Here is a 204,497-nt window from a genome sequence, read left to right on the forward strand (position 1 = left end):
CTCTTTCCAAAAAGATACAACTCTTTCCAAAGAGTTGTGTCTATTAATCAAAACGTTTTTTAATTAATTTAATTAAAAACTTAATTCGAAATTAAAACTAATTGATCAGATTCCCTTGTCTTGATTAATTAATATTAATTAATATTAATATTATTGTGACATCCCGTCCCGGGATTATTAAAACGCACGTGTGAAATTACGATTTTGCCCCTAGTATGTTTTTCGTCACGTTGTGGGGTATTTTGTGTGTGGTGGCAAGTGGAGGGCCACACACACACACTGACTCACTCTCCCTCTCCCTCTATCCCTGTCCCGTGTCTCTCTCTCTCCCTTCTTTCTTCTTCTTCCTTCTGTGAGTGTACGGACACACACCAAGGACCTTCAAACCATCACAGATCGAAGGAACCAACTACACCATTCGACTCGTGAAGTCGAGGCAAGCTCAGCCATACCCTTTTCAGGTGAGAAAACTACCATTTTCACGTCGTTTCGAAGTGGTCCGAATTGTGTACTGTGCATGCAAAGTTTGTACATTAAGTTTTTGGGTTTTCTGAGCTCGTAGTTGTGTTTGTGAGGTTCCCAGGAGTGTCGGAGTAGCTCGTTGGACGAATTTGGACGTCGGGAAGGCCTGGTTCGAAGTTGGCCGAACTTGGAGTTTTTGGACAGGTATAATCTCTTAGTTTTAGCCCTTAAAACTTGTTGGGACTTGTTCTACTAGTTTAGGGCTTTCATTTGGTCCAAGAATCACGAAAAACGGTTGAAAAATGAGTGAGAAAACCTGAGTTGCAGGTTTTCCCAGTTTCCGGCGCCGGCGACGTTGCCGGCGATCGAAGGAAGAAGGCGACGGAATATTCCGTCAATTCTGACGGAATATTCCTAACGCCGTTAACGGAACCAGTTAGATTTAACGGAATATTCCGTCAGTTTGACGGAATATTCCTGACGGCGTCTGTTGACACCGTCAGTGTGCCTGGCACGTGGCCGCGCGTGGGTGGCGCGTAGGTCCGTGCCTGTGCTGGCGCGTGGGGGCGCGTGCGAGGTCCAAAAATTATTTTAAAAATATGGTTGTGATCCTGAGGTTGTGTAGAGCACGTTGGTATATTCATTTGTCCATTTTGAGCAATGTATGAGAAGTTATTACGAGAAACGGGTTATGTGCTTTAAAGTTAACGTTTTTATAGTTGTTTCGCATTTAGGTGACACGTACCCAGAGGACGAGCGTGCACATGCGAGACAGGGGGGCTACGACCCTTCTACATACCAGTGAGTGGGCTTTTGTTTTCCGTATATACCTATATACATTTATATTCCCAGAAATTGATTTAAAAAGGGTTATTTGCCTTATGCCATGTACTTTATTATTATCGTTTATGCATCATTGCGTGCATTATTTGTGGCATACATATACATGTGCATATGTCATATATATCTATATGTGGGTGCTGTGGAGGCATAGGTAAGTGCCAGGTAAGCGTTAATTAACGATTGCATTAAATAGTGGTTAGAGATGCTTAGAGAGCTCATAACCTGCACCCCCGGTGTTAGTGCTCCCGCCCAGAGTAGGGCACAGTCCTTCACGTGTTGTTCACCTCCCGCACCATACGCTCAGCTTGGATCCAAGCTAGGTGCATAGGCCTGTCGTACAGACCACAATAGGTGGTTCCGACTCGTAGGTGACCCGCGATTATTCGCACAGCCTTCACGTGATCGTAGCACTAGAGCGTATATATATGTTACACCCAGGCTTGTCGTACAGACCACTTTAGGTGGTTCCGACTCGTGGGCAGGTTTAGATATCGATAGTGAGATTTGAGCTCTAGATGTAGCCGTACAGGTCACGTAGGTGACTCCGGCTGCCTGATTACATGATATTGATTATGATTATACCTGGGCACTTGTATATCACTATGAGATTTTGGCATGGCATATCTTGAGCATGATTGGCATACCCTTGAGCATGTTTTGCATGGTTATACATACGTATATATGTTTATTTTCTGGGAAGTATACAGGTTTTACGGCGAGGGGTTAGATTGTATTTTGCTAAATGGTTTTCAAAGAGCTTTGTTTTTGCCCACTCACGCTTTTGTTTTGCGCCCCTCCAGGTTCTAGTTGCTTAGCCGTTGCGGTGGTTTTCCCTTGAGGGCTTTTCGGCGTTCTGACAGACACTCCACATTGTAGGGTCGCCTTCGGGCGTACTACTGTTGTCGTTTTATTTGGACTGCTATAGACCTGCTATGAATTTGTATCGCACTAACTAGCACTTATTCTAGTACTTGTATGCTAGTTTTTAATTATTCGTACTTTTATTTTACTACTTTATTAGCTTCCGCACGTGCACATGGCTACGTCACATTTGTGTGACGGCCAGCACGCTCCGATCTCGGTCGGGGTGTGTCAATTATAGTATAATCATCAAGCCTAATCCACACAACCATAAGGCCCAAGTGTGACAACCTGTTCCAAATTTTACGTTTTTATTTTATTTTAAAAGCGTGAATTTACGAAATTGCCCTAGAGGCAAGGACTTTGACTTCCGTTGACCATCGACCTGAGAGATATGGGACTTATTCTTTAAGCATATCCTCGTAGTACTCTTTGGTACGAACGTATAGGCGAAAGCCGTTTGCGAGTCCGGATTATAACGGTATAGTTACGGACGTTCGAAGTTGGTTATTCAAGGTTTAGTGTTTATTTAAATTAAATACCCACTTTGTGGGGGAAGCCCAAAATCAGAAATGGAGGGAGGAAAGAGAGAGAGAGAGAAAAAAAAAAAAAAAAAAAAAAAAAAGAAGGAGGTGGTTTTCGTCCACCCGCACCCACCGCGGGTCCATCTTCCAAGAACCACTATCTTGAAGCTCTCATTCCCCTCTACAAAACCCACCCAAGAACCACCTTGATTAACCATGGTATGGAGCGGTTTGAGGCCACGAAAGTTGACGAAAATCAATGGTGCTCCAGCCACCCTTTTCGATTTTCCGGCAAATCGGCAAAGCGATGGCCGATGCCACCACTTGGGCTTTGTAGCCCATCATCCCAGGAGCAAAACCCAACCAACCTTGACCCCGTTGGACCACCGTAGACGACGAATCGACGTCGGGAAGTTTTAGGCACCCGCTGGCTTTGTGGGAAAAATTGACCATCTTCCGTCCACTTTTGGACTTCGTGGCAGGTATGAAAGTTGCTCCACTCACTGAGATTGTAGTATAGATGCTCATGGAAGGTCCTTCTCCACAATGACTATTTTAATAATTTACTTAAAAACAATTCCTAATTAACTACTTAAAACTGAAAATTGAGAAATGAGTTTTTGTCACATCCCCGCCCGAGGATGATCACTTCCCGGGCCCGCTCCACCACCGTAGCACGATATTGTCCACTTTGGGCTTACTATTCCCTCACGGTTTATTTTTGGGAACTCACGAGCAACTTCCCAGTGCGTCACCCATCATGGGATTGCTTTAGCCCCCTTCTCGCTTAACTTCGGAGTTCCTACGGAACCCGAAGCCAGTGAGCTGCCAAAAAGTCTTGTGCTAGGTAGGGATGAGAATATACATATAAGGATCACTCCCCTGGACAATGTGGGATGTCACAGTTTTTGAATTTGGGTAATATTAAAAACAAATTTTAATTAAAAACAAATATTAAATCTTCCCAAAACTAATACCATGAAAGAAAAGAGTTTTAAATACCAATTTGTAAAAGCACTAGGTTCCACCATCACCTAGCAATCCTATATATTTTTACCAATTACTTATGATCTACACATGCCACTTTGAAGGTTGGGTTTTCCTAATATATATTATACTTGGAACCTCTAACATAGAACATATATCTAACATGCATTCCGTCAGGACTTCGGATCAAATATGAACATGAGAGACTCGTTATGTTTTATGAAAATCCTTTGAAAAACCATGCAATTCTTAAGACATGATGTTCATCTTAAGTGAAATTATAATTATTAACCACAAGAAGTCAGCGTCAATTTGAGGGAATCTTCAGACCAAAATTGCATCAATTTAGTTTTATAAAGATCATAATGGTGATCAAGTATTAAGACAATTAGATAATTTAAAACGATGATCAATAATTCAAAGCATGTATGCAATCAATCATAAACAATTAAATAAAAATTATATATTCATGCTAAGGCTCAAGACTTCACCCTAGCAAAATGGATTAGCTACGCATATTCATAATTAAAATAATATAAAATATTATTATAAAGAAAAAGAATGAAAACACCTTAAAGTAAAACACTGAAAATCTTCAAGAGCCCTAGCCAATTTCTCTGTCTTCAAAGTTGCATAAAAGAGAAGGTAGAAAAACTAGGGCCGGTCAAAACGTTAAATCCCATCCAAACCATTGCACAATCCCTAAAAATTAGTCTTTTGTTCCATCTAGGAAACCAAATAATAATAAAATATCTTATAAAATAAAATCTTAATTAAACTAGGAGAATGTGCCAGGTAATTGTCCAGCCACATTTAGCCTTAAATATCATCAAAATCCGACCCATAATAGCACATTTTAAAGATCGGAACGTTCTAAACACATCTCCAGAAGGCCACAAACCCATCAGAGATCATTTTGGGCTCCAAAAAAACAATTCAAGCCCATAATGTCATTTTTCCAGCACCGCGTACTGCACCTTTATTCTATTACCAGAAAATCACATTGGTAGAAAAATTCCAAATTTTGACATGATCAAGCCAAGTGACTCATGAACGTTCTTCAACTAGAATTACTCCAAAATTCATCAATTTGATCATGTTTTGATCTAGAGAAAATCGAAAGTCCTTCCAAATAATAATTAAAATATACTAAGAATAAGAATGAAGTTAAATATATAATATAAAATCTATGTACCCACTTACAGGAAGACAATATTGATTTGATTCGGTTAGACCGGTTCAGAAAAACGAACAAGAGACGAACTGATTCTAAACTTGTTTGATTCGGTTCAACACTCTAATTTTTTAATTTTTTATTTATTTAGGTTGGGGTCAGTTCGGCCGGTTGGTCGATTTTGTTTCCAATTCTATCTCAATTCTCAATACCGAAGTCACCCCCCTAAGACTTTGATCAGATAGAGGAACCAAAATGGCTTCTCAGAAAGAGGTAAAATCTCCTCCTTTTTCTTCTTCTTATTCTTCTTATGTTTTTCCATATGGTTTGAATAGGGGGCAAGCTCCTAATTTTATCTCCTGAATTCCAGACCGCTGCCGAATTGGGACAGAGTGATGATAAATTGAGGGATTCCTGAATCGGGAGGCAGCGTGTGTGTACGTACGTATTTCAATTTTATTTAAATTATTAATTTACCTCAAGTTTAAGAGCATTGCCTATATCAGATAATCTTGTATGTATTGCAACAGTTACCATCTAGTACAGAGTAGATTCTGAACACTAAAGGCCTTGAAGGGACATTGGTTTATGAGCATGAACTCGAGGTTCCGAGTTCGATTCTCCCTCCCTCAGTAAAATATAGTAGATTCTGAACCATGAAAAAGTAATAACGAGGCCGTAATGCAACCGAAATTCATTTCTTATGTGTTTGAGCAGATGATGAAAAGCATAAGACATTTATGATTGTGTGTGTTTTAAGTTTTTCAATTTAGTCGTCGTAGATTTGTCATTCATCATGAGCATCCCCACACGCATAAACCTTATTGTACCAAGTGATGTCAATTGATAAATAGAAGAAGAAAATAAACAGTGCTATTGTTTTGATTTAATCATTTGGTCCTAAGCAGAGTGGTTTCATCTTTTCGAAATGGGGGATCAGAATCAGATAGACGGAAACAAAGAAAACAAGAAACGTGCTTCATCAGGCTCTTTTTACAGCAGAATCAATGGTCACTGCTTGATTCTGACCTCCCAACAGATCCTATGGACGTAGACAGAGAAACCAAAAAGCGTGCTTCATCGGACTCCTCCTTACAGTGGAGCCAATGGCAACTGCTCGATTCAATTCTCCCAACTGGCGGTTTTGCTCATTCTTTTGGTCTTGAGGCTGCAATCCAAGCTCGCATAGTCTCCGGTTCTGAAGATCTCCAAACTTTCATAATACATCTGTTGGAGAACACTGGAAGCTTACTGCTTCCTTTTGTGTATTCTGCAACAGTATCACCTGATTCGGAGACCAGGCGTAGACTCGACAAAATCTTGGATGCAATGCTGACTAATGAAGTGAGTAGAAAGGCATCAATTGCACAAGGGTCGGCACTGATGAGGGTGGCTGCATCTGTGTATTCGGAAATACCGTGTCTTAAATCTATGAGGGAAGCTTGTTTGAGTGCTGGTGTTGTTTCTTTTCACCATGCTCCTCTGTTTGGGGTTATATGCGGACTGCTTGGGTTGGATAGCACTACTTCTCAAAGGGCTTACATGTTCATTACAATGAGAGATGTTATTTCTGCTGCAACGAGGCTCAATTTGGTAGGACCCCTTGGTGCGGCGGTACTGCAGCATCAGATTGGTCCAGTTGCCGAAGCTATACTGAATCAATGGAAGGACCGTCCTGTTGGGGAAGCATGCCAAACTGTTGCTTTGCTTGATATCGTGCAGGGATGTCATGGCTACTTGTTTTCTAGATTGTTCTGTTCTTGAAGGCCTAAATAAGTGCATCAACTGGTGGTCTGCTTGAACTTTTTAAATCAAGATGCAAGAGTACTGCCAAAAATCGTTGACATCAAATTTCAGTCAGCATAAACTTGCTAACTTGTGCAAATTAGCTCCATTATATTGGAATTGGAATGAAAGCACTTATTGGATCACTTTCAAGCAACTTGCACTCCCCTCCACCATTGACTTCTTAACCACCGTTATACAAGTTGTAACTTGTTCGCCTTGATGGCGCTGCAGCTTGTCTCCATGACTCGCCATGATCAACTCTTCAATTGCATAGAAAAAACTCATAAGATTCTTCTGCTTTCTCTCTGATAGAGAGATCAAGAATATTCGGTTTGCCTGTCTTTTGTGTGTGTGTAGAGTGAGTGAGGGAAGAGGAGTAATCTTCGTTTGTTCTCCTTTTGATTTCCAATATGTGTACAATCACTGAATCATGGAACTTATTATGTTTCTATGCATACGTTTTCCTAACACTACCAAATTACTGATGGCTAAGAGCCTAAGACTCATATTCCCACTGAAATGAGGATTTTGTGCCGACTGATATGCTACATGGCCGGCAACAAACGAGGTGCCCTCAAGGAATAAATGCCGATCCCGTCTCCTGGTCAACTTTCCAGAATCCTCCTCTTGTTGAATTTGAGCTTCGGCATTGCTGTCAGCGCCATGGATTGATTGCTGTAACTGCCTCTGTAGCCTCCACACTTTCCACTTATTCGAGTTCCTGAAACAGTAATTGCAAATCAATTTATTGAAGCGCATCTCCAATCGCGGTCGGGAATCACAATCAGAATGGAGTACAAAACTTTTAACATTTGAAGTCAAATTCATATCGTACCTGGAAAAAGCATATAGCCGAGGACTCCAAATGAAATTGTACCAAGCAAAACCCCAGTTCAGAATAGTGTGTTTGTTTGTGGTGTAAGATCTGCAACCATCTCATCTTTGGACATCTCGAACCTGCAAAAGATACCAACATCAGTTAAGAATATGCAGCTGTAATAGGAAAGATTCAAGCAAGCTGACTCGAGAACAAACTCAACTTACAGAAAATAGGGAAGATTCTTGCAAGACTCGATTTCCGGCACTACATTTTTGAGACTGCAGAGACCAACAGCAGTAATTTCCTCAAAACCTCAAGCAAAATACGTCATTATTATCCCACATTTCGAATAAAAATGACAAGTTAAGAGATGAAATAGTACTCACTGGGTATTGATTGCCAAAAAGTGCCAGTAGGGATGAGTAGGGGGAAGCAATGACAGGATACAAATGTTGATAAACTGCAGTGAGAGGTAAGGGATGGGTTGATCCATCCACATTCACAACAACAGAACCCGAACTTGGCTTTCCGCCACCACTTTCAACAAGAACGAAAGGAACCTACACATATGGTAAAATTAACCAAGTTAACGATTTTTCTGACCAACTCAGACAGAATATGGCTCTATAAAGTAACTTGAGTACCAAGTTACCAACCCTTCGTATGGAGACGGATTGTGGCTCTGTCAAAGACCTCAAAAATGCAATGGAATAATCTTTCAAGTCAGGGCGCACTACGAAAAGGTCGTTCCATTCATCACCCCGCAATCCCAAAATCCTATCCAACTCGCGAAACATACCCTTCACAAAATAACATTAATTCAGCTTCACATCCAAACAAACCAAAAGAAATTAAATTAAGAATAAAATAAAACAAAACCGCAATGCACCGTTTTAGTGGTCTGAAAGACGACGGCTCTGTTTAGTGTTCCTCGGGAGACTAGGGAGATGAGGTCGGGCGACAACATTGTGGTGCGGTGGTTTTGCGGTAAGTGGTGAGTGGCGGGGCCGGGGCTGGAGGGAGAGTTTTGGCGAGGATGGTTTTATTTATAGTAAATGGCCTTTGACTTGGAGATGAAGCAAGGGTTGGAAGTAAGTAAAAGTTGGGCTGGTTTTTCAAGTAGATTAATGAAGAAACACAGCAGTTCTTCTCCTCCCTGTCAGAATCATTGTCAAAACCAATACAGATATTCTATTAGAATCCGAAAAGTGAATATGTTTCCTGTAATATTTCAGCTAATGTTTAAAAAAGAATCCTTCACCAATAAGGATTAGCGTTCCTCTTCTAATAAGACTCTTATTCACAATGGACTGAAACAGCCGGCCTCTAATAACACCTAATCTCATGCTCATACTCTAACAAGCTGAAAGCTTACTCTTTTTTGTTTCACTTTACCACATGTACTCATTCTTTATGTCTTCACCATATTTTCATTTCTTACTTGTCTAACTCCCGATTATCTGCAGAGTACCAGCGTCATGGTGAAGAAGCAGAAGATGGTAATCCAACAATATATTACCGGCCAGACACCAATTCAGCTTCACAAGGCTTACTCATCTCAAGCCAATAGGACAAACAGACAAAGGGAAAATGCGCCTCTTATCTTTCTGATTAGATCAACTAGTGTTGTATTTTCGGCTGCTGCTGCAATAGCTTCTCTGGTATACCCTTTTGCTACTTGCACCCGCAAAAATACTAGGTGATGATGTAAGTCGTTGATGCGAACAATGGCATGGAAGAAGAGTTTGAAGTTGAATTTAAATTTGAAGCTGCCTTACCAATTAGAGGATGTGACAGAATAAAGAAGACACAATTAGTTTGTTTTCAAAATGCATTGCTTTGTTGGTTTGTTCTAACATTTTGAGTGTTTCTTGATTTCTAACCGTTGTTTGTGTGACGACTCTGCATTGTATTTCAAACGATTAAAAAAATAAACAGTTTTTGTGTTTAAAAATCAAAGATTTAACAAATTTTTTAATTAGATTTACCAGTTAAAACACTCGTATCATTTAATGGTACGTAACATTGCATTGTATTAATTTGCTTTTGTTGGGCCTTGGGCCCTTCTATGTACCGAGAGAAAATTGCTTGGCCCACCCGTGTCTTTTCCTTTCCCGGGGGAGGAAGGAGAAGACGACGTGTCATTGAGTATTACAGACTGGAAATTCAACGGTTGCAAATTTGCAATCAGAAATCCGACGCCAAATCTGAGTCGGTAATCTCAGATTTCAGTGTAGTTGACTATATAAAGCAGAGTCTCTTCAAACGAAGAAGCAGAAGGTCGTTTTTGTCTGCGGCTCTACTGCGTCGTTCGAGCTAGGGTTCCTCCTCCGATCTGCGGAAGTCAAATCCACCATGTCCACCCACTCAAAATCCAGCGTTTACATAGGTCTGTCATCCATCCGTTCTTTCTAATTCGTCGCACAATATTTGCTTCTGATTTATTCAATTCAAGGAAAATTGTTCGTAGCTCAAAGTCCCTAAACAAATTTAAAAACAGTGTGGTTAAAATTGTGGTTTTGGGCGTCACTGAAAATTTCCCAAATTTAGAATTTAGTTTGAAAGGTTTTGTTGCTGAATGAATCTTGCAGGGAATTGTTTTGTTTTATATTTGATGAGGAATTAATTTTTCAGAATAATTGGTGTACCCCTCTGCTTTTATTTTGTTTAAGTTTGATGGTGATATGCATGATTAGATGACTTTTATTGTAACAGGTAATTTGGACGAGCGAGTGAGTGATAGAGTTTTGTATGATATTCTCATTCAGGCAGGGAGGGTGGTAGACCTGCACATTCCACGAGACAAAGACACCGATAAGCCTAAAGGTTTTGCTTTTGCAGAATATGAATCTGAGGAGATTGCTGACTATGCTGTTAGGCTCTTCACTGGTCTTGTCACTCTCTACAATCGGACACTCAAGTTTGCGGTATATTGTTTCTCTCCCTTGAAATGCTTCCGTGATGTTTCTTTTGCTGTGTTGAATTCCTTGTTGGCTTTGATAAGTTGTGTGAAATTAGAGTTATATAGCATGTGGATACCATGACGCTCTCTCTGGATATTTAACTTCTTATTAAGATTCTTGACATTGACACATGGTTTTTGGCTCACAGATATCTGGGCAAGACAAGCCCTCGCATAATACTACTTCTATGGTGACATCCACACACAATTTTCCTCACAAACTGAGGTCCGCCCCTGTACCAATTAACAGTATGGAAAACTCTCCGAATTCCGTGGGTTTATCGACACCCAGAATTTCAGACTATCCCCCAGGTGATGTGTTTTCTCTCTTCTTTTGTTTCATTTCCTTGGGTTTCTGGTTTTTTTCTTTTTTTTTTGTTTAGTCAAAATTTCTACCGGCTGTTTTGATTATTTCATACTTGCTGAAACATTCTTTTTTATTCAGAGCCCACTCCCCCTGGTGTAAATAACCAATCTAATGGGTATGGATTACATTTCAATGGCAACAATTACGATTATAGTCGAAGAGTTATTGGGGCAACACTGGATACCATTAGTCGCACTAGGTCACGCCGCTATGATATGAGCAACCCAATCTCCTATCCTTCTTACTAGAATTTAATATGAAGATGAATAGGTATCGGACCTTTTCCATGGGTAATACTTCTGGTAAATTATCAACTTCAGTCTACTTCGCGTTGGGGTATTTAATGGGTAAATGGAAGTAAGCTAGTTTGTTTTGTCAATGCTCACTATGCCAATTCATAGGTGTATTCAGGTATGTATATTTGTTGTGCTTCCCATGTTTAGACTTGAGAAGTGGTAGTTCTGTTTGCTGTAGTTGTTGTAGTTTCATTATTTAATAGTACGATGCTTATCTTCAGAAGGCTGACACTGAACTTTGGAATTCGATGATTTGTTAAAAACCCCGCTACAAAACCTATGTACATTAATATCTTCTTAATGTTAGAAATTTTTTTTTTTTTTCATATTTGTTCTTAGTTCTTGTTTATAATCGTTGACATTTTAATCAAAGTTTGATGGAGTTCCATTTAGATTGTGAGACTGTTACACTGTGTTCTAAATAACGAGTTTGTAGGAGAAGTAATTTGGTTTGCTGTGCATATATATGCACTCCATGTTCATGCATGTAAGCCCAATATCTATACACAGTGATCCCATATTGTGTTGTATTGGTAGTGTGTATTCTCTCTATGGAATGCGATGATGCTTGTTAGATGTTTGCTGGTTGGTGTATGATCTGACTTGTGGACCAATTGACTTTACAAAACTCACTGAGACTTTCAAAAGCAATGGCATGTCTCATTGTGCTTTGATCAATCAGTGAATTTTTTTTCTTTCCCATAGCTTTATGCTCTGCAAAGTAGTTACAGTGTGTTTGTTAGACCTAAAGTAGCTGAGTTTAGATTTCTGCTGCTCCCATTCTCTGTATTTTGATTGTTAACATGGACTAATGTGGAGGCTGTGTTTTAATGAACTAATATGTAAGGTGCTCCAGTTTTTTGAGTGACTGCATCCAAAACCTACAGAAACACTACCACAACAGCGTTAAGGAACTGTAAGCTCCTTGATGCTGTTATGGTAGTGTTTCTGTAGGTTTTGGATATCAGAGTTTCCATATATGAAATGCTTCATTGGTTACAAAGCATCTAGGTCTAGAAGGGAATTCCTGTTGAAATAGCATCCTTTGGTAGTGTTTTTGCTGCTTTTGAGTGTATTTTGTTTGGGGCTTAAGCGTCTAGGTTGTTTACTTAGTATTTATATTCGAATTAATAGTAAAGGATTCGGTTTCTCATATGGGCTGTATATTTGTTGTACCCTCTAGTTGGTCATAGTTTTTTCACTTCTCCCCTCTACGTGCCTTGAGGTCGGCAGCTTTTTCATTCCATTCCAATCTTACATACCAAATGAGCCCATAATGTGGTGCATATGCATGGGTTCTCTAGCATTTTCCTTTGTCCTTCCTCTCTTGCGCTGCTGGTGGCATGGCGCCACTCCGTAACAGAATTGGAGTAAAAAGCTTTACTGGTGTTACAAGTGAAATGGATAGGGCTGCCGTGTGCTCATTGCAGATTGATCAAGTGACTGGACGCTGTAAAATCTGATCTGGCATTGTTGATTTTGGATGTCGAAGCATGCATGTTCACATCAGTGTGCTAAATGTGCTCATGCATACCATCGTAATCAGAAGAGGATTACTTAGAACGGTAGACAAGCACGTCCCTTACCCGTGCATAACATGTGCACGCTTCTATCAGTTTACATGTTATGCTTCTCTCGTATAAATGATTATCACGGAAGAATGATAGAATGTTAGTGAGAAACACTGGCTGTTTGGTAGGAGGGGCAATATCTGATCAACGGAAATACGAGGCAGGTTGGTGTTGTCAGTAAGGGTAGGTTCGGTTTGGTTTTGTTCATTTTTTTTCGGTTTTTGTTAGGTTCCGTTTAATTTCGATTTTGTTTTTTTTTTTTTTGGCTCAACTTCAGTTCGGTTCAGTTTTTTTTATAAAACTTATTTTTTATTTTATTTTTTTAAATTTGAAAATTGGTCTATGCTCTACAACTTTGCTTACAGTTTTTTCATTTTAAAGAAAGTAAAGGAAGAAAAAAAAGGAGAGAGAAAGAAGATGCAAGAAGAAACAAAGAGAAAAAAAGATGCTGGGAGGGTCGGGTGGGGAGAAAAAAAAAAAGGAAGAAAGCAGAAGGTCAGATGGGGAGAAAAAAATGGAAGAAATAAGAGGGTTGGGTTGGGAGAAGAAAAAGGACTTGGATTATGGGTTAATAATCGGCCTAAAACAAAAGCTTAAAACTTGGGTCTAAATTTAAATTGGGCTTGGAATATAAACACTTAAATATTAAATAAATAAATAAACTTAAATATATTTAATTTGGTTCGGTTCGGTTTGGTTTGGTTTTTGAATCATTGAAATCGAAACTGAACTAATAATTTTTGGTTCGGCTGAGTTTTCTTAATTCTGTTTGGGGTATTTTTTTGGGTTAGGGTTTTTTTCGATTTCGGTTTGATTTTTTTTCGGTTATCGGGTTTTCCAACCCACCCCTAGTTGTCAGTCGCATGAAGCATGGTGCCTTTCCGGTTAAAATATAGCATGTCATACGATGATTCTTGTTATCGTGCTATGTATATGCAAAAGAATTTGAATGTGTGTATTTACAAGTCGAGTCACGAGTGGTATGGGAATGAAGCACTGAAACCTAGCTGTTATATTGAACTTGCTGGTGCAGGTTCTCCATGAAGATTCTTGAAACAGAAATGCAAGCAAACTAATAAAGTCTTGAAAGTTTGCAAATTGCCTGGGACTGGCAAACTAAGAAATAATAACTTATTCCGTGTGCGACCGGATACGTGATCAATTTATTTATTTTCCTTTTCATTTGACAAAAGATATTTTGCGGAATAAATTACATTTTGTCTTATTAAGTTTTCGTCCAATTTCAAAGTCAATACATCTTTCAAAATTTTCAATTTCATATGACAACTCTTCCTTTTGCACCAGTATCGTGCAATCGTTAGGCAATCTGCGAGATTGACCGTTAAGTGTTAATGCGGCAAGCGTAGAGCTCACATTTAAGAAACAAAAATTATTTAATAAAGTAACAATATTATTACAAGAACCGTGAGCTACGCTGCAACAAATTGCTGTCAAATATAACACATCGTTGCGAAGATCACTCTACATTATTTTGCGGACTTGTGTATTGACATGAATGCAATCACCTAATGACTGGGAAAAATGGAAAGTCACTATCGGATAAAATGGCCGTCAAGTGTCACAAAATTAGCATAAGAAGCTGTTTACGTAAGTTTTGATCAAACGTATCAATTTCTAACATTTCACCCTAGCCTACGTATACGACACATTTGGATTCAATTCTCGTCCATAGAAAGTCCCAGGCAATCTGTGTTCATACTCGAAGCAAACTTTTGTTTATCGGGTTGAAGGAAACCTAAAAAGCATTGATCAATGCTCAAACTGGTTGGAGATTTTATCAGCAGACGCTGGAACCTTAACAGCTGGGGTGGAAGAGCTAGCACAAGCCTCTTCTGCTGCATAATGTTTGCGTAATCTCTCCTGAAGGGCACGTACACGATCCTCAGTCTTGCGAAGCCTTCTCCATCTGTAGGTACCCCAGAGAGCAAAACCACCGTATACAACAATGTAGGAAGCCCAAACGTAAGGATAGGTCTCTGCATGCTCTTTGATTTGCCGGTACTTTGCTTCCACAGCTCCTCTCAAACCGGCAGCATCTTGGGGACCTGTGGTTTGCTGCAATACTTCTCCCTTTTCCTCGGTTCCCATTCCTCAATGTTTACACGCAATTTTGCATTCGAAATCCCTGCAACAATGGACATAAAACAGAGACTTTATACATTGGATTCGAAATTGGAGCACCCTGAATAGCCATCTATATTACAATACCATGTTAACACGATCAGAGGACTAACGTGACCATGTTAATCAGCATCGATTATCTTTGAAAAACACGCACAAATACAACCGGTTACAAACTCCGAATAAAAAATAGAAACACCGCACTAACAATAAGCCGAATATTCACCACGATTAGTCCCCCTCGATTGACTACTTAGTGTCCCTTAAGTACAATTTCTTATTAATCATTCGTAGCAGAGATGAGAATGTTCGGTTGGATGTGTGAGCACACGAGAAAGAACATAATTAAGAACGAGTATATTCGAGATAAAGTAAGAGTGCCGCAATTAGAGAATAGATGAGAGAAAAACAGTTAAGGTGGTGTGGACATGTGAATATACTCTAGTTAGAAGATGCGATAATGAGGTAGAGGCTCAAGGAAAAGGGGTTGAGGAAGACCTATAAAGACTTGGAAAGAGACTCTAAGAAAATTCATAGAGTATTTGGAGCTAACGGAAGATTTGACGCCAAACCGAGGGCAGGCCTTCTAGATTCATAGAGTCGAACCCACTTAATGGGTCCATCAGTGCGTGTTTCCCATTACCTTTCTAAACAACAAGTCCACAACCAAAGTAAAAGACAACATTCTGAAATTCACAAAATTACAAAATCGAGTGTTGAACATCAGACAATCAGATCAAGCTAAAGAAATGAAAAAATATATTTTTTCTATTCGGATCACAAACACGAACGACAATTCCAAATACTGCAAGTCGAGACATTGCATTTGTCAATATATTATCAGATTGCAGCAGAGAACACAACCATCCAGATCGAACAATCCACCAATTAGCTTCGAAGAATAAAAAATTTGAAGTCTGTAAATATACCCAGATGAAGAATCCAATGAAAAATGGAAATCGAGTTCAGAAAGTGAAATTAGAATTAAGAGCTTACCAGTCAATGGTGGAAACGTTGAGAATCTTGAGAGATTTGCAAACAAGAAAGAGGAGGAGGAAGCCAAGGGTTTAAGACCCCAAAACCCCAGAAAACAATCTGGGCTTCGGATGAAACGACATGTCGTGATGGGCCTGTTGCTCAGTCAAAGGTTTGGACCCAACGTGTTGGTGAATCTCACTAGAGGTGCATCCGGTTCCAATCGGTTCGGTTTTTTTGCCGAAATCAGATATCAAACTGAAATTAAGGGTCGGTTTGGTATGGTTTAATTTTTTTAGTTTTTTTTCAATTCGGTTCAAAGTTTGTTTTGGTTTTGGTTCGGTTTGAGTTTTTCTTTTATTTTGAAAAGTATAGTTTTGTTTAAAAAAAAAAAATTGAAAATTGAGAGAGTCAGAGGAGAGGTGGTTAAGCCATGGTTGAGTTGAGCAACATATACACACACATCACAGATGGGCAAGTTTATGGTGTTGTGTAGAACAAAGCCAAGGCAATTAAGGTGTTGTGTGCAAAGCCTTATGAGATAGAGAGGTCTAGACCTCACGCCAATCGAACAAGACTCCGATCTCAACAGGTGTGCGTGATATCTGCAAAATTTAGTTGATAAAATTTGTTTTGGCTTTGCTTTCAAGATTGATATGGTGCTCAAATCCTTGATCAGATTGGTAGTAGGGATACATCTGAACGCATCCGTACATACACTTTTTTCCAAGGACGTGTAACTGATCACCGTGTTGGAATCACACATCATTCGATAAATGATGTGATGCAGGGAAAGAATCTGGATGTATTTGTTGATGCCCTTCCTTTGCAAGAAGAAATGGATGCAATTGCTTCTTTCAGTTGTTCGCAGTGAAAACTTGACGACTAACAATAGTATACTATACTATGGTTTTGTGCTCAGATTAACCGTTTTTGGTGAACAATAACTAGTGCTTTCGGCTAGCATCTTTACCATGCAGTTGTACACTTCAGCCGTAGTATACTAGCACCGTATTTTTATATGCCCTAGCATTCGTGTATTTATACACTTTTGTCAATTTCGTACCAATTAAATTGTGTTGCATGCCAATTTCTTAAATGTACGAAATGATATATTTTTCATTCATGCACCTATTCAACGAGTAAAGTAGTGCAACCAAATATGATTCTCAACTTACGTTTGGTAACCATTTCTTCTGTTTCCCTGGTGATAAGCGGTATCGCGGATGCCTGTATCACAATGGCTATGGCAGTTTAAATTTTTTGCTACCGCATTGGACTTCAAATTGAATATGTTGCAAGTTTTGCCTCTTCTTTTTTCTTGCGTGCTTCCCTTTTGCAGTACTGCAAACAGTGACACATGAAAATCCAAAAGCTTTGATCTCATAATATGCTGCTCTTTGCGAACATATTTTGAGTTCGCGCGGCGGCAATGAAACAAGTCAATCGATTGTTAAGGAAGGAGAGAAGATTAAATTGATTCAGGAGAGTTACGATGAGAATTCGAGTTCGGATTCTTTGGTTCATGTGAGTAGTAGTAGTCAGAGCATTAGCAGAACTGAGGAGTTGAAGATTAGAGTTAAGGATGATATTCCTCATGGTAAAAATGAAGCTGTGTTGGTGTCGATTGGACTCTCCGTCGGCCGCGCTCTTCCTCGCAAACTTCTGGGGAGTTGTCCGGAAAGTATCGGATTCGGCTCCAATGGTTCTGTCCATCTTGATGGTAATTCTTGAATTAAGAAGTTCAGATCATCTAATTCCCAACCCAACTAAGAAGGGAGAAAATACATACAAACCCCCCGATTACTTAGAAAGAGAAGTATCAAAGAGACCAATGCATACATACATGCACTAGCTTTTTAAAATTAGGTCTCTCTTTTTTCAATGTTATATCTTAAAAAGTTACACGCTCCACTACTGATGTAGTTATTTTTGTTTCCATATAACTTTTATTATGGATAACTAAGTCAATATGTTTTTTTTTTTTTTAACTACAATAATAATCTCTCTAAAATTATAAAATTGGTTTGATCCTAACATTATGACTGTATAGAGAAAGAAAAAGAAACGGAACCATATAGAGAAGGAAGAGAAACTCTTTGACACTGAGTCTGACACATGGAAATCCAAAAGCTTAATTAGATCTCACAAGCTGCTCCTCTTTGTGAGCCTGAGGTCATCATCTAATTTTTCAACTACGACCATCATCTACATACCACATCAAACTAGGAAACCAGAAACACACAGAAATATCCCTTCCATTTCGTGGTGAGATATATCATATAGATAGACCCCCTTTCCCTTCGGGAACAACAGAGATGGATAGTTATCTACAAGTAATATAAGCCCCTGATTAATGAGGTCTCCATTCAACTTCTGTAGCTCCCTGCAAAGAATGCCAAGGGCCCTACAATAGCGCCATTTATGTACGTTGCAGGCTCCGAATGGCTGTAATCGCCGCGATCATCTGGGAATCCATCGTTCTGGTTTGGACCTCCAACAATGGCTCCAACTAAGATGTTGGGATTTGGGTTTAGCGAATAGAAGAATGGTTGGAAACCACCATCGCAACCTATGCTCTGGCGATGGCTTGTCAATGAAGGCAATGAGGATCCTCTGTGGTGAATTCTCTTGGGATAGTAGGGGCCATACCCAACCATGTAGGACATCTTCAGAGGGTTTACCCCTAATATGTAGTCCACCTAAAAATTTCAATAAAATATCAGCCCCCATATAAAATCACAAATGTATATGTCTATTTATACGATAATGATTTTTTGCTAGTCTTAATTATCATGTCCCATTGAAATTGTAAGTAAACACTCGGAAGTAATTAACATGATCATTTGTACAAATTTACAGTATGACATATTGTCATGCAGGATTAAGTGATGTACCTGTTGTTTTGCAAGGTTTCTTAAGGCCATCGGAGTGACAACGAGGTTACCACAGTCAAATGTGAGCTTTCTAGCAGCCATGTACTTGGCATAGGTAGTAAGCAAGAATGTTATTGAGGTCACATATTGGAGGTTACTTCCAGGCAGCTTGTATATGAGCCCTCCTATATTTTAAACGGTTATGCATGGTTAGGAAAAAATGTATTTTACACTCCTCTGTAACTGAAAAACAAGGAGGAAAAACACACGATAACTATTTTAAATTGCTAATAATAATTTCTTACTAAACATTCCGTTATATTTGAATCTATACTTGTTGAGATTTTGGCAGGCCAAGACTTGGTTGAAGTGATGGAACCAATAGTGCAAACAACTATGTTTACCTTGTGTATATTGAGTACTTGAAGAGGGTGAGTTCGGCAAAATCCGACACATAAATTGCTCAGCTTCTTGTTTATATGGCTCAAAGTTCTTGTCGTTATTCAACAGTGCCCTCTAGAAATAAATAAATCACCTTATCATTTTAAGGTTAAAACAAAGTATGAAAACTAAAAACAAATCATTATTAAGTGGACCCTTGATAGAAAAATTCTATTAAAATAAGGTGGAAAGAGGTTGATGATGAGTATGGAATTTTACCCTTGATAGTAAAACATAAGCACCAGCAAATTTGTTGTCCCAGCTGAAAATATCCGTTGAATCACTGGCTCCCAAGGATTTTATAAAATTGTAATAATAAATTTCATTAGTTGCTCTAAAAAGCCATGCAGCTCCCCACAGCAGCTCATCCTGAAATTAAATTATTATTTTTTCACCAAAGTAGAAAGATCAATAAATTAACAAAGGTCGACAAAAATAGCAATAAATTAACAAATAAAAAAGTAATGCAAAATATAGTAAGGATAAATATGTGACCTACATTATATCCAGAATATGAGCAATAAAATGGGCAGACTGCAGACCCAAGGGAATCACTGTATGCACCTCGGTACTGAATTGCAAATTGCATCACGTTCCTGGCCGTGTTGAGCAGCAACTTTGAATATTTTGGGTCAACCCTCCGGAAAACTAAAGAAGCGGCCGCTAATGCAGCGGCTGTCTCTCCAGCAACATCCGAGCCCGGGTTGCTTGGTGAGACTGAGTACACGGTTCTGGTAGTGTCCATGTCTTCGGGCCTCTCCCAACATTTATGGTCTACGTTAGGGTCACCGACCCCAACGTAGAGTCTGCCAGGTGTTTGCCTAGCACATTTTATAAGGTAATCTGTGGCCCACCGGATTGCCTCGCGGGTTTCTGGTAACTGAGGGCCCATGCGCTTGCCATATTCAAGTGCTCCCCATGACAGCATTGTGGTGGTGAATGCCATTGGGAAGTTGAACTTGACATTGTCTCCAGCGTCATAGTATCCTCCAGTTAAGTCCACCTGCAAAAATTGATGCAAATATTTTCATATAGGTAGAATGTTCATGTTAGTCTCCAACACAAATTTTTGTCGACACAATAATATTTGGCACACGAGACACAAAATAATTTCTCGTTCCTGACTTTTTAGTATTTTTTTAGAATTTTAAAAAAATCGATTTTTTTTTATAATACGATATCATCGATGTGTTGATATCTTAAGTCAATTACACATTATCATGTAAAAAAGATTTACAACATATAATAATGCATCGCGTGATTTATTTGAGATACCGATAAAATATACATGTTAAAATAAATTTATTTTGTACAAACATAGTAGATAAAAAGAAAAAAGGAAAATCAAAGAGCTTGTTTTCATTACATCCACCATTCCTTTTCCTTTTACATCTACCTTTTTTTGGTTAAGAAATCATTTGAGCTCCCAAATTTAGTAAAATGAAGCTTAAACTATAAGCTTTCTTAGGATATGCATAGATCATCAAAGAAAATTATATTGAAATTCGGAAGGTTTTATTTGCACTCATATTTTTCTTTTCTTTTTGTTCGTATAATTTACATATGCCTAGCTTATCATCTTTGCACATATATAGCTAGCACAAAATCAGTTGATGATAGTGATACTCCAAGCATTATCCATTGAAACAATACTTTCAGATCAAAATTTTAAATCACACGATGTAAGAGCATATTTATACATTTCACGTCACTTTAATATATATGGTGAATGTCTTAATTTATTAAAATTTATTATTTATCAAAAAAAAAAAAACTTTTAACCTAAAACACAGTTAAGCATTTTAACGTTCCCGCCCTCTTACCGCCCATCCACCACATTTCTACTTACAGGATTTCTCACATGTGCGGTTGACTATAGCATCACCTTCCCTTCCCTCCCTAACTTACAGAGACCACATTACAAATAGTGCAAATAGGTTTGCATGCATGAGAGGTAAGGTAATGTCCCAGAAATTGAGCATCTATAGTGAACTTAATTAAAAATAAATAAATAAATATATATATATATATATCAAAACACAATGCAGTAATTAAATATGTATGTACAGCATATTTACATATGCCTGACGACCATCGGAGAGTCCAGAATTGGACCTCCATGTGATTTGCTGGGCAGCGCCGGCGGGGAGCCTCCCTGACCTTTGTCCCTGGAAGAAGAGTAAGGACTTTGCCAGGGCCTCTCTGTAATTAGGGTTGCCTGCAGCTAGGACTTGGACACTACTACTAATACTACTGCCCAATATAACAAAGAGAGAGATGAAGATGCTTAATGATAATCTCATTGCCATTAGTACTTAATTTTTTTTCCGAAACGTAAAAATTAAGCACCCAATGAGTAATGCGATATTGAGATTAGTTCATGACTTTATGTCGATTGAGATGCCTTTAAATAGGGGCGGGAAAGACCAGTCACCATTCCGCAAATTCTGGCCTTTTCTTCCTCCTTCATTCCCCCTTTCTTTATGTGTATATATATTATATTGTATATGGTATTAAATATAACATTATGTTTACACAAAAGCATATATTTGCTATAGAATTCATTATCCACAAAATTCGATATTAAGGTTTTCTTACAAATGAAAATAAATACAACTAAACAGTAGTCTTAATTAAATGAAATATAATATTTTACTTATTTTGTTTCCTTTTTTTACCTTAAAGAATTAAACAACATTTACAAGGAGGAACAAAACGGTGGCTCGTGTTGCAAAGTAATATATCTTATTCAACCTTTGATCTTCTTTTTCAAGCACGCACCATAAAAGTAAGGCCCTATGCCTCGTTATGCATTTTAAGTGAGAATCGTTATGATAGTGAGTTCAAAATTTAATTATTTTGACTGGTTTACTGTGTAAATATTATACTTTTAAATAAAAGATCATAGTATAAAAAAACAAAACTTAAGTCATTATTATCCTTCTGTTGGTAGTGTGATGAATATATAATTTATTTTTATTTTTAACAAAATTACCTAATTAATTAGTCTACTCCAAATCTATGAGAAATTGAGTATAACACTAATGCAGTCAAACATGTTATTTATTTGATCTTGTCCCTTGTTTCGGATGGTAACCCACCATATTGAGCATAAAATGTGGATTCATAATAATTTGTTGAAGCGTAACTAAATCAGCAGATGAATTCCTATCAATACTCCTAATTAAGTCCTAACCACTACTTTACCATCATTAACTATGATTAAATTTACAAACATCATTATCATGCATGGCATGCATTTGGCCCCAGTTTCTCTTAACCAGTGGTCCAATGGCCCCATATATAGTTTTTTTTTTTTTTTAAATGTGTCTGAAATATTATTAAGAGTATACGGATACGTGATGTATTACTCCGTGTACCGATTACATTGAAAAATCTCTCAATTTTATGTGACAATTGTGTACAAATGCCTCGTGGAGGGAGAAAGCAGAGTCCCTGATTTAGGGTCATGTGCGAGGGGATTAGGGTTAGGCAGAGAATTCACATACGATGGAGTAAAAATAATGGTCACTTTATTGAAATTCCCGGCATTTTCCAATATTCCATTCACATCCCAATCCATGTGTGTTTCCTCTTTTTGTCCGTTTGATGAGGGAAAGTGGAGGCGCTAATGGCGCCCCTTTCGTCAGTCATTCAACTTCAACCCCGCGGATGGCGCTAACAAATAGGCGCCGATTACTTTCATAATTTTTTTCGTCATGTCTTCCCATGTGTGTCGCTTTTGTTTGAATCTTAAGTTTTTCAGATAAAGTTTTGTGTGCGGGACTAAAATGCTTATCGCGTGGTTATTTATATACGAGTAGGTGTCAAAGTTAATTCGTCGTATTTTAGGACATAGTAATAAAAAAATAAAAACTAAACACGAATATTGAATTATAGTATAAATAAAATTGTAACACTATACGATGGTGTACAGATATCACACCTTTAAAACTTGATGGGGATCTCCTTAGCTACTTTGTTTCCTTTGCTTTAGGACTAAGCTCGTTTTATAATGTATTTTACTATTTTTGTAGACATTTTGAAGTAGTAGTTTGAACAGAAAGGGAGAAGTGGGTAGTTGTACAGTACCAGACCAGTCAAACACTCTACTTGCTATTTCACTAACTTGAAACCCAAACACCACTTGGACATTTTCAAATAAATCGTGACAGAGCCTACGTGGCCCTCCATCTTTCTCACAAAACCGATTAAATATCAGGTGATAAGCGGTCTCCTTTGGTCGTGCTTCAAAACACTTGTCTGTGTTTTATGAACATACGACATATTTTAGCCTAATCAAATTGACTCTCTATCTGTATTCAAGTTCGAATCTCTTCATGATATTTTATATTATATTTGAATCTCGCTAAAAAAAACAGAGGTCCGAACTCTAACCCATATCTGACATTTGGAAATCATTAGAAGCAAATTACAAAGGTCCTGTCTGAAATGAGGCTTGGTAACATGCATTACTTTGGTTGATTAATGATTATTTAACTAGATAAATCATGCCTGCATGCGATTTGTCATGCAGGCGTTCAAAGCACTTGAGTGTTTACTACCATAACCACAATAAAACCACTTTCAATCTCTCACCTCATGTAACAATTTCCCACAGCAGAAAAAAAAAAATGAACGGAAAGAGTAAAATAGGCGCTTGGCGATGAGTCGGTGACTACAAAATCATATCAGAGCAGTAAAATTCCATTAGCATTTAGCCACCCACAATGTCTTTTATTGATTTCAAACCCAGTCATTGAAGCTGGGCCTGCAACGAACTACTACCCAGAATAATTGAACCGAAAAACCTTTCAAATTACCAATGCAAAATTTGGTGCCAAATCACAACAAAATACAAACTAAGCACAGAAAAGACCAATACATAACAAACCTTGCCATCCCCGAGAGCTGCTGCAGTCACTCCCCCATGCTCGAAATACGACACTTGTATCCCAAAACCATTTACAAAATCAATCTCTCCACACAGCAAGGCAGGCCTACTCCACATGGGCCACTCCCAAATCTTTTGTTTTGCCCTTTTTACATCCAACGTTAATGAAGGTACAAACCATGCATTAAGCTTATAGCAGATCCAAAAGGGGTGGCTGTTCAGTTGCCGATTTGGCATGGCTGGAGCGTGACACTGAACTAGCACCCTTCCCTCTACCTCTTCCTCGACCTACAGCAGTTGATGGGGGAGGAGCAAGCCTAAGTGCTGTCTGCCCATTGTTTCCAGAAGCAAATATGGACCCAAGATCAGCTGATTTTTTATCTGTGTAAGCATTTGAAGCTGACATCGGTTGATTCTGTTTCATAAATCCAATAGAACTCTGGGGGTTAAAACCTGAGCTACCCAAGCCACCAGTAATCGATGCATTGCCTTGATTAAGTCCTATTTGCTCAACAGAACTTCCAGTACCAAAGGCCCAACCGTCATTGCTATTGTTGTAGAGGTTCATACTGTTTGATGTACTGGACAGTGAACTAGGACCATATTTGTTTCTGGGAGACTCTATCGTACCATTGTTGGAAAGGCCCGTTCCACTTACTTGGCCACTAGGCCGTGGGGGCCAGTTAGCAAAAGGATCTATGTCATCAAAACTGGAACTGGATGAGGTTCCTGCATTTAATTGCTTCTCAGCATCAGCAACAGGGTTAACTCCAGAAGACGCTCGAGGAGGCCATTCTATATCAACTGGGGGACATGACACGGGTGTTTGCTGACTAGATACTGCAGTTCGCAACAACGAATTTGGCTGTGAAGAAGTTACTTGAATTGGTTCATTACCCAGAGTGGGATAAGTGGAGGTAATGGAATCTGTAAAATTTTGGAGGGAATTGGAGGGCTGCTTTCTGATGGGACCCCAATCTTCATCCCATGCCGGACTGCTGTTTGCAGCGGTGGCAACATTTCCGCTAATTTTGCTTGGGACTTGGGAGTGGAGCCCATTGGCAGATGGAGATGGTTTTACCTCTGGAATTCCAGAATCCGTCACAGTAACTCCTCGTTTTTCCTCTATCTTCCTGCCACAAAACCAATAGGTCCAACACATAAAAGGAGAGTAACACTCAATATTAGAAAAACTAAACGCGAGAAAGAATTATATAATGCTGAAACTGATAAGAATGCATGTAAGCATGCAGACATTAATGGGGTGAAGAAGCACAACACGTTACCTCAGAATATCCTTGACAAAGAGCATGTATTTGGCAAACTGCTGAACATTTAATTGCTGGGCAGTAAGAAGAGGTATCAGCAGTGGGAGGACATGCTCTGCAACAAATTCTACCCCATGCTGAAAATCATAAAAGCAACGACGACGAATTATATCTTCCAACTTTGTAATAATACATTGCAATATAAGGGTAGAATGCTACAGAAGCAGATAAAACGACTCCAGAACAAGATTCCTTATTGGAAACTGTTACCTGCTTAAGAATTGAGTTTGACACCCCAAGAGTACACATAAGGGTAGGAGCAGAACGGTCAACTGCAGTACAACGCTGAATTGTTTGCAGAATTTCCAAAATAGCACGCTTATCGAGTGTAGGAATCAAATCTCCTAGACAAAGCAAAGCATTGACTCTCACCTGCCAAAATAAGCACATTTGAAATTCACGTCCAATTCTTACATTAAGGTTAAACCACAACAACAAAAAAAAAAAAAATTTCACCCAAGTGACGTTCATTCAAGAGCCACCTCGAACTACCAGTCCCATGGAATTAAGAGCTACAGTTGAACCCACTTACCAATAAAAAAAAAAAGGGCAACATTCAGTTCATTCATCTTGAACTTTCATACTACTGACCGTCAATTCAGAAAAACTAAAGAAAACTGTGTTTTGGGACTTTAGTTTCTTATGAATTCACGGCCACAAGCATTCCACTGTCCCAAGAAAAATACACAAATTGAAGATATTGGAGAAACCAACTCAGGCCAAAGATTCACGAGGCGAATTGCAGGGTGACTCCCACATTATTATTTAATTCCTCTATAATTTTCACAATGCCGAATCACGCCATTTTTTTTAAGTTACATGTTCACTAATGAATGGCAGTTTGAAGAGTCAATTTCCTCAGAAGAAACATGGGCAAACAATCAAATGGTTTAATAATTAGTGGAATCAGAAAAACAGTATATACTGTGCAAATTCAACAAAAGAAATAATTATGCTTCAATAAAAATTTAGGATGTAACAATCACTCAATCAAATAATTCCAGCAGCATTCAGGATCAATAATGCAAAATGTCAGGGGCATATAAGAGGATGCAATATACAACTAGCACACGATGCACAAAATAAAAGCGTGTGATTTAAAATTCCATCTTGCTATGATTAGGTCAATCACTCTTTATTATCGAGTGCCAAGTACAATCAATTAGTCTGCATAACAGAAATAAAATATAATAGAAGTGACAGTTGTAGGGCGTCATTTAAGAGGGATGCACAATGAGAACTCGGCAGAGCCAGAAATATTACAGTAGGGTGTCATTAAGATGAATGCACAATGAGAATGTTCTTAAATTAAACTTAAGAAAAGAAAGCCAATAAAACAATCAATACATACCGCGGCAACAGTTGTCTTAAGAGCTAAGCCATGAACACGAGGCAGAATAGCTTGTTTCACTAGCTGGAAAGAATGAAAATATAAGACAAACAAATACTAGTAGTTGTCCCATAAAATGTTCCTTTAGAAGAAAGATAATAAAACTGTTACATGGCTGAAATATAGCTTTTGTTTATCTTCATCCATGTGCTAAACACAGTTTTGTATTATGGAAAAAAAAGCCAGTGGTATAATCCACAACTGTAACACATCTTCAAAAGTAGCATTCAAAATTAAATTTCTACTGCAGACTTCTGTTCTCCACCGAAAGGAATTTAAACTTTTTTATTCAGTCCTGTGTTGTTTGGGTTGGGTTGCTGTTTGAAGTACTCATTAACAAATGTTTTCATTGCTTCGAGAATAATGTTTATGTGTGTGTGCGCTCTTCTAAAGAATGTAATTGCATACTCACCTGAACATCAATTTTCTTAGCAAGGAAAGAAGACTTTCTCAAAATCTCCTCTTGTATGCGAGCATCGGCATCACCATATGCTCGAACAATCATGGGCAGGACGTGTGATATCAAGTAATCTTGCATAGTCTAAAATAAAAACATAACAGGTTAAGTGTATAACTCAATAATGAGAAAAGCATCCACTAGCAACATAGTAATCCACTGGAACCCGGCAGATATAATTAAAAGGTTCACGACAATTAGCCTAATGTATCAATATAGAAACGAACTTCACATTCTTTTTCTGGTTTTATGTCTGGGAATCAGCACCCCTTTCCACGCACTGAACATCCACAGTACACAAAGAGTGCAGGGATTGAACCACAGAATGCAATAATATCTTAAACTACCAAATAAGAGAATCAGCATACTGTTTTCACTTACCTTGTTGATTATAAGTTCTGCATGCTTCAAAAGCAACAACAATGTGTCTCCCACAGCAGTGCTCAGGACAGGAACAAGGGCTGGCAATGTTGATAACTCAAAATCATTCTTATCCTACGTTATGTTGAAGACATAAACTTAGTTAATCCAATTGAAATTAGTTAATCCAATTGAAAAACCAAATCATGGTAATGAAATGTAAAGCATTCACTCTCACCTGATGATGTGCATAAATTCGAACACTAGAATGTGTGTGCGTGCGTGCGCGCGTGCATGTGAATAATCGTGCCAGTTTCAAAAATAAAGTATCATCACAGTTTTTATGAGATCATCACATATTTGTTTCTTGTATTTTTCAAAAGCTCACATATACCTTTTGAGTGATTCTGTGGGAACACCTTATTTGCTCAGTTAGCCCTTCCAGTGTTTGGACAAGGGTAGCTGACAACAATTTTCTTTTAACAGAAAACCAATATTTTCTTACATGAAAACAACATATATGCACGCTATGGACAAGGCTACATTTTCAAACTACAGCGACAAAAATAAAATTTTCCAAACTGCCTAAACTACGCGCAAAAAAGCATCCATCATTGCTACCATCTTTTTTCTCGGAATTATGATATAATCTTAAGACATCATAACGAGCCTTGTATGATTAGTTTACAAACACTCACAATCATTTACAAAGCTCAATAAATTCACAAAAGCATTTTTTTGTAGGTATACCAATGACTCAATTCCAATCACAAAGGCAAAGCAATTAGTACCTGGGACTCTGCAATCGTGAGAACCATGGGCAGAATCATTGGTTGCATAACCAAATTCCTAAGTTCTGCACAAAGCGGCGGCAGTACCTAGAAAAACATAATAGAGACGAGACCATGTTCAATCATTCAATCCATGTGTGAAGATAGTTAATATCTTCAGCAGTTGGCTGAACAAAACTATGAAATCCAATATAGTCAAATACAAATTACCAATAGGCATAACCAGATACCTGAGGGGATCTTTCTTTCTCAAACCCAAAACAAAAACCATCATGTGGTTTTCATTTCAATAATCATGAGATCTTTTCATTAATCTTTGTTTCCAAAATTCAAACACATATTCAAAACATAAATCAAACCTTATATCGCAATACTCGAGAATCAAAATCTTTCCACATATCAGATAATGCTTTCAGGAATTCAGACTTCTGCATGTTATCTCTTTCCTGCAAATGAAAAAAAAAAAAAAAAAGATTTATGATTTCAAGCCCTTTTTTTTTTTTTCTTAAGACATTAATCTAGGGTAACAATATCCTGGAAGCAAGCACTTATTAAGCAGAAATACAAATCCATACAAGCATGTGGTCGAGAAAGCGAAGAGCACGCAACCTAGTGTCATCCCGGAAAAATGCAGAACCTGCAAACAAATATTATAACAAACCCGAGTATGAGACTAACAGCAATCAAAGTACACTTAATATGTAACAAAACAATAATAACCTGGCCAAATGTGTACAAATTTTATACTGTAGAGATTAAAACAAAAATACATATAGGACCAAACGAATTCTAACCACAATACTATTTGGGACTGATTTTCATGTATCAGGATTCAGGACAGGAACAACCCGAACTCCTCATGCCTTCTATTTGTACGAATGATGGTGGGCTTAGATATTTTATTATTATTAACTTTTAATCAATAAAACCTGGAAATTCAGTTACTCGGTTTAATTATTTCAAAGTTCTTAATAATCTTGGATTGCTTATATTAAATTATCAATAGGTTCCTAGTAATAGTTTTTGAGATTTTGAATATTAATACATACTTGATTTTACCATGATTTATCACTCCTTATCCTTCTCTGTCTCTTTACACACATCATCCTTATTCTCTGTCTCTACATTCTACATTGAAAGGAAGCAGAGAAATGTTTTCCTACATTCAATGATTTACCTGTAAATTCAATTGCTGTTGGCCTGAAAGCCTCATTTGTAGAAATCATCCTTTGCAAGTCAGGAACTAACTCCGAAGGAATAGAGGAAAAGGCATCACTAGATAAGTAACTTAAGGTATTCATATACTGCAAAAGAAAAACTTCAGTATTAACAATATCACTAATACACAAAATCATAGATTCAAGGATGAGGATGACTCAATGAAAATGCAGAAAAGTATTAAAGACCAGTACACATATCCTACTTTCCATGACCTATTTTATTGTACGTGCGGGGGAAGCAACAGCTAAAAGTTGGAGATCCTTGCTAAAGGAGATGAGCATACCATACAAGCACTTTTTGTGTTTCCATACATGAACAAGCTATCAATTAAACACTTGCATTTGCATGAAAGAGTGAAGAATTTGAATGAAGGTTACCATCTTGACATTGTTGTGGCAGTCGAGCAAAGGCTTGTGAGCAATCAAGTGGTAGGCAAGACAACCAAAACTGAAAATATCAGAAGAACATCCGGCTGAAGATGCTTTGCTCTTAGCAATTTCAGGAGCAGTGTAATTCAGTGATGGCTGAAGGGGCAGCACAGAGTCCTCAACATCATATTCCTGTGCAACCCATATCAAATTAGTTAATGATAGGCAGATATTGCTCATGGGGAATTCTCAATGGATATAAATAAGCTTAATAACCTAAAAAATGAAGGTCAACATTTTCACATGAAAGCATCAAACTGATCATAAAGAAAATGCTAAACTCTTAACTATTTGTCAAGAGTCTGGTGTGCAGGAATAGAAAATTCAAGGTCGTTGCAAAAGCAACTGCATAGATGGAAACAATTGGATAAAGACCAAGGAAGAAAATGAAGACATTCATAGATTCACAAATGTAAGTACATGCAGAACGTAAATGCTATAATAAGAGATATCTACAAACCAAATGTGTAGTAATAATGTTTCTGCAGAACAGAATGGCACATTTTCATGATTGTTAAAATGTGCAGGTGAAGTAGAATTCTTTGTATAATAAGATTACAAAAGAGGCTTCACTCACAGCATAATGGAATGCCTGAACATTAGTCATATTTCCTGAGGCTTGATCTGTTGAGATTGCAAAACCAAATCCACCAAGCTTCCAAGCTCCACTTGATGTAATAAAGACATTCTGCAGCAATAGGTTTCACATTAAATTGACATATTCAATATGCAATGAACCTCTAACTTGGAGGACAATTATGATACTAATTGACAAGAAACATGATTCTTAGATTGGGTTAGGGATTGATTCATAAAGATCAAGCAATAAAATGAGAAAGTAGTCTTTTCCTTGGTAAATATATCTCCCCGTTAACATGGACCAGAAATAAACTTAATCGGCTAGATATTCTAGCCTCCAGATAAACAGAGATAAAATATCTACAAATGAGTTTAAATTTTTACAAATTTCACTTCTACATATTTCAAATGTTGTGAGAACAAAGAAAGAAGAAGTTGTAACCTCAGGTGATATAGCCCGATGAATGAGACGCGCATTGTTATGGAGAAAGTCTAAGGATTCTGCTAACTGGAGCAAACCATGCTTCACCTCCAATATACCCATTTCCTGCAAAGCAAAAATCATTTTGAACAAGTTATTATATCTCAATATGATTCAGAACATAGCATATGACAGATGGGAGATTGACTAAAGAAAATGCACTTCCTGCAGAAGAATATTTTCCAGAACATTCTCCCCTTGGGGAAGAGAAAATTTCTAGCCCATTACAAAATTTACAACTAGATCAATTTAATTAGCTATAAAAAATTACTTTACCACCAACAAATTTACTGTTATTTGTTTTACTAATTTCGATATAATAATCCCAATAGTGTTGAGGTTGCTCATAGCATTTTGATTTCCTCGGTCAAAATAAGTATGATATGCATTGAACATCAATGTGCAGAAATCCAAACTTGTTTTCAAGTTCGAGAGTTCATATTGGACAATGAGTTATACGGAAGACAAAAAATAACTCTGAAGAAGAATTAGAAAGTTAAGCGTCAAATAGCTTGGCCTATCCAATACAAGCAAACCGCCAAAAGCAGTGACCTCCATCTTGAAAACTAAGATGCCTTAGAGAAAATAATAACAGATGTGTTCCCTGATTTCTGATAAATGGGCATAGATCTAGAGACAAGAATGAGCACATCGTATTCAGAATACAAACAACTTGCTTGTTCTACAGAACATCCGCTTATTAACACCAATAATGTATCATTCTCAAAAGGCTCAAAATCACACAGCTACATTCGAATTCAAGTCGGTCACTTTACTGATCCACATGAAAGAAACTGAAGCCAACCAAGCATTTCACTGATTTGAACTACATTCCAATAATTACGGGTTGGCATACGATGATACGAATCCAAACATGCATTCACTCAATAACTAAAATTACACTATCGAAACTCGAAACCTGCATTGACAGAAACAATTGAAGCCCACTAGAGCCTACCTACCATTCCTTTAAGCTCCTTGGGCACCTTAGCCACATTCTCCACATTCCCAAGCGCATTTGCCACAGACGCAAACAATGGTTCCGTCACCATTGCCATGGCATTCTTGTTCTCATCCAGCGCCTGCACCACGTGCACCACCCCGGGATGCCTCAGCCTCACCAGCCTCGCCGCATCAGCCCGAATAATCTCCAAAAACCCATCTTCTGCCCCCTTGGTCAATCCGGCGCGCAGGCGCGCCTCCGAGAGAGCCTTCTTATCCAAAACCCAGACGCAGACGGTGGGGTACTGGTGCGCGCGCGTGGAATCGCGAGCCGCCTTGGCCGAGTAGAGCTTCCAGACCAGGCCCGGTCCGGCTGACCCGATCTGATCAAAGAGCTCGTAGTCCTGGAGAGGCTTGGGTCCGGCGACTTCCTGGACCGTGGTCTGTACGGTCTTCTCGATGGCCGCAGCGGTCTTGGCGAAGGCTTGGGTTAGGGTTTTCATGTTGAGAGACATGCTCGGACGAATGGGAATTGCAATGTGTATGATACAAATTAAATCATGAAAGAAGTGTTCGTATATGTGATATGTGTAGGTGTATGTGATGGGCGGAATTGGGAAGGAAGTCTAGGGTTTAGGGTTGACGACGACGGGGGAGACGGTGGAGGGAATTTGGAAGCTTTCCTCAGATCATCGCTGTGGGTTTCTTCTCCCTCTCTCTGCGCAGTTTCTTTTCTTTTAATATTTTTTTATTAAAAATGATTTTTTATGTTTGGACAATTTCTCTCTGCGGGCAGTTTGTTGCTGTTTTCAGTTGGCTTGTCTTGGGCTAATTAATTTTGTTTCTGATAATTTAGGTGAGACGACTGATTCACACGTGGCGGCCAGCGGACTTGGATAGTCCGTAGGTGGGTTGGGCTTTGTAGCAAGTTAAGTGTAATTTTGGATCAATGATCTGATGTTATTTGGGAAATTGGTCCATTTAAATACGCTTCAAAAGACAATCTCATGAAATCATGTTATTTGGGAGTCTAGTTTCTTCTTCTTCCTTTTTATTTTTTTTAATTTTTTTTTAAGTATATTGTTTTTTTTTTAAGTACATCGATATTTTTACATTAAGAAAATAGAAAGTTTGACAAAATCACACAATAAGCAGCTTAATTGGTATCGAATTCGCCATCAACAAGATTCGAACCTAAAACCTCTCACTTCCAAGTGAAGAGGAATATCACCAGACCGTAGTACTGAGTGACAATTTTCTCCTTGTTTGCTGTCACTAGTTTAGGACTGAGGACACTCGCGTTCGAGATAGGACGTATCGTATTGGAATTAGGTGTTATCGTGGCTTCTTGTTGTAATTGAATTCTAGTTTTTTGATAAAAAAAATGCAAATAAGCATCAGTAAAGGCAAATTTGAATCACATTATTACTAGCTCGTTATGAAGCTTAGCCCACTCCCCACCTCCTTTAGTGTAGAGATAATATTGTTTGTTAAAAAAATATAAAAGAAACCTTGCCATCAGGCTAGTTTTAGGGCTGGCCCCTGAGAAGGTGTTGTGTGGGAAAATGGATTAGGAACATGTGACATGGGATTTGAACACATAATGCAGTAATTTCAGTGCAGTACATGACATTAATAATTTATTGATATCATACATGACGTGTGCTATTTAAGAAAGAAATAAACCAAGGGCATGATGCGGTGCATTAATTTCAGTGGTCAGAATGGGGGGCTCATGCAACACCACCTTAGTACAGTCAAATTCGTGGATATATTAAGTAAGACTCACGAATGAAGAAGCAACTTTTTAGAGTTGCAAACTTGCAATGCAAGCTATTACTGTCTTGTGGATATAAGCGATATGAGATACACGCATTTGGTGGAAATGCTCATCAACTATTTGCAGTAAAAAAGGTATGTGATTATGTTAGATCAAGTAGCCACCTTTTCATTTGGGATCTTCTTTCCATGAAAGTTTTCTCCAGCTGGCCTCACAGTTGTTGCCCTTACCAGAGTTTGAAGTCATTTCTAGGGAATTCTACCTTTGGATGCTCTCATGTCAACGAAAAAGATGAGAACTATGAATGCAAATGAGTAATTTGAGAAGCATCCTGAGTTGCAGACAAAGTTTGGCAATAAAATATGAAACGACTGTTTGAGTGGATATTCAATGTTGGGTTTAGTGCGATTAAAGGCCCAATAACGCGAAAAGTAGAAGGAGGATTAGGCTCAGACAGTTAGCAGCCCATGAAGAACTGAAAATCATTTTTGCCAAGAAATAGGCAACAAGCCTATGTGAGAAGTGACAAGTGACAGAGGGCAGCTCACCTCAAGCAAAAAGTAATTTTCCATGGCATGAATAGGTAAATAACAAAAGTAGATGGTGACTCACCATACTCTGGAAGCCATCACCAAAAGGGAAGACTTGGACAGTCGGGCTAGAAAGTCTATAAAAACAATGAAGGACACAAGGAAGATCTCTATCAACCAATCAATCAAAAGACATCAACTCTGCACTCCAACAAGCAAGAAACATAAAGCTTTAGTTTGTTTAAACTTTACCCTTTTAGTCGCAGGTCCACCATAGAAAGTCATATTTTGTCAAGTTTTAGAAGCTCTGCTACCTTTCCCTGTGTTGTAGTATCGAATCTCTTTAGTAAACCCGATTTATATTTCATTCTCCAAGACTTCAACCCCTGTAAAACACAAAGAGAAGTGGTTGCAAGAAGACGAACCTTGCCGACAAGGTTGTAATCTTGCCTGAGTCTCTTTCGTTTGTACTTACATAAAGTAGAAATGTTGTTTATGCATCTTTCATTGAATCCTATATCATTTTCGACTGCTTTCATTCAAAAAATATCTATGATTAATCTTGCTATACTAATTAACCTTGTTTCTTTATTGTTAACCTAAAATTGTAACCAAAGAAATAATTTGAAGGGCCCTGAACTCCCTTTAATTGGACATATGATATTATGAATAAAAGTCATTGTTTACAAGGCAAGAAAAAATAACTTTATACAGACTTAACCCATCTGTAAACAATCTAATCAAACTAAGAAGTTGAAATAACTTGTGGCGCAAGTAATCAATCCATTTAATAACTAAAAAGAACAATTTGTTATACAAAAATAACTGTGGCACGCTCATACCCATATTAGTTTTGATTGTGAGCCTCAAGGCCTAACAAAGACCCCACAAAGGCACCATTCAAACTAATAACAAAATCATATTGCAGTATACCAAGCAGCAAACCTTGTCCGAAAGGCAAGACCCATAAGAGTTGTGCGAGGGACAGATCTAGCCCGAACAATGACTACTAGAGTTATCAAAATTTCAAGGTTTCATTGGTTGCAAATATTTCTTAAAAGTGTCATGCTACTCCTTTTAGGTAATTATAACTAGACTGGTACTACAACTTTTGACAAAGGCGTGCATTTACTTTACATGAGGAAAGTATCTGAATTCATGGAATGCTTTCTTTTCTTTACAGATTCAATATTTCTCCACAAAAGCAAAACTTCTCCACTTAATCTTGTAAGTTTCTTTGTTTTCCACCTGAATTGTTACTTGTGAGAGGAGCTTTTTATTGAGCCGAGTTTTGGCCTAAAATCCTCAAACATACCAAATCCAAATCCACCCATATCCAAAGTGGGACTCGCATAACATACTATTTTTTTATATAAATATAAAATAGCCTTCATGCACGTGCGCATGCAGAAGAGATTTTTTGAATCACAGCATGCTACGCGCGACTTACACGTTGTAAATGTATTTATATGCGTGAATTTCTTCAATAATTTTTTTATGATAAAAAGAAAGTCAAATATTTGAAGTAAATGAATAATATTAGATCATGCTAGAAGAAACCCCTCATAAACCAATCAAAGTAGATGAATCCACCACTTAGTGTAGACAACATCATTTGTTCAAAAACAAAAACAAAAATGACCATTTGACAACTAATTGAATCATATTATTATGTGAGTGCAAAATGCCTTTTTTATCACTGGCAGTACGCGTCTCTTAAGATGTTTTGAATGTGTTTAAAAATAGAGAAAATAATATTTAATAAACAATTGATTGAATCACATTATTGTTAACCCATTGTGAGGCTAAGTCCACCCTCTCCCCCTTAGTGTAGATAATATTGTTTGTTGGTAAAAAAAAAAAGAAGAAAGAAACAATCATTTGATAACTAATTGAATCACATTATTATGCGCTGCGAAAGATTTTTTTTTATAACCGGCACTACACGCCTCTTAAGATGTTTTGAACGTGTTTAAAAAAGAGAAAATAATATTTAATAAACAACTGATTGAATCACATTATTGCTAGGTACTAAAAAAAACTGTACAAAAAGAATTATTATTAAAAAAACACTGTTTATATGACGAAAATACCCCTGCAACTAATTGAATCACATTATTGCTAATCCATTGTGAGGCTAAGCCCACTCCTCTTCCCTTTAGTGTAGATAATATTAATTGTTCAAAAAAAAAAAAAAACAATCATTTGACAACTAATTGAATCATATTATTATGGGCGTGCGAATTACATTTTTTTTTATAATCAGCACTATGTGTCTCTTAAGATGTTTTGAACGTGTTTAAAAATGGAGAAAATAATATTTAATAAACAACTGGTTGAACCACATTATTGCTAGCCCATTGTGAGGCTAAGTTCACCCCCTCTCTTTTAGTGTAGATAATATCGTGTGTTTAAAAAAAAAAACAATCATTTGACAACTGATTAAATCACATTGTTATGCGTGTGAGAAAGATCTTTTTTATAACCGGTACTACACGCCTCTTAAAATGTTTTGAACGTGTTTAAAAAAGAGAAAATAATATTTAATAAACAACTGATTGAATCACATTATTGCTAGCATATTGTGAGGTACTAAAAGAAAACTGTACAAAAAGAATTATTATTAAAAAACACTGTTTATATGACGAAAATACCCCGACAACTAATTGAATCACATTATTGTTAACCCATTACGAGGCTAAGCCCACATCCTCCCCCTTAGTGTAGGTAATATCGTTTGTTCAAAAAAATAAAAAAATAAAAACAAAAACAATTATTTGACAACTAATTGAATCGCATTATTATGCGTGTGCAAAATACCTTTTTTATAATCTGCATTACACGCTTTTTAAGATGTTTTGAACGTGTTAAAAAAGAGAAAATAATATTAATAAACAATTGATTAAACAACATTATTGCTAGACTATTGTGAGGTACTACAAAAAATAGTACAAAAAGAATTAATTATTAAAAAACATTATTTATATGACGAAAATACCCCTGCATTATTTTGGGTTGTTTTTGAATTTTTTTTGTTTGAAAGGCATTTTTGTCTAAAACTTTTTGGTGAAACCCATGACCCCAAAAGGGGCTGTTGGCTTTATATATAGAGATGAAAGTGAGAGTGAAAGAAAGGGAGTCCAATTGTGGGACCTCAGATGGATGGAGGGTAAAACGCTCTTTAAGAAATGAGTTGCAAGCCCTTTTTCTAAAAGACAGTTGCAATTGAGAGCTTAATGTACGCAACAAAATTGACACAAGAAATTCAAATTCGATGTGGTTTGGCATTATCTGCGAGTATAGTTTTGGACCTTGGAGTCCAATTGAAAGACATGCAGCAACCACACACCAGAAAAGGTGTCTTTACAGCTAGCATTGTTTGCAGCACATGCTCCGCTTGCTCACGCAACCTGTATTATGGTCCATGAAATTTGTTGGTCAATAAAAGTGGCCTATGCGATATTTATTAATAAATACAAGAATCAAATATATAGCAAACGAGACAAGGAAATGCATTTTTATCACTGTACAAAGATTGAAATTGCTGTTGAATTCAATCCAGAGGAAAGGAGAGGAGAGAGGAGCAAACCAAGAACACAAAGGCAGCAGATGGCTTCCCCTCCATTAGAGTTTTTGACGGGCAAGATAGTATCGATTATCGAAAATGAAGTGTCACTAATAGGAGGAGTTCGTGACCAACTCGATGAAATCAAGCGTGAGCTGCTAACCATGAAGGCTTTCCTGGCAGATGCTGGAAAGAAGGGAGCTCTCAGTGAAGTAGAGAAAACATGGGTCGAAAATGTGCGGGACGTATCCGTCGATATCGAAGACATCATTGACGAGTTCACCTATCAAATGAACAAGCAGAGAAGTTGGGGTCCATACACAAGAGCCTTTCGTCAAATGATTTGCTTCCCCAAGCATCTTTGGGAGAGGCATAGGATCGCCACCAAATTGCATAAGACCATCATAACAATCAGAGCTATTCGACAAAGAAACCAATGCTATGGCGTTGATCGCATAGAAGGCATCGGTGCTTCACATAATTACGATCCCAATCGAGTCAGAATCTATGGTGAGTCCTCTCTTTTCTTTAAAGATGATGAACTTGTGGGAATCAAAGCTGCTAAAGACAAGTTAGTTGGATGGTTGTTGTCTGAACATCCAGAAAGAAGTGTAATTTCGGTGGTTGGAATGGGAGGTTCCGGCAAGACCACCTTAGTGGCAAACACCTTCAACAGTCAAACTGTAAAGAAACACTTTGATTGTCATGCCTGGATCACAGTCTCGCAAACTTACAACATCGAAGATCTGCTAAAGATAATGATCAAGGAACTTTTTAGAGCTGCAATGGAAGCTATTCCTCTTGACATAAGCAATATGAGCTACAGAGGTTTGGTGGAAATGCTTATAAAATATTTGCAGCCGAAGAGGTACGTGATTGTCTTGGATGATGTATGGGATAGAGAACTCTGGAGCCACATAAACGTAGCACTTCCTGATGGAGCACATGGAAGTCGAGTTGTGCTTACAACTCGGAACGAAGACATTGCTTCATTTTCATTCGGGGTCAGAAGCCATGTGTACCATGTTCATCCTCTCATTGAAAAAGAGGCTTGGGATCTTTTTTCCATGAAAGCTTTCTCTAGCTGGCCAGACAGGTCCTGCCCCCAAGAGCTCGAACACATTGCTAGGGATCTTGTTAGAAAGTGCAAAGGTTTACCCCTTGGAATTGTGGCTTTGGGTGCTCTCATGTCAACCAAAAGATTAAAGTCCGAGTGGACGAGATTCTGCAGTAGCTTGAATTGGGAGCTAAGCAACAATCCAACACTTGAAGTAGTAAGAAGCATCCTACTGCTAAGCTTCAACGGTTTACCTTATCGACTCAAGCGTTGCTTCTTATATTTTTGCATTTTTCCAGAAGATTATGTGGTTAAATGTGGAAGGCTTAAAAGGCTGTGGATGGCAGAGGGGTTTGTCGAACAAGTTCGAGGGGCTAGGCCAGAAGAGATTGCTGAAAGCTACATTGCGGAGCTCACTTGTCGATGCATGCTGCAAGTTGTTCAGAGGGAACCATCTGGAAGGGCAAAAACATTCAAGGTGCATGACCTTTTGCGAGAACTTGCCCTTTCAATTTCAGAAGCTGAGAAATTTTGTGCAGTGTATCACAGTCAGGAAGCAAATGAAGGGTGTAAAGATGCATACCGGTTATCACTGCGAGCAAGCAATGGAGAATTTCAACCACACAGAGATATGTCAAAGGTTCGTACCTTCTTTATTTTTTCCCCTGCGATGAGCGATTCTTCTTCGTTGGAAAAACTGCCGTCTGGTTTCAAACTCTTAAGAGTCTTGGATCTAAAATATCTTCCGCTTGCTCAGCTCCCAGATGATATAGTGAAGTGCTTTAACTTGAGGTATTTAAATCTGAAATCAACGAAAGTGAAAGAGCTTCCGAAAGACATAGGAAACCTCCACAATTTGGAAACATTAAACATTAAGAACACCATGATAAGGTCACTTCCAGTTGGAATGGTGAAGTTAAAAAACCTACGACATCTTTTGATGTACCATTATCCGGCGTATGATGTCAAGTCTTTTAATTGGTTGGATAGCACACAAGCAATGTTCGACATAAGTAAGCTAGAGAGCTTGCAAGTGTTGGATGGTATCGAGGCAGGAGGTGAGCTAATCAAACAACTTCGACACATGACCCAACTCACAAGACTTGGCTTATCAAATGTGAGAGGTGTTGATGAGAAGGATTTGTGCAAATCAATTGAGAGCATGAAACTCATCGAATTCTTAGGTGTCAAGACAAGTGACGAGGATGAAGTATTACGCTTGGATGCATTGCCAACAACTCCTCCTCTACTCAAGACACTTGTCCTAACAGGAAAGCTAGAAAAGGTTCCACATTGGTTTCATTCCCTTGACAGCGTTATACACTTGAGTTTGCATTGGTCCAGATTAACAGAGGATTTCCTTCCTTACATCCAAACACTACCAAATTTGACCAAACTTGTGCTACACAATGCACACGTCGGGAATCAATTAGTCTTTCATACTGGATTCCAAAAGCTTACTGAATTAAGTCTAGGCAATTTCCCTGAATTGAATACCATCATCATAGAGAATGGGGTGATGCCATCTCTACAGACACTGCGAATTGGGGAGTGCATGGAGTTAAAACAATTGCCTGATGGAATTGAACACCTTACATGTCTCCAAGAATTGAATTTTATAGATGTTCCCAGTGAACTCATAGAGCGAATACGTGGAGAAGGAAGCTTGGATCGTTCTAAGGTCAAGCACATCTCCGACATCCGTTATTGCTGCAAAATAGAATTGGGGTTCTGGGCTTGGAAAAGATTGTGATCCTCCCCAAATCCCTTTGTTTTCCGATATCTATACAAAACTTGCTGTGTTATTACCCCGTTTGTGGCTTAAATGTAATACTATTTGGAAATCCTACTTTTTCTTTCACTTTTTAGTTCTTCGTTTTTGCCCCTAATGCTTTGTATACTTAAAATTTGCCATTATGGTATTTCCCTTTTCATACTCTGATTGTGAATTCTGGAAGTCAGGATTGTTACCACAAATTGTAATTAATTAGGTGGTTATTTACTAAAAAGAATTACTTCCTATGCAGGATTGCAGTTTAATTTATTCTTACTGTCACATGAAATTCAAATTATTGAGTTTATTTTTTTAATTTATAACTTTTGTGATAATTTGATGGAACCCCAAAATAGTCCAGGTGGATTTTTTGTTTCTCCTCATGCCCCCTATGCCCTCCAGTTGATATGCCACTCTTACTTTTTTGCATTCGGATTTTAATGTACAAAGATTGGAATTTCATTTATCCATATTCAATTGCAAATACTGGTTTTCATCTTCCTATGCTTCAATTATAAGCATGTTACAGTTGGTGCCACTAATGATTAAACTCGTACAATAATTCATGCATACAACAGATGTATTATGCATACAATGCTACTCTAAAATATCGGAAGCACGATACTCATACCTGAAAATATTACAACCACCACAATGTGCAGAATCATCACCAATAATCTCCACATGAACATATTCCAGTCTCAAAATGGTGGAACCGCTTTGAATCTCGAACTATGATACTCCTCTTCTCAATCAACGATATGAATTTCGCAGTGCTGTGACAGTCTCCACAGATTCTAAGGTTCTTGGTAATAATGATCGGCGAGCCAGCATTCGTCACCAAAAGCCCAAATGCAATGGCTAATTTCTCACTGTGCTTGCTGATCATATCCTCTTTCACCTCCTCTTCAACATCATGTAGAACACAGTCTGTTTCAGACACAAACCCAGCTTCTCGGATCTTTCCAATCACTTCTTCCAATTTAGTATATATCTTATCCGAGTCAGGGTGAGATTGATCACCCACGACAAAGCGATGAATTTTATTTCCATGTTCGATAAAACTGCATCCAGGGTTTCTGATGAGACCTTTGTCCTTCATCAAAGCCCTCACCTTTGAAGCATTCCTCCACAAACCAGCTGCAGAGTACATATTGGATAGCATGATATAGTTTCTGGAATCTGATGGGTCCAAAGAAAACAATCTCTCTGCAACTTCCTTCCCAAGTTGAGTGTTACCATAAACCCTACAAGCACCGAAAAGAGCCCCCCATACGCCAGAGTTTGGCTCCATTGGCATATGCCTAATCAGCTCGTAAGCATCATTTAGAAGCCCAGAGCGTCCCAGAAGATCAACCATGCATGAATAGTGATCCAACCTAGGCTCAACTCCATAAACTTGAGGCATAATGTTGAAGTAATTCTTCCCCTCCTTGACAAGCCCCGAGTGGCTACAAGCACTTAACAAATGTGTGAAGGTGACATGATCAGGCTCCACACCTTCTTTAAGCATGTTTTCAAAGAGCTTCATTGCTTCTCTCCCGTACCCATGCACAGCATAGGCTGCAAGCATAGCAGTCCAAGCTACTTTGTCTGGATTATTTATTTCCCCGAAAATCTTAAGCGAGTAATTAAGTCTCCCCAACTTTGCATACAAATCCAGCAGTCCGGTTGCAATTGTGACAATTTCATTGAGACCACATTTCATAATCATACCATGGATGCACTCGGAGAGTTTCCGCAAACCTAAATTCTCACAAGCTTGAAGCAAGGACACCACAGTGCCATCATCCGGATCAATTCCAGACCTTCTCATGAGATTAAAATAAGCTACTCCATCTGCTGCACTCCGATTCTCAGTGTGAATCGCAATCATTAAATTCCATGATACAACATTTGCAATCGGCATTGTCTCAACCAGTCGAAAAACTTCATCGAAAGAGCCTGACTTTCCATAGAAATTAATCAAAGAATTGACAAGCTTAACTTCCCACAGCACACCCAACTTGAATGCAGAGCCGTGAATGTACATTCCTTCAACAACAGCTCCCCGACTAGCACAAGCGGAGATTATAGACATAAGTGTAACCTCATTGGGTTGTATTCCCATTTCAAACTTCATCCTAAAAAATGCATTCAAGCATTTATCCACATACCCCCTTCGCGAAAACCCAGAAATCAAAGAATTCCAGGAGACCAAGTCCTTATGGGGCAATTCATCGAACAGGTTCCGTGCATCATCTGCACGGCCCAAACTTGAATAACAAGAAACCAGCTGATCGCCAATGAATCCATCTCTATAATCCAACGATTTGACCACGCAGGCCTGAATTGCGCGGCAAAAGGAGACGGAAGTGCAGGACCTCAGAGAAAAAATTAGGGTTGAAAGAAAAGTGTCTGGATTCATCAACATATCCCATCATCTTGCATTCATTCATTCGTTTTGTGTATGCGTTGTTCGATCTGCCAAAACAAAAAGCGTGCTTCTCCTTTCATACATTAGCTTGCTCTGATTCTCACTACTTTTTGTTTGGCGCGTTTGGTATTACTTGGTTGTCTGAGAGAATTTGACAGCAAAGAAAAGGAAAAGGAAGAAAAGACGGGTTGTTTGAAAAGAAAAGGAACAGTGTCATCGCGACGCTGTTTGTCAATAATATAAATATGTATTTAGATTTTTGTATATGTGGTTTGATACTAGACGTTACCATACTTTGTCAGTAATTTCTGTCCATATAAAATTTGTAGTTTGGCATAAAACGTTACAACGACATTATACTTATGTCATGTAATTTTTTTTTTGCTTAATTATTTAATTTAGGATAAATATATATTTAAACCGGTGAATTTGACCTGGCCAAATATAAAGTTTAAAGGTCAAATTGACTTGAACGACTTTGGTTCTCATTCAAATTTAAACTGGATCGATGTATAATAGTAACTTATACTCATGCTTTGGTATGAATATATCACCTACGTCGATTCGTTAAACATTAGTCAAGCCATATTATTTGTATTTTTATTGGGTTGTTTTTAAGAGTATTTTCACCACTTCAAGATTTTTGTAAGTCTTGAGGTATTTATCTTTTGTTTTCTTACAAATTTTACTCTAATTCATCTTAGCTTCTTAAAATCGTGAATATGTACATAAAAATGAGCTAATACATACAACATATGATGCGTTTTAATACAACTTCTACATGTAAATTGATAATTTGGTACAGCCAATACTATTGCCAAAAATACTTAAATTCTAATCAAATGTTGATAAAAAAAAAAAAAAATTTAAACAAATGATCTCTTCAAAAATAAAAAATTTCAAACCATGGAAAATAGAAAAGCATAATTTACACAAAAAAAAAGGAAAAAAAAGTAAGCTGTCAAACATAACAAAGCTCGTTTGAACATAACAAAGCTCGTCTGCGGATGGTGTTAGCAATTTCACCTCCTCTCCTTCGTTGTTAAAGACAAAAGTAACACACAAGGAACCAGGCCTCCCTCCCTCCCCAAATTAATCAGACTGCAAAACCCTAATTTCCGTTTCCCATTTGCTAATCCGTATAATTAGGGTTTGCAAAGCTACCACGCTTGATTGCCGCAATTTCTTCCCCAAAGCTCAAGGTTAGGGTTTTTCTTCCTTATCTCTGAGCCTGTGATCACGCTTTTATGTTATTTGATTCCAGGTTGTAAATTACTTATCTTTTTGCTTCAATTTGGTTCAATATGATCGCAATTTTGGCTGATTGATTTATATTTTTCATTGTTTTGGTTATCTTTAGCTGTGAATCTTATAAGTTCAGCTGGAAATTGGATTCATTTGTGTGGGATTTTTTAATTAATTTGTTTAAATGTTAAATAATTGGGGAAGAAAAAAAAATCTATTGAGATATTAGACGATTGTTCTGGATTTTTCTTTCTGTTGTAAAGCAGAACAAGGTAAGGAACATTAGCATCCTAGGGAAGAGAGTGCACGGAATATATTTTCTTTGGAGAAAAATATGTTGAACGGTAACGGTGAACATGTTATATGCGGCAATAGCATCCGGCTATCCGTGTTCTGAAGTCCTTTTGTATTGGAAGGGTGTGAAGAATAGTTATGTGATTATTTCTAATTTTTGTTTCTATCAGAAAGAAGCTGTTGTTTCAGCATAGTTACAGAAGTACAAACTACCTCTTTATTCTGATTTTTAGGGGCATTTTCCTTGGTTATGGTATATAGTATAAAGTATAAAGTATTTGTAGAATGTACGATTGTCAGGATAGTATGGCCATATTTATTGATTGTGTCTCTATGACACAAATAGAACGTAATTCAGGAAAACAGTTATACGTCTTTTTGTATTTATCTTGTTTTCTCTTATTATGTGGTAGGTTTGCTGCCGAAGGAAAATCTCTTATGGACTGCGCTGGTGAAAAGAAGGAGCTTGAATGGATAGAGAGAGTGAGATCAGAAGGAGCTGTTCCACTTCTTGATCCAGACAATTGTCGAAATGGTTGGGCTTCTCCACCTGGGGACAAGTTCTTAGTTAGAGGTCCTGACTACTTGTCAACCAGAGTTAAAGTTCCTGCTGGTGAATATCTTCTAAAGCCTCTTGGTTTCGATTGGATTAGAAGTTCGACAAAGATTGGGGAGGTCTTAAAACATCCAAACAGTCGTGTCAAGAAGGCTATTGAGGAGGAGTTCCCGACAGGTGATAAGCCTTTTGTTTGGGCTTTCAATCTTCAAGTTCCGAATAAGGATAATTACAGTGCTGTGGCGTATTTTACAACCAGAGAGCCTATTCCTGAGGGGTCCTTGATGGACCAGTTCTTGAAGGGTGATGATGGGTTTAGGAATTCAAGGCTTAAATTGATTGCCAACATTGTCAAGGGCCCTTGGATCGTGAGGAAAGCAGTTGGGGAGCAGGCCATATGCATAATTGGGCGTGCCCTTTCTTGTTATTACTGTGCATCAGATAGTTTCTTAGAAGTAGACGTGGATATTGGGTCTTCCATGGTTGCAAGTGCAATAGTTCATCTGGCATTTGGTTATATCACAACTCTGACTGTTGACCTTGCATTTCTCATCGAGAGCCAAACTGAATCAGAGCTTCCAGAACAACTTTTAGGTGCTGTAAGATTCTCTGAACTAGACCCTGCGGTGGCAAGGCCAACTGAACCATATCTTGGTAGGAGTACTGGCAGTTTGCAGTCTAATCTGCCTACACGTTTATGGAAGTCAATTGGACAAGGATTTTCCCACATGCTTCATCCAGGTGACCATGAAAATGGGTCTAGCTCGGGTTCAGCACATGTTAATGGGATTGGAGATAATGAAAACAGCTTAAAAAATGGTAAGTTCTTCTGACCAGTGGTCACATTTGAGCTTCCCCGCCCCCCCTTTTTTGCACATGTGGAGTTTCTGTTGTGGAGGAAATGTAATCAGAATGGTTCCTCAAGAAACTTCCATACGAATCCAGAGAAAGTTATAATCTTTTTTCTTGCATGCAGCTTAAATTGCTTTTTTTCTTTTTCTATCGTTTATCCCTCTGTTGTTTTCCCTGTTTCTTGGTTCTATCATTAGGAAGTTCTGCAGGTTGGAATGTGTAATCGTACTGAGGCCTGTCCAGTGCACTGTCTTCACCTTTTGTCCCATATGCTCCTTTATTGTGAACAAACAATAAACTATTTCGTTGTCGATGTCTGAACCAATGTTGCTAGTAATTAGGATCTAATTTCTGATGGCATTATGCAAAAGAAGAAATCCTATGACATCATTTATTTGCTTGTGGTCAAATGATACTCTTGACAGAATGACAATGTATCCATGAATGCTGTTTGAACTCGGATTTAAGCCTTTGAATAGAAACTCCTTTTAAAGTTGCACAAAAATATAGACAAAACCTTTCTTTTTCCTTTTGTGGGTGTAATGTTTTGTTTATGTTGTTATATTCAGTTGTTCAGGACCAGGCTAAAGATTTTGGTGTTTACATGTCTAACAAAACACAGCCATAGTAACATTTTGTGGATCTTTTTGATCAAGTACACTTATATTATTATTTCGCACTTTGATTGCATCTATTTTGATGTACGAGTGGACATGGTTATACTTGCAGATAGTCAAGTGAAATGTGATGGCGACAAAACAAAGTGATTCGAATTTGTTGAAGCATCACAGATCAAACTTGTCAATATGGACTGCTTCACTTGTGTCTTCTGCTTGTCTCTGATTATCCGGCGCTATGGAGTAGGAGGCCTTGGGGTAGGCACTGAGCCCTAATTCCAGTTGGCAAGATATTCACATTATCAACATTTTAATTTATGTAGGTACAATTCTTTTGTTCATTTGATATTTAAACGAGTGTGTATAGAGTAGCGTCGCCCTGTGTAAAAAGCTATAGCGGTACCCGGTACCTATCAAGATTCCACTTCATTGGATTTTATGTACTATTGAGAATTATCCCCCGATGATGGCACTTTTTAACGTTTGCTACACTTGTTTCCTCATTTAAAATGTTTCTGACATTTTATTCATGAAAAATTTGGATTCCGAAACCGTTGGATTTCTTGTGTTTAAACATTGCTTGAGGATCCTTGAAAGGTTTGGTGCACTGCTCGAGAGGATTTCGAAAGGTCTCGAGCACTTACACAGGTGCTTTACAACAAAGCACTGGTTGAGCATACAAGGAGTAGCTCGAACCGAAGAAAGGATATCGAAATATGTAACATTTCCACAAGATATGGAACCTCGCCTACCGTCTGTTCTGAATTATTTTCCTTAATGCTTGTATCATACAATGAAAATGCTGCAACTCCCTGTCAATACGATTACACAATTCGTTTCCGATCAATTTCTATGAGAAAAAAAGTAGTAGAATTATACATTGTCTGCTCAACTTAACATTGTCAAGAGATCCAATAAATGATAATAAAAAAATTGCTTCACACAACTATGAACATTTATCATCACATATGCAGAGTAAGCAACAATCTGTCACTCTTTAGCGTCAAACCCGTAGCACCGGAGAATTTGTTTCGCCACAGCATGCAGAGGTGAAATATTCGGCAAGTTCTGAGAATTAGCAGTTTCAAGTACGACTAGAGCTTGGTGGATTTAATTCTGAAGTAACTGGACTTTAAGTCAAGCTTGCATTTACAAATATATTACACAAGCTCAACGCCCGAAGCTGGTAATGCGTTCATTTGCAATGTTCTGCCATGTCCTGATGCAATAAATCGTACGGCTGGCAATGAAGAATCAGCAACAGGTTCAATCTCAAGAAAACTGAAATCATATGCACTGGATCGCTTCAAACTGAACACAGTAACAAGCACAATCCATCCCAACATGGAAACCGCCCAGTAATTGTTCATCCCGTGAATTAAACCCCACGCAATAGCATACCCAACAATGATTCCAGATAAATGGCCAATAAAACTTGCTTGAGGAACGATGATTGAGGTAAAAATAAGTGACTCAAATGGTGCAAAACTAATGGGAAGTGAGAGAAATCCAAAAAGATGTAACTTTGACGTGGGTTGCTTCACCGAAAGAATTGTCATCCACCCAAAAACAACACATGAATACCCAACAGCTGTCACTCGCCGAAAATATTCAATCTTGAATTTTTGGATTAACAAATGGTAAATTCCCAAGACTAGCACTCCAGATAGAACAACCAAGACAAGCGTGTACTGCAGATAATATTCCACCCCGAGCCCTATGGGACCCAGCTTTTCTACTACCCCAAGACTCCAAAGGGCACTCATATTGAAAACAAGATGAATAATGCTTATATGAGAGAAAGCTGAAGTTATAATCCTCCAATGGTGCCCTGCAACCGCAGTTTCATAACTCAAGCCTACATGTGAATAGCCAATGTTTTTCTTCTGTATGTAGAACCAAATTGCACTGCATATTCCTATGAAACAACTTGTGGCTGGTTTGTCCAATATCTCAAAAACCAATGGCCTACCCATCTGTGCCAACCCTTATTTCTCAAGGATGTTTTGAACTCAACCTATACTATCCCAAAACCACAACTGTAGCAAGCTGCAGAAGAATCAAGACCACTTTTGCACTACCAAACATGGCACGTATACAGCTCCTTCAAGGTTCATAAATCAAAGGGCTTCCTCAAAACCGCATAACTGTTTTGGAAACTCAGAAAACAGTTCGTAAGTTAAGAATTTACCCAGATCAAATACCTTCAATAACATGTGATGATTCACAACACCCACCACCCAAAATGTGCACAAAACACCAACCCTAGAAATGGGAAGGGAACTTTGGGATTCAATCCAAAATCACCTCTCTAACGAATTTAATAAGTTGAGGGATTAGGTTCCAGAAAGATAATTGAATCAGAGTAATTAGAGTTTTGCAGACATGGAACTTACTTATTCACAATTGTACAGGGAATGATAAAGGTCGAAAAGGACTGATTAGAACTATAAAATGTATGAAAATAATAAGGGAAAATGTGATATTGGGGAAATTTGTTTAGCAATGTAGTGAATGAAATCAATCTGGACTCAGAGAACAATCTAAAATTAGGGTTTTTATGTTCCAGTCAGATCGAGAGTAACAGAAATAAACCGAGATCAACACATGAATGGACTTAAATTTGTAATTGCATAAAACCCCAAATCAGTGAAATACCTGAGTCAGAGTGAGACGGAGGCTGATGCTGTGCTGCGAAGATCTGTGGAGGAAGCAGATGGTTATGAATCAATTGAATCCTCAATGTTTTCTGGGAAACGCGACTGCAATGTCGAGAGAGATGAGAAGGACGAAAGGAATGGGGGAGTTAATAGAGGTCGGCGCATTCCATGCGCGATTTGTAGAGTGTTCTCGTAGTAGTGTTGAAAGTGACGCAAAGGGCAAAGTACTAACTATCAAGCAAGGTTTTATTATAGGAACTTTAATAAAAAGTTTCGATACTTTTTAATTTAACAAAAAATCATATTTTTATACTAAAAAGTAAATCTTGTTGCTATTTATTTTATTTTTATCATTAAAACTCTAATGCTTACTGGGAGTAATCACAAATATTACCAACACATATACCTATACAGTCCCCTTAATCCCTCAAATAAGCTTATTTGAGAGACCTTAGGATGCTCATTCCTTAACATTTTTCGTAAAGATCCGTCTATATTTTAGTATATTATTCGTAAATCATCAAATGGTAAAAAATTAAACAAATTCAAAACTATTAAGATATCCAATTACAGTGAAGTAAACAGATAAATACATTTTTCCAAAGAAACAATATTATGACTATCATTTAATCCAACAGTTAAATGGTTTGGGATTTAGATGTTTTTCGTAAAGATGATCTTTTATATAAGATCTAAAAGATTGACGATTGGATTGTTGAAATACAATATGGAGTGTGCCTTACAAAGGATCCCTCAACCAAGGGGACTGTGTATACACACATTTGGGAAACGGATCCGGAGCATCATTTTTTTTTCAAAAATTTCCACTTCTTTTTTTCAAATATTTTGACACACATTTTTGTGAGCCCATTGCGTATTATACTTTAACAATCCGAATTATCTATCGTTTAGAACATTATTCACAAAATCATCCTTGTAAAAAAAAAATATAAATATAAAACAATTATGACATTCATTTGTAGTGAAGAATATGGTTCTAAAAATAAAAAAAAAATCCTAAACTCCTAAACTAACAATCATATAGTTTCAATTTGGCTATTTGATAGACATTATTTTAAAAAAAAAATAGACGATTCGAATTATTATAAGATATTAAGAAGTGAATTCCACAAAAAGGTATTGAAAATTGACAGAGCATAACAGAAAATAAACCTAAAACAAATACAAACCCAAAACAAGAAAGCAAAGTAGTAAAAGCCCCCAAAGACCAACCCCAACACAGAAGTGTCGAAGTGGTATTCCTGTTTGTTTGTTCGTTTTTATTTGGTCAGCGCTCGCACTTGTTATTCTCTGCAATCTCTGGGGTTCGGAACGATTGGTGAAGGTAAAGCTTGTATTTGTTCCCATCAATTTCCAGCAACTATTAGATGGGTTTAACTTTTACTTTCTTTATCTTCTGTGCATCCCCAGAACCCTTTTTTTCCTTAAAAAACACAATGCTTGTTTGCTGCTGTGCCACCTCCCTTCAATTCATTTTCAAGTTGGCTTCTTGGTGGGGGTTTTCAGTCTTCAACTTCCTTTTGTGTTTATTTCATCTTCCAAAACCAAAGCTTTCCCCTTTCTCACCTTGGTAATTTGGTAGTTGACTTCATACTTGTAACTTGTATGAATCGTAATTGATTAAGAAGGATTTGACTTAATATTCGTGCCCCTGAATATTTGTAATAGCTTATAGTTCACATCAGAATTTATAGTGATTCAGTTTTCATTTTTTTTTAATTCAAAATTTAAGTGTTGCGTAGTTTTTGGTTCAGGGTTGGGAATGGGATAATCAAATGATATCTAGAGTCACCTGTATATGTTTAATCTTCAACATGTGCGCTTTCGATCATCGTTGTGTCTTGGAATCTTATAGTGTTCGGAGGTGGTATGATTCAAAACCCGACTTGAGAGAAAACCAATTTGAGTTTGAGTTTGTATCTCAATTTTGTTGCGTGCAAGATTTAGTTAAAGTGAGGTTTCTAATTGTTTGTTTGTTATTTTTTAATGAATTTGTTTTCTAGGTGAAAATTGACAACGTAATGCTCCTCTTCTATTACTCTCTCTCTCTCGAAGTTGAATAAGGTTACTGCAAAATGTCTACATACAATAGCTTTCTTTTTTTTATGTTTGATATTGGTTTTGCTTGGTTTGCGGGATGATGCCTGCTAACTGGCATCATTGTGCTCACATGTGAGAACTATTGGTTTTAAAATGCTAGGAAAACACGGAAGGCCTGTGTGAATTGAGGTAGTTGATTTGATGGATTTGAATTTGGTGAGCCAAATCCAAATCCTTGTATTTGGGCAACTGCTACTCTATAGCGCAACAATTTTTTTCTCAACTTTCAATGCCAATTGGTTTTTAGCTGTTGGGTTTCTAACAGGCGGAGTGGGGTTATTACTAGCAGTTACATGAAAACTCAATGGTTGGGTTCTTGTGGAGGACGTGGATATCCTAGAAATGTCATCACTTTAGGCATAGGTTATCCCAAATCTAACTAAAACTTTCAAAACCAAAAGATCAGATTTTGAAATTAACTTATTAAACTAGTTACATCACAAATCACTGCGCACTAGCCCTCCCCAACTCATCCTCTATCTCTCCTGCCTCCCGCTTCCTCCATAGACAATCTGTATGCAGCTCAGCTGGTGATGGAGGCTCTATCTCCGCCATTGATCCATGCTGCATCTGACAGTTTGGTTTATTTGACTCCGTCGAAAATACCGCTAGAGGACAAGAGGGCTTCGCTTTGAGAGAATGGAGGACGGGGTGTTTTGGTTTTCACTTCGAGTCAGTTGATCCAATACGTCTGTGGAGCAATCTATGTTGACTTTCTATACAAATTTGAAAGTTGTTTTTTGCTTTGGTGTGTTTAGGTAACTTTCTTGTTGTTTTCTATAGTTTTAACAAGTATCAGTAATATTTTAAAATTCTTGGCTTTAAACATTTCATCACAAAACCATATGCTTTTATATTTATGAATAGTTTTGTTCTTCAGCAGGACAAGCTGCATAAAACATGGAAAAGTTTGTGGCATTTGTTAAAAGTGTAATTTTTAAGGGATTTGTTTCTATCTGAATATGTTTTGCACCTGGATGAGTTAGAAGTTTCTTGTGGCTTTAATGATTAGAAATGTAGCTATTCACACCAAGGCACAAAAGCTACATGCGATATAAATAAAATTGGTAGACGCTACTTCTTCTTCTTCTTCTTCCGGTACCTTCGCAGGTTATGGCAGACGCGATTGTTTGAAGAATTGATCCTTGTGCTCCCGCTTACTATTTCTTTTTTGTCGTCATTGTCATTCTCTTACAGTTGGTCGTTATTGCCATCTCTCTGCTCACCGTTGATTTTTCCTGTGACGCTCTGCTTTCGAACCCAAGAATTTGGGGGTTTTTCGTCGCAGCTTGCTGGATCTTTTTGAATTTCCAGTTGCTTCATTTTTCAATTTGCATTGTAGCTCTGGTTTGTTGTTTTGGTTGCTGCTCTGTTGGTTATTTTCTGGCCTGGTAATCACTTCAAAGCCTAGTTTTTGTGGGTTTTCTATATACTGCTGCATCATTGCTGAGATTGTTGATTTCTATCATGGATTCTATCACATCTGTGTGGCTTGTCGTTGTTGATTCAGTGGTTTTGATTCTCTGTTTCTATAGCTTTCTTACAACTGAAGCTATCTGCTTTCTCTGTGGTTGTGCACAATGGTTACTGCTAATCAGTTAGCCCTTACTCAGTCTCCAGTTTCATCTTTAATTGCAATTGTGGGTAATACTGTTACTGTGAAATGGGATGACTCGAATTATGTCACTTGGAATTTCCAAATGGACCTTTTGTTGGAGGGAAATGGAATAATGGGGTTTATTGATGGATCTATTCCCCGTCCTGATAAATTTTCTCAAGTTGTATGTGATGATAGTATTATTGACAATGCTGCTGTGATTTCTGATCACTGCTACTTTGTCTCCTTCTGCACTTTCATGCATCATTGGTTGTCATAATTCTCGGGAAATGTGGATTACTCTTAGAGAACGATTTGCTAATGTCACTAGAACTAGTATTAGAAAGAGCTGTTATTGCCATTATGGCAATGGCGAGGATTTAGTCATCTTGAATTGTAAGTCTAATATTTCAATTATATGTTCTCAAATTCTGGGGGTAAAATTTGCTTATTCCAGATCTCAAAGAAACAGTTGTGGAGTAGTTGTCTGACCAACGAGAAGACGATTGTGAGAATTGTAGTCATGCTAGACTTTGTGAGGTCAAATCTATATGATTGTATGACTGATATTGGAATTGTTTAATTGCATTAGTTATTTACCACGTATCCTTGGCAGTTATAAAATGGTGGTGGTTTTTTTTTTTTTTGATAAGCATGATAGAAGTTAGTTTTTTGTGCTGATTTCCATATCATTGCTCCATCAATTTATTATGTTTTGGTGTCTTAAAACTGAAGATGTTATTGTTGCAGCCAACATGTTTCACAACAACTAATTGACGGGGCAGGGTGTTCTACGATGGATTCCAAACAAGAAGAGATGAAGACGGCAACCACAGACTCTACAAGTAAAGGGATCGAGGGTTCATCTGTTAATATAAAGGTGCTGTTCTTTGCCAGGGCTCGCGACCTAACTGGCTTGAGTGATACACAACTGGAGGTGTCGTCTGGTAGTACTGCACTTGATTGTTTAGATAAGCTCATCACCATGTTTCCAAACTTGTCAGAGATCCGTGGGTGCATGGTGCTTGCTCTTAATGAGGCGTACACGGCTGATTCTGCTGTCGTTAAGGACAAGGATGAGTTGGCCATAATACCTCCAATAAGTGGTGGCTAAAGGCCATCTCATATAACCAAGAACTGTAAGGATATCCATGTATTCAAAACCTTGAATAGTAATCGAAGATTGTTCATAGCTTTCGTTGAGCTCATATGCATGCAAGTAAATCCACGAAGCCGAAAATGTTGGATATCATTTTTGATAGGTGAAACCCGTGGGTACAGACAATCGTTATTGTCGACATTTGGTAGCCAATAAAGGAGCGCATATGCAGATTATCTTAAGTTCTTGGATGTATGATGTTTTGATGTATGTGTACAAAACAGTAGAACCAAATAAATTATCTGCTCTCTTTTCACATATGCAGATGCATTTGCTAAGGCTGCAGCAGTTGTGCCTAATAATTTGATGACCAGACTTTACGTTTTAAACGTCAGCTGAAATGTTCTACCACTCTGCACTGTCACGTGGGACATCGGATAAATGTTATAATTTTCTCCAGGTTGTATACCATTAATATATCATAACGGTATTGCTCCTAAAGAAATTAAGCAGAAGATTATTAACCGCATAAAAAAATATTATCATTTTTTCTTTGAAAAGAATATATTCATATTGGGCATTCAATGTCCTATTCTTATAACATAAAAAACCGAAATAGAAATGAATTGTAAGGCAGGAAAATATTTGGAAGCCAAATAAAGGTTCCAGGATAGAAATAGTAGATAATATTTTCGTTAATCCAATTGAACGATATTCCAAATATAAATAATCTATGTTTGGTAACTTGGTAAACCACTAGTCAAATAATCATTTATTTATATATCACTTCACCACTATCCTACTAACATAGAGAATTACTGATAATCCACAAGCGGCTTGTACGTGAGTTGGTTTAGATCATTTCTCTCCTGCATACGAAGTCCCGAGTTCCATTCCTCCTTTCCGGCATCGCTATCAAAAAGGAGATTTCTGACAACCTAACTTCAACATGGCAGAGAGCAAAGTAATTGTGTTGAAAGTATTAATGCATTGTGAAGGATGCCAAAGTGAGGTTTCCAAATGTTTGAAAAGTTTTGAAGGTAAAAATTCTTGCACAAATATCTCAGTTTTTTACTGTGCATCTTCCCCATACTACATATGATGAACTTGCAGAAATAATATTTGCAAATTTTCTCTTGGCTGGTTAGGCGTTGAGGAAGTTGTGGTTGATTACCCAAATCATAAAGTGACAGTAAAGGGGAAGAACGCCGACCCTCTAAAGGTTTTGGAGAGACTACAAAACAAGTTTAGTAGAAATGCTCAACTCATATCTCCAATACCAAAACCACAAAACCAAGAGCAAAAAGAGCCCAAAAAGAAAGAGGCGGTATCTTTTTTATTCGAGCGATATTCTAATTAATCTAATCTAAACTACAGAGAGGAGCATTCAGTTTTTTACATCGACATATTCATTTGCTCTTGTCAACCGTTATCTTACTTGTTTTGGTTTCGGAAATGTAGGCTCCGCCTGAGGTTAAAGTTGTGGTGCTCAAAACGTTGATGCATTGTGAAGGATGTGCAATTGATATCAAGAAATACTTGGAGAAAATGAAAGGTAAATCTCTATTGCGGAGGATGTGCAATTGCTAATTCGTGTTATGTATCATCAAAATTTGAAATCGTTCATTTAGCCGTTTAATCTAAATAGATAATTCTTCTCTACAACATGTTCTTAATTCGGGACAAGAATTTTCATTTCTCTTGTTGTATATAGAAAACAAGACCTTAGTAATGGACGAGAATGAAAAACATGGAGAAACGAGTTTAGGGATCAATTAACCTGCTCGGTTTTTTTGGGGCATATTTTAGGTGTTCTAAGTGTGGAAGCGAACATGGAAAGGTCGACGGTGAGAGTGAGGGGAATAGTTGAAGCAGCAAAGCTGGTAAAGTACTTAAAGAAGGAATTAGGGAAGCATGCGGAGATAGTGAAGCAAGAACAAGATGAGAAGAAAGAGCAAGGCAAAGACAGCGGTAGCAACAATTACAGAAGCCGAGGAGGAGGAGGAGAATGTGTATTCCAATATCCACCTCAATATTCAGCTCAACACATTTACCCTTGTCAAACATTTAGTGATGAAAATCCCTTTGCATGTTCCATAATGTAAAAAGCAATTTAAGATTGTAATTGTAGCTCTTTCCTCCTTCCATGGTGCACAAAATCTTTTCGGATGCTTTCAGTTTTTGGTTTGTCCATAGCAATAAATGTCACAACAATAATAAATGATTAAACGGTTTCGGTAAACATAAGATTCATTCGCACAGATGGCTCAAACGAGTGATTAATACCGTATTAACTTGCTAACAAGTTGACCCAAAACAAAAAACTTGAGAGAAGGATTGGTGTAATTCGTAGGAATTCTGGGTAGGCTGGGCTGTTATATCATATTAACGAGGTTCTAAAAGACGCTAGATGCTAGTCGGACGGCGGGCTGGGACCTAGCGCATAGGTGGCTAGGCGGATTTAAATAAATCTATTGTATTTTGTGTAAATAAATGTCTGTTTATACTTAAAATATATATAATGTGTGTGTTATTTAAGTGTTCAATAAATCTCTTACAATTTATTGAAAACAATAAAATGCAAAAGGAAAGTTATATATTTTTAATCTAAGTGAGTTACAACCTAGACAGGTGTTTAGGCGGGTCTGGACGAGCTAGATGGGTGCCTAGGCAGTCTAGGAAGGTACCTAGGTGGTCTAGGCGGGCACCTTAACAGATCTAGGTGCCCTTTCTTAATTTTCAAATGCCTAAACATTAATCGGAACGGTGGTCAACCGCCTAAAGGCTATGCGGTGCTAGGCGGGAATTTTTAGAACAGTGCATATTAACACATTTACATTCTGCATTTTCCAAGTTCCGGGCATGAAAAGCACGCCGAGAATTCAGATAAAACGATAAAGCATGCTACACAACAGGGAAACGAAGAGTAACGATCGATACCGACTGGAAATCTTTGTCTGCATTTTACAGATAATTCTTAACTTTATAGTAAATACATAACAGCCACAATCGTTTTGATACAAACCAAGGCAAAACAACGTAGTACTTTTAGCACGGTCATGGACAAAGTACTTTCTTTTTCTATACACTTCACAGGAAGAATTTTTCTATCTCAAACCCATTACAGGCCATGGATTTATTCCAGCTGCTGGCAGCGAAGGTCGCATTATAGGAACTCGCTTCACCACTGAAAATGCTTCATTGAGACGCACAGCACGGCTCATGAACTGAGACACCTTCTGTAAATATCGCTCAGTTAGATATCCCAGGTTGGCCACCTCAACATATATCTCAAAACATAAAAGCAAAGCTCACATTTGTAAGACCACGTGCATAAATGCCACCACAAAAGAATCATTTTTCTTACAACAACACCCGCTTGAGCTAGAGCTCATTGCCCAAGACAAAATAATTTGAAGAATAAGTAATCAAGATCAAAGATTCACAAATGTGCCCCTTGTTGCGAGAAAAAAAAAAAGGGTTTAGAATACCTCAAGTGTCCACGATGATTTATTCTATAGCAACTATCTTCGGATTCATGATCTCTTGAATATGTTGAAATAACCATTAAAAGGTAACCTTTCACCTTTATGCTAAATTGAAAGTATAAAATAAACTGAGAGACTTCATTACGGATCCATTTTGTTTCTAGTTGTGTTTCCATGCATAACTTTCTAACTGGCATATATTGCAAGCTTTCACAAGTTTTTTAAAAGCTATCAGTTCTCTCGGTCCATAAATTTTTAAAAAGTACTAGATTGACTGATCTCTGAGCCTAAAGTTTCTTTCCGCTTCCAAGGAGCGGCAAACAAAAAAAAATGCAGATACATGAGCATTAAGTTGCATTGAGGGAAAAAGTAGTAGATAGAGGCTGAAGCAAATAGGTGGAACTAAAACCAGTATAGTAGCATCAGCATAGGTCCTAGGATAGTCAACTTGCAGGGTATTAGTTTCTCTTCTTCGGATCTATGTTTTGTTATGAGGAAAGGATAAGAGAATTAGTTTTTCAATGACAGAGAGATCGGGGAATCACCTTTGTGTATAGTTCTCAGCTTCCAAAAATGTTTGCCATCAAAATGTTGTTTGTTTGTATAAGTTTGACTATTTCTTCACCTCAATTTAAACTTTGATATTTAACTTTTATAGTGATCAAATATCCACCGTCTCTCATCCAAAGAAACGAGAAAAAGGGTGATACCAGTAAGTTATAATCTATCAAATAATGGAGGAAGGTGAATAAAACGGGATTTTTACATTCCTTTGCACCAGAAAATGTCGAGAAAAAACAAAACAGAGTGCAAAAAGTACTCCCAAATGATTATTTATCTTTAAGAGAAGTAGTCAAGAATGGAAAGTAGAAAAGAAAGATATGAAATGGTAGCATTAAAATTTTGCTTACACAAGTCTCTAAATGACAAAAAACAATCAGAATGATTCCTATCGCACTTGGGTAGGTTCCTTTTAACGAGTCATTGTTTTGCTACAACAGGACCCAGGAATACAAAGAGTTTGATATAACTGGTTTCAAAAAAGCTTCGTATTTCAACTTTCAACTTTCCAAATAAATAACAAACACTGGTGCATAAAAACAGATGCAGAAAGATGGTTTAAAACTTTTGATTGACAGCCATAAAGTACAGACCACAGTGTAATCTCAATGCAGGCATACTTAACAAATTGCAATAACATGAATTGAAAAACCATGATCACTAAATTAACCAATAATAAATTGCAATAACTGACCTTATCATCCAGAGTAACCTTGAGCTGCAAGCTTTGGCTCTTTCGCTTCATCTTGTGCAATCTCCGCCCCAAGATCACTAAACCCATTACCGCTGCAGCCACAGACAAGGACCAAACAGGGCTTACCCTGAAAACACAATACTTCAAGACCTCAAATGGGACCTTCCACCACAGGATTGTCCTCTTCACTACCTCTTCACCGGATTTCGCCTCTGATTTCTCCTCTTCAACTGCACTACTTTGACTCTCAACCGATTGTCCTTCTTCTGGCTCATTATCCAAGTTAATTGCACATTCCAAGCCACTAAAACCTATCTCGCTTTCCATCGCAACCTTCTCATATTTCAAAGAAACCAGACTGTCGCCGCCTGAATCAGACCAGAACTTACCCAAATCCTTATCAAGACTTCCGTTTTCCCCAATTTCTTCAAAGCTCACTCGGCCCTGAGCATCCAACCCACTAACTTTCTCATCCACAGCTTCCATTTCTCCAGCCCTTCCACAACCCACATGGCCTTTCTCACTTTCCACAAAACCCAATTCTTTTTTACCCTCAAAATCATTACTTTTTCGGTCATCGGACCGATCACTTGCCGAATCGGACCAAAACCCACCCGATTCTTTTCCACCATATTGAGTCACGGAACCCGGGTCAATCCAACTGGGGTTGTCGGACTCAACCGAACCGTCTTCGCTGACATCAATCACCGCCTTACCATACCCCAACTTCCCATGATTATCCAGGGAGAAGTAATCAGGCCTGATCATACCTTCGGCGTGCACATCGATTCCCTCGAAGCTCCTAGGGCTATCAATCGAGTCGTCTGAGTTAACCAGGGTAGGGTCCGAGCTGTTTAGCACCTCCCAGTCCTGCAACTCACCAACTTCTCCTCGTCCTCCGTCCATGGCGGGAATTGATTGGCGGGTATTCGGAACCGGAGGAAATGATAGAAACTCAATAGAACAGTATCAAATTAACAAACCCTAACCCAAAATCTAAATAGAGTAAGCCATACCCTGACCGTGACCAAAGGGAAATGAGGTTTCTTTTCCTTGTTGGGGTGTTGGATTGGCAACGAAAAGCAAAGACAGAGTGTTTTTATTCGTAAACCACACACAAATACAGGTACCCTTTTATTCCCAATTCCCACAGATTACACCCTCCTCCTTATTTTGATATTTTGAGCAGAGCGATGATGATTGATGAGGACTAAGATTCACCCGTTGTTGAAGCTGGGCCACCTGTGGTGTTGAAGAATCGGGATAACACAAAAGATAAAAGCAAGAGGTCAAGTTCGTAAATTTCAATACTTTTTGGGAGCTTTGACTTGTGGGATCTTGCCACGTCATGGGTAAAGTGGGATGACGAGTGGTGGAACATTGGCCCTCTTTAGAATAAAATGACTTATACAGACACGGGTGTACTGTTGTAGTGCCGTTTCGTGTTACTCGTGTTATTGGAATAGAGAAATAAGTTTTTACAAAGCATTTCATTGATACTAAAACATTACGTGCGGTGTATCCGTGTTGTAAATTGTAGGGGAGAATTTTGAGATGTCCTTTTCTTGACGGAGTAGTTGGGGGAGGAATTGAAATTGGGGGATTGTTGGAGGAAAGGAAGGAGTCGGCTCCAAGACAACCCCACACCTCCGATTTTTCTTCGGTCCAACCACGGTACCTATTCATGGCTGTTGGATTTAAGTGGTTTTGGTACCTTGACGGCCTGTTGGGGTCTCTCTGAGACAGACCAATTAGGATTGGACGATCGTGTGCTTATTTTCTTGACGAATGTATCTGTGGTGGTCTGTCACTTGGAGTCTCGCATCACATCCCAAATAGATTCTTGTTCTTTTATTTTTTTCGGCGACAATTGAGAATAATAATCAACAATGGATGCGCCGACTTGTTAGATGGTGTGAGCGGTTGGGATTTGGATGGAAAATTGATTGGGAATTAAGAATTTGTAAGGCGAGAGTACATTATTATAAAGACTTTTGTGTTAGTTATATGAATATATATATATATATATATATATATGTATGTATGTATGTATATATATGTGTGTGTTGATTTTTCATACGTACTTTTGTATTATTAGAATAAAACACTATTATGACAATTTATTCATGCCATACAAGTTGATATCGGAAATTAAACCCAACTTCACTCATTTGACCCACTTTTTCTCCAGTTCAAATACCACAGGTTTTGATTTTGCTGGTTTATTCATTGACAGTAGGGTTCTAAAGCAACAGAGAGTGTCACAATTCCAAGAGAGACGCCAAAACCTTGAACCTGCTTTCTACCTACTGTTTCTCTAAGGTTGTGGTAATGTCCACCACCAGCAAATTTACTGCAGAAATTAAGCAATCATAATAGATGCTTCAGCAATTGCTGCCCTCTTGTCTTAAGTTTATACAAGATTCCTAAATGAATCATACAAACGTACCAAATTGTCTAAAACACTAGTGCCCTTCTCTTACACTTAACAAACGTACCAATTGCATGTCTCATTTGTGTCTCTTTATTAGTTTTTTGACATGTGTCTCTTTACTTAAAAGAGACACAAATGAGACATGTAATTGAGTATAGTAGACCCTTGGCCCGAGTAGCAAACTTCGATGGATCGGAAAAGTCTCTCTCTCCGGCCAACATAGGCCACCATCCACGATGCACCACTCTCCACAACAAAATCTCAAGTGATTGAGGGACAAAGCAATTTGTTTTTCTTCACCAACATTATTTTCCCTACTTTTCTACGCTGAAATTTGTTGCTAATAATTACAAGTCTCCTTTCTTTCTGACCTTGGATCTGCATTGTACGCAAATCTAACACAAGTGAAATTCAAGGGATACTCTCCCGCACATTTATTAATCTCAACGGTTCACACACGAAGAAAATATTGTCAAAGGTGAGAAAAGCTCAACAACGCATCACTCAATTTGTTTGGGGGCAAACGGGGAGGTAAGCGTAAAACTCCGTCAAATTTGCTGTCAAAGTTTTCGAATTGAAATTTTGAATGCACAATTTCTTGAGGAAACGGTGATTTTGTATTATCAAGTTCAATCAGCAACATAGCGTCTTTAACAAAATACAGTTTCTAAAGCATACCCACACACGGTGTACCAAAACACAACAAAAAGATGGATAAAAACTTAGGGTAATCTGGTTTGACATCTTTGGCGCCTTCAAACAATAAATTATGATGAACCCAGCCGTTTTTGAACTTCTTCCACAATTCTATCCCTAGAAATTGTGATTTCCTCGGCAGCCTCCATGTCTTTCAATCTCAGAGTCTTATCATTCCGCTCCCGTTCACCCTCAATTATCATCCAAGGGATCCTAGACTCCTTTGCTCGATCAAAGTGTTTCGTCACTCTTTTATTCACCAAGAATTCTGCTTTCACTTTTTCACCCCACAACTCGCTTGATAGCTCTGCTGCTCGTCCTAAATCATCCCCCAATATACTCACTAGGACTTCAGTCTTCGTTGCTCGTGTTCTCTGTATAACAATAATAGCAATAAGATACAAAACAGATCAATGCCTCATACAAGGCTGCAAAACTAAACTACAAGGCAAGGTATAATGCCATGTGGCTCTCCAAGTTATTAACGAAAATATCAATTGACATTATACCCCTAAAATCTGGCATGTAGCCAGCCAAAAAGTCATATACTTAGACGGACAAATATATATAACAAGAAGCCTTAGAATCACACAAGACTTCTTCCCCAAAAAAAGTCCTTTAGTGTTCTAGATATATTGTGACATTGGAAGCAACCAATCCAGAGTGTAGGAGGACACAATCAATATCGCAAGTCACAGAAACACAACATAGATACCTGGTAACATATGACAGATACATACCTATTTGCTCTTTTTTTTTTTTTTTTTAAACACCCAACCCATCTACCAATGGCAATTCCTTGCTCTAAACTAAAACAGGATTCAAAGAAAAACACTAGGGATGCTGAACAAATGGAAAGATGGCTCTAGAATAACTAGATCTGGCACCAAAATAACGAGTTTTAGTTTCCTTGAAGCACCAATGTGAGAATACTGATTTTCCACTTTATTTCCTTTTAACCTTTGGGTTTATTTCAGCTTCGGTTTCTTTCTAGAAAAGGTAAAAAAGAAAGAGAGTTGAAGTTGTGGGTTAGTATAGGAAATGGATAAATTATTCTCGAGTAAGCAGTCATCTGTGCACATCACATGATTAATTCAGTTAAATTCATCGATAGAAGTTTGGATTTGGATCAACCAACCAAAATTCAGGAACCAAAATGACATTATATAAAGTTTAGGGACTAAACTAAGATATGGACCAGCGCTAGGAAGGCATAGTGCAACTTAACCAAAGAAATGTATAACCTACTGAATTTATAGTTCATAAAATTTTGTTCTATTAATTACCCACTTGGGGGAATAGGATTTGAAGTGCTGTCACTACCAATCAGATTATAACCCAACAATAACATTCACCCAGAACACAAGTATACTATTAATCGACAAATGCACAGAAACATGTGAATTGTCACCTGATTTTGGTCTTTGTTAAGCTGCTCCATTATATTAAATACTCGTTCAATTCCAAGGCTGACACCAACAGCTGGAACCGGCTTTGTACCAAACATCCCTATAAGGTTGTCATAGCGTCCACCAGCAGCAATTGAACCAACCTGATAACAAGATAATATAGGTTGAAACACATAAGTCAAGGTGAGGAAGAAAAGGGAATACGCCATTTATTATTACTTGCACAGTTCATCTGAATTGAAATTTTGGAAAAATGTCACTGAAAGATTATACAAGGCAAATGAGACGTGTTATGCAAACAGCAATAACACACAAATGAATGCAAAAGAATTTCACTACAGCATTTACATAATTTTACCTGGGCACCCCCCTTAAAAACAGCTTCAAATATTACTCCAGTATAATAATCGAGACCCCTTGCAAGACTTAAGTCAAAAGCCACTTTTCCTATGCACTTTGATTTTTCCAAAGCATTGAATAATATCCCCAGGTCATTCAATGCATCTACCGATGAACTGTTTTCTAAGAACTTGCTGCCTTCCTGTTTAAGCTTACTTAAAAGTTCCAGAGGATGTCCACGCTCTTTTACAAAAGCACCAATTTTGTCTGCTGTCTCAACACTTAAGCCCTTCTCTTCCACCTAAAAAAATTCAAAGATGCCAAATATAAAATTATATTCGGGTAAGAGAAAATAAGTCAATAATATGAAAAATGACATGAACCAAGACAAACAATAAAGGATAGAAATGAAAATGTATACCCGACAATTACAGAGAAAAGCATGAAATACGGTTTATTCATAATTCGGGCAGACAAATGTTTTGCCATCCAGTTATTTGGAACTCAAAACCTACTTTTTAAAATCAATACCATTCAGTGTTTTGAGAGTGAAAAATTAATTATCAATCAAACTTTTGGGTTGGTAGTTACAGGACCAAAAGCTTAACCTCATGGTGGAGACTTCAGCCATCCATCAGGCAATAATACAAATACAGATACTAACCAGGAAAACTTCCCAACTAGACAGCCATTCCTTGTCAAGAAGCAGACACATTAGAACTATTATCATATTTCATTCACAACAAAGTCTTCCTCCTACTTGGTTTCAGCTAGCATTTCGTAAAATCAATCTTATGTAATAATCATTGTTCTGTTAAGTTATAAATGAGGAACATCCTCCTTTTATATATGGGATTACTACCAACTACTAGGGTCAGCTTGCTAAGTACTTCATAAGACAATATTATGCAGTAATTAATGTTCTGTTAAGTTTTTCATACTGAATTACAAATAAAAGCAAAGAGACTGGGATGAAATGTAACTCAAGCGAACACATGCAGAGCATAGAAACAAACAAGCCCAAGATACAGCAATGTAACTCAAGCATACACATGGGAAATCAGTTGCAATTTTTGAGTCTTTACCATTTCATTTTTTATCTGCTCAAAAGACTGCTTGTCTAACTTGTCAATACTTGAACAAATAGTTCTGAATTTTTCAGGAGGCACTCCACAGATTTCCAACATTCCATCCAGCAACTTTCGGTGATTCAATTTAATCTGTATAATAAACAGTGACAAACAAATGTAAACTCAAGTTGAGCCTGAAAAAATTAGGCATGCCAAAATAATTGCTCACATTATGATGCAGATGCTACTAAACAAAATAACGTCCATTTTGTTTAAAGATTCAAAATGTTATGCACTTATAGAATAATAATGCATGTAAGGAATCAACATCCATATTCCACAATTTTAGAGTTTAAGCCAGAAAAATAAGGCATAACAAAATAATTGCTCATATTATGACACAGATGCTACTAAACAAATAAACATCCATTTTGTTGAAGAATTCAAAATGTTATGCAGTTACAGAATAATCATACATGTAAGAAATCAACATACATATTCCACAATTTTATTAACCAAAAAAAAAAAAAAAAAAGGAAAAAGAAGAAGAAAATATTGTAGTTGAGCTCCTGCCAACTAATTTAAGCGCAGCATGTAAGATCAGTATAAACACAAATTTTACTGCAATGGACCAAGTTAGGATATCCTTGATTTTTAAAAATCATAAAAGCAAATAACTATAACTCCATTACGTCTCAGACATGATTTTACGTAAAAATCATACAGCTCAAGGATATACACATATGGAAGTGATCTACAATTAGGATGTAAAATGCAAGCAAACATGCAGTCAAAATTGATAGACTCTAAGACATTATATAATGTTTTATCAATTAATCTATATCATATTTACATCTGTTAGAAGAAAAAAAAAAACACTTTACTATGAAACCATACAGCGGAATGAGCGGATGTGATCCTGGAATAATTTTACTTTTCTACTGAGCAAAATGAATTCCAAAACAACCAATTGGAAGTCTGAATAATTGCAGTGTAGGAAGCACTTCATGGAGAGTCTACATTACATTTAGGTACATGTTACATATGCTTCTTTTACAAGTTGACGACTCAAAGACCAAGTCAAAATCCATCTCTCCATAATTGCTCTACAACAAGATTGAAGGGTTTATTAAAGAATAGAATGAGTCTTGTTTCTGTATTCATACTAACATGAATCATTACAGTGAGACGGACACTTTGCTTTTTACTTTTTCTATTGTTACCGTATTGATTGCATTTATGAAGTTTATTCCTCACCATGAACCAATATGCTTCACCCTCAAAAGAATTTCCAGTCATTTCCAATTTAACAAAAATTTGTACGCAACGACATAAACAGAGGGTAAAAATGAAAAGTTACCTCATAATCTCCAATGTTCAGCTCATCAAGAAGTTCTGTCAAAATCTTAATAACTTCGAAATCTGGCCCCATTTTTTCAAATTGGCCAGCAATATCAAAGTCGCACTGGTAAAATTCACGATATCGTCCTTTGGACGGATTGTCTCTTCTGTAGACCTTTGCTATTTGGTATCTTTTGTAAGATGTGATACCATTCATAGCTACATATCTAGCAAATGGAACAGTTAGATCATATCGTAGTGATAAAAGCTCTCCTCCCTGAGGAAAAGATAAACACAAACCCCATTAGACATAAGTGATTATTTCAGTTTTATTGTCAAACTATAACAACATTGTAACATAGCTGCTAGAAACCTAAAAGAAGTAGTTATAAGGAAGAAACAGAAGAATATCAAGGCCCTTGTCAAATGATAATAGGCAATTCCCCGATTGATACATGAAACCATACCCGTCACAAAAATACAACAATACCCGTGAAAGTTTAAAAAGGATAAAATTACGAGCAAGATGCAACCAACACAAGGTCATACAAGGTTATCCCTATAGCCAATTCCTTAGGAAAACCACAAAAGAAAATCTAAGGAGTAGCTCCCTAGCTCATGCACATAAACCTAAAAGGCCTTTTGACGTAATATTTCATAGCCAAATTAAGAAACACTTCATGAAACTTAAAGAAAAATATATTTACAATGGTTAATTATATCAGCACAAAACTAGGTCAAAGCCTTGGACTCGACAGTCCAAATGCCTATCTGGAATGCTGTTCTTGGTTAGAATACTTCACGATTTTTCGAAATACTAAAGGATCACCCAAGAAATTCCGAGTACAAAAAGTGATCTTCGGCTAAAATAGAGCGAGTACTAAGAATCAAACTGAGTTAAGCTTTTATTCCCACCCCCTCTTCACACTGCATTTGTACGAGTCATGACAAGAAAAAACATAGAAATTAACTATGAAACATAAAAGCAAAACTCCACTTAAATTGACAACAGTTTAAATGGAGAAAGTACCTGGTCAGCAAGATCATAAATCAATTTCGAATCTTCCCCATATTTCCCCATCAGGGTTTCTCTCAATTCAAAAACTGGAGTGTCAAGGGCTGTGGCACCATGCCTCTGAAAGACCCCTACAATTATTGAGAATGCTTTCTCTCTTACTGCCATTTGTTCTTTTGAGAAGTCACGAGTACCCTAGGATTTGCAATAATATATACAAGGTCAGAATGCTAGTAAGTCCACTCATCACAACCCCAAAAACAAAATCTCATAAAATCAGTTGAAAAAAAAGAACATAATCTGCAAAGGCAACTGCAACAGCATCCTGAGTATGGTTTCTTGAAGATGCATATTCACACAATTGTAAAAAGCTTTCAATTCTTTGCAAATGATCACGGATGACGGATTACAGATTCAAACTTCTGTTTGTATCGAACTACAACGGTGCAATATCTTCTAAGAAAACTCACTTCTTTTCAAGGACAACACAAAGTAAGAGGTAGATAGTAATAACCACACATGGGTATCCTGACAAACACAAACACAGTTTCCCAAATAAAAAGGTAAAACAAAACGATAAGAAAAGAATGAAATTAATTTTCTACTACAAATCAATGAAATAATGTGGATTAGAGAAAATACTCCGGGACAGATATGATATGTCATTAATGATCCACTGTTATCAAATATTGACATATCCCATAACAGCATAAGATATATGTGTACATCAATTACACAGATAGATAGGGACTAGTTATATATCCCTCTTGGGTTTTCAATTATTAAAATATGATGGACTAGTTAGATAGGATAATTGATTCTAGATTTCTCTACAAAAAAGTCAGATGTATCAAGTAAGAGAGCTAAGGAGCAGGATAAATGTACAGGTTATGGGTAATGTATAAATCAAATAGATGAGCGTAGACTGGTGTAAAAAATATTTAGCCCTGAGTTACTGATTGAAAACTTGATTCTCCATCAACATGTATTGAAATGCTACAGAACTGAATTGTTAACAACATTATTTCATAGATTTCTTAGTTTATTAACCATCCAACATACATTCTGCAAACACTAGTTCAGGGATCAAGTAAACTTACGAGCCACAAACTAGTAAAAGGTGAACAAACTGCATTAATTGTAACTTAAGTAAGTATTATAATAATTTCAGTCCAGCCTACTCTGCTTCCTTCCCAACTAAGCACGTGTTTCCATTCTAAACTAAAGTGTGGTAAGCCAAATTCTTTTAAGAGAGATACTAATATGGACCATCTGGAAATAAAAGAAACACGGAAAAAAAAAATTCTTGATAGGTTTCAAAAAACAAGATCCTATACTAATTTCAAAACCAATAACTAGCCACATATATAAAATTCAAAGTTGTAAAGGGTTAAAAATGATTGCTAACTTTTAAAAGTTTATGTTGATGTAAAAACTCGCTCTAAGAGTGCTTTTAAAGATGATTACTTAAACAACTTCACAATTAGGGGGTACAAGTAACGATCAACTTAGCAGAACTTTTGTCAAACTTTCAATTTCATCTTTTTTCATTATCCACAGCCACCAATCAAGTAACACATGAAAATCAATCCGTTAATCATCTTGAATCATATCTGATCAACTATACTTTAGATTAAATGTCATGAGTACTGGAATCTTACCTTTGCAATCTTTGGGAGTCTTCTACTCTCATTGCTTTCCACTATCTCCTTCACTTTGCTCAAAAAACAATCAAATTCCGGGTTCTTGAGGTCAAAAAACAATAAAAACTCGTCCGCCCAATTTACCAACAACCCCAAACTATCAACAGCATTTCCTCCCTTGCCCTGCAACCTATCTTTAATCAACTGTACTACAACACCAGTCCCTTTACCCAAAACCACCTTCTTCTTCTTCTTCTCACTCCTCTTGTCCACTTTCACATCCCCTCCTCCATTCACTTCACTACCTTCACTCTTGTTCAACTCAGCTCCCTCAAGCGCCACAAATGCCATTAATGCCTCCCAAGTCACAATCTTCCACACAATTCCCATCAACACATTCACTTCGCAAGCAAACTTATCATAATTCTCTTCCGCCTCAGAACTCAATTGGGAAACCAAGTTGTACCCACTTCTCAAGCTTTCGCTACTTGGGCATTTCTTCTCAAACAATGCGACCAAACTTGACCTTAAATCCTCACTCCCCACCTCATCCACAATCATCTTCACACGGGACAAACTACGGTCACCCAAGTGATAAAGCGCCAAAGCCACTGACAACAAAGCGGTCCCCACTGTCCAGGGACTACCTACCTCCCCGCCAGAATTCAGCACCGTTCGAGTCGTGGAGTGCACAGATTTCACTTGCTCTCTCAATTTCGCGTGAATTTGGGGGATTCCCAACACCGTTCCAATTTGAAGCTTACCCACTAACTTAGACCCATTGAGCAAGACTTTCAAATCACTGGCCACCGCAATCACCTCTTTCGAGGCATACCCATCCCCTGAATCCATCGAATTAAATGCCGTTATGTCGGCCTTCAAAGCCTCGCAAGAAATCGCCGCCACTGCATCGGAAAAAGTAGACAAAGTGGCGGACTGGTGGTCCAGAAGCGCACATATCGCGCACACAGCAGAGGATAACTTGGGTTCCTCCAACGCAAGAGCCTCCTCTTCTGTCAAATCGAGCGATCCGAGCTCCAATCCTGGGGAACTGAGGGTTCTGGCGATTCGAACAGGAAGATCACTACGAATGTTGGGGGAACCGGCAAGAGAGAGGAGCTTGCTGAGAAGGACGACGAGGGAGGCTCTGGATTCTACAACGGTTGGGAGGGAGGGGAGGAAAGAGAAGAGGTTGTGGGCGTTGAGAGGCGACGAGGAGGAGGCGAACCGATTGAGCACCGACGAGTCGATGCGAGGCTTAGCGAGGCCTTCGGCTATGGCGTAGACGGATGAGGACGACAGAGACGAGCCCCTACCTCCTACTGTTATCACTGGCAGCTTCGCCATTGTCGGAGCTCAGAGAGAAAGAGACGGCGAGAGGAGAGGTTTAGCCGGTTTCCGAAGTAGGGTTTTTCAGCAGCCACATCATGTCATCAAGTAGCCACATCATATTATCATGTGGCCACGTCATGTCATCACGTGGTTTAAAGGTTGGTCTCCTGGCATTAACCATCATTTATCGCGAAGCCGCCAACGCACTAAAAACCCACCCAAAATCTCTCTTCTTTTTTCGTGGAGGCAGCAGCCATGGCGTCCCTCTTCTCGGCGATCTCCAGTAATCCCGGCCACACACTCTCCCCCAACGCAATGGCCCACGACGCCAAGCCCAGGAAGCTCTGCTACTCTCATTGCCCCACATTTCTTCTCCCTCCTCACCGCTCTCCCATTTGCAGGTAGTCAATTTTTTTTCTTTTCTGGATTCCATTTTCTGTTTGTTTCCCGAGAAAATGGAAGAGCTTTGTGTATACCGAGAAGCGAAAGCACAGCGGAAAATGGAAATGTTTTCCAAGGGATGTTGGGACCTTTTTTGTTCCTTTGTCTAATTGTTGTTTGGTGCTGGTACCTTTAGTTAATTCATTGTTAGTTCAGTTTTTGTTTTATTTTAATTGCGAGCACGCCCGAAAGAGATAGTATCGCATTGCTTCAATCTGGATGAATTTTCTATTTGCTTGATGTCACCGTCGTTTCCAAGTAGTTGTTTTTTTCTTTGAACATTCTTGCTTTCTATATTGACTAGTATTGAATTTGATTACATATCACAACTAACATGACCAAAGTAGGTACTTTCAACCTTCAAGATAGATGTTCAATTTTCTATCACAGTTTTGCATTTTACTTTGAGAAATTTACTTTTTATTGTGCAGTTAAACAGTCCTTTTTTTATCATCCTCCTTTTTCACTTCTAAAATTAGTGATACAACTTTTGATTATCTTAAGTTATTTATTAATTTACGAGGAGGTTTGCTGCCTTTTGCAGAAGGGGTTTTGTTTCGGGGCTGGAAAGGAAAAGGACACTGAAAACCCGTATCTTTGCATCAGTCACTGGTTCATTTCCCATACTTTTCTATAACTCTTCATATATTTCTCTAAGGGTCTTGTATGTTTAACTTTTCATCTAACTCTAGTTTCCTTTCCTTTATTAGTAGATACTCCAGTAAATGCATCCCCTGAAAAAGTTCAGTTTCCAAAAGGTGACAGCTGGTCTGTTCATAAATTTGGCGGTACTTGTGTGGGGAGTTCAGAAAGAATTAAGAATGTTGCAAAAATAATTCTTAGTGATGATTCAGAGAGGAAGTTTGTAGTTGTCTCTGCAATGTCCAAGGTAACAGATATGATGTATGATCTTATCTACAAGGCTCAGTCACGAGATGAGGCCTACATATCTGCATTAGATGTGGTTTTAGAAAAGCACAAATGTACAGCTCTTGATCTACTTGATGGGGATGATCTTAGTAGTTTCTTAGCACAATTGTATCACGACATCAGTAACCTGAAAGCGATGCTTCGTGCTATATACATTGGTACTACACTTCTCTCTCTCTCTCTCTCTCTCTCTCTCTCTCTCTCTCTTTATTCATTTATTATTTTCCACCAAACATCAGGACATTAGTGGCTCTCTATCTATATAAACTCTAATGGATTTTCACAAAAAGTAAATTTGTTGTGTAATTTCAACAGTTCCTATCAGAATTTAAACAGTTCATGTTTAGTATTGTATTGTGTTTGTGTTTATATTACAAACAATATGAGCCACTGTTTTCCTTCATAGAAAGACTAATTCTTTTATATGAATTCTCAGTAGTGTGGAATGGAGTTAATGACTTCTGTAATTCTTCCAATTTTGCTTCCTGATTAATTACAATACATTAGCCGAATGGATGAAATTAAATAGAAGGGTTAGTGCCCTAACATCAGCAATTTCTGTAATTGTGAATTTGTTATTTTTCCTAGTCTTAGCTGTTGTGCCACTTAATTTGGATTTACTGGTTAATTTTCTTAGTGTCCACTCTTCTAAGTTTGGATAAACTTTGAGGTCGGAGCTTATCGGGTTGACTATTTTCCTTACTTATGGCAGCTGGTCATGCGACAGAATCATTCACAGAATTTGTTGTAGGACATGGAGAGTTATGGTCTGCGCAGATGCTGTCATGTGTTATTAGAAAGGTATATTGGTGGCCTGTCAGTTTTCAAGGGCATTTGCTGAATGTCACTTTTCCTAGTTTTCTAATATATTAATATTTTTTTATATTTCCTTCTGCAGAATGGGGTAGATTGCAATTGGATGGATACAAGGGAAGTCCTTATTGTGAATCCTACAAGTTCTAATCAAGTTGATCCTGATTTCAAGGCATCTGAAGACAGACTTGAGAAATGGTATTCCAAAAATCCATCAAAAACAATCATAGCTACCGGCTTTATTGCTAGCACACCTCAAAATATTCCTACTACTTTGAAGAGAGATGGAAGTGACTTCTCTGCAGCTATCATGGGTGCTCTATTCAAGGCTCGTCAAGTCACAATTTGGACAGATGTTGATGGAGTCTATAGTGCAGATCCCAGAAAGGGTTCGTATTGCCTTTGTATTTGGTAAACAGTATAAAATATCATAACTTTTAATAGCTATACATATAAATACAGGTGCACATTTTTTTGGGAGAATAATTGGTTGATGCCATTTTGAGAAAGTTAAAAATGTTACTGAGTTACTGTGGGATTTAACTAATGATAAGAAATCTCCATCTGCAGTCAGTGAGGCAGTGATTCTGAAGACTTTGTCTTATCAAGAAGCCTGGGAAATGGTGAACCACACTACTCACCATCAAAGTTTCTGAGATTGGTGCGTTTACAATTATGACATTTAATATACATGTATGTGCAGTCTTATTTTGGGGCAAATGTTCTGCATCCACGCACTATCATCCCAGTGATGCGATATGACATTCCAATTATAATAAGGAACATTTTCAACCTTGCTGCACCTGGAACAAAAATTTGTCGCTCTACTGGGGATGAAACTGCCCAGGGTTTGGAGTCGTTTGTCAAAGGGTTTGCCACAATAGACAACTTGGCTCTTGTCAATGTGGAAGGGTGAGCTTTGCATTACAGTGATTGTTGATGGATTTGAATTAATATTTACTTTCCCCCATTTTTGTAAGATTCTCCTTTGTTTATCACAGAACTGGAATGGCTGGTGTTCCTGGTACAGCCAGTGCTATCTTTAGTGCTGTAAAAGATGTTGGGGCTAATGTTATTATGATATCTCAGGTTACTTCATCCTCTGAATCCATCATGTTCATGGCATGCTGATAGAGTAACACATCTATGATGCTTAATGTTAGTGATGATTCACTGTAGGCTAGTAGTGAGCACTCCGTGTGCTTTGCTGTCCCTGAGAAGGAAGTGAATGCTGTTTCTGAGTTACTGCAGTCTAGATTTCGTGAGGCTTTGAATGCTGGGCGTCTTTCTCAGGTGCTTACTCTTTATTTGACTAATTTTCTTGGCCAGGTTGCTTGATACTTGCCTTAAGCAGATCAAGGACAATGTACTGACATTTACAATTAGTTTATTGTTTATTTACTAATGAAAAACCTATTGGACCCACATTTTGTGGATAAGTTAAAAAATTACAGCGTACAAGAAGAGTTGAAAATGGTGACATGAATTTTAATGTCAAAGCCTGTTGGTTTTATATTCAGATTTGTTTGTTTCCTTGTGAATACTGAAATTGCACTCTATTTCATTTTTATTATTGAATGGATCTTTGGTTCATTTTTATACCAATTTCTGGCACCTCCTCCCTCTCAGGTTCAAGTCATTCCAAACTGTAGTATTTTGGCAACAGTTGGCCAAAAAATGGCCAGTACTCCTGGAGTTAGTGCAACTCTTTTCAATGCACTGGCAAAGGTTAGGGATTTATTATATTCTATTAATTTTAGCAACAAGTTGGACTATTATATTGGATTTTAACAATTCATGGTTTGTATACTGGTTTACAATGTGGGCTATTGTAGTCTTTGATTCTCATAATCCATTATTACATTATGAAGGGATGTAAATTGTTTTATTAAATGCAGGCAAACATTAATGTGCGTGCCATTGCTCAAGGTTGTTCTGAGTACAATATTACTGTAGTTGTAAAGCGGGAGGATTGTATTAGGGCTCTGAGAGCTGTCCATTCAAGATTCTATCATTCAAGGACCACAATAGCAATGGGCATCATCGGACCTGGTCTGATTGGTGCCACATTGCTAGATCAATTAAGGGATCAGGTACATTATTTCTCCTTTTCTTTTGTTATTATCTGGGTTTTGTACAATATAGCACATGTAATCTGTCAATGAAAATTCTTCATGGCACTTAGAAACTGAAAACTTAGAAGAGAGATTGTATCGTTCTGTGTGCTTTGTTGGTGGCCTTTTTCAGTTTTTGCATATTAGTACCCATCCTAGTCGGATTTAGTTTAGAGAGCAGCAAGATTTTGAATTGTACTGAATCCATTCATGTCCTGTTTATGAGGTGAGATGGGGGTTGCTTGTGCACAGAAAATACAGCCAAATGAATAGTAAAAAATATTCTGAGTGCATGCATGTTGTTCATTTACAGCCACATACAAGTTAAAATAGTTTCATGGCCCAACCAATTGAGTTATTCTCCCTAAATTTATCATCTTTGTCATAAGTTTATAGTTGCCTCCTCTCTCTCCTTCCCACACTCGCACACACTTTGCTCTGATTTTACTATCAAAGTTATATATTGCTTCTCTTACTAACCAAACTTTGATGAACACCAGGTGTTTTGAATTTCTTTCATATGGTTGGGCAAATCATTAAAATTGAAATTTTCAAATCTTTGCAGACAACTACCCTCAAGGAAGAGTTTAACATTGATTTGCGTGTTATGGGAATCACTGGCTCACGGACAATGCTTTTGAGTGAGGCGTAAGTTAAAAAGCTTTCAATGGAATATCATTTAATCAAATGCTTTGCATAATCTGAAGTAGACCTTCTAATGGTGGTGGTCAAATTCATACATGTCTTTAATGAAATGTTTTTGAATTGATAATTGACCAACATGCTTCTTTTTAAGTAGTGGAAATTGCCTCGTTCTACAGTCCAATTACTATATATGCAGAACTTCAAAAGTTAGTTCTCCTTGTTATTCTTTTTGAATTTCAACCTTTTCCGTTGTAATTTTTTCTATGTTTACAACAACAACAACAACAAAGCGTTATCCAACTAAGTGGGGTCGGCTGTATGAATCCTAGAATGCCACTACGCTCGGTTTTGCACCCAGCCTTTCGTTAGCTACAAATACTCCATGTCTTTTCTTAAAGTCTATGTCCAACTCTTCCTAGGTCTTGCTCTACCCTTTTTCCCATGAGCCTCTATCTCATAAGGTCATCCATGTCTTTGTATAGGTTGGCAGTAATTAGTTAAATACATTTACTCCTCAAATCATTCACTCTATAGTTTCACTTCCAGGAACCCTAATCTTTTTATTTTTCGTTGTTGTAGGGGTGTTGACTTATCTAGATGGAGAGAACTCCAAAAAGAGAAAGGAGTAGTAGCAGATATGGAAAAGTTTGTGCAGCATGTACATGGGAATCATTTTATTCCGAATACTGTTTTGGTTGACTGCACAGCTGACTCTAGTATTGCAAGCCATTACTATGACTGGTTGCGGAAAGGAATTCATGTAGTCACTCCCAACAAAAAGGCAAACTCAGGGCCACTTGATCAAGTAGTCTCTCTTTTTATACTGCAAATTTCTTTCGAGTGTTTTTTCTTTGGTGATATCTAATTGCAAATTCTTGTTTCAGTAGTATGAATAATTCCAATTAACTGAGAAAGAACAAGAACATCAACCATTTTTTTATTAGTTCAACTACCCAAGTGCGTTTATGTGGTTTTCATTAATATTTTGCATCCAAAACCCATGAAAGTGGGATATCTCTTTTTTTACACAGTTATCAAGCCATGATTATGCGCATTTATGGTCTCCACCAAATCTGTTTTTCAAGTTTCATATTTCCAGTTCTTTATCAATTTATTATTTTCATTTTTGAGATGTGAACGATGAGTTTTGGTTCCTAACACTTGGGTTTTACATTTCGAGGAGAGACTTCAGTAATACCTTGTTGTCTGAACAAAATGGTGATAACATCAGCTATTTACATGTGTAATTATTCTAATAATCGTGCTTAGATCTCCAGAAATGTTTATGCAAATGCTAAGTGATACAATGTTAATATAAATTTGACTTCCTTCTTTACTATGAAAGATCCCAATATTTGTCTTTCGAATTTAGGGTGGGGTGTATTGGGATGTTGAGGGATTTTAATGGATTTATAGTCTGGTAGTGTGTGTAGTGTTGACTATAGTAGGAATTAAACTCAGCTCGGTTGCTAAATTTGTTTTTTTAAGGATTTTATTTTGAGTTCACACTTGGACCTTCATATCCATTTCATATTTTTAGCATACTATTTTGTTTGATCTGCTTGACTTGAATCCATCTGCAGCATTACCATATACTGACTTGCAGGAAAAAAGAAGCTATTATTTCTGTTTAATTTTGTGTTACTCTAATTTAGTTTCTGTTTGAGAAGAATGCATTAATAGTGTTCATATCTTGTGTATTCTGTTTTTGGTGTTTCACTAATAATGACATTGCTTTGGTTCATGTCCAGTATTTGAAATTACGAGCTCTTCAACGGCAATCATATACACATTACTTCTATGAAGCTACTGTTGGAGCTGGTCTGCCAATTATTAATACATTACAAGGTCTCCTGGAAACTGGAGACAAAATATTGCGCATTGAAGGCATCTTCAGGTATGTAAAATCCCAGTGCAAATTAAAAATATTACCAGAGTAGTTCCTCACTTTTTAAATGGAGTAGTTCCTTTTTTCACGCTTGTAAAATCCCAATGTCTGTAAATGCACACCTCTTATGACTTTTAACACAAGTCTTGCTTCTACCCTTTGATGTTGCAGTGGTACTTTGAGTTATATCTACAACAATTTCACTGGAGGACGCACTTTTAGTGAGGTGGTGGCTGAAGCAAAGCAGGCAGGTTATACTGAGCCGGATCCAAGGGATGATCTTTCTGGAACAGATGTTTGTAGAAAGGTACTATGTGCTAATTTTTTGTCTGCTTAGGCTTACATGTTTTGGTTATTTAATCAGTTTTGAGTTCTTCAATTTTGAATGAGACCCTATAGTTTGTGTTATTAACAAGAGATCAAAGGCATCTTTGTGCTGCTTTTACCCCAAGGCCAAAATCCAATCAGATATCTTGTGATTTTTCGTTGTACTGTCTGAGATTTGCTGCCTAAGCAACACCATAAAAAATGCAGGTCATAATTCTTGCAAGGGAATCTGGTCTTAAGCTGGAACTCTCTGACATCCCTGTTGAAAGCCTTGTGCCGGAACCCTTGAAGGTAAACCGTAAAATCATATTCTAATATATGTTACCAAGTGTAAAAGTTTACCATTGATGTGGAATTTTCGTGATCTGTTTTCAGGATAGTGCATCAGCCGAGGAATTCATGCAAAAACTTCCTCAATTCGATCAAGAGATGAGTAAGAAAAGACAGATTGCTGAGGATGCAGGAGGAGTAAGTACCTCTAATGTGCATTTATTCTCTTATTCCTGTTTTATCACAATCTTAATCTAGCCATTGTTTTCCTCTGATGCCACATTAATTTTTGACATGCACTATGGATTTTTATTGGCCATACTAGTTAGAAAATGTGGATTTTTTTTTATCCTCCGAGTTCTCTGGGCAGGGATATGTAACTGTATATAATATAGTAGATGACGAGTGTTCCCCCTTACCCTTGGTTTTTTGTTTTTGATTTGTTTATATGATTCTCATCTTCCCTCCTGACTTTTTGATGTTTAAAGGTCTTGAGATACGTTGGAGTGGTTGACATGGTCAATCAGAAAGGGGAAGTGAAGCTGCAGAAGTACAAGAATGATCATCCTTTCGCTCAACTATCCGGGGCAGATAATATAATTGCGTTCACAACAACTAGATACAAAGATCAGCCCCTAATAGTTCGTGGGCCTGGTGCTGGTGCTGAAGTCACTGCTGGCGGTGTCTTCAGTGACCTGTTGCGGCTTGCTTCATACCTTGGTGCCCCGTCATAGGTGGGAAGCCTGTTGCCGCAAGATTGAAATATTGTGCAACACGGCCTGAGTAGCGTAGCTTTTTAAGATGAGGATCTTTTGTGGCTCCTGATAAGTGTAGCTTTTTTAGATGAGGTTCTAACATAAAACAACGTGTTATTTGTCTCCTGATACCGTCTCATGTCCCTTTCTATGACGAAACTAAAACGAAAAGGAATAAGAAGCAAGGTTTTTAATGTATGACCTTGAAAGTGTTAACATGAATTATTTGTGCATTTCACTTTTGGCCCTACAGCCATTCAAGAAATTAATATTTTAATGAACAATGTCAGACCATTTTTCTTATCATCTCCAACTGAGGGGCCAAAGGGTCATAGGCCAAACATAGCCTTGTCACAAAAAATCATACGGAGGGGGCCAAAGGGTTATAGGGTCAAACATAATTTATTATTTTAATTGAATGAATATGGTTACTTATTTTCAATTACCTTAATAATTTTACGTTATGGATTGTCAATAATTTTTCGAGATGGAATCTCAATAATTGTACGTCTCAATTTCGAGTGACACGTGTCGATATGTGAGTAATTTTTATGTTGTTAAATGTTTATTATTTATGTTATATAATTTTTATGTTGTTTAACGTTACTTAACGTTATTTAATATTGTTTAATGTTGTTTCATGTTACTTAATGTTATTTAATGTTGTTTAATGGCTTAGGAAGCTATAGGAAAAAAAAATAGAATTTTTAAATTTTTTCTAAAAAAATTTGTATTAAAAAAAAACTGTAAAAAAAAAAATTCAAATATAATGGCTTGTTGACATTAGCTAGTCGTTGGTTTAAAAATTTTGGCCCAGCCCGAGGCCGGTTGGCTGGCTGGCTAGCTAAGTTGGGCCAACTAGTTGGCCCTTTTCTCCTTTTTTTGGCCCGGTGGGGCCCACGAGCCATTTGGCCTAGCCCTCGGTTGGAGATGGTTTTCGTGTCATTTTGGGCTATTTTCAGCCCTCTGGGTGGATTGTTTAATGTTACTTAATCTCTATTAATTAATAAAACCCTCTTTGTCAACCAAAAGAGGGTGAAAGAACAAATTAGTTTTCTATCACACAAAAAAAATGATGGGCAATAATATAATTTCACAGATCCAAATTTTACCTTTTTTTTTTATTGAAACCTCACCTACATGTGATGTTAAAATACCTCCAATATTAAAAATAAAATAAAAAACCTCCCACTCCCCCACATTCTCTCTCTCTCTCTCTCTCCTTCTCATTTTCTAAAAAAATGTGTTCATACATACAAAGTGTGTAGGCAAATGCTAGTGTTATTTAATATTGTTTAATTTTGTTTAATGTTACTTAATGTTATTTAATGTTAAATGAATTAGGAAGTTATAGGGAAAAAAAATAGAATTTTTAAATTTTTTCTAAAAAAAATTATTAAAAAAAAAAGAATTGTAAAAAAAAAATTTCAAATATAACGGCTTGTTGACGTCAGCTAGCCGTTGGTTTCAAATATTTGGCCTGGCTCGAGGTTGGCTAGCTGGCTGGGTTGGGCCAGCCGGTTGACCCTTTTCTCCTTTTTTGGCCTGGTGCGGCCCACGAGCCATTTGGCCTAGCCCTCGGTTGAAGACAGTTTGCGTGTCATTTTGAGCTATTTTCGGCCCACTGGCCAGATTGGTTGGAGATGGCCTTAGCTGCTTCCTCACTTTCCCTTATTCTCTGCAAATACAATTATCCTAGCTAGGCTACTCTCCTTATTACCGATTGATTTTATAGTGAAACCTCAACTTTCTTTAGTGCTTTCTATTTCAGCAAAGCTTTGTAGAAATGACTTGTCTTAGGTAGATAAGATCAGCTCGTCCTCTGCTTCTTAGGCAATGGGATACAGAAAAGTATTAAATTTTTGATTATCATGTTATTAAATAGGAAAAACATACCATTTCACAGTTGTCCGATGCTGAAAGAGAGATTTTAATTTCTCCTATGTCTTCCCCTTGTTACCTTACAGATTCATTTTGCAGCAAACTTAGCAGTGAAAGCTTTTGAACGCCCATGTGATTGAACTTTTTAACACATATTTATGCTATTTGATTGAACTTTTGAAAAATCATGTCAATAAAATGTTATAAGAACGAATTAGATAAAATTAGTAAACTTGAGCGAGTTAGGCCTGAAACTCGATCGATATGAACCCAGAACAATATCCCAATCCAATCCGAACAGTAAAGGTCCAATTAGAATTGACTTTACTTTTTGACGTGCCCGAATTACACCCCCAACATATATTTTGTACATTTCATCTCCCTCCATCACTCCATCTCCTACATATTGTATGGATCATATTAGAGGTAAACAAAAGAATACATGGCACTCCCTCCACCGCTCTTTTACCCCCAAATAAAATCCCAACCACTCAATTATATCATCCTCTTCCAAGTTTTCAATTGACTTTTAACAGCACAAAATCGAAGTGTGCACACAAAACAGCCCAACCACTCAATTATATCTCCTCTCTTTTTTTCTCTCTTATTTCCTTCTTTCATATTTGAACGGTAACTGTTAAATCACGTTAATATCTTATATTACTTTTTTATAATAAGAGAAAAACAAAATAAGGTAATGTAAAAGGAGAGGATGGAAAGAGATATAAAAACGAGAGGAGAGAATATCCAATTTCCAGACCTTTCCAATTTCCATCCCTCAAAATAATATTATCAATTATCTTCCATACATAATATATGGCAGTGGTGAGACTCCCGCTCTTATCCTATACACAACCCACCACTTAAAATGCGCACCCTCCTCACTCTTAGGCCACCACCAGCACCACCATCTTCGTCGTCTCTTCTCCTCCCATGCCTCTCCGCGCTCTCTCCTCCTCCCTTCTCGTCCCACCTCTTCAGCTTCCGACCCAACAAACGCTTCCACTTCCTCACCCCGTGCTCCTCTCTCAAGCAGTCCAAGAAGAAGTCCCTCCAGAACACCCCTAATGCTCCTCCGCAGAGCCAGCGCTGGTTCTTCAACATCCCCAAGAGCGACGACGGCGGCGATATTGAAAGGACAGGCGAGGATGAAGACGGTGGTTTCGACGGTGACAATGCGCTTAAAGGCACCGTTTTGGCCGGTGTTTTCCTGGTCGGTATTGTAGGTGGGCTCGCTGGTGTTGGGTACGTCTACAAGGACCAGATCAATGCCTTCTTGAATCAGTTTTCCACTCTCATTGAAGGTAAATTTGCCAACTTTTTTACTCTTCTCAGGTTTTGTTTGAATTCTGCTTGGATTTTGTCCGTTCATTGGTTTTAGAATTTGGTTTTGTTGTGTATCCATTCGAGTTCTTTTTTTTTAATTTTTTTTAATTTTTTTACTGGGTGCAATGATTGGGCTCGAATGGATAGGATTGCCATATATGCCAATTGGATATCAGTTTTTCAGATCTTTTGTGATGCCATTATGATTGTAGTTATTGGCATGTGGAATTTCGCTTACCTGATCAATTGTAATATGGAAACATCCGACAAATTCGAGGCATATGGATTGTTTTGTTAACTCAGTTTCTCAACCTTCATTAGATTTAGCTATGTAGAACTAGCCTTTTGAAGGAATTTGAATGGGTGAGGTGATTCTGATTACAAACTAGGCAACTTATTAGGAAAATAAAACTAGGTGCGTGAGCTGTGAACCGTCCGAAGAGCTGGTAGCCATTCATTCACGTCTTCCCCCAACTCATGCCATTTATGGACACGGAAATCTGTCAAGGTACCTAAGAGTTTAATCATTAGTCATTACCTTGCCACACAGTATTCATATGTTCTTCATCTGAATAAAATGAGGCAGTTGAGCAGCTTACAACAAGCAGCGTGAAGACAAAAAATACATAACAAACAGAAAATAAGCTATTACCAGCCTAACATTGCAGTGATACAGATCAAATACAAAACTGATTGGGAAGATGCCACTGAAAATTAAAGCATGTTCTGTTGTTTCATTCTTTTTTTCGAACTTTCTGCAAGGAAGGATCTCCGTTTAAATAGCCTCCATTTTTATTCGAGTTAGATCATCTTCAGATTTTGGTAAACATCTAGCATTTTTCTTTAGCCAAATATAGTTCACATAAGCAATTCAAGCTATCACTAGCCATAGTTGATAGTTTCACCATTCAAGTTTACAACAGCCCTCCAAAGTTCATGAGAAAAACAGTGCTTTAGAAGTAGTTGTGTTGTGTTTGAGTAACAGTGTAACTGTTCTATATATGGTTATATATTTAAATACGTTGTTTTCCTAGGTGCTCTCCCCTTTTAGGTACAATTGCATGTTTTAGTTTGATTTTAGGGAGCTCTTGCAATGGACTCTTTCCCTTTTGCGATACATTGAACATAAGACCTACCCCTATGCAGGGGCAGATCCACGGTGGGTCAAAGTGGGTCAGTTGACCCCATGGACGCCGGAAAGTTGGCTGGGGTGAGCCTTGGTTGACCCTATGGTCATCTGAGCAGGGGGCATTTTGTGCACACCATCTGTTCGACGAAATGCCCCACGACCCTCTCCTCATGTTGCTACCAGCTATGGATCAGATATGACTGATTGATGAAAGAACAAAGATCGATGAATGGTTAAGCGAGAAAAGATTGATGAACGATTAAGCAAGACTTTGCCTTAGAGACCAATGAAATGCGACCTAGAAGCTTTTGGTATGCCAGGTTGCATGCTGGAACCATAAACTCGTGGATGGATGAGGAGGAAAAATTCCTTGCACGTGTTTTCGATGAGGCGAATACCTGAGGTAGCTGATTACTTCCACAACTTGAGATGGAGCCGTCCCTGGAACTTAATGCAACATTTTCAGAATATGAAGAAGCACCATGGACAATTGTAGCTTGTAATATTATTTTTACCTTGAATTATGATTTATGAATGTACTATCGTTTAACTTTTCATTGTTATTTCCGTTTAAAAAAAAATCCACAATTTTACATCTTGACCCCATGAGGTCAAAATCCTGGATCCGCCATTGCCCCTATGGGCTTTACAACAATCAACCCTTACCATGCAGGGGGAAAATGTGCTCTTTTTCCTGCTTTTATTTCTTGAAATGCTAGTTCTTGTACTTTGCATGAGTGACCTTTTGATAAAAAAAAAAAGTGATGTAGCATTACAATGGGCTTTCTGTTTCTTTCTTTTTGGTATAATTTTATATTTGTACGGTGGTTTGGACATGTGAAACAAAGGCCTACTGACTCTCCGGTTAGAAGATGCGATTACGGGACAGAGGTTCAGGGCCGAAGGGGTAGAAGAAGACCTAGGAAGACTTTGGAAGAGACTTTACGAAGAGACTTAGAGTACTTGGGTCTAAAGGAAGATGTGGCACATAACCGATCACAGTGGCGTTCTAGGATTCATACAACCGACTCCACTTAGTGGGAAAAGGCTTTTTTGTTGTTGTTGGTATAATTTTATATTTGACTAAATCTCATGAAACTTTTGGTGAACAGGTTATGGTCCAGCTGGATATGCTTTGTTTGTAGCAGTTTATGCCGGACTGGAAGTATGCCTTTGATACCCATTTCTTAAATGTATTGCTATGTATATGGTTTTTAGCCTTTAATATGTTTTTCTTCCCACTTATTTGTTCGCCCTTGCACTATTTATGTACATTTACCTATGCAAGAGAAAGAAAACTAGGCAACTTTTGTCTTGAACAAGTAATTGTGTGCCCACCTTCAGGTTTTAAAACATATTTTACAAATTATATATGATTGGATAAACAATATGGTTCTTCATGGACTATATATTCTGAACCTGACTCCCTCATCTCTCTTTCATAACCACATTCAACCTTTGTAGATTTTTTTTTCCTTCTGTAGCATCTGTTTTAGATTTATAAATATAGAGAACCAAATCCTCATTTCAAGTAGTAACATAATAAATATTATGTTCCCTAGATCATTGCGATTCCAGCAATTCCATTGACCATGTCAGCTGGTCTTCTCTTTGGCACAGTGACTGGCACTATTCTTGTCTCTATAAGTGGCACGGTGAGTGTTTCTTTTTCCCTTTTTCTAACTATACAAAGAACTATCAATATTTGGTCTAAAATTTTCTTTTCCTGATATTTAACTTTTTCAGGTGGCTGCTAGCATTGCCTTTTTGATTGCTAGATATTTTGCTCGTGAGCGTATTCTGAAAATGGTTGAGGGAAACAAAAAGTTTCTTGCCATTGATAAGGCTATTGGAGAAAATGGATTTAGAGTTGTCACTCTCCTTCGCTTGAGCCCTTTACTTCCTTTTTCGTTGGGGAACTATTTGTATGGATTGACATCTGTAAAGTTTGTACCATACGTGCTGGGAAGGTTTGCTGCCCTGCTCCTTTTTCACTTAGTTAAAGTTCTCACATCTCAAGTTGGGTTTTTGTTATGCAAATGTTTTTATTGGCTGCTCTTGAGAGTTAGGGCTGTTAATTAGACAGGTTGAGCTGGAATTGGGACCCTTTTGATCCCAGCTCAATTCCTAAGTCTCTTAGGATGATATTGGATCAAATATTTAACCCAAGCTTAAACTGCCCTATATGATGGGTTACAGTTTAAGTTTAGGCCAGACCAAAGTGGACTAGATTCAAGTGGTTTTGGCAATTTAAACAAGATTTGGTATATTTCTGGGTCCAACTTGTTATCCCTTAGGTTGTCGAAATGAATTAATAACCAACTTAAACAAGATTTTCCATCCACTTTTTGTCCTGTTTAGATTGAATAGTCCTGACAGATGACATATCGTCGGTTTTTGAAGCAATAGAACTGAAAGTTTTAGTAAAAAGGAAATTTATTGTTTCCTTGCTGCTTTGAATGGTGGTCCAGTGATTCTCATAAACATATTGCTCAATTTTAATTCTGTAGAGGTTATTAAGTGTACAATTAGGGTGTCGTATAGAAAATGTACGATTGAAATATCAAATAAAATTCATTGATATGAGCATTATTGCATTGGCCCATTGGATAAAAGTATTAAAACAAAGTGGAGAGAATGTGGTGGTTAGGACTCAGGACACATCTGGTAATTTATGTATTGAATTAGATCTCATCTCATGAACTGATGTAAATATGCTTTAAGAGTTTGTACTAATTTTTACTCTCTGGTTCTAAGTCAAGTTGTAATTGACTTGCAGTTGGTTGGGGATGCTTCCAGGAACATGGGCTTACGTGAGTGCTGGTGCATTTGGGCGAGCTATAATTGTGAGTCTCTCTGTTTTTCCTTTTCTCTTGTGGAGATTCTACGTTTCTCCTGTCTAAAGGGGACGTGAGTGGTGTTAAGTGAGTGAACGGGTATGAATATATGTTTAGACCAACCATACTGCAAAAGCAAAAAAATTTCAAATTTATATTGACATCGACGTTGATCAGATGAAGACAAAACTTAAGAAAAAATATATTGTTAGTCGCTGAAGCTTAATTTTCCATGATAAGAATATAGAACAATGATAGTACAAAATGGCGACTATAGAACAAGAAACTGACTTATTGCACATCCTCTGGTTGTGAAAAAGGGAACCCAGTGGGATAATGTTAACATTTTTTATCTGCTGAGGTATATTTGTGTCTGTAAATTCTATGAAGTAGGGGTCTTCTTCTCAGTTTAAAATGTTGTGACAAGTTAATATTAGTAGAATACTGAGGAATATAGTGTGGATTTATTCTTTCCGTAAAATGACTTGAACCATCATCAATAATAACTATGAGTGAAGATGAGCTAGGTAACACAAATACAGCTTTTACATTAGTAAGTGGCCGGTTAATTTTTTATTGGATCATCAGATTTCTATCAAACTCTTCTTCTTTGTCTTTTAGTTTTGATACTATGAGTTATAAAAGATTGATCTAGTGAAAAACTTTCACACCCTAGGTCGTTCTTAATTTTTATGATAGATAGATAGTTACCAGACCTAAGTCAGGTATCAACCTTGTCAATTGTGTGGTTAATAAGGTTAGAAGTCTGGGAAATGGATAGGTTCCATAGCATCCAGATGCTTGCTGCTTGTCATGCTGGCATCTGCTACACTGAGCTCTACATATATGTATTAATGCACATGGTTTTCATGCAGTTATTAGCTTGGGTATCCTATCAGATTAGTTACACTTGTTTGCAATCCTTGTGGCGGGGGAATTTGATAAAGTGAATAGTCAGAAATTTCAGGAACCGTCAAATTGGTTTAGAATAGAGACAGTAACAATCCATCTTTTCAGGGGTCCATTTGGTAGCAGTTGTCATTTTCAAGGAAATATTTTGATTGATTATATCTTAAATTAGCTTCGGATATAGTGCGAACTGTACGCTGTTAGGGAAGAGTATAGTGTTATTGCTTTCAGACTGGAATATTTGGAAAACATGAGAAGTTTATGAGAATTATATTCCATGAACAGGTAAAAAGCAGCTGGTTGTAATGAAGTCAATATGAATTTATTACTTACCAAGGATGTAGTGCAGAACATTTTGTTACGTCTTCCAGATATGTAGTTGCATACTGCTGCTGGATAAATTTATTACTTACCAAGGATCAGAATTTGGCCTTACCAAACGCTGCTCGATTTGTTTATCAGACATTTTTATTATGAATTAGAAAACATGTGTTTCCGTCTACTGGCTGTTTAGTTAAGGAATTTAGTTGGGTTCCATGTAGTTAGCCGAGTTTCATTTTGAATCATTTGCTAATGTTCTTTTTATCCTGGTGGTGTTTCAGCAAGAAGAATCTGAGGTTGGTTTGCCAGGAGGAAATGGTCAGCTCTTGACACTAGGGCTTGGACTGTTAGCCACAGCATTGGCAGCTGCTTATGTAACACGACTGGCAAAGGTAAGTTCCTGCTTTGACAAGCATTTTCATTTATAGGGTTTGCCAAATCTCATTGTTCCTTTCGAAAACCAGACGGGTAAGAAGGCGATCTTAAAACCATGTTGAATTCTGGTTTTTGATGCAGGATGCTGTAAAAGATATCGATTAGGGGACGGGTCTGTCTGCCCATGAAGCCTACATAATGTATTTGAAACTTGCAAAAAGATTAGAAAAAGATGATAGCTACTTCACTGCCCGTGTAAGTATCCAACTTTTGGCAAATTCAATAGGAATTGTATCATTAATTCCTGGGTTCCTAGCTGTATATTTAGCCCCATCGATTTCTTTTCTCTGTCTTGCATCGTCGTATGAGACCGATCTTAAAATTGAGAAATGTGGTTCAAATGTTTCCTTCCAGCTGGAGTATGTGTTTTTCAAGTGCAAAATGAAACCCAGTGAACACACCTCAACACAAAATTTATGTTGGTATGGACATTAGTTGGTTTGATGTCAGTTCTTTGTCAAAGTTGGCGGTGCCCAAAGTCAAAGAGTGTGCTCATGTTCGTTCATATTGCAGTTTTTATTTATAAAACTTCTCCGTTGCTATTTTGTGAAGTTTACCATGCAATCCATTGTGCACTGTGTTGTCTCGACGAGTAAGAAACTGCACTACCAAAGCCAAATTACAGCACTTGACAAGTTTATACTTTTGGTATGGTTTTAGTTACCAGTTATACATTTTGTTACAACACCAATAAATAAAATTACAATGGAACATAGATTACCGTCTGATTGAATAAAACTTCACATTCCGTTCCAACTTTGATCTTTCGTTTCATATTATGCTCTCTCTCTCTAATCGAACGTAGTCGGTCACCATCCACGAGTCTTATGCTTGGTATAGTGACGTGTAGGTTTTACAATAGATTACACGAATTCATTAATCTGACATAAAACGATATGAAAATAATAGGTTTGGGGTCAATTTGTTGACGGATCGGGTTGTTTTGGGTCACTTGTCAAGATAAGAGATTCAACGTGATCCGTTAAGATAACGGATACAAAACAAAAACAACCTGAACGTGACAAACACGACTATTGTTTTCCAGGTCTAGTGATGTGTGCGACGAGTCTCCTCCATTGTTCTGGACAATGAAATTTGTTGAAATTTGTCGATGTAATCATCACAGGATGTTACCGATCTGCTCATACTATAACACGTATGTAATGAGCAAGTCCTACGTTAATCTATTTATACTATAACTGTATAACATGTATGCCTATTTTTAAGTCCTACGTTACTAAATAATTGTCTAGAAACAATTATGTAGAAACAGTTTTTGTACAAATTGTTAGTATAGATTAGTCATAAAAGAGAGTTGACAATTTCGATTAAGAGAACACTGAGTGGCAAATATTGAATAAAATTTGGTAAGAACCATAACGGAATAGATTAATCGATACCGTATGCAGGTTGCCATGCATGCAAATTATGGTTGAGTTGAGTGTGATTGGTCACCACATGTCCTGCAGAGGCCATGTTTGGCTGCGACAAGTGTCAAGTGTCTCCTACCGCCCACGTTCAATGTCTGAGAAACAAGCAACAACTTCATCTGCTTGCTTTTCAACCCGTTAGTCACATGATCAAATTCCTCAGAGTCCGCCACGACTTCACCTAATGCATGCATTTCAGATGCTTTAAGGTGCCACTTGTCAAAACTCACCACCCTTTGGGAAAAAGGAATCAAATAATTAAATCAGTTGCCCTATCCATAAATATGCCTCCATAAACTCTTTGGCCCCAGATCATTCAGAATCTCTCCTTCGAACCATTTTGAAGTTGAATCCTTTGAGACTCTATCACCAGCAATCGTTAACTTACGATGGAATGGTCTCCTCAAGCTGCCTTGAAAGCTTACTTAGATACTCTTCAGCTGGTAATTTTCTAATACTTGGCTTTGTTTTTGTGTTTTCTTGTTAGGATTTCATGCGTATTGTTATTATGTGATGCATTTTATATATATAGATCGTGATGTAAAATACATAGTATAATAATAGTTTGACAGCATAACATGTCATATATACGACTGCCCACATCGACAACACTACTCGTTTTCAGTTCTTTTAAGTTCCTTGTTTTGTTAACTGAGTAATTCACATTCAATTGCTTATTCCACCCAGTTATTTTCTCTTAATGCAGTGCAAGTTTCACAATGATCAAGACTTGGTGCATGGAAACACATGTGGTGGTGGTGTTATAGAACCAAAATGCATGGAGTTTATATCAGCTTTAGCAGCTGGAAAGCGAGCAAGGTTAATGTTGCAAGTCACATCTGAAGGCGTAACACCGCTGACGGTTTCGCTTGCGGTGGCTGCAAAGCAAAGTGGAGGCCGACTGATCGTGTGCATTAATAATGACGACGACGACGATCATACGAAGAAGATTGGCAAAACCCTACTTGTGGAAAACGGTCTCGACAACGTCATTGAATATGTTTATGATACTGATCCTTGTAGAATGGTGAAGCATTTCAAGCATGTTGATTTTGCGGCTGTGGACTGCAAGTTTAAAGATTACTTGAAACTTTTGAAGGTTATGAATCTCAACCCAAATGGGAGTATAGTGGTGAGGAACAATATTGGTGTGACTGTTAATGGAGGTCCAATTCTCGATCAAGTTTTCAAGGAAAAGAAAGGACTTGAATATGTGACCTTACCTTTAGGAGAAGGAATGGAGTTCACAAGATTCAGATCCAAGGGCAAGTGCAAAACCCAGAGATATAAGAGATTTCATGTAACATTTGAAAATTAAAATCTCGTATGTATTCCTTTTCTTTGTCCTTTAATTTAGGCCAAGAGGGTATGGTCTAAAATTTGTCGAAACTCTTAATTTAGGCCTCCTTTGATGTCTGGAATTGGATTGAATAGTTAATCCAGCTTCTAGTTGATATTATATTCAGTGTCTGTAGAATGAAGGATTGGAGATGAGTTACAGATCAAGCTCATTTTGGTATCCATGTACAATTGTTTACTATTACTAATAGTATACTTTGATGCACCGTAACTAGGTATGCAGGTTGGATAACTGAAATTGGAAAGAAAGCTTGTTGCCGATATTTTTTCCATTGGAACTAGAATATTTTTGATCAGATATATTCATATGAAAATCACCCCTACGCGTAACTTGTTATCATTGAAAGGTTGGTTCTGAAGGAAATGCTTAATTAAAAGATTAATTTTTCAAGATCAAACCAATAATGATATATCTATACTACAGTGTGTGTGTGTATATCTATATCTATATATATATATATATATAGATATAGATATACACACACACACTGTAGTATATATATATATATATATATATATCAAAGTGGTAGACGATTCGCAAGTTGGCTCAACAAATTTGATCAAGGATTTCTGCCAAGCCGAAGGAAGCGGTTCCACAAATTTGGACTACACGAGCTATAGAGAAGTGCTAGAGATGTTATATGGTCGATTACTTGGATTCGAAAAGGTACCTATTTTCTGTTGGATGATGTGTGGCATATCGAACTTCGGAACAGAAATAACGATATCGCTCCCGGATAGAGAGTACAAGGACTTCAGATATGTACATGTGGCTAGGGCACCGTCAAGTATTCGTACGTTGCAGAAACAGCGAGTAATGACGTGCATTGCATCAGAAGGCAACTTTGTTAAGACTTTTAGGGAACTTGACCCTGCTTACTAGAACTGGCATTACGAATATCAAAGAAGGAGATGAGATGGACCTATGTCTCTCAATCCAAAAGATGAAGCTCCTTCACTACTTGTTCTTAGTGGCAAGTGGCGAAGAGGAATTTCTTAGAACTAATTTGCTATGTTCTATAAATCTTACTCATCTGCAGTTTTTCACTGAATCTATTAACTGTTGAAAAAGGGTTATGGCCAACCTGCATTACATGCACCTTGATAGCTGCATGGAACTGAAGGCGTTGCCAAAGGGTCTTGAATGTCTTGCTAAACTAGAAACTCTGAGACTGGATTTCGTGTCGATGCAACTTCTAGAGTCCATACGACGAGGTGTGGATCGCCCGAAGGTACAACACATCCCTGAGATCACCCCTTGTTACCAAACATTCTGAATATTTCACGATATTCATGTGGTCGTTTAAACTACTCCAGTAGACAAATTGTTTCAAGTTCATAAATCTAATAAGATATCGATTTGATGTCCATGCATCAAATTCTGAATCCTTAATCGTATTTGCCACACAGGATCTACGATCTGGGGGTGTGTTTCTGAAGAATAATTGGGGACTGTATGGGGGCGAAGTTCCTGCCAATGGCAAAGATGTTCAGTCGACTCCCTACCCCATTGTGAGTGTCTGGACCCCTACGAGTGAGCAGAAAAAGGGAGGAAAGAGGCCATGTGCGTGTTTGTGATAATATTGAAGATTGAATGTGTAAATTTGGGAGGCTCATGAACATGTGTTGTATTTAATCCAGATACTGCGGTCAAAACTAGCTTTGGACATGAAGATGAAGTGGATTCAAAATTCCTGTTTTACATATTTTGATAGTTCATGACGAATCTGATGTCTTACAAAAATTTCCACCATGCCGATGGACAAGGGAAATTGCCTGCAATGATGAATCTGATTCTGTTTACTACCTTATTTTGTTTTTTGCAATTCTAAAACACACCAAAACTTATAATATCAGATAAAAGAAAATCTTTCCGAGAAGAGTTGTGACATCAAATTCATAAAACTCGTTTAAGATCATAATCTTATCACGATTTTGAAGGAAACAGTATCCAACACGACGAAAATATGCTAATTTATCCAAGGAAATTCATGATCACCAAATGCAGCACCACGTTGCAGAGAACAAAATCAGCAAAAGCCCGTTCAGGTGCTAAATCCTGCAGATTTACACGCATTGATCAGGATGATGGGATATGATGAGAAAGGTGTGGCAAAACAATGCTACTGACTTATTATCCTCAATCTATTATGAAGAACTGACAGTACAGAATGAAAAGCTGGTCTAGAGTGTGCAAAAATGTCGCAACTAACCATTTGCGAATCGGACAGAAGGACAAGAAAGACACTGTACCTTAAATTCTTTGTTTTCTTTGTTCACTTGAATACGGAGACAAACTGCAAATAAATAAAAAAAATCAGGTTGAGAGTTAATCTCCTCACGTCTAATATGTATTTACACCTGAAAAGAAATAAACTACGTAATCCCCTTACCAGCAAGGACTGCTGTCCCTACGCAAGAAAGTACTCCAGAAAGAAAAGAGTTGAATGGGAATGATCCAACAAGAGCCATGTAGACTACCTGTTCAAAACAAAATAGATGACCAAATGAAGATTAAAGGACTGTTATAGCACTGCAACGCAGGCGTTCACTTAAACCATTCAGGCTCTGTTTTGGTAGTTTTTCAAGCATCATGATATCATCAGAAAATAGGTATTGGGTAGAGAATATGTTAAAGTGATAGACGCAAAGATGGACATGGTGAATCTAACATTGACAAAACAGACCCGTGATTCTAGAAAGAGGGTGGTGGCATGGATCCACGACATGTATCCAAACAAGAACTCTTATATACCTTAAGATGAAACATGGACACCACAAGGTGGTCATGTTGGTGTCAGACATGTAGAGACAACCACCGGAACCTCAAACATATGTTCGTCTAAGCTAATATCTTACTTAACACCAAGAAAATATCATGTTACTTGTACTCGAATCATGCTTGCAGAGTCCAGACAGTAATTTTAAATGGTGAAAATTTCATATATATAAAAAAACAAAGAAATTGTAAGTGTGCCTTAATTAAAGAAGTAGACTAATGTTTGGAAAATTACGACTACCATAACACAAATGATTACACAAAGTAACATTTCGCACAGCAAACAAGCGAGCACAGACGTTTAAAATCATGTATATGCCACGCGCATATTCTAAAATCTTTTAGATGTATCCCGTCAAAGAGTCGATGTTGGGTAGTAACCCCATGTCATGTCATGTGAACATATTTGTTTTACATAGATACGAACAGGTTGACGCGAAATGACTAAACCATATTTTGGACCCTGGTGCAAGTCGTTTTTTGTCATTTGATAAATATAGCTTGTATTACTAATCTTTTCTCTTTTCAGTTCAATTCAAATAGAAACACACAACGACCAAACTGAGAACGAACATTTTATTTGAAAAGAGAAATGCTTGTCAACCGAAATTTGGAACTTAACTAGTTTCAGATCAATACAAACAAAACTCAATTTCCTGAAGATCGCATCGAAATGGGGGCATCGCGATCTCTGCAAAATGATAACTTTCCGAATATTCTGGGCACCCAAAACTAAAATTGAGATGATGGAATTACCTGGATGAGGGCTGTGGACACGGCAAACCCAACATAGAGATCGATGATCTGGAAATCCAACACACAAAACAAAAAGGAAAAATTGGGTTAAGCTTCTCTCTGCTTTCAGTTTGTGGATTCTTAGCGATAGAGGGGGAGAGAGAAGGAGACCTTGAGAGTGGTGGGAGTGGCGGAGTAAGCAGAGCGGAAAGAATCGAAGAGGGCAAGCGCGTCCTGGGCCGTTGACGACGGTGATGCTTTCCCCATTTTTCTCTCTCTTCTTCTTCTTGTTCGGTCTTCCTCTCTGTCTCTCTCTGCTTTCAGACTTGCAGTGTTTACTAGATCCAACGCACGGACTGGTCTTTCGACCTAAATGGTTTGGGGACATTATTGTCATTTTAGGTACATGTGTAATGCTTTGGGTGATTTGGGTGGGCTTCTTCAAAATCTCTCATCTTCAATTTTGTTGAAATTCTAGTTGGGCCAAGATAGGCTTCCTTTTTGTTTAAATCCAACCCAATTCAGAATCTCTCTTGTTTTATTCTCGGACGTGTTGGAAGGTCAACCAAATTTTCATAATTTGGGTTCGAATTGGGTTTCATTCAACTTCAATCGGATTCAAGTTTGATTGGGTTCATTTTTAGTCGTGTGGAATTGGAAAAGCTGTGTGAAGAAAAAAAGAGTCTAATTGCTAGGGATTAGGATTTTGTCTTCTCCTCTTTTCATCAATTTCCATCCCCTCCTCTCACATTATCTATTTTGTCTTTGTCTTTGTATAAAAATCTAATATAAGATGTTGACGTGGTTTAACCGTGACCGTTCAAATAGGAAGGGAGGGAAGGAGAGAGAAAAAAAGAGGAGATAGCAAGCCTTATAATAAAGTCGAATCTTCCATTCTCCCTAGTAACTATAGATATTGGAATCTAGACCACAATGCTTTCCATATTTTAGTGCACGATTCTAAGTGTTGAAGGAAAATTTAGAGAATGAGGACGATGAGAGACGGAGAGAGACATAGGGCGAGTGAGGGGGAGAGGGAGAGGAGGGAGCTCATGGTTTGTAATTACTTGTTTTTTCCTTATGGTCTTGTGTATTTGTTTTATACTAATTACATGGACTTACTCGTTCTAACCAAGTAATACAAGTCATAAGGGGATTTGATTCCCAAATCTGCTTAGAATCCTACTTCTAGATTTACACAATCAAACTTCAAAATAATATTAACTACAACATCCCTTTTTAAGTGTGTAAAGCTCAAGAAGTAGTTGCATCAGGTGTTCTCAGATAACTGTTAAAGTCTTCAAACTACATAAGCAGTTATTAGGGATGGGCAACGATTATGGCGGGCAGGTAACCGCAGTTATTTACCCATAATTGTTTAAGCTTTTACCCACATAACCGTTTACCCGTTGGGTATTTATATAAACGGGTATACCTATACCCATAACCGTTTATAAACGGTTAACCATACCTATAACCGCATATCCATTTACCTATAATCGCATACCCATTTACCCATAACAACGTACCTATTTACGTTTTTGTTTTATCCATCTACCTATTTTTTTAACAACTTGAAAATTAAAAAGAAAGTTGTCATAATTTTCTTTTTTCTAACTATTAAATACTGTTATAAGTATATTTAACATGTATTTTTATATTAACGGCAATATTACTAATGAATATATGCGATGTCTCCCAATTATTTGACGGTCAATCTATTACAAGAATCATGCATGGTTGTAGGTTAATTAATATTCTTGTATACATATACATATATATATATATATATATATATATATATATATATGTGTGTGTGTGTGTGTGTGTGTGTGTGTGTGTGTGTGTGTGTGTAAGTATGCATCAGTTTGCTAATAAGCTAATTTGATAAATATTTGGATTTTTATTTAGAAACTTATGTTCATCGATCCAAGCCATTTAATCGATTTCTAATTTTGGGGTCAAATATTTATTGAAAACTCGAGGCCAATTAAATATATATATATATATATATATATACACACACACGCATACGCATCATCTAATAATAACATGTTTCTAAATGCTCAAGGTAATCATTATCTTGAATTAGTCAAAACTCCAGAAGACTCCAAAACAAAATTGTCGAGCACTCTAATGCTTTAGCACATTCAATTACATATATTAAACATTAGCACGGTCTATGAACTATATTTTTCTCTCAAATGAGGCATATATATATATATATGCATATATTATATGGCCCTTTATAACCAAATATATCTCGGGATACTAAACCTAGTTAGAAACTAATTTTTTTTTTAAATTTTTAAATTTTTAGTTTTACATGTATTAAAATAAATCATTAAATGGGTACTGGTTTATAACCGCGGGTAATATCCATAACCGCCCATTTAAATTTCACGGGTAAACGGTTATACCCATAACCGTTTATTTATCTAAACGGTTACCCATAACCGTAACCGTCAAATTGAAATAGGCGGATAACCGCAGTTACCCATAACCAATGAGTATTTGCCCATCCCTAGCAGTTATACACACGAATCTAAATTAAGGTTTGCATTAAGGAAACATAAACTCACAAAATCCTGACAATAGTAAAAGCCAAAGCAGGACACAACCCAAGTCTTAGTGAAAAAGGTGACAAGTGCAAAGTCAATGCTTGAAGAAAACAAACTGCGATTAATGCTCACACCAGGGTATGATCAAACTATGATAGGTGCATCGTTAAAACCTTGTCAAGTTAACAAATCAAAATGGTACAAATGCTTCTGAACTAAGGGGAAAGAAGTACATTAAGGTCAACTAGGTATCTACCAGATACTCCCTCTAAGTTCGACAAAACTCCTTAATTAAATTGCAAGTGGCATAATTCGAACAATTTACACATTTCAATTCCTTGGACAAGCTTCCAAAAACTGAACTTCGGTAATTAGTTGGTGAAGAGATCTGCGAGGTTGTCATGGGAATGAATTCGCTTGATTTCGATATTATGATGTTGTAGTTGCTACTATATTATGATGCTCTAGTTGCTACTAAGAGAAAAGAATATCAATACAATATGTTTGGTATGGTCTCCTTTAATGCATCCTTTCAGAATTTAGTCTTTACATTATCTTCAAATATCCTTGGTGGGACGTCAACGACAGAGGACATTCCACAAAGTGCTTCGAATATGCTCAAGGAGAATATCTCAACATGGTTCGAATACGTAACAACTAAAGTCTACTTAGTAAAACTTCAAGATATTGTGGTTCTAATAACGGTAAAGACATAACCTTTTTTCTTTTGATTTTTTTCTGCTTTTCCACACACAAATGAAGAATGACATGACAGTAGGAAGTCAAAACTCGTCTATAATATTGAAACTTGTCACACGTACTTCTTAGTAAATCAGACATAAACACAAAGAAGAAACTGTCGTCTCAAAATAAATAGCAACACAGCACAATGGTCAAGTCAATTTGCCTTGCGTTTAAGCACAACAAGATAGACCATTGCCTTCCCTGCCACTACAACGGATTGTTGCTCTGCAAGTCTTTTACCATACAAGTCAAAGAGCTCGTCCAAGATTTCGTCTCCAAAATGCTGCTTGATGAGTCCCTCCATTGTAGCTCTCACTTGAGATGCAAGTAGTTGAGGAATATTATAGACAATGTCATGCGCGGCAAAATGATGCAAATTTTCCCATCTTTCCACGCTAAAGCGTCCATTTCGTTCCATAGCAGCTTCTAGTTCTTTGGATGACATGAAATAATTAGGTATATTAAATGAATCTACTTTCTCTTCATCAACAATTCCCTGCATGCATAAATTCAAAAAAAAACAAAAAAAAGGAAAAACCATAAATATCTAATGATAACACAATAGGTAAGCCATAACTTATAAGTAACGAACTCAACCTAAATATTATATGTACTCACCCACACATTATCTAAACCTGAGACTTGAACTCCCTAGTAGCTAGACTACCAGTGAATAAGAATATCACTAGACATCTTGTAATAAAGTAACATTGTACCAGAGCGTGGTAATCAATTAAAGTCTTCTTTTATTCTAAATTTTTAATTTACAAAGATTAGATTTCATTTTTGGAGAAACAAAGATTACATTATTTAGATGACTACACATAAGGAAGATGATGAACTATAAATAGTAGTTTAATACAACACTAAGATCAGTTTACAATTAATCTCTTACCTTCCTAGCCATCTCCATGAGGCATGATCCCAAAATTTGAAAGAGCATATTCGGCAGAGATTGAGAATGAGGGGTATCGTCCTGGCGACCTGGAATGATAAGTACCATGAGTCCTTCATTCACAATCTCTTGTGCCCTCGCATTCAGGAAGCACTCCATGTCCTCAACATTTTGGGCTTCATAAGCCCTTAACACTTCATCAGTGGCATCTGAGTAAAAGATTCGACCTTTATTCCACGCAGGGCTGTTTTTATCCACTACCTCTTTTGGGACTCGAGAAATCCATGGAATGGAAAAGGAAGAGTGAAAAAGGTGGATGGAACTACTAGGAAATAGCCGACCATGGAAGGAACCTGGCACACCCGCGGCATAGTATTGCCGGTTGTGTGGGAGGGAGTTGAAGAGCAAGTTAAAATCATTAGAGGCATGATCATTAAAGAAAACCTGAAATTCGGGTATTTGGGAATTCAACCCTAGGGATTTGCATTTCAACTGCAGAGCTTCAATTACGTTTTCCACTGAAAAAAGTGTATTGGGGCCAACAGAGCAACCCAAATCTGCAATTCTAAAGGTCTTGGAAGATAACAAGGTTTCCAGTTCAAGCTCTGCAATTGCCTTGTTTACAAATTGTTTGGAAGCATCCGCACCTCCTCTCTACACAAGGAGAAACGTTGGTGTTACATTTATTTGAATCTAGAAGGAATCCAGAACTTTTTTTTTTCCTTTCTGGTGTGGTTTCAAGGAGATATTTTTGTATAAATTAATGTTGGTTTGAATGACTGCTTATGCGTAAAGAGCCAAGCAATGTTCAGTTTATTATACATTACTAAATAATGAACATTACATATATGTTTATAACAGTGAATAGCTAATTACTAGCAACCAATTAAATTGTTTCTTAATTACTCAATTCGTTTTGGCAATGTACATATTCTATGCGTACAATGAGATCAAAGAATAAAGGTTTTTTAGCTAAAATGGTCATTGAGATTGTCATAGCTCCTCACTTTAGTTCTTTAAGATTTGAAATCAATAGAAGTAGTCCCTAAGTTTGTCCCCTATCAATCATATTTGGTCATTCCATGAAATTTTTTGTTAAATAAGAACCAAAATGATTGATAGTGGACAAATTCAGGAACCATTTCTATTAGTTTCACATCTCAGAGACCAAAACAATGAGTTATACCAATCTTAAGACCATTTTATCTAAAAAGCCAAGAATTAATTATTTCCGATTTTAGTCTGCAGACCACTTTATATATATTAACATATTTATAATTTATGTTTGGAGGTACAAGATAAATACAAGATAAATAAGCATGTTTGCCATGGATTGACTAAAGTTTGCTACTCTGATATATACATGCCTATAAGACTATAAGCCTTTATCAATTGCATTTTACATTTCTTTGGCCTAATTAACAAGTGAAAGGGAAAGTTTTTCGGTGTACTCCAAACACGCCACAAGACGTTGTTGTTCCTCTCAAATAAAAACGTACGTGTGTATTTTTTAATTAATGAATATACCTTAGAAGATTTTTTTTAGTACATTGATATTTTTATACTAAGGAGAGGAGGAGTTTGGCAAATCCACACAATGGTCAGCCTAATTTGGTTTCGAATTTGCCATCAACGAGATTTGAACCAAAGACTTCTCATCAAAGTGAAGAGAAATACCACCAGACTATAGTATTTAGTTACATCATGTACCTTAAAAGTTAGACACATCAACCATGTCATTCACTCTTATTATAAGACGAACAATAATAGTACACTGTACACCACGTACGCTACTTGTTTTTCCGCTTTCCATAAGGGGGCGTTCAAAACAAGGCAAGCAGCTACCACCCGACAACCCCAAAATAGAAGGGGAAAAAATAAGATAAGCACTAGAAGAACAATGTTCAGAGAAAGGATCATCAAACCAGAGCACCCACTAGAAGCAAACCCTAGCGGAGGACTGATGAGAATAAGTTATATATTATTTCTATGTAGTGTATGTCAATATGTGTAGTTTCAAACTGCAGAAGAGGTAACTATTTCTGTCCCCAAAAATTAGAATATTAATTGATTCTGACAAAGTCTAGCCAAATGCACTTAAGAGAGATTCATAGTGAAATGAAGAAACCTGGTAAACGGAGTTGTTAGCATAGCCCGTTGGTCCATCTCCACCTTTCATTGGATGAGCTTCACAGATTTTGCTGTTTTCCTCTGTTGCTGCCATCTCTCTCTCTCTCTCTCTCTCTCTGAATATTATCAAGTTGTATATATGCGTTTAGTGAAATGAAAATCAGTTTCTTGTTTTTGATTATGTGCCTGGTATTTTATTTGCATCCCCAACCCAACTGGCAACTGCATGCGTACAATGTGTCGTCAAGAACTCTGCATGCACAGTAGTATGTGTCATATGATAAACAAAAAAAACAAAACGTAATTACATGGTAGGGGACAACTCACCTATTCAAGCCGAGTAATAGACCTTGTATATATGGGGCTGCTAAAATTAGGTGCCTGTAGGAATTTTTTTATGTATATTCTAACTTATTTGGAGGCCAATATATAGTGTACAAAGGTTATAGATAAAGAAGAGAAGTTAATTCTAATGAAAACAAATCCTACTAATAGGAAACAAATCCTACTAATGGGAAACAAATCCGATTAATAGAAAACAAATCCTACTAATGGGAAACAAATCCGATTAATAGAAAACAAATCCTAAACAAGTCCTAATTACAATAAAATCCGATTAATAGAAAACAAATCCTACTAATGGGAAACAAATCCGATTAATAGAAAACAAATCCTAAACAAGTCCTAATTACAATAAAATTAAATTCTAACATGAAATAAATCCGGAAGAAAATCAAACACATCAAAGGTAATTACAATAGGATGCTTTACCGTAGTGGCAAAAAGAAATCATACTTGTGCATGCATTCTGCTAAATTAGACTACAAGTTGCATAATTCGGACAATTTACACATTTCAATTCCTCTGAAAAACTTCATAAAAATAACTTTGACGCAATGTGCTCGGTATGGTCTCTCTTGATGTATCCTTTTCAAGTTTGCTCTTTACATGCAGTATTATCTTCAACTATCGTTGTTGGGATGTCAACGAGTGATGACAATCCACAAGTGCTTTGAATATGCTCGACAACGGCTCTAAGTCGTGTACACTCACGAGCAGCCTTATAGAGGACAAGTATCTCAACATGGTTTAAAGATGTAGCAACTAAAGTTTGCTTAGTAGTCTTAGTAGACCTCCAAGATATTGTGGTTCCACCAAATGTAAAGACATAATCCGTGTGGACATAACCCATATGCGGTTCCACCACATCGTTACCGAGCAGAGCTCAAGACACCATCTTCTTTCCGACGATAGTTCAGGCGAAGGGGAAAGAGAGAGAGTGCGCCACGGGTTGAAACCCCCAATTTTTCACGGAGGGAGGACACCGGCCGGTTTAGGGTTTCAACCCTTCTTTCTTTTTCATTTTTTTTTTTCACGCCCAAAACGTGAGTTTTGCTTACGTGACACAAGACGGATTGAAAGCAATGAAGCCTTATTAGTAAATAAGACAGAAGCACAAAGAAGAAACAATAGTCCTAAAATAAATACCAACAACACAGCACCATGTTCAAGCCAATTTGCCTTGCGTTGCCTTCCCTGCAGCCACTACAACGGATTGCTCTGCTAGTGTTTTACCATACAAGTCAAAGAGCTCGTCCGAGAATTCGTCTCCAAATCGCTGCTTGATGAGTCCCTCCACTGTAGCTCTCACTTGAGATGCAGGTAGTGAGGAATAATATAGACAATGTCATGTGTGGCGAAATGAAGCAAATTTTCCCATCTCTCCACGCTAAAGCGTCCATTTCATTCTATAGCAGCTTCCAGTTCTTTGGATGACATGAAATAATTAGATAGATTAAATGAATCTACTTTCTCTTCATTAACAATTCCCCGCACGCAGAACTTAAAAAAAAAAAAAAAAAGGGAGTAAGCCATAACTTATAAGTATCGAGCTTAACACAAATATTACACGTAATCACCTACATGTGATCTAAACTTGAGATATTAACTCACTAGATTATCAGTGAATAAGAATATCACTAGACATTCAACAATCCTATAATGAAAATAACATTGTACCAGAACGTGATAATCAATTAAAGTCTCTTCTTCAAGGAAAGGGAAATGTTATGACTTAGGATTGTGATTATCTTAATCACAAATTAAGAGTCAAGTTAGTTGTAATTGAGGGTTTTACTTGTTATTAGGAGAATTTGTTAAGAAGGCCAGTTGTCAATTATTGCATGAGGTATTATAAAGCACGTATGGTCCTTGAAAGAGAGATGAGAATTGTTGATGTACAAAATTAGTGAAGACTTTGGAACAACGTTAAGTGTCAAATTTGTGACCTTTGTTCGGTTGTTTTAGTCACCTAGTGAGAATAATATGTAAAGCGATAGAGATAGGGAAGCAAACACAAGATGTACGTGGTTCACCCTAAGTCTGGTTATGTCCACGAAGTAAAGGATTTCTTATTAATAGTGAAGGGTTTACACAAATACATAAGTTTAAGTATAATCATCATCAGTGGGTTCTAATGACTAGTTTAAGTACAATAATGACATTAGGGATTAATTGTAGGAGAATGATCTTCTTTTATAGTTGAGGAGAGTCTCCAGCTTTTGTTCGCGGTCAATGTAGGACTCTATGAGTTTTATTCTGTTGTCGACATGTGCCATGCTGTAATTGGCCTCCTGAGTGGAGGGAAACTCTCGTGCTTCAGCAGGGGTGCCTCAACATGAACCTCTCAATAGGCCCTTGAAGGTATAAAATTGACCCGTGCTTGGTAATTTAGGGATTGGGTAAGTATGGTATAAATAGTGCTCCCCTAAGTTCTTGAGTGAGGAAAGCTTCTCGGTTGGGAAATTGAAAAATTCAAGTCACCGAGTAATCACAAAACTTTTAAGTACTGAAATGTAGTAGCATATAGTAGGAGTCCCCCAAGTCTCCAGTTAAAGAGAGTTACCGAAGAAGGTACCTTGCTAGTAGCCAAGTTGTAAAAATAACAAAGCTCCACATTTTCTCTTTTAAGTGGCAGTCCAAAACTCCTTTCTCATATATTTTTTTAAGAAGGTTGTTAGGCCCAAAAAAGATAAGGCCCACGCCCATTTTCTTTGTTATTTCTGCTTTTGTTTAGTTGCCAAGCCCAAGGAAGAGAGGAGGCCCACGCTTGTTTTTTGGCAGCCTCTCTCTTCTTTATTAGTTTTTTATTTGAATTTCGAACCCTAGGCCTTAGGCTAGGGTTCCCGTGCCTTCACCACATCCCTCCTTTTTTTTTATAGGAAGTTTTAACGAAAAGCCCGCGGTACTGTTCACTTTAACAAAAAATCACATTTTTACACTAAAAAGTCAAACTTGGTACTATTCATTTTACCCTTTATTTTGTCCTTATCGTTAAAACTCAAAGTTTTCAAGCCCTTTTCATTAGTTTTCTTTTTTTTTATTTTTTTATTTTTTATTACTATCTTATATTTTATAATACTTTTGTACGTCAAAATCCTATTTTTTTTGGGAGTTTTAACGAAAAGTTTACGGTACTGTTCACTTTAACGAAAAACCATATTTTTACACTAAAAAGTCAATTATGGTACTATTCACTTTACTCTTTATTTTCTCCTTATCATTAAAACTCAAAGTTTTCAAGCCATTTTCATTATTTTTTTTTTCCTTTTGGCCTTTGTGTTATAAACTTCTTATTTAAGTGTGATTGTGTAAATTCTTGATTAGATTTTATTCTAATTATTCTTTCATATTAGGACTTGTATTCCTTGGAGGAGAATAATTTCTTCTCTCTCTTATTACTATAAATAAAGACATTGCGTAAGGGGAATAACATATCATCTACACAACCCTACAAGCACATCTCTCTCTATATTTTCTCTGTGTCGTTAGCCCCCTCTCCTCTGTCAGTTAAATATAGGCCACAACACGTTATCAGCACGCTCATGCCGCTGTGTTAGGAATCTGACGTGGAAATTTTCTGCATCAAACCAGTTTATCAATATCATCACGCAATCAGGTTCTTTCAAAACAACGGTTTTTATCTCGATATTTTTGCAGCTCTGATAGCATGACTCAACTTTACGTTTTTCGAATTTTAGATTCTACATAAATCGTGTATGCATTATATCTATAATTGTTGAATTATGTGAATTTGATATTGCCACAAATTGCATCAAATATCCGTCCATGCATTAAATTATTTATATGAATATGCATTGAATTAATTTGGAATTGAAAAAATTGTAAAGAATTTTTTTAGTATTTTGTTGAACACCCATTTATGTCGATAGGCTCCCTTCCCCGAGCCGAGAACCCAAACCCTAAACCCGACGCCTAGACAACGTCACCCCCTTAAACCGTCGTGACGCATGGCCTGCAGCCATGCCCAGCCACCATGGCTCCTTCCCCGATGACTGGAAGTCATCCCCGACGGAAATTGGACCGAGATTCACTTGAATCTCATTGGAATTTTTTTGAAAATCCGATTTGAATTTTTCTAGGGTTTGGTTATTGAAACGTTGAGATTAAACCATCTCTGTCTACCATCATGGTCATCAACGACCACCGTGACTCGCCCTAAGTCCTACAAACCCAGACACGGCCGTCAGAAGCGGTGGTGCCGAGCATCTTCTCTGATGCGCCACCCAACATGGCTGGGATCTGTGTTTGGTTTGACCACAGCCTTTTGGGCCTGGACCCTTCTCGGCCTATCTGTATAATTTTTTTTTTTAGGCTTGCGAACCAAACCCAGTTGTTGTTTACCCTAAACCTACTCATGACACCAGCCTAATTGGGCTTTGGTGTCCCCGTGTCCTCACTGTAGTAGAACCCAACCCTCGTAGGGCTTTCGGTGTTTTCTGCACCCTGATGCACTAGATCGCATCCCTAGGATCATTTACGTTGCAAGCAGCGGATCTATGCCATTCAGAGCCCTCTCAGATCTCGCCCATAAGGTTGGGCCTGCTCCTACAGCCCAGAAAAGCCTGCATCCTTTTCTGTTGGCTCGGCCCACATTATACCCAGCCCAATTTTTGGGCCGAGGCTACACGGTATTAACTTACTTAGTCCACTTATGGTCTTTGGCCCATTATTGTAGGTCCCGAATTTAATTGCCTTTTTTTTTAGGCCTTATCGATTTTATAATTTTTCACCCACACTTTAAATTTGGTCCGAAGTCTATATAATTGAGTCAATTATAATTATAGACCTGAAGTTCTATTCACATATTTTCTTGTTGCATATTTCTGTATATATATATATATATATATATATATATATATATATATATATATATATATGTGTGTGTGTGTGTGTGTGTGTGTGTGTGTGTGTGTGTGTGTGTGTGTGTGTTTGTTTATAGGTACTATGAACCTGAAGTTCATAAACTTTTTCTCGAAAAACATTAATTGAATGGATTTAAGTTTTCGAACTTTTATGCATGTGACTGATTCAAATTAATTTTTATTTCTAGGTATGACCAGTGGAAAAGTTAGTTGTTTGATAGATAGTGCAATCACACACACTGTTTTGCGTAAATGCATCTATTTCACTAACTTCATACCTAAGAATGCACCTCTGACAGCCCTCTCAGACCCATCCAACTAGATCGAAGGATATGGTAAAGCACGTATAATGTTGTCCAATGATACAATTTTGACCATTGACGAGGCACTCTATTCTCCACGTTCCAGAAAAACGTTGTTGAGTTCCAAAGACATTAGAGATAATAATTATCATGCTAAAACCTATGTAAAAAATGGAGTTGAATTTATGTGCATAACTTCCTACAAATATAGCCAAAAGCGTGTTCTTGAGAAGATGAAGCGTATCCTTAGTGGTTTGTATACTACAACCATAAGCCCTATCGAAAGCCACTATGTGGCCGACCCTACTTCTGGGACCACGCATGAAATTACACTTTGGCATGATCGTTTGGGACACCCTGGACGAATAACGATGTGCCGTATCCTCAAATCATCACATGGGCATCCACTAACCCGAAGTTTAGGTTTAATTCAAGGAATCGCATGTCAAACTTGCTACATGGGAAAGCTAATTATTAAGCCTTCTTATGACAAAATTCGTTTGAATCCTCCTATTTTTCTACAAAGGATTCAGGGGGACATTTGTGGATCGAATCACTTTCCCTGCAGACCATTTAGATATTTTATGGTTTTGGTTAACGCTTCCACACGTTGGTCACACGTGTGCTTGTTGTCCACAAGGAACAATGCATTCTCCAAACTGTTGGCTCAGGTTATCAAGCTCAGGGCTCACCACCCTGATTATCCGATCAAATCTATTCGATTGGATAATGCTGGATAATACATATAAAACTTTTGATGACTATTGCATGTCGGTTGGGGTTGAAGTTGAACATACAATACCTGATGTTCATACCTAAAACGATCTTGCAGAGGCATTCATTAAACGCTTACAAATGATTGCTCGATCATTGGTCATACGTACCAAGCTTCCGATCACTCCTTAGGGCTATACAATATTGCACGTAGCCATGTTGATCCGCTTGAGGCCTATTGCGACCCAACCATATAGGGTTCTTCAATTGGTTACTGGATACGAACCCGACATATCGCATCTACACGTTTTTGGTTGTGCAATTTATGTACCGATTTTACCGCCCTTACGTACAAAAATAAGGCATCAGCGAATGATGGAAATCCATGTCGGATATGATTCTCCTTCGATTATTTATTACTTAGAACCTTTGAAAGGGGATCTGTTTACCGCTCGTTTCGCAGATTGTCACTTCTGTGAGACAATCTTCTCGTATTTAGAAGGGATAAGAATGTCATCGTTCTTGAAGAACAACGCAAATTATCGTGGACGACTCCCACTTTGTCTCATTTAGATCCCGCGCTGCTCAGTCTGAGACTGAAGTGCAACACATATTAGATCTTCAGAGCGTACCTCATAGCATGCCAGATGCTTTTACCAATCTAGAATGAGTGACAAGATCACATATTCTAGCTGTGGATGTGCCTGCAAAGATGAATGTACCAAATGTACGACGAACTTCCCTCTTGGAGGCCCAAGACACCACTTTGGCCTATCCACGTACATTAACAGCTAGCCAATCATCTGCTTCTACATAAAAGTGTGGCATACTTCTTGGTTCAAAAGATTCACACCCCTGGAAGAAGAAACCCACGACACAGGCACCTGAAAAGCCTATCGTGAATCTGATTATCGCCTACTTATTCTATCCAACTCATGAGGAAATTATAGATTACAGAAGTGTCTTTGAAGAGAGAATCCACCTTCTGAGAATCGTGAATTTTTGGTCTATTATGCTAGCTTGGATGATGTTTGGTGTAGAAATAAGATAATCATCGACGATGCATTAACATATGCAGCAGCTGCTGAGATCATGTTGAGCGATGACATTGAACCTCGTTTCGTTGATGAATGTCGACGTAGAACTGATTGGTCAACCTGGAAACAAGCAATCTAAGTTGAACTCGATTAGCTTGTGAAACGTAAGGTATTTGGACCTGTAGCTCTTACTCATCGACATGTGAAGCTCGTTGGTAACAAGTGGATTTTTGTTCGGAAGCGTAATGAGAAGAACAAAATTGTACGTTGCAAAGCTCGTCTTGTTGCACAAGGCTTCTCACAACACCCTATGGTTGACTATGATGAAACTTATTCACCCATTATGGATATGATTACTTTTCGCTACCTTATCAGTTTGGTAGTTTTTGAAAAACTGAGTATGCAACTGATAAACGTAATAATTGCGTATCTCTAGGGGGATCTTGATACGAAAATTTATATGAAAGTTCTCGAATGACTTACATTGATTGGATTAAATATTTCCAAACCCTAGAACATGCTCTCAATTCAGCTGAGGCGTTCACTTTACGGTTTAAAGCAATTCGAAAAAATGTGGTATAATCGTCTGAGTGAGTATTTGACTAGTTAAGGATATGTGAACAACGAACTATACCCTTATATGTTCATTAAGAACTAATATTTTAGTTTTACGATTGTTGCAGTTTATGTTGACGACATGAATCTCATCGGGACTCTTGAAGAGCTCATGAGAACTGTTGCGCACCTGAAGTCGAAATTTGATATGAAAGATCTAGGAAATACTTGATACTGTCTCGGTCTTGAGATAGAGCACCGTTCAGATGGAATCTTAGTTTATCAATCGAACTACACCAAGAAGGTGTTGCGTCATTTTAACGAGGATAAAATGAAGCCTTCGAGTACTCCTAGGTCGTTCGATCACTAGATGCAAAACAAGATCCCTTTCGTCCGAATGAGAATGATGAAGAGATTTTTGGGTCTGAAGTTCCTTATCTAAGTGCGATAGGCGCTTTATTATACTTAGCTCAATCCACTAGACTCGACATCTCCTTCGCTGTTAATCTTTTAGCAAGATACAGTAATGCACCAACATGCAGACGTGGGACTTGTGTTAAAGACATTTTTCGTTACCTTAAAGGTATTACGGATCTGGGCTTGTTCTATCCTTAAGAATCCTCGAGTGATGCCGCACCCCCTTATCTAGAGTCATTCTCGCCTTGTTGGTTATGCCGACACATAATAATTATCGGATCCACACAAGACGCTATCTCAAATAGGTTATGTCTTTATCGTTAGAGGCATCACAATTTCTTAAAGGTTAACTAAACAGACCTTAGTTGCCACTTCATTTAACCATACTGAAATTTTCACCTTACACGAAGCAACTTGGGAATGCTTTTGGTTGAGAGTAGTTGTAGGCCATATTTAAAGCTCCTGCAATCTTTACCCCGTTGTTGATATCCCGATGACAATCTATGAAGACAACGCAGCATGCATCGAATAGCACAAGAAGAGTTAAATCAAAGGAAACAACACCAAGTACATTACACCGAAGTTCTTCTTCTCACATCAACAACAAGAGCATTAAAAGATTGAAGTTATTCTTCTCACATCAACAACAAGAGCATCAACAAGAGCATTAAAAGGTTGAAGTTCTTCTTCTCACATCAACAACAAGAGCATTAAAAGATTGAAGTCATGCAAATTCATTCACAAGACAATATGGTCGACCTCTTCACCAAATCATTACCGAATGCGACGTTTCAAAAGCTTGTTCAAGGAATTGGTATGTGTAAACTTTCTAAGTTGTAACATTGCTAGTTCTCTTTGGAATTGTGTCAAACTCAGGGAGAGTATCTTGTGGACATTTCATTTGACTTTGCATTACTCACGTATTTTGCCTTACATTATGGATTTTGTCCCTACTCGGGTTTTTACCATAGCCATAGGGTTTGTGAGACTTACTTCCTTATGCAAGTTCTTACCTTATTTGAGAATAGCGTGTTCCCATAATCACGAGTCGACTTCTTCAACCTTTGCATGATGCCGAATCTACTTGAGTATTTACACACTCAAGGGGGAGTGTTATAAACTTTTTATTTAAGTGTGATTGTGTAAATCCTAGATTATATTTTATTCTAGTTATTCTTTCCTATTACTATAAATAAAGGCACGTATGGGGAATAACACATTCTTTACACAACCCTACAAACACATCTATCTTTATATTTTCTCTATGTCGCCAGCCCCTCTCCTATGTCAGTTAAATATAGGCCACAACACTTTGTGTGTGTGTGTGTGTGTGTGTATATATATATTATTTTTTTTATGACTGTGCCCTACCCAACTCCCTTTTTCCTTGCCGTTTCTTTTTCTCTTCCTCGCACAGCCTCATTCCTGGCCTTCGTAACCTAGCTTCTCCACCCCCCCCATTCGAAACCCCAAGTGTGTTGTTGACATTTTTGAGCTCTGGGGACAGAGGTACTACTCGGATCAGCGAGTTGCAGAAGTTCAGAGGGGAAGAAAGGGGCCAAGATTTGCTTGCTTCTATTTCTAAGGCACAACAAGTTCAAAGCTTGGTGTTGACTTTGACCTAGGTTTGATGACGAGACTCCACAAATCGAACAGGCAACGACCTCAACCTGGGTTTGCTGATGACGATTTTATATGGGTTTCGTAGGCCGACCTACAGGCGGTGCGGCTAGAGGGAAACCAATACTTATGAGTTGCGCAATTTGAAAGTCATGACTACAAGTTACAGCTTGGGTAAGCAGTGGCTGCGATTTGATTCTTCTAAGGAATCCACCATTTTTCATGTAATTTTCAAAAGCTATTGAGAAGAATAGAAAAAGCTCTTAGCTTTCCTTTTGATTCGAGAAGAAAGGTCAGCTCCGAAGGGCTGTAAATTTAATCCCACAACGGAAAAGAGAGAAACAAACAATCAAGAAAGGTTTTCCAAAAGTGTCACCTTCTCTCTCTAAAGTTCTTGATTGATGGAAACAGAGATTGGGGTTTTAGGGCAAAATGACAGAATTACTCACAAGGCTTTGAAGATATTTGTGAGGAGATTTGATTTTGCAAAGTGTAAGATGGAATGGAAAGAAGAGTGAGGCATGAGGGATGCTGCAAAGATTTTCTGGAAAAGCCAAAATGAAGGTTTTGGGTTCTTGGTTTTGCAGATTCCGTGGTGGAATGAGGGAGGTTGTGAGGATTTCACGATGGAGAGTGATGAGTGTCGTGGGTTGCAACTTCAGTGGTCCGACGTTCCTCCATTTTTTTGGGGTGTGAAAATACTTGGGATTTGATTGTTTAAATGTGCTTTTGTTTATAATATACTTAAGTTGCATACCAATAATTATATAATATGTAATAGGGATCTTGTGAATGGAGAGAAATGTTTATGTTTATATGTTTGTTGTTCCATAGATTGCTAAAATGTTGGGCTTTGTGAATTTTTTGAATAGTTGTAGCAAAAGTTTGTGTTTGAAAAATATATTAATAGATTCATCACTTGGTTGGTGGAAAGAACGGCAAGTTGCCAAGACATATTGTAGCACATGCCAAAAGGAAAATAAAAATGTATGTTGACACACTTTCGTAGCTCAATTGGCTTATGTATGAATGTTTTGAAGGGTATGAAGTTTATGTTGATTGACATGAGTGATGTTCATGACATGCATGTTGTTTATGAATGTTTTGCTATGCATGAAAGAATCCATTGTTTGGATATGTGAACCATGTTGGTTATACCGCTTAGTTTCACTTACTTGGTGTTGAAGTACGTATGATGATGCTCTAAGTTAGAGTATAGAGGTAGGTCAGAGTTAGACCAAGTGTTCCAGTGTTAGGAATGCAAAAGACTTAGATGAAGTTGTCTGAACTGCTTCTTCATTAAATATTTGTTGAATGGTTTGTGTTACAAAGGATGCCAAACGGTTGAAGGTCAAAACATTTGTAATGTGTATGCCTTTCTATGCAATAAGTGTATGGATGGCCAAAACTTTCTCATTTGGTAGAACTTGACATTCGGTCCCCACCTGTTGATAGGGGTTTACCATATAATGGTTCCCTTGGTATGTCCTTGCCTTGGCAAATGCATGATTATGAGCTTTCGTCATCACCTCAAAGTAAGTCTTCTAAGTGTTAGCATTGATCATGTACTTGAAAAAGCATTCACGCATGCTTACCGCGAAGGCCTTGAGTGCTGTTTTGTCATCTGCCTCAGCGCAACGAGATTACTCGTGGTTGAAGCGACCGTCATATTCATGCAATGACTTCTCTGATTTCTAGCAAATGGTGTATAACTCATCAGCGGAATGTAAACAATCAGCTTGGAAGATGTGTTGAGCCACAAAGTCTACTTAGCTCAGCGAAAAAATCTACCATATCATGTTAAAGATGACAATACCAATGAAAAGCTTCATTAGAGAAAATGAAGGGGAAAATAAGACATTGTTCCTCGTCACTGTATCTTTGGTATGTCATGGTGGATTCAAAGGGGTGGATATGTTCAATTGGATCTTCCCTCCCAGTATACAACTGCAAGCCAAGCATCTGTTTCATTTCTCTTTGTAGAGGGATGCAAATGATCCTCCTTGTTAGAGGGCCTAGCCTTGGCTGTTTCCAGTCAGGTATCCTGGCCTGACGCTCGACCTTCACCTTGTTCACTTCCTCAAAGAGCGGTAGGAAAATAGGGTCTTGGTGAAGTTAGGCACTATTGAAGCTTTCTTTTGTAAGTTTACATCATTTCTTGAAAGTAAGGAAGATTTGTCAAGGACATGTGGCCTTTCCTTGGACTCAACATACTGGCTGTCAGAATGTGCTTATTAAAAGTCCCCCAAGTTTCATACACATTTTTGTTGCCCCAAGGCTTGTAGTTCATTTCCTAGATTGAGGGCATGCCTGGGTTGCGGTAAGGGAACAAATCATTCGATGATCATTGGGCCATTGATCATTGAGCCTAAGTGGATAGGTTTTTGTCGACACCGCCTTAAGAAGTCTCGACAGTCATGGTAAACAACTCTTGACCCTTCCATTTTTTTTGCAAATAGATGTCTTCATTCAATTATCTTGCTTTGATTTGAAATAGCTGGGTTAAGAAAAGTGTCATGTTGATCAATATCTTGGTGAGTAGCTTGCTCCTTATTAGGAATATCCATGTTGAAGACAGGTAACCCCTCGTGTTGGAGGACACCTAGGTTATGGTTGACTTCCACAAAGGTAATGGGCTCGTGTGATTGGGTCTGCCTAGTCTCTTGGAGTATCTCGAAAAGCTTCTCATATTGCTCTTGAATGATCTCATTCTTCATTGCTATCTTGTTGTTTTAAGCCTACAGCACTTCGACCTTAGTCTGAAGAGCAAACTTCTTATGTTTCTTCCTTCGTTGCCTTACACTAGGCACAAAGGGAATGTCATTCTGTGTGTTGTGGCTTCCTTCGCTCCCTATGTTAGAGAGGGGTGCCTGATCAAATGAGAGTGTACGAACGATGAAAACCAGCTTGACAAAACTAGAGAGAGTAGGAATAAGCGTCGCTTCCCACAGACAGCGCCAAATGAAATCAGTGAATACTATGGAACAATATAAAGTGTTAAGTTTGTGACCTTCGCTCGGCCGCTTCGGTTACCTAGTGATGATAATATGTAAATAGATAAAGATAGGGAAGCAAACATAAGATGTACGTGATTTACCCTAAGTCTGGCTACGTCCACGGAGTAGAGGAGTTCTCATTAATAGTGAAGGGTTTACATAAATATATAAGTTTAAGTATAATCATCATTAGTGGGTTATAAGGACTAGTTTAAGTACAATAATGACATTAGGGATTAATTGTAGGAGAATGGTCTTCTTTTATAGTTGAGCAGAGTCTCCAGATTTTGTCTGTGGTCGATGTATGACCCTATGAGCTTTATTCTGACGTTGACATATGTCATGCTATGATTGGCCTCTTGGGTGGAGGGAAACTCTTGTGCTTCGGTAAAGGTGCCTCAACATGAACCTCTCAATGCGCCCTTGAAAGTATGAAGTTGGCCGGTGCTGGATAGTTTTGGGATTGGGCAAGTATGGTACAAACAAGAACTTACAAAAGAAATATAAAAACACAAAAAAATACATTGGAGCCCTGCTCCCTTCTACTTCATCTTCTCCATTTACCATTTCAATTGCAGTTGTAGGTTGACATACGGTTCTGAGATTTGGGATCCTATCAAGACTCATCATCGGAGTTCATGTTGTTGATCGGTGAAGATGTTGGGGTGCAATTTTTCAGCAATGGCTGAGTGGTTATGTGGACATGAAAATACAATCTTACCCTGCATTTTAACAGACCTTCAACAAAAATCTTGAGATTAACAAACAAAAAATAAAAAGGAAAAAAAAATTGTTTTGGGCTAAAATGACTAACAGTCTTAATAACATGAGTTTAATTTCTAATTTTTTCACCATAAGGTCATCATGCAGGTACCGTATGACCACGAGAATGATTAGGCCAATTTGGCCTTATAAAATAAAGTGAAATAAATTAAAATACTATTTAATATAAAATTAAAATAAACTAATAACATAAAAAAGAGAGAACAGGAGAAGTACAAGAATGTATTATTCTCAGGATAGTGCTAAAGAGACTAAAATTTTAAATTAAATTTTGTAAACCAAATAATGTGATTATTTATAATTAAATTAATATTTATATATTAATTAACATGCTTATTTTCTATTGTGACAAATTATTAAGTTCGAAAATTCCTAGCAGTATATTCTCCTTGTTTAACTTGGAGAGTGACAAAGCACAAATTTCTTACGGTATGCAAAACATCTAACTATCGTCACTAACCTGCACATGATGGCAAACCCAACAAGCTGGTAAAAAGGGGATCGATAAGGTTTGTTATACATATATGTACACTCTCTTTCTCTGCGTTTTTGGCATTTCTGCTTCTCCGGGATCTAGGTGTGTATTTTCCCTTCGATTTATTTTATTTTCAATTGCTTAATTTGACATTAGAAACAACTAGACTATGCTAATATTTTGCTTCTACGAGTTGCCTAGTCTGTATTTGCTAAAATTTTCGCATAAAACACTGAATTTGTAACGAAATTGCGCAAATTAGCTTCTAGGTATTACTAAAATGGCGTTATGATGTGGAACTTAGTATATAATTTGTGATGTGTTTCCTGGAATGCATTTTTTTTTTCTCATGGCCACCACCTGTATGATGAAAGTCCTTTATGGAGTGCATGATAGAAAACCATCATGGAGTCGGAACAAAATAAATAATAAATAAAAATAAAAGAGTCAGTGCCATTGATCAATTGAATGCTATATTCAACTGTTTTAGTTTAATATAGTATGGAGTAATTGGAGCTAACGGAATACATGTTGCAAAACCGAGTGCAGTGGCATTCTAGGATTTATACAGCCGACCCATTTAGTGGGATAATGCTTGGTTGTTGTTGTTGTACAGATAGAATAACATGAAAACAAGTATGAACAATGACGACAGTTTTTTTATTTTGTTGGTCTCCTGTTCAATTTGTGGATTGGATTTATGGTGAAGTATCGAAGCTGGGTTCATCCGTATCATGTCCGTATGGAACTATGGATATGAACTATAGTATATCTGTGATCAGTCTTGCAAGACGTATACATTAGTGTTTGAGTCTTCGGTTGGATTTATTGTGCTTATTTTGAAGAGGTTGTTATACAGAACATTGTTTTGTTTTTCTAATTCAAAACTTGGAATTTCCCTTTGTATTGGTATTTGGTTGCATCTGGAAATCAGTTTCTTATACGATTGGCAGAAGCAACATAAGTAAAAAATTGCTATAATCTTTTGAAGTTCTTCTCAAAAGAAAATCCGGTGCCAAACAAAAAAAGACGCAATGGGACCCTCCAGTGCACCAAGGCGGCTTTCTGGGATGCAGAAGCAAGTACTAAGTCTATACAGAGGGTTTCTGAGGGCAGCCCGCACAAAATCTGCTGAAGACCGGCAGCGGATTGAGTCACTTGTATCAATTGAGTTCCGCCGCAATGCAAAGGAAGTAGACCGCAAAAATTTCCTCTACATTGAGTACTTGCTGCGACGTGGTAAGAAACAGCTTGATCAGCTCAGGAGCCCCGATATTGTTGGATTATCAGCTACAAATGTCAGTTTCTCTCAAACGAAGGATCCTACACACTGAAGTAAGAGTTTCATCTGTTCTTATTTATTTGTTGAGCCAAATGTAGGTAATGGAGGAAAAGGAATATTTGGCTGAAAGTTCTTATTGTATGCTAGTTAGAAAACTCCAAATTATGCAATCTGTATCGATTATCTTCCAAATAATGATGATACTTGATTCCTTGTAATCGCCCTAGTTCTGTTGTTTGTGTTGCTTATTATCAATAAATCTTCGTTCTTCGACTTTTGGATTCGTTTATGGTAAAATGGAATTAAAGTGTAAAAAGAATCGGAATATGATTTAGTTATGCAGGACATCCAACTTCGATAGTAAAGATTATACGAAGAGGAGCCCCTGGGGCTAGCTCAAGCGGTGAAGAATAGTAAAGCACGTAATGAGTTAGGTTTAGGTAGATTATAGGTTTTGGTTCCTTCTAATGTAACCGAAAAAAATGAAAAACAACGAATGTGCCTCCCCTTTGCCCCCAGCTTAAATACTGAAGGACGCAAGACCCAGCAAACAAAACTAGGTACCGAAAAAACTAAGCACCAAACATCAACCGTGACAGTAGCAGAGATGAGATGACCAGAAATTGAAGCAAAGAATACTGATTGCATTGCAGCTTCTTTATCTTTATCGCAATTAAGCGCCACCAAATATATGTATGTTGAAGAAATTGCAATTTTTTCATGTGTTGAATTAGAAGGAAACATTGTTAGACTCTTGGGAAATATGACTCAGCTTACCAGGATTGGGATTACAAATGTAAAAGAAAGAGACGAGAGGGACCTGTGTGCCTCAATTCAAAAGATGAAGCTCCTTCACTACTCGTTTTCAGTGGCAAGCGATGAAGAAGTTCTTCAAATAAATGCCCTACGGTCACCTCCTCCCTACCTTCGAATGGTTATTTTATCTTAAACTGGCTCGAGAGACTACGAAAACACTACTTTAGACGACAACATTAATTTGTTAAGAAAATAGATGCAGAACTTTGGATACGGATTCGCTTCAAAATTTGCAAAACCTTAACTTGACTCTGTTTTAGTAATCATTAAAGATGAAAGATGCAACATGATCCCTAATCGTACCTGTTTCTTGCCCGATAGCTTGTAAAAGCAAGACGTATTTAGTATAAGATGGCTTCAACTGCAAAATAATATATGTCAGCATCTTACGGAAATGAGTTGGTTATCAATATCCACTTTGTAGTGAGTTTTGTTCTGGACACTAATTTGATTCTTGCCTGATAGCCAGACTGATGCTCGAGCAATATCATATCGACCACTAAAAGTGAGGATGGTCGTTGACATGGTGCTCACTGCTCAAGCGATTTCTCGTTTGATCGAGGGCCGTATAGTTCTCTCATGTTTCCTTATATTTCAAGCAAGTAAAGAACCCATCTGTTTTCCAAATTCAGTAAATGAAAATTATAAACAAGCTGATAATGTTTAACTCATAAAGATGTATTTAATGGAGAAAATCAAGGCAGCACCACGGATGGTGAGTTTGAGTGAGTACTCAAAAGTCCCCTTAAGAGGAAATTAATTTCAGAATATTATTCAAGTTTTACACGAAAAAAAGTAGAAAGATCAAAATTATTTGAAGTGATACATATATTGGGCGTCAAGGAATGCCAAATTTGAAATAAAAGAAGCTCTACATATAGCTCTTACTGTCCCAAAACTTCTGATTGCTATTTCCTCCTATCCAATAATAAATTTACTCTGTGATCTTTACAAGAGACTGTACCGTCGCTGACTAATTACGTCAAAGAAAAATCTACAAGGACATATAACTTTGTTCATAACTAAGCACCTCATCAGACCAGCATATAACTAATTTCAAAGCCCTGCGTGCTTCCCTCCGATTAGTGCATTGCCGCGGATTGCATATTTGACGCCACGGATTGCATACTTGTCGAAGATTAGATATAGAATCCAAACTAAAGATGTTCATTCATATATTACTGTGGTGGCCAGTGGCTAGACCTTTCCATCAGATGAAGGGAGATTTCTAGTAGCTTCCAAGGCCTTGGAAGAAGATTTAGTCGCCGAGTTTGTGCCTTTGGAGGGAGACGACGCTGGAGTTGGTAGCTTCTTCGGCAGCATCTGATCCCAATTAGGCAACCTTGATGCTTCTGAGAGAACAATGAAAGCAAAAACAAGAGCGAAGAGCAAGCACTTTTGGCTCCAAGAAGTTGACATTTTGTTGAGAATTTGGAATAATACCGTGGAAACTGACAGGCGCTGCTGCTTTAACTTGCAAAGATGGAAGTTGCAGCTTTAGAAGTACTGGTGGCAGCGGACATGTTGAGTAATGTATGGAGACTGCCAACTCGTGTTGCTCGAGGAAAGGGTGGCAATGGCAGACAATGGGGCATTTGATTATTCTATAATCTGTTCGAAGCAGCTCATGTGGTTGCTCTCTTTGTGTAGAATCTGTTCGAGTGAAAAAGTACATTTTTAGGGATTTTTGTTTTTAAATTTTTAAATTTATTATTATATCCTTGGACCCTCCTTTGTTGGGTATAAAATTTAATTTTTCCATGTCTGGTAACAAATTCTTGTTGTCAGAGTTGTTCATAGTGGTATAATTAGTAATGCCACTTGTACAATTTGTGACCTAATAATAAAATAAGTTCACCAAACTTTGCTTTGCAGAATTTTATGTCCATGAGAAGCCGAGATGCCTTTGTGAACTTTTTCGACTTTGTAAGGTGGATTGTCGTGATTTTGCCACCAGCTGATCATCTTTTTACAACAAAAACAACAATTAAGCTTTATCTCACTAAATGGGATCAATACGAGTCCTCTTTTCAAAGAAAAAAAAAAACTTTGCAAAACTTTATGTGTCCCCATATTATATATATGCACCAGTGCACACATACTGTATATAGGTAGGGTGGAGATTTCCATTCTTTTTCTTTAAAATGATGATAATAGATTAGGCAAGTCAAACTACGTGTAAGACTTAGTTGTCGAACTACAATAGTAGAAACTTTACTCTCTAAACCGACACAAACTTTTTAAGCCTATTGTCGAGAAAACCCAACATAAAATTATAGCATTATTATTTATTGTTAGTATTGAATTTCAATCATGCAAGCACGAGGGGAGAGTTTCCTTTTCCTTTTTTTGAGATTACTCACAGCAAAACAAACAAGCCTAGCTATTTAAAAGTTGATGAGAAAAATTCTAAAGGAGTTCAAAGGAAGCATCTCGACACTTTTTGTATGCTATTTTGCCAACAAAAGAAATAGTTTTACAACAAAAAGTAATGGCTACCAGTGGTGTCAGTGAGATATTAGTATATTTTTATGAAAAGGGTTGTGATTAGAGGACCACATTTTCCTAGTTATAGAGGTCCATCCCTTAGTTCAGAAGTGAATTCATTCCGACAAGCACATAAGACATGATTAAATTAAGGAGGCAGATTCTCTGCCTTTCCACTTTTCGTGTGTGCCTTTTTATTTTGTATAGTCAATATTTTATATTTTTTTATAGAGATAATAAGATAAAAAAGAATAGTAATATAAAATGTTAACGTGACTTAACTGTGACCACACAAACAGGAGGGCATGAGAGGACAGAGAATCTGCCTCCTTAAATTAATCAATTGTGTAGGGTTAAAAGTTGGAATAATGATTTCGATTTCGACAGTAAAAAATTTTAATCCGAAAAATTGGAACAAAAATTGGTATGCATATATAGGAATTTTCATCTGAACTTTTTCCAAGTGTTTTAAACTTATTCCGATAAAATAACTTTCCGAAATATTCTTATTTTTTTATAGTTGTTTTCTCAATTATATATTTTGTAATCAATTTTTGTATTTTATTGTTAGTTTTGGATCCAATTTGTTCATTATTTTTATGTTATACATACGCTTACGTATTAAAAAGCATAAGCATATCTACTAGTATACCACAAATTAATTGAATTTATACATAAGCATACACCAAATATTAAGAAAAGAGTACAATAAGTTGCATGTATAAAAAATTAGAGGATATTCAAAAACTTATAAAATATATGAATTTCTGAATTATATTACGAAATCTCCTAGATTACTCTAAATTTGAAATTTCTGAATATGCCAAAAATTTTGAATTTAAAAATTGTGGTCTAATCCGATTTGATTCCAAAATTTTGAAACAGAAATTGGAAACATTGTTTCGGATCAGATCCTTCCAAAAAAACACCTCTCAAACTTAAGTAAAAAAGAATTAAGTCCTGGCTGACTACTAATATGATTTAATAGTCTTCATTTTCACTTGCAAGATACGATTTAGATACAATTATGTCAATGACGAATTCAATATCACATTATTATCAAAAAAAAAAAAAAATGTCCTAGCTTCCTTACAAACTTTCATTTGATACTATGACATATATGTTTTTGTATAATTATGAATTATACCAAATCAGCTCATCGGTTCATGTCACAATGATGCAGAGACTATAACATAAAAATTCAATATTTGTAATGAAAAGATATTCAAAACAAACACTTGTAAACGGCAGCCGTCGTCAATTCTTCACAGTGCTAGTCTGTCACTGAGCAGTCTATGATTAATCTTACCACAAACGAAATGAGGGAATGATTACAAAGGATCGAATGCATTTTCCTTGTGATATTTACTAACAAACTTTCTGAGCATTCGATATAGCTAGTTAAGTCCCGCACAGAGAAGAGAACCATTCCCTATATAAAAGAAATTTTCAGCGAATGTGTGTCTGAGAGTTGTAAAATCGTAAAAGTTGGAAGAATGTCGGGTGAAAGATAATCTTTAAATTTATGCGGGCTCTTAGGGACAAGAGGAGTTGGATTGTTGGAAGGAGATGGGCACTGCACTCTATCTCAAAGTGGTAGGGTCAGTTCTCACTCAAAATACTGAACCATGTCTCACTGGTCAATATTTTTAACAGTCATATGTCATATTCTATTTTTAATATAGTCATATGTCATATTTTACTCTGATCTTGTATGACTCAAACTCGAGTGCATAAGAGAAATATAGTGGTTTAATTAATTTGACTACTTATGTCTACTTTTCTAAGAATTATAAACTGATACAATGGAAAAGATAATTTCTCATTCATTGGAAAAACATATATACAAAGTTAGCAACCGTATTGGCTTGCAGCGCGAGTCTAGAAGATGGACTTACATGGTACGGGTAAACTTTTATCGTCGTGTTTCGTGTCAATGATACAATGACATATATAAGTTTCTCTCCACTTGACATTATCGATGGAAGGCCATGATAACGATGTACTCATGATATATAATTAAATTGTTTTCCATGTCTAGTTGGTTTTTGCAATTTTAGTACCTCATCTCTATAATGTGTTTATAAGATGAATTACTTAAGAAGAAAATTTATCCATTCCAATCCTCCCCAAAATGTTAAGATTAAAATGGAGAAGTTTCCTTCACGTATAATCCCATTCTAATCCACTCAAGAAAAAAAATCATTTTCCTTTATCATTAATACGCCTTGAATTTAGAGAGTGATCCATTCCAATCTAATCCTCTATACCACGCAGCAACGTTCTTTTAACTAAAATGACGTTCAAAAAAATGATATACCGTATTTCGAACATATCGTATCCATGATAATATACCCAAAAGACAGCAACTTCAGCAGTAGTAGTAGTAAGAAAAAGCAGTAACATGTCAAAAGACTACAATACTGAGTTTGAGTATTTCACTTCCATTTATACTCAGAATATCAAGATACAAAAATTGTAAGCCAAATATCCCCTCTTTTCAACAGGGAATAAGTTCACTTAGTAAAGAAAAGGAGGAGCTTTTGGGGGATTCTGAAGCTGAAAGAATATAAATTACGTGAAATTTACACATTAACGTATTAATTTAGTTTATAGATACTTGATCCTTATACGTTAATGGATAAGCAAACAAAAGAATACTTAATGGCTAAATGCCAGTATCGATTAAGCCTTAGGCCGTCAAAGATGCAGATTGAAGCATTTAAGCAATGGCTGACAGAATTGTTTCCTTCTCTGCAGGACGCCAAAACGTCTTCTGAACGTACAGCAAACCCTCGTTGTCTTTTGAGTAAGTAAATCGGATGTCCCATTGCAGAGATTTAGCCATACTCTCAATCTCATTTAAGGTTTCAGCGTTGTCCCATACAATTAGTTTCCCTTCTGGCCTCAGTATCCTATCAACTTCTGCAATCACTGCCACTAAGCTGCATCTGTAGCCAGAACATAACCATATTGAATCAGAGGAAATGTTGGGGGAATTTCTTGCGATTTAAAACTGCAGTAAATGTCTTTTTTACAAGTAACAAAACGGAAATGTTGTATACATACCTTTTCTTAAGGACAGAGAATAGATGATCTGCGTGTAAAAGATCATAAGATCTGGGGTAGGTACTGAACGATTCACACCAATCATGATAAATCCCAATTAAACCGCGCTCATAGATTATTGGAAGCGTGTCACGAGAGTCAACTGGGACTACATTCATAACCCAAACTTTTAAGTCTTTTAGAGCTGCAGCAAACCTACAAGCCGTTGCGAAAGAAAAGTCAGGCTATGTGAAAGATTCCAACATTCTTCACTGCACTGGAAAGGAAAAGCATTTCGCACAAGAGATATAAGAATCACAAACAGTAGCCAAAAGGAGATGATTATTTTTCTAACAAAGAGTATGACACACAACTCCAACTGATCTGAATTTTTCAACCATGTATTTGCATCTAAGGACATACCTGTCAGAATTTTTCACCTTCAGATACCAAGATGTTGGAAATACAAATAATCAACAGTGAAAAAGGAGGAAGAAAATAGAAGGCGGGTAACTGGGCGATTTACTCTTCGAGAGAATTAGGGACGGTGATGCTGTCATAAGGAAAAAGGAAAGTTAAAGATTAATAATTGCTTACCCTCCGTATACAGCTCTCATGTCCATGACATTCCTTACAGTAGACCAATTGATTCCCATCCCATTCAAATAGGTCTCAGAAACAACTTTTTTCCAATGCTTGTAGTCAGAAATGAAATCTTCTTGGGCAGATTTCCCATCAACATCAAGCAGAGACTTTAACCAGTATGGTGGTTTCTGCAACCTTGATGGCCATTGCGGAGGCCACTGAGATCCACGGTCTAATACACCCTCCGGGACTTTGTGCATGCATGCCTCCAATGTTACATTCCTGATGGAGAAATATAAAGAACTCTTAACAATGTTGGAAATTTAAGGTACTTCAATAATGTAAAATATTTTCTGAACCATCACATTTGATGGTGTTTAGCAGACCAATTTAGCGTAAGGACGAACTTGAAAAATCTAATGACATCAATTTCCAATTATTTTTGTTCAAACGGAACTTATCACCTAAGATTTTATTAGCAACTCAAAAAGTATGAGAAGAGGAGATACTATCATTTAAAGTTCTTTCAGTTCAACACTTGTGGTCAATCTTGCAATGGCAAGTACAAATTAAAGCTTTGAAATTTATGCATCTCAAGTTCACAGCACGTGAAGAATTTTCTGCACTACAAAATCCTCCCATTAGTCAACCTAAAAGTTTTTCCGATTATTTTGGATCCTTCTTTTATGCCACTTCCAATTTCTGTACTAGAGACCACCAGTAACAAACATAAATAAATGCCAATGCTTAAACATTTAGATAAAAAGGTGAAGTACCAGCCAGCATTTGGATCATCAGATTCACTGCAGAGAGGAGGGTCATTGCGTGATCTTTTATTGTAGCACTCATTGGTAGAGGGTTTTCTATATATGGCAGCAGCCACTCCATTGAGTTTGTCCTTTTTAATAACCACTAGATCCCAGCACATTGACTTTGTTAATTTCGACATAGCTGTCAATAAATAACATGAGGAGAAAGAATGTTAGATAGAAGCAACCAAAATACAAGATGCTTCAAAGGCAAACAATGTAGTAGGAAGTATTCTACCTTTCCAAATGCCAACATCTTCAGGAAGCTTTTGGTAAACTGGAGTAGCAGACCAGACAAAGTAACCACCAGGTCGCAAGACACGATTAAGCTCCAGGAGCAGTTTACCCCCTGCAATGGAACTCAAATTATATCTCTACAAATATATAGGGACTACAACAACGCATGTATGTGTGTGTGTGTATATAGGCTCCATTTTTCAAAAAAAATGGGGACACCCTCCTGACCGTTAGAGAGATTAAATCACAGGCCACAGAATCTCAACCACAAAATTTCATTAAAGCCAAATCTAATGGTCAAGAGGGGATCCCTTTCCTTAAAGGCTTCCTATATATATGTATGTATGTATGTATGTATGTATGTATGTATGTATGTATGTATGTATGTATGTATGTATGTATAAAATATATAATATATATATATATAGTGAAAACATTACCTTCAATATGCCAAGGGACTCTACACCGTGCACAGTGGATAAGATCAAACACAGAACTTGGGTAGGGTAGTCTTTTGGTACCCATAACAGCTGATATGGCAGGGATTCCCCGTTCTAGTGCAAATTGTACTTGGGCTTCGTGCTCATCCTTGGGAGCAAATGACATAGCAAGAACATCTCTTTCAAATAGAAATCCTCCAAAGCTAGCTACACCACACCCAACATCCAATATCACATGGCTTCTTTTACCCCATGCGATATTGGGAAGAGACTGCATAGCCATAACAAAATATACACTTTACACACTGAAATATTCAAAAATAAAAAAACTTTCACCAACAAATAATGCTATTTTTTATAATATTGAAAATTTGGAGCAGTAAGATAATAATTCTGAATACTAGAGTATACTCAGTAAAAGAACAACAAAAAGAGTGATGAAATCAGCTGGGAACTGCATCCCAAAGAACAGGAATTCATGCTATCCATGGGAAAATGAAGACAATGAGATGGAAACGATGCATTGATGAAGATATGAAATTAGATGGAACTGCATTGCATAAAATTCAAACCCACTATTAAGTAATGGAATAAAGAAAACCCATGTGTATCTTCCTTTAATAGCTTTTGGCTGAATGTTACTATACTATAGAAAGTACGGATTTCATAAAACTTCTATAGCATTCAACATACGCAACTTAATGTGAGGACAGGACATGGCAAAATAAGATGATGTATCAAGAGGACTCACTTTTTGAATAAAATCAATGTAATGAAGAGCGCCATTTATAAACTGAGTTCCGCCACCAGGAAATGTGAGGTATTCACCGGTAACCTTAACCCAATTTTGGTGCCCTTTAACTTCTGCGAGCTTCGTGTGAGGGACATTGTGGTACCATATCTGCATCATGAACCAAGAACATATTTCAATTTCAAGGATTAAAAAAGGTAACTGTTTCTGTTCCACTAGACAGATGGTATACCTTGTCCCTGCTTGTGGGCCACTGAATGGGTCGTTTATATCCTTCTGGTAGGGGAACAAGACAGGTAGGGGCTTCATCAGGGCAGTGCCTCTCTCGGTGTTCATAGTGGCCTCTACCTGGAAGCTTCTTGATAGATCCCCAATTGTCAAGACAAGGGATGTAGTCTGGCCCAGCCGTGACATCACAGACTTTCCACTTCCATTCATGATGCCCACTCTTACGTTCAGCTGACGAAGATTCTTGGGTTTCCTTCTCATTCTGCGACTCCACAACTTCAGTTGTCCCTTGCTCATTTTCAGCTGTAGTTTCCTGGCTTTCTGTGTTACCACTGGTATCACTTTTTTCCTGATCTTTCTCAACCTTTTCCGTCTCAGTCTGACTACTAGCTTCTTCTTCCTGCTTTACTTCATCAGAAGTCTCCTCTCCAGATGTCTTTGTACCTGAACTCTCTTCCACCTCCGTTCTTCCAGCTTCGGAATTGGACTCCCCATCTCCTGAACTAGCTTCTTGATCAGTTATTTCCTCTGTCTTTTTTCCCTGTTCGATCGAAGGTTTCTCATCAGATCTCTCTTCCACAAGCTTCTCTTGCTGATTTCCCTCACCACCATTGTCACTTTCTGGCTCGGTCTTCTCCTCAGATCCCTCCCTTGAAACCACTTCTTCCTGTTTTTCTTCCGTTGTATTCACAGACCCATCCTCAACATTTTGGTCATTCTTAATATCCAAATGGCTTTCACTCTGCAAACCACTGCCATTTTCATCCTCTTTTGCTACAGTTCCCGATAGTTCCCCCGAACTGTCTTCGAATTGCTTTGAATTTTTTTCAGTTATAACTTGCCCGTTTACGTTATCCATGGTCTCCTCAGATGATGACCCTTGATTCTGAATCGGAACAACTGTTGACATCAACATCCAGACCCCAATTAAACAAAACGCTACAAAAACAACCAGACTAGTCTTTGAACAACAATTCGATGACTTCCTTCCATCAACTCGGGAATACTTCCCCACAGCCATCGTTTCGATGTGAAGATCGATATCCCAAGTTATTAAATCACCTGAAAAGGGCAATAACAAAACAGACTCAGCTACCAATGTTATTTCTGTTCTCAAAGATCGTTTCTTGAAGGTGATATCATTTTCTCAAGGACATTGAATAAGTAACTGATAAAGCAAATTGGATCTTCCAAAGAAACCAGATCCATCAATTAACAAAAAAACCCAGAAAAATCAGAACTTTTTTCTGTTGGATTTCAACAAGAACATCACCAAACAAATTAGTTCTTTAGAAAAAAAGTGAATATAACCCATTTTTCAGCATAAAAAAAAAAACCCAACAAACAGAAACGAAATGGTGAGTCAATAATAAGAACAACGCATTGTTTGGTTGGTGAGAAAGTGCAGGAAAATAAACGCGAACTGATACAAACTTTATACTGGGAATATTCAAAAGCAACAAACTTGATTGTCTTTGCATGTCGTTGCTTTTATTCATCAGAAAAACGAAAGTACTTGGATCATTAAAACAACCAAAACAAAGATCTGATCAAATAATGATAAGCAATATAATACATGAGAAGATTTAGAGTGAGAATTTTCTTACTTGGGTCACTGCGTGATTGAAGAAGTGTAGGGTCTTGCTGCCTTCTCACTCCATTACTATCGTGTGGAGAGAGAGAGGGAGAGAGAGCTGGTCGGTCACTCAGTGTGGGGGTGTCTCTCTGATTTATAATTGAAGCTGTCCTCTTCTCTCCTACAACTATTTCATTTCAATTGTCTTTCACCATCACCATTATTGTTAAGTAAAGGAAGAAAATATCAGAGTGAGGAATGGATGGGAGAGTAAGGAAGGAGATCTACTCGTATTTCTATAGGTTTTTTTATGGGATCCGGGAATTCCAGCTAAGGATAAGTTGTAAAAAGCAATGGTCGTCAATAAAGTCCAATGCGCAGCGTACTAAACAGCAAGAGAGATCTATGCAAAGGACGGTGATCCACCAGAAAAAATTCAAAAAAGAAGAAATCTTTTCAATGGGTGTCAGTCATGGAGACTAACTAGCACAAAATGAGTTTATCTGTATTGTGGTGTGTAAGTCACCAACATACCGTCATGTGACGAGAGTTTTACACACTACTTGTATTAGTGGTTTCGAATGTCATAACATGTTTTACTTGAGTCATTCTTGTGTTCCACTTAAGTTCTTTGTTTGCTCTTTTTCTCTTTATGGATTTGGTGGATAGAATTTCTAAAGTTTCCAAAGTTGAAAGCCTCTAAATTTCCACATCAAGGTTGAGATGTGAAGAGGAGATGGAAGTCTACAAGAAGTTTTGATGCTAGTGAAAACTTCCTCCAGTGGCCGGCTATGTAGAGAGGAAAGAGAGAGTATGCCTCCAAATTCCTCCTCATCTTGGTTTCGAAAACACAGTTGATATATTTGTACACATGATTAGGTTTTGATAGGTCTCATATCATTTTTCATTTATTCAGACCAATTTGGAAAGTGGACCCTATAGACATTACTATATCGTTAATTCATCATTATCTTTAAATTAATTGCTCTACCGACACAGGATTCTTCACATTACGAAGGATTGTCATGCATTTTATGTAAAGAGATTAAAAAATGCAAGAAAAGAAAAACAAAATTGAGGTAATTTACAACATACTATCCTACACTAGAGGGAGTAAGGGAGTACCGCCGAGTAGGCTAAGACTTACATTGAATCAATCATAACAATATGGTTCTATTTCGTGTTTAGCAAGTATTGAACATAACATCTCTCACTTACAAACGAAGAATAATACAATTACATCATAATACTAAGTGGCAATAATATGAAATATTTAAATAATTTAGAATATTAAAACTTGTTTGGGACTGCTTGTCACCCTCCAAAACTAGGGTAGGTGAAAATTACCGAATCAAAACTGTGACTAATAATAGCCATTCAGTATTACGGTCTAGTGATATTCCTCTTCACTTGGAAATGAGAGGTCTTAAGTTTAAATCTTGTGGATGGCGATTTCGATACCAAATTAGGTTACCCATTGTGTGGCTTAGCCGAACTCCCCTTCTTCTTAATGTAAAAATGTATTGATGTCCTTAAAAAATAAATAAATTAAACTGTGACTAAAAATAAAAATTATTAAATTAGATAAAACGAGAAGAAAGGTGGGAGTGAAAATAATATATATGTCTTAAAATAATTAAGGTTTTCTTCTTACAAACAAAATGCTAAAATTGGAATATCTAATAACCTAAACCAAGAACTACAGTTCAACACCACAAAAATTTAGACAATGGTCAATTTATCCAACCCAGAATCACGATTTAGATCTTGGAATATTGGGCTATATTTCGACACAAGATCCAACACTCCCAGCCCACTGCCGAACCGACTTGCCAAAAAAATTTGGACGCAATGTGGAACAAGGGTGTTTTACGCACACCCTTTGCCCTCCCGCTCCTCTTGTTACGTTTTGTGACTTTCCTTGCAGGTGTGGATGTGGAGGCTTTGTTTCTGTGTGGATGGATTTTGCACAAAATTCTCAGATCTAGTTTATGGTTCAAGTACACTTTTTCTTTTGGGGTGACGGGTTTCTTTTGCGGCGGCAGCAGCAACAGCGGCGATCATTTGGATGATGAAGATTAGGGTTTTTGTTGTCTTTCTATTATTGTTGCCTACGGGCCTACAAATGTATGGGTCTCCCTTTGGGTTTTGGGTGGTTGTTTTACTTTGGTGGAGTATATTTTATCTTATATGTCTTGCTTTGTTTGATGTAAAGTTTTGTGTTTTGTTTGGAGCTAGGTCCATCTTTCACAAATTGTAACTTTCCTTACATTAAAGTGCTATTTCGACCAAAAAAAAAATAAAAATGTATGGTGACTATTTGTTTATATTTAAATGGTGGAGATCGGTCTAGCTTATGTAAGTTGTTAGAAGAGTTCGTTTGAAAGTTACAGCTATAGACAGAGTTTGTTCGAATGCTCAACAGCTACGAATACTTAGGACTCTTTTGCTGTATAAATAGCTTTAGAATCCCTTTTCTCTTGACTAGCACCTTGGTAAGTTGGTTGACTTTGGGGACTAGCACCTTGGTAAGTTTAGACATGAAAGCATTGTCAATTTTGTCGGTGCATGCTTTGGGGACTAGCACCTTGGTAAGTTGGTTGACTCTGGCCATGCCAGAGAAGAAATATCAGGAGCCACATGACCTTTGAGGCCGGAACACAGCCATGGATGCCTCCTGAGTTATTCAGCTCTTAGTGCCGATAACGTTACCCTAAAACAAAATAAATAAAAATAAATAAATGAACAATCAATAAATTTGTGACTTGTCTTCCTCAATTTTTTTTTTAAATTAAACAAATTTTTAGAAACGCCAGAAAATAAGAGGGGAAAGTTCAATTCACCCTATTTTTATTTTATTCAGTGAAGAAGAAAGGGTATTAAAAATAGTTGCTTAGAGGAATTTTGAAATAACATTGGTATCATAATTCTCACAAGAAAATTATAACACATACTAGTATTTATATGAAATAAAGAATTTAATTCCACATGTTTTACAATTAAGATATTTATTGTAATAATGACAAAAATCAATATATAATTAGATCTGACAATTTATTGCACGACTTGTTAATCCGACATAAATTTAACAGGTTTCGTATCAACCTAGCAACGGATTGAGTCGTTATCAGGTCACCTTTTAGGATAACGGGTTTGACATGACATGATCCATTAAAATAACAAGTATGACATAAAAGCGACACGAACAAGACAAAGATGAGCCGTTTGCCAAATCTACTCATTAGCCCTGACAATTTATTAACCCATTAACCCGACACGATACTACAGTAAAGTAACACGTTCCAGGCCAACTTGTTAACAAAATTGGTTGTAATATGGTCACTGGTTAAGAACCTGTTAAGATAATGGGTATGACACAACACAAATTGTTAAAATAACGGGTATGACATGAAAACGACACAAATAAGACAAACATGACTAGTTCGAACTTTTCTAAACGCTTATACACAATGTTTATAAATAAAAATGCAATTAAGATATACCTTTAGTAAATCATAGATACAATGTTTGAGAATCGCAAGCACATCAAAACCTTTAAAAATAGAGTCATCTTTCCCCTCATCTTGGTATTCAGATGCCTCAATACTTTGCACCATTTTCTCTACACAAATCAAAATCTAAAGAAATTCAGATCAAGTTGTGTTTTTTTATTTAATATATAATTGTGCACGAACCTGGGAAGTCTAGGGTCCTTTTTATTGATAAAGGGTGATGGCCGTTTGAAAACACAGTGGGCATATCTCTATGTGCGGCATTTGGTTTTAATAGGTCTCATACGGTTTTCATTTATTTTGACCAATTTAGAAAGTGAGCCCTATAAACCTCACCATATCGTTATTTCATATTAATGGCACACCCGACACATGAATCTTCATAATATTAAGAATTATCACACACGTTTTTTTTTTTTTTTAATAAATAATATTATCTACCTTAAGAAGGGAGAAGGGGGTGAGCTAAATCTCACAATAGGTTAGCAATAATTTGGTTCAAGTTCGTTTTTGGTGAGAATCGAACCTAAAACCTCTCATTTACGAGTGAAGAAGAATATCACTAGACCGTAGTACTAAGTAGGGGTGGGCACGGTTCGGTTTGGTGCGGTTTTGAGTGAAACTGCAACCAAAACAGAAACTTTTTCCGGTATAGTTTTGAAGCCAAAAACCAAAGGGGCTTTTAGATCCAAGTCCAAAAACATAGATGGTTTTTAGGAGTGAGTCCAATTACCTAATTATATTATTTATTTTTTTAATGCTCATTTTATATTTTCTAAAAATATTAAAAATCAATTAAAATCTTCTAATATTATGAATTTTCAACCCCAAAAAATATAATTATTATCTTATAACAAAAAAATATATATATTGGCATAAATCTATCTGCAAATCATTCTACTCTAACTCAAGTAACAAATATATGAATGTATATCATACCTATAAGTAAGATATGAAACTTAACTAAAAGGTAGGAAAAAAACATAATATATATACAAGCAAGACACATGAATCTTACTTGGTTATAAAAAAGAATCTATCATATAGGTAGATAAATATAATTAACCTGTGATATAGGTTGATTATAAAAATAAAAAATAAAATTTATAAATGGGGTTTAAAACGGGATAAAGCACAAGAAAGAACAAAATAAATAAATAATCAAATAGATAATTAGGAAGAAATTTGATTTTTATAATAAATCTTATCATTTAAGAGATAATTATTGATAATAAAATAATAAGATTTAAGGAATTGGACTTATTTTAATAAATTGGATTATTCCTACTATTGGCTAAAAAAATTGGACCTATATCAAGTTTCCCCAAAACCAAAATGAAACAAACCATTTGGTTTGGTTCGGTGCCGTTTCAAACGGTTTCAGTTCGATTTTAGAAGAAAAAATAATTTACAATTTAAAATTTATACCTATCTACGCATAACACGGTCTCATTTTTCACACAATACATTAATTAATCAACCCACATGAGAATTCTTTTCTTTACTGCTCTCTCTATTCTCTAATGTACATTTGATCACAGCAAGAAAATGGTTTGGGAGAATGATATATAAACAACTAGCTTAGCCTAACTAGCTAATTGCACAAATGACGGACTCTGTGACTGAGCAGGAAAAAGCACCCAAATGGAGTGATGTGGCTTATTATTTGATCAGAGATTGGTCTTTGTATCTCTCATTTTGTGACTAACTCTTATTTGATGCTCATTGTTTCTTTTTGAGTTTTCATTTGCATTGCTGATTAGCCATCATTCTGAACTTGAAAATTAGGATTCTGAGGTGCTTTTACTGGTAATAAAATGTTCATCTTTTCCTGTAAAGAAACAGTGAAGATGCCAAGCTTGATGAGGGTTATAATGGGAAAAATAATCAAGCTTGATGAGGGTTATAACTTTGGGAAAAATAATCATTATTATGAAATGTACACACTAGATCTAGACTCTAACAAACCACCAATTAAAACACGACATCTAATTTGAGGTGCAGTTTTGGTTTCGATGCAGTTTTCAAAAGCCAAAACCGAAACCAAACCGTTTCAAAACCACAAAACCGAGCCATTCGTGCTGTCCAATTTGGTTCATGTGTTTGGGTTTCAGTTTTGGGTTTCAAGTGCCCACCCCTAGCACTGAGTGGCTTATCACACAAGTTTTATGTAAATTGATTAAACAATTTAGCATGAGTCAATTTACTAGAGATTCTTTCAAAGGACAATGAGAGATACAACTCACCATCCAGCAAGGAAGTTGAATCTAAAATAGTGAAGAAAAATATCACTGGACCATATTAAGTGTCATCATATCTTTTGAATCTTTTAAAATCGCCTTTACTAGAAACAACAAACTCACTCATAGTTTTAGCCTATCAATTACATTCTTCAATGTACAACCCCACTCCAACTTTCTCAGAAACCTGTTTGTAGCCTAACATGGGTTCTTGGCAACCCGAGCCTTCAGAAAATCTGAATTAAAATTAAGGACATTGCACCACTACCCCGTCAAAGTTTTTGATGATTCAAATACCCCTCAAATTTTGGGGTCCATATTTTTTTATGATCAACGTTAGGCGTCCAGATGATGAGCAATTTATCAATTTGGATATCACTGAGGACCGAATTCGGATGCACAGGGTCTAAGCAAGAAGTACAGACAGATCATTCCAATGCAATTTACACTCATTATACAAATACAGTTGAATCTGACTCTCACGGATGCATTGTTAATTACCATAACGCCTTTCAAGCATTTTACTCAGAAAAAAAAAACAACTATAAAATTTTGCATGACGTCGATTAAGATAATATACATGAGTTAAAAAAAGACACGTTCTATTTGCATAGTTCATTTACCAGGTAAAGAAAGTACCTCATCTCATAACCGGTTTCCCGTTCCCTTGGATAAACAGATGTTCTTTGAGACTGCATCGTACTCACTGGAGTTGCTTGTTTTGCTTGTTTCCTCTAGGTGAAGGGATAGTCAAATTCTTGATTGCGCACACAAGCGATGTTTGGTCAAAAAGGTTGCTTTAATCCAACCAAATCTCTCTCATAGATGAGACGGACTCCACACCTCTTCACCTCCAAACCAGAGCCTAAGGTTTTAAATGTAAACTCAAGGTGATGACAACTGTCTTGCCATGTTGTACCAAAGTATTCACCAGATACAAAGGATAGCCAAATGTGCTCTTTCTCAATTTGCCCTAATTCTTCGCTGCAGGCGAAGGAAGGACACCAGCCACCTACACCCAAATTCCCAGGCTTCACTTCGCAACGAAGACCATGTGCACTGCTATGGGTTCCATAGTTCCATTTACCAAGCAGATTAGGTGGGAGTCGTCGACGGAGAGTGAAAACAGCACACAATGCATATCCCATCCACTCGTTCTTATACCAGTGTTGAGGGAGCTCCACGCTTACCACAGGCCTCTCACTTCGATAACTAAACCACTCAGAAACTTCACTGCCAGGATATATAGCTTCAAATTTATTCCCTACGTAAGGGATTCCCTACATAATACAAAATTAAAAATAGTGAAGTTAAACAATTGATATGTCCGTCTTATAAATAAGTACAAAATGAGAGAGAGCCTCAAGGAATCTCCTTAACGCTGCAAATGCTACATTGTTGCAGCCTTGGTCGTCAATCACTTCAAAGCAATTAATAAAACTGAAACATGATGACAGCCTTTCCTGTGAATAACTGCCTTTTCCCTCAACACTGAAGTTCAATTCTGCTGAAATGTCCGGCAATTTTTTAAGCCTCTTACAACCACCCAAATTCAAAATCTGAAGCTTAGACAGCTCTGTGATGCTCTTGGGAAGACTAACAAAACTGTTTTTATTTAGATTAAGCGATACCATTGAGGACAAGCAGCCAAGATTTTCCAGGATTGTTACCTCCTCAAGATTACAGTCACTGAGATTCAGTCCTGTTAAAGAAAGCAAACCAGAATCAGTGGTCGGCAACAGCAAACTCAGTGGACTTGTCTTCTTTCTTCGCATCGATTTGCAACCACAAAGGGATAACAATTCAAGATTTTCCAGGCAGGAAATGGAGGATGGTAGATCATTAATAGAGGTACCGCCCACATCAAGCTCCTTCAAACAAACCATCTTTCCCAAGTTTTTTGGCAGTTCTTCAAGCTTTGAGCATCCACTGAGATTGAGACTTTTGAGGGAACGCAACTGGCAAATACTGCTTGCAAGGGAACTGAGATTTCTGCAATCTCTCAGGTTTAATAAAGTAAGGCCAGTCAGACATTCGATTGAAGAAGGTAATTCTTCTACAGCAGTCTTGTCTAAATGAAGCTCCAACAAGTTTTCCATAGGTCTCACAAATTCTGGAACTTTACTAATTTTTGAACAACCAGAAAGAATAAGAATCTGAAGACTTTCCATTCCAAAACATTTGGGAAGGTGTTCAAGACTTCTGCAGTCCTTAAGATTTAAAAAAATAAGCCTTTTGAGCTCAGCAATGGATGGGTGGATCGTCACCAAGTTCATGCAGCCTTCAAGAATTAATCTATGAAGATTTGGAGTAACTGTAAAGTCCGGGGTCCTGGTCAAGTTCTGGGAGTAGTTAACGTTGACAAATTTCAGATTGCCTAAGCACTGTTCAAAACATTAGAGCACAAATTTTAGTATATATTCAAAAAAAAGAAACCCAACTTTTTATGTGCTCCCTGTGATCTGACCTTGGTTCTACTCCAAAGTTGTCCAATGCTGCTATGGCACAAGTTAACTTCACAGAGTTGCTCAAGTTCAAATTCTCGTGGGAGAAATTTTGAAGGATACCCACTCCATTCAAGAAACTTTAAGGCATTAGAAAGTTTTTTTGGGCCTTGGGTCATTCGCAGATTATGAATTTGGAGAAATCTGAGATTATGCATCATCGAGAAGGCCTCCAAGTCCCAACATGCCTCTTTCAATTTAGGCAAGTCTAAGGCTATACCTTCAACTGCATTTGTACCCTGATAACAGAGAATTCAGAATAAGTTCATTAGATAGTATAATTAAGTTTAGAAGTACTTGATAAATTATTATACACCATCTTCCTTCAAAACCACTTACCGTATTATTCCTCAATACATGAATGACATCCTCATGAAGCCACAACCTGCTTTGCTCTCCAGGATCCTCAGCAGCATCTCTGCGTACCACTTGTCGTCCCATTTCTTGTATCAACCCATTCATCAACACTTTGTTATTTGAAATAGTTATGAGAGATCTCTCAATGAGAGCTTCCATCCCATACCTGGAATTAAACCCAAAACAATCTAGTATCTCTACCACTCGTTCCTTGTCCATTCCTTGAAAGAAACAAGCAATATCTAGAAACATTCTTTTCTCATTGTCCGCCAGTCCATGATAACTTAGTTCAAGTATTTGAGAAACTGTTTCATCAGGAAAATGCTCCCGTTTTTTCAATACGCTATGCCACTCTTCGAAACTTCTGTGTAACAGAGAGGATCCCAAAACCTTGATTGCAAGGGGAATGCCTCTACAATAATTAACAAACTGTTTAGACAGATTCAAATAATCTTCTGGGGGTTTAACATTTTTAAAGGCGTACATATTGAAGAGCTGAAGCGATTCACCCTCACTTAATTCCTTAACTTCAAATATGCTATCTACACCATGCTTTCTTAGCAATTTCTCATTTCTAGTCATAACGATGACTCTGCTCCCCAAACCAAACCATTCTCTGTTTCCAGCCAATGATTCCAGTTGGTGTAAGTTGTCAACATCGTCTAAAATGAGAAGAACCTTTCTCTTACATAGAATGTTCCTTATCATTATGGCTCCCTCGTTAACATTTGGAACATCTGTGTCTAGCCTTAAAGCCTCATACAGAAGTTTCTTTTGCAGTTGCAGATCACCCTGTGTTTCACTTAGCTCCCTAATATTAGAAATACGGGTGAAAATTTCAAATTCAATGGCAATGCGGTTAAAAATCACAGCGGCAATAGTTGTCTTGCCTATCCCACCCATCCCCCATATCCCTATGAAGCGAACAACATTTGATTTGATATCCAAAAGCCTAATTAGTGCCTCTACTCTTGAATCCATTCCCACTAGATGCTTAACATCAGATGCCACGGGTTGCAATTCATTCAATATGAATTCAACAATTCGTGCGACTAATTGTGCCTCATACCTATGCAGAAGAAAATAAATGTTAATCATCCGGAAATATTTGAAAGAATCCCGATGGAAGTGTAAGGCTTTTGGTTAAGAACCAAAATGTACGGCAATAATCTATCTATCTCTTATGAGAGGAAAAATCGAAAAGCTAGCTAGCAACGAAATTCATCTCTTTGGACAGCTTAACATTTGATATCACAAATTACAGTCAGCAGCAAAGAATACAAGCATACATATCACATAGCAAAATTATAAAATAAAATAAAATTTTGTTTGCTACTGAATCTACTCACCCATTCTTGTCTAGGCAAAATGCAGAAATATTGCCTACTTTAAAAAGAGCGTCCCTCCAGGTGCGCACTTTGTCGATATTGTCCTTGAAACGTAGTTCGTGGTCGGCAAAAACTTCACCGAAACCGCCTTTCTGTTGTCGTACATCGGAAGGGTCCACATCATAGAAGACAGGTAAAACTATCTGGCCAATCAGTTGCCTACAATCGAGAATTAGTTTTAGCAAATCCAAGCACCATATTGATCTGGCGTAATTTCTTGAAAGAATGACAACTGAAATTCTTGAACTTTCGATTGCCTTGCGGATTTGTGAGTTAATGGGTTCTGCCCCAGGACGTAGATCTTTGTCTCTCCATACGACGACTCGGTTTCTACTCAGAGCCGCATATAGATGGCTTGCGAAATTCATGCCGGTGTCATCGCCTCTGAAACTGAGGTAGACATCGTAATCAGTTGGTTGCTTGGGGGCGGTGGATCCCAACGGAATATTCGGCTTGCTTATTTTTCTTGATGGCGTGGTGGCCATGGATCCCAACGGAAAACTCTGCTGCTTAACATCAGGTGCCACAGGTTGCAATATATTCAATATGCATTCAACGATTTTGTTGATGAATTGTGCCTCATCCCTATGCAGAAGAAAATAAATGTTAATCATCCGGAAATATTTGAAAGAATCCCGATGGAAGTGTAAGGCTTTTGGTTAAGAACCAAAATGTACGGCAATAATCTATCTATCTCTTATGAGAGGAAAAATCGAAAAGCTAGCTAGCAACGAAATTCATCCTTTGGACAGCTTAACATTTGATATCACAAATTACAGTCAGCAGCAAAGAATACAAGCATACATATTATATAGGAAAAAAAAAAAAAAAAAAATTTGCTACTGAAAGAAACTACTCACCCATCCTTGCTTCGAACAAATCCAGACAGATCGGCTAATTGACGAAGAGCATCCCTCCAGACGTGCACTTTGTCGATGTTGTCCTTGAAACGTAGTTCGTACCCGGCAAAAGCTTCACCGAAACCGCCTTCCTGTTTTCGTACATCGGAAGGGTACACATCATAGAAGACAGGTATAACTATCTGGCCAGTCAGTTGCCTACAATCGAGAATTAGTTTTAGCAAATCCAAGCACCATATTGAACAGGCGTAATTTCTTGAAAGAATGACAATTGAAATTCTTGAACTTTCGATTGCCTTGCAGAATTGTGAGTTAATGGGTTCTGCCCCATAATATTCATAACCGTCGTCTCTATATACGACGACTCCTCGTTCACTCAGAACCGCATCTAGATGGCCTGCGAAACCCCTGCGGGTGTCTGGGCCAAAGAAACCGAGGAAGACATCGTAACGAGTTGGTTGCGTGGGGGCCGTGGATCCCAACGGAATATTCGGCTTTCTTCGTTTTCTTGATTGCGTGGTGGCCATGGATCCCAACGGAAATCTCTGCTCTCTTCTTCCTTAATGGAAACCCAGACCGATCAAATCCAGATCTCTCAAGTCTTCTAGCATCGGAATGGAATATGAAATGTCAACGGCCAATTACAACCGTCCGATGGCGGCAGCAAATCTCTCACCCGTCTAATAGGTTGCAGTCGCCATCGACTGTTGCTCTAGTTTCTCTCGTTTTATTTTATTTTATTTTTGTGTACGGTCCATTATTTTTTTTTTTTGAACACCAGAAACCATATCATAAAAGGAGGCAAACATACATACAATAAACAGGCAGTGACAAAGGGAAAACCACAAAGACCCCTCCACCAAGTAGAGGTGTCACCCCTGGCACCACCAAATCAAGTTAATGAGGACAAGGTAGTCCGTCATTATTCAATACAAAGACCAACGAAGATGGGGGCCTAACGACCCAAACGACATCACTCATCTCCGTAAAACCACTCGATGCAATCTTGTGAGCCACGCCATTTGCAGAACGGGGCACCCAAGACCATCGACAATCAAAGAACTTCCCCCCCAATTGTTTAACCCGAGCCAGCACCGGGAATGCCTCCCAACTACCCCTAGACAGCGAACTAGATAAACAATTAATCGCTTCAAGGGAGTCCGACTCAAGAATTACATACCTTACTCCCAACTCGTCACCAAGTTGGCACCCGTACAGCAACGCATAAGCCTCCGCTGCAGCAGCAGAAGGAGCAGATATAGCATACCGCGCTGCAGCCACGAATTTTCTTTCCATGTCCCGCGCAATCAAACCCACAAATCCCATCTTTGAGGCCTTGGACCAACTAGCATCCACATTAATCTTCACAAAAGGAGAGGCCGGAGCACACCACCGCGCCACCTGGGTACCCCTCCTCCCGTCACCCCTTCCCCTAACCCCAGCCATTGCCTTAGCACTAAGAAACGAGCTCATAGCCGCAGAAACATCAGCCAATACTTTTAAAGGGTTAACAGACATCCCTTTGAAAACAAAATCACAACGAGCTTTCCAAATACACCAACAGGTACAAACAATATACGATTGTCTCCACGTTGTATCTCCAAAGTTGCATAAAGTCGAAGAGAATACCTTCTGAATCCATTCCAGCCAAGACGGGAGAGAAAGACGATCCAGTTTATACCCCAAAGCCCCACCAAACCAAATTGGCTCAACCCAAGAGCAAGCAAGGAAAATGTGCTCAATGGTTTCATCATGGCAGCAGCAAATAGGACAAGTAGAGTTCAGAGAGGACCGTCGTCGGTACAAGGCTTCCCGAGTAGGAAGACAATTATGCATCGTAAGCCACATGAAATGTCGCAACTTGGGGGGCACCTCCAGCTTCCAAATCCCCTTCCAAAACGCCTTGGGAACCCCACGAACAGAAGGCCGACGCTTGTCCCGCCTAGCCAGTGATCTACCTTGCAGCCATCTATAACCCGACTTGACCGAATAAGTACCGTTCTTACTCACATCCCAGATAAGCCTATCATTGCGACTTAGATCCCCCAAAGGTGTCTCCTCAATAGCCTTCAAAGCCTCCCCCGATATGAAAGGTTGTAAAAAGCTAAGATTCCACCGCCCCAACTCCGGACAGATAAGCGCACTGACCCTTAAACTGGGAGTAACCGCAACCTGGCCAACCGGCACCGGATGACCAAGGGGCAATGATGGAAGCCACCTATCCTGCCACACCCTCACCTCCTGACCGCCCAAAATCTGCCAATGGGAACCCTCCTTGATCACGTCCCTGCCACAGATGAGGCTGCTCCATGCCCAAGAAGCCCGACCACCTTTCTTCGCATCCCATATCGAGCAATGGGGAAAATACCGGGCTTTCATCACCCTAGCCCACAGCGAGTCCGGTTCCGTGATTAAACGCCAACATTGTTTAGCAAGCAGAGCATCATTAAATTCCATAAAGTTTCTGAAGCCTAAACCACCCAAGTCTTTTGGCAAACCCAAAACCTCTTTTGAGACCCAATGAATCTTTTGGGCTCCTTCCTTGCAACCCCACCAAAATCCAGCCACTAACGCATCCAATTCCTGACAAACGACGGCGGGGAATTTGAAAATGCACATTGGGTACGCCGGAATAGCTTGGATAACAGCCTTAATTAAAACCTCTTTACCGGCACGGGATAGAGTACTTTGTTTCCACCCTTGAAGCTTTTCCATTACTCTTCCTTTCACATAAGCAAGACCACGCTTTTTCGACCGACCCCAAATAGCAGGGACCCCCAAATAAGTCCCCGGATTGCTAACCACCGTCATACCAAGGGCATTCCCCATCTGATCCGCATTCACTTTCGGAACATTTGCCCCAAAGAAAACACTGGATTTCTCCAAATTAACCTTCTGCCCAGACGCCACACAAAATTTGTCCAGCATATGTTTCAAATTCCTGCAGTTTTTCACATCTGCCCGTAGAAACAGAAGGGTATCATCCGCAAAGAAGAGGTGAGAAATTACGGGTCCGGATCCACCAATCTTAACACCCTCCAATCTACCTTGGTCCACCGCACCCTGAATCAGTTTTGAAAGAACTTCCCCCACCAGATTGAATGAAGCACCTTGTCATATTTACGATACAGCGTTTCTCACGGACAAACTTACCATCTAATCTTAATCTCAAGCACAACCACCAGTGCCATCACCAATTTCCATTCATAGCGGATTCAGATAAATCCATCCATCTATCGCAGACGTGAGAAATTCATTCCGAGAGTGAAGTGAATTGAAGTTCGTTTCTTCTTTTCTGTATTTCCTTTTTTTTTTGGGGGTCAAAGTTTTATCTGAACTTGTGAAATTGTGATTAGATGGTGGGTAGTCAAATGAAATTGTGATTAGATACAGTTTTCCTCTTAATTAAAATTGTGAAATGATGGAATTTAAACTCGAAAAATTAGAGCCCCAATTTTCATGATTTTTTCCGTGCGACAATTGTTGATTTTCGCACATCAAGTAGCCAAGCCCAACAAATCCAATTCCCATCGCTCAATTCTTAACTTGCTTTTCCGCACCCATACATATTGTAAAATCAGTTTCTAGTTGAATACACTTATTTTTTTTTTCTAAAAAAGAAAATCTCGACAATACGAAGAGAATTTTATTGATATCGAAAAAAAAAATAACCTAGTTAGGGGGGACATAAACCTAACCTCTCATAATACAAGAAAAATGATAAAAGATACACGAAAAAAAGGGAGACATAAATTTTATCCTTCTAGAAACAAAAACAACAAAGATACAAGGAAAAGGGAGGGGACATGTAACCCAACCCTCTAAAGCCGAACCTAAATGTCTGAACCTGCAAAATAAAACAAGCAACGTCACAAGGTTAAAAAGAAAGACAAGAAGGTGAGACAAACTTGTATGCCTAGATGCACATTTATTTGAAAAGCGAAAGTTAGGAAAGCCAACATAGTCTGAAAACAATGCAGCATGAACCGCCATATGATTTGAATCATGTCATACCAAAGTTGGAGAAAACAAGACCATGTTAGCAAAAGTGTCTGCAACCACATTTCCTTCACGATATATGTGAGAGGCTAGAATGTCATCTTCCGAATGCGGTCCAAACAAATAGACCATTGCGGACAAAGTGGCTCATGACGATCAAAATCAGTCGATTGGAAAGTAGAAACAACACTATAATAGTCACTTTCCAGCCAAAGACAATGTCAACCCTACTTATATGCAAACTCTACACCAATAATAACTATCGATAGTTCTGGAAAAAAAAAAAAAAAAAAAAGTTGGGATGACCAATTCCTTGGCAGAAACCACTATGAAACTGACCATGGCAATCCCGAGAAACTCCATCACAAGCAAGAGCAATGGGTCGATACTAAGCAATGATAGCAGCCATGGATGGAGGGAGGTAAGGCTTAAGGGGGCTTTAAACACCCATCCTCCTTGTCTTTCTTCCTCACGTACTAATGTTTAAACCTTGTTGAGTTGTATGTATTTGGTTAACTAGTACGAATGAGCATTAGATTGTGAATACAACAATTAAAAACAAAATTAGACAATAGGGTAATAAAATTAGGCATTTCTAACTAATTTTTTTCAGCATTTGTAAAAAAACTAGCTTTATTTGTCCAAAAAAAGAGCTTAAAATTTTAAGGTGCCCCCTCTTAGTTAAATTTTTGGCTTCGTCCCTGGTAGCAACCCTTTCTACTTTAGGGATAAGGACCACAAAGTTGCAACTAACATCTAGAAAAAGCCAGCCTCGCTTAAAAAAATCTTGTACAAATGCAATAACATCTAAATCAACAAATCCGAGCATGATTGATAGAAAGAAGCAGGAAAAGAATCATGTCCCGGAGCACTTGAGGGATCCATAGAATAAACGACATTTTTAATTTCATTAGCATAAGATAAACAAGAAAGAGCAAGATTTTCCTCTTCATTAACCATGGCTGGAATTACACCACAAACATCCTCAATTCCACTTGAAGTGAACAAAGAGTTATATAAAGACTGATAAAAGTTTACCACATGACCAACAATATCAACAGGAGAAGATAACACATTATCACCATCCAAAAGAGTAACAATCCTGGAAGAAGAAAGCCTACCTCGAGCATAAGCATGGAAAAAAACAATATTACGATCACCTTTAGTAAGCCAAAAAGTTTCTTACATACGAAGAGCATATGGGATAGTTGTCTTAGCCACAACTTCCTCATTAAACCTCTCTTGAAAATTCCCATTAGAAAAATAGTATTTTGGATATTATGAAGTCTTTCCTTAGCAATAGTGACATTTCTATGGGCATCACCAAAAACATAACAAACGTGGGACACTCGTATGCAATAGTTGACTGCCAACACTTAGAAACCAAATTAGAAAAGCTTGAATGTAAAGTCCACATGGATTGACATTGAAAATGTTGAGGTCCTCCATGAAGAGTAGCAGAAGCCGAAAAACAAGACAACTGTGACAAGAAACTACCCTTGGCAAAGGTGAACAACTAATATGAGGCCAAGACTGTAACTAGCATGTGTCACAAAAAGAGCGGTCAAGACACCTCTCCATATAACCACAGACACTCAAACCATTAGCCCAGGTATAAAAAGAATCAATAGTATCCATATGAGTAAAATCACAAAGCCCAATAGTAGTACAAAAGTCCTCACACGAAATTCGAGCAAGTAAGTGACTCCTCATTTGTTCATGAGCTCCAAGAATAGCATTAAAGTCACCAATTGTCATCCAAAGTATTGTAGTATTAGAATGAATACTTAAAAGATCGCACCATAGAGCACGACGAAGACTCGATGTAGTAGCCGCATAAAAAAAAAAGTAAATTGAGAAAGAACACCATCAAAAGAAACCTGAAAAGTAATTTGTTGTCCTGAATAAGAAATCACAGTAGGAGAACAATAACTCGTAGAATACAAAACCCAAATATTAGGTAGTAAATCACCCCTGTTAGTAGCAATAAGCAAAGACCTAATCAATTCCAATAAGTATAATGAATAGAATTAAAAGTAATAATAGGTTCTGAAATGCAAACCAATCCAAATGATGAGAATGACAAACACTGGAAAGCTCCATACCTGTATCAGAATGAATAATACTACGAAATACTCCAGTAAACTAGCTTCATTTGGAGGTTGAAATAACTTGTCTTCCTACCCTATTAACATAGGGTTCTTCTTGCCTAGCTACGTCAGCTTTTTGTTTTTTCTCTTGTTTCTTTTGCTGAGATTTACTAAGAACGAGAGTAAAGTCATTGGATCTTTACCTGCATGCACAACATTGACCTTTTTCGTCGTGCCAAAACCAGGTGGGACATCCCCATCATCATCAGATTCAACATGGGTATTACCTTGGTTGGTTGTAACTCAATAAGCAATATGTCTGCACTTTTCTCTAACTGTCCATGATGCACTGCAAACGAATCAATTACCCCATCAGTCAACACACTTAACTCATTATTCACAACGCTTATTACTATTTGATTTGCAAAATCGTTGACTTGTTCATCATGACGTTGCTCAAGAGAGCTACACAATGGAATCTCCATGCCATTAAGAAGTTCAAAAGTATGTTCTTTGTGAATAATTTCGACTGAAGGAGAACGTCCCTTGTGAATAGTATCAATTGAAGGAGAAACAGTCTTAGTAAACGGTTTCGGATGATAAACCTGACGAGTTTTTTATCGTCTGCGATGATGAACCTCAACATTTGGCTGCATCCAATCTTAGTGATTACGATCATTTAACTGTCAAGTTTTATTCGTGTTATGGCCAATTACACCACAAGTTAGAAGGAAATTCTTATAAATAATATCAGCAGAGAAACCATGTTGTTCTCGCTCAACCATAATAGATACAAATCAGCAGAGAGATCTACATCCACTAGAACTCTAGTATAGTAGCCATATAAATTTTCACGTGTAGCATGATCCAACTGAAATGGGATACCCACACCATGAGAAATTTCCATAAGAATGTGAGGGTGCAATATTCTTGACTTAACCCATATATTTTGATCAAGACCTATGCACACGTTTAGGGAAGCATGTCACCAGGCTTGAAATCCGGTTGCTATTGGGATAACCTAAAAATACCGAACGGAAGTGTACGTGTTCCACCAACCCACACTTTTCTCATGTTTTCTAAGGTGGAAAAGTGAAGATCAAAATATCCCTTACCTAATGATACCAGTCGCCAAGGATTGTGAATATTTCAAAAAGAAACTAAAGCACTCTTGAGTGACTCACTCTTCATTGGCATGGTGCTTTTCTTTAACAAAAGTTTACCAATAAGGTTTGTCCAAAATGAGTGCAGTCTTGATAAAGGTCCCCATTAATTTGATATCAGTCACATCTCTCTGAACAATAGGAGCAGGAAGTTGACTTAAATTAACTGAACTTTCCATACTATTTGAGACAATGGCAGCAAAGGTCCGTGCTTTTAGAGATTGTCTGAATAATTGACCAGTGGAAGTATTCATCTTGGAAGGAGTATCAGAAAAGTTGAGGAAGCCCCGGGCATGAAGCACTTAAAGCAAGTTCAATGTAGGAAGGCCACCCATGGCAATTGGTAATTGAATTCTCTCTATTGAATAATAACTGCCTTTAATAAACAGTAATTATCTTTTGCATCTCCACTCCTAAATTAAATAGCTATGACAATATGTAATATAATATTAATATTTTTTATTTTATAAAATAATAAAAAATAATTTTATTGAAGCCATATATTTTGCATAATCATTCTTGGAAGAACTCTATTTTCTCTTAGAAGCCTTCTTACCTTGAGGCCTAAGTGTCACTTTCATGAACATGCGAGTCGTGATCTGGCGTAGAGTGTAGATGGATGCTGTTCATGACAACTTCTAGACCGACAGGCACAACTCTGAATTTGGGACAATCTTTGACAATATTCCAACATTCCCACCGGTTGAATGATTTGTTTTTGTTTTTGGCATTATACCAAGCTTGTGCTTGAAGTGTCTACAAAATGAGGGAGAAGAAAAAATTATAATCAAAATAGCTAATGTAAATTTGGGGTATAGTACAAACAAATAAATAATAAATTGTTACCTGACCCGCGTAATTTTCACCACTTTGAATATTAGTACTAGCTTGTGCCAATGCGTTTCTCCAATGAGTAAACGATTGGCTAAGTATTCTCCAACGACTTGAGAGCGATTCTTCCATTCTTTTGCCACCAATTTTTTCAACAAAGAGAATGAATATTGCTCCACATTTCTAGCAACTGCATCTCATTACCCGTAACTAGATCATGAGTAATTTCAACTCAACTAGAACACAACGTAACATCTTCAATAAGCGTCAAATTCGTACCTGTATCGTTAGCCTTTTTTTTGGAAAAAAAAAGTGTATAGAAACTTTGAGAGAAAGATTGGATTGTGGTTGAAAGTATTTGAGAAAATATGAAGGTGCGGTGTAAAGTGGAAGATAATGATAAGGTATTTATAGAAAAATAAATATTTTTTTTTAAAAAAAAAAATTCGGATTTTTTATTAATTTTTAACCATTTTTTTTAATTTTTTATTAACTTAATTAATTTCTACCGTTGGATTACAGAAAATTTGAAATCCAACCCTCCAAATTGTGACACGTGGCATAACAGTAACACATCAAAAAAAAAATTTAAAATTTTTAAAGCCGAAAAACTTGGACCGTTGAACTGGAATCAAACGGCTCAGATTGTGCCATGTCATCTAGCTGTTAGGGGAGTTTTGAAATTTTCTTTTTATCGTTGGAAATCGAACGGTCCAAAAAAAAAAAGCAATTGAATTCCAACGGCCGAGAGGGTGCCACATTTCACCTAGTAATGGCTCATTCATGACTATAAGGCCATCTCCAACCAATCCGGCCAGCAGGTCGAAAATAGCCCGAAATGACACGAAAACCGGGGCTAGGCCAAAGGACTCGTGGGCCCCATCGGGCCAAAAAGGGAAAACAGGCCTACCGGTTGGCCCAAATGAGCCAGCCAGCTAGCCCTAGGGCCAGCCCAAGCATTTGAATCCAACGGCTACCTAGCGCTAGTTGACATCATGTTGATGCCACGAGACCGTTGGATTTGAAAATTTTTTTTTTTTCCGGACAAAATTTTTTTATTCCCATTTTTTTCCTATAAATATCTAAGTCATTCCTACACCATTTCTCACATAATTTTCACCATTCCATACTTCTTACTTCATTCTATTTCAATTCTTCACATTCTATTCTCTTACATCTTCCAATAATCTTTCCTTCAATTTTTTCAATAATTTTCAAATGGCCACATCTGCAATGAAAGGTAGGGTTTGGATCCGAAAAGAAGATGAAGCTTTTTGCAAGGCTTATAGATGAGTCTCAGAAGATAGTGTGAGGGGGAGTTCTCAAACAAGTGAAGGTGTTTGGACTTGTACGTCCAAAAAATACTATGAGTTCTACGAAAGCACCACTCCACTGAATACCCAAAACCACGAGAGTTGTTCTTCAAGATGGAAGAAACATCTTCATCCAAGTTTGAATAAATGGCATCAAGCATTGTTAAAGGCCGCAAGCAGACATGAAAGCAGCACCAACTACTACGACGAAGTAAGTGTTTTCACAATTTATTTTAAATATTTAATTATATTACATTTAATTTCCTTTAATTTTTGTAATTATATTTTCTAGGTACGCCAATCAGAGGAATTGTCTATAGAGGACAACTCGAAACCCTTTAATCATCAGGGTTGTTGGGAATTTTGTAAAGGGCGGGTGTTATTTGTAGATCCACCTCAACAAAGAGTTGGTGTGATATCCCGTCCCCAAAATTATTATTTTATTTTATTTTATTTTTGACGTATTTCGAAGATTTGATTGGAACTAGTTCTTTATTTCTCCAAATTTAAGAAAAATGAAGTGAGGGGTACTTTAGTCATTTCCAATTTTCTCAACCTTTTCGGTCAACTCTTGAATTGGTTAGGTAGAGTTCGATTCCATGAGCACGTAGGTTTAAACAGATCTTAGTTCCGAGTCAGAACGGAGAAGTTAGAGTCGTTTGAAGTTGGTAGCATTTTGGTAATTTTACCAAAATGCTATAAATGGAAGTGAAACCTCCAGAAAAGGGGGAGGTTTCTAAAAAATGGAAAAAAGGTTGTTACTAACCCGTTTTAGGGAGACTTGGACCCATAAACCCACCAAACTTGACCCGCTTGTATCTTCTTCATCCGAGCTCCATTTTGGGTGATCTTGGTGTCCATGGAAAGCTCTTGATGAGCCCTACATCTCTGTGATGTTAGATTTCCCCATTTCTTTTCCATCTTTGCAGTTCGAGGTCGCAAAGCCCACGACTTTTCCGGCGGTTTTATCATTTTTCCGGCGATTCCGGCAACGATTTCCTTCGAGTGAGGTATGAAACTTCATCTACTCTTCATAATCTTCAATTTGGTATGCTTAGTTTGTGCTTTCATATTCATTTTAGAGTTGGGTGTTTAGAACCCTAGAAATCCGGTTTTCTCCGGTGAATTTGAACAATTGCCGGTTAGAATTTATCATCGGCCTAGTTGTGAAAAATGTTTCCCTTGTTGAGCTCTAGCTACCACGTAAATTTGAGCTCATCTAGTTAATGTTGAAAATTCAGGGTTTCTAAACACTCCATCTTTACTTCCACCGCGTGTGGCGGTGCGTGGGATCGTTCATGAATGTTGTCTAAGTTTCAAATACCTTCTAGTGACCATGTGAACCTATGTCTAGCTCGGTTTTCAAAGATTCAATTGTTTGGTGTGGTGATCAATTTGGACTGCCACTTGTTTGTGTGATTGACGACAATCCGACCGTTGGATCATAATGAAACTTTAATATGTTATTCTTGAAGCATAATGTGGACTTTGGGAAGTTATGGATCATAAATCTGATTTGCGGATCGTTGTGAACCCCATTGTTGACCGAGAGTTGAATTGTGGTCAACATGTCTCGGAACGTTCTAAATAATAAAATTAGTACTATGGGAGACATAAGTGAAGTCTAGTGGGCCTACATTGGTTAGAGAGTGACTTGAACATATGTGATATGGTTATTACCTTGATTTCTTATATTGGTATCATCTGTGAATTTGACTTGGTCTTATAATGTGATTCTATTGAAATGTGATTATATATATATATATATATATATTTAGCCATAAACCTATGTTTATTAAACATGATTTGGCTTGTGTACTGATGATGATCGTGATATGTGATTTGACGTGCATATTCGAAAGGTGGTTGATTTACATAAATGGTATGATATGATGAAATGTGAGTGACTTTAATATATGTGAATATGAAATGGTTTTATAATCATTTTTCCTATAAATTGTTAATTTTTATATTTAGCCAATGATGTAGTTATATGAAGTGGGATTTGACGTGCATATTGGAAATATGGTTTGTTTTGTATGATTAACTTGATTTGATGAAGGTGAGGGCTAGTGGTGGACCGTTAACCCATTGTCATGGGGTTTGTTGCTTCGAAACATGTGTCAATGCTAGTTTCATTATTTTATTTCTTGTTTCGTTGAGCCTTTATAACTTGAGTAACTTGATTCATGTATTGTTTCATTGATTGGTGGTTATGCAATGTACTCCGCGATTCCGTTGAGTGATGGTCCGGAATCGTATCCTGGTTTGGATTCCGTTAAGTGATGGTCCGGAATCCTTCCTACTCCACTCCGCGATTCCGTTGAGTGATGGTCAGGAATCGTATCTTGGTTTGGGTTCCGTTGAGTGATGGTCCGGAATCTCTCTTACTTCGCGATCCCGTTGAGTGATGGTCCGGGATTGTATCCACCTTAGTTCATTTAGTTTAGTTTGAGATGGTTGCAAAGGTGTAGGCTTTGGATGAATTGTGTCACCCTAATTCTACTTTCATTGTGTGTATGTGAATATGGGTGTGAGATATTATGGTTGTTTGAAATGAACTTTTGGATGTCTGGGTGACTCCCTCGGAGTTTTCAAAAGTTTGGTATCGATTTCTTATGAAAGAATTATATTCAAGGTTTATAAATTATGATTGATGGCTGGTTTTATTATTGTATCACATGCTTATTTTATTGTCCCTCACTCGAGCCTCTCAGCTTATCTGAGTGCCTGATTTGCCAGTGCACCAATTCCATAATATTGGCATTGACTTTACATATGAAAGGTCTGGGTAGATTATGAAAAACCGCTTGATATTTTGGTTCCGTTGAGTGGTCCAGAACCCAATGTTGTTGGATTCCGTTGAGTGATCCGGAATCCTTGCTCTTGTTCATTCCGTAAGGTGATCTTAGAATCCTAAATTCGAGTAGATGGGAATTACCCACAATAAATATTGTGAAAATAAATTAGAATTACCATGTTATTATTCATAACCCAAGTTGGGAATTATGTAGAGTCCTTAAATTTGTGAAATGATATGTTATCTCACTGATTGATTAACGTAATTAAATATTAATATTGTGCTTCGTGATTCCTTGATATGTTACAAGCTATGTATTGAGATATAATGTTGGAAGCATAGTGATTGGTATGATGAAGTGAAATGTGATTTGACTTGTGTATTGGAAATGGTTGTGACATGTGATTGAAATGCATATTGAATTGCTTGGGAGATGTGAGGTCTAGTAATTGACCGATAACCCATTGTGATGTGGATTTGTGCTCGATATTGCTTCGTTTCGTTGAGTTTTCGTGAATTGGGTAACTTGAATCATGTCTTGTTCCTTCAAGCCGTTGTTATGCTTCTTGGACTTCCGTTCAATTCGGTTGGGTGGTCTGGAACTAAGTTCTGCTTGGATTGCGTTGAGTGATGGTCCGAAATCCCCTTTGGTGCCTTGGTCCGTTGGGTGGTCCAAAATCCCGATGTAGTCTTCAACCGAATTGTGTTGCTCTAGCCTTGCGTTTCGTAATGTTGTATGTGTTATTGATGATGTGATGGTTGACATTATTGATTGATGTGATTATGGAATGACGTTGGATATAAGTGTAGTTATCATGAGTATTTTAGTTGATTAATATTTCTAGAGAATAATGTGTACTTTGTTAATTCTTAACTATGTTACACACTATGAAATGCGATTTTATGTGGGAAACGTGATGAATTATGTGATGGATGAAGTGGAAATGTTAATCGTCATGTGGGATTGTTATGTTGGATATCATTGTTATTGTTATGATTAGACTTGTTGATAAATGTGGCTAGAGAATGGTATTGTGCTTCATTGGTTCTTTGAAATTATATATGTTGTGAATTGCGGTATCATGTTGCGACATAATGATTTATATATAGATGGAGGGGAAATCATGATTTTCAGGTGGGTTTGTTATGTAACCCTGAGTCGAGTAATTTCATGCTTGTCAAGTTCTGTTGATTGATTGAGAAATGTTATGCCTTTCGACTTAATCGGACTGTGATATATGTCAATTATTGTGCATGACGAACTACGAATGGCTTGATCCCTGCTTAGGGTACGTAGGCAATCTAACGGGGAGGTTAGATGCAGCCATAAGGCATACGTAAAATTTCTATGCGATTCGATTATTGAGTTGTGCTTTGCCCATATTCCTGAGGCAGTGTATGATGGTTACGGATTTTTGGTGACGTCACGTGTCAATTCTGAATGTATGTCGGGATTGGGGCGTGACAGTTGGTCCTACGCCGGTGTTTGAAAATGCATCCTCAACTATAGATGGGGATGAAGATGGATCTCCTACCATTCAAGAAACAAGGGTAGAAAATATGTATCCAGGTGAAGGTTCCATACCTAGGGCTATGGCCCGAACGGAGTTGTTTACCTCCGACTATAATCCTACAATTGCGGATGATAATGATGATGATGATTATAGACTTTAAATTTAAGTTGTTGTAGTTTTTAAATTTAAGTTGTTGTAGTTTTTAAATTAAAATAATAAATTATGTTTGGCCCATTGGCCCTTTGGCTCCCTCGGTTGGAGATGGTTTTTTGTCATAGGGCTATGTTTGGCCTATAGCCATTTGGCCCCTCGGTTTGAGATGGTAAAAAATATGGCCTGACATTGTTCATTAAAATATTAATTTCTTGATGAGCTACAGGCTAAAACGAGCTATATGGCCCTCCTTCGATTGGAGATGGCCTAACGTGCGGGCCCCACCGCCTGAAATCTTGTTGGTAATGCGCCCCCATGCGCGCGTGCTATGCATGTGCCTGACACAGAATTTTTTATCATGTGGCTGACATCATGTTGACATCACATGACGTCAGCCTTGCATCAGTCCTCCTCAGGTGATTGGGTCTTGGACTCTCGCCTGCCCTCTTCCACAGGCTCCCCCTTAGCCCAAATTGATTGAATGGGCTGGAGCTAGTTCGGGAAGGAATTAGGTTGCAAATGTTCCCTGTCCACCGGGTTAAAGAGCACGCTAGATTTGCTCTTAGGTGACTTGTTCATGAAAACCTCAACCTAGTCTACCTAGAACAAAATTCATGCCAAAAATAGTATATAAAAATAAGAATAGAAAATAGAAAATTATAACCTGATCAAAGTGCAGCAGTTTTGAGAAAAGTGTTTGGAAGTGTTCCAAATCGTAGGACCCAATGGAACTTAATGCAGCAAGACCAAATGCCTCCAAAAGCTGCAGCAAGTTTGAGTCCAAATCACAGACGAGCAAATTGTAGAAAATCACAAATCGCCCCAAGTTGCGAATGAAACGACCGACGCACCGCGTTCCTTTATCCAAAAAACACACAAACCACCCTCTAAAGACGCAAGACGAGAAGAGGGCAATATGCAGATCAACCCGTTCAGAACAGTGAAGCGATGTGGATAGATGCGGGGGACGACGAGCGGCTTCCCTTTTTTGTCTTCTAATTGAATATGTTACAGCCATTTCTTAAATTTCATTGAATACACCAAAATTTGTAAGATGTTAATAAACTCTCTCAAAATTCAAATTAAATACCCCTATATTTATTAAAAAAAGATTAAAATTTCAATTGGATACACCCCATAAGAGGTGGCTTGAGAGAGATTCATGCTACCGTAGCATTGTTGAATGTTGCCAACAAACAGGCTACTACCAAACTTACTTGTGTCCTTCCTGTTCCACTTCCAATTCTCTTGGCATGAATTTGATATGTCTATTGCCGTCTTTTTATTACATAACCAAAAAATTTAGTTTTCTTATTAACGGTGCATTTACTTGGACAACGGTGGTGTTTAAATAAAAAACAAAAACTCGTTGATTGGCAAACCAGGATTCAATTGTCGATTTGTGATTTGAATTGTTTGATGTTGCGTGGTTAGACTTTAGGCGACCATACTCCATCTTCATTGCTTTGCCATTACAAATGAGGGAACCCAAACACATTGGCGAAGCCGGCCAACGTACACCCCTCAATCTACCACTTCCACCAGGTCCTTCTCCGTTTGCTACTGGATTGGGTCCCTATGTCGTCCAACTCTTCCACATCGCTCTCGTACACCAAACGAGTGCCGCAACTCTTCACCAAGCAGGGCCCTGAGCTTTTGAAATGAAAATTTAACTGATTGCAACTGTTTTGCCACTCTGTACCAAAGCTTATACCACGAGACACATAGAGTAGCCAAATATGATCTGACACGGGCTGGACATCCGAAGATAGTAGAGGCGCAGGGTACCCTTCCTTTCCATTGACTTCCAAAACACCAGAGAGCTCCCATCCGCTCCCATAAACTTCAAATACAGCGCACAGAGCATATCCCATCCACTTGTTATCACGCCATTGCGGAGTTAGGTCGACGCTTACTTCTGGTCCCATCCTTTGATGAGTGAACCACCCAGGAATTTCCTTTCCAGGCATCACAATTTCATATCTGTCTCCTGCATAAGGGACTCCCTGTACAGGTGAAACAGTGATGTCAAGCAATGAGAGAGAGAGAGAGAGAGTGAGAGAGAGAGAGAGCACCTTAAGATATATAGAGAGAGTGAGAGAGAGAGAGAGCACCTTAAGATATATTTGGAGCATAGTAAATGTTATATGATTGTAGCTTTCTTTCTCAAGCATTCCAAAGCAATTGATGAAATTGAAGCATGACGAATTCAATCTGCCCAAATTTGAGGGACATTCCAGCATTTCCAGTTTAGTACAACCATCTGCAGTTACTTGTAAATCCACATCTGACGAAAGAACTGGAAGGTGTTGAAGCCTCCTGCAACGACTCAAGTATAAATTCTCTAGCTTAGTGAGTTGGCTAATGCTTGTAGGAAGATTAACAAAATCGTTTCCACTCAAGTTCAATGATACCAAGGACGATAAGCAGCCAATATCATTGGGGATGGCTCCTTCACAAAGATTGTGACCACTTAAGTCTAATTCCATTAAGGAACAAAGGCCTGATAGAGGAGGCAAGAACAAACTGATGGAATGATTAAGGCTCCCTGTTGGCATTAATCTAAAAGGGAGCGACATAAACCATGGTCGTTGTGATGGCCCTTCCATTCCACGAAAAATCAATGCTTTAAGGTTTTTCAGAAGGGCAATGGAAGATGGGAATTCTTTTATAGCAGTTCCACTTAAATTAATCTTCTCCACAAACTCTAATTTCCCGAGGCTTTCTGGCAATTTGGCAAGATTTGAGCATCCAGAAACATCAAGACTTTTAATAGCCCTCAAATTTCCAATGGCACTAGGAAGACATTTCAGATTTTTGCAATCTCTCAAGTCCAACAAAGAAAGGCTGGTTAGATGTTCAATTGATGAAGGCATACATTCAATACCGGTCCCATCTAAAGAAAGCTTCCATAAATGCTCCATGGGTTCCACAAAATTCGGTATCTTTTTAACGCTAGAGCAGCCAGAAAGAACTAGAACTTCAAGGTGCTCCATTTCAATCTCATCTGGAAGAAGCTCGAGACTTTTGCAACCTTTAAGAGTCAAGAAAGAAAGCTTTTTGAGAGTTCCTATAGAAAAGTGAATCTCAACTAGACTTTCGCATCCCTCAAGATCTAATCTCTCAAGATTCGGAATCCCTTCAAAATCAGGGGTTCTAGTCAAACTTTTGGAATGACTAACTTTCATGATTTTCAAATTGCCAAAACTCTGTAATGTCTACAAGAAACAAAGAATAATTAGATCCAGAAAACTCAAATAAGGTAATGAAATATATTCTAAAAAGCAAGGTAAATAATAATGTAGGTGTATACCTTTTTGTCATTCCAGAGCTGTTTAATTCTACTATGACACATACTAAGTTCAACAAGCTCTTCCGGGTCGAATTCTGATGGGAGATCTTCTAGAGGATAACCTATCCATTCAAGAAATCTCAAGGAATTAGGGAGACTGTTGAGGCCTTCAGGAAGGCGCACGTTATGGACTTTGAGCAATCTAAGATTAACCATCTGAGAAAAAGCTTCAGGATGGCATTTGACCTCTTTTGATTCAAGCAAGTCTAGGACAAAGCCTTCAACCGTCGGTGTCCCCTGATAACCAAGAACAAAAAAACAAGTGAATTGCAGTATAATATGCACGTTATAAGTAAAGGAAGATGAGTAAAACAAACTTTTTTTTACGTGCCTCTTAATTGTTAGATTAATTTATATTTGACGTATTAGGTAAGCTCTTACCGTTTTTTCCTTCAAAACATGAAAGATGTCCTTAGAAAGCCATAATCTGCTTCGTCCACCAGGTTGTTTAGATTGTTGAGCAACAATTGTTTGACCCATTTTTTGTAACAAATCATGCATCCACACCCTGTTGTCTGAAATTGTTAGCAGAGACTTCTCCATAAGGACATCTATGTCAATACCTGGATTAAAACCACAACCATCAAGTATTTCAGATACTCGATCTTTGTCCTCTCCTTTAAAGAAACATGCGATGTCAAGGAAAATCTCTCTCCCTTGCGGATCTAATCCCTCGTAACCTGTTATAAGAATCTTCATAATTTTTTCATCCAATGTGAAATCACCCTCTAGTTTACGCGATTGACTGCTCCATGCATCTAGATCTCTTCCATACAAAAAAGACCCCAAGACTTTAAGAGCTAATGGAAGGCCACTGGCATAGTCCACAAAACTGTCAGATAGAGCCTTATAACTTTCAGGCGGATTCTCTCTACGGAAGGCTCTCAAGCTAAAAAGTTTAAGCGCATCAACTTTACTCAGCTCCGGCACCTCAAATACTTTTTTTACACCATGTGAAATTAGCAAGCGTTCATCTCTAGTCGTAATAATGATTCTACTCCCCTGACCAAACCAAGCTGGTTTTTCACATAGCTCTCTTAACTGGTTACTATCGTCCACGTCATCAAGAATGATGAGAACCTTTTTCTCGAGTAAGAAACTTCTCCATCTGGCAGCTTCACCGGCATCCCAGTCTTGTATATTTCTTTTCATAAGGCTTTTGGAAAGCTTCCTCTGTACACCGGCCATACCGTGTGCCTTAGAATCCTCTCTAACTCCGTCATGAAAGCTTTTGGCTTGAAATTTATGACGAATCCTCTCATAACATGCTTTGGCAAGGGTTGTCTTACCTATCCCACTCATCCCCCATATTCCTATAAAGCGAACATCATTTGACTCTAGTTCTAAAAGCACATCAAGTTCTTTCAGTTTTGAATCAATGTCAACTAGCTTTTCCGCAGGCTCCAATGATAAAGGTCCTATTTCATTCCGTACATTTTCAACAATTTTTTGGATGAGCTCTGGTTCTTCTCTACAAGATAAAAAAAAAAAAGACAATGTTCAAAATATGACCCAATACAGAAAGAAATAAAAGAGCCAGAGACTAATTTTGTTTTCGTCCACCTGAAGTCATAGTACCAAGTGGTCTCTGCGTCCGTTTATAAGAGGGTGGTTTGGTATTGGACCAAATTAGAGACGGTCTAGGAAAAGGGGAGGACAAAAAAGCACAGCAGTATTCGATTTCAAAGATATGAATTCTTAACTGGATCAATTCTTCCCCTTAGACTCTCAAATGGACCAAATATATGGTAAAAAGAAAGGTTCTGTAGGATGGAACTGTAGGAATAAACAAAGTCTACAAGCCTCAATGTTTAGTCATTAAGTTGTATTGGGATTAAGTGGTTATGACTTATGAAGCACCTTCAGTAGTGTGCAAAAAGTAAATGATATGAATTCTTCGATTTTCCTATAACTTATCATGTATCAGGCTTTAGAAGAATTGAATTGAACTCGAGCAAAACTCAACCGAATTATTAAAAAAAATAGCAAGAATGAAGGGTCAAGTGCAGATTTGCGTAAACTTTTGAACTGAGTGAAAAAAAACAAGTAATGCTAACCTGTTGTTTGAAGTAAACTCATTGATTTTTCCCACTGTTTCTAAGGCAGCTTCCCATTGTTCCACCATCTCTTTCTTATCCTCATACTCTGGTTTTTGTTTGAGTTGAGTGAAGCCTGTCCCAAAACTCCCAAGCTGATGTCTAACATCGTAGGGCTCCACTGAGTAGAAAACTGGTATAACTGCATCTCTCTTTTCCATGCATTCAAGAATCTTTACGAGTTCGTTCAGGCACCATTTGGAAGAAGCGTAATTTGGAGAGATGACAACGATGGCAAGCCTCGACTTTTCAATTGCAGGGAAGAGTTGAGAAATTTTCCTTCCTTTTTCAAGATCTTTCTCATCAAAGAAAGTTCTTGAAATTCCTTCTTCTTGCAATTTATCAAGTAGATGGGCGGTAAAACCTAAGCGCGTGTCGGCACCACAAAAACTCAAAAAGACATCATACTTCCATCCAAGATCTGAAGGAACAGATGAAGTGGCTCGTTGGATGGTCGATGCCATTCAATACAAGCTAACTGGACTGATGGTACTAGTTTTTCGAGCAAAAACATGACCAGAAAAACCATGAATCAGAAAGACGAGCAATATAACCTGTGTGTATGTAAGAAAATGAAGTCACAGATCAAGTCAGAGGGGCTACAAGTCTGGCTGTATGTCGTCAAGTCCAATCAATGCTTAGGTACACCAAGTTGCCTAGTGGGCGTCGTCGTCTAACGAAACTTCACCGAGGAATCTTGACGGACGTGATTCAACTGCTTCTGCTATCCGACGGTCAAACCGCGTAAGCTCTACTTTGTCTCTTTTTCACTTTTTGTGTAGGTCCATTATTATTTTATTCGTTTGGTGTACTGTAAGCTCCATTATTTTATTTTTGTGTTGGTCCATTATTATTTTTTGAGAAATTCTATTCTCACATTTCAAATTATTTCTTTCACATTTTTTTTAATTTTTTAATATTTATTTATCAAGTACTAGCGGTACGTAGAAAATATTAAAACATTAAAAAAAATGTAAGAGAAGTAATTTGGGATGTGTGAATATAATCTCTCTATTTTTTATACTAATGCAGAGCACACCATTGTTGAATGTTTCTAACAAACACAAAATTTAGGATAAATTACACTTTCATACCTTAGGTTTGGGGTCTATTTTAATTCTTTACAACATCTTTAAAACATTTCACTTTCATACCTTAACTACTATTTTATTTCAAAATAATACATCCGCTAGATTTTCCATCCAATGGTCTGTTAAATACTGACGTGGCTGCCATATTTGTGCTGATGTGACTGACACATGGGAAAAAAAAATAATTTTGTATACATTAACAATATTAACCCTATTAAAAATATAAAAAAAAAAACCAGAAAAACCCGAACCCAAATCCCCTTCCCCACAACCCCACATCCCACCCCCACCCCCTTACCCATCTCTTCATTCCCATCCGTCCATCCCCACCCCTTACCCATCTCTCCCACTCTTCTTCTTCAGCCACACCAACCCCAACACACTCCTTGACACCCTTTTTTCAATTCCCTCCTTCCCTCTCCCTCTCTAGGGTTTGAGTTTCGAATTCCACCCCTCTCCTGCCTCCACGCATCTCCTTCACCCAAAACCCATATCCCCTTCCACCTCTCCCACCTCAAAGCCCCCACCTTTAATCACTTCTCTGCTCTTATTTTTTTTCACTAGTTTTCTTAGAAACCCCTGCAACCCAAATACCTGCAACACAATACCTGCAAAACCACAACCCAAATACCTGCAACCGTCACCCGGGGGGGGGGGGGGGGGTGGGGGGTGGGGGATGGACGGGTTTGGTTTCTTCTTCTTCTAGGGGAAGGGATTTTGTAAATAGGAGTTGCAGAGAGGTGAGGGGGAAGGAAGGGGATCTGGGTCGGGTTCAGGTTTTTCTGGTTTTTTTTTTTTTTTTTTTTTTAATAATTTTTTTTAGGGTTAATATTATAATATTGTTAATGTACAAAAAATTATTTTTTTGACACGTGGCAACCACATCAGCCCAAATGTGGCAACCACGTCAGCATTTAACAAACCATTGGATGGAAAATCTAACGGAAGTATTATTTTGAAATAAAATAGTAGTTAAGGTATGAAAATGAAATGTTTTAAAGATATTGTAAGGAATTGAAATAGACCCAAAATCTGAGATATGAAAGTGTAATTTACCCCAAAATTTAATTGCATGCACTTCTTTTCTTCTAGAAACACAAAATTTAATTTTCTGTAAGTTGACTGTGCGTTTACTTAGACAACGGTGTTGTTTGAATAAAACTAAATAAATAACTCTTAACAAAAACTTTTTGATGGCAAACTAGAAATACACCTGAATTTTCTTGAACTACTTTATCTGGAATGAACACACTTGAATTTATCTAGAGTATTATAAACTCTTTTAAAATATTGATGGTCCAAACCAATCATTTTGAAGCGCTAACTTATTAATAAGTTAATACGTTTCTAGCTACACGTTTGAGCACATTTTGCAAGATTCATGATGATCCATTGAATAAGGATTATTCGTGTAAGATCTCACTCAAATCGATCATTTTGAAGGCCACCATTGAATAAGGATTATTCATGTAAAAGCTCACTCAAATCGATCATTGCTTACTTATCTAGCTAACTGCAACACTATAAGCAAACGAACATGGTAAACAATAAAATGTCACGATGAAAATCAAAGGGCTAAATCATTCCAATTTAGGTAATTTTTTGCAAGAATGATTTTGTATTGATTACCCAAAAGAATGATTAAATTGTGAAATGACCCAAACAAATGACACCATATTAGCTTTTTTTTTGTTTTTTTTTTTTTGTCTTTTTCGGAAAACTATTAATCATCGAAATCTCAAGGGAGGGCGAACAAGAAACCAAATCAGCAGGCCAAACAAAGGACCATGGGCACTGCCTCTACACACTTCTAACAGAACGCAATGAACCTTCCCGCCAACGATTTCTGGCGAGCAACCGGGCAAGAAGAGAAAGATGCTACATCTCCAGAGACAATGCTGCTTGTAAAGAGGAGAGGACTAATCCACAATAAATGCAAACCCACCAATATTAAATTTCAACATCTCGAGTCCATGTGGTTGGTACGACAATTTGATACATACATACATACAACAAAGACACAAACAAGAAAGAAAAATTTGGCCAACCGTTAAAAACAAGCCGAGATCAAAGAAATCAAACAATAAGGTACATCAATACATTAAATTATATGCAATGCCCGCTAACATCTCGGAAATATACCAACTAAACAGCATAGACAAACCAAAACCGAAAAAGTTCCTACCAATATTTATTTAGCAACAGGTAATCTCATGATCTCATATGTGTGTAAGTGAGGAATAAGGTCCAGAGCCGGACTGACTGATACGCTGATGGGCACAACTCAAAATGACCTATTCGGGTTTGAAGAAGACGACTTGGCTTTTGCAAAATCCACTAGATCCTTGAAAAGAGCATCTTCCTGTTTTACTTGTTTTGTTGGGGTAGACGAATTAAGGGAGAGATTCTGAGTCTGTCCCACTAAGCTGTCATAAGATGAACCAGATCCGCTGCCTGGAACGCTTTGTTTCTCAAAAAATTGTTGTCTCTGGTTATACCTGGAAGGCGGAGGTGGAAGGCTGACGGGAGAGTGACCCTTGCCAGGAGACTGAGGATTACCCAGAGACTGAGTATCCCAAGGAGCAGGAGGTAGCCCATCTATAGATTTGCTTCTAGGAGCCGGTTCATCATACACAGGCTTTCCAGTGAATATAGGTGATGGAGTTGTGTTTTGGGAAGAAGGGGCTGAGGGTGATAGTGGAGCCAATCGTGAGGTGGAGCTGGAATGAACTGGAGCTGCAAAGGATGTGGATTCTGATGTTGCAGAGGATCCTTCAGATTTGTAGGCTTCTCCACTGAGATAATCAATCACACCAGGACCCAGAGTGATTGGCCTTTGCGAAGACAGTGGAGGAGGAAGAAGTGGGCTGACTTGCACAGGTTCAGCCTTGGCATTGGCTGATCTCTGGCCCTGTCCTTGTGAATTATCTCTTGATGACCTGCAATGCATCTTACCGAATTTTACTAAGAGGATAAGAATATTAAAAGTAAAAAATTAACAGAATTTGCAATATTCATATTCTGAAGCGCACACATACAAGTAAAATTGGTAGAAACAAAAACAAGTGAGAATGAAACAACAATACAAAATAAAACTTAGAAGTGCTCCTCTAACAATCACCTGTGCGCTAGTTGGGAAAACTCATCCTCGGACTCATCATCCTCATGGTTCACATTCACAAGTGGCACAACTGAAGATTCTGCTCCTCTTACTATAGTTGTAGTTCCCTTCACAATATCATCATGCCGAGAAATTACACGCTGCAGATCATCGTTCAGTGCCAATCCCTGACATAGAAGCTCCTCTTCTCTGAGAGGAGAGCAACCACAACTGTCACTATTGCATCAAATCTATCAGTAGAACTCAAATCCATATCAAATCACTTACGCAGTCTCATTCACAAGAAGCCTGACACGCTTTTGGTATGAACGGCACTGATCAACAAGGTCAACAATCACTTCTTCCTTCAAACCCTGCCATAGTATTTCATTTTGACCATTTATGACCATTAAATTTGCACATATTAAGAGCCCGGATGGTAATATTATGATTTTGGTTCATTTTTTATTTTTAGTAAAAGCCAAAGAGGAATTGTATGGAAGAAAAGAGGGAGAACGAAAGGGCTTGGATGGGTGAGCGTTAAAATGAATATGGAACGGTATTTAAACCAAAAAGTAAATCAATCTCAACTGTTCTATATTTCTCCGTCAAGTTTTTATTTCACCCATTCCCCTTCAATCGTCCATACCTCCTCCCTTCTACAAGCACAAGAAAAGTGCAGCCCTTAAAGGTACTAAGTTTCGAGTAATTAACCACCTATTTCCGACCCTGCTAAAAGTCCCAACTTCAAAAAATTTTACAATCACAGTAATTGACACCCAATTACTAGCCTCCTTCACCTCTGGATAACTAGCCTTACAAATAAAGTTTTGTTATCAATATTTCTCCTCAAATAATTTACATACAGTGCATAAGTAAAGAAAAGTATGGACCATAAATATTCTCCACAATTGACCATATACAACTTTCAGAATTTTCTACTGTGGTAAGAGTCCCATATGAAACTTTCACCGCTAGAGAACTCCACACACAAAAACAAAAAAATAGAATCAATGGCCTCTCAACAAAAATATTTCTAGAAAAACATGAATAAGAAATTATCCTTTAATAATACCTTTTCGGAAAGAAATTAATCAGAAATAAAAAGTAAGGTAGAAAAAATATTACCTCAGGATTCTTAGGATCCAAGGCATTAAGCATTTCCATCAACACAGCTGCAATTCCACGAGCATTCTGAATCTCTGGCAAGCTGATTAAAGACAGTTCCAATCAGGATGGATCTATCACAGCTTCAATAATAATTCAGACAATTTATACGAAAAATAAAAAAGCATCCCAAAGCATAAAAAAAAGATAGCATCTGTTACAATATCATTATGTTTGAATTGTGTGTATAGGTAATTATGGGGGATTCATGAAAGATGGAATAACTATACAAAGAAGAGAAATGATTTGAAGTCTATTGTTCGATTTTCTTATTAGCACAAAATTCAATCCAGCAAGGATGAATTCTTTCATAAATTACAGTTACGGATCATGACATTCAACAAGCAGCAGCTGAAATAGTTGTACAAGCATAAAAAATTGATGCCGACTGACATCTTTTATTAAAGATTAAGACCTAGGACTGACGGGATTTATAATAGTAAGGATGTAAGAGACATCCTCATGTCAAGGGGAGAATTGATGAATACTTGACAAGGTTAAGGCCTTTCAGATATATAGTCAAATTTGTCTGCAGTATTAAAGCATGCACAACAGATTCAAATTTGATAATGAGAAAGGTATAAATTTTTTTTTTTTTCGTTTCTTTTTTTTTTTTTTTTTTTTTTTTTGAAGAAGAAGAAGAAAAATGAGAGAGAAACAATCGAATCACCAATTTATGCAGTACAACATATGTAGAACATGTCATATTGAGGGGTTTAATCCTGGGACATTTTCCAATTGCCTACAAATATTTTTAACCTCTCTCATGCAATCAACACGCAAGTTTATAGTTGTGACAAACATGCATGTGAAGGAAACAATAATTGTTTGAACAGGGAATAAATACCATACTGAAAAGAACCAAAAAATGTATGTTTCCAAGAAAACCATATTCTCAGCTAGTACCTAAGGCCCGATGCATCCGACTGGAGAGAAGCCTGAATGGCAGCATCATCATATGATGTAACAGGAGAAACTACTGGCTGGGTCTGGGGTGGAGTAAATATTGGTACACTGTTCTCTTCTCTTGGTGGAAATTCAACTCCAGCAGACTGTCGGTTATTCATTAAGAGGGTTAGGGGGGAAGAAGAAGCAGAATAAAGAGAACATAATTAAAATCCACAGTTATACTAAATATTGAATAGCAAGCTTATATCTAAATACTGCTGGCCAAAATGATGGTAATGTTATTTTGGACCTATTAAACATCATCAAAAGGTATAGGGTAAATGAGTTGAAATCTAATTGTGTGAAAGCTGAGGCGTAGTTGCGTTTTTTGTCAGACAAGGCAAGGCATAAGCCTCTCGGACATGAAATCTTATAGGAAGCATATAAATAATGCAATACTAATAAGTTGAAGTGCTAATGTGTAACTCAAGTATAATAAGAAATCCCAATATGACCACATATAAGTAATAATAGTCATTCAAGCATAATAACCGATCCCAAAAATAAAATACTCAATTGTTCATACAATATTCAAAACCCCAAAAGATAAACTCAGTTCACCCGAATAGAAACTAACATCACTATCATATTGGTCCAACAGACCGATGTGATAAGGGACTCTAGCAGTGACTTGCACTGGAGGAGGGTTTGCAAGATCACTATTACTTCCATTGTTCACAACATTTACTATCATCTGTCAAAGCTGAAGGCACTTGGGCTGAATATGTTTACCCGTTAATCTTAACTTGACTAGGTCATATGATTAAACAGAAATGTTTAAAAATATGGCCTAACAAGCAACTCAAAAGAACGATGACAGCAAAGAATGTCAATGATTGGACCGGCTCAGACTGGTGATATCATAAATATATAACAACATGATTCTATTCTCTATATACTATATCCATTCTTCAAATAATGAAAGAAATATCCTATAAGGCAGTTTTAAAAGGAAATACTTTTTAGAAGACGGTCTACTTTGATTAGTAAATCGAAAATTAGTAAGATAGTTCCATGGGAACACAGCACACACAGCACAAGTACACAGGCAGTATACATAGTACAGATTACAAACAAAAGCTTAACATGAGTATAACAAAGATGTGATAAAACAATTACCCTCAATTCATTATATGCTGCATAATACTGGGGAAATCTTCCCCTTGGTCCCCCAAAAGCTTCTTGCCATGTATCTATCAAAATTAGTATCTTTTCCCTAACATTCAAGTCTGGCTGCATAATGAAATTAGAATAACAAAGCAGAAAGACGGTTAGTATCCTATTCATGCACAAACTGGAAAGAAAAAAGGAAGCAACAAGTCAGTGAAAACAGAAAACAAAAGGTTGGGAGAGAAATGCAGCACCTTCTTCTTTACTATTTTGACCATTTCATGCAAGATATCACGCTCAACGATCTGCTGAAAAACATTCTCACCACAGTTCTTGCTCACGGTCTCCAATGCCTGCATTGAATAATAAATTAGGAGAAGGAAAAAGACATCATTGCTCAGAAATAGCTTGTTTTGTGCTGATGATACGCTAATGCAAGGCAATCATTGAACCACAACTGAACCATCATAAATCACAAATTTATTGACATTTTCACATGTATGTGTTAGGATTCTAATGGGAATACTAGTAGCTAAGAGTGGTTATGGAGCAACTGTGATTGTGCCAGATGTCATCATCTGAGTGATTGAGCTGTGACACTTATAATAAGGTTGTTAGTATAGCTGTAATTGGATAAAAATAGTTAGGGAGAGTTGCTACATAGCTCGGTTTGTAAGTAAGAGAAAAACAGTTATGAAATAATATTGAAATTCATTTGTCAGTCTCTTTCTTCGAGTTCTCTCATGGCTTCTCTAAGTTAAGGTTGATCGACGATCTATCAGTACGCATATTTTGGGATGGGAAGGGTACCACAAGCTTTACATCATGAATTTAATATTTTAAAAGAAAGATGCAAAAACACGACAAGAAATAACACAAAAAATACTGAAAGTCTCACAAAGAAAAGGAATAGTACTAACAAAAAGAGCCAAGAGTTGTATTTTTGGATTTTTGCTGCCCAGGCGCTTCTTGAGTATCTTCAAGGCCTCTTTTGCTTGCCTGAAAGTTCAATCCAGTTCATTGGCAAAACAAAGCATTCCGAATATTTAAATTGGGAAAGAGATTCTATGCGAAAAATAATCTACAAAAATAGAAGATAAAGAGGATAGTCTTCCGCAGAGTTTAAGAGCTAAGAAATGTCCAACATATAAAAGAAAGCCCGATACACTAAGATGCTCATGGAATCTATTTGATAAATAAATTACTCCCTCTACGAAGTTTCCAGTTCCTCCCAAATCAATGCAGCAAAAGCATTCTACTACCCTGTCAATTTTTCAAGTGTTACTTTTCAGGAGGACAGGATTTCCTTATGAGATGAGCCACATCTCCATTTCAGGAGGAGATCTCCTCTTCTATCAGGAGCCAAGTATTAAATTTCGTGTGTGTGCGCGTGCGCGTGCACATGTATATATGAATACATAAATATGTATACATAGGGGGAGAGACAGAGAGAGAGAGAGATGAACATAGAACATAATTGGCGAATGTTATTTGACATCAGATGTTTTTACCATATCCTAGAATCCATTTAGAAATGTTTCTCTTGTTGGACATTTAGGATGAATCTATCCATGTACTACCACTTAATAAGCTATGAGCACTTTAAAGTTTCAACCAACGACTACGACATCAATATTTCAGAAAGATTCAACGTACTCAACAATTTAGGAAATGTGAACTCCAAACGGGTGGATATACCTATATATAATATTCAATCTAAAAAACGAAATTGAGGGAAAACAAAGTAATCATACCCAGGGTCCATATTGATAATATCACATAATTCAATATTTATTGCCCAGTCTGGACCAATCAACATATCACTTGTTGCCCTCTCTGCACAGGCCGCAGCATTACCAGCCATGTCGTAATCCCCTTCACGCAAGTCTTTATCCTTAAAACTTCCTAAATCAGAAGCCAAAAACAAGTTCAACCATGTACAGTCCTGACATTTGTGATGTAAAAGAACTTAATAAATGCTAGAAACGGAACATCATAAGACACCTGTCAGGCTATCACTAATTAGCTCGATGTCAGTAATCTTGTTCATTTCCAAAAGTTCCACAAATTATTTCTTACCCACCAAGACAAAACCTATGAAAATCCCAATTCAATTACGATAATTGAAAACAGCGGAACTATACAAAATTGATCCAGAAAATATTAAAAACCCGAAATCGCAAACAAATAGGGCCTAAACAAATTCAACTATCTGCTCATCCCCATCACAAATACGTATCCCAAATCAAAATAACAAACAAGCAGATCGTCAACAAAGTACGATTAACACCAATCCAAGTCCCACATCAAGAAACCCACAAAAATTTGTGCCCATAAAACACAGACAAGCAAAACCCAATTGGATATTAGTACTAAAATTGAAAATCAAGATTCGAATTAGCAAGATAATGGTCCTGTGCTTAAACCCAGTTGACCAAACGATCAGAGAATAAGAGAAAGGAATGAGAAGATTTGAGTATCTTGGGTGAGGATCTCGGGGAAAAAGCGTACCTGTGGAAACCCAGTATCAAAGAGAATCAGAACCGACCGAAATGCCAAGATTTGAGAATTTGAGGAGAGAAATTGGGATAATTAGGGGAGTGGGTTTTCGTTGGGGAATTCTCGCTTTTCTTTTTCTCTGTGTTGGGGATTGTTTGTTTTTTTGGTGTAATGTTTACTTGCGTCAGCCTTTGCTGTTAAGAAATTAGAACCAATACTTGTGACTAACTTTGCCTACAAAAAGAAATTATAAGACAAAAGTCTCTTGTTTTCTTATTTTTACAGCAAGCTCAATTTTCCGGGACTAGTGCGTTTGTTTGCCGTTATTAAGCTTTATTTAACTGGACTAAAAGTTACTGCAGTCTCGTATTTAATATCCGTACAAACTTATTTTTAATAAGATTACGTGAAATTTGACTTTAAAGTCTAAATTTTAGATTGTGTTATTCACACTTTTTTTTATTTCTTAAATGTTTTTGTTAATTTTTGTCTACTAATATTCTTCATCTCATTCGATTTATAATTAAAAAATTAAGAAAAATACGTGAAAAGTAAAAAAATGGCTTGTGGAAACACTAGTCTAAACTTTCCCCGCATGGCTGCTCTGCATGAGATTTGTAGCCATGGTCCTTTTCTCTTACAAAAAATCTTTCTTTGAATTTTAAATTTTAAATTCTAATTTTTTTGCACACGAATTTATTTTGTTAAGAAATAGTAGCCACACAAAATTTCAATTTCTATATTCATAAACGGAAATGAAAATTGATGTATGACAATTTAAAAGTTATTATTTTTGTTTAAATTTCAAGTTTATTTCTCATATCTAAACGAATGTATGTTTGTTAATTAATTTTCTTCAGCCAAAATGAAACATCTTACAATAATCTTGATTTGTGATGAAATAAAAATATAATTGGTTTTGCATGATGCTAGTAAACAACATTTTCTCTTTAAATTTTGTTTCCTTCCCATGTAAATTGGAAGTTTTAATTTCCTAGGCGCTTCCTGTTTAAGACTTTTCTTTGATTGCGAAATGATCCTGACCGTGAACACATTTCGGAAGTGGCGACTGGGCCCACATGAAGGTGGATTGGAAACGGCTGTATCGGTGTTGGCGTTGAACTCTTTGAGGTCCGGGTGTGGAGTGGTGTAAAAGTCAACTAAATACCATGGTTGACTGGGTCAGCGGTCAGCCTCATCCCTCCAACTTGTTCATCCCTCCAACATTTTCTCTCTCATTTTGTTTACGAATATTAAATCATTATCAATTATAACGTATTTAACTGAGTCATTGTCAGTTATAAAATATTCAATTCATTAATATGTTTTTTTTTTGTAAGTGAAACGTTTTAAATTTACGGTATTGTAGTATTGATGAATTCTGACTTTGTGAAGGTTAGTTGTACTTGTTGCGAGTGGTATCAGAAGCCAATGCTTGAAACTTGGGGTATCTCTCGCATCAAATGGTAGTAAGCCACCGATATTCATTCAAGTTCATCAACAGCAAAAGCAAAGAAAATTGCAGAGAAATTAATTTCAAAAATTTCTCTTTCGTCGCACAATAACTCTCCTTCCAATAACTTCATCAGTCTAAACAGAATTAATTAAGAATATCAACCGAATATTACCAAGTGGTCGGGATTGGAATCGAACAGAATGCTGAAATAACAGCAGAAAATAAAATTATTATCAAACGGGCCCTAAGCGTTTCACTTCAAGTTCCAGAATGGAGATTTGTAAAGGGTACTCAATGGCAATATTCTAAAAAGCCCCGCCTATGGTTTCGGAGTATATTTACTGTAAGTGAAAATCAAAACTCATTATAAACAAGGATTGTAGCATCTTGAACGTTGATTTACTATTTGACGTTTTTCAAATAACTGTCAACAAACGAGAAGTAACATGATTGGATCATCTAGTTCCTTGGTTTATCAACCTCTCATTTGTCTCAAAACATAACTATATTAATTATTCGTTTTAATGACAAGAGAAACTATATTAGTCATTTTGATAATTGCAAATACTCAAAAGGTGCAGCAGTGCAATCAGTATACAAGAAAAGAGTAGCAAAGTATCATCACCTCAGAGCCGGTAAAGCCTTCTCTTCTTCGGTGATAACGAGCTTGCCCTCTGTGAACTCACAAGCTGCAATGGGAACGCTGAGCTGCTTCTGCAGCTTCTTCACAACAAAAACTTGTGACTCTTCGCATATTGTTACGACAGTGCCCTTCCGGCCAAGCCGACCAGTCCGACCAGCTCGATGTGCATAATGAATTGAGTCAGTTGGCAAGTCCAGGTTGACAACAAGATCACATTCTGCCACATCCAAACCCCTCGCTGAAAGTTCATTTGTCACCAGGATTCTAACCTCCCCATTTTTAAACTTTTTCAGAGTTGTTGTTCTACCAAGTTTACCAAGATCCCCATGTAGCTCTGCTGCTACCATTCCACGAGCCTCCAGCTTGAAGACGGTATCTTTAAGCTGCTTAGTGTGGTTCATGAAGACTATAACAGACTTGGCATCGAGAGCATGAACACATCTTCTCAACGCATCAACCTTGTGTTGTATCTTTGTGACACAGTGGTAGTGTTTAAGAGATGGAGGTAGGCTCTGTATTGCAGACTGACCTTGCAAATTTTGGGATGGATCGGAATTGGTCGATTGTCCTGACAAATTAATGGGCCCCGTTGGAGAAATAGATTCAATGGACATGACTTTTTTGGCTTGGATGAGAAGTGGATCGTGCCCCCAGCTCCTGGCTGCCCGTATCACTGAGAATGGTACTGTGGCAGAAACCAAAACGGTCTGACGCTCAGCCCGCTTGGCAAGTGATCCTTTTGGTCCATGCGAGTCTCCAGTAGATTTCCTCCCAACATGTTCCAATATCCGGTGCATGTCCTCCCGAAAATTAAATGACAGCAGCTGATCAACCTCATCTAAGACCAAGAAACGACAGCCGTGGGTGTGAAGCTTACCAGCTGCACTAATCTCCGAAAGCCTTCCTGGGGTACCAACAACAATGGAAGGTTTATTTTTCCTCAGCGCTTCTTCCTGCCTTGTTCGATTTGCGCCCCCAACAAGCTGCTGCACCACTTTTTTGTGTGCAGGCCCTAATATCTTCTCAAACTCTCTCACAATTTGCATACCCAGCTCCCTAGAAGGAGCCACAATTACTGCTTCTATATCTGTTTTCTTCCCAGGTTCACCATCGCCCTCAGATGTTCTCGTCTTTAGAGGGCCCACTTCAGAAAGGATGGGAAGAAGATAAGCCAATGTCTTTCCTGAGCCCGTGTAAGATTGAATTACAACATCATGATCTTCAAGAATTGTTGGAATTGCAGTGGCTTGAACATCAGTTGGAGTCTTGAAGCCTTCCTTCTCTAACCTCTCGATCAACAAAGGTGGAAGGCCGAGCTCAAAAAACGACTTCGCATTAAAGATACTCGAATCTATTTCAAGTGATCTGTGTGGCCCAGCTGCCTTCACTACATGGCTTCTAACCACCTTGGCTTTACTCTTCGGGACATCTGTAAGTGACTTCAGCACCTTGACTTCATTGATTTTCCCATTCTCTGGCGTTTGAAGATCGCCTTTGAAGCCAAGACTTGCAAGACTCAGACTACAAACACTTCTATGGAACCAAGCATTCCGAGAAACATGTGGAAACCTATGCAAGGTGAGAGACTCTCCAAAAAGGAGCAACCTTGGAGAGATCAATGCTGGCATCTTTAATAGTCCCCACCAGTAATTACTAATTAGATACCATCGGATTGAACTCAGAGCTGGAAATTCGGATTTGAGAAGAAACAAGAATTACATGATAGGACCAAAACAGAATACGTATCTCAACATCGTATTAACAGATACTAATAACTATCAGTAAATAGCTACTGAACCAAAAATCAGATCAGTAAAAAATATGGAAACACTTCATCTGACATTAAAACGAAATGGAAAATGCACCATACCAACAGATTAGTAACTTAAATTAGTACGAATTTACAAAAACAGCATCAGGATTAGAAATTTCATGACCAAATGTAACACATCTAGCATCTATATACTACATAATCCATGAAAATTTTGAAACAATGGAAGCTAAAAGAATCAAAACAGATAAACGTATCCAAATATTAAATTTTGTTCTTCCAAATTTGACAACACAACAGATAAGATTAGAATTACATTTACAGCAGCAAATATATATACAACAAACAGAAAACAGAAGCAATTCAGCAACACAGCGAAGCTCAACTCAGAGCAAATTGGAAATCAAACCCTAAACTAGATATGGAGAAATACCTTTTAATGGTAACGGGTTACGTCGTCGGAATGGAAGCCGCCTAGGAAGAACTGAGGAAGAAGAAGAAGATGGGAAGGGCGGAGGAAACTGATTCAGACCACAAGTTCCACTTGAGAAAGGGTTTAAGAGGGGGACTGCGGGAGGAGAGAGCTGCTGGGTTTACGGATGAGGTTCTACGGTTATGAATGGCTAAGGATGGGCTTGGTGACTTGGGTCAGCTGGGCTTCCGATCCTAAAAAAAACTGAAAATAAATACTGTGGTTCTTTGTACATCAAAGTTTCGTCTCGAGACACCTTGGTTTCTTAGAAATTTTGAATGCTCAATTTACTCTTACACCTTTCTTTGGACATCCAAAATAATTTACTAAATTTTCAAAAATACCCTTCTTTTAAGATTCAGAGAGGATCTGGATCTGTTTCAAAACACTATGGATGTCCAAAGAAAATAACTGGTTTCCTTAGGAAATTATTGAGCCATTTGTGGTAGTTTTGTATTGATTATAGAGTCATTTTTTAAAATAAAATTAATAAATGTTCAGAGACAAAATTTGAGCATATAAGGAACCACTCCTGAGTAAATTATGGTGTGGATGGAGGTTTTGGGCTGCTTGGGACATATCCAAGCTCGTTCATTTTGAGTTCAACAACATCATTAGGCAAGGAATCGGATTCCCTCCGGACCCAAAGGAACTGAATGATTCGGGTTATTGAAATTTGATCCAACGGCTACAATTCTTATAACTTTTAGAGGGCACCCTGTTTGTAGCCGTTTGATCAAATTTTAATGACCCGAATCATTTGATGAGTGAGCTTAGTTCCTTTGGATCCGGAGGGGATCTGATTCCAGTAGGCAAGGGATAGAAAAAGCTTTGTCGGCAGTTCCCTTCGTCAACCCTTTAGCAACAAGGCACCCAAAAGTCCATGCCTTAATCTGGATCAACAAATAAGTGTTTGAGATGTGTTTTTGTGTGGAAGTGACGTCCCAGTAGAAAGTGTTTGGAATCCATCACATTGATTGACATATCTCGTTTTACTAGAGAAATTGTCGCTTATCCTCTCTAACAAACGAGGCTACAAATTATATCCATAGACTATATTGATTCAGTTGGAATTTAGAATTATGAGGCCAAATTAGTGAAACGATTAAAACAAATAAACCATTTTGACATTCAACCTAATTCGGCCTTAAGGCCAATACGACCTCCGGCGGCCTTGAGCCATTGATATTGTGCCCACTCCAAATATTTGGAATATTTGAATAAAAGTAACAAACTAAAATAAAGGCAAATGGCATTTGGCTGTCAAGGTTCTAGAACAAGTTGATCTGCGAAATAATAAAGGAAATAGAGAAATATAATAATCCTAGCAATTTAGTCATACGGGTTCCTATCATGGAAAGTCATTTCGCATTATCACTTTCTCTTTTATTTGTTTGTCTTAACAAATTAAAAGATAATTAAAGGATAAAAATAAAGAACAAGACAAGTGCAGACGCTACCTTTGTATTATAACTACTTTGGTTGTTCCATGTGCATGTAATCGGAATATTGAAGAAAGTTCATATTTTATGTAAAATTAATTGACGATATGAGAAGTGATTCAATTTCTTATAAGTACATACAAGATTCCTTTCTTTTTTTTTTTTGAATGTAAGATTCATCCTCAACAGTTAGGCTTTGACAAAAAATGATAATAATTCTTGTGATATGAATAAGCTCCGTATAATCTCTTTTATTCTCTGTACTTCTATGCTTTATTTTGAACACTTGCAAAGTAGTCAAGCAACAACCACATACATTATTATTTTGTTCTCTGTGTCAATAATTAGTTAGTGTTTGGTCAGAGCAGGATGGAATCATCACTCAGTTTTCCACACATTATTTTTTCTTTTTTTATAATGCCAATAAAATTCTTCCTTCCATGCTTACAAGTGTGGCATGTTATGGCAAGAAAAATATGTGCCTCCCCACCTACCTCAAAACATAGATCATTATTTTCTTTCAAGTTACGTACAAAACATCTTTATGAACTTTTAAGCCAAGCTCAAACAATTTCCTTCTTTTATTTCCTAAGAAGAAGCCAACAATATCTTACATACTATAGGTTCAAATACTTGTGAAATCAACAACAGGAATACACATTTAGCGAGCACGATCTGTTATTGGTGCTTGGTTACTTGACATGACCATTATTTTCAACAGCGCCTTCATATATTTGAGAGTTTATCATCTGATATCAGATACTCTCAATCATAGTTAGTAAATTTGCGTATAATACGCGTATTACACACTTGTACATATTTTCTTAAAATACTTATGTTTTTCTGCACACGTCTTAATGATTCATTGAATTACACATTTTTTTTTAAACTCCAACATATGATATATGTATTGATTATACATGTATTTACATGCTTTTACATTTAATACACGTTATTTAGACATGTTTTTTTTTTTTAAATAATACACATAAAATTCATATATTCCCTATGTATTTTTAACATATTATTTAAAAATAATACTAATTTTTAAATTTCTTAAAAAATGGCTGGACTTTTTCAAGATATATTTTTAACAAAGTTGTCGAATAATACCCATATGTTTTAAATCAAAACAACAATGTCGCTTCCACTCCAATATTACTATCATAAAAAAAGACATTATTGTGAGTATACATTGAAGAAAAAAAAAATAAAGATACAATAAGTTAGAGGGAACATGAAGCCAAACCCTAAGAAGAAGTAGAAAACTATTGGAAACGAAAATCAATTAAGACAACTACTAAGAGAAACAAAAATTTGGAAGCCCCGAAAGATTATGAGCAAAAGGTGCACTTGCAGACAACAAACAAGAATTCCACCAATGAACCGCAACATGATCAACACCATAGTTGCAAATGCACACAACAAACAAGAATTCCACCAATGAACCCCAACATGATCAACACCATAGTTTGCCAAACAATCTACCACCTAATTTCCTATGCAATAAATGCGAGAAAACTGAATATGCATAGAAGATAGAATGGTACAACAATTTTCCAATCAATTGATAAACGCCAAGGCACCTGAGAAGATCCATTAAAAAGAAAATGTATTGTTAAAGAAGAATCACACTCAATCCAAAAAGAATGCCAACCCCTCTCCAAAGCCATATAAACATCATGAATAATAGCTTTAAGTTCTGCCTCCGAGGCAGTAGTAATGCCAAAAGATCCTGCAAAGTATCCAAGACAATGACCCAAGTGGTCAGGGAAAAATACCACCAAAATCAGCCATGCCCGGAGAACCTCACCGCCAATGTTAACTTTAACTTGAAAAATTGCTAAAGAAAATGAGCACTCGAAAACAACTGATGAGTAGATTCAATAACATTACAACACAAAGAGCACATCGATACAAAAGAGAACCCTTGGTGAAGCAAATTAGTAAAGGATAGTGCTTTTGTCTCCCCATGGGGGACTTGCTCGTCCCTCCACATATGATAACAAACATTTACCATCCGAACATCATAAACAGAACCATTCAATCTCTTTATCATTATCTAAAGATTGTATCTGCAAAAAATAATCAATTTAGAGATCGTTTAGTCATCCACATGCATAAAACAAATGGACAGTTCATTATGAAGTTGCTGCTTGGTACCAAAACCGTTGATTGATTTAATACACATGGATGACTAAACAATCTTCACATTAAATGATTTTTTTACAGATATAATCTTTAAATAATTATAAAAAAGAATGAATGGTTCATTTTACGATATTTGAACGATAAATGTTCGTTAATCTTAAATAGAGGGACAAGTCCCCATAATAAGAGGACACAATCATATTCCATTAGTTAACTATAGTTCATTACAAACCGTTGAAGCATCTATATATATATATATATATTCATTACAAACCGTTGAAGCATCTATATATATATATATATATATATATATATATATTCATTACAAACCGTTGAAGCGTATATATCTAGAGAGTTGTTATTCTCACCCCAATGTCTTATCTTCCCATCGACCTTTTAATGATTTTTTTAATTACAAATTTGTCAATTTGTAAAATGATTAATAAGGACCTTAGTTACCCCCTTTTGCATTACTTTTTTCTTTTTATATATAAAAAAAAAAAAAAGTTTGGATATGATAACTCTCACGTTATGTTTAGACGATTTGTCTCCTTTAAACCCTAACTCATCCTTCATATCTCCTTTCATTCAGAGAAAGCAAAAAGAATGAACTTAGAAGATGATGTTTCTATGGAATAAGTAGATGATTATGTTTCCGTCAAAAGGGTAAAAGATAATTTTATGTAGGTCATCTTGATTTGTTGACATCGTATAATTAAAGCATAGCTGTGACATCCCACATCGCCCAGGGGAGTGATCCTTGTATGTATATTCTCATCCTTACCTAGCGCGAGGCCTTTTGAGAGCTCACTGGCTTCAGGTTCTATAGGAACTCCGAAGTTAAGCGAGAAGGAGGCCAGAGCAATCCCATGATGGGTGATCCACTGGGAAGTTGCTCGTGAGTTCCCAAAAGCAAAACCGTGAGGGAATGGTAAGCCCAAAGCAGACAATATCGTGCTACGGTAATGGAGCGGACCCGGGAAGTGATCCGTCCAGGGCCGGGATGTGACAATAGCTCTGTGATTTTTTATCTCTAATTATATATATATATATATATATTAAGGGTTATTTTAGGACTAATAGTGGGTGGGAAAATAACATTTTAATTTTTTAACATTTTATAATGGATGTAAATATAACGTGAATGGAAAAATAAGACAACGGAATGGATCTAGCAGCTATCATATATATATCTATATATATATATATATATATATATAATGCAACACTCACCTCTCAGCAAGTAGACGTCGAAACATAAATCCAATTAAACAAAGGGGAATAAAAAATTAAAAAGAAAAAAAAATTATATATATATATACCAACTCTTCCAAAAACTGCAAGAATATACACAAGCAACGGCAAATTTTCTTTTGCAATATTCGACTATATCTCTAAAGCATATTTTTATTTGAGACGTAATTACACAAACACTTAATTAAACACTTAATTAAATATTAATCTCCAGTTTGTATTGTGTCTAGAAGGCAGGCAAGGCAATCCATTCAATCCTTCCTCTTGTTCTTCTTGAGCAGGATGAACGACCAGCAGCCGCGACTCTTGCGCCTGCAATTATTCAAGCAGAAAAACACCATTAAGAAAAAAAACCAAATAAATTAAAGACAAAAAATTAGGATGAGTTGAATATTCTGTGGTGCGTGGGACCAAAGATTGAAAGTGATGTGTACATTTTGTCACCCATTCGATCATTCGAACAGTCCATTTATAAGTCATGGTGCTACTAAATATAAAAACATCTATATACATATATATATGCCTAAAAAATTGATATATAATGTTTCATATTATAAGAAAAACACTTCAAACTCCAAATTTTACAAAAGCAATTGGTATAATATAAAAGGAATTTCTTGCACTAAGGCGGCATATGAGTTTAATTCTAATACGTAGAAATCAGACCCTCTGAGTTTAATTCTTATAATCCTAGTTTTAAGAATCAATACAACAAGTTAACTTATATTTATTTTATTTATAAAACTTATAGTTGTTAGGGTGTCTGTACTAATTTAAAATTTTTGTAGGCCCTACCTTGAAATTTTTCACAAACGAAAAATATCTGACCATAGTTTCAAAAATACTAGAATAATATAATGTTTTGTAAACGTCACAACAATTTTGTAATGGTGACAAATTCTAGAAGGCCCCTTCCCCAAAACTTGCACAACTTGTGCACCAAACAATCCTTTATATATATCTTCCAATCTTAGTCGTGACATTTGGCAAATCAGCTTCTAGAATGTTAGTGAGATACATGCAACTCAACCACTCTCACGCGTTTTATGGCTTTACTTTCTTGCTTTCCCCCTTTCTCTCTTTCGTTAATGGAGACTTTGATATTTAGGAACTTCAGATAAACTTTCCCCTTCACCCAAAATTTCTAAATGTTGACTTAGAGGAATTCGGCACGTACTGGAGCAATCGATGTCGAATGACAATAATCTAACGGCCAAGAAACTCACTGCATAACGACTCGTACTAAAAATATCGCAATTTAAATAGGTTTTGGTTTTTAAGTTTTTAATACTTCTCTCATGAAATCAATAAACTCAAGACTCCCATGTTTCATCGAGAAAAATGACTTGCTCTGCAATTTTAACACAATCATGGAAATAAGGAAGATGAATTGAAGACAATACTGAAAATTAAAGAGAACGGTTTCCAAAATAAAATATATAAATCAACTTTCCTTTATCGGTCTAACTTGCTAAAAAGTGTTACGAACTCCAATTTTAAAAATTCAAATTTAGATTAGATTAAATTAGAATATCGCTCGAAATGAAAATGAAACTACGTGATAAAATTGATAACATACCTGCTGTTGCTTCTGCTGCTACAACTACTGCTGCTGCTACTGCTGCCGCTGCTTTTCATGCTCCCACTATTGATGCTAGAAACACCACTTTCGCTCCTTTCTGATACAGAAACTCTCTTCATCTTCCACCATTCATTATCCACACCCACTCCCTTCACAGATCCATCCACCCCCTGAGGCTTTGGAGACACCTTCGCACTCGTATTATTGCTATTTGCACCCACTGCCAAACACTCACCCTTCTTCTTAATGCTCTTGTTGTTGTTCTTCTTACCCCCCAAAGAAATTGGCAAAACCATCTTCAAAAGAAACCCCCCACTATCTATACTCGCACTCCTCATCACCATTTTCTTTCTCGCACCATTGTTCTTCCTTTCGTTTACACTTCCGTTTCCATTTCCCATCCTGATCATCAAATTCTCAGTACTTCTATTATCATCTTCTTCCTCTTGATCTCGATCTTCTTCTTCACCACCCATTGTCCTATACTTATTCTCGACGAGATCTTTCAGTGAAAGCTCATAGCACGGCTCGGGCATGTTCTTCACCATCTCCATCAGCTCCCTCTGTCCTCTGGCAATCGCTTGCGTTCTCGAAGTCGGGGAAAGACTCCGGTAGTTGTTCACGCGGTTCGTCGTCTTCCACAACGGCGGCGAGTCAGACTCATCATAGGGGGCAGCAGGAGTAGTATCGACGTTGATACGGGCGTCCATGCTGTTCCAACTCCTGTAGTTTGCATAATTTTGAGCAGTTTTCTGAGCCCGGGAAGCGTAATTTACGGCCTGCCAAGAATCGTAGGTTGTTGTGCCCCCTTTAATTTGGTCGTCGGCGCCGCTGTTGAAGAGGAAAGGGTGTTCATGTGTGTTTGTGTTGGGATCAAGCATGGTGTTTGTTTCCTGGGAAAATTTTGAGGGGAAATGGAAGGAAAGTGATGGAAGAAGAAAGAAAATGGGGATTGTGTGAAGGGTAGGGTTGTTGTAGTTAGTGTGCTTGAAGCAGGGATTGCCAGGTGGGTGGGTGCTGGGCGTTATCACCGACCCGTTTTTTCTTTTGGTGTATTTGTCATTTTCTTGGCACCAAAGTTTTTAATGGGGATATCAGGCAGGGGGTCAAGGGGTTCTAGATGGGGGCAGCGCTGGGTGGATGTGATTACCTTACTTGTCCTCTCTGTATTTTCTCCTTGTTTGTTCCTTTTTCTTTTGTCTTTTGAGGAGGAGCTAAGATGCTAACTTATTAGGCTTTTAATTCCTTTTTTCTCTACTAGATTTGTAGGCTATTTATTTCAATAAAATATTGTACTTAAAAAAAATAAATAAATAAATCGGTTTGAGCAATACTTTATTTTTTATTTATTCGAGTTTAAGTCAAGTTCTTACAATATTTACATCTACATGACATAATTATTATTTCGATCGTCAGATGGTGATTGTTTTAAATACATAAATTCATATAAATTATATCTTACCGTTAGATAGTTATTGTATTAAATCATGTAAGTACTATAGTCAATCTTGAGAATTTGAAGAATCTTAAAAACGTTTAATTCCAATCAAAATTAATTTTAAAATTCAGAAACCTAGAAAGAGGAATAGTCACTAAGACAAGAGCTAGGTAAGCAGCCGTTGGAGCAGAAGTTTCCACCCTTCCCCTAATGAGCAAGTAACTTCCCTCCTCCCAGGTACAACGAGACTAGTCCGGTCAAGAGATAGGAGATGATCATCTAGTTATAGCTCTTATTATCTTAGTTGCTTTTGAAAATGTGAAGGATTTTTCTTTTTATTATTATTATTTTTTTAATGAATTTGGAGGATTTTATAGTGAAATTTAGACTTTAAGAAGTCAAGTCCCCCTCTGCTATATTTTGAGGGAGTCTATTCAAATCTGCATAGTGTATATGAAAGTTCATTAAAACTCTCTCAAACCCCCATGAAAGGTTGTTTTATTAACACCACACATGATGTATTCAACAATATATGAGATACCACTAAACAATTAGTCCATGAATTTATAACTTAAAATCCTTCAAAATTTAATTGAGTACACCTCAATTTATTTTATATTAGAATATCGCTCTAATCAAAATATATTCATTTTTTTAAGAGAACTTTAATGAAAAGTTCCCGGTACTGTTTATTTTAACAAAAAATTACATTTTTACACTAAAAAGTCAATCATGGTACTATTCATTTTATTCTTTATTTTGTCCTTATCATTAAAACTTAAAGTTTTCAAGCCTTTTCATTAGTTTTTTTTTTTTAATGATACATTTACAAGAAGAGGTTATGAATTTAAGCTAAGCTACACAATTAGAATGTCATAATAATTTAGTGTCGAAGTTACCATTACGAGAGTCTAACACAAAACTTAACATTTTTTTTTAACAAGTAATATTATCTATACTAAGGGGGTGGAGAAGTGAACAAAGCATCACAACGGACAAGCCATAATAATGTGGTTTAAATTCTTCTTTTACGAGAATCAAATCTAAGATCTTTTACTTACAATAAATACTACTAAACTGTAATGATAAGTAATTAAAAACTTCACACTTTAAGACAAGAGAAATAAGCTTGAATTGTAGTATTAAATGATGGAGATAGCTGTTTAGATTTGGATGGACTGAAATGAGCCGCATGTCCCATTCCTTTGTCTTAATTTATTATTTCTTGACTTTTTGGTTTTGTGTGTTTGCTACTATAAATGATATCCTGTAACGTCTATATATATCTTAAAGTGGAGTTTATTATAGCTTGATTAATCTAATCATACTTTAATTTTGTAGTTGCCTTTATAAAAAGAGAAAAAAGGAAAGAAATAAAGGGCAATATCAAACAGCAAAAGCTCCTTCTGCCTGCTTAGTGCTAGTAATTATGTTGTCTGATTAGACAAACTATTGGAGGAGGAGGTCTTTGCTTTAAGTTTCACCCTTCCTTTTAAGGCTTTACACGTTTCTCCACTTTTAGTGACTAACTGCTAACCTGGCCCCACTTTCTTTAATATAATAATCTCCCTTTCCTGAATTGGCTCCAGAAAACATGAGAGCCAAAATTTTTTTTATTATCTAAATTATCTATTAATAGTATTTTCTTTTGTAAATTAAAAGAAAGCGACAAAATTATTTAACTTTTTACTACAGAAAGAATGTTAAGCAATAATGTAATTTTATAAAATTAAATTTTGTTTTTTTTTAATCTCATGTAGATGCGATTTTAGCATAGATTTAATATTAAAAGAATAAAACAAAAAATTTGAAATAATTCTATTTTTATCATCTAAATATTCCATTCTTATGTTGCAATTGAAGTAGACATTCACATCGATTAAAAAAAATCCTATTTTAAGGTGGATATTTACAATTTTACATCAATGATTTTTATTAATAAAATTATTAAAAAATAATGATGAAATCTATTGCTCACGTTTTCGAGAAATTTTTTGAGGTACCGGATGCCCCAGTCGAGTTGGTATTCCTAGCGAATAGAAGCTTGACATGTAATTATCCAAGTTTTTAATTAAGAAAATGTCAGACTAGCATTTTTTTTTTTTGATAACAAATTTTCTAATTTACCCTAAAGCCTAACAGAAATTGAGAATAATCACCCTCAGCACCACCCAACCCAGTGCCGGCAAGAACTCAGCCAAGACAATCACCCACCTCAATCGAAGCTGATAATTTTCACTGGAGAACGTTGAAGTTAATATTTTCACTGGAAACTGATCGACGACACTCCGACCTTCAAATTAGATGTCGCCGACCTCCGATCGAAGCATGAGGGTGTTCGCGGGCAACTTCTAGGATCTTTCTCCGGCGTAAGGGATGAGTAGAGTGAAAAATTGGAAGAGAAGGATATAGAAAGAGAAAGGGAGAGAGAGAGAGAGAGAGATAGTGACGGCGAGGGGAGACGGAGATGGGTGGGAGTGGGGTGAAGGTCGGAGACTCGGGACGACGATCTGGGTTCAACGGTTTTGTTATAACTTTTTATGTTTTTTTTTTTTTTATATAATTATTTTCTGAAAATGTTTTGTTAGGGACTAACTAGGAAGATAGTAATTCAAGTGCCAACGTGTGCAATACAAAAAGAAGATAGCCAGGTGTCGGGTGTCTATTGGTGCGGAGCACCAGCTCTATTGAGCACCCAGTACCCATAAAAATTTCTCCACGTTTTCAACCTCACCGCTGGGCCGAACCCCTTCGTCACTGCCAACTGGCCGAATAACTACCTGATGGTGCTCCAGCGGCCGGCAGTGGTTGTTTTGATCTGCCCCCAACTCCAAGTTTGCAATTTCAATGCTTTATGCTTTCTAGCCGAACTTTGAATTTTCACTGGAATTATCTTCTGTTTGATTCAGATCAGTTGGAAAGATGAAGCGTACACAGGAGCTGAACATATAAGGTTTAAGCAGCCAAAAAAATGAAAATAAAAAACCAGAAATTCGACCTAGGTGGATACTTAAACTTCACAGTATGTGTATACTAAATGCGATATAATAAGATAATAATAATAGTATTGATTGAAAAATCTGTCTTCGAACTCCTATTCCGCATTCTCTCTCTTCCTCTCACATTCTTATTTTAAAAATAAAAATAAAAAATATTCACAAAGACGAAGTGTGTAGACATTTGCTAATTTTATTTAATAAGGAAATTGAACTATTGACATTGGCTTGAGGTAAAATTCTCTTTGCAACTCAAATTATAAGTTATTAGTAAATGCCCCAACATAAAGTGTATGTGAAATTTTTTTTTTTTGTTTTTAAAATTGAAGGAGGGAGGAAGAGAGTGAGAAAGGTGGGAGTGGGGCCAGAGAGAGATTTATTTTGTATTTTTTGTTGTGATAAAATGCTAAATAGTGGTTTACTCTTTTTTGGTTGACAAAGATGATTATATTAATATGTAATTTATATTAGTATGAATTTAGTTTGTTTTTATTCGTACAATATTTTGATCTAAAATGCAAGAAATTTTAGGGTTTTAGGAATTTTATCTAATATATAATCATCCAAGACATTTCATCAAGTAGTCATACTTCCATTTTTCTTGAAAAGGGCGATTTTTAAGTTTTTACTTTATATAAGCGGTATTATTTGCAATGCCTTTTAGAACTTGGACTTAATCTCACTTTCATTGCTGGTATAATTTTACACCCAAATGCGGAGGGCATTTAGTTCACACCACACTAGTTTGACAAGCTCGTACTTCTGTTTTTTTTTTTTTTTTTTTTTTGGTTGGAACGACAACATAGTAATTCTGTGCTTACATGGAATTTATTCCCAGCAAATTCCATTCAATTTGATTTTTGAATTGAATTTGACAAATTTGAAATTAAAATCGCACTAAACTAGACAAAACGGTCTAATTCGACCAGTTTTCGAGCCCAACTCTAATTTAGATCAATAACATCATATGAAACAATGTGTGTCGTTTGATAACTATTTTAATTTTTTAGTTTCAAAACAATTAAAAACAAAATGAATATCAAACTCCCTAAAAATATTCTCCAATTGGAGGTTTATTTTACCTTTCTTTGAGTTCTTATTTTGAAGGCATAGAATTTGTATTAAATTATGCATGGGCGGCAATTCTCTGTTAAACCTTCTTCTCTGCGACAAAGGTCATCTGACAAAACCCTCAAATCCCGCCACCGCCAAAGCCGTTACCACCACCATTCTCAACCACCTCGACTCCGGCCGTCTCCGAAAAGCCGTCTCAATCCTCTTTTATGCCCCATTCCCCTTCCATTTTTCTCTATACGCTCGACTCTTCCAGCTCTGTTCCTCCACCGGCAGCCGCGCCATTGTCGAGGCCCGCAAGGTCGAGTCCCATTTGTTTACTTTCTCCCCCACCCCGCCGGTGTTTCTAGTGAACCGTGCCATCGAGGCCTTTGCGAAATGCGGGTCTTTGGGGGATGCGAGGGAGCTGTTCGAGGAAATGCCTCAGAGAGATGGGGGGTCTTGGAATGCTCTGATAACGGCGTGCTCACAAAGTGGGTCTCCTGAGGAAGCCTTTCGCTTGTTTGTGAAAATGAGTAGGTCAGGTTTTTTGCCGAATGAGATTACGTTTGCTAGTGTTCTTGGCTCCTGTGCTGCTGTTTTGGCGCTTTCGCTTTCGAGGCAAGTTCATGGGCTAATTGTCAAGTATGGTTTTGGCGGGAATGTGGTTATAGGGAGTTCACTTGTTGACATATACGGGAAATGCGTGATTATGGATGATGCCCGTAAAATATTTGACGAGATTAAGAACCCGAATGCCATTTCATGGAACATAATCGTGAGGCGGTATCTGGAGATGGGTGAAGGAGAGGAGGCAATAGTTATGTTTTTCCAGATGTTTAAGGCAGCTGTAAGGCCACTTAAGTTTACCTTTTCTAATGCTCTTGTTGCTTGTTCGAGTATTTCTGCACTTGATGAGGGGATACAGATTCATGGAGTTGCAATTAAAATGGGGTTCGATGACGATGAGATTGTTTCAAGCTCCCTTATCGATATGTATGCCAAGTGTGGGGATTTAGAGAGTGCCAGTGCAATTTTTGACCAGCCCAATTCAAAAGATGTGATTTCTTGGACTTCAATTGTTTCTGGGTATGCAATGAGTGGAAAGACATGGAAGGCCAGAGAGCTCTTCGATGAGATGCCCGAACGCAATGTAATATCTTGGAATGCAATGCTGGCCGGGTATGCTCGTTACTCCCAGTGGGAAGAGGCAGTGGATTTTATATTTTTGATGCGGAACACAACCAATAATATAGATCAAGTCACTCTTGGGTTGATCCTCAAGGTGTGTGCTGGCCTTTCAGATGTGGAATTGGGGAAACAGGTGCATGGATTCATATACCGGCACGGTTTCTCTTCCAGTATATTTGTTGGCAATGGCCTTCTTCACATGTATAGTAAATGTGGGAAAATGAGAAGTGCCAAAACTGTCTGGTTTCACCAAATTAGTCACTGGCGGGATAGAGTTTCTTCAAATGCTTTGTTGAGTAGCTATGCTCGTCGTGGCCGGAGTGAACTAGCTATGACAATTTTCTGCGAGATGCAATGGTAGGAAACACCGGATTAGTTTACTTCAGTTCTCCATGCAGCTTGTGCAAATATTTTTGCTCTTGAGCAAGGCAAACAAATACACGGTTTCATGATCAGAAATGGTTACACAATGGATACACCCTTTCTCCTCTTTTTTTCCTGTACGCTTCACTTCTGATAGCGTTGCTTTAACCGATCTATCTTGCAACTTATTACTTAACTGATGCAGAAACAGGCAAATAAGAATCGTAAAGGATTTGCTAGCAGCCATACTCAATTAAATTTCTTGCATTGAATTACTGGTTTATTGATTTGTTAAAAGTATTTTCGAGTACGGTTGAGGGTCTAACTTCTAAGGGTTGTCTGGTGTTCCTTCTAGTTCTAGCGCCGAAGGAGGTCCTAATTTTGAAATCCCCATCTGATTGATCAAAATAAAATTCAACCAAACATAGATTATAAGCCCTAACCCTAACCTTGGTAAGATCTTACAAGATTAAAGGCATAACTTGTAAGCAGCCAGACATGGCCGTAGCCACATTGTTTACGACAAATGGTCTCTCTCTATGCACCGAGCTCAAATTTCCCAATCTCCCTTTCTGCAATTTAGTCCAGTTTTAAAGCAGGATGAAACACTTAACAAAAACTGGATTCTACTGAGGAAACTTCAACATATTCTGAGTCCATTGCCCACCACACATTTCTTTTCAAGTTTAAATGAGGGGTAATTGACTGTATCTCAATTGAGTAAACCATCTACAGCTTCTCTTTTCTTCCAAGCTTGTCTACCGCTTTCCCTTCCTATTCTCTCCAGATTCCACGTGAACTGCATTACAGCAGTTCTACTTTGGCATCCGGTTTGATCCGGAGGGTCAAAAGTACGAGGTCGCCTCATGTAATACTAAAACTGCATGGGAAGAAGATTAGTTTATTGTCAATGTGCGGTGACATACATATGATTAAGAAAAAAACAGCTTAGTTAGATCTCATTATAAAGAACAAACTCTTTTGGTCTCTCAAGTACCTCTCTGTTCAAAGTTTTAAAAGGCACTAGTCAGGTGGCAGTCAAGGGTCTATCGCCTAGATGGGCCTAGGTGGATTTTCTAATTTTAATTAAATTTATTATATAACATATAAATAAATGTCTACTTATATTCAACTATATAGATTGCAAAATAGAATTACATGTTATTTATAAAGTACTATAATATATTGAAACCATGTGAAATACGCATATAATGAGTGTTTATCCAAGTATCCAACAAGTCTTTTACAATTTATTGAAAACATAAAATGCAAAATGGAAGTTATCCATTTTTCTATTTTCTGTCTGAATGAGAGTCGCGACCTAGGCGGACTAAGTAGGCGTTTTTCTTATTTTTAAACACCTAGAGATTAATCGTGGCGCTAGCCAGCCGCCTAGTGCCTTAGCGGGGATTTTTAGAACAACACATCTATTAAATCTTGTATGTTATTTTTGTTTTATTTATCCAATCCGACAATTATAAAAAGAGTGTGCGAACAAAAAACAGTACGTAAAAATCACTTTTTTTAAGAGTATTTGCCTATCATCACTAGCATAAAAAAATTATAACTAAAGGACCCGTCTTTGGATCCAATTTCACAAGGGTAATGCTATCTACACATTTATTTTTACCTCTCACACACTCTTTTATTTTTTATCGTGGAATCAAATGATTTAAAAAAGATTAATGACAAAAGATTAAAAAGGAATGGGTGCGCCAATAGCACCATCAATCACAAAACTAACGGCAGCCAGGAACGCTGTCCTTTGCTTGCGCAGGAGGCAAAACTTGCTTAAAATTGTTAATGCTTTTCACATTTAAGGCGTTGTCGATTGGTTCTTTACCGATCGGTATCTACGTAGATGGAAAAAGAAGAAGCAGATCCAGCAGCAAAATCACCCGCAATACGGTACGGTATCACTGCTTAAACCCTGCATTGCCCAAAAGCAACCATCTCTGTATCCATACAAGCACTGAGTTTGCATGCACTCGTACTTTAAGCAGCTTCATGGATTTCATAAGACCTCTCTCTCCTATTATTCTCGTCTAATAGATCACTGTTTGTCACTAAAGTCTGTAAATTTTGTGAAAATTATACACGCCCAGTTGATCAAAGTAGGGTTTAACAGCCATACTTTTCTGGGTAATCGTTGTCTCGATGTTTACTTTCGATTTGGTGACACCCTGCACGATGCATTGAAAGTGTATGATGAAATTACCGAGAAGAATCTCGTTTCGTGGAACATTTGCTTAAACGGGCTCAGTCGATTTGGGGAGATTCAAAAAGCCCGCCATATGTTTGCTGAAATGCCTGAAAGAGATGTAGTTAGTTGGAACTCAATGATTTCGGGTTATGTTTCCTGTGGGTTTATTGATAATGCATTGGAGATTTTCTCACAAATGCAAATCGCTGGCGTGAGACCTAGTGAGTACACATTCTCAATTATGATGACGCTTGTGACGTCTGCTTGTTATGGTAAGCAAATTCATGGTGATATGATTAGGAGCGGTATGAATTTGTCAAATGTGGTTCTTGGGAATTCTTTAATTGACATGTATGGAAAGCTTGGTTGTGTGGATTATGCTTTTGGCGTGTTTTTCACTATGGAGGAGGTGGATGTTATCTCGTGGAACTCTTTGATTTCAGGTTGTCATAGATCAGGGTATGAGGAATTGGCACTAGATCAGTTCTTTTGGATGAGAGCCACCGAGTATGCGCCTGATGAGTTTACAATATCAACTGTGATCAATGTTTGCTGTAACTTGCTTGATTTGGAAAAGGGTAAGCAAACATTTGCCTTCTGCTTCAAGGTGGGATTTTTTTCTAATAGCATTGTATCAAGTGCTGCTATTGACCTGCTTTCGAAATGCAACAGATTAGAGGATGCAATCCGGCTCTTTGAAGAACTAGATTGGTGGGATTCAGCCGTTTGTAATTCCATGATTTCAAGCTATGCACAGCATGGCTGTGGGGAGGATGTTGTGCAACTGTTTGTGTTGACCTTGAGGGAGAACCTAAGGCCAACTGAGTTTACACTCAGCGGCATGCTAAGCTCTGTGTCCATTTTTCTTCCAGCAGAGCCGGGTAGCCAAATTCATTCTTTGGTTGTTAAGTTAGGTTTTGAGTCAGATGTAATTGTTGCTAGTTCACTTGTTGATTTGTACAGTAAAGCTGGATTGGTAAATTATGCCATGAAAATATTTACAAATATGGGCGTGAAAGATTTGATAACTTGGAACACCATAATTATGGGTTTGGCTCACAATGGTAAAGTGTTCGAGACCCTGAGCATTTTCAAGGAATTGGTTAGCAAAGGTGCTGCACCAGATAATTTAACACTAGCTGGAGTTTTATTGGCTTGCAACTTTGGGGGTTTTATTGAAGAGGGGATGACCATATTTTTAACAATGGAGAAGGAATATGGAATCGTACCTGGGGAAGAGCACTATGCTCCCATAGTAGACTTGTTGTGTCGAGCTGGTAAACTCAGAGAAGCAATGGATGTACTAGCAGCAATGCCTTATGAACATGGTTCTGTGGTATGGGAATCGATTCTTCGTGCTTGTGTGATTCACGGGGACTTTAAACTCACGGAAAGAGTTGCAAAAAGGATGATGAAGTTGGTGCCACAGTCATCTCTACCTTATTTGGTACTAGCTAGGGCATATGAAATGAGAGGAAAATGGGAAAGCATGATTTGGGTCAGGAAAGCCATGATACTTAACGGGGTGAAGAATGTTGTAGGATGCAGTTGGATTGGGATTCAGAACCATGTATATACCTTTAACGCAGAAGAATTACAGCCTCCAAGAGGCAAAGACATTTATTTGATATTGAGATTACTGTCATCGGAAATGGAGGCTGAAGATTACACTGACAATCTAACAAAATTAGTGCTGAGACGATAAAAAGTGAAGACAAGCAACAGAGTAAGAGTTCATCTCCTATTATTGATCCATATAGTCAGGGATATAGTCTGTCCAATTTCATTTAACCATAGTATATCAATTATTTGTAAAACACGAAAATTTGATTTGAATCTCTTTGTACTGCTAGAATTGTTCTAATTTGTGGCTGAATCAATATGCTAACAAAATGTCCAGGTCTCAGATGTAATTGTTTTTGTAGTGAAATTGCTAGGCTGACGCCTAATGAATTGCTTGTACCATGCTGCAACTCTGTTTACCGTTATTGAAACTTGAAATAGCAATGCAGTCCATTTGAGAATAAATAGTTTTTAGATGTTCCAGAGCTCCTAGTTTCAGATAGGACTAGCGACAGTGGCTTATGCGCCCAAATATGGGTTTGTCAGCCCTGGATGCAAGTTGCAACTAAATGCCACAGGTGCGTGTGTGTGGGCGGAAGTTGTTAGCGTTACTCTTTAGATGATTGACAGCCGAAGGCCAAAAAGCCGAAACATGCCCATTTGAAATAGAAAGATGCTTTGGTTTGTCGCCAGTTTTTTTGTGGTTATTGCCTTAAGCATGAAGGGTGCCTGCCTCTGATGAAGGCTTTATGCTCAACAGCAGAACGTGAAGATTTTGCTACTTGGAACTGCATTTGATAGCCTTGGCCTGGACTAATTGTAGTAGAGATTGGCTTGGATAGGCTTGGCTTGAAATTAGTTCTGTCCTACGTTTGGTTGTCGTATGGAAAAGGGACAGGATAATGCTGCCATCCTCAACCAGGCTGCCCCCTCCAACCTCACTACCAGTACCAGCCATGACCCCAAACCCCCCTCCCTATACAGGCATCCCCTCCCGCACCCAACCCGACCTTCCCCTCTTCCCTCGAAATATGAGACCGGTCGAAGGCGAGTGATACTGTAGCGAGTTGAGCAGGGATGAGCTCCAAAGTTCGTGGTGTTTTCCAATTTTGTGTCTTATTTCAGATTAAGACATATGAGACCCTTGATACCCATATCGTTTTTCAGTTTTCAAGTTTTCAGTTTTTGTTTTGATTTTTTTTTTTTTTTAACAGAAAATCCGTTTGGTAATTATTTTCAGTTTTCAAAAAAAATAAAAATTGAAAACCAAACACTAAACTGCTATTTGTTTTTAGTTTTCAGTTGCAAATCTGTTTGGTAACTACTTTCAGTTTTCAAAATGAGAATTGAAAACTGAAAGCAAGACTAGTTTTCACCTTTTTATTTTCAAAAAACTGAAAATAGTTACCGAAAGTGAAAACAAAAACTGAAAAATTGAAAACGAATTTTTTGCCTCTAAAAATCGAAAATGAAACCGAAATAGTTATCATACGGTCTCTTATCTAGGATAATGCTAGGGATATCAAATTTGCAAACAAAATTTTGTAAGTTTTGTTCTCTCCAGCATTACCCCCTTATTTAATGCTAACTAATCTAGTTCTTACACCTAGTTTGGCCTAACTTTTTTTCTTTTAATGCTAAATAATTTTGTCCTTGCACCTAGTTTAAATTGCGATTAAATAATTTCATTCCAGTCCAAGTTTGTTTAAGTTAAACAAAGGAGCCATTAAAAAATAGAATTCTTAAAGAATCATCAAAGTATGAAACCATTTTGATGCTCAAGTCTCCATCAGGCACATCGATGAAATCAAATATGGATATCAATTTTTAATTTAAAAACATAATCAGTGATCCGGATTAGTTCATTTTCTGCACCTGTTGGCATATCTTGATCTACTTTGGTTTCCAACGAGAGAGGAGATAATAAACGGACAATTATTGCTTGGCTCCTTATGTGTACAAGTTATTCATCTTTTAATAAACAAAATTGTTCATTCTCTTTATTATTTTTCAAATTTATTTATTTTGAATAAATCTTTCTAAAGGTAATTTTATTTGACGATAAAAAGAATGAATGATTTGTATGATGACGTTTGAACGGCAAAGTGAACCAAACGTTGTAACCGAATTTAATTTACTAGTAACGATCAAGAACGTACACATGTTGAAAGAATACTTAGAATTGCAACCACATTAGGAATAAAGTACAATTACTTAGTCTTTGAGGACCCACTTTCAACCAACATGGAATATAATATTGCTAGTCGTAGTGCTATCCTCTGATGATCTTCTAATGGTCGAATAAAAACTGGGTATTAGTCACCTTCAATAAACATCGAGCTTCTTCCTAATAGTCATTTGCCATGCAAATGAAACACAAAAGCCACCCCCTCAACTTTAAACAACAATTGGTGCTTTAAGATCCAAATATGAGCAGTAAGTCATAGTCGGTACAAAAGCTCTTCTTGACAAAGTAAAAGAGCGACCACAACCATAAAAACCATGATCAAATAGAGCGAAACAACTAAAGGCTCACAAAGGCAATCATGCCTTGGCACATGGATTACTTAAAAAATCATTTTTTTTAAATAGTTTAAAATGCGGCTGAGACCGGGGTGGTGGGTTGTGGCGGATTCATGGGTGCCGGTTGGGGAAGAGGTGGCTGGTTCCAAGTCAACGTACTAACATTTTTACTATCGGCGTGGGATAATTATGATATATAAATATATATATATATATAAGGACCACATTTATAAAACTCTTAAGAGAATGAATCATTCTAAATAATATATTGTACGAAAACAATGCGTTCATAAAAAACTGAAAGGAAAATGAAGTGGACATTGAGAGGAGACCCAAATATTGTTGGTGTTTTTCTTGCATGCATGCATGCAGCAACAACGTATGCATGCCCCTTAGACGGCGGGACATGACTCAACGACACAAAGATGAGTCCCCATACCTTGCGGGGCGACCAATGATCTAGCAGTCCAAACACTAGCCCTTGAAAAGCATAATCCAACACGGTGCCAGTCTGCCAGAGTTTATCCATTGGCTCCATTGAAGACGACGGTAACTTCCCCGTCATGGCAGAAGAATATCCATGGAATTTATTCCTGCTCCCCACTGTGAAAGCTTAAAAATACAAAGTAAAAAAATGGAAGAAAACTTTGCCAGAACTCCGAATTCCAAGCTTGCCATTGGCCAACCAATCAAAATCCCTTTTGGGGTTTATTTGTATACCGCTTTCCAACTACTAAATCATTCCACAATTTCCTTTAAATAGCATCTTCAATTTTCACCACCATAACATTCAAAAGAAAGCTTCAAATTGGTGTCGTGTGTGTAATATTCTGTAAATGGCGAGCCCTCTGACGCCATCCCACGTTGTCATCGCCTATGACGCCACCAAGGACCGCGGCGTGCATGAGCTTACGCTCGCAGTTGACGGTCTCCAGAAGAGGGGTGACGTTTTGCATTCAGGGGATACCATCATTGTGCTTGGAGTTTTGCACAGGGTCGTCCACCCCAGTAAGTGTTTGACGATTTGCCTCGCTGAACTGCACCTTTTTTATTGCTTTTTATTCTTGTTTTTTCCTATAATGGCCTCAAATATTTAATGGGGTTTTTAAGAAACTTCTCTTGTCACTGCCTAATTACTTATAAATTCATATCATTAGTTGGATCGGATGGTTAATAAGATGCAAACAATTAAGGGTTTGCGTTATGAATCTATATTTGAATCTTACCTACCGGAAGATCGTTGCATTGCCATCATTGATCCTACTTGCACATTGAAATCTTATCTATCTAATTATGGTTCATTTCTGCAAAATGCATCCGTGCCCGTAAATATTCAGCAACTTATGCTATCAGTAAAATGATCTGAAGATATGAGTACTGCAGTTATATGAAAATGAAGTGTGCTTCTTTCTGAAATGTTGTTTCCTTGCTTCTTATATCTTTGTTGGGGCAGTGGGATTTCAGACAAAACCATGCACAGATTTTTTGGAAACCAGCATTCGTGCAGTGGAGGAAGAAGTTACAAAAAAAGTTGACATGTATGTTAGCATGCTTCTTGAAAGCGCGAGAAAGTGTGAAGATCAAGGGGTACAAATTCTCTGAAGCTAAGCTTTGCTATTTTAAGTGATTGTTAATTTGTGCTTTCATTATGTTCCTGCCCTTAAGAGAGTGTTGGCTTTCTCTAAACCAGAGAGTCTTAACTCAAGACATCTTTTTTCCGAGATTGCAGAAAGTTCAATTTTCTTATAATGAATTCATGATATTAGCAAATCTTGCTATATGATGATATATCTAACAATATGAGCTGAATGTTGTGTCACAATTTGAGAACTTGGGGTATGTTAGTGTACATTTTGTACTGCTTGGAACATTACATTTCACATGGCGACTATGGATGTGCCTGTTCTTTTTTGTAGTTACAATGAACATCACCTGAACAATAAGATATGATTGCTGCTTCTGTTTTTGCTGTAATCAGGTCAGCATTGAAGTCAAAGTTACTGCTGGTTTTCCCATTAAGCAGGTTATTTTGCAAGAGATTATGGCCTGCAATGCAGCTTGGGTTATACTTGATAGGTAGTTCCTTACCTCTGCTTGTGTATATTAGACTTCACTTGAGTTACAGTTGATATCAGATCTGTTTGTGCTGTTTCATGACTTACGAAAACTATTCCTATGTAAATGATTTCCTCCCACCCATAACTTCTATTCTTCACCCTTTTAGACGATTAAGGAAGTGAATGACATATTATATTCATGCATAAGGTATGGTGGGTCTTACATATGAATGGAAAAGGGATCCGTGCTTCAATGATGCTGCAATATTTTAATGTGATTGCTAAGTGAAAGATCACTGTAATCTGGCCCTATCCTATAAAGATCACCATTCTTTGCCTTTTTTGTAGGGCGTTGAGAAAGTACTCCATTTTGGTGCTTAACTGCAAATGGTCATTATACCTTTAACAGGATTTTTTTTAATCATGTAAATAATATTTTCTTTTGTATGTGTTTTCAACTCAAAAGTTAAAACCTTGAATTGAATCAAAACTGGCATATTGGAGAAATATTCTTCCACAATTTTATTTGTTAGTTATCCTTGGATCTTCATTTGAATCAATATTGATGCAGTGAAAACAAATGACCATTCCAATTTTTCAAAGAAAGCTCCAATTTGTCTTTGCACTTTCAGTTTTCCTTTCTATATATTTTTTTATATATTACCACTGTGTGCGCTTGTGAGCATGCCTCTGTCAAATTCTCTTTTTTTGTTTCGAATTAGCTTCAACTGTAACTTGCAGAGCTTAACACAGGCACCTTAGACGGGATTTGAGGTTCTACCTTAAGAAGATACCATGCAAGGTTGCAGTAATTCAAGATAGTTTGGCTGTGGATGTTGTAAGACCTCATACAACGGATGACACTGATACCATAGAACACAAATTGTTTTTTTCATTGTCCAAGCCTGTTCCACTATCCAATTATCAATCTAACAGAATCAATGAACAGCCACTCATTGATTCACCTGAAAGTTCTGATATTCAGAAAACCTATTTAACTTCACCTACAGTTACTTCACCTACAGTTAAGTTACGAGACTATGGTTCTTTGTTGAATCTGGGGTCTTCCCCTGTGCAAGAAAATTCAGGTCAGAAACTTGTTATATTCCTTTCTACAACTTTATTTACAAATTCAAGATATATATTGTTCTTTCTGCAGTAAGGGTTTCATACAGTTGTAATATCCATGCATAAAATCTTAGCCATAACTTTTGGTAGAGAGTTTCATCAAATGAAAGAACCTCAAATGAGAAAATTTTTGTATGCTCTATTATCTATCTCTAGATTTAAAAATAGTAACATTATCAGTCTGTATCCTTTGTTTGTCTTTGTTGAATATTAAGGCATACGTGTCTCATTATTTGGAGTTCGGACTTTGTAAGTAGCACAGCAAGAAATCTTGCTTAGTTTCTCCAATATTTGGATTTAACATTTTTTATAAGTTTCTTGTCAAAATGATCAAGACTGATAATATGTCACATTTGAAGAAGAATAAGGTTATTATTTCATTGCTTGAATGACATAGATTCATTCCGTTTCTAGAACAAACAGGTCTTTCTAACCATCTACATCATTCAGTTTGAAATCACAAATAGGTGAAAGCCTTACATCAAACATACGCCTAGTCCACTGAAAGCATGACAGGAACATGGTTCTGTTTATAACAAAGAAGTTCTCGATGCCTTCTTTCATGTTCATCTTAGCTTGAAATAACTCATTGCGTCAGGTGTTTGTAGTGACAAAGTATGACTTTAGCAATGACCAGGGTTATAGCACTCACTACTGTATAGATTAACACTATATTTTCTGTTTTCCAGGTGTAAAAACCAAAGCAGACGATAAACACTTCATAGTTCCTCAAAAAATCCAGAAGCAAAATAACGACTCCTTCCGAGGAAGATGCTCAGATGCCCCAATTCTGTGTTCCATATGTGGAACAAGGACTGAAATGTATGTCAAGAATTCTATGACATTCAGCTACTCAGAGATACAGCTTGCAACAAATGATTTTTCCAAGGAAAATTTATTAGGAGAAGGTGGATATGGTCATGTGTATAAAGGTGAGCTTAAGGACGGACAGCAAATTGCAGCAAAGGTGCGGAAAGAAGCAAGTACACAAGGATTTACAGAATTTCACTCTGAGGTCTATGTCTTGAGTTTTGCACGCCATAAGAACATTGTCATGCTGTTGGGTTATTGTTGCAAGGAGAACCTAAATATATTGGTTTATGAATATATTTGCCACAAGTCTCTTGAATGGCACTTATTTGGTAAATTTCTGTTAAAATTTTCCCCAGTATATTTCGTTTTTCATTATTGTTAGTTCTTATGTTGATACGATATGAACATGATTAGTGCATCTTCCTTTGTTAATCCTTACTGGCTATATTTGTAGATGAAAAGGCAGCAGTTCTTGAGTGGCACCAAAGACAGGAAATCGCCATTGGAACTGCGAAGGGATTGCGTTTCCTCCACGAAGAATGTCGTGGAAGTCCTATAATTCATCGAGACACGCGACCAAGCAATATACTGCTAACACATGATTACGTTCCAATGGTAAAGTAATATGCCATGTTCTTTATGCTTGTCTCTTTATGAGGTCCTTTGAAGAAATGCATAGTATTATTTTCCATTTAAATTTCTGTTTTATCAATGTGCTCAAGATTTGGTTAGCGGGTAATGACGTTAATAAATCAAAGTTCCTTTAAGAATCTGGTTGGATAGTCTTGGTGCCCTCCAGATTTGTGTAAAAATCTAGAGCCATCTGCATAGTCCTATGCTAATGAGCTGCAAGTAAAACTTCTAGGAATTATGTATTTTTGTATTTCTTTCTAGCTAGCAGCTCTTTGAAATCGAAAAAAAGTCACCTTTCAGTCCTCCCTAGTGTAAAAAATATACAGGGGAGGTGTGCATGATGACCTTTTTAGAGTGCTAACAATTCCCGTCTTTCTATGTGCGAAAATATACATTGTGATGCATGAAACATTTCTCTTGTTTCAAATGGAGTATTGATATATTTAAAAGAATAGATTAGGAACTAGATACCTCTGACCCAGAATAATGAGGACTTGTAGATTACATATTATTAGTTCTCTTCTCTTTTCTTTTCCCTTTTTTCGCTTCTTTTTGTTTTGTTATTTACACAACACCTCCAATCTAAGTTCGCCCACATTTCTATCTACACCCCATCCAAACATTTAAATTTTAATTCATTCTAAGAACACCAACTTTTTTTTTTCCTTAAAAAACTACCCTTAAACACCAATAAATTCTATCTGCATGCTTTAAACTAGTGTTTTGAAATTTTGAATCCAGAAAAATAATTTCAATAGCAATTACTTATTATTTTGTGCATGGTTAATCTGGAAACAATACAACAACTGAATAATGAAAATACTTGGCACAGATTGCACCCGTAATTTTGAGTTTTCGACACCCAAATAGATAGTTCGTTTTCACAGCATAACGGTTTTGAAAGTCTGAGGTTTGTTTATTACCTATACATTTGTTCTTCAAAACTAATTTTTGCTTCCTAGGGGTTGTTAGGTGTTTGATCTTCTGTCAATAAAATCCTTTTTCTTCTTGACAGTAATCCTAATTCCTTTTTTGAATTATTTGGGCTGTTTCTTTGCATATGACGATGTTTGCCAACAATCAACAAGAAGTGGCATTCGATGAAATGAAGCCAATGCAGCTGTAAAGATTAGGGTGTTTCGAGAACAATAATATAGTATTCTTTTGTTGGGGGAGAAAGATGAACCATATATGTTTTTGGTTCTTAGTAAAGCTTAGGATTTCTGTGGGTGTTGATAGAAATGCTGTCCTTAAGTTTTGCATTTTCGGCTTCTACTTTTGTTTGACTTTGGAGTATAATCTTTCTTTTTGATCTCTGAAATTAATAGGCTTTGATTGCAAAATCTGAGTAGTTATTATCAAGGACTCTGAATAATATAAAAACTATTCTAGCTAAAATGGTTTGATTTTCTGCACAGTTAGGTGATTTTGGCTTAGCCAAATGGAAGACGGCGAGTGATGACACTGACCAGACAAGGATACTTGGCACACTAGGGTGAGGACTTCTATACACTTTTTTCTACATTTGATTTTCACATCCTACATTCTCCGGTCTTGGTAACTTTCACCATACTTGTGCAAGTAAATTTTTGGTCCTTGTAGCTACCTTGCTCCAGAGTATGCAGAGAACGGTATTGTTTCTGTACGGACAGATGTATATGCCTTTGGCATGGTTCTGTTACAACTCGTAACCGGCCGCAAGATTGTTGATTCAAACGGAGAAGGGCAAGCTCAATCCCTACGGGAGTGGGTATGTTGGGCTTCAAGATGTGTTTTTACATCTTATTTATACTCACTGGCAAAAGGGCAAAAAGAAAAACCATTTTTTTTACCAATCTCAGAAAGCAGCTGTGCTTAATTCTCTGGGTTCCAATCTAATTAGTCTATATCTGCTAAATGTAGGCAGAACCAATAATCCAGAGGCTGGCACTACATGAACTCATTGATCGTCGTCTAGGAGATTCATATGACACATATGAAGTGTACCTTATGGCTAAAACCGCATTCTTATGTGTACAAAGAAATCCTGAAATGCGTCCATCAATGCGAGAGGTAATCAAAATTTTACCCTCTGGGTTCTTGTGGTTTTGTGGGAACTATTAGTATAAGAAGTTGGTGCAAGATCAACTCATATACTCTAACCTGGTATGACAACAATGTGACCGCCTTTCTCAAGAAACAAAAAAATGCAATGCTCATGAAACACACATAAATATATGTTGTCGTGTTGGTAGTTAGAAATACCGCTGTGTAAACAGAGATCCTTGTATATCCAACTACAAATGTCTCTATGCTGCATTTCCATACGAACTTAACAGATTTTCTTCCAACAGGTTGTCCGCGTTCTTGAAGGTGAAAATGACAATTACCACCACCTAGCAGAGCACTTTGCACCTCAATATCTCACAAAGTGAAGGATCCAGTGGCACAGTTTATTTTCATTTCGAAGATGGTATTGCTGTTTATATTGTTATATCCACTGTTTCTATCTTCTCATGTACGAATATATGTCGTATTTCTTGGCAGTGAGACGCCGTGCAATCTAACGAATGTTTCATTTTGTTCTGTTCCAGTTCGCAGTAGCTTCTTGAAGGGAAAAATTACCGTTTTCTGCATCCCAGGATAGTAATTCTACCTCGATGAAGACAATGGCACACTATACTTTCGTTTGACGGCTGAGGTTATCGTATTTTTTTCCTGTTTTTCTTGAAGGTGGTTCTAGTTTCTCTGGTTTTGCGTGGTTTCGATCAAGGGAGGCATTAATTATAAGGCTTTGAAAACTCGAACGTACGTATAGTGAAGTTTGGCTTAGGCAAACAATAAGTTTGTTTATTGGTGCCTTAAAAATAAGATCCTTTTCATCTAATAAATGGATCATCAGTATTACTCTCCACTAGTTTTGTAAAAACAACTACGTATATGTAATCTGAATTTCTATGTCCCAGACTTTGTGATTGCTGCGTACTTGCATTATGTTGGATTTATCACAAAGGATTGCACCTTCGTAGGAAGGTTTAGCTCTTAAATGAAATTTAATCGTCAACGATTAAGGATATGTAATTGGCACTACAAAATAATAATTTTGCATGTTATATATAGAAAACATTGAAGGAAGAAGTGAATGATGGCCTTTGTGGAGTACTAAATGAGGGGATGATTCAAAATTAGTACAATAATTTAGGGGAAGAAGAGTTTTAAACCTGAGACACAGCAGGTAGAAACCACTGTACTCTTGATTAACTCTGACAATAAAAGTTAATTACTAATGAATATTTATGTGACATGCAAATTTTCTTCAGCCATTTTTTTATTTGGTTGTTTTTGTCGACAGTCTAAACTCCAAAGGAGAAAATGGTGGTGAATTGGTACATAAATATTTGTTGATGTCTCATGTCTATGAGAATGCATTTTCTCCGTGATCTTACAAATTTTGACAAATATCACCAAAATGTAGTATTAAATAACAAAATTCATTATATATTAGTAACTAGAAAAACATACGTCGTTAAAATAGAAACGTTTACATCAAATGTTATAGTATTACACAATCAATCCATTCACAATATGATCTCATTTATGAAGGCCTCCAACTTGAACTACAAATGAAGCAACTAGATGAACTGCTCTATTACATCCACGGGAGCAAATAAGAAACCTACTCACACAGTTTTGCTTGGTCTTATAAGATGTGGATGGTAAATTTTCTTTCCCCATATTTTGGCTTTAGAAACAGTATCTACAAGCGTATGACTCGTGGGGACAACATTATATGGATTGATGTGATAATTTGTGAGCAGCGTAGATCACCGTTGTTAGTTGCTGTGCATGCATTCCACCAAATTTGGAGAATGTGTGGTCGTTTCAGGTGGGCAACCCACCAAATTTGGAGAATGTGTAGTCGTTTCAGCCTTTCAGGTGGACAACCATGCGTGGATAGTGACGTCAGTAGTTTCTAATTTGTTGTCTTGGTTGGACCAAGAAATAGTGTTCGCCATAAACTGTATGTGTCACGTGTGTGAGATATAATATATCATTAGGGTTATCCGTACTTCCATGGGAAAGAACAAGAGAGATGGATTTTTATAAATATAATTCTTATAACTAGAAATTAAGTTTTGAAAGATTTAAAGATAAAATTATCATGTAGTTTGTTGGAGTTTGAGACCATCTTGTCCCACATTGGTCAACAATATTTTTTCACTAGCCTTTATATAAGCTTATTCCTTTTTCTTAGTAATTAGAACTTGGACCATTTGGAAATGGATTGAACGCTTAGGTCTTATGGTTGTGTGGATTAGGCTTGATGATTATACTATAATATTAATATTAATTAATCAAGACAAGGGCCTTGGGCCTTGGGGCCAAGGAATTAAAATTAATCTGATCAATTAGTTTTAATTTCGAATTAAGTTTTTAATTAAATTAATTAAAAACGTTTTGATTAATAGACACAACTCTTTGGAAAGAGTTGTATCTTTTTGGAAAGAGCTGTATAGCTTCATATACATCCAAAAGGTGTTTGAAGAGGTATGAAAGAGTCTATATAACTGGAGTCCTCATTTCCATCAATCATTATCTTTTTCTTCTCCTTTGTCTTCCGTACAAAATTTCCAGAAAGTAAACATACAAAGCAATTCGCTAGAGTTCTATAATCCAGTGCGGGTTGTAGAATTAGGTAGTTGTATCCTGGTCGAACAGACGTTGTAGAACCACAAGCACACGAGTGGGACGAAAATACTGTTCGAAGGACATAGCGTTTGCGCTAGTCTTTACCTTCAATTCATTCAAGTTAGTATCATATTAATTTTTGTAATTATTGTGTTATTGCATTCTGTATCGCAAGTATTTGTGAATAATAAAATATAAGTATTTTAATTTTGTACATCTATTATTTTATTGTTTCTAAATTGTTCTCCAACACAGTTTAGTTGCAGACGACTGTTTTAGTATCAAACGATAGCAATGGCCATCATCTCTTTGCTATAAGTGACACTCACTTGACGACATTTTTTCATACCAGGCAACAGTTAAAAGCTGTAATTTCACATTGTTGGTGGTATTGAGAATTGTAATCTTCTCCTTATTTTTTTTATAATAAGAATTAGAGGAAAACAGTTTATTCTTCTTTTCTTGTCCTTTGTTATTTTTTAAACAGCACCCACACGCCGGATTCCATAATTGATATGTGGAACATATCAAACAAGATTGAGGGAAATCATTGTGTCTCTCATGGCAACTGTCCAGAGACAGATTCTAACATCATTTGCCTTCAATTGTCAACTAAAATATCAATGTCACAACCCAAGGCTTTACGCAGTCAAATTTATGTGATCAAGTTAATTATGGTAGGTCTGAAATTGATATATAATATCCCAACAGGAAAGTAGTGGATTCAAAATAAAGTAGTGGGACTAAAAAGCACCCAACAAAATGGGGAGCAAGAAAAATGAACTAGCACTTCAGAGGTTAATCAATATGTTAAATTAGATTTTCAGTTGCTATCCACACCAACTCAGATTTATAATATAATTGAAATTGCACAAGAAATTAAAGATTGTTTTTAAAGTATTTTGTTAGGCCTATTTTAGGCTAGATCAGATCGTAAATATATGTTTATAATTCCAATTCAAAAAGTTTGGGAAATGAATATCAATTATAATTTTATAATTAGAATTTCGGGATTTCATAAATCATACGGAATTTGAAACTTTTGAAATAGAACTAGTTTCGGAATTTCAAAGTTGTGAGAGTTGTATGGCTATACAGAGACCATTCCATGTCCATGCCTCTTTCTGTATAACTACCTTCCTCTCCACCAACTCCTTTATTTTACAACTTTTTCATCTAACTATTTTACCCTTTACAATAAATTGAGTTTCCATTTAATATCGCATGTGTGTTCATTTTTTTTAGATTGTGAACGATTCACCTTTAACGCCCTACAGTTCCACCCCTGAATAATGGAGTTCATTGTCATAGATTGAGGTCCTCAAGTTTGCTCAAGAATCGGGGTTTCGGGAAGTCATGATCATATGGTGGAAGCTGATGCTAAGAATGTAGTTAATGTTTTGGTTAATCAGATGAAGAGTAGAATGATGAAGAACGGTGATGGTGTCATGTGTCTAGTTTGTTGTGGTTCTCTTTTTCTCAACCGATTTTTTTTAATACAAGCGTTATTTTATACTAATCCACATTAAGATAATGGAGAGAGTTTGAACTCAAGACTAAATTGAAGAAAAAAACCCTAACCACCTGAGCAATCCACGACTTGCTTCCTTGACTGATTTCTTCATCAGATTATTATGGTAAAGTTTTTAGTGAGGCTCTTACTCTGGATCCCTTTTATTAAACCATTTGGTTGTAATCACTTTTATCAATGAATCCATATCTTTTGATATAAAATAAGATTAAAAGGACGCCGTTCATCGCTCATTCTATTGTTTTAATGATCACTTTCTCTAGCAAAAGTGCCTCTCAACATGATGATTAGTTCATGAGAATCCATATCTTTCGATTAAAAATAGTGTAGTAGAATCTGTCCTTTCACACAAAAAAATAGCAAAATCATTAATTCAAGAATCACCCTCAATCCAAATAGGAAACCGATTTCTCTCTAAAGCCTTATAAACAGCATGAATATAGTAGCTTTAAGTTCCACCTCCAAGGCAGTAGCAATGCCAAAACATTCTGCAAGGCATCCAAAACAATGACTCAAGTGGTCACGGAAAATACCACCAAAACCAGCTGTACCTGAACCACAAGCTGCACCATCAATGTTAACTTTAACTTGAAAAGCACAAGAAAATGAGCACTCAAATAATAATGAGTAGATGCAGTAGCCTGACAATACGGAGTACATCGTTGCCAAAAGGAGCATCCAATAAGACAATAAATCATCAATTAAAAACTTACCATGAAGAAAACGCCATAACAAAATAGGATTACATTTATGCCGAACTCATCTATTTTGTTTACTATACTTAAAGTTATAAGCCAAAAATAAAGATAGTGCACAATTTGAAGCAGTCTACTAAATTAGTTTAATCATCGAAAGAAAATTTAAATGACGAAATTTCAGAGCAATGTAGCAGAATGCACGGCACTAGTTAGACCAATAGGACAAAACCAACAGCAATTAAAACAATCAATATCTTATATATATAGAGAACACAAAAGGTGAATAATGCTTTTAGTGTCACCAAGCTTCAACAAAAAGATTTGGACAAAAATACCTCCAAGACAAAAAACTTCAAATGCATTCCAAAATAAGATTAGCAATAATGTGATTCAATTTCTCTATTTTTAAACACGTTCAAAACATCTTAAGAGGCGTGTAATGCCGGTTATAAAAAAAGTCTTTCGCATACTGATAGCCTCACAATGGACTAGCAATAATGTGATTTAAATCAATTGTTCATTAAATATAATTTTCTTTATTTTTGTTGTAAATTCTATAGAGACCGATTTTATTATGTGAATTCAGATGTTTTAATTGGTTTATAAGGGGTTTCTTCTAGCATGATCTAATATTATTCATTTACTTCAAATATTTAATTTTCCTTTTATCAATTAATGCATATAAATACATTTAAAACGTTTAAATCATAAGTAGCATTCCGTGATTCAAAACGTGCATGAAGGCTAGTATTTAAAGAATTGAGAGTACAACAGCAATTATGAACTGAGATGCTTCATCGAAGCACACACATTATATATTCCAAATGTAGTATATAAAAAAGGATATGTACAGTTATACAAATCATTGTGACGAATATATAATTTAGGAAAGTCATCAACTATATATATATCAAGCACATATGTCATCCTTTTTTTTTTTTTTTTTTTTAATACATCGATATTTTTACATTAAAGAGAAAGAGAGTTCGGCTAAACTACACAGTGAGTAGTCTAATTTAGTATCGAATTCGCCATCTACGATATTCAAACCTATGACCTATCACTTCTGAGTAAAGAAGAATATCACCAGACCGTAGTACTGAGTATCATGTGATCCTCTTATTTGAAAAGACAAACGCATACTTTAAGAACCTATGAAATTGCCAAAACGTTGCTGAGGTTTCATCTGTTTCCATTAAAATACTAGCTAGCTCATGGTTGTGGGAATCCGATTCTATTTCTCATGGTGCACATCAACTTGCAAACATTCAGTATCTGCACAAAATTTTAAGATATAAAGCTCAACTTTAACCGTCAAAAGAATGATGTTGTATTCTTCACCAAATTTTTATAATCCCATGTGCTCTGATGAAGCATTTGTCAAGATTGTAGAGTCATCAGGACGATCGTCCATTATTAATCATATTTATGTTGTCCTAACTTCATCACCTGCACTGTTTACTTTTATCACAAAATAAAAAAGTCTTATACAATTAAGAGTAGAACATACAACATAAGCTGTAATTTATTATGTCAAGTATCCGATGTAGGATTGTTTAAGCTTATAGGTTAATCTACTGTTAGATTAATATGATGATTGTTATTAGAGAAGACCTCACATGTCCTCAAAATGAGGACAACCCTAGGTGATTAGCACTGCACGTCAAGTATCCAATTCTATTTCTCATAGCGCATACATCAAATTTCATTTGGATGTAATTAAAAACTTGTGAGCTAACGGAAAACAAATTGATCACTAACACATTTTCACTAGAGTCTATTTGGTAACATTTTTGTTTTTAGTTTTAATTCGTAATTTTAGTGAAAATGGAGAATATTTAAGAAGAATGAGAAGGGACGATAAATTTTCATGTTTTTAATTCACACTTTCTCCCCCATTTCTCCCTTATTTTTTATCCTCCTCCTTTCATCCCTCTTGCCTACATATTGTTGGAGAATGAGAAAATTGAGAAGCATTTGAGATTGTGTTTTATTTCCTACCTTTAGGAGGAAGTAATATACATTTAGGTTACTTGTCTAATTAATTAGGATTTTTTTCTATAATATGTTTTTGAGTTAACCTTTGTATCTTGAACTCTTATAAATAACTCCTTATCGAGAAGAATAAAGGTTTGTGAGTGTGTAGGAGATTTACTGAGAAAATTCTCATACTTTGTTGAGTTTGGTATCAGAGCCATGTCCGATCTCTAAATTGAACTCTGCTATGCTTGCTTCCCGGTGGGTATACAAAGGAATATAGTTGCATGAAACCTGTAAATATCATTGCTTATTCCCAACTGTATGTATCATTCAGTTATACTAATTTTAGAATTTAACCATTGCAAAAATTCATTAATCTTTGTATCAATATCTAACTGTTAATTTTTTGAACTACTCAGCAATATGTATTATGGAAAGACACTTTTCACGTGCTTCTCCCCACTCCAAAAATCACTTGCAAAGTGATTGTATGAAAAATGGTAGGAAACTGAAATGATTAATTAGTTCATATTTAAGAATTGGATCATGCTAGAGAGGTTATCTTTTTAGACATATTTTGTAGATCATAGGATGGATCAATTGATGGTTAGATTTTTTC

At 37.3% G+C, this 204,497-nt stretch overlaps 27 protein-coding genes across 43 annotated transcripts; 12 read left to right on the forward strand and 15 right to left on the reverse strand.

Annotated features, from left to right (window-relative positions):
• The first annotated feature begins 4,773 nt into the window (after nt 1–4,773).
• Nucleotides 4,774–7,109, forward strand: UREF (urease accessory protein F). Of its 6 annotated transcripts, none has more exons than XM_068468313.2 (3): nt 4,774–5,124; nt 5,222–5,292; nt 5,760–7,109. In XM_068468313.2, exon 3 carries the CDS (start codon nt 5,896–5,898, stop codon nt 6,613–6,615), a length of 720 nt encoding a protein of 239 aa, XP_068324414.2. In that variant the 5' UTR covers nt 4,774–5,124; nt 5,222–5,292; nt 5,760–5,895; the 3' UTR covers nt 6,616–7,109. The 6 variants fall into 6 exon arrangements, with proteins under 6 accessions (XP_068324414.2, XP_068324416.2, XP_088534358.1 ...); XM_068468315.2 differs by having other exon boundaries at nt 4,882–5,124; nt 5,757–7,109; XM_088678232.1 differs by having other exon boundaries at nt 4,882–5,124; nt 5,222–5,288; nt 5,382–7,109.
• Nucleotides 7,110–9,599: 2,490 nt separating this feature from the next.
• Nucleotides 9,600–11,406, forward strand: LOC137729089 (RNA-binding (RRM/RBD/RNP motifs) family protein). Its single transcript, XM_068467915.2, has 4 exons — nt 9,600–9,848; nt 10,175–10,386; nt 10,571–10,733; nt 10,867–11,406. Exons 1-4 carry the CDS (start codon nt 9,815–9,817, stop codon nt 11,034–11,036), a joined length of 579 nt encoding a protein of 192 aa, XP_068324016.1. The 5' UTR covers nt 9,600–9,814; the 3' UTR covers nt 11,037–11,406.
• A 2,805-nt stretch (nt 11,407–14,211) lies between these two features.
• On the reverse strand, nt 14,212–15,884 carry LOC148693310 (uncharacterized). Its single transcript, XM_088678234.1, has 2 exons — nt 15,794–15,884; nt 14,212–14,801 (listed from the first exon to the last, which is right to left on the reverse strand). Exon 2 carries the CDS (start codon nt 14,762–14,764, stop codon nt 14,426–14,428), a length of 339 nt encoding a protein of 112 aa, XP_088534360.1. The 5' UTR covers nt 14,765–14,801; nt 15,794–15,884; the 3' UTR covers nt 14,212–14,425.
• A 2,000-nt stretch (nt 15,885–17,884) lies between these two features.
• LOC137727974 (endoglucanase 3) lies at nt 17,885–21,552 on the reverse strand. Its single transcript, XM_068466838.2, has 6 exons — nt 21,168–21,552; nt 19,589–20,092; nt 19,309–19,458; nt 19,053–19,164; nt 18,670–18,833; nt 17,885–18,474 (listed from the first exon to the last, which is right to left on the reverse strand). Exons 1-6 carry the CDS (start codon nt 21,396–21,398, stop codon nt 18,142–18,144), a joined length of 1,494 nt encoding a protein of 497 aa, XP_068322939.2. The 5' UTR covers nt 21,399–21,552; the 3' UTR covers nt 17,885–18,141.
• A 2,228-nt stretch (nt 21,553–23,780) lies between these two features.
• On the reverse strand, nt 23,781–32,780 carry LOC137727973 (SCY1-like protein 2 A). 2 transcript variants are annotated; one of them, XM_068466836.2, is made up of 14 exons: nt 31,981–32,780; nt 30,980–31,084; nt 30,536–30,646; nt 29,908–30,090; nt 29,487–29,613; nt 28,885–28,946; nt 28,669–28,755; nt 28,310–28,396; nt 27,540–27,653; nt 27,114–27,242; nt 26,663–26,725; nt 25,522–25,683; nt 25,270–25,388; nt 23,781–25,116 (listed from the first exon to the last, which is right to left on the reverse strand). In XM_068466836.2, exons 1-14 carry the CDS (start codon nt 32,473–32,475, stop codon nt 24,174–24,176), a joined length of 2,787 nt encoding a protein of 928 aa, XP_068322937.2. In that variant the 5' UTR covers nt 32,476–32,780; the 3' UTR covers nt 23,781–24,173. The 2 variants fall into 2 exon arrangements, with proteins under 2 accessions (XP_068322937.2, XP_068322938.2); XM_068466837.2 differs by having other exon boundaries at nt 31,977–32,729.
• Nucleotides 32,781–37,769: 4,989 nt separating this feature from the next.
• On the reverse strand, nt 37,770–43,079 carry LOC137729888 (Tetratricopeptide repeat (TPR)-like superfamily protein). Its single transcript, XM_068468938.2, has one exon. It carries the CDS (start codon nt 43,077–43,079, stop codon nt 41,334–41,336), a length of 1,746 nt encoding a protein of 581 aa, XP_068325039.2. The 3' UTR covers nt 37,770–41,333.
• Nucleotides 37,781–40,753, forward strand: RPM1 (NB-ARC domain-containing disease resistance protein). The gene is made up of 2 exons (XM_088677969.1): nt 37,781–39,532; nt 39,650–40,753. Exons 1-2 carry the CDS (start codon nt 37,781–37,783, stop codon nt 40,643–40,645), a joined length of 2,748 nt encoding a protein of 915 aa, XP_088534095.1. The 3' UTR covers nt 40,646–40,753.
• Nucleotides 43,080–44,016: 937 nt separating the features above from the next.
• LOC137729545 (protein ENHANCED DISEASE RESISTANCE 2-like) lies at nt 44,017–47,197 on the forward strand. The gene is made up of 3 exons (XM_068468521.2): nt 44,017–44,284; nt 45,035–45,996; nt 46,759–47,197. Exons 2-3 carry the CDS (start codon nt 45,060–45,062, stop codon nt 46,794–46,796), a joined length of 975 nt encoding a protein of 324 aa, XP_068324622.1. The 5' UTR covers nt 44,017–44,284; nt 45,035–45,059; the 3' UTR covers nt 46,797–47,197.
• Nucleotides 47,198–47,402: 205 nt separating this feature from the next.
• RBL13 (RHOMBOID-like protein 13) lies at nt 47,403–48,772 on the reverse strand. Its single transcript, XM_068468522.2, has one exon. The coding sequence runs from the start codon at nt 48,620–48,622 to the stop codon at nt 47,807–47,809; it is 816 nt and encodes a 271-aa protein (XP_068324623.2). The 5' UTR covers nt 48,623–48,772; the 3' UTR covers nt 47,403–47,806.
• A 1,708-nt stretch (nt 48,773–50,480) lies between these two features.
• On the forward strand, nt 50,481–54,218 carry CNX7 (co-factor for nitrate, reductase and xanthine dehydrogenase 7). Of its 8 annotated transcripts, none has more exons than XM_088678832.1 (3): nt 50,481–50,651; nt 51,331–51,345; nt 53,775–54,218. In XM_088678832.1, exon 3 carries the CDS (start codon nt 53,821–53,823, stop codon nt 54,136–54,138), a length of 318 nt encoding a protein of 105 aa, XP_088534958.1. In that variant the 5' UTR covers nt 50,481–50,651; nt 51,331–51,345; nt 53,775–53,820; the 3' UTR covers nt 54,139–54,218. The 8 variants fall into 8 exon arrangements, with proteins under 8 accessions (XP_088534958.1, XP_088534954.1, XP_088534953.1 ...); XM_088678828.1 differs by having other exon boundaries at nt 50,482–50,651; nt 51,331–51,391; XM_088678829.1 differs by lacking the exons at nt 50,481–50,651; nt 51,331–51,345 and adding exons at nt 51,481–52,142; nt 52,796–52,818.
• A 667-nt stretch (nt 54,219–54,885) lies between these two features.
• LOC137727753 (heavy metal-associated isoprenylated plant protein 8-like) lies at nt 54,886–56,270 on the forward strand. Its single transcript, XM_068466571.2, has 4 exons — nt 54,886–55,163; nt 55,272–55,450; nt 55,585–55,678; nt 55,933–56,270. The coding sequence occupies exons 1-4, from the start codon at nt 55,073–55,075 to the stop codon at nt 56,226–56,228; spliced, it is 660 nt and encodes a 219-aa protein (XP_068322672.2). The 5' UTR covers nt 54,886–55,072; the 3' UTR covers nt 56,229–56,270.
• A 771-nt stretch (nt 56,271–57,041) lies between these two features.
• On the reverse strand, nt 57,042–60,338 carry LOC137727949 (uncharacterized). Its single transcript, XM_068466813.2, has 2 exons — nt 58,867–60,338; nt 57,042–57,362 (listed from the first exon to the last, which is right to left on the reverse strand). Exons 1-2 carry the CDS (start codon nt 59,770–59,772, stop codon nt 57,231–57,233), a joined length of 1,038 nt encoding a protein of 345 aa, XP_068322914.2. The 5' UTR covers nt 59,773–60,338; the 3' UTR covers nt 57,042–57,230.
• Nucleotides 60,339–61,894: 1,556 nt separating this feature from the next.
• LOC137730253 (histidine--tRNA ligase, cytoplasmic) lies at nt 61,895–70,264 on the reverse strand. Its single transcript, XM_068469313.2, has 7 exons — nt 68,832–70,264; nt 67,186–67,365; nt 66,175–66,432; nt 64,830–64,964; nt 63,764–64,045; nt 63,408–63,548; nt 61,895–62,370 (listed from the first exon to the last, which is right to left on the reverse strand). The coding sequence occupies exons 1-7, from the start codon at nt 70,158–70,160 to the stop codon at nt 62,068–62,070; spliced, it is 2,628 nt and encodes an 875-aa protein (XP_068325414.2). The 5' UTR covers nt 70,161–70,264; the 3' UTR covers nt 61,895–62,067.
• Nucleotides 70,265–70,400: 136 nt separating this feature from the next.
• Nucleotides 70,401–78,550, forward strand: LOC137730252 (bifunctional aspartokinase/homoserine dehydrogenase 1, chloroplastic). Of its 2 annotated transcripts, none has more exons than XM_068469311.2 (18): nt 70,401–70,546; nt 71,131–71,198; nt 71,297–71,674; nt 72,229–72,317; nt 72,415–72,718; nt 72,900–72,952; nt 73,033–73,241; nt 73,331–73,418; nt 73,509–73,622; nt 73,959–74,057; nt 74,228–74,422; nt 75,009–75,091; nt 75,668–75,893; nt 76,840–76,985; nt 77,148–77,283; nt 77,511–77,594; nt 77,679–77,771; nt 78,062–78,550. In XM_068469311.2, the coding sequence occupies exons 1-18, from the start codon at nt 70,401–70,403 to the stop codon at nt 78,305–78,307; spliced, it is 2,757 nt and encodes a 918-aa protein (XP_068325412.2). In that variant the 3' UTR covers nt 78,308–78,550. The 2 variants fall into 2 exon arrangements, with proteins under 2 accessions (XP_068325412.2, XP_068325413.2); XM_068469312.2 differs by having other exon boundaries at nt 71,300–71,674.
• A 2,400-nt stretch (nt 78,551–80,950) lies between these two features.
• LOC137729996 (uncharacterized) lies at nt 80,951–87,519 on the forward strand. Its single transcript, XM_068469057.2, has 7 exons — nt 80,951–81,513; nt 83,777–83,829; nt 84,227–84,319; nt 84,411–84,634; nt 85,444–85,510; nt 87,013–87,123; nt 87,248–87,519. Exons 1-7 carry the CDS (start codon nt 81,078–81,080, stop codon nt 87,269–87,271), a joined length of 1,008 nt encoding a protein of 335 aa, XP_068325158.2. The 5' UTR covers nt 80,951–81,077; the 3' UTR covers nt 87,272–87,519.
• Nucleotides 87,520–88,884: 1,365 nt separating this feature from the next.
• On the forward strand, nt 88,885–90,218 carry LOC137727312 (uncharacterized). The gene is made up of 2 exons (XM_068466178.2): nt 88,885–89,039; nt 89,303–90,218. Exons 1-2 carry the CDS (start codon nt 88,986–88,988, stop codon nt 89,912–89,914), a joined length of 666 nt encoding a protein of 221 aa, XP_068322279.2. The 5' UTR covers nt 88,885–88,985; the 3' UTR covers nt 89,915–90,218.
• A 1,573-nt stretch (nt 90,219–91,791) lies between these two features.
• LOC137727748 (dolichyl-diphosphooligosaccharide--protein glycosyltransferase subunit DAD1) lies at nt 91,792–93,826 on the reverse strand. The gene is made up of 5 exons (XM_068466565.2): nt 93,641–93,826; nt 93,491–93,538; nt 92,349–92,436; nt 92,209–92,252; nt 91,792–92,014 (listed from the first exon to the last, which is right to left on the reverse strand). The coding sequence occupies exons 1-5, from the start codon at nt 93,734–93,736 to the stop codon at nt 91,931–91,933; spliced, it is 360 nt and encodes a 119-aa protein (XP_068322666.2). The 5' UTR covers nt 93,737–93,826; the 3' UTR covers nt 91,792–91,930.
• A 3,102-nt stretch (nt 93,827–96,928) lies between these two features.
• Nucleotides 96,929–99,908, reverse strand: LOC137727356 (loganic acid O-methyltransferase-like). Its single transcript, XM_068466221.2, has 3 exons — nt 99,798–99,908; nt 97,670–98,323; nt 96,929–97,270 (listed from the first exon to the last, which is right to left on the reverse strand). The coding sequence occupies exons 1-3, from the start codon at nt 99,891–99,893 to the stop codon at nt 96,929–96,931; spliced, it is 1,092 nt and encodes a 363-aa protein (XP_068322322.2). The 5' UTR covers nt 99,894–99,908.
• Nucleotides 99,909–113,856: 13,948 nt separating this feature from the next.
• LOC137729968 (LYR family of Fe/S cluster biogenesis protein) lies at nt 113,857–115,478 on the forward strand. The gene is made up of 2 exons (XM_088677344.1): nt 113,857–114,025; nt 114,915–115,478. Exons 1-2 carry the CDS (start codon nt 113,973–113,975, stop codon nt 115,255–115,257), a joined length of 396 nt encoding a protein of 131 aa, XP_088533470.1. The 5' UTR covers nt 113,857–113,972; the 3' UTR covers nt 115,258–115,478.
• A 5,454-nt stretch (nt 115,479–120,932) lies between these two features.
• LOC137727916 (putative methyltransferase PMT24) lies at nt 120,933–126,752 on the reverse strand. Its single transcript, XM_068466782.2, has 9 exons — nt 126,214–126,752; nt 124,611–125,668; nt 124,379–124,528; nt 123,628–123,898; nt 123,189–123,299; nt 122,918–123,092; nt 122,154–122,423; nt 121,578–121,772; nt 120,933–121,459 (listed from the first exon to the last, which is right to left on the reverse strand). The coding sequence occupies exons 2-9, from the start codon at nt 125,625–125,627 to the stop codon at nt 121,231–121,233; spliced, it is 2,418 nt and encodes an 805-aa protein (XP_068322883.2). The 5' UTR covers nt 125,628–125,668; nt 126,214–126,752; the 3' UTR covers nt 120,933–121,230.
• A 5,561-nt stretch (nt 126,753–132,313) lies between these two features.
• LOC137727324 (TMV resistance protein N) lies at nt 132,314–137,756 on the reverse strand. The gene is made up of 6 exons (XM_088678208.1): nt 137,044–137,756; nt 136,145–136,768; nt 134,778–135,864; nt 134,402–134,677; nt 133,296–134,318; nt 132,314–133,214 (listed from the first exon to the last, which is right to left on the reverse strand). The coding sequence occupies exons 1-6, from the start codon at nt 137,568–137,570 to the stop codon at nt 132,720–132,722; spliced, it is 4,032 nt and encodes a 1,343-aa protein (XP_088534334.1). The 5' UTR covers nt 137,571–137,756; the 3' UTR covers nt 132,314–132,719.
• Nucleotides 137,757–152,250: 14,494 nt separating this feature from the next.
• Nucleotides 152,251–157,123, reverse strand: LOC137728755 (TMV resistance protein N). The gene is made up of 5 exons (XM_068467511.2): nt 156,316–157,123; nt 154,640–155,729; nt 154,220–154,495; nt 153,021–154,124; nt 152,251–152,912 (listed from the first exon to the last, which is right to left on the reverse strand). Exons 1-5 carry the CDS (start codon nt 156,816–156,818, stop codon nt 152,436–152,438), a joined length of 3,450 nt encoding a protein of 1,149 aa, XP_068323612.2. The 5' UTR covers nt 156,819–157,123; the 3' UTR covers nt 152,251–152,435.
• Nucleotides 157,124–159,375: 2,252 nt separating this feature from the next.
• Nucleotides 159,376–166,580, reverse strand: LOC137728943 (TOM1-like protein 3). Of its 3 annotated transcripts, none has more exons than XM_068467755.2 (10): nt 166,282–166,580; nt 165,525–165,675; nt 164,691–164,769; nt 164,025–164,123; nt 163,780–163,893; nt 162,619–162,764; nt 161,674–161,755; nt 160,834–160,919; nt 160,567–160,755; nt 159,376–160,384 (listed from the first exon to the last, which is right to left on the reverse strand). In XM_068467755.2, the coding sequence occupies exons 2-10, from the start codon at nt 165,632–165,634 to the stop codon at nt 159,730–159,732; spliced, it is 1,560 nt and encodes a 519-aa protein (XP_068323856.2). In that variant the 5' UTR covers nt 165,635–165,675; nt 166,282–166,580; the 3' UTR covers nt 159,376–159,729. The 3 variants fall into 3 exon arrangements, with proteins under 3 accessions (XP_068323856.2, XP_088534845.1, XP_088534844.1); XM_088678719.1 differs by having other exon boundaries at nt 165,525–165,657; nt 166,282–166,525; XM_088678718.1 differs by having other exon boundaries at nt 165,525–165,664; nt 166,282–166,482.
• Nucleotides 166,581–168,102: 1,522 nt separating this feature from the next.
• On the reverse strand, nt 168,103–171,023 carry EMB1586 (P-loop containing nucleoside triphosphate hydrolases superfamily protein). Its single transcript, XM_068467848.2, has 2 exons — nt 170,573–171,023; nt 168,103–170,052 (listed from the first exon to the last, which is right to left on the reverse strand). Exon 2 carries the CDS (start codon nt 169,994–169,996, stop codon nt 168,347–168,349), a length of 1,650 nt encoding a protein of 549 aa, XP_068323949.2. The 5' UTR covers nt 169,997–170,052; nt 170,573–171,023; the 3' UTR covers nt 168,103–168,346.
• Nucleotides 171,024–175,454: 4,431 nt separating this feature from the next.
• Nucleotides 175,455–178,117, reverse strand: LOC137729844 (uncharacterized). Its single transcript, XM_068468887.2, has 2 exons — nt 177,038–178,117; nt 175,455–175,770 (listed from the first exon to the last, which is right to left on the reverse strand). Exons 1-2 carry the CDS (start codon nt 177,919–177,921, stop codon nt 175,710–175,712), a joined length of 945 nt encoding a protein of 314 aa, XP_068324988.2. The 5' UTR covers nt 177,922–178,117; the 3' UTR covers nt 175,455–175,709.
• Nucleotides 178,118–182,451: 4,334 nt separating this feature from the next.
• Nucleotides 182,452–188,312, forward strand: LOC137727245 (Tetratricopeptide repeat (TPR)-like superfamily protein). Its single transcript, XM_068466101.2, is given in 2 exon segments — nt 182,452–184,179; nt 187,199–188,312. Coding segments are annotated over 2 exon segments (2,364 nt in total). The 5' UTR covers nt 182,452–182,606; the 3' UTR covers nt 187,990–188,312.
• A 2,452-nt stretch (nt 188,313–190,764) lies between these two features.
• On the forward strand, nt 190,765–197,945 carry LOC137727499 (putative serine/threonine-protein kinase PBL8). The gene is made up of 11 exons (XM_088677414.1): nt 190,765–191,378; nt 191,824–191,957; nt 192,349–192,446; nt 193,181–193,515; nt 194,245–194,697; nt 194,823–194,983; nt 196,420–196,496; nt 196,604–196,751; nt 196,904–197,053; nt 197,335–197,453; nt 197,575–197,945. Exons 1-10 carry the CDS (start codon nt 191,207–191,209, stop codon nt 197,413–197,415), a joined length of 1,809 nt encoding a protein of 602 aa, XP_088533540.1. The 5' UTR covers nt 190,765–191,206; the 3' UTR covers nt 197,416–197,453; nt 197,575–197,945.
• The last annotated feature ends 6,552 nt before the right edge of the window (nt 197,946–204,497 follow it).

The sequence above is a fragment of the Pyrus communis genome, chromosome 10 (genome assembly GCF_041283825.1).
Source record: "Pyrus communis isolate YQ-2024b chromosome 10, ASM4128382v1, whole genome shotgun sequence".
NCBI classification, from domain to species: Eukaryota; Viridiplantae; Streptophyta; class Magnoliopsida; order Rosales; family Rosaceae; genus Pyrus; species Pyrus communis.

Bases quoted from the DNA above. Each gene is read 5' to 3' on its own strand.
- UREF (XM_068468313.2), top strand. From the start codon at position 5,896: ATGGACGTAGACAGAGAAACCAAAAAGCGTGCTTCATCGGACTCCTCC.
- LOC137729089 (XM_068467915.2), top strand. From the start codon at position 9,815: ATGTCCACCCACTCAAAATCCAGCGTTTACATAG. The intron at 10,387-10,570 runs GTATATTGTTTC...TTTGGCTCACAG, and splicing joins ATCGGACACTCAAGTTTGCG to ATATCTGGGCAAGACAAGCC. The intron at 10,734-10,866 runs GTGATGTGTTTT...TTTTTTATTCAG, and splicing joins AATTTCAGACTATCCCCCAG to AGCCCACTCCCCCTGGTGTA.
- LOC148693310 (XM_088678234.1), bottom strand. From the start codon at position 14,764: ATGGGAACCGAGGAAAAGGGAGAAGTATTGCAGCAAACCACAGGTCCC.
- LOC137727974 (XM_068466838.2), bottom strand. From the start codon at position 21,398: ATGGCAATGAGATTATCATTAAGCATCTTCATCTCTCTCTTTGTTATA. The intron at 20,093-21,167 runs GTAAATATGCTG...CAATTTTTGCAG, and splicing joins CCGATGGTCGTCAGGCATAT to GTGGACTTAACTGGAGGATA. The intron at 18,475-18,669 runs GTACATCACTTA...TGAAATTTTTAG, and splicing joins GAAACCTTGCAAAACAACAG to GTGGACTACATATTAGGGGT.
- LOC137727973 (XM_068466836.2), bottom strand. From the start codon at position 32,475: ATGTCTCTCAACATGAAAACCCTAACCCAAGCCTTCGCCAAGACCGCT. The intron at 27,243-27,539 runs GTAAGTGAAAAC...TTTTTATTTTAG, and splicing joins CAGAACTTATAATCAACAAG to ACTATGCAAGATTACTTGAT. The intron at 25,117-25,269 runs GTAACGTGTTGT...GTTTTGTGGCAG, and splicing joins TTTGTCAAGGATATTCTGAG to GAAGATAGAGGAAAAACGAG.
- RPM1 (XM_088677969.1), top strand. From the start codon at position 37,781: ATGCATTTTTATCACTGTACAAAGATTGAAATTGCTGTTGAATTCAAT. The intron at 39,533-39,649 runs GTTCGTACCTTC...CCGCTTGCTCAG, and splicing joins CACACAGAGATATGTCAAAG to CTCCCAGATGATATAGTGAA.
- LOC137729888 (XM_068468938.2), bottom strand. From the start codon at position 43,079: ATGTTGATGAATCCAGACACTTTTCTTTCAACCCTAATTTTTTCTCTG.
- LOC137729545 (XM_068468521.2), top strand. From the start codon at position 45,060: ATGGACTGCGCTGGTGAAAAGAAGGAGCTTGAATGGATAGAGAGAGTG. The intron at 45,997-46,758 runs GTAAGTTCTTCT...TTATACTTGCAG, and splicing joins TGAAAACAGCTTAAAAAATG to ATAGTCAAGTGAAATGTGAT.
- RBL13 (XM_068468522.2), bottom strand. From the start codon at position 48,622: ATGGGTAGGCCATTGGTTTTTGAGATATTGGACAAACCAGCCACAAGT.
- CNX7 (XM_088678825.1), top strand. From the start codon at position 50,695: ATGGGTTTAACTTTTACTTTCTTTATCTTCTGTGCATCCCCAGAACCC. The intron at 50,898-53,774 runs GTAATTTGGTAG...TTATTGTTGCAG, and splicing joins CTTTCCCCTTTCTCACCTTG to CCAACATGTTTCACAACAAC.
- LOC137727753 (XM_068466571.2), top strand. From the start codon at position 55,073: ATGGCAGAGAGCAAAGTAATTGTGTTGAAAGTATTAATGCATTGTGAA. The intron at 55,164-55,271 runs GTAAAAATTCTT...TTGGCTGGTTAG, and splicing joins ATGTTTGAAAAGTTTTGAAG to GCGTTGAGGAAGTTGTGGTT. The intron at 55,679-55,932 runs GTAAATCTCTAT...GGCATATTTTAG, and splicing joins ATACTTGGAGAAAATGAAAG to GTGTTCTAAGTGTGGAAGCG.
- LOC137727949 (XM_068466813.2), bottom strand. From the start codon at position 59,772: ATGGACGGAGGACGAGGAGAAGTTGGTGAGTTGCAGGACTGGGAGGTG. The intron at 57,363-58,866 runs GTCAGTTATTGC...CGATATTTACAG, and splicing joins AGGTTACTCTGGATGATAAG to AAGGTGTCTCAGTTCATGAG.
- LOC137730253 (XM_068469313.2), bottom strand. From the start codon at position 70,160: ATGGCGAAGCTGCCAGTGATAACAGTAGGAGGTAGGGGCTCGTCTCTG. The intron at 67,366-68,831 runs GTAAGATTCCAG...TGCAAATCCTAG, and splicing joins GACTCCCAAAGATTGCAAAG to GGTACTCGTGACTTCTCAAA. The intron at 62,371-63,407 runs GTGACAATTCAC...ATTGTTATACAG, and splicing joins TTAACAAAGACCAAAATCAG to AGAACACGAGCAACGAAGAC.
- LOC137730252 (XM_068469311.2), top strand. From the start codon at position 70,401: ATGGCGTCCCTCTTCTCGGCGATCTCCAGTAATCCCGGCCACACACTC. The intron at 73,242-73,330 runs GTGAGCTTTGCA...TGTTTATCACAG, and splicing joins GCTCTTGTCAATGTGGAAGG to AACTGGAATGGCTGGTGTTC. The intron at 74,423-75,008 runs GTACATTATTTC...AAATCTTTGCAG, and splicing joins TAGATCAATTAAGGGATCAG to ACAACTACCCTCAAGGAAGA.
- LOC137729996 (XM_068469057.2), top strand. From the start codon at position 81,078: ATGCGCACCCTCCTCACTCTTAGGCCACCACCAGCACCACCATCTTCG. The intron at 85,511-87,012 runs GTGAGTCTCTCT...GTGGTGTTTCAG, and splicing joins CATTTGGGCGAGCTATAATT to CAAGAAGAATCTGAGGTTGG. The intron at 87,124-87,247 runs GTAAGTTCCTGC...TTTTTGATGCAG, and splicing joins ATGTAACACGACTGGCAAAG to GATGCTGTAAAAGATATCGA.
- LOC137727312 (XM_068466178.2), top strand. From the start codon at position 88,986: ATGGAATGGTCTCCTCAAGCTGCCTTGAAAGCTTACTTAGATACTCTT. The intron at 89,040-89,302 runs GTAATTTTCTAA...CTCTTAATGCAG, and splicing joins ACTTAGATACTCTTCAGCTG to TGCAAGTTTCACAATGATCA.
- LOC137727748 (XM_068466565.2), bottom strand. From the start codon at position 93,736: ATGGGGAAAGCATCACCGTCGTCAACGGCCCAGGACGCGCTTGCCCTC. The intron at 93,539-93,640 runs GTCTCCTTCTCT...TTGGATTTCCAG, and splicing joins CCACTCCCACCACTCTCAAG to ATCATCGATCTCTATGTTGG. The intron at 92,015-92,208 runs GTACAGTGTCTT...GTAAATCTGCAG, and splicing joins AAGAAAACAAAGAATTTAAG to GATTTAGCACCTGAACGGGC.
- LOC137727356 (XM_068466221.2), bottom strand. From the start codon at position 99,893: ATGGCAGCAACAGAGGAAAACAGCAAAATCTGTGAAGCTCATCCAATG. The intron at 98,324-99,797 runs GTTTCTTCATTT...CTCCTTGTGTAG, and splicing joins CTAACAACTCCGTTTACCAG to AGAGGAGGTGCGGATGCTTC. The intron at 97,271-97,669 runs GTAAGAGATTAA...TTATGCATGCAG, and splicing joins TCATGGAGATGGCTAGGAAG to GGAATTGTTGATGAAGAGAA.
- LOC137729968 (XM_088677344.1), top strand. From the start codon at position 113,973: ATGTACACTCTCTTTCTCTGCGTTTTTGGCATTTCTGCTTCTCCGGGA. The intron at 114,026-114,914 runs GTGTGTATTTTC...AATCTTTTGAAG, and splicing joins TCTGCTTCTCCGGGATCTAG to TTCTTCTCAAAAGAAAATCC.
- LOC137727916 (XM_068466782.2), bottom strand. From the start codon at position 125,627: ATGGCTGTGGGGAAGTATTCCCGAGTTGATGGAAGGAAGTCATCGAAT. The intron at 123,300-123,627 runs GTAATGTTTTCA...GTTCCATTGCAG, and splicing joins AGTCCCTTGGCATATTGAAG to GGGGTAAACTGCTCCTGGAG. The intron at 121,773-122,153 runs GTAAGCAATTAT...AACGGCTTGTAG, and splicing joins ATGAGAGCTGTATACGGAGG to GTTTGCTGCAGCTCTAAAAG.
- LOC137727324 (XM_088678208.1), bottom strand. From the start codon at position 137,570: ATGGCCACCACGCAATCAAGAAAACGAAGAAAGCCGAATATTCCGTTG. The intron at 135,865-136,144 runs GTGAGTAGATTC...TCTTCTGCATAG, and splicing joins TTTTGCCTAGACAAGAATGG to GTATGAGGCACAATTAGTCG. The intron at 133,215-133,295 runs GCTCTCTCTCAT...TGTATTATGTAG, and splicing joins CGTTAAGGAGATTCCTTGAG to GGAATCCCTTACGTAGGGAA.
- LOC137728755 (XM_068467511.2), bottom strand. From the start codon at position 156,818: ATGGCATCGACCATCCAACGAGCCACTTCATCTGTTCCTTCAGATCTT. The intron at 154,125-154,219 runs GTATACACCTAC...TGTTTCTTGTAG, and splicing joins AGCTCTGGAATGACAAAAAG to ACATTACAGAGTTTTGGCAA. The intron at 152,913-153,020 runs GTGCTCTCTCTC...TCACCTGTACAG, and splicing joins TGCTCCAAATATATCTTAAG to GGAGTCCCTTATGCAGGAGA.
- LOC137728943 (XM_068467755.2), bottom strand. From the start codon at position 165,634: ATGGCTGGTAATGCTGCGGCCTGTGCAGAGAGGGCAACAAGTGATATG. The intron at 163,894-164,024 runs GTGCTGCATTTC...TTCATTATGCAG, and splicing joins TCAAAATAGTAAAGAAGAAG to CCAGACTTGAATGTTAGGGA. The intron at 162,765-163,779 runs GTAATTGTTTTA...AATAACCGACAG, and splicing joins CAGCATATAATGAATTGAGG to TCTGCTGGAGTTGAATTTCC.
- EMB1586 (XM_068467848.2), bottom strand. From the start codon at position 169,996: ATGCCAGCATTGATCTCTCCAAGGTTGCTCCTTTTTGGAGAGTCTCTC.
- LOC137729844 (XM_068468887.2), bottom strand. From the start codon at position 177,921: ATGCTTGATCCCAACACAAACACACATGAACACCCTTTCCTCTTCAAC. The intron at 175,771-177,037 runs GTATGTTATCAA...GAATAATTGCAG, and splicing joins AGCAGCAGAAGCAACAGCAG to GCGCAAGAGTCGCGGCTGCT.
- LOC137727499 (XM_088677414.1), top strand. From the start codon at position 191,207: ATGGCGAGCCCTCTGACGCCATCCCACGTTGTCATCGCCTATGACGCC. The intron at 191,958-192,348 runs GTACAAATTCTC...TGCTGTAATCAG, and splicing joins GAAAGTGTGAAGATCAAGGG to GTCAGCATTGAAGTCAAAGT. The intron at 196,497-196,603 runs GTGAGGACTTCT...TGGTCCTTGTAG, and splicing joins AGGATACTTGGCACACTAGG to CTACCTTGCTCCAGAGTATG.